This window comes from Scardinius erythrophthalmus (genome assembly GCF_964197995.2).
Source record: "Scardinius erythrophthalmus genome assembly, chromosome: 19".
NCBI classification, from domain to species: Eukaryota; Metazoa; Chordata; class Actinopteri; order Cypriniformes; family Leuciscidae; genus Scardinius; species Scardinius erythrophthalmus.
The window spans coordinates 8,256,320-8,516,792 of record NC_138239.1 but is presented as its reverse complement, the minus strand read 5'-3'; the positions used below and the strand labels follow the sequence as shown (position 1 = coordinate 8,516,792).

Sequence of the window (260,473 nt, the reverse complement as noted above, 5' to 3'; positions counted from 1 at the left end):
GCATGCAATGGTTGTACTTTTAAAGGGAAAAAAATGCTATTTTTGTCCCGTTTGAATGACGTAGCTTTAGAAAATGTCCGGTGTAGGTCAGTTCTCAATATGATTTTATTTTATTTATCTAGTCACAAAAAGGGAAAACTGTAATTTCAAGAAAACAGTGCATATGTTAAATCAGCTAAAAGTGAATTCACTTGGTGAAAAAACACAGAATTGGTAATGGTTATATTTTCACAAACAAATAGTGTGCAGTGAAAAAATAAACCCAAACAAATGAAACGTATAGATATTTTCTACAAACATATAGTGAACAGTGAAGTGATGTGAAGGCCAAGTACGGTAATCCATATTCGGATTTTGTTCTCTGCATTTAACCCACCCAAGTTAGAAATATCGAAACAAAGAAAAAGAAAATGACCATTTACAACCAATACTCAACAAACGATATGTCCCAAATGATATGTCTGCAATGGAAAAAGTCCTCAGCCTCTATATTAGCTGATGTTTCTCAGACTCATCTTGTTCACTTCAAACCATTTTAATGCAACCTGGGCTTTGACCTACTAACCTATCTCAACGTCATTCGCATTTACAAAAAAATCACATTCTTGTCAAAGAAAAACTGGTAGATTATAGTCATCAGTTTCCCAACATATAATGTAGTTGTGTGAGTTTTATGTTTTCAACCTTTTTTGATACCAACACTGTTTTTGACTTCAGATTGTTGTCTGGCTCGATTCACTGCATCAGTAATCATTTCTGAGAACAGAGGCCACTTCCTTCCTATAGTCTCAGCCTCAGTCAGTGAACCATGCTGGTGTTCAAAAATATGGTTATGGTTAGACTACTTTCTGTCTTCATATGTAGGGCAAAGTTGTGCCCAGTGCCTTTTCGATTACTGACTGTTACACTTTTATTGACTGAGACAGTCAGTAAGATTGATGGTTGGGAGTGAAAATCATTTGGCTACTCCGATTGCCATGGAGGGTCACCCATGTTTTTACTGAAAACTTCTGTCGTCTTGCCATCACAGCCAGCAGCCATATCACCCTGTAGCCCAAGACTGGTTGCCCACTGAAGCTAAGCAGGGTTGAGCCTGGTTAAACCTGTATGGGTGACCTCCTGGGAAAACTAGGTTGCTGCTGGAAGAGATGTTAGTGAGACCAGGGGTTGCTCACCCTGTGGTCTGTGTGGGTCCTTACGCCCCAGTATTGTGATGGGGGCACTATACTGTAACAAGCACCGTCATTCAGATGAGATGTTAAACCGAGGTCCTGACTCTCTGTGTTCATTAAAAAACCCATGGCACTTCTCATAAAGAGTAGGGGTGTAACTCCGGTGTCCTGGCCAAATTCAATCCATTGGCCCTTGCCAATCCTGGTCTTCTAATAATCCCCATCCATTGAATTGAATCCCTTTCTCTCCTCTCCACCGATAGCTGGAGTGTGGTGAACGCACTGGTGCCATTGTACTGTGGCTGCCATCGCATCATCCAAGTGGATGCTGCACACTGGTGGTGGTTGAGGAGAGATCCCCTGATATGATTGTAAAGTGCTTTAGGTTTACAGTATACATATGAAAGTGCTATGTAAATGCCTCATTCATTTATTCATTCATTCTTTCATCACCAGCCCTGAAGTCTTTGTTCTGGATTGGGGCTAACTACCACCATCCCACGGTCTGGAGAGAGTCTACACACTGTCCAGAACACAGCTGGACCCAGAGCCTGTTTCACCACCTACGACCTCGCAGGAATCGTGTGAGCCCGCAGACGGAGAACCAGAGGATAAGGTGACAACCCTCGCCCTGGAAGAGGAGCCCCCCAGTGAGTCTGACCAGAGATGTGAGCCCACAACATCTGTGGCCGAGGGTATACTGGTGGAAATAGAGACTGAGGACTGGCTGGTGGACTTCAGTACGGATGTATCGTCTCCCACCCACATTTCATGTTCCTCATTGGTGTTCCTAGACAGCACTATGGACTATTTGGACGGTAAATTGTTTATTTGTTCTGAACCTTCATCGATGTTTATAGATAGCACTAAGAACTATTTGTGTCTCCATCTTGGCTCCTTCCACATTCGGCTCCACCAGACATCCTCTGCATTGTGGCTCCACCGGATTCCCTCATCCCACCGCCTCTCCCTTAGTCAGTCATCACTCCACTTCTGCCATGGTCTCATGGTCCGTTGAGCTCCGTTCCTCCACCCCTACGGCTGCAGCGGGCTCCTCCTTCCCTTCAAGTATGCCTCGGTCCTCGATCAAACCGGCATTGCCTCAATCCTCGGGCACTCTGGCTCCACCTCAGATGCTCGTCAACGTGACATCACCTTGGCCTCCTGTACCAGCTCTCCGTCTGTGCCCTGGGATCCATCAGCTCCATCTCCATTGGTCGTCCCCCAGTTGTCGTTACCCACAACACCACCGTGCGGCTCCTTCCTCCCTCGACTCCGCTGTGGGTTGTCGTTGGATCTGGGTCTGTGCCGTCGGCCATCCACCATCATCGCCGCCAGGGTTTCGTCGCCGTCCAGATGTCACCATTCCTCCGTTGACAGCAATCAACATCCCTTCGCCATCTCCTATCATCATCCTTCCGCCATCTCCTGTCAACATCTCTGTACCATCTCCATGCCGCGATGTCGCACCTTCCAGGTATGTGTTCTTCCACACATATTAAGTTTTGTTTGTTCTTAGTTTCTGTTTTCATGGACTTTTGGGTTGTTATTTTCAATCACATGTGTTTCTTTGTCTTAGTTTCCCGCCAGTCATCAGTTGCCATGGACACTCATCTAATCATCACATCTGTTCGTTATCATCTCATTATCTCTGTGTATTTAAGTTGTTTTGTTTTGCACAGTTGTCGGTTGTTGTTCGTGTCTGCGTTTATTTCACACACTCCCTGTTACACCTTTTGTATTTACCAGTTTACTTCATTATTAGTAAAGACTTTATGTATTGAAACCAGTGGCATCTTCTTTATCTAGTGACAGAGTGAGATTTGACATTGAGGATCATATTTAGAAATATCAGTTTTATTTACTTTAAATCTCTGTTTCTCTCTCTCTTTCTTCATAGTATAGCTCTCCTTTTCCCTGGAGTAAATCATGTGCTCAGCCAAAGGAATTAGCCTCCCTGAGACTCATTTTAGCAAAGACAGCAACTGACTGACCAATAAAAAGTGGTATCCTACGGCAATGGACCTATGGAACTGTACATTTAGACCATACATATTGGTTATTTTGTCGATACATGACACAATGTTTAAAAGCTAAATACATTTATCTGCTGAGTAACATCTAAGCCTGGCTGCTGGCTCATCAGTTTGTGCGTGTTAAAGCCCAACAACAAGGAATCAGCCTCAGGGTGGACTGTTAATGCAGCCTTTTTTGCTGGGCAAGAGGGTGTTGCATGCTGGCAGATCTGTTTTTACCAGCTACAGCCAACGCTGGCGATGTCAGGGCTTTTTAGTGTCAGTTTTTTGCTAACCATTCTTCAGGCTAAAGGAACAGAACTGTGTGACTGGACACTGATGCTAGCGCTGTGGGCCTGCAGTGCACGATGGGTAAGTTTGGTAAAAGACGATGTTGAATAGTTCAGCAGTCATGCCAACTACCTGCTTGTAATCATGTGAATGGTCTAAATTCTCCAGTGGTGTGTGAGTATGAGTGTGTATGTGTGTTGGGTTACTCTCTCTAGAGTTTAAAGGTCAGCTGATGGGAATTTAGGCTGAGGTAGCAGGTGAGAATTGGCACGTTGTATATGTGCGTTTAAGACATGCGGTTTCAAGTTGTACACTGTAAAAAATAGATTTTGTTGTAAATAAAACAAGCATATACTGTACGTTTTACAACAAAACACTATTTAAGTATTTCTACTTCAAAATTTCACATTTAATTGAATGTGTTACTTGTTTATGTTACTTACAATTAATTGTAAAAATGTATCAGTAATTTCAGAGGGAAAATTATTTCTACACCAATTGTTTTCTTTATCGAACCTATAACCTGCATTTATTTAATTAAAAAAAGTACAGTAATATTCAAATTATGAAATACTGTTAAAATTTAAAATAACTGTTTTCTATTTTAATATATTTAAATTTTCAGCATCATTACTCCAGTCTTCAGTGTCACATGATCCTTCAGAAATAATTATAATATGCTGATGTGATGCACACATTTCCTATTATATGATCAATGTTAAAACAGCTGTGCTGCTTCATATTCTTTTTGTGAAACTGTGATACAGTTTTTTTCAGGATTCTTGAAAATTATATTCTGGATTAATAGAAATATTTTGTAACATTATATATTTATTTACTGCCACTTTTGATCAATTTAATGTTGTTTGCTGAATAAAACTATTAATTTCTTTTAAAAGAAAAATCATACTGACCCCAAACTTTTGAACGGACTGCCTTTACAGACTCTTGGTTAAAACCCCAAATTTAGGAAAATAGCTATTGCATAATCACTAATGATTGAGCTCAGATGTATAGACTTTTTGTGATTTTTTTCCCTCCAACCTTTTTTTTTTTTTTTGTAATAGCTTTGGAGGAAACTTTGGAATACAATAAAAATACTAAAATACTGAGACGCATCGAGACAATAATGTGTCAATCGAGTTAAACTATATTATTAAAGTAGAGTTTTTCAAAAATAAATAAAAATAAAAATAAAAGATGATGGTTATTTTTTTCATAAATGTCAGGTATGTCACTGTAATTTTATAAATATTCATTTATTAATTTTATTTTACTATGACCTAACACGAAGGATAACAGTTAATGTAACAAACTTTTAAGTCCTCAAGTCTAAAAACATAAGCTTCAAAGTAAAAAATAAAATAAATAATAATTAAAATAAACAAAAATACCAGCCTGAGAGATATTCACTGTAAAAAATGCAACAAATAGCCTCTGTCTTCTTCTAAGTACTAAGTATTAAGAAATAATTTTCATTTTCGGTAAATATGAAGTTGAAATATTCAATTATAAATCAGGACTTTTGAGTGCATAGATAATTTAATGACATACAAAAGAGAATAATCTTGTGTGCTATTGAGGTTCTGTAAGGAATGTGGGAGAACAGCCCCAGGAAACACCACGACAGCATTTTCAGATGTTACATTATTAAAGGTGCCCACGTAATTTAAAAGAGAATGTAATTTATTAGTTATTGCATTTAATCTCAGAACATTTATTCCATTTCCCAGCAGGGTTTTCTTTCACAATGTTTTCCAGTAACCAATTGGTACTTAAAGAAGGATTCAGGCTGTTAACCTCTCTCGATCGCTCATTCCTTGAATCATGTGTTTAGCTCAGATGACTTGCTTCCCTTGACAATAATTACGAAAGACTTGAGCCTTTTTCCATGTTAAAAGAAAGGCAATTGTATTAAAGCACTGAGAAAGACTGAGGCAGTTTTAATTAACCAACACTAACAGGTTAGCTGCTGCAGTCACAGTTGTTGTATTGTGTATATACTTACATTGCTTTTCAGAGATATAGCTTATAGTGTTCCTGCAGAACAGATATGCGACGACCATGCCATTAAGTTTCTCTGCCATGTAACGTGCTAAACACATTAGTACATGCATTATATGACAGAATGATGTGGTGAACTGTTAATTTGGGACTTTCTTCAATTGCTCAAACTAAATGGAAGACAAAGGGTTTCAGCTTTCAAATAAACATGACTAGCAATGTCATTCTGACTAACTTGGACTGAAATAGTGTGTGCTTTTCCTTAGCGCTCTGCTGGCTCAGGGATCATAATGATGACTCCTTAGGGATGATCAAGCAAGATTTAATGCTGTCACTCAAAATATTCACAGCCGCTTACATCAGCTGTAACTGGATCATGCTCAAAATGTAAGTGAAAGTGGAGTATAGCCAAACCTCATTGTGGAACTTGAAATCCAGAATCAATTATTTTAAGGTAAATTCAGAGACTTACTGTAAACTTGATGACTCTTTGTTGATCCCCATCAAGTCAATCTGATGACCCGACTCCCTGTATTTGATCGAGTAGCGGAAGGCTGACACTAAAAACAAAATGTGTAATTCTTGAACATTTTTTCAAATTTAATTTGGCCTTCGGAATAAATACAAGTTTCCTAGTAGGAAAACGAACATGAACGGCCTCTAAAGTCTTATTTACGACTGGGAAACTTTCGGATACTGAGTTTCCAAGTTGGGAGGGCTATAAACTTTAAACATGGCTGAAGAGAGAACTATTGCTCTAGTGACTGTTAAGTATATTCATTTTTCCCACAACATCTACATTGTTTTCTCTTGCCGTTGCAGTCATTTATATTTATGTATACAGTAAATAACCAACTGATGCCTATTGTATTTTACACAGTGAAAATAGCACTTTCAGCAAGCTATCTAGATCAGGTGTCCAATCCTGCTCCTGCAGAGTATCGTATCGTATCGTTTTTTTTTTTTTCACTGTGAAAAAAAAAATGGTTTCAACTTAAAAAAGTGTTCATGCTGCTTTCAAATTTTAAGTTTAGTCGACTCAAATATCCAAGTCGTCACATTTCAAGTTGACTAAACTTAAAAAAAAAATGTTTTTAGTGTTGACAGGACTACAGTAACTGGACAGTAGATTTCCAGCATGCTCTGCATGGGAGAGAAAATGTTGAAATTTGGTGTTATTTTATGTGTTTTTGTGTAAAGGAAAATAATATTTATCATGCTAATATGTGCTATTTCTAAATAGTTGTTATCTTACACCATTTTTTTAAAGTTTGTTCAACAAAACATTATTTGTTTAATCAGACTTCAAATTCGACTGGGAGAACAGCTCCAAAACAGGACCAAAAAACTCACAAGTGCACTAATGTTTTCAGAGACTGCCGCAGATCCACATTTCTGCATTGCATCCAAACCCCACCAACCTTATCATGCTGAAGTCAATGGTTAAATACCTGAATTAAGGTTTGTGGTTTATGCAAGCTTGAGATATAGTGACGTTTTATTTTAAAACATTAGCAATACCCCTTGTTTTGTTTTTTTCTTTAAATGATGTATCTGTGCCTCACACCTTCCTCTACATGTGTTTATATGCTGCAGTGTCCTCATTAAACAGCCGCAAATGTCACACAGCAAGAGGTCAGACAACTTTGCATGTTTTAATGTGTAAATATTTGTTGGTAAAATGTACATTTTGATCTATTTTGGCTTACACTACCCTCTTTAATCCTATCACAGCAGTAAAGTCAATATGGACATTGTCTATAGTCTACAGTTCTTAATCTCTGCTCATGTATACTGTAGGCCTCTAATTTTTGCATCAATTGTATTTATTCTTTTATTACTGTTGTTGTTATTCTTCTGTCCGTTGCACTGTCATTTTTCTGTCCATTTGTTGTTTTTATTGTCAGCATTTATTGTAGTTTGTGGAAAGTGTTGTCAGCTAGACTTTTGTCATTTAAAAAAAAATCTATCCTTAATTTAGTTTTATTTCACTTTTAATTTTTATTTAAGTTTAGTACTTTAAATTCAACTTATTTTATTTCCACTTTTTTTAAGTTTGTCATCTAATTTTTTTTTTTTAATCTTTATTTCAATTAACACAATTTTTTTTAAGTTAACAACAACACTGATTCAGTGGAAACTGATGCGAAAAATGAGGTTTCCATACCTGAAAGAAACGAGACCTGAATTTGAGGTTGAAACTGTGAAAGGTTTCTCCAAGGAACCCAAGGTCGTTTTTGAGAGTCTACCAGCTTGAAATGAGACGTTGACATCGAGGCTGAAGGTCAGGTTCATCCTCGAGAGCATCTCGACGCATCGCATTCTGGCCTAAGTGACGTCAACGGAAAAGTCATTTCAGAGATGAAGCAAGTTCATTTTGATGAGAGATTAAGAAGACAAACATTTTTTTTCATTGGAATAAGGTACACTGATGAATGCACGATAAGAAAAGGAAAGCGTTCTAATGAAGTAAATATTGTCCATTTTGATTTCATGTTGACTGATCCTTTGTAAACACTGATGTATTATGTACTGGTGTAGAGACAGCGGCTCAGAAGTCATGCTGCCTTCCAGCTTGTAATCATGTGAATGGTCTGAATACAGCAGAGTGTGTGTGTGTCTGTGTGTGTGTGTGTGTGTGTGTGTTGGGTTATTCCCAGGCTCAGGCTTCAAGGACTAGTCAGCTGATGAGAATTTGGGGTTTGAGGCACCAGGCAGGACAGTCAGCTGAGGGCTCAAACGCTGTAGGAAGTATGTTTTTAATTCTTAGGATCAGTGACGTCTGTCTGCGGGGAAAAGCTGCAAGACACACACACACACACACACAGTCTTATTGCACTTCAAATCTCATTGGCTGCTGTAATATATGTGAGAATTAATGTACTCTGAGTGCATTAGAGCGGGGATGTTTAGGCATGTGGTTCTCAAGTGGTTTTTCTTCAGGATCCAGATTTTATATTGGACATCCCAACACTGTACTAGAATTGTTAATTGTAGAAAGGTAAACACAAATGTCCTAAAAATCAAATGAACCAAATCAATACAATGAAGCAGTGTTTTCCGCACTGCCCCGCACGGGAAAATAAATCATATATCAGCTTTGAATGTGAATTTGCTGTCATATTGAATGAGATGCAACTCAAAGATCGAGGTAAGCAAAATAAAGGCGAACAATGTCTTTCCATTAAGTTGTCTCTCATGCAGTTACTACATACAACACTACTGTAGTCTAACCAATGACTCTTATAAGCTATTTTTTTTGTCTGATTCCCGAACGAATAACTTTCATGATCTGGCTTTTTCAGGGAATAAAAAATAAATAAAATAAAAATACAGTGTGACGAGTCCGATTTACAAACAAATGACTCTTTTGAGATGATTCTTTTAATGAATGGTTCAAAAAGACAAGTTACCAGTTTGATAAATCCTTCCCTGAACTACTGTAAAATTGTTCCCTAATTTTCGTTAAATCGTGGCCATGATTGTAGAAAAGTGAAATGAAGTTCATTAATACTAGCTACTATAAAGCAGTGTTTCCTGAACTGAAATGATTCAGAACAGTTAGCTACTCAAGATCACTTACTGAACTGTAAGTTATTATTTTCAGTGATGCCTGTATCGATATGAAGCAAGTTTTGTCATTTCTGACTGATTGTCCATATAACATGTCCTTAAAGATAGAATTTTTGTCTTTAACAGAGTTTCTTTTTTATAAATGTAGGACTATTCCAATTATAACAAAAAATGGGGATTTTTTTATTTTAGCTATAGTATGCAATTATACGGAGAATATAATTATACTAGAGTCACATTTTATTATTTGTATTTGAAATTTTTGCTCTTCTGTCGCAACTTTTTCAGATCAGGCCTATGAAACACCATTTGAGAACTGGTCTAGATAGTTTTGCTTAGTGTGCATATCAGTGAATAATGCTATGCTCTTAAAAATACCGGTTCTTTATGGGTCTCTATGGATCCATAAAGATCCTTAAACATCCATGGAACCTTTCCATTCCACAAAAGTTTCTTTGCACAGAGAGACGGCAACAGTGCAGATCAGTGCGTTATCAGGTCGTGGAATGTGTGAAACGTGCCTTAAAAGTGTTTTTATACAGTAATTCAAAAACAGAATTGTTGCCATGTGCACCTCAGTCGCTATGTGCATTTCAAACTGTTCCCTGCAGCATGAACTCTAATAATCAGAAATAAATCCATAATCATAATAATTAATAATAGAAGATTACAATGAATACTTAAATTAATACTAATTTTAATGGGACTTAATAGAGGGAAAGGCACTTGCCGCATGCTGTTTGCCGTCAGGACTTGGCCGTTCTCCACCTTGCTGGTTCGCAGCAGCTTGTTCCATTAACATGGCGCTGCTCTGACAGAGCTGGCATTAGAGTCGCAGTAAGAGGATTAGCTGATGGACATTTCTGCCATGCCTGGTCAATTATGAAAATGAAAAATGGACAAAAGGTCAGAGTTGACATACACTCCATATCACAAAACTCTTCACCCCGCTAATTGGCAAATGCCCAAACAAACAAAGAGGGTTTTTGTAGATCATCACATGGGAAAAAAGTGGACGGTCTTATCTTCTCGTTTTTCTTGGCTTCTTCTCTCTTTTTCCTCTGCATGCTTGCACTGTGTTCTCATTCTGCATAAATGAATCTCGCTGTTGTGTCTTCTTGTATTCATACCTCAGCACCATAAATTAGCAGGAAGTGGAGCATGAAATAAAGTCTAACAACCTGAAAATCAACATTGCTGAACACCAGCGGAGCTGTTATGCATTTATGGAGTCAAGCTTCACTTTGTAACACAGCCCTTCCTGTTATCAACATGCACCTTGATTATAAAACCGTACTAATCTCTGTGGATCTGTAATAATGCCATCTGACGTCCTCTGAAACCAATCGAGTTTTTCATATAGCATATGATTAAGATTAACATTGTGTGTCAGTGTTGTCCCTTAGAACAGTACAGATCATTCCCTTGACCGTTCAGCAAAAATGTAATACACACTTTGTTATGGCAAATGTAATTGTTGCAAATAGGTACTTCACACAAATACAGTGTCTAAATGTTAAAATTATATTATCATATTTACAGTATACATCCTCAATGAGAGCTCAAAGTGTTATGTATTATTGTAATTAAAGTATCCTTAAACTGATAAGAACAAGCTGCTTAAAAAAATCTAATTTATCTGTGTAATGGCAAATGTTGCCAGCAAGTTACAATAAGCTTACTGTAAATGTTGCAGATACTTCAGACAAATATTTTACAGTAGTAAAGCAATAATGATAAAGTCTTTCAAATGGAAAATTCTATCATATTTTTTTCACCCTGAATTATTATTATTATCATCATCATCATAAAAGTGTTATTAAAGTGATACCAAAAATCTTAATAAAAATGTAAAAAAAACCTTCTGTGTTCCTCATAAAAATAACAGCTTATGAGTTTGGGATGGCATGAGAGCGGGTTTATCCCTTATGAAAATTAACCAGGGTTTAACCTTGTTTTATGTAGTAAACCCATAGTAACTAACCATGTTTTTACTACAGTAACCATAGTTAACTATGATTTTTTGCAGTAAAATCACAGTAACAACAAAAATAACCATGGTTTTACTACAGCATTTGCAGTAAAACCATAATAACTGCTAAATAAACCATAGTTTTACTACAGAACCTTAACTTTAGTTTTATTTTAGGTTGAACTGTCCCTTTAAATGATACACTTTCAAGTCCCTTTCAAGGCTATATCTAAATAGTCTTTGATGATAGTGCACATTAAAGCTGAAGTGCAGTTGAACTGCTTTGTCGTAAGTCGTCATCCTTGATTGATTCCCTGCTTGTGGACAATCATGTGATATAGCATGGAAAACACGAGCGCCACTAACTGGGAGTGCTGATATCCTGTCACGGCCTTCACATAACTTTATACTCTATCATTTTGTTTACTACTACATTTTTTTTTCAATTTTTATTTGTATCCTTTTAGTGCCATTCATGAGACTATTCAGAACAAAATGAAGTTGACACTCCAGCATCAGCATCTTTATGGCGGAGCAGAACTGAAATTGTTTCGCAGCTCTCTAACGCCACCCTGTGGTCTGATTGCGTAACTGCAGTCCTTATAGACCGCCAGCATCTTCTCTGTGTTTGGTGATTTATCACTACTGATGGCAAAAAGGTCCTACAAAGACTAACGATCACAGCCATTCTACATACGAGTGACATACCAATTAAAACAGGGTGATATGAAACATTAAACTATTATAGTTTTGGTAGCGACCACATCACATTACAGAATTTTAACTAATGATACTAATGATTTGCATAACTGTAAAATTTTATTTCACCCAAATAAATGATCATGTGTTCCCTTTTGTCACTAAACAGTTGTACACACACAAACAATTTTTTTTTTTTTATTTAGAATAACACTCAAAAAGCCATGATGTCACAACCGAAATTTCACCACATGTTTTGGTAGTGACTGTTTCGGTAGTGACAATTTTAGATACTTTTGAGCCAATAGTTCAGATATGATAACCAGCACAAGGTTACCTAGCACAGTTCTGAACAGTTGTACACACATAAAAACTAAATTTTATGGAATAACTCCCAAAAAAGTGTTTGGTAGTGACGTTCCTTAAAGTTACACACAGATTTTAAGACTTTTTAACACATTTCCATCAAAATGATGGTACCCATCTACAATGAAAGAGAGGCTATGAGAGAGAGGGACACAGGAATATTTCCTGATCAAAAATGTAGGGGTGTGGTTAAAATCAGTCTCAGCCAATGGACTACAACACACACTGTTTCGGTAGTGACATGAAAATGCTGGACACATTTTTTTTAACATAAAGTTTCATGATTTAAAAATAAAATATAAAATAAATGTTTACTTTCTTTTTTCACAAGTTGAAATTTAGGGGTTAGGGTTCGGGACAGCCCCCTCCCAATTGAAAGTACCCAATAAGATGATTTTATATTAAAGCCCAATTTATACTTCTGCGTCGAACTTACGCCATAGCTACGTCGTAGGCTGTGTGTAGCGCGCGTACCCTGACGTGCACCTCTCCAAAAATGTAACAACGTGTCGACTCTACGCGGACGCAAGCGCTGTGATTGGTCTGCTAGGACCGCTCCATCGGGTTTCACATGCTCCCTCTGCGCGCGTCAACGCGGACAATGACGCAGAAGTATAAATGAAAACCAACACGTTGCCTACAGCGTAGAGGCTCCGGCGTAGGTCCGACGCAGGAGTATAAATCAGCCTTAAGCTTACTGATATTTTAAAGGGGTGGTATAATGCCCTTTTCACAAGATGTAAAATAAGTCTCTGATGTCCCCAGGGTGTGTATGAGAAGGTTTAGCTCAAAATACCCCACATATATTTTTATATAGCATGTTAAGCTGTCACTTTTTGAGGGTGAGAAAAAATGCACCGTTTTGTGTGTGTCCCTTTAAATGCAAATGAGCTGCTGCTCCCGGCACAGAGGGCGGAGCTTCAAGTGCTTGCACTCACACAGACATGCACTGAACATTTCAAAAACTTTTAGCTGTTTATGTTCAAACTGGATTCAGACAATGATGGAGAGACTCAAGAAGAAGTGACAACATGTAGAAGCAACAGGACATTTCTGAATGGTTAACGTTAGTTGATGAATTTATGTAGCTTATGTGTAGTTATCGTGAAGTTATTGATTTGCATATTATGTCATGATGATCTATAAATCACGTTCTGGGGGGCGTGGTTTATGTAAATTTTAGGGTTTGTGATGTCACTAACCCGGGAGGAATGTTGTGTAGTCCTTAAAAAGCAATTTATTTAAAAACAAATATATCCCTTTGCTTTGAACTTTGGGCGTTGTAACTTTGCAGATGTTGTTTATGCTCAAACAGCAACATTACACACTACCTAAAGTTAAAAAAGTGAAATCATAATCAACCACTCCTTTGTATATTATAGTGGGATTCAATAGATAATAGAAGGATCTTTGTAAACATCTAAAATTTGAATACTTAAATGCTTTTTAAATGTGTTTTTTTTTTGGTCGTGGGACAGCAGTTTGCACCAATTCTGTCGAACGATCCCATATCACGTACATGTTTGCTAAATAAATTTGACTGAATCATTGCACTAAAGGTGTTAAAGGAATAGTCGAAAATTAAGTCATCTTTTACTTACTTTGTAGTTTTAAAAACAGCTTTCTTCTGTGAAAAACATGAGGAAATACGAGTGAGGCTGTGCCTGTCAAGCTTCGTAAACACGCAAACGTATCAAACTATCATAAGAGCAGTTCATATTAGCCTACATGTGTGTTGTTTTCCAAGTCTTCTGAAGCCATGCGATAGCTTTATGGGATAAACCAACCGAAATTTAAGTTATTATTCGCTGTTTTCCACTTCAGAGGGCTGTTGAACGTTGCGTGACTGGATGTTTAGGCCTCACCACAGCCTCATTTCATTTTCGTCAATCCATAGGAATCCAATCAGATTTCAGATATTCATAATAGGCTAAAATGTAAACATGCGTGAACATGTAGGCTATTTTAACTATTAACATTTGAAAAAACGAATGAATGTCTAAACTAAAACGTTTAAAAAAAACGTACATGAACAATATAACATTTTTGTGCTAATGTTTTGAACACATTGTTAAATATATAACTTTAAACAAACATTCTATTAACGTTACTGGAAAAACTGGAACAAATGTTCCGAGAAAGAACAGGGAACCTGTTAACTAAACGTAGCTAATTCAAGAATTGGATAGCCTAAGTCTGATTGGAGAATGAATGACTTAGACTGCAAACCAATTCACTAAAAAAGATTTGACTCAAAAGGAGTCTTTCACAAATCGCTCTTCACTATATGATTCAGAAAACTTGAAATATAGCACGCAAGTTGTTTACTTTTATGATATTTGATAGTGTTTTGTGTAATTCAGAGCTTGACAGCCTCAGTAAATCCTTATTTCTACTTTAAATATGTAATGAAAGTAAAATTTGTGAATGTTGTTACACGTTGTTCAGAATGTTTCAAAAGAACAAGCAAAATAAATCATGACCTCTGTCCTTTTGACAATAGCACAGCCTACCGGTCAAAAATTCTGAAACATTACTGTTTTTTTGTTTGTTTTTTAGTTTTTGAAAGAAGTATTAGCAGCATATTTTATAAATTAATATTGCTAATACTATATAGTTCTTGCACAGATCATAAAACACAACTGTATGCCTTAAAAAAAAAAAAAACAAGACTCAATTGTTTAAAAAGTATTTATTGTGCTGCAAAGAAACAAAATAATACAAGAAACTGGAAAAAAAAATCTGCTGTGCTACAGGAATTCTGAGTCAACTTTTCATCTATCTTTTTTTTTTTTGAAATCTGCAGTTTCATGACCCATGTTGACAGTATTTTTATTATTTTTTTACATAAAAATTAAACACCAGTAGTATACAAACTCCAGAAGGGTTGATATTTCATGTAGAAAGAAAGAATGAGAGGGTGGAGAGGGGACACAGGGACACATTTCTAGAAGTTTCCTGGGCTTCAATTTCTTGGAACAAATAAACTTGCTTAGCATCCTTTTCAAAATTGAACAATTGCGTACTCTCCGAAGAGGCAAAAAAGAAAAAAGAAAAGAAAAGAAAAAAGAACAAACGGAGACACTCCATGAACTTTGAAACGCTCTTTGAGAGATCGGCACAACACAAACATTTGTGATTTGAGCTGTGTCTTCCGCTAAGTTCAGTTTTTCTGCTCAACAATAAATTATTAAGGTCATAGACAATATATTACATCTCTAATTCTTACTCTCTCAAAACCTTTTTTGTATTTTTTTTTTATTAAATTTTTTATTGTAAGTTTTGGCGAGTGACACTCAAGTATTTACAACAATACTTAGAGAATGCACAAAAAAAAAGAAAAAAAAAAGACTCCACCCTGTAAGACCCAAATAAATGTGCAGGTTTGCCCGAATCAAATCTAGTCATTGGTGTTCGCCAGTTTTCATCTCAAGCACAGTGTGTTCAGAGGCAATGAGGAGGAAATGCTGTTTAGTGTGTGGAAATTGCATTTGAACTTGAAAGTGGGCTATGCACAGATTTCACATTGCTCATTAAATATGGATGGCATCTTGCTGAAATGCTGTTGAGTTTATTTTTGTAAAGGTGGTTGGGTCCTCCAGAGCAATGCTCTCTCCAGCGATCCATTAATAATTCTTGTTTACCGTCTCTCTGATGCTTTTTGATTGGCCGTGACTGAAAGACAGGACTACCAATCAATTGTTTAACTTCCACAAAACAGAAACGTGGTAAAGAATAAACAGGAGTGAAGGTCCAGATCTCTGTATTTAGCCTTAAATCCTCAAGAGCAAGTGCTTGTTTGTGAGTTAAAACTCATTAAGTGAATGATATTGTGAACACGTGTGTTAAAGTTCTGAAACAAGCGTATCATCAGGAGACATATCTGGAACATATTTCAGCCCGACATCAAAAGAAAGAAAATAAAACCGTAAACTATATTTTGGAATTGGGACATTATTTTCATGACAACTCAAGGGATGGTTCACCCAAAAATTCTGTTATTAATTACTCATGCTCATGTCGTTACCCATAAGACATCTTCTGAACACAAACGAAGATATTTTTGATGAAATCTGATGACTTTCTGTCCCTCCATTGACAGCTCCGCAACTACCACTTTCAAGCCCCATAAAGGTAAAGACATCATAAAATTAATCACTGCGACACAATATTAATCTCCAAGGCATGTTGTGTTGATGCGAGAGCACATGTTGTTGCGTAAATGCACGTCAGAGATTAATATTTTGTAAATAAAGTGGTAAATTATGTTTTTTGTGCATACAAAACATAAACGGGTAAAAAATTTGGTTAAAAGTGGTAGTTGCGTAGGCTGTCAATGGAGGGACAGTACGTTCATTTTCTATTCCTGTAATGAGAAAATATTAATGAAATATTTATATTAATTAAGTAAAATATGTCTACATCATGCCAGTATTTGCTGCATTGCATTTAATCTATTCAGATTTTTAGAAAAGTGTCATAAAAATGATTTTTTTGCATTTGATTAAGGGATAAAATGTGACTTGGAAGTGTTTTCGCGAGATTCAAGAGACTGTCGCTGCACAGGGTCCCACAAGGGCTTAGAAAAAGTAAAAAAAACAAGGGCAACTCTATTCTATTAAGAAGATTAGTTAGAAAACAAACCAAAACAAGAAAGAAACACATAGGTTACTTTTCTCTCTCTATATAAAAGTGCCAAGTTGTATAGCTCTACAAACAATATCACATATAGATAAAGATACAACCAAGACAAACTATCACAAATCAACAGCCCCGCCCCTTCTCCCTCCCACTGCCCCTCCCCTTGCCCCACCCCCTCACTTCAACAGCTTATGTCCATCAAACATTCCAGTAGTTCTGACACCTGAAGGGACTCATGACAGGAAACAATGAATCAAGAGCGTCATCGTTCAGCTGTCAGATCGCAATGACGCTGCTTCACTTACAGAAACAAAGGCTTTGTTCACACTGCGCACAAAATCTTTTTTTTTTTTTGATCTATAGAATTGGCTGTCCACACTGTGCGAAAATTAGATTTCTTGTGGTTTTATATTTCACACTACAAAAACCATTTGAGCCGAATAAGCCAAATAATCAGATTTTGGATTTTGGAAGCCAAAGTGACTCTCATGGGCCCAAAACGTTCAGGGGGATAAAAAAATCAGACAAAAATAAAGGATAGAATGAGATGTTTGTCTTTTTTCTGTATCATCATCATCATCATCATCTGTGCTTTTTTACCACCAAACAAACGCCAAACAAGAAAGGCAATGGAATGCCTGTCATCATCAGTTTGCCATTATATAAATCTCTCGTTTGGCTCAATCATAAATACATTCATTAGGAAAATGAACTAAGAACCTTACAGATGAAGAGAAGTCATGTGTGCGTACATGTGCGTTTGTGTGTGCACACTTGTACATACATGCGCGAACACATATACACACATACATATATACTCACATAATATTTCAGGTCTTTTCACTCTAGCAGTAATATGTACATAAATGTTCCTATAATAGCTTTGGATTTATTAAGCCAAATTTGTTCTCAGCTAGAAAACCAGAACACAAAGGTGCCTCAGTAACGTTTCGAAGCTTCCAGAAAAGGAGGCCGTTTCGTGAACAGTACAAATAAAGAAAATGGAAAACATTTATCCAAAAGCAGTATACGTTTGTCTCGAAAGCCCTACCAAAAATCATTCCATCAGATCCCTTGGACTTCATTCATAAAACTCCTCATAAAACTCATTCGCAGAACTCAGAAATTGTCAGCAATTTGCAACTTTTTGTGTAAATTCTTCTTAGAACTACCAGTATTGTATGTAGTAATCATTCATAAGATCATTTATCCATAGTTTTCAGACAATTTAGAAGCTTTGCCATGAAAATTGAGAAAACACTGCTTTGTGAATCTTTGAAACTGTTGCGAATAACCTGTGATTCGGAGCGTGTATCAATGTTTGTAAAAACATTAGCCTACTTCATACATTTTTGGTAACTTGCAGAAATGCAGAAATACTAGTATTTAGCAATATGTCCATTCGTATGAAAACTGCCGACAATTCAGAAGCTTTTGTGAAATCGTTCGTTAAATGATTCGTACGTCAAGCGTCGACAATTTACTTGAACTTTTTTGATTTGAAAAATTTTGCGTATTCACTATTTTTCTGCTTACATCTCTAGTGTAAAATGGTGTAAGTAGTTTCATTGAACAATTTACAGAAACATTACTACATTTTTGAAACTCAAGAATGTTTTTACAGACGATTTACAGAAAAAAATCCGTTCTGCTCGCATTTTTAGGAATAAGGCCATTTGATTCTATGTTTTCTTGGTAAATGTTTCTTAAAAGACGCAAACGATACTCACTACTGGTTTTCATTCCTACAAAATGAGGTTTACAGAATCAAAGCAAAAGAAAAGCGGCACTTGTAAAGCATAGCCTCAAATCCAAACCACTATCGCTATGTTCTTGCATCTCGTGACACAATCCTCAGATTCGTTTCAGGAAAATATATATTTGCTAGGAGTGTCATTCTCTCCTTAGTTGTGGGAGAAAGAGCAAATGGTGTTTGTATGATTAACTGGGAAAACGCTCGTACGTGTAGGCAGAAATACAACATATAGAGATCCCACACATCCATTAACAGGAAGAACTCATGTCCACAGAGCAGCTTACTCTGTTTTCCTCCTTTTGTCTTTACAAGAGAAATAAAAAATGGCCAAACTCTCCCACAGCACTGGGGAAATCTTACAGTAGCATCTCCTACAAAAAAAGACTTTTTTTTTTCTTTCGCCTGATTTTCCCTCTTTTTTCCCTCTACCCATCTCTTTGCTGTGCTCCATAGACAGTCCAGCGTCTCCTCTGTCTCTGGGAAGTGAACGTCCCTCCTCGGCCTCATCATGGCGCATCAGGTACCGCAGACAGAGAAGCTTTGGTTCAGCGTTAAGTCTTCACACAAGCACTTTTGTGTCAAAAAATGATCACTCCTAAAATAATTTCTCTCTTTTCCAACAAAAAAGTAGGAATGCAGGAAAAATATTGTTAAAAAAAAAAAAAAACAACAAACAAACAAAAAAACGCCCCACTTGTCCTAATCCCAAAGATGTACATTTGACTTCACGATTACCTTCAACTTGTGCCTGAACATCCACGAAATCTCACGCTCACACAAAAAGATGCTCACCTATCATACCTCTGATTCACAAAAATATTCTGGAAGAGTCCTCTCCAATTTAACACTCTCACTCCGTAATGGTTCGGTTACATGGGTGCGGCTTCCATCTCCTGTTGAGACTTCTGGGTGTCGACGTGTGATATATTTTTTTGATTTGCTTGGAGTGAATTATGTGACTATTATAATTGTTATTCTGCATCAGGGTCTCTTCTCTGCCCACTTGGTTTGGTGGCTTTGTCCGTCTCTACAATTTTAAAGTAGGTGTCCATGTGCCGCAAAGGTTTGGCAGCTGAACACGGGCTCAGTCTCTCTCTTTCTCGTTCACTCACTCTCTCTCTCTCTCTCTCTCTCTCTCCTGTTTCTCACGCGGTCTGGTAGAAGTTGTCAGCTTGCAGGTTGTTGTGTTTCTGCATGCTGTAGTAACCGCTGTATCTTGAGTCGGGATCCGCAATGCGAAGCATGCGCTGGGAGCTGTCCACTTGGACCTTCGTCCCCTTCTGGCAGTCCACATACACCAGCTGGTTATTGAGACACGTGGTCTATACAGCACATATGAGAGGACAAAGAACAAAGTGAGTCTTGGACCACAGAGGGAATTTTCCATACGCATGGAACTAAAGGTTGGAATGCACTACAGGACTTTTGCCCAGATTTGCAGTCTCAAGCATTTGACGCTAGATGACAGGCGCGTGTTTTTGCGTGAACGACTTGAAAGTCTAGTGGTGTGTGATACTTATTCATGTAGTGTATGTGATTTATTCAAATACATGAAAGTCATGTAGTGTATTCCATCCTTAAGTACCATTTTGGGAATGGAAAAAAAGAAAAAAAAAAAGACAAAAGCACATAAAATTACTAAAACTCCTTAAATTGCAATAAAATCTTAAAAACATACAAATAAAAGCTCATTTAAAATAGTACATAAATAATACTAAACTAGCACTGCTAAACTAAGGATCTATCTATCACACTCTCTCTCCATAAAGGCCCGTTCACACCAAGGACGAAAACTATAAAGACAACAAAAAAGATATAGTTCTCAAACTCGTAAAACTGTAACGATAACGGCACAGTGAAACTATATAGTTGGAATCACTTTCAGAATGATTTTATCCTGCTGATGAACCATATTTTTTTTTACAGCCAATCAGAATCTGTAATGCTTTTAATGAGCTCGAGCATTTAAAGTGACAGACAAGCATGCGCTTAGAATAAACAGAATGACATTGTCCGCTGGTGTGGATACTAATATAGTTATCTTTATAGTTATCGTTCTTGGTGTGAACTGGCCTTAAGGCCTATAAACCTTCAAACTTTTTTCAAAACTTTCAAACAAATCCGTCTATGCAAACATTCAATTAATTCCGTTCATTGTTGCGTTCAAATTGCAATTCTGCATCTTGTTAAAATTGTGATTTTATCCATGTAGTGAACTGTGATGAATAGCCGTGCACCTTATTGGGCGTGCGGTAGCAAGGCATAGGAATCCACTGCTTGCGCTGGTTAACCAACAGCAGGGCGGCGATAGTGAGCATCATCATTAGGATGGGCAATGCCACCCAGGCCCAGTGCAGACCAGCATCCTCGCTGCGCAATGGCGTCTTGCCATCTAGGTAGGGCATCTGCAAACTTCCAAAGTCACCTGAAACAACCCACAGCGCAACTGTTGGCATATTTTGCACCTGTTAGCAGTGACTCATTAAGCATTGACTCACTGAGGTGATTTAGAACAATTCAAAATTCAATCTTGCCATATGAAATGCAAATATGGCTTGATTGTAAAGTAGGAAATGTCAGACGTCTATATCAGCAATTAAGGCAAATGCCAGTCTTGACAGACAGACTCCCACTCACATCAGCCTTAACTAAAGAAACACATGAAAAATCAAGTAGAAATTACAGATTGCTATCAGAGGAAATCAAAAGAAACAAACAGCCAGCTTTGTGAAACTCTTGACAGTGACGTTTGATTCAAATTACTTCAAACGCCACAGAATTCTTGCTAATTCTATAGCACAAGTACATGAAATTGTTCAAAGACATTATAATTAGTTATAAACATTTAATCTATAAACTGAACTCTTTCCCCGCATTCTTTGATGGCCCCCAGAATATTATGTTGTATGAATATCTGAACACACAATATATAAAAAGAAAGAACAGGGCATCTGCCTTTAAACAAAAAGAAACCATTTTATTATAGCTACATGCATTCTTTTTTAACAACTGTTGAATGTGGGTAAGTTTCATAACGTGTGTCATCATAGTGTTGTGTCATAAATCCCGGAAAATTCCGTCATTGGCGGGAAAAGAGTTAATCTTAAATTTGTAACTTAGTATCTTAAGTAAAACAGCTTAACTATTGACTAAGTAACTTTTTAACCAAGATTCTCTTCAAAATTACAAGCAGAATGAACCAGAATACTGACTATAGAAGACAGTTTACACTAAAGCTAGCAATAGCACCCCTTGTGGCAACGCTGAGATACGCATTGAATTATAAATTGGATTATGATAGATTTTGGTTTATAACATGTCCATTCCATTTAAGTCAATTAAGACTGATTCAAGTCTGTCTGAGAAATCAAGTATTTTCAGCAATTCACAAAAGACAACACAACAAAGATTTACTGTCTATATATAATTTTCTCATACGAACCTCTGAACTGTGGCATTATATCGTTTTCGCTATGAGTCGGCCAGGCTGGTTGATGTCTCTGCTTGTCTCCCCGTTGGTCCGTCTTCTCGATGGGCACGTTTGTGGGAGCGTAGCTCTCTGGAATTAAAACATCAGAGACATGGGTACACAAAGAATGAAACAAAGAGAGAAGAGTGTGTTACTGAGAAACACACACACACACAAAAAGCACATAATACAAATTGTAACTACATTAAGAGGAGTTGAGAAGTGCCCACTCAGAACAAACAAGATTCGGGTCAGTGTGAAATTGCGGGCCGTGGTCTAATTAAAAGCTCATCTTCAGAGCTGTATCTTTGAATGTGAAAGCACCAAAGGATGAGTGATTACCCAGAGTGCACACGACACCACTCTCAGCCCACTCACTGATCCAGAGCCAAGTGACACAGCAATAAAGAGGGCCGTGATCAATGACATTATCTCCCAAATGCAAAGAGAGCTAATTTAGCCTCTGCCCAGCTTCGACTTAATCAATTCTTTTAAATGATTCATCTCAACGAGTCCGTATTTAGACGAAAGACCCATTCAATTAGAGAGAATGTTCTAAGTAAACACTGCTTTAAGAGAGCCAGAGAGAGAGAGAGAGAGAGAGAGAGAGAGAGAGAGAGAGAGAGAGAGAGAGAGAGAGAGAGAGAGAGAGTCAGTGAGATTAAAAAAGAGCATGAAAAAGAGAGAGAAACGTATGAGCAAAACTGAAGGGTACTTAGATAAGAGATTTATTCTAGTCAGTTTGTGCGGGAAAAAACTTGCAAACAATTTGCGAATAAAGCAGCTATTACCTCCAGTAACATGATGTATTGTAGAATGAAAAAGAATATTTAGTGGGAAATAATGTAGGGCAGGGTTTGATGTTATCCATCAGGATTTGATTGAGTAGTAAATAAATATTTTATTGGTTAAACTTATTTGCCCCGCCCGCTTGATTATGTCAGCAGAATAGAAAAATAGTAACCAAATTGCTTATGGAGCATTGACAGAAGTTGGTCTTGCAGGATGTTTTGATACCATTCTTTATTCATAGCAGTGTTTTTGGGCAGAATTGTGAGAGAGGTCCATGCCCTTGGATGAAAAGCAACCCCAAACATGGATGGTCTAAGGATGCTTCACTGTTGGCACAGCACAGGACTCATGGTAGCGTTCACCTTTCCTTCTATGGTCAAACGATTTTCCAGATGTCCCAAACTTCATCAGAGAAAATAACTGCACCAGTTCTCTACTATCCAATTTTTGTGTGTGCAGAATTTCAGTCTGTCCTGGATGTTTTTCTTGGAGAGAAGTGGCTTCTTTACTGCCCTTCTTGACAGCAGGCCATTGTCCAAAAGTCTTGGCTTCAATGTGCATACAGATACACTGACAGTCGCATGCTGCCAATACTGAGCAGCTCTGCCCTGGTGACAGCGTTCCATAGCCGACTCCTCGGGAGAAGACAGTCCTGGCGCTTACTACACACTCTAGGACGCCCTGAAGCCTGTTGAACCTGAACCTGATCCGGTAAATGGTTCTCTCAGGTGCAATATTCTTTGCAGCAACTTCCTCACATATGAGGCCATTTTGATGCAAAACGATCATGGCTGCACGTCTTTCTTTGGAGGTAACCATTGCTAATACAAGAACACAAAGATTGGAAGCACTTCTTCCCTCCTTTTACAGCAATCAGTCTACTCTTATAAAACCAATCAGAAAGATTTTACTGAACAGTACTTGTTCACACTTCCAATGTGCTGACGACATGATTAGTGAAATGATGTTAGCTGGTCATTTTGTGAGATGGGCAAAAACAGTGAAATTTGGGCATTTATGATAAAATTAAGTTTTTGGCCAATTAAGCTTTTTGCAATTATTTAAAATACATCTGATCAATCTGCACAATAATCTAGACACGTAAGCCCCTTTCACTCAGCAATCCTGGTAAATTACAGCAAAATTACCCGAATGACTTTACCAGTGAAAACACAAATATGCTGTTCACACAAGCAACGGCGTTCTGGCTTTTTACCGTTAAGAGACCATTCACACATCAGCACCAAGATAGCGGTAAATTCTGTGATGTCAGCCATCGGAAATTATCTTTAAACTCTGCACTGTTTTCAACATTCACCCGCACGAGGAGAAGCGCTTTAGTTTCACTATCTGTTCAGTATGACAAAATCTTTTGACGTCTGAGTGACAGGCATAAGGGGATGATCAAACAGAACGCGTTTTAAACACGATATGCGCATAATAGTATCCAACTGCAGAGAACTGATGAAAGGAAAAGAAGCCTGGCCGGGTCTTGAGCATGACATGCTGAAAAAGCTGCGAGATGTAGCGAAAAGGTAAAAAATGTCCATCTAGTGCATATTTACATAGAAAAATTATTAAAAGGCAGCACAGCTTACTGTAAACAGTGCAGAGAAATCATGTCATCTCCATGAAAACGTTATGATTGGCCCAAAGCAGACTCTAAATTGCCAGAAACGATTAACTGGTATTTTTGAAAAGGTCCTGTTTTTTTCTTCGATTTTTTCCTGTTCACACATGATCTCTTACCGGTAATTTACCAGTAAAGACTGGGCTAATATTAATCAACACCACAACAACTGAAGCAGCAAACTTGATGTCACCGACAACACTTTTGGCCACGTCTGTATAGTAGATCTGTAATGTGTTTACCATGCAGATTCACTTTCCCTCAGTCTGTTCTACTCTGATCATCAGATCTAATCTCTATCTGAACACACAGCACATAAGTCCTGACCTGGACACATGGGGCAGCAGCTGCCCTCCACGGTGACCGGCTGATGGCAGGGTAACGCAGGACAGCTGACAGTCGAGCAGAGGGTCTGGCCTTGCAGGCAGTAGCAGTGAGTGCAGCTGTCAATGTCCCATCGCTCCTCATCCATGTACGTCTTCCCGTTGAAATGACACACGGCCCTCGGCGTGGCATCTGGTGAAGAGGTGGGATAAATGCTCGGTCATAACCGTGTCATAAACACCCACATATGATCAAAAGGCAACTAAACTGGGCTGTCTGATCTTAGGGCAATATGATCTTCAGCTGTGCATACCTAGACAGTATGGGCAACACTGGCCCTTTCTGAGCACAGGCCGGGCACAGTTGACCGGTGGGCACGACTCGGAGAAGCAGCTGATGGCTCCGTCTAGACACACACAACTGGAGCAGACGTTCGGCTTCCAGGACTCAGCGGCCAAGAAGATATCACCATCTTCATTCCTGCAGTAGCTGGGCATGCTGTCGTTACTGGGCGTCTGAGGGGTGACTGGGTCATCTGAAGAGAGACATATAAATGGATTTATTACAATACTAGGCATTTCTTAAACATAATGTGACATATTCCAGAGTGAAATAGAGTAAAACTTTATTTTATCCATTGGGAACTGATTATGAAAAGTGGGCATTCAATTCTAAACTGGAGCCAGACCTGTATTCACAGATGTATTCTTGTGCACCGGAAACTCGTTTAACATGCCGTTATTCTCTTAAGTTTGGGGACGGTAAGATTTTTTTATTTCTTCAATTATTTGATCAAAAATACAGTAAAACTGTAATATTCTGAAAAAGTATTATAATTTAAAATAACTGTTTTCTATTTAAATACACATTAAAATGTAGTATATTTCTGTGATGTAAAATACTGCATTTTCATTGCTCCAGTCTTCAGTGTCAAATGATCCTTCACAGTCATTCAATACTGAAACCAGTTGTGGTGCTACTGTAAATATTTTTCATGGAAACCATGATACATTTTTTCAGGATTCTTCGATGAATAGAAAGTTCAAAATAACAGCATTTACTTTTGAAATAGCAGGGGTGCAAACACATGTATGGTCAAAAAAGAAAGAGGTAATCGAAGCCCTCGTCCCGCGGCAAATATCCAGATACTACATTGCCACCATCCCCAACCCACCCACCCCTATAGGCACATAGTCAAATGAAATTTAGAAAAACTATCTTCCACTTCTTCTTCTTGCTTTACTGCTACTTCCTGAAAACAATTTCACCGGATGATTTGAATAGCTCTTTTTGTAAAGAATTAATAATTCTAGGATGATTGGGGTAATTGTGTAGGGTAGGCCTAGTGCATCTGCATAGAAACTAATAAACAAAATACAAGCATCAGGCATGTGATTGGCTAAGGACAAAATAGCAGGAAAATATACTGAGACCCTTAATATAGGCCATTTATTAGCCTATACTTTAAATTATCATTTATTTCTGTGATGCAAAGCTGAATTTTCAGGATCATTACTCCAGTAATTACTCCATGATGATTCATTATCAAAGTTGGAAACAGTTCTGCTGCTTAATATTTTTTTAATAACGTGTGATACTTTTAGGATACTTTGATGAATAAAAAGTAATAAAAATTAAAATAAAATTAAAAAGGAAGAAGAATAAAAAAAAATAGAAATCTTTTGTAACAACAATATACTCTACTGGTCAGTAATTTGGGTTCAGTTTTTTTTTCTTTCTTTTTTTGAAATAAATCAATACTTTTATTCAGCAAGGATGTGTTAAATTGATAAAAAGTGATAGTAAAGAAGATTTATATTATTAGAAAATATTTTTAATTATTTTGAATAAATGCAGTTCTTTTTAACCTTTTATTCATCAAATATTTTAGGCAGCAGAACTGTTTCCAACACTCATAATAAATCAGATTTCTAAAGGATCATGTGATAGACCGGATGTCACATGCTGAAAACTGGAGTAATGATCCTGAAAATTCAGCTTTGCATCACAGAAATAAATTATAATTTAAAGTATAATAAATTGAAAACCAATTATTTTAAATTGTAATAATATATCACAATATTAAAAAAACAAATCTGTATTTTTTATCAAATAAATGCAGGCTTGATGAGCAGAAGAAACTTCTTTCAAAAACATTAAAAATAGTAATGTTTCCAAACTTTTGGCCTGTACTGTATTCCCCCCAAAACTGCACAACTGTAGGGTAAAACATTAATAAAAAAGTGATAATAAATAATGCGTCTTAAAACTGACATGATTGTTACAAAATCACACAGTCTGGACTCTGGAGCTCTCAGAACTGCTTACATTAAGTTTAAGGTAAAAATAACTGCCATGAAATTATAGTATCTTACTCCCATGCAATTAGATAAACTGTTCATTCACTACATGACTTTACCTCTGTCTTTATCCCCTTTTATCCTCTTCTCTTCTTTTTGGCTCTGTATCTATCGCAGACTATAATGCTCATTTATAATGTGTCATGTAAATTCGGCCATCCGTCACAATCAGGAAACTTTCACCGTGTCTAGAACTGGCGCGAGCTGCCAGGGCCGTTTCTACGAGCCTGTGTGTTAAGCGCCCTCAAAAAAAAGCAATGTCTACATTGGATGCGGCGTCGCGCACACTACACAACAAATTACCAACAACTGATCGCGCGCGCGCTCTGTTTCTGACGCACTTCAAGCACTGGCTGGGCGGGTATTCCGGGGAAAGATTGCATCTCTCTGCCATCTGTAACCATGTTGACGTGCCGCCGGGGTGGCCGCGATTCGCGGCGATTGTGGTTCCGTCCCGGGTTACCATGGTGACGGCTGAAATTACTCGAAAAAATCGATAGGCCTATTTTTTAAATTACAAATATGCATTTGTCAAAACCGAGAGACTTTCATGCATCAAAATGTAACTTATTAATATGTATTTGCGCCTTCTATTTTGTCTGGAAACTTCCAACACTCTTGCGTGTCGCGTGAAAAATAGGCGTCGGTTGCGGTTCTATTTCTAGCACGCGGTTTCGGCGCGGCTCGAGAAGTGTGTGTGTGTGTCACGCAGGCATTGTGCTCTAACACAAGCTCTGACCAGTTAACACGAGAGCGGACATAAAAACGGACACTCCACGCCACGCAGGGAGAAATGTGATGCAGTGGCAGATCCAGAGTGAGACAGAAACACTAGTGGTTCACGCTTGCGCACATACTGCTGGTTTGGCGCGCAGTGTTCTGATTCGCTATTTCCTATTTACTTGTTGGTGGATGCAATCCAGAATTACTGTTGGTTAAATTATAATCAGACCCTCTCAGACCCCCCCCCCCCCTTAAAAAAAAACTCTATTCACACAAGTCACCCAAACGGACGTGAAAAAAGCGGGAGGCGCCGAAAAGCGCGCTGTTTGCACCCCTGAAATAGACATATTTTGTAACATAAATGTCTTTACTGTCACTTTTTATGAATTTATTGCATCCTTGCTGAATAAATATATATATATATATAATACTTTTATACACACTTTTTATAAATATAACAACAGTTCTTTGGAAACAGGCCTCCAAATTGCAAAGACCTTGATTTCAGTGACATCCAGTTGAAAAGCTTAAATTAATTTGACAGTCAGCAATTACAGTAAAGCTTTGAATTTTAGCTGAAAATTTGCCAATATTTACAAGATAAGCATATTTATCTGGGGATGTATTTTCTCCATATTAAAGTGAGAGTGATAAATTTATAACGCGGTTTCTCTTCTAACTGAAGCAAGAAATGTCAACATACATTGACTAAAACATAAAAACACATAAATATTCATAGCACCTCAAACAATACAAGCTTGAAACACATCTTAATCTCCCCCTTTCATTTAGAAAGCTGAAAATGATTTCAGCGGCATTGAAGAGCAAAAAGAAGTATTCTATAGTTTAGTTGCAGAAACATTTTCTGAAATGTGATCCATTCTATTCCTCTGTCATCCCTTCGGCTCATCGTGTGGATCATGTACTCCAGCGCCCATGCAGTATTCATCCTTTCCAAAAAACCCATGCATTATGCACATTCACATTTTGTTAACTTTCCTCCAGTCAAAGGTGTCTCATATGCTCCCTCACAATGATGAATCTTTTAATAAAAAATGATGCCCGTAATTCTTCTAATACAAGATCCAAATATCACAGCCACTTTTACTTCTTTTTGACCTTGTTTTTGGCAAGTTAGAGCAGGTCTGATGACCTTTTTCAAATGTAAAGGTTTTTGTTGACAGCACACCTGGACAGTGAGGGCAGCAGGAATCCTGCGTTCTGATTGGACTGTGGCAGAGGAGGGGCGGGCACACCTCCGTCTCACAGAGCACACGTCCGCTGTGGCAGGTGCACTGAGTGCAGGAGTCAATGTTCCACGTCTCTCCCTCCACAAAGTACTCTCCACCAGGGGCCAAACACACGGACGCCTCGCTCAGCTCTGGCTTATGGGAACTGGACTCTTCTGAGAGAGATAATCAATATTTGAACATGTAAAAGGCATCTTTGAGTATCTACGGAGATTGTCAGTATGTTGCAGTGTTGACTCACCTGGGCAGGTGGGGCAACAGTGGCCGGGTCGGATGGTGGGGTTATCACAAGGGGGCACCGGGCAAGAAATAAGGGCACACATTTCTCTCCCAGCATGGCAGTAACAGTCCCTGCATCCGTCATGCCAGCTCTGCCCATTCTCGTGCCTGCGGCCGTCCATAGACAGGCAGGAGCCCAATTTCACTGCTGGAGTCACAGACGACGAACTCTGATCTGCACAGAGAAACAAATGAATGAACAATAAACACAGCAGCTGCCTTTCTGCCTTCATAGAGCCTACACAAATACTGAGGCAGAACCACGATGGTCAGGTGGTGCTTTGAATGAACCAGTACCTACTGAATGATTCAACCCTTTCATGTACGTGTAATGGTCACTGTGATTTTGCCAATGTTCCTGGATCAACATTCTTGTCTGAAAATTTTGTCCTAACCCTATCCCCACCCCTAAACCTAACCCTACCCATAACTTTTCCCCTAAAATCAGAGGGAAATGATAGGTGAATAACACTGATGTAGAAACACCTAACCCTGGTTTTAAGCCAAAACTTGACATAAACTGTAAACTTGTCCCTTAAAACGGATTGGTTGATTGCAATGTTGTTCCAGAGTCGACATAGATGTTGAAACATGTTGTACCTGGTGAAATCACGTTCATCAGTGTGTAATACAGCTGTCTGCGAATGTAAAAGGTCTACAAAGTGCAAGATTAATGGGGTTTTTGTCTCCCAAAAGAAAGAACCAACTCTGAACTGCCTGAAAGGATTTGTCAGTAATTCCTGTCTTACTTTCTGCGCAAATCTATGTAGGTTTGTAACAAATTTGCATAATGCCATCCAGTCTTCATTGGCTGCCTGCAAACGACATCTACTTTGACCCGCCATCAAACACTGTAGTTTAGTTGGTGTTGTTGATATGTGGAGAAGAAAGCAAATTGACTTTGCATGGACTTTTACTTCCAAAGGAATTGTACTACGATTATTATGGTTTGTATCACTGTGTATCAAGTGTGGAAGAAGACTCCGGAGCTGAAATTTAGAAATGGTAATGGACGTGTAGTTTCCGACAAGTGCTGTAAGCGGTAAAACAGTCACAGACTGGGCCATCTGACCAATCAGAGCAGAGTAGGCTCTCGGAAAGGAGGAGTTTAGAGAGACTGGATTCTTTATTGAACTGTTTCAGACACTTTGAGAAGAGGTGATGCTGCAATGTATATTATGGAAAATGAAAGTGTTTTTTGATCTCTGATTTTTTTTTTTTTTAGGGAATCTTCAAAATAGCTTTTGCGTGGTAAAGAAAAATGCCGTGTTGGGTCGCCACTTGATGCCAACTGTAAAATCTGGGTTGAGAACTTCTGCTTTGCAGTGAAAGCAGATCACAATTAAAATGCATTTAGAGGATGTTTTATTTATGACACAGAGCAGATGTTTGTTCAGAGTCAAGTCTTGATGGATTATTTGGCATATTAATAGTGAAACGGGAAAGCTAGAGGATTCCCTGAATAATTTTTGCATTTATATTCCAGACATTTGACCTCTTCAGTGAAACATTTTCACTGGCTGCTCCACAAACAGCGTGAAATGACAAAATATGCAAGCAATGCTTTGCACGCTCCAAACCCCACAGCACAAAACATTCTCAAATCTCATTCTATCTGCCAAGAGCGTCACCTCTCACTGCCTCTCTATAACAGCGGCACGGCTCCAGCCAGGCCCCAGTCAATATCACAGAACCATTTCACATTGATTAAAATCCTGTCTGGGTGATATAAGGAGGATTCACGTTTCAAAAATTCAACGTGAGAGAGATTAAAATAAGGGTATTTTTCCTCACGCTCTCGTCTCATTAAAACGGACAGAGTTTGTGAATATCGCACGTGCCAGCTTCATTATTGAAGATGAATCAAATGAGGACACAAGAGCCGTATGAATAATGGAGGAGTGTGAGTAACTGTGGGCCTGGCTTTTGTATGTACAACAGGTGGCCCTCAATATAAATGGGAAATATGGGAAAGGGGGATGAGTCATGCTGGAGACCATGTCTCGGTCTCTGTGAACACGAGGCCCAGCAGTGCTCTATGTGCACATGGCTCACACTTAAAATTACAGAATGAACACCTCAGCATATCGATTCAGCTGTATGGGGCCATGTACTATAGCACTAGATCACCTCTGGCCATGGAGGGAAAAATAATAAACTTGTTATTTTTGCTAGTTTTGTTATTCCATGTTAGTTGTCTAAATCAAGACAGATTTAGGCATTAAAACAGATTTTTCTTATGCATTAAAGCAATAAGACATCAAATACAGTGATTTTACCAAGAATGTTCATGTGTCTGAAAAAATAAAATAATAATAATAATAATTGCATGGCCTTGAGTGGCTTATTGTGTATGAGAAAAGTCACTAATCTGTAACAAATTATTATAATTATTAATGTTATTAAACCGAATAAACAATTTTGAAAGTAATGTAATTCATTAAAGTGTTGTTATGGTTAACAACATCTACAGATTTTTTTCCGCAGCTGGAAAAAAATTAAATTAGATATGCAACATAAAATAAACTTAAGTTATATAATTACTAAAACTATAACTGATGTAAAAATAAATAAAAGCTAAATAAAAATATAAAACTATTAAAATTGTACTCAAAATGAAACAGAAAATATATATATTTTTAAAGCTAATTCAAAATATTCACTTGCTTGGTTCATTTACTAATTAGTGAGTGATTGATAGCAACGTAACAACTAGAATTAAAATGATGTGCATTATCAGCTGTGCATTTATCCTAAAATTATGTCAAATGTGGCTCATCCTCGGAGTTAAAGGGTTAGTTCACCCAAAAATGAAAATTATCCCATACTTTAGCCTCCCTTAAGCCATCCTAGGTGTATATGACATTCTTCTTTCAGCAAAAAACACAATCGGAGTTATATTAAAAAAATATCCTGGCTCTTCCAAGCTTATTAATGGGAGTGAATAGTAACTTAAAAAAGAGCAAAAAAAGAGCATCCATTCATCATAAAATGAGGGTGAGTAAACTATGGGACACTTTTCATTTTTAAGTGAACTAACCCTTTGAGATGGTATCTATCATTTTACTATAAGAACCAAATAACACAGAACCATACTTTTAAATATATATAACACTTTTGCTTACCTCTACACTGACAAATCAGACAGCCCAACTCATCATGCTGGAAGCCCATTGGACAGACCTTGTCACATGGCAACTCGGGGCATTTCTTACAACGGCAGGTGTCACAACCATGTTTGTTCTTACTGGTAAGAGAACATAAGAACAAGAAAGCTTAAAAGAGAAAAAAGTAATAAAATAATACATAAATAGTATAGTATACAATAGTATACAGTATAATAGTATAGAAATACTTTTATATAACAATAATACTTTTTTATAAATTACGTATGTGCAAATGATATAGAAAGTCCAGTCATATCTGTATTCTAAGGGGCCTTTCACACAGAACATGTTTTTTGCATTCCACTTTTCCAACGTTTTTCTATGTAAACATGCACCAGACGGACATATTTTAACGTTGTGCTCACGTCTTTTGCAGATGCGGAAGTTAAAATGAGTTTAACTATTAAAAAAGGCTTCTCAAGACCTTGGGCCCTATCTTGCACCCAGCGCAATTGACTTTGTACACCGACGCATGGATCATTCCTATTTTGCACCCGCGCAAAGCGCGCTTTTCCCTCCACAGAAGCACGTCGCTAAACTAGGGAATGAACTTGCGCTCCCTGGGCGGTTCAGCGCAAAAAAGGAGGCGTGTTCCAGCGCAAACGTTCCTTCATGCTATTTTGCAGGTTTAGAAAACAATTGCGCAACTAACCAGGAAAAAATAGTTTAAAGTCAGTGGCGCGTTGCGCATGTTATTCATATGCTATTTTAAGGGCGCATGCTTGTTTCTCCATCCCCAACGTCCCTGACGAGAGCGTTGCTCTCCTCGGCTGTGAACCGCTCCTGGCGCGCGCCTGGCAAATCCGCCGTTACAATAGGAATCCGCTTTAGAAAAAGCGCGCCTGCTCTTAAAGGGAATGTGAGATGACGCTCTGATTGGTTTATTTCACGTTACGCCCAAACCACACCTATGAATAATGAAGCTACTTCAGACCAACCCTTTTTAGATTTGCGCCGGGTGCAAGAGTCATTTATCCCGCCGGGAAAATAGCAACAGCGCCAAGACCCGCCCACAAAGTTACTTGCGCTTTGCAATTTGACACTTGCGTTTCAGATCGTTAAAATAGGGCCCCTTGTGTTATTTTCCCATTTCACTGCTCACGTTTTGCATTTTTCAAAGCAAAAAAAGGTTCTAGCTGACAGAGATTACCCATAGACAGTATAAGTGGACAGAGCCATCTCATTGGAACTCAATTGAGACAAGTGAAGCCCATTTTTAGCGATTTTTTAGGACTTCCGTACCTGACGCGCAGACTCAAACCGACTCAAACTGAGCTTGACAACGTAGATGTGACGTGAGCAACCCGTCTGTCTTCTAGTAGCTGAAATCTGAATCATTCCCTTCCGAATCTTGCAGAGACGGAGTACGTGAGTAGGGGCTGTCCATGAGCTAGGAGCAGGAGCAACTTTTGCTAGGTATTCTGATTAATTATTTTGTCATTTCGCCTCAACTTCCGGTCGGCTTCCTTCCTGCTTGAGATTACCACATTTTTATTTGTGGATTGCTGGATCCACACCACCAGGTGTCAGTATTGGTTCAGAATGGCTGTTATATTGGCCAGCGTAACATACACAAATATGACTTAGTGCACCTTTAAAATAACTCTTCAAGACATATGGACTTTATAAAGAGTCAGTACACACACTCAGCACACTTTGTCACTGGCACATCAAAGCTTGGCATTATACACCAGGTGCCAAAGACACGGCCCAATGTCATCCGTTAACACTGGAACAGAGAGCGAGAAGGAGAGAGAGGAAAGAAAGAGAGAGTCTTTGTTGACCTTACATGAAGTCCTGTCAGCAGATGGCACATTAAAGATGACTAACCAAACCGACCGATCAAAATGCTCCTTGAAGTCCAAGGCACCTTCCTTGGAGAACACACTCTTACAGACGCACTGGCCTGAACCCCAACTGCCCATCTCACACACACACACACACACACACACACACGCTTGTCCCACATCCCCCTATCTGCTCTTATCAGATGAATAATAGGGCTGAGAAGCAGCCATGTGCAGTGCGTATTTGGTTTGGTGATAAGGAGCTATCAGGTATGATGTCAGCAGTGGGGAATATCAATATTCTTTGTGCAAGAGGAGGAAATCTGCGCTAAGCTGCATGCATTATTCAGGACGCAAGCTTGATCCTCAGCCATAACTTTGAGGGGGCATAAATAGATATCTAAAATTAGAATCTGAGATGCAAGCATTTGCACTTGTGTGCTCATTCATGACGGCAGAATTGAGGGGGAAAAGAGACAAAGATGGGCCAAGGGCCGAACTCTGATAAATAAAGACTCTTCTTTATTCAACCACGCTTGAGGGAACGAGTCTCAGATAGGAGACTATAGAGGTGCAAGACCAGCTAACACTGCTGCCTTATTCTCTGCACTTGTCATTATGGTCTTTATTATATTTTAAAGGAACAGTACACCTAATAACAAAAATGATACCATTTTTTGCCTGTTTTTTTTTATTATAAAGACAGTAGAGAGGAGGAAATCATGAGGGAGATGAAGCGGAAATGGGATTGGTTCTCGACGCAGGCCAAATTGGAACCTGCATTTCCCATATAAGCACCAGAGTGCAACATGTCAGGAGCATGTGTGCTAACCACTACGTCACAGCTCCAACCTGAGGCGGGATTGGTTGTGCTCAACATCAACTGTGATCAATTGCTAGATAGCTCCGTCCACAGTGAAATCTCATTGGTCTCAAATCTCACTCCTCATAGCTTTATGTTTGCTTTATTTCCAGATGTTTGATTCAATTGCAGGTTCCCACTTACGTCATACTACGGGGTTCAGCACTAACTCAAACACACACTTTTTAAAATGCCACTAAGTCTCTTGACAAACTAAGACGTAGAATGAAATTTGCATGTAAATGGAATGAAAGATGTAGACTACTACATTTGCTTATTTTCAGGCCCGGAGTGGCTAATCGGGAGAATCGGGAGAATTCCCGGTGGGCCGCTTCACTTTTGGACCGGTCGAGGATTTATTTATTTTTTTTCACATTTCAATGTTACGTTAGTTACATAGGCTACACACGTTTCGCATTCTGACACCGCAGCGCGCAGCCTCTGCATGGATTGTACCATGTGAAGGAGTTCTTCCCTCCCCTCCTATAGAGTTGGTTGGGTCCATAGCCCATCTTTTCCAAAACGTTTTCTCAGGTAGGCTACCGCGGCACCGTCGGCGCCTACCGATAGCTGGGCCGGCCCTACCGTAACGCGTCAGGGAGGATGGATGGGAGGAAGAGGCCAGGAGGTATGGAAGCTTTTTTTAAGCCACAGAATAAAACATTTTAAAAGATAATTGCGACTTTTTATCTCACAATTGCGAGTTTACATCTCGCAATTCTGACTTTATTTCTCAGAATTGCGAGATATAAAGTCAAAATTGCGTGAAAAAAGTCGCAATTGCGTGTTATAAAGTCAGAATTGCGATATATAAAGTCAGAATTGCGTGCTATAAAGTCGCAATTGCTTATAAAGTCAGAACTGCAAGATATATAGTCAGAATTGTGTGATATAAAGTCGCAAATGTGTGTTATAAATTCAGAATTGTGTGAAATAAAGTCGCAATTGCTTCTTATAAAGTCAGAATTGCAAGATATAAATTCAGGACTGCGTGAAATAAAGTTGCAGTTGCTTATAAAGTCAGAACTGCAAGATATAGAGTCAGAATTGTGATATAAAGTCGCGTTATAAAGTCAGAATTGCGAAATATAAAGTCAGAATTGTGTGAAATAAAGTCGTAATTGCTTCTTATAAAGTCTAAGTGAATTATTATTTAACTTTTACATTATTTGTTAACCCATGGTATTAATACAAACTACACGATAGTAAGAGCTGAACTGTTGCTTCATTTATCCAATTTAGACAAAGTGCTAATTTGGAATTCCACCATGGAAAAAGTGGGCCGGTCTTGGGCCTGAAACTCCCGGGCTGAAAAGTGGCCCCACTCCGGCCCTGCTTATTTTGCTCAAGTGAGTAATCTATTTAAGTCTGCATGTCATACTAAAAAGAAGTTATGCTTCTGACCCCAGGTCAAGAGCTGTAGCTTCGAACACAACTTTGCAAAGCTGTTTGTGAATGTTCATCTATGGTTTCAGGAAACATTGTATTGTTGAACTACAGTATGTTTTTATCAATGGAACTTGTGACCATAGATGACCAGTGATGCTTTTGGGAAACATGCTTGGTTAGAGCATGGTATTACATGGTTGTGTGTAGAAACATGTAGCACAATTTGTTTAAACAACATCCTCAAACATTATATACTCCGACACGTCATTGAGTGGTGGTGCTCATACGGGTTTTTGGAGTTTAAATGCGGCTCGTAACAGTTCCCAATCCTTCTCCCTGTTTTTCTCTTCACTATCATTTGAATAGAAAACACGAAAAAAAAAAAAAACAGACAATCAGACATCAGTCACTGAAAGAAGTGGCACACACTTTCCTGCACTTCTTTCTCATCTCCATTCGTCACAAGGTGTCTCTTTAACCTGCCGACTGCACAGCTCCACAAAAGTTTTTACAAATTGGTTCAGCGATCTGCCTGCATAATTGGAGCATTTTTTTTGCAGACGTGGAACAGCAGTGTTTATTCGCAGTGGTGTCAATACATGGTGTTGTGTAGATTAGGTGTTCAGCTTCGCTATCGCAGCTCATCCTTTACGCGGCGCAATCAGAGACGCTGATCTGAGGCGGCTCTAATTAGCTGTCAGCTCCAAACTCGCAGTCGGGCACAAACAAGCAAAGCATAGCGCAGGGGATCATTTTGTCATTCACAATTTCTCCAGACCGTTTTAGGAACAGTGCGGGATTCGCTTCAGTTTGTGACAACTAATGACTGCTGCCTGCCCTGACAGTTTCGAAAATCATTGGGGTAACAATGACATAAAATGAAAGATAACAATGGTCTGGACTTTTATGGAACTATATCATTACCTCAGTGAAGTGGAGACTAAAGAAGACGTATTCTTATGCTAATCCTTAAAAGCTAAAAGAAAACCTAACATGTCATGTAGTTAACCTTTTTCGAAATTGCCTTAAAGTGAAACTAACAGTCCCAATCCGGCTCAAATACAAGTTCTTGTGGTCATAACAGGAAGAGCTTTATGGCTTTTCATGAAGTTTGAAGACATTTGACCACTTGATGTACAACTAACAATAAATGTTTAACAGAAACTGCACTTCTTGTTGTTACTTCTGTGCATCAGATTATTGTTTTTTACTTACATGTAGCCGAATGGGCATTCCTTGGCACAGGCCACAGCCTTGCACTTCTTGTGACGCGGGCGACACTGGCAAACATCACAGCCGTGAATGTCAGTCTGGAAGCCAAAAGGGCATTTTAGAGTGCAGCTGGTAATTAGACCACTGCACAACTCTTCTCCTGAAGGTTAGAAGAAAAACACAGCAGAGACCAATTCATTACAGCTTTAGACATTAATTGCACTTCAGTATACATGCTTTAAGATGGGCACTTATGAGAAAGGCAACATACAATAATACAAAAAGAAAAATTCAAACGCCCTGAATGCATTACAACATAATATAATATAATATAATATAATATAATATAATATAATATAATATAATATAATATATAATAATTTTTCCTTCATTATCTGTAACTCATCCATTATTTTATTTTGTTTTTTTATTTTATTTTATGCTTTGAGAAGCATCCAACTATTATATTAATTATTATATTAAATATATTATATTATATTATATTGTATTATATCTTGACTTTGTATATAATTATATATAAAGCTGAATAAACTGAAATAAAATGCTGTACATTTACCAAATAATTAAAAAATCTTAAAATTCACAACAGAAATGTTGAAAAAAGAATTGTACTCTATTCTATTATAACTATTTACAGTAAAAATAATATATTTTTATTTAAAAAAAAATCTGTTTTGTGAATTTGTAAATGTAATTATATATTTACATTCAAGCATATTCCTCGAAGATAAATAAATTATAGGGAATGTGAGACACAAATCAGTCAAGTGTGTCCAAACTTTTTACTAGTAATGTATATCTTATAATAGAATATTTATAATCCACAACCAGGCTTGTGGTCCCACCCTAAATCAGCATTATTATCTTTTTCCTCTGACATTTGTCAGACTTAGATTCCCCCAGTCTATCTTAGCATAAAAACAATCCTTTAATCCATCTGCCCTTCAGTGTTTATCCTCATAAACATCTCTGCTAAAGCCAGTCAGTGTCTGGAGAGATGTCCTGACAGCGTGTGTATGGGGTGAGGAAGATGAAGCACTTCTCCAGTGACGTCACAGCTCACTTACGTGTCTTGCAGCCGCATGTCCTGCAGCCGCTGGAGTCCAGCCGGAAGCCATACGGGCAGCTCTTGTCCTCCAGCGTGCAGTTGTCCAGTGAGCCGCAGACAGGGGGCGCCATCGTGATGTATGTCGGCTCTGGAAAGCCAAAAATTCCCCCAGAGGATGTGAGTCACTCTTGACTATGTCAGCCAGTTAAACAGACAGAGAAAGAATATGGGAATCGTAGGGGCTCAAACGGGACTACGCTTATGAGTCATGGGAGTCAAACACAATTTTCCACAGACTTTCTTTTACTTTCAGTTAAAAGGAGAGTTCACACACAAACAAAAATCCTGCCATCATTTATCATCCTGCCTCATCCTCATGTTGGCTTGGGGAACACAGAAGGAGATCTTTTTCAATAGAACTTTGTTCAATATAATAAAACCAGTGTTATTTTAGTATTATTTATATACTATTGTATTATATTAAATTAACTTTTATATTTATATTTTCATTTTCAGGTTTTAGTAATTTTTGGTATTTGTATTAATTCCTTTTTTTTATGTCTATTTCGCTTCATTATTGATTGCATTTTTATTTTTTTTTATTAATTTTAGTACTTATTTTATTTCAGTTAGTTGCCAAGGCGTTTTTAAGTTTAAGTTTGTCACCAAATACTGAATTTGCTCTCTCTCTCTCTCTCTCTCTCTCTCTCTCTCTCTCTCTCTCTCTCTCTCTCTCTCTCTATATATATATATATATTTATATTTACTCAGATTTATATATTTAGGGTCATATTCATCCACAGTCACACAGCTGAAGCACAACCAAAACAATGTTCTATGGGCCAAAAATTACATAGTGAACATTTAATAATAACAACAACACTGAAAAAAAAAAAAAAATTTGTGTGAACAATCCCTTTGTAAAAAAAAACATCTCTCTTTGCTCACAATGACATCTCAGGCTAATAAAAATCCCACTTGGTTATAATTGATTAGAATGAATCGAATATCAGATTACAGAGCTGTTTAATATAGAATATAAACCATTCTTCCATTAAGGTTATGACACCCCTGACAAGCTTCTATTTGATCTCGATCTTTCCGGTCGCAAGTTTTAATCCATTCTGAAAAAGATGGGAAACAATGCATTCAGATGGATAGACAGAAAAAAATAGAGATGATAGATAAAGTTGTCAAGGGCTAAAATGGATAAAAGCCTTCATGACTACAAATACAGTTGATGGCAGCAGTCCAAAAACGAGCCATCGTGACTAGAAATGGACTTTTTCACAGTGCGACAAGAATCTATAATTCGCCACTCCAGCAAAACCTGGATGCTTGTAGTACATGCTGAAATTACTAACTGAATTGATTGGTTTGTGGCTGTCAAACAGATCATCCATTCAGCTTCTCTCTTGATTTTTCTCCTGCATGCAGTTTTGAATGCTGTTCTGCTATAGGAAAACAATTTCATGTTCAAGTATACATGCAAACATGCAATGCAATGCATGTATGCAATTTCATTTTTATTCGAAAAACAACAGATGATCCATCTTAAAGGGACAGTTCAGGAAAAGTCTTCTACACAAAAGAATTTCTAGTTTGTACTTTTAGGCGGCTCTTTGAAAATTGAAATATTATGGAGACGGTTTGGCCGTGAATTATGCTAATTAATAACTGCAGGCACGCGCTTCCTCGTAAAGAATAATCGGGAATCATTAGCATGAGAACGAATGTATAAGCGTGTGCTGCTTGTACGCATTATTAGTGAAGCAGACCCACTGTGTTTTGTTTATGCTCATTAAGCTGCTCTTTTAAACAGCATGCGGTCTCTGGTGGGCTGACCCTAGACCACACGGCTGCTGGGACACACTGCGCTGGAGAGAGACAGACTTGTGTCAGGATTTGCAAATGAGTCAAGACACGTTCCTCTTTTGATTAGCTTGAACCGCACATGGAGAAGAGACACATGAGCTGTCAGTGGTTAAAAGAGAGTGCCGTCCTTGCATTAATAATTAGTGCAGTACCTTTCTCAGACTGAATATAAATACAGTTGTCATGGCCTGAATTTTGGGAGTCAATTCGTTATTAGAGCTCAACAGTGTCCTTTTTATTGTATTGAAAAGGGAAGTGTGAATAAGAAACGGTAACACTTTATTTTGATGGTCCCCAACAGACATTCTACTGACTAGAAGTAACTTTGCAACTACATGTCAACTTATTCCACTAACCCGAACCCTTAACCCTAACCTACTAATACTCTAATGAGAGTTAGCTGAAATGTAGTTGCAAAGTTACTTATAGCTTGTAGAATGTCTGTTGGGGACCATCAAAATAAAGTGTAACTAAAGAAACTGCTTTTGTGTTTCATGGAAAAAGGAGAATCAGATGTGTTTGAAATTAAATAAGGGTAAACGACAGAATTTTCACTTCATGGTGAACTATCCCTTTAATACATTCAAAACAGCATTTGTTTGTGGTCATAACAGTGTTTTCCTGCAATGTTAAGAGTTACCAGAGTTGGAAGTTGTGGTCTGAATTGAATGTGAAGAAAAAAAGACTGCACTGCAAAATAAAGCCAAGACAACACATCTTTCTCCTGTGCATTCACTGGAAACAACCAAAAACAAACATAGAGCATGACTAGTCTAATCTGATTTACCAACAAATGACTCGCACAATAAGACTCACAAAAAACAACTTACTGGATTGAAACAAAATCCCTAATTGAATAAACTCACTCAATTCGTCATTACATTCAGGCATGTTTGAATAAAAATAAAGCAACGGTTTGATTTGTGAAACTTAAATCAGTATCATTACTGGCTGACTGTTCATATGATACTGTGTAGTTGCAGAAAAAAAATGTCATTAAACATTACATTAAATATATACCAATAAATACTTTTAAAAAAAAGAAGAAATTAATACTTTTATTCAGCAAGGATACATTGATTTAATCTAAATCTAAATCAGAGACAACAAATAAAGGCAAGTGTCAATTTAAATGTTTGCCGGATGCATGTTTTACAATTAAGAATTAAAAATGTATGGTATAATAAATATTTAGTAGCATATTATACATAAATAAAATATAAGTAAAATATCATTATATCAAAATGTAAGTATTCTTAAAAAAACAGGTTGAAATAATGCAAATTGATGACTTTAATCAACGCAAAAACTACCGCTTAACCTCGGATAGTTACAGTAGGTCTACTGACTTCAACAGTTTATACTTTTTCGTTAAAAAAAAAAAATAATTCCCTATGGAGACAATGAAATACTAAGAAAATAGATTCAGTAGATAGTTTTCATTTGATTTAGTCTAGTTAATTTTATATCAAATACAATGTGATTTTCGAGGTTAAAGTCAATCATTCTTTAAAGAAGACGCGGTGTGTTTGGACAGAAGACGAGACAGAGTTCTCCATTAAACTCATAAAAGACAAAAGTATTATGGGAAAACTGGATTCTAAACAACAAAGAAATGCCACAATTTATCAAGACCTTGAAGCAGACAGAAGGGAGAAACACCTCACACGTTGCCGCTCCCAAATATAAGGGGCTTTCCTTGCTATTAATGCTTGGATAAAACACCTAAGTCTCCTTTGATAAAAAGAATGGCTAGTGCGGTGGCTGAGATATAAGTGAACCTACCAACTACCAGTGCCATGATTTTTCTAATGATTTATCACAAAACGTTTTAGTTGCATAACATCTGTTAATGTAAATGCCGTCATTTTGCAATCGTTTTTTATCGTTATTTAGAAAATATCGCAAAAGGTTTGCCCAAATCTGTAATGGAAACTCAGTTTATGATTCTCAAAACCTATATTTATTTATATCACATAATGGCAACCAATGATTCAAAGTGGCTTCTTTTCTCTCCCCAATTTGTCTCAAATGTAAGGACATACAGTTATAAAATTAAAAACGAGCTGGCTCTCAGCGATAAATAGAAACCTGAGGCGAAAAAACAGCATTCTGTTTTCCTATTCATTAAAGCACGCTGTTCCATTAACGCTACTGTAACATTTGAAGCCATGGCGCTATTAGTGCCTCGGTTTATTTCTTCCTATGTGGCTCCACAACAAACAGATCATGCTCATATTCAAAGACTGCTAGAAATAAACAAGTAAAATAAAATGAAGGCACATATTTAAACATATTTAATATAGAATAATACCAGTTTTGAAAACGCTACTGGCTGTGGGGTTTGCTATAAAACCTGATGTGCGATCTTTGGGGGTTGAACCCAACCTGACAGCTTTCATTTGCTTAATTGCACATGCTGCGTCTGGTACAATAACTTGCTTCTGACAGGGAGAGGGTGTCACCTTGAGGAAATGAGCTCTTCTAACAAATAATAATTAGGAAATAAAAATGCACAGAGTGCAGGGCAGCTGGCAAATGAGCTAAATTAAGCTGTCCTGGGACCAGGGGGATAGAGTCAGGGCTGTGTCCAACAGGGCCCAGAGGACAGAGGCAGGACTGAGGCAGGACATGGACACACACCAGCAGCGGTGGGATGTTTCAGTGCCAAAAGACAACACTGGAGTGGGTACATCTGTTCACAAAGGCGGGCAAACGCACCAGTGCTTGTGTTGGGTAAATTGAATATTTACAATATATTCAATGTTAAACAACAGTCAGTTCTGGTCTGATAATTATTCAAATAAAATAAAGATATACTTACTAACTGGCTTCATTTTGTTTGAAACCTGTTGCTAAATATTAACAATATTAACTAAGACAATCATTATTAAATGAACTAATGCTACAAGATGGCCACGTTCACATCAGCAGAGTCCTTAATATGGTTACTTTCACACACAGTTCAGTTATTTACAGGAGTGACAACCACATTCTATGGAAGCTTGTTTCTGCCACAGAATAAAACATTTTAAAAGATAATTGCGTCTTTTTATCTCACAATTGTGAGTTTATATCACGCAATTAATACATTTTTCCTCAGAACTGTGAGGTATAAACTTGCACTTGCGTGTTGTAAAGTCAGAATTACGCAATTCCGACGTTTCATATACTTATATATACAAAATATAAAATGGCTAGCCCTTCAGTACTATTGTCACTGGGATGCGCTGATCACATTCCCAAACGACTGCATGTAACATGCCACATGTAAATGAGCAGCGAGAGCAGGGTTCTCTAGACCTTGCCAACAGGTAATATGGCTATTTAAGTCCTCTATCGAGGGGGATATCAGGCATCATTACAGCTTCCTTTTATTTCCCCATTTGCCATCTTTTATTAGGTCCACATATGGCTCTGCTGAATGCACATGGCAATTTCTCTGCTTTATCCGGAAAGATAAAAAAAAGTAATAGAATGGAGTAACAGTCCTATCTTTATTTTTGATTGCAGCACTGCTATCACGAGGCTGCCGACACTTCGACTCTGACTGCAGGAGACAACAGGCTCTGTTAGGGATGGAACCACCAAGATGACAAAACAGATCTGTGTGTGACTTCAAAACACTAGAGTCATGGACACAGTCAATTTGTTGTTCTGCATTGCATAGGAACCTTTACATACAGTAAACAATGCATTGAACATATCCAGTGACTACTGTATCTGTGACAGAAGGAATTCATTAAAGTTCAGAGTTCAAAATGAGTTGCATTCTATAGATATCATCTGTGACAGAAAACTTGTCTCAGTTTGTAAAAACAAGTAAATAGTAGGTAATGCACTTTTTAGGGCCTGAGCACCGATGGTGTGAGGACCCTATTGGAATTGCTCCGTTTATTCGGCTTTATAAAAAAAAAAAAAAAAAATGGAACCTTACACACATTAAAGGAGAACTCCGGTCAATTTTAACATTGAGCTCATTTTTTGTACATTTGGAGTGCTGTCAATACAGAGAACAACGACAAAAATCGGTGTTGCCTACACTGTGTTATTCTATTTTTAAAATTTGCACCCTGTTGACTTCAATGGGGCAATGTTTAAACCTGCTTTTAGCCTCTTAACATCCTTGATGTGTCATTACAAGTGCACAGAAAATGTGAGTGATTCCTTCTGAGTGAACATGAGTGAATCTGTGAAGAGCACAGATATAAAATGATGTTATTTAAGCCAGCGCAAATACCTGTGTTTACATCCTGTTTTTCGGTTGAAGTCCAAAGTAGTCGATTGCCGAGTTCACGCGCGTGATCATAGGTAACTAAACCTATGCGCGTGAACTCGGCAATCGACTACTTTGGACTTCAACCGAAAAACAGGATGTAAACAGGTATTTGCGCTGGCTTAAATAACATCATTTTTATACATATCTTTCACATCTACTGCAGTCAGATTCACCCGTGATCACTCTGAAGGAATCACTCACATGGCTGGGCACTTGTAATGACACATCAAGGATGTTAAGAGGCTAAAAGCAGGTTTAAAACTTGCCCCATTGAAGTCAACAGGGTGCAAATTTTAAAAAGAGGATAACATGGTGTAGGCAACACCGATTTTTGTCGTTGTTCTCTGTATTGACAGCACTCCAAATGTACAAAAAAATGAGCTCAATGTTAAAATTGACCGGAGTTCTCCTTTAACAAAATCACAAAATAATTTATTAACCTTGTTTATGCCTTATATAGAATTAAAAAAGTTATAAAAAATCTTTCAACTCTTTTAATGGCTATGTAAACACGATAAACACTGTAAGTTTTGCATTATAAAGCCGAAAGGGATAATTTCTATAGACAAAAATTGGTAACAGACATCCATTCACATTAAACTGTATAGTCCACTTGTTCAAAGAATGATTTTGAGAACTTTATAGCTCAAATAACTCACATTTTTGTACTGATGAATTTGCATTGCACTTCAACAAAAACAAAAGCTGCATATTTTATATTTCCATAGTGCAAGGTATTCATAGCAAGTGCTTTACTTTAAAGCCTTTTTTGTTTGTTTTATTAAATTGAGTCAAAAATGTCTTTCGTTTTTGAACAGGCCACTGCTTCTGTTGAAAGAGCTTAACTTGTATTGAATCTGGAATATATTTTAAGAGCTTACATTACAACGTAGCCGTGGAGAATAGATGCCCAAATATCAACCCTTTAGTACAACTTCTGCTCCCTATACTGACATTTAGCTGATGCTTTTATCCAGAGCAACAGCATACAATATTTATTACAGGGTATAATAGCCCGGGAGCAACTTAGGGCCTTGCTCAAGGGCTCCATGCTAACAGGTAATGAATGGCTCCTTGCTGGGTTCAAACCTGCAAACTTCTGAATGCCATTCCAGATACAGGAATAGCTCACTAAAAATGATGAAAAAACACAACAAAAGTAAAATAAAAGTGGTGCATATGATCACAAATGCTATATTCCAAGTCTTCTGAAGCCTTTTGATAGGTTTGTGTGAGAAAAAGATGTGACACTAATATACATCACTGTGATTGGCAGTCCAGCTTAGCAAACCAGAGCACAAGAAGAAGAATGGAGGTGACGAAACAAGCAAACAGCTAAGCAACTTATCGGACACATTCAAAGAAGCTATATTACAAATCCGTTTGTAGTGATCGAAAATTGTGTGAATATGTTAAGCAAGCATGGCTTTGTTGACAGTTTGCATATCCGCAGTCCTAGCTCTTCTGGTTTCCCTTTTTGAATGACGAATACAGATTACTGCCACCTGCTGGTATGGAGAATTATTTTTTTTCTCACAGAGGTGCAGAACATGCATGCTAGTTGGTCATTGGCTGTAGTCTTTATGTTGTGTTTAACGTGAGGCGACGAAACGTGAGGCAACGTGAGGCAACACCACAGTTAACCTCTGTTGCTGCTAGTTCTTTGATGTTGCCTTGGTGTGTTATGGCCTTTAAAGATTTTAAATGAGTTTCAGTTATTTAAATGTTGGTCTGTTCATCACACAAAGCCATTTTATGACTTCAGAAGGCTTCAGAAATATGGAGCACAAGACATATGAGACCACTTTTATGGTGTTCTTTCAGTCATTTCTGGAGCTTGACAGCTTTAAACTCACTTCCACTGTACAGAAAAGCAAAGAGATTGTGGAAGATAACTCATTTTTTTGTGCAGTGGTAGAAAGTGTAAATATGGTAGTGGACTCCTTTTATGTCGTGAGACAATCTGCTAAACTTCTCTTTTTGTGCTCCATGGAAGTAAGAATACCATATCCATTTGAAAGACATGAGTGTGAGAGCAAAATACGGAGTGATGAATTCATATGAAGCACTAAGCGGTTAGTCACCTTGCCGTCACAGTGGGAGGATTTCAAAACCGTTTGAATATTTTCACATTCATGTAGTCTGTCTGTGCTTAACCTTTCACTGCAGTCCGTGATGAAGAGCAGGCACACACGCTGCCTTTGATCTACCTCTGCACCGCCCGGAGAAAGAGCGAGAGAAAGAGAGAGAATTCAAATAAAGAGAGAGTGCTGTATTTGAGATGTGGTTAGAGATGCATCGGCGGTATTGTGTGAATAGAACTTTGTATGGAAAGCCATAGTGCACTACCCCCTCACTTCACCTCAGTACCGAAGTGAGTGCTCTCCATGGTCAGGCAGACCCATCTAAACCTCTAATTGCTTCACAGGCCGAAAGGCGTATGAAAGATTAATTGAAAAGGGGTGAATGTGAGCGTGCTGCACTGCGAAGGTCTGCAGACACGCTGCTGTCACTCTCTGTCCAACCACTGCTTTCTCTCTCTCTACCTCAACCAGCTCAAACAAACTCAAGTCTTAAGGGCCGCTAATCACACACTTTGCATCCCGAATTATTTTTATTTATTTGCCATTTTCTAAAGAAAATGTGAATAGTGGTTGTGCAAGCAAACCGTGTTCCACAATGTTAGGGTATTGTATGCTATGAGTAAATAATAAGAAGTATTATTATGTTAATAATTCATATGTATAGTAAATATATGATAACATGATAATGTTATTCTGCTTGTATATATTTTATAGAAAATATATTATATATTATTATTATTATAATTCTGATTATATTTCTGATTATTCAAAGATTATTTATAACAACTGTAGCCTGGCATCAGAATAGTAAAACTGACATAATAAAGTGTCTATTCTAGATTTTTTTTAAATGTTAAACACTTTATGATTGTAGGTTGAGTGTTTAAACATGCTAAAGCTAACGGCAACAAATGTTTTTGTGCAGTAAAACAACAACAACAACAACAACAACAACAACAACAACAAAACGTTAAAATGTCTCAGCTTAAAATCAATGCAAAGTGCAACGTCTTTCGGATTTTTCAAAAGATTTATCATACGGCATGTGCAATCAGAATGCTTAGAAACTGCTTCTCAACACGCCACACAATTTGAGGCATCACTCATGTCTGTAACACATTTGTTGACATCCATAACCCAGAGTGTGAGCCATAGTAAGGCTTGCCTTTACTATTAGCAAGCACCACTATGAGACGAAGCACTCCAGGCATTGTTTTCTCTCAATATACTGAGCCGGAGAAAAAGAAGGATGCTTCATTTGCTTGGATCTTTAATTGGAAGGAGGTTGAAGGTGCAGAGGGTAGATGAGACAGACAGGAATCCTATTACCCCCGGTGTGACTCAATTCCACTGGAACCGCATTGATCATAATCAACACGACAGTTGGTGGAGTATCGCCCCCACAGCCACACACACACACACACACACACAAAAAATGCTGGTTTAGCATGGTTTTTCATAACCTCCTCCACACATATTGTCAGTCTGGCATTTAGGATGGCTTGATAAGATTGTTAATCGCTCTGAACAAGCTTTCCTTTCTTGGTCCCAAGTCTGTGAATAACAGGGGGTGAAAAGAACATCATGTAACTTTGTGATTTGAAAATCTAGACAGCAAACAGAGACGTGAGATAATCTATATTCTCCAGCTTTATTCAAAAGGATGATGTCATCGGTCGACACACACAGCCAATCCTGGGAGAAATTCATTATCCGACATTCCTGCCACTCATCTATCACTTGCTCGCTTCTTCCCATGTGTGAAATAACCTTTATAAACCCCCTCTACAAGAATGTAGCCCACGTCCCGGCAAACCGACCTGCATTCCTGCATACCGAAGTGTGCGGCCATTCCTCGCGGTGCTTAATCAAAGCTTATGATGAGATACAAAACATTGTTCGCAACAAACACTGAGAGGAAAACCCAGCCAGCTGCAGTGGGAGTGGAAGTCCCAGGGGTAGCCGCTACAGATCTGTGAGCAGTATGAAAAATACATGGGCAGGTGGGATATGATATTCCACTGCTGGCGAGGGTAGGGAGCCAGGTCCAATGGAGGGAAATCCACAGGAAGGGTTTTGGTGCAGTGTTGCATGACAGTAAAGGAGACACAACGAATCTAGACCTGAGATATGAGACGATGGAGATGTTTAGGTTGTGCTGGAAGGGGGTTGCTGGGGGATCCAGGTATGCACCTGCCTGTCCTGCTCTCAGTCTAATAGATTATTCACACATACAGTATGTGACTGGAATGGAAACTTAAAACATTCAGAGTACTACAGAACATTGAGAGGAAACGGAGAAAGTGCTCGCTCACACACACAGACTCAGAAGTCCAATTCATTTTAGAGACTCAGTCATTTCAGTCAAACAGTTCAAAAAACAATTCACTGATTTGTCGAATCGTCACTCACTGTGATGTCCTCACCGTTTTGTAGACAAATAAGTACATATTAAGATAGCCGTGTTTGCAAAGGCAAGCATTGCTATAATAAATTCTGTATTGTATTATTCTGTATTCTTGTCCACGTTAAGGTCTCTGCCTTGACCTGGATTCAACCTACTCAGGTCTTGACCTGGACTCAAATAAGTTATAACAGTGAGTTAATGTGCATATTTAGTGTTAGAGGTTTGTTCTATGACTTGCGATTGTCACCTGGCTGATTAAATGCGCAGATTAATTCACACTGAAGGGATTCAAGACGGTTTCACTTTATTTTGATGGTCCCTTTTGAACATTTGGTTATATGTAACTTTGCAACTGCATGTCAACTTTTTCTAACCCTAACCCTATCAGTCTACTTACAATCTAAGTTGACATGCAAAGTTACTTATAGTTAGTAGAATGTCTGTTGGAGGAGCATCACAATAAAGAGTTAGCAGATATTAAGCAGACAGTCTACTAATACTCTAATGAGAGTTAGTTGACATGTAGTTGCAAAGTTACTTATTGTCAACCGAATGTTCAAAAGGGACCATCAAAATAAAGTGTTATCCTCAAGACATATCTAGGGGCCAGACTATCAAAGAGAGCACTTGATTTGGGCAGGTAAGGAACATTACAACAATCTAGTGAGGACCTACAATACAACACTCTAGCAAACATCCAAAACAACCTATAAATTGCATAGTAAGGCGCTTATAGCCACTCAGAACATCTTGGCAACTGTCTAGCAATACCCTAGCAACCACTATAGCATCATAGAAGAGAGAATCACAAGACTAAACTGTAGCTTCAACATAGCAGTAGTTGACCTGAAAGTAAAACTGACCATAGAAGATACCTAACAATAGAAGAGTTTACATTGGCTATTGTGATAAATGTGATGCATTCTAAAACTGCATCATGAATGTGACATTTCATAATGGCACATAACTAGAAACATTTCGGTTCATGTACAGTACTTGCATAGAGAACGTTTCAGGTCCAAGAACAATACAGCACAACTCCAACCCACATCCATAAAGTGCATGTGTTCTTACCCTCACACACGGGGCAGCACTCTCCGGGAACGGTGACAGGATTGAGGCAGCTGTGGCCACAGGCAGCAGCCACACAGCGGGCGTCTCCACTCACACACTGGCAGAAGGTGCAGTCGTCCTCACGCCAGTGGTCTCCGTGAGCCAGGATCTGCCCATTCACATAGCAGCCGGCTAAATTGAGCACCGGGTAGATGGGGTCTATACGGGAGAAGGTAAGAGAGCAAAAAGGCATTGAGCTGGAAAGGTCAGTTTATGCTGTTTCAGAACATGGCAGATGTAGAACATAGCAGATGGTTCCTCCTGACCACCTTAAGTTTGGCTGGTTTGTTGCTGGTTCAAGAATGTCTACAAGCTTGCACCAACTAATAACCAGCTTGGACCAGCAAATTACCAATTTAGACCATCTAATGACTAACTTGGAGCATCTAGTGACCAGCTTGGACTAATCTAGATCAACTAATGGCCATCCTGGACTAGCTAATACCCAGCATAGTCTAGTTAATGACCAGTTTAGACCATCTGATGATTAGCTTAGACAAGTTTTGCATCTTAACTCCCAGATATTAAGGGAAATTTATTTCAGAAATTTCATTCGGGCTCTAAAGTTTTTGTGATTTCGTTTATTCACACTGCCAGAGCTTTAGAGTGTTTCATGTTCAACCATGTTCCAAAACAGTTATCAGCTTAACATGAATTTTCCAGCAGAGTCAGTTTATACACTTGAAAACAGAGTTAAAATAAACAAACGCAACATATATGAAGGATGAGCCAGAGTATTATTTCTAAAGGTGGGGTCACATTTACAGTTGTGCTGCAAATTTTCACAATAGAGATGGAGTCATTTCAATAGAAATCCGTGCAATATGGAATTTCGCTCAAGAGTGAAGATTTCCCCATGCAGATTTTGAATCAAGTTCAAGTTGGCCGTGTTGCAACCAATAGAAAGCTGCTTGGTTTGACAGTGACTTTGTGTGAACTCTGCTTCATACATTGATAGAATATTGACAATGGAAGTTTTTTACCCGTGAAATTTTGCTAATGTGACCGCAGCTTAAGACAGTGGTTTTCAACAAGGGGGCCTCAGCAAACTTCCAAGGGGGCCCATAAAATTACTACTCAAAAACTGTTGTTTTTTGGCCTAATTGTAAAAGTGTGATTTCTAAAACTGAAAAAGTCATGAAAATTAATAAAATCTTAACTCCATGGTCATTTTATAGTTATGCCAAAGTCTGAAATATTTTATCAGGTAAAAATTGTGAGTACAAAATATTTTCAAAATAAAATCCTTATACAGTATATTATGAACAACTAGAAATGTCATGAAGCCTTTGCATTTTGTTGTGGACAATGGGGACCCTTGAAGTCAAAAAGGTTAATGATTAAGTTGTTGATTCCAATGATTTGTTTCCTTCATAAGCCAAGACTGCCTAGAGTCAGCACATGGATTCATACAGGCTTATATTTACTGTGAGCCGTCTAACTTTAGTTGGCCGATTTCATTTGTTTAATTCATTGCAGTAAAATTATCAGGAGGAAAGCTACAGGGGACTGGGGAGTTTCGCTTTAATTAACTACATAACAGCAAAATCATTCGCAAACTAATTTCAACATGACAACAATCTGATAAATATAGCATGAGCAGAAAATGTTGAAAGGTAATTCCAAGCCATTATGTATTGGACAACAGAACCTACCCACAAGAGAAGCATTGCAATCGAAATTACATGCTCCCTTGCAGCCTATTACAGGTTGTCTACGAAATAAAACAATGAACAGTTTCCCTGAACTAATTAGCCCTGGATGCTCATTGAATTGGTAGAATACAAAGCACAAAAAGAATTGATCACGCAAATTTAACGTCCAAACGACAAAATCTTCCCCATCACATAATGTAAAAATGCACAATGTCCTCTGTGAAGTTAAAAAACAAGTCACATCATAATTGTTTTAGAATTTGTTTTGGACCTGTATGACATAGTTCATTACAATTCACAAAAATCACCTCAATTACGGGCAGAGCATCAACAGCAAATGCAAAAGAGGCCCTGAGGCACAAGGTGCTAAATGCTAAAGACCGCTTGTATCATTTGGAGAAAGGTGCACAAATATGCCAGCTTATGCTCTTATCAAACAGTGTACAAAGAACAGGAATATTTTCTTGTATATGAGGTTTCCTGAGCTGATGCAAGGGTCATCTAACCTTCACAGACCGGACAACACTCTCCATCAGGGACGTAGTAGCGCTCGCAGTGGAGGACACCACACTGCGCCGTAAAGCACACGGATACCCCTCCCTGACAGCGGCAGAAGCGACAGGCGTCCATCCTGAACATGTCCCCATCATGGTACTCCACTCCGTTGAAAGTGCAGGCCGGCTTTGTCTCTGCAAAACACAGTAATCAGGACACAGTGCATTAGAGGGTGGTGCATATATGACTGACAGAACAACAAAACAAACAGGGTTTTGATGACAGGGCCAAGAAGAATAGTTAGTTATGGGGTACGCAGGGACCTAAACGTTGTGCATTTGTGACCGAGAGAGCTTTTAGCAGCCATGGCAACCTCTAGACACCAAATTCCCCTTTCAGCTCATGCATTACAATGCCTACACTTGTGTACATGGGAAAAGTCCTGTTTTGCCCCAAAATGAAGTCTCTTGGAACATAAACTCACACTTTGAGGACTTATATTTATGCAGTATTCAAGAAAAAAAATAGTTTTTTATTGAAGTATAATTATTAAATTGTGACTAATATCTCATAGCTAACACCAATTAACACTGTGGCAAGCAGGGTGAGGCCGAGGCCAAGAGCTGTGGGAACGGAGCGAGGAGCTCCGGAAGTATAAAAGGAGGAGTGACAACAGTAAAGGACGATAGAGGACCAGGCCTGGACTTTATGTTGTTGTTTTGTTTTAGTTTATGTGGCAGTTGTCAATGAGGGCTTGCCGCTTTTCTTTCATTTATTTTGTGAATTAAAGTTATGTTGATTGTTAGTCGGTTTCACCTCCTACTTTCCTGAACTCTGAACATTGTTACAAACACATTCGGTTCATTTTACAATAAAGAAAACTAAATAATAGATCTAGAATACAACAGAAATGCAAACACAAAACTCAATACAAATCTATAATAAACTGTGCAGGGGGAACACATTACAAGTAACGTGAGTTACATGATCAGGTTACTTTTTTCAAGTAATTAATAAAGTAATGCATTACTTTTATTGCAAACCTGCAATAATTAAATATGTTAACGCAAATGTTTCACTTTTTATTGCATGTTTTTATTACTAAAGTAAATACTAAAAACTTTCTAAAAACTTTCTAAAAACTAAAAACTTTCTTCTCCTGCGATCCAGAATTAGCCTGGTTCTACCAGACTCTCGTACATTTCATTTGTACAGAGAGTCTGGCCTCGCTCCATTGAGAAACGTTTACTTCCTTGAAGGCGGGTTCTCTGTTAAAGGTCCCGTTGCATGCGATTCCATGTTTCAAACTTTAGTTAGTGTGTAATGTTGCTGTTAGAGCATAAATAATATCTGTAAAATTATAAAGCTCAAAGTTCAATGCCAAGCGAGATATTTTATTTAACAGAAGTTGACTACAAAAAACGGCTCGATTGGACTACACCCCTCTACATCCTGCATTAGTGATGTCACCAGAACCGTTTCTTGACTAACCTCCGCCCACAGGAATGCTCCCTCAACTCTACTGGCAACTTGCGCACTTCTTATAACTTAGCCTACTGTGTTTACTCAGCTCTTACGGTGATTTTCTGAAGTAAAACTGACGCTTCATCTTTTGTGTGATGTACAATAAACTTTATTAAACTCATCAGTACATGTTTGATCATCATTCAGACAGCAGACTTGTAGGCTATTAATAAATAATGGATACATAGCCTACAAGCAGATGACAAATACGTTATAATAACCGTAATTAAACTACTAAACCATACCTGTTTCATCTCTATACAGCACTCTGACTCTGTAGGCATTATTGTCCGACTCGAAATGAACACCGTTACTGAGAGTTTCTGATATTATTATCATTCCGTGAGATGAATTTTTCCTGACAGACTGAGCACGAGCTCATGAAGCTCCGCCCCCTGTGTCGTCCAGCAGCACCTCATTTGCATTTAAAGGGGACACACTGAAACGGCTCGTTTTTCTGAGCCCCAAAAAATGTCAATTTAAACATGCTGTAAAAAATTATCTGTTGGGTATTTTGAGCTCAAACTTCACATACACACTCTGGGGACATCAGAGACTTATTTTACATCTTGTGAAAAGGGGCATAGAACGGGACCTTTAAAGTTCAAAACTATTGGATCTGCCCAGAGTCACTCAGGATCTACCATAGCCAATCGCTAACGTGTGGTCGTCCGAATGATCAGAGGATTATGTTTAGAATAAGATGTCTGTCTTTTATAAAGTTTATAAAGCGACGAGAATACTCTTTGTGCGCAAAAAAACAAATAAAACGACTTTATTCCACTATTCATTTCCTTCTCTCTGTTCCTCGAGTCTTGATAAAGCAGCGCGTCTGTGTGTTGTACGTCACACATAGGCTCACTATTGGCCGACGCTAGTCATGTGTGTGATCACATCAACGTCATCGTTCTCAGCCACTCCCTCTATTCGCTAATTGGTCCTACAAAAAAATTGTTTCTGGAAACCTAAGAATATACAGCAGTCCCAGACGTAGTACTGAAGGAAAATGAAATTGAGCGGAAGTACGTAGGAGGGCGGAGCCAGGCTAATCCAGAATGGCAGAACAGTTGAAAGGTTTGTTTGAGCTACGCCCTCTACTGTACAGCCGTGAATTTGCATTTCCTTCAGTCTGAGGCTTATTCATTTCACTTTTGGTGTGAAAGGGCTTTACACTGGCCAAGAATATAACCTTTGTTTTGTTATTGAAGAAAAAAAAAAAAAACAAGCAGAGAAAAAGTAACGGAAAAGTAACAATGGATTACTTTCTATAAAAAGTAGTAACACAATTAGTTACTTTTTTAAGGAGTAACGCAATTTTTAATGCATTACTTTTAAAATAATGAGGCATTTATATAGCGCTTTACTATGTACTACTGTACACCAAAAGCTGTTTACAATCATATCATGGGATCTCTCCTCAACCACCTCCAGTGTGCAGCATCCACTTTGATGATGCGACAACAGCCACAGTACAACGGCACCAGTGCTCTCACCACACACCAGCTATCAGTGGAGAGGAGAGAGAGTGATAGAGCCAGTTGAAAGTATGGGGATTATTATTAGTAAGGAAAAGTAACTTTCCCCAACACTGGTAATAAATAATAAAACACCTTTGGTCATAATCTGATATTTTGCTTGTTGAGCTTTAATGATGATTAAACTGCATCATAGAAATACTGGAAATTGCATTACTTTTGCTAAACATCCCATATGAGTTTGATTTATAAATAAATTACCCACAGTGTTTTTTTCTCTCTTTCATTTACTGTTAAATGGCTGCTAATATATATGTCCTTCAAACAAGGTAAATTAAGAAGCACATTTTTGAAAAGGTCTTTCTTCTTCTGAATAAATCTTCTGAAATAGTCTTTAAAAGATAAACATTTTGCATTGAGCAATACTGAAAAGTATTGTTTAGTAAGTACATTTTTTATATATTTTTTCAAACAGTGACAGTTATTTGAAGGTTATAACACCAAAACATGTTTGATTCAGGAAAATGTGCCACTTCCTCTCCTTGTGCTTATGCTTAATCACAGCAAACACGTTCTTGAAGACTTCTGATAACATAGTTGACGGACCTGAGATGTCTGAAGGATCCCTCGGCCTATGACAAACAAGAGGCCTTGGAACATTCCAGAAAAAACTTTTAAATGAAAGAGTGACAGAATATCAAAGCAATCCATTGAGAGGAATTATTAGAAACCATGGAGCCAACAAAAAGCACCCAAAGCCACGTGGGAACTGATCTCTGCACGGTTAACTGTTGAAAGATCAGCCAAATGTGGTGCACAGGGTTTTTCATTCCAGTGAATAATTTTGTCAATTAGTAGAGGCTCAATGAATTACCCAGTAATCTGGTGTGGCAACCCTGTGATGTCACACTAGACAGGCTTTAAAGAGGACTGTACGAATTTGCTCAGTTTTCTAATCAAAGATTTTTTTGTTCTGTCTGTCTGGGTCTATCGCTCTCCTCTGGGTAACTGCTATCACTGCTGAGAGCGGCAACTAATTGGAAGGAACTGCTTAAAAATCAATGCGTAAAAGAAAAAAACAACTTTTAAAAAGTAATATAAGAAATAACCCCCTGCCATTAGACAGAAGTACAGGAATCGAATGCTAAAAGGAGTTGTATAGTTGGAGTACAGATGTCTATTAAAGGACAGCTCTCTATGGGTGAAATATATGTCAAGTGTCTTGTGTTAACAGGTGTGGCTGTGTTGAATGATCGTAATGATACAGTATGCCAGAGGGATAAGCCGAAGGATTCAGAGCCGAAGTTAGTGGATGTTACAGGTTTAAATGTGCATCACAAACTTTTCAGTAACAGAAGGCATTGTGTGCTATCTGGGCAATCAGCTGAGGAATAGTATCAAGATATCATTAGCTTTTAACAACATAGGCGATAACAACAGATTAGTTGTTAAAATGAACAGCAACAGCAGTAAATCCGTAATTCCTACCTGTGTTGGGGAGCAACTAACTAAAAGTAATAATAAAACAAGGAGTATTCAAACATATTTGCCTAAAATAATTTTGCCATTTTTGTGAATAAGTTTGCCAAGGTTTCAATCTTTTCAAACAGTTTATGTAAATGTAAATGTCCTTGCAAATGATGAATCGGTTAAAATATTGATGTACCATTTGTTTTGAGTCCTTCTGTGTGGTGAATAGATTAAAAAAAGATTCTTTTCAAACAGTTAATTGGTTAAAAAATGTATTAAGTCCTTTTGAATGGTGAATCGGTTCAAAAAACTAATCATTTCGATTTTTTTCGGAACCATTAACTGGTTCAAAAAAGGGTTCAGCAATTCTATTGAGTCCATGCAAATGGTGAATTGGTTCAAATATGGTTCACTGATGGTTCTTTCAAAACCATGCAAATAGTGAATTGTTAAAAAAAATATATGAATCATCAATTCTTCTACTTTCAAATTTAGTGGACATTTATTTGTTCAACTTCAATCCTAATCGAAGGTCCTCATTAATTTGTGCCAAATCAATACTTGCAGAATTAAATATTTTCAAAAAGATAAGTATGCTACTTTGTAGTGTACTTTTTTAAGGGCAGCAGCGTACTATAGTTTAAAGGGATAGTTCACCCCAAAATTACAATTCTGTCAAGAAAGAAAAGCAAATAATGACAGAATTAAAAGAATGATAAGATTTTTGGGTGAACTACCCCATTAACTACTTTAAATAAGTTGGAAGCTACAGTTTCAAGGTAGTTCCCCCAACACTGACCCCTTCCCTTTAATATAATTTCCCTAACCAGTTCTCTACACTAACCCATATCCTACAAATTCCCATATCCCACCAACATTATTCTTTCCATTCCCAACTCAATTATTCATTCTATCCTGTCCATTCCCTACCCAATTTCCCTTATCCTATACATATTCCCTACCTAATTAACTATTATTTACAAACAGTAACATTAACAAAATCTGATTGCTGAAGTTCACGTTAATATAATCTATGCGAGCAATAAAGGTAAACAGGATTGGTTTGATCTCTGCAACGAAGGGGCTCACGCTTGAGACTCAACTCGAGCTCTAAATCACCCCTCTGGACCTAATTATGGAAATAAATATGGAGTTGAGGTGATGGAAAGAGTGAAACTGTTGTTTATATATACTTTGCTTTGCATTGTGATTGCAAGGGTATATGAACATGCTCCCACTCATAAATTTATTTGGAACTTATTTATTTTGGGGGAAGTTCCCATTGTAACTTCAATCTGGAACGTAGCATCTTGTGCTTTTTGCTACTAACTGCAATAAACATTTATCATTTATCTTAATGACTAATGACCAAATGCTTCTAATGTGCTTCATCCCACTGGAGCAATGGTGTGGCCAAAGCCATGCGACGCTGTGGCTGAGGTAAATAATTAGTGGAGGCGTGAGTAATAGTTACGTCAGCATCTTAACCTTCCCAGATGTTCAGTGCAATTGCCTCACCCAGTGGATCTGATACTTAAAAAATGACACAAGTAGCCACATCACAGTTAGATTCAGTGTTTTTTAGAGGTGACTCGGACATGCTAAGTGCAAAGTATGTCCCGTTTCTCTGTTTTTGTCTCATTGAATGTCAATGTTTATGTAAAACTGCTGCTTTCAAGCCCTGCTGCATCTCATTAGCTTTCAAGATAAAATCCGAACCAAGCCGTCTGGATGTAAAGAAAGATTTGAAGGAGAGCAGATAGCGTGTTCGCCCCCATTTGTTTTGCTGGCTGTTATGACCTCACCGAAGAGAAAAAATGGTAAAAGGAAATCTGGCTTTCCTGCCGCATTTCCGTTTGTGAAGGACAAGCCATAAGTGTCGGTGTGTAAACAGCTGGCTGAGGCTCATGGAGAGCTGGTGTCTGCTCTAGGGCTTATCCCTCTCTCACCACAGTAGGACAAGCTGGTTGTTGAACAAATATGCAAAGTTTGTCAGGCTTGAGCTGGTGGCTCCATTTCTCAGCCCACTGGCTGCCTTGATTTGGGACTTTACCCATCACAAAGGATAATACAACTGCAGCAAATTCCTTCATAGTTTTATGGAAAAGTCTTTGACTTGGACTTATTCCAGAATCCTCTGGCATTAGGGATTGGGCGTCGTGTAGGGAGAACAAACTTGAATGAATTCGGTTTAATATTTGGAATTTCACCCTAAAGCTGTAATCCTCTAAAGGCTCTGTCAGGGAATAAAATGCTGATTCAAAGTCTAGGGTAAACTTTCTGAAAGAACTTTGGAGATGGTCAGGGTTGTTCTAGCATGGAGTGTCCCTCATTTCCGCATATTCTTCACTGCTGAACAGCTAAACTGTTTGTTGGAGTGATGTTCCAACAAAGCAGAAGGATGCAGGAGGTGTATTAGCCCAAGAAATGCTGGATTACTAAGACAAAAAGTTGGGACTTTTGGGGAATTTGCATCAGTTCCTCTCAAGTCTTTGTCAACACCTTTAGAAACACAAAGATGAATGTTACAGGAGACCAATACCACTCTGGCAATTTTAATCTCTGACTGCAACAGATTTAATTACATTTTACAGAAAAAACTGTATTTTGACCATAGAGTGTCAAAGGTGTGTTAATGTTTCACTCCTTTTCTCTTTCTGCAGACTGCTTTGTATTAAGTTATAGGAACTATGAAAAACCCCCAACTTGATTTGACTGCTTCTTTTATGCTTAGCGCATTTTACACTAGCCTATTTGCACTCACAAAGACTTGTATACTCTTCTATGATGTACATGTTCTCAATTGCTGAAGCAGTATAAAAATAAGAAATGCATTAAAAATAATTGATGTCAGACCATCATGCTGTGTGTCAAGCTCAGTAAACCTTAAGAATATCAGATAATTTTACCTTTTTATGACACTGCAAGGTTAAGGTTGTAAAATGTCATGTGGGTCAACCCCCCAGGAAAGATAATAATTTATTAACTAATTAATTCATGAGGTACAAGGAATTATTATTTTTTTTTTACCCAAGGTTTACACCACATGGCATTTTTCGTTAACATAAAACTTTCCTTGAAAATGGTATACGTTTTCAAAACCATATGAAACTAGCATGAATACAAGCAGTAGATTTGTCAGACCTTGCAATGTGTTCTAAACTAGATTTTAAGAAGATTTTTCCTTTATCATAAACACTCGTATTTGCCATTGACCCAAATGCTTGCAGCATGCAGTATGAATTTACCACGTTTACATTTTTTTGTTTTACAGAATTCCTAAGATGTTCCACCAGAAATCAGTGCAGAACATGCAAATATAGTCTACGGATTCCTTCAGGCTCATATTTTAATAATGTAAAGCATTGTATACAAGCATCATCTAATATAAAATCTTCTAGAGAGGAGATTCTTGCTCTCGTTTTGAAACACCACACCTCGGTTTAAATTAGTGGAGGAGATTGGTAACCATGGAAACACTACCCTAAGACGCCAAAGCCTAGTTTTCTCTGCCTCAAGACTGATTCAACAGGTCCCTTTCCCTCCGAGGCCTTGAGCTGTTAACTGGCCCCATCTGAATTGGTAGAGTGCATGACTGCACTAGCAGGGTCTGGACGAAATGAGGTAAGTGACAGAAGTCAACTATGTAATCTATATGACTGCCCAACCCTTCACACATCTGTATGGATACAAATAAAGAATGGCTACTAACTGTGTTCTCATATGGCTTTCTGAAAACAGAGATATAGAATCTCACACACGTACACGCACACACACACAGTCTTATTAAACAAAGGCCATCTGAAGCAGGAGGAAAAAGAACCCATTTAAATTGAACTAAGAGTTTGACAGGATTGTGAAGAGGCAGTAAGACCTAATGAAATTCTCCATCTGGAGATTAAAACACCTCCACAGCTCAGTCTCACGGTTCCCAAACAGAGCTTCGAAGTGCAACCTTAAATAACAACGTCTATTCCTGTTCAAAAGCTGCTAACCTTAACGTGGAGGATTTACATAATCTCCCACCTCCAGTCGCAAACTTGTACTCGTGCAGATTCCTCCCGCTTGAGGTCATGGTTAAACACGGACCGGTGTGCACTAAATGTAACGTAGCAGAAGAATCACAGCCGGTCTTTCAACACCAAGCTCGGCGCCACACACTGAGTCTCGTCAGGTCTTTAAAGAAGCCACAGCGTACACTTTAGCAGCATTTTATATTTCCCCCTGAAGTCCACTTATATTGTTAGGTAAGGTTTCATGCACCAAAACAGACATAATTAAGTTTTACATGACCATTTTCTTCCTCCTTTCTGACCTTTAGAATTAAAAGTGCTTTGGAATTATACACATAAATTGTTCCTAATACATGATAGATATTGAAATGGGTGTCTTGAGCAATTGTGCCTGTCTCTGTGACTGCCTTTGGCTCTGCAAACATCAAAACAAGAGTCAAGAGGGCGGACCAAGCTTTTTAGCCAGAAAACTAGCCAATCAGAAACACAATCTGTCAGTGATCTATTTTGTGTTTTGGGATCATTTGGTAGGACATGTCTGTGGAGGGTTTTGGGTAAAGGGTGTGAGGTTGAATGCTGAAAGCTAACAAAACAGCAGCACTTTTAAACAAGATTTAAAATATTTTATATGCAAATGATCTCTGTTATAATGACTAACCTATTTGCATGTGAAATGAGATCTAGTTTATTCAGAGGCCAAACTGCTGAATACTGAATAAGTGTTAGCATGTAAATATGCTAATGCTTCTGGCGTCACAACCACTGACAATTTCTAAATGATCCACTGCAGCTTAGTTTCCATAAATGATACAGGCAGGAGATTTGCATTGTTTAGAGAGTATGGAACCTGTTTAGAGTACTTGTGCAGAGTAGCTAACTAAAAACAACAATTGTATTACAGTAATTTAGCTGTTTTCAAAATAGTGTAACTAGTAAGCTATTTTTTCCCAACAAGAATGTTGCATCACTTTTTTTTTGCATGCATAGCATTGCAACTGAGCGAAAATCATTTGCTAGTAGAAAGTCTGACCCGATCGCACGAGAAAACATGACTATTTTACAAGGTGAAATTCATACAATATGTGATTCCAACTGAAACTTAAGTTTAAAGTATCAAAAACGTAAGTTTGAAGGTCTATCCCCCTATAACCGTCAGTGGAGTGCAAGAAGATTCTATGGAAACGAACGAATGAGATTGTACAAATTAATACGAATTGGTCATCAATTTGCCAAAATATAAAATAGTTATAAATTGTCATGAGACTGTGCTGGAACGTATATTTTTTCTTTAGTAACGCTGGAAGGCCTGATTAATTTTAGCGAATTAGTTTAGATTGTTAAAAAGCCAATGCACTGATTCATTTGAATCATCAGCAAAATCATCAGCTTTTTGTGTACTTGTAGCTTGTAGCATAGCTACAGTACTTGTTATAGCTTAACTGCAATTGAAATACTTTAAAGTAGCTTGTAGCTTAGCGAACTACAGTTTAAAAGATCTAAGGTGCGCCCAATATCACGTAGTCTAACTTGGTACAACATTTGATTGTAATGGAACAAGCTAAAAAGGTATGTTCTATATAGTATGAATGTATGTATTATAAATGAGAAAGTATGTGGACTTTGGAATCTAAGTGGAGGTAGAAGGTCATCCAGGTGCATTTCGCCGCCTGTTTAATGAATACTACAAATTCGGACATGGTACTCATTTCACATACAGTTTTTTTTTTTTTTTCTGCTATAGGGAAGTAGGCATATTCGGATGCAAGGCTAGTCTCACACAAAGAAAATGGAAGAAAACTATCTGAACCATGAAGAAGAAATAGAATGTGAAGGCTGAGGAGATTGCAGTTATCATCCTCTCAGATGCTTGAGATGTTTTCTTTTTTCTGTGTTAGGCAGGAGAACGCCTCTCTAGAAGGACTCAATCCAGCATTTTATTTCTTCCTGTCCAACAGTCCAACAGGAGCTGCCTCCCGGTGTTTTTCAGCCCTCCCTCATGCTGCAGGCTAGCTTGTTTTGGCTGCAGCTGCTGAGAGGCAGACTAAATAATGTGATAACGCGCCACTTCACAGTTGCGTCTTGCACTGCCAAGACCCGCCACTGCTCTGGACATGCAAATCACTACAACCACACAACACCTGCAAATCAAGGCTAAGTTGTCAAGGAACAAAACAAAACAAAAAAAGACAGCGTTTTTGTGTGCATGTTTTCACATTTTTTATCTGTGGAAGATAGTGGCCGCTGTGTTGGAGCAGACATAAATAAGAGCCGAGTATAAAAGGGAGAGAATAGTGCCTACGGGGCCTGTCAATCATCACAGGCTTCATAGCGCACACGTTATGTGAATGGCCCCTCGGTGACTCCTATTCCACCCCTACCTTAAAGTCACTTTCCTCTTCCGACGACGCTTTCTCTGAAAAGAGAAAAAGAGACGGCCGTGTTCTTCTATCCTTATCAATGTTATGTTTACACTAGCAGTTTAACTTCCGGTTATAACAAAATGTTATGTCAAATACTGGCTGGGCCTATTATAATCTCTCGAAAGAATGAGCAGCTGTTTAAGCATTTTACTTCAGATCGACATATGTTCTAATCCTTGCTTGTCCTATGAAAGAGTGTGCATTGTTCTTCCATACGTCAGTTTGAGAACAACATGCTATGTGTACAGAGCTAATCCTAATGTTAACAGCTTAAGCATCGACAGCACAATCAAGCTTCTCCAGAACACTTTCTCATTGACAAGAAGAGGACTGAAATCAGCGCTCGTGACCTTTATTACATCGCCCTTCTATCCCTAGGTTGAACAGCTAGTGCAAACCGCCAATAATGCCCTTCTCCATGACAACCACTCCCTGGGTAAATATTAGAGTAATGATGGGGCTCGTAGCAGTGAGGCTGTATGAATGGGGACTGACAGGTGCGCCAGTTCATCTGTGAAGATGCACAAAGCTAATTATGGGACTAAAAATATCGCTAATGACAAACCAAATCTACCATGCGCAAATGTGGCAGAGTGGCTTCCTGTTTCGCTGCGGACAAACAACATGTTCGCAAATTCACTTGTTGATCAACACACTCTAATTTTATGGAGAAAACTGTGGGGTTGTTGAAAACTGTTGAAAATCAATGTGACAAGTGAAAAAAGCTGTGAATTCAATGAGTAAACAAAGAGTGTCAAACACCCTAATTTAAACGTGCAAGTCATGGAATAGCACAATAACAACAACAAACTAAACTACTGTATCTTATCCTTGAAATTCCTTGGTGTGGTCAAAGTTACTTCACGCTTTAAAACCTTCAGAAAGGAGTTGCGATTACCTCAGGGTGGGAAAATTCTAGATTAGATGCACACATACACACACTAATCAGACCTTCTTCTTATCTACTCTCCAAAAGGGTGACATCACTGTCTGAGAGAAAAATGTGGCGCACAAACACTGTCTGAGAATGCTCACTCCCTTGCCATCCCAAACACTTGCCTTTGGAAGTGTGTGCGGGCACCTAGGAGAGTGAGCGAGAGACTGGCAGAGAAAGACTGCATTCTGTCTGTCTGACATCTGCTGTTATTAGAATCATCAAGCTGTGAATTTGTTCAGAAATGGCATGGGTGATCAACCTAAATATTCATCGTAATCTTCAAAACTACTTCATGTAGATAACATTTCCTGTATTTACACTACACTGCTGAAAAAAACCCAAAAAAAACAGATTCAAGTAGACAATTTTGGAGAGCAATAACAATAGCAAGCTAGCTTTGAAAGCATGAGATCCCACCCTCTCTTCAGAGAGTCTCCAAAACACAAGAACACGCACAGCTAGAGAAGAGTCTGCAAAGCGTCACGAGAGATGCCATTAAATTACCTCATGCCTCAAAGGACATAACATTACAGTAATAATGCAAGTAAACCACTTCAAGAGCGCTGACTTGTGCTACCTGACTGCTGCAGATTCATTTCAGCATTGATAGCAGTGCCATAGACATGCATGAATACAAGTCTGAGGATGTGAACCCCTCAGTAGAATGTCACGGGTTGCTATCTCTTAATTATAGTAGTTCTGGCGTGAACACAGCATAAGCTCATTGTTTTGGTTCAGGAGGAACTGTAAAAGGCGGCTGCTGTTTGTTTTTGGCACTCGGTCAACAACTCTTGGCATAGGCTCATGGAACACGGTGATGACGGGATGTCTGCGCGAGCAGGTATGCAAATACATAAGTTGACAGGCAGGTAGAACATCCTTCTGTGGAAGTCTCAGGACAAAACGTTTTCTTCCAGTCATTGCATTTAGTCACTGCACAAGACTAATCTAGATCATCTTGGAAAAACTAATGGCCAGTTTGAAACAGCCAGAGTTTCCAGCAGAGTATAGTCCGTGAAGTGCCAATGTGACAAAACCTATAGGGAAAAACTTCAAATAAACACAATATAAACTGAATTTAATAAGACTCGAATCCTCATTAAGGAATGCCGCAGTGAATAAATCTTATCACACATTACAGAGAACAGAAGTGAAAGACGCCGGCTCCTTTTTCCAATTAAAGATTTATAGAGACAGTTTCCAGCAGCCCAGCATTATGTAAATCAAATTAAAGGGATAGTTCACAAAATGAGAAGTTTTGAAAAATATACTGGCCACTCATTATCTTTCAGTATAATGAAAATAAATGAAGATTTGGGGTGTCATGTTTTAAATGATGATTTTATATTTGAAGTCTTCTAAAGTCATACGATAGCTTTGAGGGAAGAAAAAGGCTGGAAAAATTTAATTATTCACTAAATAACTCTCTTTGGCACAGTCATCCTTGGTGTTCAAGAGAATAGCTTTCATTTGAAAGATTTGTTCATGAATCAGGCTAATCTCCCTGATTTAGTGAACTGACACTTAATAATCAAGATTATCAGTGAATTTGTCTGTTTGTCTGTACAAAGACTTCAGAACAGAGGTGTCGTGATATACCGGTATTAACGTTAATCGTGCATTTATATAAAATGAAATATCGTTACTGTGTTAATTAGGGGTGTCGTAATATATAGTAATATACACTGCCGCGTAAAAGCATGTCATCAGATTTGACAGACAAGACACTCAACCCGCACTCCAAGAAAGTTAGCTTTCTAATGTGGAAGTTTTTTTTTAATCGTATTTACATCCTTTAGTCCAAAAGTGTGCTCATTCGGATAAAAACGTATAGATTATGGTATATACACTTCAAATATCTTTAGAGAGCAGTGTTTTTTCTATTTTTACCCCAAAAATAGGGTGATGTGAGAATTATGGAATGTTAAACTCTCACATGTAATTTATGTTTCATTCATACTTAACACCGGAGGGCGCCCTCATGCAGAAAGGCTACAAGTAAGACTCATAGGAGTAATACAATTTAAGATGTTCAAGGAAATCCATAATCTGAACAAAGACATTCAGCTATCAATGTAGATGAATAACATTCAGATAGAGGCATTTTGACTGATTAATTAAACATGAAGACAATTAACACACCATTGCACAATTTATGGTTTATCCGTGTTCTTCAAGCTATCTCTGGTAATTTCATAAGGATAATATATATTTATTATGCAATGCCAATTGACATAGCCTTTATCGCTGTACAGAGTACTATAAAATTATATAATTTCTGCCTCATTCTGTGATCAGTTCACAGAAGGATGTTATTTCAAACTGGTTGCCATTAAGTGTAATTGTCCCTTTGTATACAATAGAGCGATTCTTCTAAAAACTATCAATACATTGTTATTGTGAATTCTTTTGGCCATGGTAATAGTGTAGTAAAACATTTGATATCGTGACAGCCCTACTTCAGGTGATTTGAAATATAGCATGCAAGTCTTTATTTTTATAAAGCTTCAGTCTCCAAAAACTGCCATTGTGAAAAAGCGACTGCGACTGATATATTATTAAAAATTTCTCCTTTCGTGTTCCACAGATGAAATAGGAGAAATTTCAGCATGGGCTGATGTGACCACTTGTTGTTTTCTCTCATCCATCCGCAGTGTATTCATCTGTTGTGTCAATTTGTTCAAGTCATGACAGTCTTGAGAAGGTCACTCATCTAATGACGTGCAAGAGACATCTTTTGAATATTAATCAGTTTCTGTTCATCCAAGGGGATGAGTTCATTTTCTCTTTCTGTCGCTCCTTCACGTTCTCCCCCACCCCCCTCATCTGTGGAATATTAGATCAGCCTTTACACTGTACACAGCCACCGGTGGCCAGATGTTCAATTAGCCTGTATTTCTGTTCAGAGCTTTGATGCTCCCCGCGCTGCTCTCCGGCCTCAGCGCTTTGTTCTCAAATCAGCCTTAGGCTAATTTCACCTCCCGCTGTGAAGATGACACACAACCTGCCACCTCACACAACACACCGCTATTTGTGCTTGCTTGTTTATGTACATTCATGCATGGAAGGAAGGTGACTCCCCAAATTACGAATATGGAAAAGTAAGTCCTTGGGTTGCACTCTCTTTTCTGTTTGTTGCTTCGTCTTTCATGTATTGTGTGCCCTAGGCCTGGTTATAGGGTGAAGCAGGAAGGAAATAAACAACTAGAGGGAAAGTGGGATTGTTTTCATGGGTCCCTTTATTCAAAGAGCCACTCATGAGCTTTTGTGTTTGGATGGAGCCTTGATTCTGTTGTCTTCCTCTTGGCGGTTGTCTATCCGCGAATATGGAAAAGGCCCAATGTGCGACATACGGCCTTGGTGCACGCTGATGTTTCCAGCTTTGATTTGTTGCTGATTTCCTGTGGCTTCCGTCCACCTGTCCCCTGCAGTCTCTTCATCTGAGAGAGTTCTCCACCACCTGCACACAGCTCTGCCCACAGCGACAGTGGGGTTAAGCTCTCTCTTTCTGTCCCAACTCTCAGCGCAGGTTTTATTAGTCAGTGATCTGTGTAGTGTGTGTGCTTATGTTTGCGTACGGCTGTGCACAAGTGGTAGCCGGTGCTTTCCAAAAGTGGGGAATCGCAGATGTCACTTATGAATGGCAATGTGTACTTTCTGCATTTGATGTCTGTAATATATAAATATATATATGGAAATGATATATAGGGCCCCATCATACACCTGGCGCAATGGAGCAGCACACAAACATGCCAAATATTAAAAATAAAAGGATTACAATTAATATTGTGTTCATAAAGATATAGTGGAATCCAGCTTGTCCCATAGATGTTCTGCTTGCGCGCTTTTACCTCACGCACGAACAGATCCGTTTGCTCTCTGGAGATGCGTTCAGTCTGCAAATTCTGTCATGTAAATAGCGAATCCAACACGGCGCGAGCGCAACTGGCTTTTAAAGGGAATGGGAAATTACACTCTGATTGTTTTTTTGCACATTACGCCCAAAACACAGCCATTACTCATTAATAGAATAGAGACAACCCTTTTAGACCATGCGCTGGGCACACAGACCATTTTTCCTGGCGTTAAACTAGCAAAAGTGGATTCGGACACGACTTAAGTGCACTTGCGCCGTGCGCTTTAGACCATGTGCTTAGATTGTTAAAATATGGACCATAATGTTATTCCATCCACTCATGTGTCTCTCTCATTTTCCTTCCACACATCTCACACGCCCAAACATATACTTAAACCGTAATGCCGGTCTAAGCCTCTTTTTCTAGCACCTCCAATTCCATGCAAGATATCAAAAAAGTAGACGTGAAGTTATAAACTTGCAGTGTAACAATGTTGTCAATGTGTTAGTAAAGGGCAGATATAAACATTTTACCAGACTGTGCTTCTTTATTTCTTTATTTCTTCTTTATTTTAGTTTTTTCTCTCTTGTCACAATGAAGAATGAAAATGCAATCTAACTTCAAATTCAAAAAGGAGGAAAAATACATTCTCACTCATATAAATAACTCACAAAATCAAACTGAATAATGTTGACTTGAAAAAATTATAAAATCTTAAATATACAAATTAATTTTGATAATAATTATAGCTAATGATAAATTCTGAAATTATCAGAATGTAGCTGTTCATTTTGCTTTAACAGCAATGCTTAGATGACATTCACTTGTGCCTTGCGCACACACACACACACACACACACACACACACACACACACACACACACACACACACACACACACACACACACACACACACACACACACACACACACACACACACACACAACATAATTTGGGGAAAAATAATAACTATGTCTTTCTCGAGTTTGTTAAAGCTGTAGGATTGAAAATATATTTTCTACCCCCTCTTTCAGAGACAATGACCATTTGGAGTTCCTAAGGCACAGAGGGGCTGATAGTGATCTAGGCTTGCAGGCCAAATGTTTGTACTTTGGGGGGTCGATGAATTGTCACACCTTTAGTACAGTGGTGGAAGTGTAATTATCTGATTGGTCAGTTTGAATGTCTCACAGTTGGGTTTTAGTCACATGGTCAAGGAAAGGATAAAAAGAAGATTGTAACTGTTGCTCTGTCTCTTTGATGCTCTGGCTATCTTCTTCTCTGGGTCCCTTTCTTGGAGGCTCCTCTTTATCTCTCTCTCTCTCTCTCTCTCTCTCTCTCTCTCTCTCTCTCTCTCTCTCTCTCTCTTCTCTCTTTCTCTCTCTCTCTCTTTCTCTCTCTCTCTCTCTCTCTCTCTCTCTCTATCTTTCTCTCTCTCTCTCTCTCTCAGGTAACATTTTTCATATATGCTGGGTACAATTAATAATATAAGTTATCATCATCTCATACATATATTTTGTAACTATTTTAGGTGTAACCATAACCATAATTTGTCATTAAACCTTTTCAATTGCAACTAATGTGCTAACTAGTTTTGATTTGGATTTGACTTTGAAGTGCTACATATTGCAATACAATATCATCACTATCTATAGCAACGCTCTCCCACAAATATTAAGCTATTGTAACTGCACTTATTTCCGTCGTTGGTATAAGTGGCAGTGGGTGGTTATAGACAAGAAATGTGCAGTTTTCTACCATCTTGCCAATAACGTTTCTTTAGTCATTCGGCAGTTCTTGCAGCTTGAACCACTGCAGGAATTCCACCCTTACAGATGGTGCCGAAACCCGGGATCCCTTGCAGTGTGTTTTCTGAAATTCACTTTGATCAGAATGAGGACATTTTTCACAGTTGATTTTGTGAATGGATTAAAGCTGACCTTCTGACCATGGAATGGGTAAGTCTGTTTTCATTGTTTAATGGTATGATAGGAAATGTCTCCATTTGCATGAATTGAATGAAACAGAATTTAGAAGGTTTTGAATAGCTTTAATTGTCCCATTACTGTATAATTTGTAAATATTGTGAATATTCAGATCTCCTCGGGGATGGAAGGGAAAAAATCTGATAACAGTGATGTATTGTTTGCTTTATGGAGCAAAAAAGTTGAGCCTACCTTGAGTAAACTCAAGAAAGAGTACATTGGGATTAAATGTCCAGATAAGGAAATGCTCCAATGGTGGGACACAATTGGCAAACATCAAAAGAAATCAAAACATGCTGGAATAATTGAGGCTTTAAACTTCATAAGTTTTACACGGCTACGTGAGTTAACAACATGTCTATCTTCAAGTATAGATGCTAAATGTAAAGAAGTGCAATCTAAAAATGCAGAGGCACTAAAGTCTGAGGCAAAGATTCAAGATCTTCAAACACAGCTAGATAAATTACTAGCTGAGCAGTTAGCCCTGACTGAAAAGTGTAAAAATCACAAAGAGACCATTGCAGAACTCAAGGCTAAGCGAAATGCTACATTGCCCAAAATGCTTAACAGCGATGGGACTAAAAAGCACGTTCGCTTCTTAGAGGAGGTGACTAGCTCTAATGAATCTGAAACGTTTAGTTCAGAAAATGCATGTGCAACTGACCAAGAAAGTGTGCCTATTTCAGTTCTTAAGGTGATGCAACACCATAATAGCGCAGAGTCATGTACCAGAACGCATGGTGTACAAGCATTAGAGAGTCGCGAAAACCCTCAAACTCCAGGAGAACGTAGCAAACATCCCTATGGTAAAGAAAGCAGGTTTTGCAGTTCCTGTCAGAAAATAGGCCATAAAGAGGGAAAATGCTGGTCACTGGGAAGGGGCAGACCTCCTCCTTATTTTCAGAAAAATAGTGAACCACTTTCTAAGAGCAAAAATCAGCGATCTGCACGTACAGGTAAAACTCTTAGTGAGTTAACTGCTTTGTTCATGCAAGGCCTTCAGCTATTAACTTCACTTGCTAGTGGGTTAGTAGCCCAATAGCAAGAAGTTTAATATCCAAATTGCAATGATCCTGTTTGTATGTTCAAATTTGTAATTGTGCGTAACACATCGTGCTCATAGAACACACATTATAGTTGTTTGTGCTACATGTGCACATAGGCTAATTAAGTTAATTCTTTAAAACACATGATTGCTTTACTGTAAGTGTTGTATGAAACACTTAGGTTAAAAGGTTGTAGATGCTAAGAATTCTAGACCATGTATCTTGTGTAAACTGGAATAACTGTTTACTGGAATTGCATAGCAATTTCAAGTTGCATGTGTGACTATGTTGAATTTGTTTGTCTCCTTAGTGGAAAACTCTGCTATTTTTCCATATAGCTGCAGTAAAACCACGTAAAGGAGCATAGAATTGCCATGTGGCCACAATGTTAATCACGATTTGCATTAACCATGAAAATGCTTCCCTCACAACAGGATTCAGTAACTCTGTACTTTGCACTTTTCTCATGCTCCTTTAACTGAAACAATGGTGTGGGAACATTTTGAGCCAGATCACACCTCATACTCACATTCTCATGCTGGCTCCCTGTTACAACAACAGGACCAAATTTGCATCACAATTGTAAAACCTCCTCACCTTTGTTTTGGGGCATGATGAATTTACACATAGCCACAGCTAAATGCAGCCACATAATTTGATCTTCACACAAAGTCAAATCTGCATCTATCTGATTCTGCCTCACAAAATGAATGCATACAATGCTATTTAAGTCTTTACATCTAGACTGAATTATAACTGTATTGCATCCAGTAATTGTTTGTTTTGTTTTTCTTTGGTTTTACTTTATCACTTAAGTAATCATTTGTTTCACCAAGTTAAATTTTTAAAATGTATGTCAGTATTTTTCATTTTTACCAAGTACAAATATTTGTATTCTCAATAATGCTTTTGAAACATTTCTGAAACTAATTTGATTTCTGCTTATTTGTATTGTGTCCATTTTACTTGCAACAATGTTTATGGACATTAATTCAATTGAATCTCTGTGTTTGGTTACACTGAATATTTTGCTGATACTCTTCATGAAATGGGGTTTTAAACCAGCATTTGTTGTTTTGTTATAATGCAATTTATTTAAATGTTTCCAGAACAGTGTAAGAGCGTGTAAGATCTTCTTTTATTCTCCCTTGACCATCTTTTTAAGTACATCAATTTAAGGGCTTTTTGCCAAAGACTCATTTTAATCTGACCATATCAAACTTCTGACCAATGACAAATGCCATGTGTCTGCTTTTGCTGTTTGTTGTTATGCTCTTTTAAGATTGCAGGATCCCTGCAACCAAAGTTCACATTCTGTGACCCGTCTCATAAAGAGAAACCAGCGTTTGCTCCCAGATTCAGTGCCTGTTCTTGTGGAGGTGTGAAGTGTTCGATGGATGATTTGCATCTATGAACGGTGCAACACCATTTAATGGAGCCTCCTCATGCAAGGCTGAAGGAGAACAAAGACTGAACATTAACAATTGAGATTGCAACAAGCTTGGACGAAAAGTCTGAAGATACAACTACACGCAACAGAAAGCATGTCTTTATGGATTGTGTCACCTTTGGACTCCATGTGTGTGGCCAACGGTGCCAAGGGGGGAATTTGTAGGATTGAAAATATATTTTCTACCCCCTCTTTCAGAGACAATGACCATTTGGAGTTCCTAAGGCACAGAGGGGCTGATAGTGATCTAGGCTTGCAGGCCAAATGTTTGTACTTTGGGGGGTCGATGAATTGTCACACCTTTAGTACAGTGGTGGAAGTGTAATTATCTGATTGGTCAGTTTGAATGTCTCACAGTTGGGTTTTAGTCACATGGTCAAGGAAAGGATAAAAGAAGATTGTAACTGTTGCTCTGTCTCTTTGATGCTCTGGCTATCTTCTTCTCTGGGTCCCTTTCTTGGAGGCTCCTCTTTATCTCTCTCTCTCTCTCTCTCTCTCTCTCTCTCTCTCTCTCTCTCTCTCTCTCTCTTTCTCTCTTTCTCTCTCTCTCTCTTTCTCTCTCTCTCTCTCTCTCTCTCTCTCTCTATCTTTCTCTCTCTCTCTCTCTCTCAGGTAACATTTTTCATATATGCTGGGTACAATTAATAATATAAGTTATCATCATCTCATACATATATTTTGTAACTATTTTAGGTGTAACCATAACCATAATTTGTCATTAAACCTTTTCAATTGCAACTAATGTGCTAACTAGTTTTGATTTGGATTTGACTTTGAAGTGCTACATATTGCAATACAATATCATCACTATCTATAGCAACGCTCTCCCACAAATATTAAGCTATTGTAACTGCACTTATTTCCGTCGTTGGTATAAGTGGCAGTGGGTGGTTATAGACAAGAAATGTGCAGTTTTCTACCATCTTGCCAATAACGTTTCTTTAGTCATTCGGCAGTTCTTGCAGCTTGAACCACTGCAGGAATTCCACCCTTACAAGCCATTACATGTAAAATGAATTAAAATTAAAATCACTGCAAATTGATTGTGAAAGACACAAGTAGTAAAAGTGTGTATTTTCTGTAGTTGTGTGTATTTTGTGGGTAATATTCTGCTGAGGCCGGTCACTATGGCAGCAGCGACAGGGTTCTGCACACCGACTAGACGACCTTCCCAGTGCACCAACACAAAAACACTAATTAAGACACACAGAAAACAGAACCTACCGTTGACGCACTCAAACACATCGCAGCACCTCCCAGGTGTTCCGTCACCACGGGACACAACCTGAGGTGAAGTCCCTGCTGAGCACTGTGGGAAGGTGCAGAGGCCAGGCAAACACTCACATCTGAGTAGAACAGAGAGAGAGAGAGAGAGAGAGAGAGAGAGAGAGAGAGAGAGAGAGAGAGAGAGAGAGAGAGAGAGAGAGAGAGAGAGAGAGAGAGAGAGAGAGAGAGAGAGAGAGAGAGAGAGAGAGAGAGAGAGAGAGAGAGAGAGAGTCATGCCCAATACATAACAACAAAACACTCTCTCCTCACACTCTAATGTTATTAACTTTCAGTACTGAAATAATCCATTCTTTATACAAGTGAAAAAATAGGGAAAATGTTTTAGTTTTTTTGTACAATTGTTTTGGTCTAATCTGGTTTATAAGACAGGTGTGATGTCTAACCTAGACTGTGAGTGTGAGACAGACACACTAGTAACATCTAACTTAAATTAGTCTGACATGTTTACCAGTCTAACCTGGATTGTGAGTGAGAGAAAGGTGTGCCTAACATGGACTGTGCGAGTGAGACTGTGTATGTCAGACAGGTCTAACTGTGTAACCTGGATTATAAACATGCAACATGTAACATTTTACCTGTATCCTGAGGATTGTAACATCTAATCAGGAATGTATGACACAAGTGTAACAGTCTAACTGGGATTGTGAGAGTGAGACAGGTGAAATGTCTAATCAGGACTGTGAGCATGAGAGAGGTGTAACTGTCTAAATGGGATTGTGAGCATGAAACAGATGAAACAGCCTATCTTAAATTGTGAGAATGAGACGGGTGTAATGATTTGCCTGGATTGTGAGCATGAAAGAGATAAAACAGCCTTACTTGGATTGTGAGAGCAAGACAGGTGCAATGTCAAATCAGGATTGTGAGCATGAGACGGGTGTAATGGGCTAACTGGGACTGTGGGAGTGAGACAGGTGTGACGGATAACCTGTACTGTGAGTGTGAAACAGATTAAACGGTCTAACTTGGATTGTGAGAGTAAGACAGGTGTAACATCTAATCAGGATTGTAAGCATGAGACGAAATGGTCTAACTGGGATTGTGAGTGTGAGACAGGCTTAATGTCTAATGTGGATTATGGGCGTAAGAGTAGGTGTTACAGTCTAACTTGGATTGTAAGCATGAAACAGGTGTGATGTCTAATCAGGATCAAGAACATGAAACAGGTGTTACGGTCTAACCGGGATTGTGAGAGTGAGACAGGTGTAATGTCTAATCAGGATCGTGAGCATGAGACAGATGAAATGGTCTAACTGGGATTGTGACAGGGAGACAGGTGCTACATCTATTATGGATTGTGAGGACAAGACAAGTGTAACTTCTAACTTGAATTGTCCTACATATTGACAGTTGTAACAGTCTAACCTGGATAGTGAGTGGGAGATGTAACAAAAAAACAAACCTAAATTGCAAATGTGAGACAGACGTAAGGCCAAACCTGAATTGAGCATGAGACATGCCTCGACTGTGAGTGTGAGAAAGGTGTAACATCTAACCTGGTAGGAAGGGTGCAGCAGCCGTCTGCTGTCAGTCTGACCTGAGTCTCATAGCTGTCTGCTGGACACTGGACAGGCTTCACTGGTGGACACTCTACTGTGCTGCAGTCTACACTGAACACTGAACACAAAACAAGAGATAAAACATTTATCACTCCACATCAAACCTCTAATTAACACACCTCATCAAACTCTCATCCAAGCGAATGATTTACCTGCTATTATCACACAACAGATTTCAATACATACTGTTTACAGTGCAGTAAACAGAGCAGTGCAGAGCAGAGCAGTCATCATATAATGAAGGTTTAATAAAAAAAAATAAAAAAAAACACCCAGTGGAAAAAACAAACATAAAAAAGCACTTGCTGCAGGTTAACATCAACCAATGACAGTTTCAGAGGAAGGCTATTATTACATTTCGATGACCATTAAGATAAAACGTATGTATTAAAGGGATAGTTAACTCCAAAATGAAAATGTTGTTACATAAATGTTACTTAAGCCCTATTTGGACGGGAGATGGTTTAACATGGAGAGGTGGGGTAAAGTAATAATTACCAGAGCTTCTCTGTGATTTTAGTCCCGTCCGAATGTGCCATCTCAGTAATCATTACGGACAATGCCAGTAAAGATCACGGCGACTTTTACCTTCAGTAAAAAGGTCTGGAAAAATTACCTCAGGTAATACTAATCCCATGCGAATAGACCCGCAGTAAATATGTACGTAACTATTCCGTCATTTCCTGTTAAAAAGTAGTTTTCCACGGTTTTTCAAGTATGGACACGCTTGAAAAAGCATTCAGTTGCGTTCTAGACGCTGGGACGAGTCTGTGGCAAAACTCAAGTGTTTTCCACACACCATTCAGATCAGAAAGAAGATCGAAAGCACTTGTTAGAGGCACAAAACATCTTTTAGCGTTAGGTAAGTGCCTATTACCAACAAAATCCAATCTGAAGTTAATTAATACATCGTTCGACCGGACATAACCGTTTTATAAATATAAATATAGGTTATGTGTTTGTGCACGTGATATCAGGAAGCAACGTAATACGTACATGACGACAGGAAGGTAACGGCGGTGTGTAAATCGAGTTACTCTTCCCACTTCTGCTAGTTTTACTGAGATATCTTATCCCGTGCAAATTGGCCATTATTATTACAGACGTCCTGTGGTAAAATTACATTACTCCATCTACCCTTGTAAAGTTAATCCCATCCGAATAGGGCTTTACTCACCCTTAAGTTATTCCAAACCTGTATGAGTATTTTTTTCTTTTGTTGAGCACAAAAGAATATATTTAAAAAAATGTTGGTAACCAGACAGTTAATTGCACCCATTGACTTCCATAGTAGGAAAAAAAACTATGGAAGTCTTCCTACTAAGGAAATCAATGGGTGCAGTCAACTGTCTGGTTATCATCAATCTTTAAAATATCTTCTTTTGCGTTCGACAGAAGAAAGAAACTCATACAGGTTTGGAACAACATGAGGGTGAGTAAATAATGAAAAAAAAATGTTTTGGGTGAACTATCCCTTTAAGTAAATGTTCTATTTCATGTTCAACTTTACTTGTTTTTCAAAAAAGTGTAAATACAAAAATAACCCAAAGACATATGTGTCCTATTTACCAAACTGCCCCTTGAACAGAAACATATTTTCAACAGCCCATGACTTTAGCGTGTCTCTAAAGCTTTGGCAAACTCCCAAATCACGAAAATCACTCTCTTTTATGTATTGGGAAATGAATTACGGTTATTTTTTTGAAGCCAAGTGGCTATCTCTGCTCAAGGCTGCCATACTGCAGCAAAATATAGCATGACAGAAGAAGATATATTAAAGTTAAGGTACTATGACAGCATCTTGAGATAACCTGCAAAGAATTCAAATCTATCACTATCAGGTTCCTGGTGTGGATCCCCAAGACTCCACAACAATCCATCTATTACTCTAGCAGGAAAAGAATTTTGTGTTGCAAGAAAAGTTGACACGGCATGATTTTTTTTATATACAGTATTAGAAAGACCATTGTAGAGAGATAGTCTCCCACAAATGAAAATTCTGTCATCATATCCTCAGCCTCACGTCATTCCAAATATGCATATTGTTCGTTGTTCTCTTCGAAGAATCTTTACACAGTTCCTGCCAAACAATGATAGTGATCAGAAATGTCAAAAATGGACATGAGCGATAGGATTTCCATTTTTTGGTTGAAACATTCCATTAAACCATGCTAGTGGAGACTGGTTTGTACTGGTTTGGTTGATGTTCACCGGCAAATCACATGGTGTGAAAATGGAATCAAGGACGTCACAACACTTAACTAAATATTGGATTTCTTTACCCGGTTTGCATTCGTAGAGATCACAGCACTCTCCGGGTTTGCCGGAGCTCTTGGATACCAGGATGTTGAGGTGCCCGGGCTGGCACACTTTCCTAAGACATCCGGCTGGGCTGCACACACAGCGGCTGGGCAGGGGGCAACATTCACCCGGTGGAGCGTAGCCCTCGATTAATATGGAGTCCTCAGGGCAGCGTGGAGAAAACTGCACCTCACACCTCGCCCTAGAACAGTCTGGTCTTTCCTCTACGGAGAAAAAGAGCACAACTTTTGTCATTTATGATGTTCAGGTATGCTTAATAGTGATTCTTTTCCTGTGAATAAAAACTGGTAAATAAAGTAAATAAAACAGAGCAACTGACCGGTAACCTTATTAGAAACTGCAACATGGTTTAAATTGAATTGTAAGAGGGATTGTTAGACTCGCACAGATGTAAGTGATATACACGATTCAAATCAATAAACAAAAGCTATTAAAGAAAAACCATCTGTCAGGGCTCACACCACATATTTTTAACTCAAAACTCCATGTGGCGATACATATGCGGCGTATTCCTCGCATTAAGCCTCTAATACTAAAATATGAGGTATTTGTCTTCATGTTTTTTTTGTGACAGGTACTGTTTTACCAAGAGACAGACTAGTTCGTCATGTATATGAGCTGTGACACAGTGACATGCGATTTGTCTCACGTATGAAAGGAATAACATCTAAATAACCACACAGTCATGAAAAAAAAAAAAAACTAATTCACAAAAAATGTAATTGCCATATGCACGTAGTTAGAGTTTGGTGAAATCTTTGTTATTAGAAGTTGGTAAAAAATGTTTTTGAAAGAAGTCTCATTTGATCAAAGATGGATTAAAAACAGTAATATTGTGAACAATTGTGTACAAAATAAAATATCTCTTTTCTGTTTGAATATATTTTAGAATGTAATTTATTATTGTGATGACAAAGCTGAATTTTCAGCATCATTACTCCAGTCTTCAGTGTCACATGATCTTTCAGAAATTATTCTGATATGCTGATTTGCTGCTTAAGAAACATTTCTAATTATTATTAATGTTGAAAACAGTTGTGCTGCTAAATATTTTTTGTGGAAAACTGTGGTAAATATATTATGATTCTTTGATGTATAACAAGAACAGCATTTATTTGAAACAATCTTTACTGTCACCTTTGATCAATTTAATATATCATTGCTGAATAAAAGTGTTAAATCCTTTCAAAACAAATTATATTCTATTTTTGGCTGGTTTATTCTCAATTTACCTGCGGGTAATAGCATGTGTGTCCTAAAAAAATTATATACCCTTATATAAAGTGTATTTTCTCAGTTTCTTTCTAGTAACAGACATGATAAAAGTAGGGCTGACTGACATTTGACTACCTTGAGCAGGCAGAACGATGAGCAGCAGCACCATGCATGTCAAAGTCCAGCATTTTATGAACACACTCAATTTGACCTTCCTTCATTCAAGGAATGATTGCTTTTATTCATTCTTTACAAGGGAACAACAAGCTAACAAAGGAGAAAGGCAGAGAAATTGAAAAGGTGCATGGGAGAGACATAAAAAGAACCACAGAAAAGAAAACTCATGCTGATGTGAATGTGAATGAATGGCAAATGTCAGCAGGAGAGAAACGGCTGACATGCTGTAATGCTCCTGTTGCTTGTGTTCTGTCTGATAACACTTGGCAGAGGGGTGTGTAATAACACTAAACGCAGAACTACATGTTAAAACACAGGCGGCAGTATTAATAGAGCCAGGGCATCTGAGTGTGTAATTTGAGTAGACTGATCTGGGCCATATTGTGGTTTTTCAATCAATATACTGTATGCAGTTTTAAAGGGAGAGTTCATCCTAATTTACTCACCCTGGTGTTGTTCTACTGGACTGCTGCATGCCCTTCTTTCTTTTATGGACCGCAAAAGAATAATTAAAAAAAAAATGTCCCTCGTGCGCTCATCCCTATAATGGCAGTGAATAGCGACCAGCATCAAGCGTTTTAAAAAAGATTCAAAAGTATCACAGAATGATCCCATGTGACACGAGCCGTGTATTCCAAGCGTTCTGGGGGAATACAATAGAAATCCCCAAAAAAGTGTCCGTGTACTTTCTTCGTTGAGTTAACACCGGACTCGTTTTTCTGATGACAGTCAGAATGACAGTTGACAGATTTGAACGCGAATATTCATCTCTATATTCTATATTAATCTCAGAGAAGGTGGAACATGTGTTGTATTTCATGTTGCGTTTTTGTCAATCTTGATTTCTCATAACTTGTGTGTTTTTTCTGGGCGAGACGGAGTGAACTGCGACACTAATAGAGTCTCACGAGCGCGCACATCGTGCAGCTGTACAGAGAACAACAAAGGTAAAGGTCAAGAAATTCGTTACATAATACATTCAATTTTGGTTTGTTTTTCACCGAACCCTATCGTTTACCCCCAGAACACATGGAATACACGCCACGTGTCGCATGGGATCACTCTGTGATTCTGTGAGTGAGTCAAACTCAAGAAAAAGATTTCCAGTCTGCACATAACAGAAAAAATTCTCCTTTTATGTTCCATGAAAGAAAGAAAGTCCCATATTTGGAACAACATAAGGATACATAAATGATGATGATATAAATTTTCAGGTGAACTATCCCTTTAAAAGACGTCGAGAGCCCTTCCCTCAGAAACGCAAGTATATAATGATCAAACAATTGCTCTGAACTTACGAACAGCAAGAAAAGAAATGCACCGCAGGGCAAAACCACTGACTTTGTTGACTGAGGTTACATACTACATTAACCATTACTCTGACGCTGATTAATTAACTAGCTAAACTTATTAAAGGCAATGTACTCCAGCCATTAAGCACATTGTTACCGCTTTGTTTGATCTTGTATGAAAACCAAATGTGTGCATGTCTTACAAAGAGGCTATGGCCTATTATTGCCTTTTGATGCGTTATGATGTGCTAGGAGAGGAGAGTCCTCCATAGAGAGAGGGGGGGTAATTACCTCAAATGATAGACAGAGAGAGAACATAATGCTTGTAAATTCACAATAAGAGCAGTGAAGATAGATACCTCTTTAAAAAGCTCCTCATATTTAAGCACTGTGTTTATGTGTCATTATACAAGCGCCCAGGCTTTTTGTCGTCGGCAAGGATTTGGGGCAATTATGACGGCATTATTTTTTGTTTGCTGGCAAATGCCACTTGAATGTGAAATGACTTGATACATGAAGATGTGATGGGTGAAAATGAGACAAGAGTGAATAAGTGACATGGCGAAGTGTCAAATGAGGCCACATGTAACAGTCACCAAATGAGACAGAACATCACAACACCTTGCAGTGATGGATGTGACATTTAGTTTATGCTTTAGAAAGACGCTTTTATGGGAAGAGGCTTACAGTACTTTCATTAGTACAGTATATATGTTGCCTGGGAATCGAACCCATGACCTTGGGGTTCCTACTGCAATGCTCTACCATTTAAGCTACTGGAGACAAAAAAACCTCACATCATGTACTTTTACGTACTTGTTCTTGGCATAATGTGTACTTGTTTAAACTATGGCCATTAGCAATTTAGTATTTTCTTAGTGGATATGACTTTGTAAGAGTTCATTTATAGTTCATATGTTTATATGGGTCTCAAGTTGCCATTTAAACGTTTTCCGAGAAACAACCACAAATAAAAGCTCATCCATCTCCTTTCATCATCTGTACATCCTCTCTGCTAAAACCATCTGAGAACTCTCAAAATATTCAACAATCCCCAACACATCAACAAATCTATCCTTCAGCTTTAGCTATATGTGCTCTCTCTCTCTCTCTCTCTCTCTCTCTCTCTCTCTCTCTCTCTCTCTCTCTCTCTCTCTCTCTCTCTCAACAGTGCACTGCTTTAGATAAACAGCCTTTAATTTGTTCTTATACTTGGAGCACAACCCAGCCTCGCATTGTACTATACTGTACATACATCTTATCTGGGAATATTTTTACCCCAAAAGGATTGTGGGAAATGCCTTAATTGACTTCCCCTTAACTGCTGTGTGCTGAAAACATTCAAGAACTCAATATAACTACAAAACACACTCAAGACTTATAGTGACTACGGTAAATATGCAAAACATATTTAAAATTGACTGGTTGATGGGTTGCGGTGCAAAAGTTGGTTTTGGTTCACTTTATATCGATTATTCCGTCAAATCTGTCTGAATGTGTAGACCGTAGCACTGGTGCTAAAAAAGGGATGAATTTAACAACACAACATACACCAATATTATACAAAATATGATTTTTTATTATTTTTAAAAATATTTATTATGTTCTATGCAATAACCAATAAATTATGGAGGACTGAGAATGTCAAATAAGTATAAAAATTTCCATTGGATGTTGATATATTTATTGACATTTTGATTTATTTACTGACACTTTTACTTAAAGATTTATTTTTTAATATGGTGCTCACAATCCTCTAAAATAATTATAATAATAAAATAAATCATTTTAAATTATACAAAATTGTTATAAACATTATAATTTACAGTTTGAAAATAGATATTCATTTTGAGGTATTCTCAATATTTAACAGCAGCATATATATAAATCCAAAAACAACGTATGAAAAATATTAATATTATTTTTTGCTAAATATTACATTTAACAGTGGCCAATATATATGTGCAAAATCAACCGATATGCAAAAATTAAAAGTCTAAAACTGACTAATAACCAACAGAGTACCAATTTATCTTGTAACGAAAATAAAATTGCAGCTAAAAACACCAAATTTAAGAAAATGTACACAACAAATCTAGATAAACTAGTCAACCTTAATGACTACTAGGTTGTTGGACCCTGACTAACTGATCATCACGACCCATCCATTGGCAGTACTTACTGCTCGCTGGACCGTAATGGTTCTTATTAATTGTAACCTGATGAAAGAAAAGGTGAGAAAAACACTTCCTCACAATGCGTCCCCTCCTCCACTACGACGAGAGCTACTGCTCAGTTCCTTTTTCATGTTTTTCACAGCCTTCGCTGTGATTTCTCGTTTGACAATGACAGCTGTTCACCACTGATCGCATGGACTTGGTTGCCAGGCATCTGCTGCTGAGATGGAAACAGATTGTTACATATAAATTCAATCTGGGAGCAGCCTCGACCCCTGGGCTTATCATACTGCCACTTCCTAAGATGCGACAGAACACACCATCTCCAGCCTCTCACCGTAATGAAGTCCAATAACACCTGGGACAGTGTGAGCGCACAAAAAGATGCTAATGTCCATTTAGATACCAGCAGGTAATCTATACAGTTTCACATGTAAGACTGAAACATCAGGAAATGAAGTTAAAACATTGATTATTGTGCTATAATGATGAGCTTATTCATAAGGAGCACAGAATTTTGGCCGATAAAAAGACCCAACGTGCAGAATTATTGCCTATAGAAAAGCTGTTTTTCAAAGCACATAATCAAATCAGCCATCATTGATGGAGACAGGACTCTGGCTGAGAGCAGCAGGTTGGCTTGGCACTGTAAAGTCATTACTTGTTATTTCACAGAAAAAGTCTAATGGATCCAGGGAGACAAGGAAGAAAGTGGCAGAGAAAAGAAAAGTCCATGGAGAGTATAGAAAACCCAACAAACTGCAGATAAACAAGCAGACAGCTCCTACTAAGTAACTGTCTTCAAACTTCAAACAGTCTACATCACTAATTACACCTTTAATTACTACACAATTACTTTTACAACACCATTTCAAAAGCATCACCATACTGTTCGACAGCCTTCACACAGTTAAATGTCATGTTTTTTCTCTGGTTTGGAGAATGAATCTTAATTTTTGATGACTTCAGTCTTGTTGTTGACGTCTATTATTATCCGCCTACATCACAAATGAGTCAGCTAATCAAAACCGTTACAGGCTTACATTAATTTTTTTTTTTTTTTAATCCATCTGTCATGTTATGACATATCCTTGTCATGAGAAAAAAACAAAACAAATATGATATGGATGCTGTTGGATTTATAGTGTTTATGATCACTAGTTACGGTTCAGTACTTTGTTCAGTTTTGAATTTTATGTTATCTACAATAAGCAGTATAAATATAAAATATCCAACATTTAGTACAAACTAAATTATGTAAAAATATGTTATAAAGGGCTGGTTTGCATCTGTCAGTTCACTTGGTCTTTCACTGCTGTTCAAAAGTTGACAGAAAGACATTTATGATGTTACAAAGGATTTCAAATAAATTCAGTTCTTTTGAATTTCCTATTCATTAAAGAATCCTGAAAAAAAGTATCACAATTTCCACAAAAATCTAAAAATGTATATTAATAATTAAAATGATTTATGAAGTGACATTGAAGACTGGATTAATGATGCTGAAAATTCAGCTTTGCCATCACATATATAAATTACACATTTTCCCACAATTTCAAAATATTTGTGATTTTACTGTATTTTTAATCAAATAAATTCAGCCTTGGAGAGACATACATTTTTTTGAAAACAGAACTCTCTCTCTATATATATATATATACTGTATATACAGTATATACACACACACATATATACATAAATGTCATATACATTTATGTCATATAATTTATGTATGGCACGCCTGAAACGCTGTATTGGCCTTCATGTTCTTCCAGAAATGTATCTATCCATTTTGTAAAGTATTATGTACGCGAGCTCTCAGTAAATTAGCTAAATAAACATGTAATGAAAACTAATATGGATTTGTGCGATATCCGGAGGCTTTTCCTTGCACATACGGAACATTTCAAAATGAAAAGTTCCATCTTTGAAACATAGAGCTAAAAACCATAAAAAAGCGTTTTATATCATGTATAAATTAATTAAGAACATCAGTCAAACTCTGATTTACCTTCCCACATGTCAGCGATCCATTTAAATGCAAAACGACAGAGAGAGGTTTGATGAAATGTAAATAAGGAAGGTGATAGATCAGCCTTCTCAGCCTAAGGCAAACAAGAATGAGGAAAGGATTGAGACGGTTCGTGTTTTTCTTCACTGATGGAAGATGTTCTGAAAGAACCGAGGTAAATCTGCACACAGTGTGCAGTAAAAGCACATTAACACTGGAGTGAGTTTAGCTCTTATTCATGTAAGCTGAATTCATATATATATATAATTTTAAGGCACTGGTTCTCAACTATTTCCCTCCTTTGTACAAGATAATATTATTAGGCCCTCCAATCTTAGTTGATATGTACCTCTGGTACATCTATTTTAATAAAAATACATCCAATAAGGCATATGATGGCATTTAATGTAGTACATCTTTAATAATTAATAAAAAAAAATGTATATGGCATATTGGGGCCCTTCTAGAAGTTTGCTGAGGCCCTTGAGTGAGTCCCGACATGCTGGTTGAGAACGACTCTTTTAAAGGTACTCTCCTGACATAGCAGATAACCAGGCTGTGTTCGAAATCGCACACACCTTGTTGCTATAAATTGTATTGCATATTACTGCATTGCATTGTAAACTTAGCAATATGCGAACATCAAATTCTATTTGAATCAATGGAGAGTTACTCTTTTATAGAATAGTATACTGCATTTAAATGCATCTTAAAAATAAAGATTCTTTATTGGCATCTACGATTCCATGAAGAACATTTAAAATCCACAGAACCCTTCCATTGTACAAAAGGTTCTTTTAAGTGTAAAAAGGCTCTTTAAATTTTTCAAATGTTCTTGATTCCTTAAAAATACTTTGGGGAACCCAAAATGGTTCTTCTATGGCATTCGCTGCAAAAATCCTCCTTTTAGGAGTACAGACACTCAAATGGCACTTCCATAATTTCACACTGAATCCAAACCAAACCAGTGGAGAGACACATAAAGAGAAATGAATCAAAATGAGAGCAGATACGGCCCTCAGATGACTCATTACCGGCGCTGGTTGATTGAGACTGTCAGACTGAGCTCTCTACAGTCCAACAACTGTCCACTCGACAATACCCTGCCCCTGGAGGACATCACTGACACACTTCAACCAACCCATTATACACATCTGGATTTGGAGAGCCTAATGGTCCACATCTGTTGAGTGTGCATGCCCAGCAGCGAGGGTGATTGAAGAGCACGTATGGACCAGCGCACACACACTTTATGCCACGGCCCACATTTGCTCTGAAAATCATTCCATGCTCAGAGGTGCTGTTAGCACATCATCATCATCATCGAGCATCCATGTGGACACGGCAACACTTTGTCCCTGTGTTTCGTTTCTTTGGCAGCCATTTACAAGTGTGTTTGGTGAGCCCTAACACACTGAGGTGAGAAACATCTTAACACGTTTGCAAGATGACCACGTAAAACATTAGATGGGGGGAAAAAAGGTCACTTTATGAAGGAGAGATATTTCTCTTTCCAAAGATGGTAACTGTGATTCAGTATTCATGAATTTCTAGCGTAGGTTCTTATGGCATCACAAGGAACTCATTTTTTCTATCATTTAAAAAGATTTAAAATGCAATTTAACTTCCACTCATGTGACTTTTCCTATATAGCCACCATGAAATCAAAATTGACAATTTATATTTTTGATGGAATATTTACTATAATGTGTATCCATGCACATATTTTTCATCTTTAAAAAAGGTGTAAAGAGTACCTGTAAACCATACTTGGGAAAAAGTACAGATAACTTACAGCGGAAATTACAAGTTACTAGTCATCAGTTTCAATATGACTAAAAGTAAAAGCAAAATGAGTAAAAGTCTTAAAGTATCTGATTTTTACAATACTTAAAGTCCCCCTGTAGTCAATAATTGTATCCCTTAAAACTCATCTTTGATCACCAAAATTACATATTTAAACGTTTTAAAAAAAAAATTCCTTCATGCCTTAAAATAGCTTGGATGTTACTCTACACCCTTGCCTCATTTATTATACTCGGTTCAGTGAATATGCAAATTAGCCCCGTCTCCACTCACTCACACTAGTTTAGATCCACTCGTTGACGATCACACGTTCACGTGATTGGTTACAAGGTAGTTTGTGTTGTGATGTCAGAAACACCAGCAATTTCTAACCGCGTTTTTGAGACTGTCTTTGGTTCATTGCAGTTTTAAGGAGAAAATACTCAGCAATGGTGTTGACTCATGAATTTGCACATGGTTTGTCTTAAAGCATATTAAAAACACCACATATACACATTACACATTGTTTATAGACATATAAACGACATTAAAAGCTTGATTTTCACCACAGGGGGACTTTAAGTATTTTACTCATACTGAATGTAGGCTCAAAGATGCACTGGTCCTCAACAACTAAGAGACATGCCAGTGAAAAACAAGAAACAGTTGATTTGTTAAGGGAGCAATAACGTGTTAATCTTCTAAAATTGAAATAAAACTGAACTCGCATGTATGTGAAGTAGCAATATTGACAAGTTTGGGTGGGTAAGGGCAAAACACACAAGACATAGTACCTTAAATGCCCTGTAGATTGCGATATTGCCTTTTGTTGCAGAAATAAACTGCTGCAGAAAAAGTTAGGAGCCATGCAAAATGTAACGAGTAATTGCATTACTCATTACAAATGTATTTGAGTAAAGAATACAGATACTTATTCAAAAATGTAGTCAAGTAGAGAGTAATTGTTGCTAATATCTTAGTAGCTAAGTAGCCAAAAGGATACTTAAAAACAGTAACTAATTACATTTACTCAAATATTTACACCACTGAACTTTAATCAAAATAACTTCACTTGCCTCTCACAGCAGTATCTCTTATTTTTTCTAATGATGTGTTTAGTGGCGTGAGTGCAGGACAACCTGAGATCACATGAGCAATAGCAAATCACAACCATCCAATACATTTTTTCTTGTTCGAGAAGCCATTTCACTCGGATAAACGTCACAAGAGACTATCACAATTCCCTTTTCATGTCGACTTTAAGTGTTTGCGCCAAAATTGAAGTATACTTTGGGCTTTAAAAGCAGGCTCTACATTTGACATTCAGCTAAATAATATAAAAATGTATATACAGTTTACCAGACTCATGTGAGGAAAGGCACCTAAACCCCAATCGCTCCCCGGGCGCCACAGCAAAAAATGCCCACTGCTCTGGGTGTGTGTGTGTGTGTTCACTACTCACTGCTCCTAATGTGTGTGCACTAACTTGGATGGGTTAAATGCAGAAGACAAGTTCCGAGTATGGCTTACCATATTTGGCCTTCACATGTCATTTTAACTTACACCTGATTGTCAGCAAGTTTATCTAAAAACCTCTCTGAATAATTACACATTTCTGGCACTACGCCACCAAACTGAATATTTTAGGAACAAACTTGATGGGATATGTCACTTACACACTTCAAAATGTTGGCATCTTCATTTATATGTGGCATGAATTTTTGTGTACAGACACTCTTGATGCTTGAAACAGCGCTAACTCTCTATATATATATATATCATTTTGGCACATTATGACTGTAAACAAGACAAATGAATGCCAACAGTTTAACAGTAGCAACCACATATTTATTATAGCTGGCAATTTGCAAGTAATTTGCAATAATGCTAAATACAGTTTTGTAAGAAATGTTTATGTCCAGTAAATTCTCAATTCACCCAGCATTAGCAAGTGCGGTGAAAAGTTAATTTTCTACAAGGCTATAGTTCAGTTCCTCTGGAGCTGGTTGAAAGATGGTTTGGTCGAGCAGACGATGAGAAAACAAGGCGAGAGCGAGAGCGAGAGCGAGAGAGAAAATTGAGGGGAGTTCAGGGACCGGTTTTACAGCCAGATAACTCGCCTTCGCTGTGTAAGCCACACACCCCAGTGAGCAGTTTACTCTCCATTAAATGACACAAACACTGACCCAGTGCCTGGCTTTCTCTCACAATACAGGCTTCTTTACCAGACAATAAGCTCAACATTACAGTTCACTGATGGGGAATCAGTCAGCTAAGTGCCATTGAAAGGATTATTGCGATTCTCTCGTAAGTACCTGCACTTTGGGGTACGTAACTTCAAATAAGAAAGCCACACAAAAAAGATTGCAAAGTACGGAGGACTGTCTGGTACAGAAAAAAATGTTTTAAACGTGTAAAAGATTACCCTGAAAGCAGATCTTGTTATGGAACAGACTGTGCGGAGGAATAAAGCTGTGAGAACACAGGAGGATAGGGGAGTGCAGCCAGGTGTGGCTTTGCGACTCCACACAAGCTCTATTCTTTGACAATCTGGCCACTGCTGAGGGATATAACGCCCAGCACAGGGAGTGTCTGAAACAACAGCATTTCTATCTATCAATGCTCTGCTCCCATTAGCCCCATCAGTAGCTTTTTTGTGGAGTGTTAGATTACGAGGCCCTTGGAGAGCGTGGTCTCTTTGTTTATCATTGGGTCTTTAGAGCTGACTGCACTACGATGTGTTGTCAAGAGCCCTGCAAACTGGAATAAAGACAGATCTTGTCCAAATGAGGCGCTAAGTTTGGGACCATTTGGTGTCACCAGTGCAATGGGTGCTTATCATCCTACCTGATTTAGTCCTGACACTTGACTAAATTACAGTAGTATACTTCTAAGACAAAGACAGATTTATTCTAGTTGGAGAATCCACTTAGGCCTGAAATGTACTCTACACTTGAGAAATGATTGTAATTTTAACAGTATAAAGTGCTACTGTAAAAATCTGTTCATTTGTTTCACCATCTACGGTGAAAAACTGAAATAAATCTAATGGGACATTTCATGTGATTTTTACAGTAAGTATACTGTTAAAAACAGATTTTGGAATGAAAAAGAACAAGTCATCTTATAATTTAAAGTGAAAAACTGTAAACTGACAGCATTCCTGTGTGACACTTCAAATTTAATGTTTTTTCATTTAAATAAACATTTCTTTCTTATCAGTTATGTATGGAAGCTTGTTTCCGCCACAAAAAAAAAAAAAAAAGATAATTGCGACTTTTTATCTCACAATTGCGAGTTTACATCTCGCAATTCTGACTTTATTTCTCAGAATTGCGAGATATAAAGTCAGAATTGCGTGTTTTAAAGTCGCAATTGCGTGTTATAAAGTCAGAATTCTGAGATATAAAGTCAGAATTGCGAGATATAAAGTCAGAATTGCGTGAAATAAAGTCACAATTGCGTGTTATAAAGCCAGAATTCTGACTTTTTTTCTCGCAATTGCGACTTTATATCTCGCAATTCTGACTTTATATCTCAGAATTCTGACTTTATATCACGCAATTGGGAGATATAAAGTCAGAATTGCATGATATAAAGTCGCAATTGCGTGTTATAAAGTCAGAATTGTGAGATATAAACTATTCTGAGGTAAAAAAAAAAAAAAGTCCGTCTTTTTTTTCCCCTTAGAATTGGACTTTATATCTCACAATTCTGAGAAAAGATATAAACTCGCAATTATGTGTTATAAAGTCAGAATTGCGTGATATAAAGTCAGAATTCTGAGATATAAAGTCAGAATTGCGTGATATAAAGTCGCAATTGCGAGAAAAAAAGTCAGAATTCTGACTTTATAAGACGCAATTGCGACTTTATATCTCGCAATTCTGACTTTATATCTCAGAATTCTGACTTTATATCACGCAATTCTGACTTTATATCTCAGAATTCTGACTTTATTTCACGCAATTCTGACTTTATATCTCGCAATTCTGAGAAATAAAGTCAGAATTGCGAGATGTAAACTCGCAATTGTGAGATAAAAAGTCGCAATTATCTTTTATTTTTTTTATTTTGTGGCGGAAACAAGCTTCCATAGTTATGTACACAAGGATTCCATGTTAAATGAATGTTTATTGCATTATTTTAGTGTCATGTGAGTTACAATGATGGTGTCGGGTTTGTTGGGAAAGACACTGTGTGCTTACCTCAGCTTGTGGAAAAGCTACTTGTGATGAGCTTTGATCCATCATGTGGCTTTCTCTTTACCACCTGTGTTTTTTGGTGGTTGTCAGTGTACTATAAAAGTGCAAAACAGATTTTAGCACTTCAGTATGTTGGTATATTAATAATTAATAATTTAATTAATTAATATTATATCAGTTAATGATGACAAAAAATACGTCACATGGACTAGGGTACAGTAGTGTACAAAAGGGGTTAAAGCCACTGTGTATAGCTACATAAAAATATATATATGTTTTTATTGAACATTGATGGAGCAACAGATTTTGTGTAAAAATAAAATGTATGAGTTGGCAAGGTGGGCCTTTTACCCCACACACGACATTTAGCTTTAGCATTGCAGCAAAATGGTGCTTTAGTCGGAATTAGCACCGTTTTTTTATAGTTCGTATTCTTAATTTGCCTCTCCTGTCAAGGTGCATCAGTAATTTGAAGAGAATCTTGCTAAGAAAATTTGACACCATCCATGTACCTTTCATAGAATGTTTTATGTATATTGCACACAAACTGGCAATAGCTTTTTCAAAACGGCAAGCTTTTATCGGATTGTTTTAAATAATAATAATAATCTGGCAGTCAGAGTTCCCAGGCTGATACAACGGGCACTTCCAAGGAAGAAATGATGACTAGATTTGACAGTTTGTGAGGTTCGTAGCATTGCATTTTGTTTGAGGCCTTTAGTAACATGAAAACAAGATTTCCTTGAGAACACCTGTATATTCTATATTTTACTTTGTTGACAAAAGGTCAACTTTTTGGACACTTTACATGGTAGTCAGATGACGTTTGACTGAAACAAACCTCTTCAAAGATTCAATTAGGCTGGCAAAAATTTGGAGATTAATTCTTCCTGCACCTGACTGCCAGAAATCACATAAAGGCAGCCAATTGGATCGCAGCTTGCCAGACCGAGAAAGTGCTTTCCGTTTTTGAGTGGACTGTTTGCGATCTGTGTGCTGAGGCTAGGAAGCATTTAACTTCAGTGGTTGAGAGCTTAAGTCTCCTCACTACAGCACCAAAACACATCAACAACATAGTTTGCAGAGAAAAAATGCTGACTGAAGAGAGATTTGGCAATCCCCTCCACTGACAGACTGATAGCCACTGCTGAGAGGAGAGAGATACAACAGATAAGGTGGATTAAAAATCGTATCAATGTTAACAATTTCATACAGTGGTGACCGGATATCTGAGACCACACCAAAAATCTGGGATTCAAAATGAAATTTAAATCTGAAAACAAAGTTTTTTTCCCCAATTTTTTTTTCAATAAAAAAACATTATGATGAAAAAGCGACAATATGTAAGATTCTATTCTTCGTCTATGTCACTAATCTAGAATTTGGTTTATAATAAATGTGAGCAAATTTTTACCATGTGAATCTTTGTGAAAATAAAATAAAATTCTTGCTTCAACTGATGCACAGAATGGTCTTTGTAAGGTTTTCACATCATACAGGATGAAATGGATTAGCAATGTGAAATACTACAAATTTCAGTGACAGTGTGTTGCCTAAATGACTAGTCGACTAATGGAATCACTACAAAATTAGGCAGGTATATACTGTACATCAAATCAAGTCAAGTCACCTTTATTTATAAAGCGCTTTTTACAATACAGATTGTTTCAAATCAGCTTTACAGTGATAACAGGAAAATAATGCAGCAAAGTTTGTTTTCGGCTGTACAGCAGATCTAGAAGAAAATAGTGTCATAGTCCAGTTTATGTAAGTTCTGTGATGGTTCATATCTGTTGTAAAAAAGTTATTAATTTAGTTCATTCTATACAGCCACTCTGGAGAAAACAGTGATGTCATAGTCCAGCTCAGTTCAGTTCTCATGTAATGGTATCAGTGTAGGCAGATCAATAATATTGTTGAATATTAAGTGTCCCCAACTATATATCTTTGTAATATCGTTGTAAAATTGTCAATAATACATTTTGTAATGTTTTTTTTTTTTTTTATCTATATTTTACCCGTGATCTCAAACCTATGAATCTCACTGTATTTGCTAACTGCTGAATACCAGAATGCTGAATATGGGTAAAGAATACAACTTTCACCTTAAAAATACTAAAATCAATGTTATCTTCACCTGAGAATAACCCCAGGATTTGAATACACTTAACTGCTCTGTAACTAATTCAAAGCTGAGCTGCTCTTTAGAGATGCATGTGCCACGCAGGTCTTGTCGCGTGGGCATGTAGCGCACTTTGCATTGCAGGTAAATGCTGAGCAACGCTTTTCCCGCAAACACTATCATCTCTCTGACAGTCGAACCGCTGCCTGTTAGACGTTTGACATCGTAGCTGTTCAAGTAGAAGAGAAAGAGCAAGACGTGGACAGAAAAAAATAGGAAAAAACTCAGACACAGTAGGAGGCAGGAGATACGAAAACCTCAAGAAAACAGAGGCAGAGGATAGAGCATGATAGATGTACAACAACGCAAAGATAGCAAGAAAAAGAGAGGAGGAAAAACAGACGGAGTGAGGTGGCAAAAGAAAGAGAAAGCAGACAGACAGGCAGAAAGAGATCTGCAGTTCTCTGGCCCATAGCCAGGCAGGGTGAGGATCAATCTGTCTCTGACTACGCCAGAAGTCTCCATGAATAATGCAGCCTCATTCCCAGGCGTAGTCCTGCCTGTAATCTGCATAGCGGGAATGACTTTACCCCCAGGTTGCTGTTCCGCACAATCACCGCCGGCCTTTGTTTATTTATTTATTTACTTTAGTTCATCAGGACGCGCAGACCCGTAAGATCACACTCATTTCCTGACAGCTGAGCTCCCAGTGCCGCACGGACACGAGACACCCATGAATTACAAGGAGCGCTGAACTCTCCTCATTTCTGCGTTTATTCCTTACATGTGTCTGTGTGTGCATAAAAAGAGGAAATCGGCAATAATTTCATGAAGAAATGTCCTGGAATTCACTCCAAACTCAAAAGAATACAAAATGAAATTATATTCAGCATAAAAAATTACGCCTATTTTTAGGACAATTGAGATTACATTGCATCTTATCGCACTTGTGAATGGTTTAAAAGCACTTGAATGAATGATAGTGATCATATTTAATGTAATGCTAGCCATAGGATGCCATTAAAAAACACTTTGGAAGCTGGTTTCTGCCACAGATTAAAACATAATAAAAATTTTTTCTCTGAATTGCATGATATAAAGTCGCAATTGTGTTATAAAAACAGAACTGAGTGATATGAAGTCGCAATTGCGAGTTTAAAAGTCAGAATTGCGTGATATAAAATCCCAATTCTGAAAAAAAAAGTCAGAATTGCCAGATATAAAGTCCAAACTGCGAGAAAAAAATCAGAATTGTGAGTTTATAACTTGCAATTCTGACTTTTTTTTAAACTCGCAATTGCAACTTTATATCACATAATTCTGACTTTCTAACGCAATTGTGACTTTATCTCACGCAATTGTGACTTTATAACACGCAATTGCGACTATATCACGCAATTCTGACTATATAACACACAATTGTGACTATATCACGCAATTCTGACTTTATGACACATAATTGCGACTTTATATCACTCAATTCTGACTTTAGAGAAAGAATGTCAGAATTGCCGAATAAAAAATCTTTATCTTTTAATTTTTTTATTCCATTGCGGAAACAAGTTAAAAAAAAAAAAAAAAAAACAGATGCTGTGTTAATTCTGTTACATTTTTTTAACACGTTAATTAACAAACTTAACATTAATTGTGACAGCTCAAACATATACACATCACATTCAAGCAGCTACTAAGAATGCGAATACACCAAAAACACACACCCATATTTCTCACCCAAACGAACTGTTATTTCGTGAACAGTAGCCGTCCTTGAGCTATTCTTCCATGCAGAATACAAACAAAGCTATTTACAGTGATAGCACAGCTTAGCTGGCTTAGGAGAAAGTTTGTCATATTTTAAATATTCTTAAAAGATTAAAGTCTTAAAGCCTGAGAGCTGAGGTGTGGTAAACAGTATACATACTCAACTCATCTGCCTTCTACTCTGTGAAACGTGCTAAGAGTGAGAAGAACAACACCTGGAAAACACAAGTCCTGTCTCAAGTTTCTCCATCGCTTCCCGCCAGGTTTGCTGTGAGTCTGTGCTGTGTGACCATACTTTATATGTCAGTAAACGAGTATGTCTGTTTGTGTTTGAGGGGTGGAGATCTTCAGGAGCCAGACAGATTAGTGTGCTTATATCTTATTAAAAAACCTTCAAAATTGAAATGCACAGCCACTGGATTTGGCTTGGAATGCAAAATGAGTGATTTCAGCTTCGCCTAAAACCACGCTTCAAACATCCCATCCCTCAGAAAAAAGTGAACCTTTGTTTCATAGAAACTCCCCCTTGGCACAATTTTTGTTATGCTTTTCAGGTTAAGACAACAGATAAGAGTAAAATGCCAGAAGTTCAACATAAAGGAAAGAACAGACCTTTCGAATACCTTCATCCCCTGTGATACTGAGCTACATTCATTGAGCTACACGGCTAACATGATTATTTCTTACAGATGTAAAATGAGATTTCCCAACGGAATTCCTCCAGAGATTAAGTGTCCTCACCCCAAAAAGTGAAGAAACAAGCCTTGACCATTATTATTATTTTATTTTTTTTAAAGTTAAAGCTAGTCATTGTTAAAAAAAAAAAACTACTACAAAAAGCACACTTCATCATTTGCTTTGACTGTTCTGACTGCATACAGAGTGTCTTAATAAACACCATTGATTTTCTACTGCTTTCTCATCCGTAAAGTCTACCAATGCATCGATCACAACAGTCGGGTCATGGCACCAAATCTAGTGAAGCTTGGTGGGCAACTATCTAATATAGCAAACACCTGTACACTGATAGAAATCTCTTGATTACTGATGAACTTCACGGAGAAACAAATCATGGGATGTAGCTCTTACAACAGGAACAAGAGATGGATTAACCCAAAACTTGAAGCTGAAAACAGCCATTTATATTCTTCTGGGTATTTCCCTGCAAGAACTGGTTCTCATCGTAGCTTGCTTTGAATGGCTTGTAGCAGGTTCAAGCTTGAGTGTCCATGATAACTAAGCTTTTTTTTTAACTAATGCACTCTGTATTCATGTTGGTTTTGATAAAAAAAAAAAAAAAATTATATGAATATTTATAATTATATTATTTTCAAGAAAAGTTTTCATGACTCAAAAATGTCATGTACAGTAGTGTAGCCAGGGAACTACACTAACCTTTTCCACTGGTGGCACTTGCGCTACTAACTTTTTCAGTTACTGGCTCAAAACATGATTTGGTCGCACAAATTGTTTATAGTAAGCCGCTCTGGATAATAATGAACAATAATGAAACTGTATTGCATACAGATGTGCTTTTTATTTTACTTGCCATCTTTTAAACCACATTCCTTCTTGTTTTTGTTTTCTTTAACATTGGTTGGGATAGATTTACTGTAAAAGAAAATACAGTACACAATAAAGTGCAAAATGGATTTCAACATGCTATGGTTGGCACAGATGGGCAGACTCCTGAACTCTTAAGTAGTGATGCACCGATGTGAAAATTGTGGCCGATACCGATAATAACCGATATTAATATTGCTGTTATGGCCGATATTGATATCTCTGTATAGAAAACAAATTTACTGATAATCAAATAAAGAGATTTCCAAAACACTTTCTTTTTTTTCTTTTTTTTACTTTAGAAATGACTTATGTTGGGCACCTTTACCTGTGTGCAAAATATGTCACACATAGGACACACATGCATTATATTGCATTGCATTGCATATAATGTGTGCTGGTCTAAAATTAAGAAACCCCTAGAAAACAGTAAAAAAACAAACAAAAAAAAAAAACAGGTGTACAATAAAGATAGGCTACTTAATTTATTATTCCAATAACCAAATATGATACTAAATACCACAGGGAAAAGGGCTTCTATTCGTGTCGTGCTGTCTTTGCCTTTGAACATTGCACATTTTAAACAGGACAGGCATTAGCTGAATAAATGTTAGCCAATACAAACATATTTATAGAAAACAGTTGACAATGAATAGACAGGAGTCCAATAATAGCATAACGAATCACTTATTCTAAAAATAATATCAAGTAGGCTAAGTTTGACGAATCCGACATATAACTAGGGCTGTGTTGTAAAACGTCCGTCATTTAACGAATTTTAAAAACACGGATGGATAATACAATATGCTTTCCGACATTTTGACAGAAAAAACCCAAGCAAGAACAAAATTTAAACTATAGCCCGTCAATTTTCATTTTACAATTATCTTCTCTCTGTGTGTGCGCGCGCGCGTCCGTGTTAGTGAGAGAGAGAGAGAGAGAGAGAGAGAGAGAGAGAGAGAGAGAGAGAGAGAGAGAGAGAGAGAGAGAGAGAGAGAGAGAGAGAGAGAGAGAGAGAGAGAGAGAGAGAGAGAGAGAGAGAGAGAGAGAGCGCGCGAGTCGCGCAGATACAATGGTACGTTTTAATCTATGTAACGGTCGCGGGGCTGAAGCCAAATTGATGTGTTGAATGCTCAGAGGCAGAGCACGTTATAAAACGTATTCTTAAAATACACATTTCTGTTTTAATAAATGCTCATAGTAAATCATAGCACATTGCCTAAAACATAGGTACAAAAATAATCAGTGATACATTTGCGACCCATTAAAAATTTTGGTCGCAATGGCATTTCAAAAGGTCGCATATGCGACCATTTTGGTCGCAGTGTAGTTCCCTGGTAGCCATCAAGTAAAAAGTAAGTGTACACATCTTTTTGTGTTTTTAAGTCAGTGTACGTATTAATATTCTTTTTTAATGTTTTTGTTACAGATGAATAAATTAATGCACAGAACACAAAATGTGCATCACATGGCATCACATGTGCATCACACATCACTTGGTTAACAGGGTTCACATCTTACAAACCAATGGAAATCTGCTTGGTCGATCACCCGGACTACCGGAGTGGGACTAAAGTCAACCTAATAGACCATCTTGGTCAAGCAGATCAAGGCTGACATGTTCTACAGAAAGGCGGTCAACAATCAAGCTTGAGGACCATAAGCTGGTATGACCTGGATATTCCAGCAGGTTTGGGTCGCACTATGATAGGGGGAAATCTCAACATTAGAATTATCACACTGGTCCATTATAAACCATACGTAAAGTGGAGGGCATAACAGGAGAGGGGAGGAATGTAGGAATGCTTTCAGAATGCCTCTGTTCCTCAGTACTACACTCCACCTACACATGGTGGGAAAGCATTTTGACCATTTATGTCATTCTAACACCCACAAGCTCTCTCCACAGACTGTCCTGCTCTAGTCCCTGGGTCTGGTGAACCAGTCTTCATCAAAAGTAAGACAGTGAATGAGTCATCTTGGGTAGAAAGGAGCACTGGAATGCGATATGAGCGGTTCAGATGGAAGAGCAGATGAAATAGCTCAGCCGAGAGTGAGATTTAAAAAGGACCTGTTCAGAATGAAATCGGCACCCAGTGTGAGGAAATGACTTGAGAGATTGTACAGCGTTGTGTTCAAATGAAAATAGAAGCTTAAGATTCTTGGCTGCAGCCGTTTCATTTCTGTGATCTGGGCACTTGAGTTCCATATTTTCCAAATCATTCAACTTGATTATGAATATCTACTTCTTAGTGTCCTTTTTTACTGTAATGCAATCATCACTATTAGATCTGTTCATACCCGAAGTTAAAGATTTGAACAAGCCTAGAAAGTTAAGTATTAAACTTCAGTGCATAACTTGTCTCGCACTATTTATGCTTCAGACGTGAATGTCTTAAATCGAGTGGCTTTTTGAGAAGAGGTGTGCTATACCTTTCTACTGTAAGTGTTCAGACTTACACTTGATAGACAACTTTTGAAAACAGGATTCAAAGTGCAAGTTTTTGAAAAAATCTAATTATCGTCTGTGATGGATTTTAATTAATCAACTTTAATTAATCAACTAACATTTGTTTTCTTGCAGGAATGACATTCATATGCTTTTAAATGAGTTTTGTGTGTGTGTGTGTGTGTGTGTGTGTGTGTGTGTGTGTGTGTGTGTGTGTGTGTATAAATAACAATTAAGGGAAGTGAAACTAGACATGACTAGCTCCCAACAGTTTGCTTGTGCCAGTGACAGAGGGAAAAGGTTGGGGCTTTTGAACCAATTGAACCAATCATATTGAAGGTAATGTTAGTCTTATTTGTTTTCTCGATTCTATGAAAACTGTTGCATCCGTGTTTTCGGGTGGGATTCTCAATGGAATTTGTCTGAGATCCTCCGGCCTTGCTTCTTGGGAGAGATTCCCTGAGAACTGCTCGGGAAGATCTCCTGGCCGTGATTAAAGCATTTAAAGGACATTTGCTTGAGTCTGTTTGTCGATTATTCCTGCGCATGAAGCTAGTATAGGAAGTAAGCTAGTTTAGGGGAACAAGTTAGTTAGGTGACTATTATTGAATGGAGACGTCGATTTGTAGACGAGACCCAGACAGACTAAACGTCGACAGTAGACGTTCGGGGACGTCGATTTGTAGACAAGACCCAGATAGTTAGGTTTAGGGAAAAATCTACCACACGTCTCTGTGTAAATGTTTTAAAACGTCATGCGCATGCGTATTATGTGTTCAGTCTAAAGGCACGTAGTGTTTCTTTACAAAGTGACATCGCCAACTACTGGCCTGGCAGCAGAATAAAGCGTTTTTAGTCATTTTCGCAGATCCGTGTGAACGAGGATCGTTTTGACATGATGTTGTCTGTGTACAAAAAACGCAAAGTCGTGTAAACATAGCCTTACTTTACTGCATGTTTATACATTATTTTGTTGGTTACACCACATGATTAAGAATTATTTTTTATATTACTGTTAGGGCTAGGGCTGTCACTTTACGTTCGAAAATCGATTGCACAATCGATTGGACCAACCAACGCAAGTTTCGAAAACGAAAATAGGGAATCGATTTTAACGGTCTTTTCTCGGAGAGCGTTCAGCTCGTCACGATACGCCAGCAGCGAACGCGCGTCATACAGCAACTGCAGGCTCTGACAAACACGCATAACAGCAAATTATCTTTCTGCATAACGCGTCTTTTTTTACTACAAAACTGTGAATTCTGCCGGTATGCAGACAGTCTCATGCATTCAAATACAAATTCGGGCTACTCGTCAAAATTTGTTTGACATTTCTAATCGTAAACACAGCCATGTTGAAGACTGCAGTAATGTTTTTCATTTATGTTATGGCAGTCCATTCTGCTTATTGTTTTTCGAGAATATTGCACTCCTGTTTGTCACTGTGTACGAAACTTCACGCCAATAAATCATCAGAAATATTGCAGACTTGTGCGCGTCTCAAGCGCCCTCTTTACGTTCGTCCTAATGCCTGTTCGTTGTCCGTGGATTTGCCCATATTTTGCGTTTAAAATGGAAACGTCTTTAGACATGGAAAATCGATTTTACAATCGATTTAATGAACACTTATGTCTCAAAAATCGAACAGGATTTTTTCACAAAAGTGACAGCCCTAGTTAGGGCTGACCCTTAATGGCCAACTAATCATTATTCAAGGCTTAGTCGACCAAATTTTCATTAGTAGGTTAGTCGCAAAAAAAAAAAAAAATCCATAAGAAGTGGCAAAGTCACTCAGTCCGTGAGGACAGATTGTTCACGACGGGTTCTTGTGATAATGACAGTATGTTGGCCAGGAAATTCAAACTTTCGGCTATCATCCATCGACCTCATATGGCTTATCATTTGAAACATGCAAGTAGCAACTTCACTTCCTTCGGATGAGATGTAAAACCGAGGTCCTGACTATCTGTGGTCAATAAAAATCCCATGGCACTTCTCGTAAAAGAGTAGGGGTGTAACTCCGGTGTCCTGGCCACATTCCACCCACTGGCCCTTGCCAATCCTGGTCTCCTAATAATCCCCATCCATTGAATTGTCTCTATCACTTTCTCTCCTCTCCACCGATAGCTGGAGTGTAGTGAACGCACTGGCGCCGTTGTACTGTGGCTGCCGTCGCATCATCCAAGTGGATGCTGCACACTGGTGGTGGTTGACGAGAGATCCCCTGATATGATTGTAAAGCGCAGTAGTACATATGAAAGCGCTACATAAATGCCTCATTCATTCATTCATTCATTCATACATGGCTGCTCGCTCTATATATATATATATATATATATATATATATATATATATTAAATTCTCATTATGGTTTAACATATTTAAGTAATTAAAGTATATATTTAAGTAATTAAATTAATATAACCGTGCTATTAGTTGACTAACGGCTTAAATGAGAGACTAATAGTTGACTAGAAAAATCTTTAGTCAGGGGAAGCCCTAATTACTGTGCAGTGAATTAGTTTTTTCTTTCCCTAAAAACATGGCAAACTACTTAACATTAATTTTTCAAAATGTTTAACTTTTAATTTAATTAGGACAGTTGCATCCATCCATCCATTCATCCATTCATCCATCCACCCATCCACCCACCAACCCAACTCAATCATATCAAATTTGAAATCATTTTTAATTCTGAAACTAAAACTGCTCATCATTTTATATATTAATAAATCTGGACAAAGGTCATCTTACCCCTAAAACTGTGAAAATTATTCTTTATTATAATTACACAATTCTAATTTTGCCTAACTAAACGTTAAATTGGCAGAGCATTTGATTATCAAACTAATCAGTCGTTAGCCAACTTCAGTTTGTTATCATCATTCTCACACCCTGCAGATCTCGACAGCCCATCTACGCTTCGAAAACTAATCCATGGTATAAAGCTTTTGATGAAAGGAAGGAAACAAAACAATTCTGTGAGATGACAGAAAAATATGTGATGCGAAGTATGATTCATTACCAAAGTGACAAAAGAAACCCTGCAAGCTGTAGACATCTCATCTCCACATTATTATAGGCTGATAAGAGGCGCTTTTAATGCAGGAACCAATTATGAGGAGTGACTCGGTCTGATAAGCCATCTGCTCAAACATCCAAACACTCCGACAGTGGTATTACATGATGAATCAAACATATTCGTAATTCCAGCACAATCTTTTCTGTCCCCTCCACAATAAACTAAACGTTACGAAGACAAGAATCACACCGCTAGCAGCTTTGTCACAATGCGTCAGCACAGAAAGTTGACATCTACTCTGTCCTTCACTTTTTCTCTCTTTCACTCTATCCTGAAACTCTCTGTCCCCCTCATTCTCTGCGTTTTTAAAATTGTCCTTGATGCGCGTCATCCCGCTACCTGCAACAGCGCCACACTTCCTGCATTCCAGCATGGGCAGTCATGCAGAACGCAATGCCACTAGGACTCAAAGTCACCAATGATTTCCCAACATGTGTTCTGCTGGGTTATTAATAAACGCTGTGGCACAGAGCAAGGAATGGCACTAAAAGGGCTTACATGGCCTGGAAAACAACAGGGGCCAAACAGAAGAGCATCTGTTTATGTGTGTTGTGCAGGGCTGGATTGCACAACCCATTGCAGAAGGTGATCTTTTCGGTCACTATGAGTGGTATGGGAAATGAGCAGGAAATGGGGTTACTGCAGATTAGGGGACGTGCCCCTGGAAGAATATCAGACCATATGGTATAGTGCTTTGCGATTACACAACAACAACAACAACAACAACAACAACAACAACAACATGGATCTACTCGCCATTCTGGTCTCTGAAAACGAGACTCTAGTGTCACAGCTAGTTGTGGCCATCTGAGATTGTGGGTTGTGTTTGACGGCCATTTAAGGTTGGGGTCAGGTCAATATAAAAAGAGTGACATGCAGCCACTTTCCTCATTCACTGTCTTTATGTTCTATTTGAGTACAGCTTCCCTTGAGAAACCTACAATATCACCAGTATCCACATGACATTGCCAAGAAGAATAAACGTGATATCAATAACAAGTAGGCCTATTTTTAAATTATCAGCATTAGTACGAATTTTTCAGCAAATAATCATTATCCATAAATAATCCATATTTTTGTAAGTGAATTTTAAAGTTTTGATGCCTGATTTTGTTTGTGCATTTATTCACTTTAATGCAAGCATCAGTGTTTTTTCATCACTACATGCATACAATGGGAATTAAACACATGACTATTGCGTTGCAAGCATAATGTTCTACCAGTTACAGAAACAAACTTTACTTGAAGTATGCATCTATATCTGAACGTATTTTTGTTATTTTTGGCACTTTATATTTAGAGCTAAGTATAGTAATATGGTATAGTATTAGCATAGTACAATATGGCGGTATAAAAGTTATAATATAGTAACAAAAAGAAGAGAAAAAAATTATTGGCAGAAAAAGGGGAAAGGGATGGAGAAACACTGCAAGTCATATTTAATGGCAGTGCCATTTTTTTTTTTTTTTTTCTGTCATGACAACTCTTGGAGCGGTTGGTAAAGATAATGGATATGACAGTGTTGATATATTTGGTCTTGGGGGAATAGATCTGCTACGCTGCTGCAGAGCAAGTACGGGACATGCTACTGCCAACACATACACGACACGCTGCTGCTGAACAATATAGTGAACATGAATTACCCGTAGTAGATCTACACAGGTGGAGCTGGGGAAGGTGGAGGGTTTCTGAAACTGCTGCAACTGCTACAGCAAATGCTGGCCAAGTATTTGAAGGTTGAGCACGCAAGCTAATTGGCTACTGATACAGAAGGAACCAATCAGCTGTGCCTTATAAAGAATGAAGTTATTGCAAGCAGTATTGATAGTCTATCAGCTTGCACTGACTTCATAAAAGAACTTTGTATTTATATACAATTAGAGTATTTATTAATATTTTGAATACTCTTTTATTTTTATATTTTCAGCTTTTATTAAGGCTGCCCTTGACTTAAGATTTTCCTAGTTGATTGTTAGGACATAAATATAATTTTAAACAAACGAATATGCAGCAAACTAAAACACTTAAGTGAGAAATATCAGTGCAAACACAACCAGGCCGACGGACAACTAGCCTTAACACTGAATGAAAACTCAGAACACAGAACAAAGAAAAGAGGTCAGAACACAAAAAATAAATATACATTAGGCCTAAATAAAAACAAATAAATAAACAAGCACTGCCCTCTAATAGTTGACTAAAAGTTAGTCGACAAGAGAAGACTTGGTCGGCTAAAATGTAATTCATCAGTTAGTTGCCATACAATAAAAATAAAAACTCCACAGGAATTGGCAAAGTCACGCAGTGACAGATCGGTAACACGGCTGGCGGTAATAAATGTGGAAACATTTCGAGAGGGTAAAGAGTGACCACAAGACACAGAGCTCATGTCTCCCCGGCAATGTGGACAAACTCGTGTCCTTTTCTCATAATGTGAGAAGACTGAGAGTGGAGGAAAAAATGTGACGTGTCAGGTATAGCCAATTGTCCATATTGGTTTAGTGTTTCATTTTTTCAATTTTTTTTTTTAAATAAAAGCAGGCATACAGTATACAGTAGATATATTGGTTATATCTAATTTATAATATCAAATCTGTAGAATTACGAAAAGTGGAATGCCCATTATTCACATTCAAGTCTACACAAACATGCCCCAACTGTAGCATGTTTGTTTTTTAAAAATAGGTCAGCTGATTTTTGATAATGTTATTTCAATGAACTTCACAAATGTACCCACATCTCCCCCTACAACTAGTCCAGAAAACGCAAAACAAGTCTGCAGATCCAGTCTGGCCTTGACCTTAACAAAAATAATTATCAGTGATCGTAATGGCTAAAATTCCTCCAAATTGCTCCTTTCAGGGACATACTAAGTGCAGCAAAACATGCACAGCATTCCTACAGAGTAGACAACATAAAAACATAAAAAAACTAACTAACCTTAATAAAAATTGTAAGTACAGCCTTAAATACCCCATACGTTCATCTATTCATCAAATCTTTTTTATCCTTGACTAATATGAGAGTGAAACACAGCATGCATGCGAGTCGCATGGAAAGAAATCCCTCTCAAATCATTTTTCAGAATCCCAGCACGCGCTCCCTCACACACAGAGACAAACGCAGCACTGTTACTGCACAAATGCTGCGACTGAAGAAACAAAACAACATACTGAGTGAATTAATCATTTCAATAAGAAGCTCATTTTAATAAGGCTCAGCGGAGAAAGATCAGCTGATTGTCATTGTCTAAGTGCTGCAACCCCTGGCTTTCTGTTTTCTTCGCCACTTTCCTCTCGCTTTTTGGCAAGGCATCCCACTGTAATCTTTCTCCCTCAGTGGCGCTCTAATTGAATCTGTTTAATAAAACATTGCTCTAATTGCTACGTCAGATCTTAATCACTGTATGTTCAACCGTGTAATTTTGCCAAGTAAGACATGTTCCTGGATCAACATATTTTGTTGATCCTGGAACAATATTCCTACCCAAAAATGTAGTTCCCTACACTAAACCTAACCCTACCCATAACTTATAATTTATTAATCCCTAAAATCAGAGGGAAATGATAGGTTAATAACCCTGATGTAGAAGCACATAACCCTGGTTGTAAGCATATACTTGACATCAACTGTAAACTTGTCTCTCAAATCTGATTGGTTGATTGAAATTTATGTTGCGTTTGGTGAAATCATGTTCACCATGAAGCAATATAGTCTGACGTTATTCAGTTTAGCTCACAGATAACCAGTGAACTTAACCCCTTTCCGTGCTGCGTTTCCTCAAACACTGGAAGATGGATGATAAGCTGAACAGTTTTGAGGTAGCAGGCTCTCCATCACTGACAACCGCACATGCGATGCTATCACCCAATTAGCATGCTATCCATTCTAATTGGAATGTAAGATTAAGATTAGTGTGTCCCAAATCAGAGTGCGCTAAAAATAGTAAGCCAAAGGATCTGGATGTTGTGCTAATTCTGTTGGATTGTCAAAGAGTGCAGCTGTTTATGCAAGTGAGCTAATATCCCCCACAATCTCATGTCCTACAGAAGAATAGCTTAATTGCATTTAGAATTAGAATTAGATTAGAACATTAGAATTAGATTAGATTAGACTAGATTAGAATTTAGATTAGAATTTAGTTTTTTTTATTAAAAAAAGAAAGAACTACAGACTTGGTACGGCATGAGGGTGAATAAATGACAGAATCATTTTGGGGTGAACTATCACTTTAACAGTGTTTAATGCTTGCTTGATGCATGGAAACTAAAGTTTTAGCATTGTCAAGCAAGTGTGACTGAGCTTCTGTTTACCATATCTGATGTGCTCTATATTCATTGATCAGTGTTTATATGTGAATAAACCTAAACTAATGCTGCCTTTACATACTATCGGAATTTTCGTAAATACTAGTTTCTTAGTTAAAAAATTTGACATGAACGCCCTCTCAAGTCAAAATTTGAATGCAATGAGCTCGTTATCACGACTTCGAAGTGGGAAGTAGGAAATTTCCGATAGCACGTGAAGGCAGCATAAATGTGTTTATTATATAAAGCGGTCATGTCTCTTCAGAAGACTTGGATTAAACCGCTTGATTCATATTACTTTTACAATGTCTTGGTTGAATGGACTTTTGATGGAGGAACAGCATATATTTTTAATGAAACCTCTCAGGTCAATTTTGTCAATTTTCATATTTGTGTTTTAAAATGAACAAATGTCTATTAGATTTATAACGACATGAGGGTAAGCAATTTTTTTTCATTTTGGGGTGAACAATCCCTTCAAGACTGTCGGTATCTCACAATAAATGTATTTTATTCTCGTAAGAGCCGCAAACATGAACTCCACAAGAGACCTTTCATAAATGTTATATCACTATTATGCATGGTTGAAGTCATAAGAAACAGTCTGGGTTGAAAATAGTTTAACTGTCAAGCAAAAACTAGAGAAATGTAGAGAGAAAATGATTTGTGAAATTTACACCCCTGAAGCCACAAACAAATCGTGAACAGCATGGGAAAGAGAGAGTGAGAGAGTTAAAAGTAAAAGTAAAACCAGCATTCATTTATTTCCCGAAACTCTGCCACATACATTGACGTAATATTACAGCTGTTCCTCCAAAACCAACAATAAAATTTCCAAAAGATTCATCTTGTGTCAGTCAGACATCCTCTTTCTTTTATTGCTTCACATTATCTCACGTAAATGCACAGATGTATGACGTTCAGCAGTAGGAGAAAAAAAACACCAACTGGGGCCTGTTATAAACCTTCTCACTAATGCTTTTTTTTTTTTTTTTTTGGTGTTGATTCTCCACCACTAACGGTCACAGAGTTTGTATAGGACATTTAAAATAGTTTGGAGAGAGAGAGAGAGAGAGAGAGAGAGAGAGAGAGAGAGAGAGGTGGAGGAAATGCTGGGATAATTGTCTCAGAAGTGAGGTAAGAAAGCACATGTCTGTCCTTGAACGGTGATTGACAGGATTAGAGGAACTCGATCTTCATTTAGAACTCTGTTTAGCTGAATCAGGCAGTTTATTAAAAACATCTCACATTGCGCTTTAAATCATATGTGGCTCCAAAAACACATTAATCTAACCTGCTTGTGCGAGTTATTTACTTTACTCAATCACTATTTATAATATCAAAGAATACTGAACGCACAGCTTCCATTCACCCTGTGAGTTCAACTATAAGAACATCACGAATATGTTACTATAAAAATATGAAACAGCATATGACTGGTTATAGGAAATACATAAGGAGGTCTCCATCTCCCTTTCTTCGTAAATGGATTCCTTTCACTTTTGTCCCCTGGTTACACAAAAACTCTCACAATAACTAAACCTTTTGGACAACGTGCAGCCCATTTCTTACCATTAAACAAAATGTGTATATTTTCTGAAGACATTGTGAGTGGTGCTGTGTTATGGGGTGGTTGAGTCAAAAGAGCCCAACCCAAAGTTCTCTAGAGTTGTGTACACACTGCAAAGCTTAGGAGTGATAATCGATTTTAAATGCAGAGTGAATCTGCAAAATTGTCACTGCAAGTGTGAATGGAATACACAACCAAAATGGAGTCAATACCAAAATGACAGATTTTTTGTTTTGTTTTGTGGTTGTAAATAAGAAACATGGATGGCAAAAGTTTAACTCCTTTTGCTTTTAGGTGGACTTTATCGTCATTCAGTTGTTTCTACCAAAATTTATCAGGAGTAAATTAGGCTTCAGAATACTATTCTCAATCGCTCAAAAACCTAAAACATAAACTGAAATAAAAATAAATGAAAACTATATTTGGATTATTTAACTATTTGAAGAAAAAAAAATCCAAAAGTACATAAAATTACAAAACTTTTTTTTAAAACTAAAACTAAAAATAAAGCTGAAAATATTTCAAAAATAATTAGAAATATTAATAAAACTAAATAAATAGTGCTGTCAAATTGCATAATTGCATACATATATGTACACAGACACATACTATATAATCTTAAGTCAGAATGCTTAGGAAAGAAGCCAAAGTTTCTTACTTATACAGTAGTTAAGAATTAGTTCAAAAGCATAACCCCAAGTATAAGCAATGGTAATAATAATGCATGTCTCAGCAACCACAGCAAACCACTGCAAATCGACCCACCAAAAATGACCAAAATGCTATACACTACATATGAGGCTGTTTTACTCTTGACAAGCTCTCTCAATAATTATGGAGAAGATTAAAGCCGCTCCTCAACCGGCTTTCACACCTGGACAATGAGCGAATGATACAATATCAGGCTATCGATTTTTGTGGTAATGAAACAAAAACTGGATCATCAATGGAAGATGTTTGAATGTTAAGCAAATCATCTGCTGTGATAAACATTGTCCGTTCAGTAGGTTTCAGTCACTGTTTCCTATGGGACAAAATGGAAGCAGTTGAATAATTATGCAAATGCGGTGATCAAAACTATATTTCTTGTTTATATGTCACACAAACTGTACTGAGGGGAGCCCAGGAAGATTATGCTGTGGAACAGCATCTCTTCTGCTGTGATCCTGCCTATTGAATTTACCGTTACAATCTGCTGCGACTCTCGGTTGTCACAAACCTTCCTGTCAAGAGCAAACCGGTCACACGTGACGACAGCGAAGCACTATGGGAATTCATTGTGCTTCTGGCTGGGGCTACTCTCTGCTTTAATGTCCTATATTTCTTCAATGCTCTGCTTGTTCAATGAAATCCATTCCCAAATTGAACACTACCTCAAATAAAGACAGACAGACGTCAACATAAATAAAAAAAAGTCCTTCATGAGAAGACTCGGAGGAGGAGCAGTTTCAAACTTTGATTTAAACCACCTTTAACTCAAATTCAGCAAATTGAAGATAGCACTGGTGTAATATTTACTGGTTTAAAGGAACAGTTTACACAAAACTGAAAATTCTGTCTTGACAGCAAACATGAAATTATCAGTGTGTTTGGCAGATTGTAGTGCTGTGCTGAAAGGGTGATTACAGAGAGGGCAGGTGGAACGTCGTAATGATCATGGTGAATTAACTATTATTAACAGTCATTATGAGTCTCTCAGTGGAGACGGCGCTCTGCCTGAAGAAACTGGGCTGATATGTTAACTGGGCTGGGCTTATATAGCACTTGAGGTGATGGTTCAGAATGTGATTACCCACTTAAACCAGCTGGACAGCTTAGCTGTAAAATCCTAATCACGTCAAAGGAGAGGAACATCTTTCCGACTAGTAGATACAGCAGAACAGAAAAGTTTTACAGCCCACTCCTAGTCTCAAATTTGAAGGCATGCCTATGGGAGGGGGGTGTCACTAGAATTGAATTTCGTACACATCAATTATTTTTATTTATTTTTGTAACTTATTTATTTATTTTTGTGAGTTTTGTCAGTTTTGTCTGTGAAAGTGATTCTGATAATAGTGATTCTGCAAACAGAAATTCTGACTGCACAGTTTATGCACATTTTATGTCAAAAGCAGAGCAAATCTTCAAATAGGCACTATCTTTATAAATAAACTGCAGATGTGAGCTTTAAACAACTACATTCTCACCTTAAATACTCTTTAGACTACATTTTGTGACACAATAGCAGTAGTATTTTTAAAATTACAGTTTTCTCCTCCACCATTGACGCTTGCTTGTTGTGTGAGATGCATACTAGGATAACTGGCTGCCTCAAGTTCGCACAAGTCCCCTCCTAATGCAAAGGCTTCATTTTGTGCTCCGCAACAAATTTTTGTTTTGATTTTGATGTTTGTTTTGGATCGTTGTCCTGATGGAAGATCCAACCACGGCATATTATAAGATTTCTAGCAGAAGGCGTCAGGTTTTGATTTTTTATCTGTTGATATTTGATAGAATCCACAATGCCATGTATCTGAACAAGAAGTCCAGGACCTCCAGCAGAAAAATATGCCCACAACATTAAAGATCCAATGGTATATTAAATTGTACACATGGGGTACTTTTTATGTTCACCAAACCCATCTAGTGTGTTTGCTGACAAAAAGCTCTGTTTTAGTCTCATCTGACCACAGAACCCTGTGTTGTTTGAAGATCCAGTCGTGTCTGACAATTAAATCTGCTGGAATTTGTTTTTGGATGAGCGAGGAGGTTTTTGAAAAAAAAAGATTTCTGACCCTTAGACTCAACTAATCTCTGCAATTCTCCATCTGTGATCCTTGGAGAGTCTGTGGCCACTCAAACTTTCATACTCGCCGTGCATTAAGACAGTATAGACACACGTCCTTTTCCTGGCAGATTCAACATCTTTAGTTGGTTATAACTTCTTAATTATTGCCCTGATGGTCAAAATGGGGATTTTCAATTCTTTAGCTATTGTCTTACAGCCACTTTCTAGTTTGTGATGCTCAACAATCTTTTGCTACGCATCAGAACTGTATTCTGTGGTTTTACTCATTGTGATGGATGATTAAGGGGATTTGGCTTTTGTGTTTCCTCATATTTAAACTCCTGTGAAACACAAAGTCATAGCTGGACAGTTTCATTTTCCTAGTCACCCTGGTGTACTAAAAAAGGTAAATATTAATGGGAATATACTTCAAAGATATTTTACTCGTAAAAAATTCTAGGGGTTTCAATAATTGTGGCCAACATGTTTTGGAGAAAAACATTTATTTCATAATGTGATTTCCCCCCACTTTCAATTCTTTTACTTCAATGAAAGGTTAGAATTTTTCACATTTTTAGAATGAAAGATCACAAGGATAATCGATGCAGATTTATTTTTTACAGCCAATTTTGATCATATTTACCAGGGGGTTCAATAATTGTGGAGGGCACTGTATTGAAAACACATATTGAAAATTATGCATATTGAGAAAAGGCTAATGCTGCCCCGCCATTGACAGAATTTTCCGGAAATCCATGTTTTCACTGTTATTTGGTAGGGGGCACATCTTCTGAAAGAGTACAAAATCCCCAGATCCAAAAACATGGGAAGAAGAAACTGCGTTCGAAGCATTGATTATGCATATGTAAGCTAACGCGATTAAGCATTAAACGGCATATAATTCAAAACTGCCTAACGTTACTGAATGAGATGTCGACCCCAGAATGAGGTATAGAACTGTGCAAGCTTATTGATGGATAATCCAAGTTTTAAATATTGTTCCGAATCTGATCCGGAAGTATTCTTTGACACAATTGCAATTTTCTCTTCTTTTTTTCAAAACGTTGCTTTTTTTAATCGAAACTTACCCAAAATCAAGTGCTGATAAAAAAAGAATCAGCACTTGTGATAAACTCCCACTTTGTTGCTCATCACTTTGAGACTTTGTGGCTGACTAGTATTTTGGTGACAATGATTTCAGATTTTTCCCCTCCTAAACAATCTCAAAAAGAAAGTAAGAAACAAAGAACCAAACAAACTGATTGTTCAATTTACAGATGGTTGGTCAGATGGCCAAGTGGGCAGTTCTTGGACAGTATAGGCTACAGAGTGGACCGGATTTTAGGCCAATACTCAAAAGTCTGGCTCTGTCAGACTAGACCCTTCCAAATTTTAGGACTGGCTTTCATCCATTGTTTCATCTGAAGTTTACCCCTTCTTGTGACGGTGCCTGTGGAGTTCTAATCTGGAGGTACAGGGTGCGATTGGCCACGCGCCCTTTCAACCTGTGCCTCTGTGTATTACAGCTTCAGCCGTTAGCCTTGACGGGCCACATCAATCCACCCACTTCCTGCCACATGTGTGTTATAAATGAAGGACACCGGTGGCAGAACGTAGGGAAGAATTCATTTTTCCATTTGTGTTCTTTCTGCTGGCAGGGCAGATGGAAGGGTGATGGATGCGTCCATGTGAGGTCTGGGTAAAGAGCGAATGCAAGAGCATGCAGTGCCAGCGTGTACCGCCCCATGTCGTCAAAAACCCGCCAGCCGCACAGCATGCATACATCAACGGGAACCGACATGGCGGAAAGAAGGAGTGAGCTGACAAGCAGATAAGCATGGCACTGACAGGTCTATCAATCACATGTCTTTATTCGTCATGTTAAGGTTTGTTTTTTAAAATAACTGGACATCTGTGCATTTGTATACATTTTTCCGCCGAGGCTTTTCTCTTCATTTGAGAACTGAATATTACAGAAACCGTATAATAAAATAAAAATATATATAATAAAATTATAATAAAATTCTGTCAAACTTTCTAAAATGCATCATTTTAATTTATATTTAAAAAGTTAATTTATATAACTTGGAATGTTAAAAATGTATTGTAGAAATTGACATTAACTATTGATGTTCAATGTCAGTTCATGATACCTAATGAAATGCATTAAGTCAGGGGGAATAGCGATAGTTTGCAAGGGGATACACAGATGCCAAGGATCGATATTTTCAGGGCCTGAATATCGGAGTATTAGGCATAATTTTACCATAAGCTCTGTGTTTATAAAATTATTTGAAATATTTCTTTCAGACTGTAATTTCACACACAGGGCAAGTAAATCAGCTCTTCTGCATCTCTCTCCCTCTCTCTCTCTCAGACACACGCAGTGAGTTGTTTACAGGAAACTTGTTTTCTCATATTTCTGAACATGGACTGCTCAGTCCATGTTTAAGTGTTAATTAGACGTGTTAATTCGACACCCAAATGTAAGCCAGCTGCCCATGACGCTGCTTAAAACAGCCTGCGAAACGAAAATGGATTGGTGACATATTAAGGGCCAGATTTACTATATAGGGGAAATTAGCGTGAGAGCGCAATTCCAAAAAAGCGCAGATGGGAGTGGAAAGTTCTGTGTGTGATCTACTGACGACGATTAAAGAACACAGACACAGCCAGATCATTTCCATAAGGACCAATGCAATCTACCGCAAATTGATTGTCTGATTTAAGAAATGTTTTTTGTAAATTGACTAGCACACACCTTAGTAAAATAACCTTGCATGATTCATTTAAATACTCTCCACCCATACATTTTGCGTCTAAAAGGGAAACTCCTACAAATGCTATAAGGTCAGCAGCAAAAATACCTGTGTCCACGCCTTTTTTGTGCTAGTTTTTCACTGGGTCTCTTTAGTAAATCCTGACAGTGTTTTTTTAACTAAAAAATCTTCCATCTTTTTTTTTTTTTTTATCTCTCAAAGTAAGCCATGTAGTTTGTAACGAAATGAGGTTGTATAAATAATTTCTTAAAATCAGGCATATGGAGACGTAATGAGCAAATTCTTGATTCTATAGAAAAATCAATAAACAGACACCTTGACTGTCATATCAGTGGTTCAATTCAAAGACATAACATTCAGTTGTTTAACACAGAACCTTTTGACATTTTCTCTTTGTGACAAAAGCGATAAAATGAAAACTTAGAATTACATTTGACAATTCAATTCAAAGTATCTGATGTTTCTTTTGTGCCTTAATCTGGTGCAAAGAAATGGTAGCCATTTTGCATTTCCCTTGGAGACCAGTGCTTAAGTGGAAGGATAAGGATCACAAAAAGGCCCTTACAATTCAAAATAACATCTCTAGGATAAATGAGACTCTTAGAGCGCCCGTATTTCACCTGTTACAAGGAGTATTTGAGATGGATACTATGCCAGTTGAAAAAAAAAAAGTCTCTCAGCAGTCGATCTCATTAATGTACAAGCTTTGCACAGACAGATAAATCTGCAGTTAGCTATGTGGCATTTCTAGCATTGCGTGCCTGTCTTGCAGTGAATCAATATTGTTGACCTTTACTGATGGCAGTCATATTGAAAGCCGAGCCATCATTTGCCTGAAAACACACAGACAGAAGTATTGAAATATTGAAAGATACAAGGAGACTATTTTCCCTTGGGGTTTCTGTACAGTAGTTTGGAGCATTACCAGGGCTTTAGGGAGGCAGTGGCTCTTTTCTAAATTCTAGAAGGGTCTTAAATTCAATATAGTTGTCAATTACTGGCTGCTTCAATTGTTTGGGTAAGCGATATACCAGTTTGGCATAATAAACCAGTAGAAATTTATTGTTAAGCTTTCTAGATTTATTTAGATTTTTTTTTTATCTACCTGTACTTTCGACTTTATTTTAAATCAATAGAACCTTTCTGTATTTTTTGACTAACTTTTCATTTAAAAACTAATTTGCATAAAATTTCACATTATACAATTTCCAGACATAAATGTAAGCTTATATCACCCACCCCTACTGTGACCAATAGATTTGATTAAGGGTCCAGCCTTGCGTGATAATGGGATGGAGCTTATTATGGAGTGAAGGTCTCACTTCCCTATTCCTAACACCGTCACCAATCCTCCAACTGCAGGGCATTCTCTCATTCGCCCACAGTGACATTCCTTCATCAGACAGTTCAGGCTTTCCAGACTCAAGAGTAGCCTCAAGTCCAATACTAATATACTGCAAGGGGTGTGTGTCTGTGTGTAAAGAGGCAATGAGGCAAGAGAGGACAGAGAGCGAGAGATGAATTCAGGCACTGAGAGAGAGAAGAGGATGAAAAGAAGCTCAATTAAAGAAGCTGTGGCATGTTACACATTCCAAACGATAAGTCGTAACATGCTCTCCAGGATAAATCCACAACAAATATTCGGTTACAAAACCAACATAACCATTAGACTGCTAATGCTGTCTTCTTACAAGAACATCATGCATTTTTGAAAAATAATTAGAAAAACCACCTTCTTAAGCACTAGGGCTGTCACTTTTGTGAAAAAATCCTGTTCGATTTTTGAAACATAAGTGTTCATTGAATCGATCGTAAAATCGATTTTCCATGTCTAAAGACGTTTCCATTTTAAACGTCAAATATGGGCAAATCCACGGACAACTAACAGGCATTAGCTCAAACGTGAAGAGGGTGCTTGTGACGCGCACAAGTCAGCAACTATTCCTGATGATTTATTGGCGTGAAGTTTCGTGCACAATGACAAACAGGAGCGCAACATTCTCGAAAAACAATAAGCAGAGTGGACTGCCATAACATAAATGAAAAACATTACTGCAGGCTTCAACATGGCAGTGTTTACGATTAGAAATGTCCAAAAATTTCACCTACGCTGGCGATTGTAGACGCGTAGCCCGAACCTGTATCTGTATGCATGAGACTGTCTGCATACCGGCAGAATTCACAGTTTTGTAGTAAAAAGAGACACATTATGCAGAAGTATAATCTGCTGTTATGTGTGTGTGTGTGTCAGAGCCTGCAGTTGCTGTGTGACGCGCGTTCGCTGCGGGCGTATCGTGACGAGCTGGACGCGCTCCGAGAAAAGACCATTAAAATCGATTCCCTATTTTCGGTTTCGAAACTTGCGTTGGTTGGTCCGATCAATTGTGCAATCGATTTTCGAACGTAAAGTGACAGCCCTATTAAGCACAGTATTTTTTTAAGGAGATACATGTGTACACCCCCCCCCACCCCCACCCCCACTTACTGCTTTTCAATATGGCTCTCTGTAAATAATCTCATTTGTGATTCAAATGTCACTCCAAAATGTATGTGGCATTGAGATGTTTTTAGAAAGACCTCATAGATCTTTGATAGTTTTTCTACTGAATGTGTATCTTTGTTCATAAAAAACTGCAATAGTTTGTATCTCTAAGCCAAGATGGAAACAATGATGCAGGTAAATTACTGCAAGAATAAACTGAGCTTTAAATTCCTGTCTCTTGCTATGTCTAAATCAAATGTAGCCTGAAGTGAACCATGTCAAGTTCCTCCCTGCGTCTGAATCAGGGGCCCAATTTTCCTCCCAAACTTCTTGCTTCTTTCCTTCATCCAGAATGAGCTCACTGAGACGAAGATATACAGAACGTTTCCTCTTTTTTTTCTTCTCTGCACTGAAATTTTGTCGCAATGACACAACAAACTCTCTTTCTCAGCCAGACTGCCAGTCAAAACAGCACATGACCCACTGGGCCTTTCCGCAATCGGCAAACAATAAGCCCTTGTTTTTGCACATTTCATGTTTCCCCCCCTCACAGTTACTTCGGTTATGAATTATGCGCTCTGAGGAAAAAAAGGTTAATTTTCTCCTTGTAACCCACACACACTTTTGTCAAAACAAGTACACACACACACACACACAGGCTCACAGTTTTCTGTGTACACTTTAAACAGGCAGCACTGACCTCTCCGGAGCTGAAATGGGTTGGTCACTCTCTAACAACAATTCAAAGCTCTTTTCCGATCTACAAGTAACCTTTACTGAAGACCACAAAAAGGCATTCGTTTTTGAATAGCTGAGAGCAGTACGCACAGGTGAGCGATATATATATATAAAATGCAAAAAAAAAAAGCACATTAAACAAATGTTCCGAACAAATGAGATCAGCATTGTGATTCTGAGAGTGAGACCTGAAACGGTACTTTGCATCCCACTGGCCTGTTCAGTAACTTAATTATAAAATATTGTTTATTGGTATTTCTCATCCTCAATTACTTCACAGCAAGGGTGGAAAACATAGTAAACACAGATTTAAGCCCCATTAGCCAACAACAATTGGCAAAAATTCAACAGCTTTAACACATCTTATTAATTCTGACAGTTGTTAATATTCAAAGCTAGCAAAACTAGCATATTACAATGTCACAAATTCTATGAAAGAACATAAAACAAGAAAGCATCCAAGTGTTAAATTATAACCCATTGTCAGACAACTAAAACCAAACACAACAAAATTGTGAACAATATTTATAAATACAGTGCTATGCATAAGTTTAGACACCCATGCTAAAGTTGACTAAAAAGAGGAATAAAAAATCATCTTTTGGAAATTGAACTTAATGCCTAATTAAAAAAAAAATAGGAAAAATCCAACCTTTAAGGACACCAATTTTCTTTGTGAATGAATAATGTATCGTAAATAAATAAATGTTCTTCCTTAAAATACAGGGTGCATAAGTTTGGACACCCCTATGTTAAATTCCCATAGAGGCAGGCAGATTTTTATTTGTAAGTATTTTTTTTACATTTTTTTTTAGGATACTATGCATCCTGATAAAGTTCCCTTGGCCTTTGGAATTAAAATAGCCCCACATCATCACATAGCCTTCACCATACCTAGAGATTGGCATGGGGTACTTTCCATAAGATCATCTCTCAATGCAAATCAAACTAGCTATTAGGCTAACTGAAATAAAACCATGCCAATCTCTAGGTATGGTGAAGGCTATGTGATGATGTGGGGCTATTTTAATTCCAAAGGCCAAGGGAACTTTATCAGGATGCATAGTATCCTAAAAAAATAATAAATAAAAATACTTAAAATTAAAAATCTGCCTGCCTCTATGGGAATTTAACATAGGGGTGTCCAAACTTATGCACCCTGTATTTTAAGGAAGAACATTTATTTATTTACGATACATTATTCATTCACAAAAAAAATTAGTGTCCTTAAAGGTTGGATTTTTCCTAATTTTTTAAATTAAGGCATTAAGTTCAATTTCCAAAAGATGATTTTTTATTCCTCTTTTTAGTCAACTTTAGTATGGGTGTCTAAACTTATGCATAGCACTGTAATTTGGTTACACTTTATTTTTAAGGTGAGTAATATTTATTAACTACATGTACTTCCAATAGAGTTATGGACCGGTTAGGGTTATTGTTTGGTTTAGGGTTAGTTACTTGTAATTATGCATAATTTACTATTATTACTATAGTAAGTAGTCCTGCTTGTAGTAACGTGTCACCTTAAAATAAAATGTTACCAATTATTCCACTAATTTATTTAAATTTAAGTGGATGTCTGTAAAATGAGGATTTTTCCCCCCATTAACTCCAGTGTGTGCTGGTAAGGGACTCCTTTAAATTCAGGTGTGCCAAATTCTGATGCAAATCCTAAATGATCCTAGCAAAAATATGAAAAACTAGCATATTACAATAGCAAAATTTCTATGAAAGAACATCAAACAAGGAATCAAGGAGATGTTCAATTATAACCCATTGGGGCAAACAAAACTAAACAAAACCAAAAGTCTTGTTTATTTCAATGGATTTCATGATGCAAACATCCAGATCTCACGACTTAAATGAGATCGTTGTAACTTCTAACACTCACAAATTAGCAAAAAGGACAGTGATCTCACTCGCCTGCATTAGTACATGAAATGGCAGGTATCCTATTTTTTTTTTAAAAAATTGTAATTTAAACTACGTTTGGAAAATGAATCCTGTTGCAATAGCATTATGCCAGGATTCAGCACTGCTCATAAATATCGGGAGGCTAAATATTCAAAACCATCAAAAGTTGGCAGCGATGATTAATTATTTAATATATTCTAGTAATCCTTTATAAATATAACAGAAGCAGAGAAAAGACGGTAACTAATGTAGAACATGTTTCAGGACTTCTTTATTTTCCCCCAACTGATCATTTGACGAACTGTCAGAATAACTGATAAAGCACTCAAAATGAATTGTTAGTTGATGCGTCGTCTGTTATATCCATTCAGATTCCTCTTTCCTGCCAATTTGACAATGCGACCTCTTCCCCAAAGCAACAATCAGAGTGTCTTCGTAAAATGGCAGATACAGAAATCTTTCTGTTATAATGACATGCTTGGTCTGTCCCACATATACATTTTCCTCACCATCTGATCAAATGCTCAAAATACACAGAGCGAGCAGAAAGCACCCAAGGACCATGCTGTGAGCCACTGTGTGTGTGAGAGTGAGAGAGAGAGAAAAGTTCCTTAAAGGTTCTGTGTTATCTTTACCAATTTAAAGGACAAACGAGTGGCACACTTCGACAGGCCGCTGTGTGATTCATCTTTATCAGCGAACCACACCAAACCCTCAGACCAAGCATCTACTGCCAGACACCACAGGGACACCAGAATGTCAACAATTGACTTACAAACAAAACGCCTCACTTCTCTTTAAAATATCATCACATCTACCATTTCAAGTCCATAGCCGTTGCGTCCCACCTCACCACTGAGTAATTGTTGGCCTACGGCTGAAATCACAAGGAAATAAGCTTATCACAAACGCAGCAGTTTTAAAGCTCTTACAGGAAATGAAAGAAACTGACAGAAGTAAATATATTATCTGTAAAGGAGGCAATGATTGTAGGCAAGTGTCGGTCTAAATGTCAGACTCTTAAAAGTGCGGTTCGAGGTACACATAATTTATCCTTTTCTGCCCTGGAAAGTTTAACATTTTCCACCTTCGATGCAGTGTTAAAGCGATGAGCTACAAGAGGCCATGAGATCTTACTCCCCTATACTTAAAAAAAAACAAAAAACAAAAAAAACATTTCACATTATCAGCAATCGTACATTGCTGATAATGTGAAATGTTTTTTTGTTTTTGTTTTAAAGACAACACAGTTCAATACAGTTGCAGGGAAAAGTATGTGATTTACCTGCATTTCTGCATAAATTGGTGTATATATATATATCTCTATGACTGTAGTTGAGGTCCATTTAAAAAAAAAAAATATTTCTTGTGGGTCCTTCTTTGTGGGCCCCATTGTGGTGGGGCCTCTGTGGGGCCCATGAAAACCATGTGGGCCCTGCCATATTTTGGCACAAGAATATCATAGAGACATGAGGATGGACTCTCTTTACTTGTGGCAGTGTATGTAGCTCCAACATGACGCCAGAATTTTTTTATTTTTACTGTAATAATTATTCAAATAATATAATTTGTTTGCCTAACTGTAGACCATTTAAGGTGCGGTCACAAAATTTGAACCCGACTTGAACCCAATGCATAAGGTCTGAATTAAACAGCTTTAACTCCCTGTGTTCCCCACAAGTTATATAAAGCAATGAAATTTGAAATGAATTTGATTGGCTTTCATACCGAATGGGTTATGCTTCTAACAAGTGTCACTTTTGTCAAGCTCTAGCTGTGCACACTGCCCCATGTAATCCATCATTGAGAAACAGCAGCACTCTCAATCTGATGAGATGAACCAGGCTGGTGGACCCGTGTCAATATCCATCCGACCTGTCCTACATGTGTCAGAGGCTTGAAATCTTCCACACCAGCAGAGCTGTCAATACAATGAACGTATAGAGCAGTAAAAACCGCTGGGGACTGACTGTGAGGATGCTAATAGATTAATTATTGGAATAAGGCCACTGTGCTAATGGTCATTTCAGATAATGTAATTCGATTGTCATTGTTCCAACCACAAAAGGGCACACTTTTTTTTTTGCGTGTCGTATCATAGAGGAATGTAGTTCACTGGGCTTCACCAAAGCTCTGGTTGGGTCACACTGCTGGGGGTGTCCTCCATGTTCCAACTACACACAGATAAAAACTTGAATTGCTCTTTCTTAGCTCAGAAGGTCTCTGCAACGTATTGAAGCCTCACTTTTTTCTGAGATGTTTTTTTTTTAGAAGTGTAATTTTTGCTGGTTTCACATAGTTTTGAAAATGTATAAAAAATTATTTTCATTGTTCACGATTCAGTTTGATTCATTCAGACAGATCACTCATGCACTGAACCATCTGCAGCAATTTCTCACTCTGAAATAGAAACGGGATACTTTATAAAACAGAAAGAGCACTTGATGAGATGGATATTTGCCAAACTTGCAAACATATTTTATATACAGTATGTGACCCGTGCTGGCAAAATGAGTCACAATGAGCAAAGTTTCTCTATTAAAAAACCTTCCAAATGATGTATGATTTGTTTGACAAAGAATGACTGAGCTACACGCCTACACCTATTTGAAGTCGCTAGAGTCAGCAAAGTCAATTTTGAGAAAAATATTTATAAGCAAAATATATATTAAACTTTTTTTCCATGATACCACAATTGTTTGATTAACATTAATGAAACAGACAGCCTATATATTAAGATCTACTGTATGTATATATGTATGTGTGTGTTTATATATATATATATATATATATATATATATATATATAGATAGATAGATAGATAGATAGATAGATAGATAGATAGATAGATAGATAGATAGATAGATAGATAGATAGATAGATAGATAGATAGATAGATAGATAGATAGATAGATAGATAGATAGATAGATAGATATACATACAAATATATTCTTAAATACATTAAAGACATTGGCAACTGACAATTACCTTTCTTGGGAGAAAAAAATCTGAAGTTTAAGCAAAATTCGCCTTGCCCATGAGTACTCAGTAAATGGTGACAGTGCTGCAAAATACCTTGAAATCAATTTATCTGCTAACATGCCACTAAACTAAAGGTAAATGAAAAGATTTGATTTTAAAAGCCAATAAGCTCTAAAGGAAGTTCTACTGACATGTCTCTGCCAGAAAACTACACATGGCAAAGGTGACGGAATCAATGGTTTTAACACCTCTAATTTTCCGCCTCAGGAGAAAGAAGGGAAACTACTCATGTCGTGCGCTAGAGCTGACCCTGTAGATGTGACGGGGCCGCATCCAATTAACACCTGTTTGCGATGTGGTGGCGCTATGGTTCTCACAACATCTAGTATGTCCAGACGCCTGGACAGATTGATGCGAGCGAGTTTCGAAAGCCGCATCGCCTCTAAATCTTGGCTCCTGTGGAGAGGAAGAACACATTCGTGCTGAACAGACAGTTGTCCTCAAACATTTACCACTGCCAAAGTCAGGGGAGGATAAAATAACCCGTAGCAAGAATGCTTTGGATAATTTTGCAGACCTTTGAAAAACCACAGAGGTTAATTACACTCTGCCCCCACAGTAATTAATTAATGCCAACAGCAAAAAAAAAAAAAAAAAATAAATATATATATATATATATATATATATATATATATATATATATATATATATATATATATATATATATATATATATATATATATATATATTCACACACACACATTTTTACGTTTAAGAAATTAAGCTGTGCGTAAATTTGCGTGCTGTGGTTTTAGACAGCTGGCATGAGCAAAACCCTCCCAGAAAAGTTTATTTCAATTAAAAATTTAATTCAGCCCTCATTAAAAAAAGAAGAAAAAAAAACACACTAGAGACATACACACTCCACACACCACAAGCTACACTTGTGCAACAGTGTTTTTCAACCTAAAAATAAGCGTGAGAAACCCATGCTTTCAGTTTCATTCTGTTTGGCTGCTTTTGAAGATCGCGACGTCTGCTAGAAAAGCATCCAATTGATGTCAGGTGAACCTGAAATCAGCCAAATTATACAGGGTTTAATATATATTAGAGGTTTAGGAAAAAAAAGCATTTTAATTTTATTTTAATACACTTTTTATTTTGCCATTAGGTTTGGGAGAATAAAATAAAATAGCATATATTATGTAGCAAAAAATGGCATTGATTGATTCAAAACTGTATTTGCATCATTATATATTTACACAAGTCATTGCACTGCATTTTGTATTTACAATTAGCAAATATTGTTGTTTTGATGCAGTTATATTGGTGCATACGGCATAGAAATGAAAATGGTTAAATATCATTCTTATGGAAATGCTTTGATTATTTTTTAACTTGACTTTACATTTTTTTCACAGTAAATACATCAATCTTGTGACATATTTTGAATATGAAAATATATTCATATTTTTTTAGCAATATTACCCAGCCCTAGTCATCGTTACTGAATACTAATGTTTCAACTAGTAGCAGTTTGTTCATGGTGCACACAGCACACACCGTCACACATGGAGCTCTGCCCATGTTCCACATCAAACGGTTGAATGCCTTTGCGTTTTCCTCTACGGGACAACAGGGAAAGTCAAAGTACAGTACTTTCAGGCATTCCGTTCTTGGGTTGGCCGACCCCCCACGCTCTCTTTGAAAACAGGACATTGTTAAAACAGAAACATGTTGCTTTTGGCATGAAGCTGCTCTCTGCCTGCGTACAACGGGGCCTGCAATTAGCATGGCCGGCTCCCCAGAACAAATATTCTCCACTGTAATCCTGCCAGGGCAGCAGAGACACAGCTCCACTGCAAGAATGCTTGGCATTTCCTTTAATGTGCTTTGGCTGAGCTGGGTCAGAGAAAACCAACAGTAAAAGCAGAACAGAGTCCCACACAACAAAACTTCCTGTTCACACTCACTTTCTCTCTCAAACATACACGCTTTTCCCATAAAGAGAAAAACATATTTCCATCCCCTCAATCTTTTTAACTGCTATGGTTACAGGTTTTCTTTAAAACAATATAATATATCTCCCATATATCTATAATATATATATATATATATATATATATATATAATAAATATAATAAATATAATATATATATATATATATATAAATTTTTTTATAGATATATGGGGCTTGACATTAACAGTTTTGGTCCCCAGCCACTGTGGCTAGTAGTTTTCCAAAGTTACTAGCCACTCAGTATTTTCATCGATACCATTAGAAAAAAACTGCCATACAGATATTTTTTATATTATCTCATAATAAGGCAGCAGGTATATTAGGCTGTTGTCACTTTAAGACTTGACTCACAGATCCATTATACTGTTACACATGCATTTTCTTTCTCAACTGTTTACGCTCACTTAAAACATAACTAACTGTGTTTACGTGAATACTCGTGAATAGACTGACATACTGTCATTATTTTGTGTGTATTTGACTGTTTAAGCGCAATAAGATGAGAGAGAGAGAGAACGCGCAGCTGGTATTGTGTGTCTATTCTGCGAAAAAATTAGAATTGGAAGCGTTTCAGATATTTCAGAATCGATATGTGTTGAAAAATCGCTACTTTTGACAACACTACATTGTACTTAGTTTACTATTTCAGATGCCTTTTTAAAAGACTACAATTGAAAAATGTAAATATTATATATAAAATTCAACCCGCCAAAGTAGCTATAGGAGTGACTGTGTTACACGCCGCTGCTGACATCCCCCTCGCATTTGGCGGGTTGGTGGGTATATATATATATATATATATATATATATATATATATATATATATATATATATATAAAAATTAAATAAGCTTTCTATTTCCATAGCTGGCAAAATTTCAAGTTATATCTTTTCAAGCGACAGTTTCTAAAAGTAGTGCATTCATACACTTACCAAATTACTCCAACCTCTAGGTCAGGGGTCTAAACTGGATTAGTGGAAGACTACCATTCACCTCCATGTTAATTTCAAACACAGGCTCTCTCTAAAAGAGCTCCAGCACATACCCTTACTGCTGTTTAGCCCAATCATTTCAAGTTGACGGTAAAATTACATTGACTAATCTAAACCCAGAGCTCAGAAGTCTTAATTGATCCAAAAGCCTGCATGTCCAAAAGCACTCTACCATTAAAACAAAGTGTTTGACACTGTGAAACAAGCCCTTGGACCTTTTTCCCATTTGTATTTCCAAACTTTAGTTAGTTTACAAGATACAATGTTTCTTGAGCACCAAATGTTATTACACTGAAAAATAATGGCTTCTGAAAACTCAGCTTCGCCATTACAGGAATCAATTACATTTGGAAATATATTCAAATACAAAACAGTTATTTTAATATTTCACAATATTACTGTTTTTTGATCTAATATATGCAGCAATGAAAAAATACATGATTGGCATACTGTGTGCGATTTGAAATCCCTTCAAAGTCATTTCACTCTGCAGCCATCTAAACAAAGGCCACACGAGTTCAGCTGCTTTCTACAGTAGTTGAATGGGAAAAAATCGCTATTTATCATGATTACATTTCAATGACATTTTAAATCAGCAAACAAATCTGACATCAACAGTGTAATATATTTTCATTATTTAGGCCATTCTAGAGTAAATAAAAACACAGACAATGCCTATATCTACTGTCTTAAAATCAGTTTAACAGATTTTGACCAAATTTAAATCCATTCCCTTTATATAACACACATTTTCTCCCTCAATACATGCAAGTGTAAGCCTATCCCGGTTGGCCAAAAATGTAATTCCTCAATATGTCATACTTTAAGTATTATTTTCTCAAGCAAATGGACATCCCTAATTAAATCTGAGACCCTTGACCAGTGTCTCTGTACAATAACCTGAACCTGTATCTGTTGGACAGTATCTGAAAGATCTGTCTTTTAAAGGGTTAGTTCACCCAAAAATGAAAATTCTGTCAGTAATTACTCACCCTCATGTTGTTCCAACTGCGTAAGACCTTCGTTCATCTTCGGAACACAAATTAAGATATTTTTGATGAAATCTGAGCCATGTCTCACTCCTCCATAGGCTGCTATGTGACCGAAACTTGCTGGCCCAGAAAAGTTATTAAAAAGATCGTTAATATAGTCCAAGTAACTCCAGTGGCTCAATCTTAAGTATATCAAGCGACGAGAATACTTTAGGTGCGCAAAAACAAACAAAAATAACGACTTTATTCCACTTTTCATTTCCTTCTCTCTGGACCTCGTAGTGTTTTTGCGCTGCGCGTCTGTGTTGCACGTCATCACGCATCACACACATGACCGGCGTCGGCCAATAGTGAGCCTACGTGGTGACGTGTAACACAGACGCGCTGCGCAAAAACACTACGCGAACCAACTAGAGGTCCAGAGAGAAGGAAATGAATAGTGGAATAAAGTCGTTATTTTTGTTTGTTTTTGCGCACAAAAAGTATTCTCGTCGCTTGATATACTTAAAGGTACCGTATGTAGGATTGTGGCCAAAACTGGTACTGCAATCACTTTAAAAATACTGTAGAGCCGTGTATCCCCTCCCCCTCCCCCCTGACTCGAGGTTGCCAGATAAGCTGCAGGATTCAGCAGAAACGTAGGCTGCTTCAATGAGCTTCCAATGGCAAGTGATGACGAGACGTACACAGTAAGTTTTTTTTTCTGTTAATTGTGTTTATGCTTTATGGGAGATATTTTGATGAGTAATTACTTATTTAAAAAATGTACTAATTGTTGAGGTGCTGGGGCCATAATAGCTGAAGAGATAAGCGTTTTTGATTTGATATTTAATTTGATTTGATTTCTTTATTTTGAACATATAAATACAATTACAATTCAAAAAAAATCTGAGGAAAAAAAAGGATAATAGTAAAACAAAACAAAAAAACATATAGACTTAAACAACAAAATAATACTTCCTTATTTTTCAATACGAAAAAAAAAACCTTGATTTACAAGTGCTAAAGTTTTTGTCATATTATAGGCTAAAAACAGAATAAACATTTGCCACAGAAATTATAACACGGGACAAATTCAATATCACCAATGGCTATCACAGGGTTGTTTTCAGTCCCATCAGAAAATATTGTTAGAGTAACTAAATTACATTAGCAATGGTCATACAGGTCAACTTGCAGCATGTGTAACTTAGTCCACGATATACGTGAAGAACGAATGACGAATAATTTTTTCTGAGGTAAAGTTAGGCTTGTCTCAATTACGTTTCAAATTGCCACAATGGGCGTGCTATTGTTTTCATCAGCGTCTCAGCATAATGACAGAGAAACGGGCTCCTGTAATGCATTGCAAATGCATACGTCCATGTGAGCTAACGTTACGTTGCTTGAACACGCATAACTTTGTTCGACTGTCATGAATATATGAAATGTCCATTGACATCCAGTACAAGTTAGCCAAGCATAGATGAATCTTAACTGTCTAGGAGAAAATTAGCAACGTTGGCGTCTGTGTTCAAATTCTTCTCCGTTTTTAGCCGCCTCCATCTTTCAAAAGCATCTCCTATACAAATTCTGGTTTTATTTCGGACTTTGTTACAACGAATTTCTGAATTATAACGAGGTCTTTTTGATTTAGTAACGTTAGACATTTTTATCCGACTAGAGTTAGGGTAGGTTAGGTTAGAGCAAAGCTGGCAACCCGGATCCCGAAACACTACTGACTTCGTGATTGGTAGATAGGTGGAGGGAGGCGCTCAGGCCAAAACACAAAATGACAACATCAACATCAGTTGAGGGCTGCAAGTCCACTTTTTAAATGACAATATCCTAGCCATACTACTGTTGTCAGTGATATAAGTATTTGAAATGAACATGATTTCTTAATGTCTAGTGACACATCAGGGCAATTTTATGATTAATTGAAATAGATTTCTTACATACAGCTCCTTTAAGATTGAGCTACTGGAGTCACTTGGACTATATTAACGATCTCTTTAATAACTTTTCCGGGCCAGCAAGTTTCGGTCACATAGCAGCCTATGGAGGAGTGAGACATGGCTCAGATTTCATCAAAAATATCTTAATTTGTGTTCCGAAGATGAACGAAGGTCTTACGCAGTTGGAACAACATGAGGGTGAGTAATTACTGACAGAATTTTCATTTTTGGGTGAACTAACCCTTTAAGGTCAGTTTTACCATCCTTCTAGTCTCACATAGACAGATTATATTCTGTCGCTTAGAGAACCGCCCGCTTAGAAAAGAGACACGTCGGACCGACATGTAAAGAGTGGATTTACCTAAAATAGATCATACTACAATACTAGATGAGAGCTGATCCGAAGACATGATGCGAAGAACATTTTTCCATCAGGTCTGGTGATGATTTACTGCTCTGGGATTTTTATCCAGAGACAAAATCTACTTAGACATCAAAGGTCAACATATTATTACCGTTTTATTGAGGATTGATTTCCTGTAGTAGCAACGATAGAAGAGACTATAGATGTTGTTAGGGAACCTTGAAGAGGGCACTGCGACGGCATTATCAATCTTCACTGTCCTTAGAGAAAGACCCACTCCTCACAGTTTGGCTAAAGAAATCCAAGAGGTCACAAACCTTTCAAAATGGGGCCTGCTCTGATAATATCAATAGCACTTATCTATTCAAAGTTTGCCCTTGTGCCTGCCAGCTTCCTGTAAATACAAAACACTCCCTTGTGAGGAAGGTTGTTTTTCCATCGGGCTGAATAGGGTGACCGACCTCAAAGAACAAGCCCATATTTCTGGTGATTTAAAAACACTTCTTTCTCTTTCTTTCACCAACAGCGCAAAGAGAGCAACAGAAGTGGAAGTACGAGATATAATTTTATCATATTACCGTGACGGCTCCACTATCTGTGTGACAGAAGCAATTGTTTAATGTGAAATCAATAAAATCTCACAATGTCTGCTGTCTGTAGAAACAAAAAATGGCCAGGTTGATGAATCAAGACAGTAATGTTTTTCTTATGCAAATGATAACTGCTGAGCGCATACCATTACAACACTGCGAAACATGTGCTTTGGCCCACGCTCCTCACGGCACTGAACGCAAACAGATGTATGAGGAGATTGGAAGAAAAACAACTTTATGCAGCAGCCAAAAAATGCATCACATTCTCTAGCAACAAAATGTGTATTATGTACGCCAAATAGGTGGGCAGTGTCTATACACGGTTTATTAAAAACATACTATGTTGCTTTGGGCCAACATGAGCAAAACAAACTGTATTAGCAGTGACAAATTATATATATATATTTTTTTCAAAGTTTCTGAAGGAAATATGAGTGGTACTTGCATGCAAAACTTTGTTCTGAGTTTTAGGCACTTCTTAAACAGACTCATTGGTGAAAATGTGCCTCTACCTACATACAAAACTTATACATACTGCACAACCCACTGCAGTTTCCAGTTAAAATAAACACTGCTGGCAGTAAAACACCAATAATAAAGTTATTTCAATGGTCCACAAGTAACACTGCAACTACATGTCATCTAACTCTCATTAGAGTATTAGTAGACTGTCTGCTTAATACATGTCAACTTATTCTACAAACCCAAACACCTAACCCTAACCTAACAGTCTACTACAGTCTACTAATACTCTAATGAGAGTTAGTAGACATGTAGACGCAGGGCCCTATCTTGCACCCAGCGCAATTGACTTTGTACACCGACGCATGTATCATTCCTATTTTGCACCCGCGCAAAGCGGACTTTTCCCTCCACAGATGCACGTCGGTAAGTTAGGAAATACACTTGCGCTCCCCAGGGCGGTTCAGTGCAAAGAGGAGGCGTGTTCCGGCGCAAACGTTCCTTCATGCTATTTTGCAGGTTTAGAAAACAATTGCGCCACTAACCAGGAAAAAATTGTTTAAAGTCAGTGGCGCGTTGCGCATGTTATTCATATGCTATTTTAAGGGTGCATGCTTGGCCATAATCAATGTAGTGTGTGCACAACGCACACTTTGATTCTCTCATCTACACAGAAGCAGCAGTTTTCATTTTTGCAAATCATACATTATTACGATAGATAGATAGATAGATAGATAGATAGATAGATAGATAGATAGATAGATAGATAGATAGATAGATAGATAGATAGATAGATAGATAGATAGATAGACAATTTATTATAAAAGCATACATCTAGCTTACAAATTTACCCAAATTATCATACGCCTGTTTAACCGAAGTTAATTTGGGTGGGTTTCTCCATTTCAATGTAACTTCTCTCTTTTACGGCCGTGACGAGAGCGTTGCTCTCCTTGGCTGTGAACCGCTCCTGGCGCACGCCTGGCAAATCCGCCGTTACAATAGCAATCCGCTATGGAAAAAGCGCGTCTGCTCTTAAAGGGAATGTGAGATGTCGCTCTGATTGGTTTATTTCACGTTACACCCAAACCACACCTATGAATAATGAAGCTACTTCAGACCAACCCCTTTTAGATTTGCGCCGGGTGCAAGAGTCATTTATCCCGCCGGTATAATAGCAACAGCGCCAAGACCCGCCCACAAAGTTACTTGCGCTTTGCGCTTGACACTTGCGTTTCAGATCGTTAAAATAGGGCTCGCAAAGTTACTTGTAGTTGTCTAAAGTGAACCATTGAAATTAAGTGTAACCCAACTTTTCACGCATTTATGATTACAGGGCAGATTATTGATTAATAAAGACTACGTTATGAGCTCAAAACTTTTTTTACCATAGGGAATTATTTGTAAAATAATACTTTTTTTTTTTACAATTGCATCACATAACGTACAGGATTTCACTTGGTTTCCTGAACAGACTGAACAGCTGAAAATTGCATTTAAAAACCCCATTTAAAACCAGCCAACAGACCAGCTTAACCAAGCTAGGAGAAAAGCTAAGACCAGCAAATCAGCTTAGTTTCTTTTTTTCTTTTTTTTCAGGTATTGCTTTGTGTAATATTTTTTTTCCACCCCTGTTTTATTAGCCTGGCACCACTGTAAAAGGACAAAGGCATCAAAATGATAGGCTGACAGCCACTAGAAAAAAAAACATCAACAACAAGCTACTCATCAAGAGAATTAACTATCTATTAGACACTACATCTCTAGCAAATTCACAACTCTACAAATAGACAAGCAAAACAACATCCCAGACCAGACACAACATCACAATAAACAAGTGACAACTGCAACAACTCTAAAGCACTAGTCAAAACAACATGACAAGCACCTATTAGAAAACTAAAACAGGGGGTAAACCTTCAAAAATAGCCACAGCCGGCTTCAGGGATGACGAAAAGCACACCTGCCGCTATAAAACAACAAGGCCCTGCACCTGTTGCTATGACTGTTGTGATAACAAGGATGTAATTTTATGTTTAATTGCCAGTGTGCCACCATCTAGTCCTGAATGCACAGGCACGCTCAGAGAATGCAAGCAAGTATCCATCAGGGACTGCATTTTTCAACGCAACATTTGCATTCTGATAGCTCTAAAAGGAGCCTTATCAGCCTCTAGTAAATCAGATTTGTCTGTTTGTTTAATCACAGGCTTCTAAAAAAACTGTCATTTAAGCAGGATTCCACTAAGAAAAGAGGAGAAAACAATCTTTTGCTACCCCACCCTTTACAAAAGAAAGGGAATTAGAACAAACAACTAGGCTATGTAAAAAAAAAGAAAAGAAAACAAAAAGGCTCCAGGTATGACAAACACGTTGTTATGCAGAGGCTTGGCGAATGCACCAAATATGTTGCTGTCTCAAAGTAAAAACAAAACAAAAACAAGTATTTGTTTAGGGTTCTTATTTAGGGTGACGTTTGAAATGGAACAAAAAATATCTTGCCAAACCTACTGCACTTTTGAAAAAATAATAAAATAATAATAATTCCCCCGCAACAATTGTACATGTATTTATTAAAAAACTGTTTTTTTGCATGTTCATAAAGTCAAGCAATCGAAAGTTCAAACACATATTTTAAAGACTAAACCCATCAAGGACGCATTAAATAGCATGATGACATTTTGAATACTGCAGAAAGACATGCGCATGCAGGTACAAGTATGTTACACGCTGGAAGTAGATAGAGAGAAAAGATAATGAGAATGGAGAAATAAGAGGTACCTTCAATCTTCTGCAGGGCTGTCTGACAGGCTTCCTGGCTAGCGAACTCAAATGGGTTGTTGCATGTTCGTACACTGTCACATTCACACTTCCCATCAATGATGTTACAGCCTGTAACCAGGTTTTCATTGCATGGCTCAAAGCCCAAGAGTTGGTCGTCATCCCAGTTTTCATCTGAACGAAAATGAAAGAGACACATATCAATGAGAATGCCACAGCAACAGAAATTCATTACCAGATCAAACAGAGTATTTTAAAATTCAGAATACATCCCGATACATTTTTACAGTATCATTAAAACCGCGGGTTCCCCAAAGCCAACTGGTCTGGTGATGCTGAAGTAATGAGGCTACTGAATGCTAGAAAAGAGCACATGGCCAATTACATGTGCATTTGAGGTCCAAGGGGTATCGCAGAACTCAGGAATAGGAGAGAAACGTAGACTTGTTATAAAGGATTATGCAGTTTCTACGTTCCTAGCCTCTCTCGACTTACACGATAAATAAATGGTGGCAGAGAGCAGCACATTTTCAAAATAAGAATGACCCCGACCCTGAAGACGCTTCTATCTGCCAGGAACATTATGAAGTCTTATTTGCAGTGCAAACACACATTGCTGATACAAGCTCTGGTATTTCAGCCCACTGAATGTTCACCTTATCAGCGCGCACGTATGTTTGTGTGCTTAGTACAGATGAATAGACACTCAAGATGGGCACATACCAGGGCTGGCTGATATATTGAATTTTTTTTTTTTTTTATATATATATATAAATTATTTTACAATTTATTTTATAAAAAACCTTAATATTATTATTTTTAAATATATATTAAAATGTGTGGTTTTTTTTAAAGCCCACCTTTCTATGATATTGTATTCCCTAGAAAACATATTAAAAAATAGGTTAAACCAGTCTGTAGATGGTTTGAGCTGGTCTTATCTGGTTTCAAAACCTAGTCAAGCTGTGCAGCCAGCTGGTTTCCCAAACTGAACAGCTGAAAAGTGGCCAAAACCCCTAGAGAACCACCTAAGTCCAATTTATTTCAGCAGAGTATTGCTCAGTGAAGGTATATGAAAATTTTTTTGCCTGTTTTAACAGCCTGAAACCACTAACATCACATGAATGTATGTTGTTGATCCTGGAACAACATTCCAATCAGTTTTAAGGGACAAGTTTACAGTTTATGTTAAGTTAAGTTAAGTTTAAGCTTACAACCAGGGTTATGTTCTTCAACATCAGTGTTATTCACCTATCATTTCCCTCTAATTTTAAGGATAAGTTATGGGTAGGTTTAGGTTTAGAGGTAGGGATAGGACTACATTTTCAGGCAGAAATGTTGATCTATGTTGATCCAGGAACATGTCTTACTTGGCAAAATAGAGTTGTAAAGTAATACATTATTACTAAATTATTTTAATACATGTCATTTGACCATTAATTTTCCATACTAGAACTTAGTAACATAAATGACAGTAGAGTAGTAGAGTAGAGTTTTAATGAATCGGTCCAAAACACAGATTTATTTGCATACACATCAACCAGACCCAGTGTATATACTAAGTACCAGCGCATGCATGTAGATGCATCTGAATGCTTGTAATTTGTGTCTTTCGGCCTCCGAGGAATGCAGCCCGCTTGCCAATAAATAACAGGCCTTGTGCTTCTATGAGCAATTCGGCTGTTGAGTCAGAAAGATTTCTGTAGAAACCTGCCTGGTACTGCATAGAAACCTTCAATTTGATTTAGCACAAATTAGGCTACTAAATGACTTTGTTTTGTATCCATAACTTCTCAACCCCTGGGTGGGTCACTTTAAATACTCTGAGGATAAACAAGTCATGGAAAAACATTCCTTTCACCCGCCCTTGTATGTTCACTGTAGGGTCAGTCACAGCTGCACACTTGTGGCCCAGTGTTTCGGTCATCTGCATTTGATGGGTGTGATTCCAGCTGTACGGCACAACACCCATACCGTGGGCCGCAAGAACACAAGGTCCCCATATAGGGGACTGCGAGTATGTGATCTTCTAACAATCAAGGACTTGAAGCTTATGTTCCAAAGCCTTGTGCGCTTGTTATTTTCACCAAAGCCACAGGGGTGAAGTCCCCAAATAGCTGCTGTCAACAGCTGATTCTTCCGTAACTAAGCATGGCTCTCCAGACCAGCTCCGGGTCGTTTAGCTGGGTGTGGAGGGTCGAGTCCCCTGCCAAACAAGGGTTGTCAGTAGCCTGGCATAGGGTTCACATGATAAACACATCGCGGCGGTCCAAACCACACAGTGGGATTCAGCTTGGCATGTTCACAGACAGCATTGCCTTGAAGACCTCCTGGGAAGATCCTCCTTACGAGTTCAGAAATCATAATTACGGCGTGATGTGCATTCAAGTGATTTCAGTCAGATTAAAATGAATGCAATTTCACAATTTCTCTTTTTCACTTCCTGACAAACACGGGATGTTTTTAGTGCTAATGCAACAAAAATGAAGAGTAATTTGAGTTAATTTGTTAACTATATATTAGTGCTCCAAGCACAATGACTGATAAGAAATACCAAACCAAGTCAGCCCATAATAATCCATAATAATAATAATAATCCATTATCGAGCTACATGAGCCGTATTTACTGGCAAGCTGTATTGAATTCAATACAAAACTGCATACTAGAGATGTCAATTAAAAATGGTAATCGAATTAATTACATGATATGCTTATTACAACATAAACTGTTTGTTGTATTTCCATATTAAATGTAAGCCTATCACTAGTGTTTTCAGTTAAAAGCAGGTTCAAGGTTTTCCAGTCATGACCAAATGCTTGTTTAATGTAGGCTAATTAATCTCAGAAAATTAACGTGCTAACTTGATAACCCTAGTACAATGTAATTGGTACACATTCACAATTACAACTTCTATCATGACACATTTGCGTGTATCATGATGAGTATTTAATTGATACGCCTCCAAACCCCAGAAAGACAATCAGTGTTCAATAAAATATAATTTCCCACTGGAAATTACAACATTGTGGAGGATTCCATTTACATTCATTTTGAAAATACGATCATTTGGAGACACTTGACAGCAGGATTACTGTAGTGTTGTCACAAGTCTAAAATGGTCTTAGTTTTTACATTCACTAAAACCATAAAAAAGGTAACAAAAGTATTAACAGATCCTTTGTTCTGTATTGTGACAAACATCTGAGTGAAACAGATTATCAAAAAAGAAACAAAAAATGGTGCAGGGACTGTCGACTGGGTTGGGTTTGGGTTGACTGTAAGAAAGGGTTGGGTTTAAGCGGATGAAATTATTGGGGAAGTCTGGTATATGTCACCAGAGAGAAGTCTGTCGTTTCACTGGAAGATTGAGTTGACATTTTGACAAACAAATATTGAGCTCAAAATATTTTTTAATTTGCATGGATGAAGCTTTTACAATAAGATAAATAAGGCATAGGATAGAGTGAATTTACACTTCATGCAGACTTTAAAATATTCTTCTTGAATATTTTACATTCTCAGTTTGAAGCATTTCACAAATGTAATCAGAGATGTGAGTTATCGCAATAACTTAATAACAATCACAAAAGTGCAACTGCTCCTTCTATCATATTCTCTCAAGACTCAGTATTTGTATTAAAGCCTTGTACTATTCGAAAACAGGGGGAAAACTCTCACCTCATGTTACCTAATATAGTCTGGTAGATGAAGAGGCAACTAAAAAAATCTCACAAAAGGCTTGTAGAATCAGAAAAACTCAAGGAATAAAATGAAGACACAGCGGTTCTCCATAAACAAGCGCAGTGAAAAGTGTTGTTTTGCTGATATCAAAGCATGATATCGTCCTTTCCTAGCTGATACATGGCCTTCCCGCTGTACTCTGCAGTGGCACCTGGTTGTTATCAAGGCAGGAGTCCTTCCTCAAGCAAGAGATGCTTGCTAATTTGCAACCAAACCAATTAATTACTCTGTCAGGAAAAGACAGCATTTTCAACACCCTAGACGTTAAACGCTACTCTGCAACCAATGAAAGACAGTGAAGATAGGAAGACAAATGCTGGTTATAAATCAGAAAAGCTATTAATACCCAAAATCTGGTAATAAATTCAACAATTTCATCATAATTTAGCATATACTTAATGATTTGATTCCTGATGTTGCTTTGGACGATTCATCAGTGCAATTCATTTTAACGATTAAAAAAAAGTATTTTTAAAAGTTACTGAAATTCTTTTAATTATATAATTTAAAACAAATGTATAATTAATAAAAGTAATATTTAGGTCACCCAGGCTATCTAATGCATAATGTCAACCAATAACTAAATAGCCAACACAATATCTCTTTTACATTTTGGCGAATTGGTGGATAATACGTATGAATTCATACGATCTCATTCATACATTTACGTACAACCTGCTTACTGTCGGTTGGGTTTAGAGATGGAGTTATGGGATAAAAAAACCCACACATTTTCATACAGGTCAAGATGATTTTGTCAAGTAAGACATGTTCCTGGATCAACATATTTTGTCGATCCTGGATCAACATTCCTGTCCGAAAATTTAGTCCTATCCCTACTCTTAAACCTAACCCTGCCCATAACTTATCCCTAAAATTAGAGAGAGATGATAGGTGAATAACCCTGATGTTGAAGCACATGGTTGTAAGCCTAAACGTGACATAAACTGGAAACTTGTCCCTTAAAACTGATTGGAATGTTGTTCCAGGATCAACAAAGATGTTGATCCAGAAACATGTTGCATTTGGTGAAATCACATTCACCTTTCCATATAAATCACATCGTATGAATCCATAAGAAATCACCACCTTGAAAAATCTTTACTTTTTTACAAGAGTTTAGGCCTCAGGTTTGATTCCATTCAGGAATATAATGCCCACCTTCACAAACCAATCATTTCCCATCCCTTTTTTTCCTTATTGAATATACCATTTCACTCTGAATTGTCATATTACAGAAGTAAATGGTCTGCAAAGCCAATTTAGAATTGACTTTAGGGGAAGAAGTCTTTTTTGCAACAGTGTCTACGGTCTGTATCGCCTGTTCATTGTTCAAATGCAGAGCACCTTTTGACACTAACTTTCCAGCCTCTGAATTATAACCACGAAAAGTCCCGCCGGCCCCTATGCAGAACCCCCCGAGGACACTTAGTACTCTGAGGAGCAGAAGAGAGACTTCAGGGAAGTGCTTGACAGGGAGGCTGCCGAGAGGGGGTACACATTTCCGCTTGTCTTCACTGACTACACCAGACAACCGGTTCTCTCTCTACAAATTTCAGCCTGCCTGTGCTGTCCCTTTTTGTGAAAAAGAAGAAAAACATAGACACAGACATGCACTTTGGCTGGCAGCAATGCTCTACTTTAAAGAAATAGTTTGCCCAAAAATTCTGTCATAATCAACTCACCCTCATCATGTTACTCCAAACCTGTATTACTGTTCTGGTCTTCCCCCCCCCCCCATGCCATTACAAAGAATAGAGCTTCAAAACGGTCACCTGATCCAGGTCTCAACTGACTCAGCGTTCCGTCAATTAATAGCTCACTGGATGAGAAGAACGTCAATAAATAATGACTTCAATTTCTTCAAATAACATTGTTTTCTCAGTAGACTTGGAATATAGCACACATCTCTCACAGCATATTATGATACATTTACAGTGCTTTTGTGCAACCAATTTTGTTGGGAGATGATGTTTACATTAACTCTGCACACAATTGTCTGATTAAGCCTTAGAAAAATGCAAAAGAAACCTAGCTAATTATGGATCAGTGGCGTAGAGAGTAGACGGTGGTGTTCGCTTTTGACGCAACAGATCTGAGTTAGAATCCGCATTCGTCTCCCTTTTCCCATTGCATATCAGGTCGGAGTAGCATTTATTTTATATAAAAATTAAGAAAATAATCAAAAAAATGGAAATAAAGTGCCAAATGGGTATTTAATAGTGGGAATAGAGTGTTTATCAGGTAGGGTTAGATGTAGGTGTAGGGTAATGTAGGGCATTTGAAAACCAAAACATGCCAAACATTACATATTTTTACAAATTCACTTCATAACGTCAGTCGAGTGTTTGAAATAACTTCCATTTGGGATCTGGCTTCTTTTCACAGAATTTAGCAGACAGAATATTATTTTGTAGTATTCTATACTTTAATTAATGCTATGTCGCTTTAGCCTGGCTATAACGTCAGACCAAGTCTGGAACCACGTGTTCATTTTCTCGTATTTGAGGCGTGGTTTACGAATGCCCAGAGCCGTTTATTGGGCGCTATGAATGTCTATCAAATGCGTCTGTACGTAGCTCATAGCCAATCGCTTCAATTATACCAGATGACGTATGTAGAGTGACAGAATTTCGACGAGAAAAAAGACGATGGGTCAAAGATTTATTTATACAGGATGGCGTTTAGCGAATATTACCGTTTGTGCAAGATAAACATGAGGGTAGAAGGTAACGTCGAGTCTGATGCCATGTTGGATCCATAGATATAAACAAACTGCTTCGGTGTCATCATCGTCTTGCTGCTCCCTCCCCGTTCTGTGATTGGTTCCCTTTTTCAGGGGAAAATCTAGTCCATGGTGTCCAGACTGCCTACCAGCGAGAATAAAATCGTGCTGCGAGCAAGGCAGCATGGGGAAACCCAGGCTAATGTCGCTTAGTACTGCACTATAAATATACTTTATTCTTATGTTGCGGTGGTGTGTTTATTGTCTTCATGTTTAATAAGTCAAAGTGTTTCTATCTTCTTATTTTTCAGCTACAGCGATAGATGGATGCCTTTGTCCATATTAGGGATTTCCTGGAAAGTCATAAGTTTTATTACTTCGGAGAGGCATATTTGGACTTACAGTAAATAAAACAAAAAAAAAACAAAAAAACATGCAGATTCCGAGTGCACCTGCTAGTGAGGAAAAATGAAACTAGACATTAAAATGAGTGGAGCTGCTCTTACATCACTTTAACTTGGAGCGCCTTCTTAGTTTACTTCTATCACAAAGAGCATTGTTTCCCAATCACCACATAACCTTTATTTAGATGGGTAATTTAGCGTTTTTGGCAGAAGAATGCCTTAGACAAAAAACTCCGTCTGACAGTGATTAAGGCCAATGTGGAGCTGCTTTGTTAGCAGACAGAGTCCAGGGTTTGTGTGGATGATATTAATAAGGGCAGGCGTGCTTCATTCTCCAGGTGTTCTCTGCAAACAGATTGTGTATAATCACGTCCCATTCTTCCCAGTCTGAATCCATTTAAATGATAAAGACCACTGCTTTTCTCCTAGCCGGGAAGATTATGATTTGAGCCCAGTGCTGTATTAACAGTAATGTGGTGCAGTCAGTTGGGGATATGAACTGTCAAGCTCAGGGCTCCAATTCCAGATGGGTGGACAAGGTGAAGCTTTAGTAAATATACTGCCGCACAAATGGTCAGAGCGAGTGTGTCAAAAATTTCAACCATGCATGTTGTCAAGGATGTCAGCTACACAAATAAATTACAGCACAACAGGAGAGCATCACAAGTACAGCAAGGGAAATGTCATTTAAAATGTTTATAAAAAAAAGCCTAAAAACTAAAACTAAGAGTAAAGGTACTAAGTTTACATTTACATTTAGTTATGTAGAAATACGACTAACAAATTTCTAGTCCACGCCACTACAACAATAACGGCACAGAGAATTAATCATTCACTTTCAGAATTATTTTGTTTTAAAATTGACAGCCAATCAGAATCCATCCTGCTCAAGCGCTCAAGCATTTTAAACAGCAGACGACAAAATGCGTTGGTGTGGATGCTAATTGCTAATATAGTTTACTCATTTACTCACCCTCATGTCTGCATGGCATTTTTCTTCTGCTGAACACAAAAGAAGGCATGCGGGGCAACCTGTCACTCACATGAGATCATAGCAATAGCAAACCACAACCATCCAATCAATTCCCAGTGGACAAAATCAAGTCTCGCCCTACATCTTTTCCTTGTTCGAGAAGTTGTTTCATTTGTATTTACATCACAATAGGGAAAAATACTATCTCACCTATCCCCAAAAAAAATGTATCACCTGATAACCAACGTGGTGCTAATATATTGTTTCCCTAAAAAAGCAAAGCAGCATGCAAATTTTTCTAAAGACTCAAGTTAAAGTATATGTTCATTTCTGGCTCCATACTAGGTCTTTTATGGTGATTTATAAGTCACATTTTTCTGACACTGTTAAAATCTTGTATAATCATCAGGCAACATGGATGCCAACAAACAAAGCAGTTTTACAAGAAAAACACGGTAAGCTAAAATTTCATAGATTTGAAACATTTTCAGTTGAATTTTGAGTGCAACAGTTCACTTACAGATGTAAAACACTACGACTGCACCTGAACCCTTCCAAATTGATACAGTGACCAGTATGATGAGCCCTAAAGTAACTTTAATGTCACAGGGCTGTCAAGTCCAGCCGGCTTCACACAGGGACCCCTGACTGCTTTCTCTGAATAGAGAAGCAGCACATCATACATCACTTCTCAGAGAAAGCTCACCTGGAGGGTCCTGACACTAACCCCCCCGGGTGTTCCATGTGATGTGCTTGGTAAGCCCATCTCCAGAGAAGCCCACGGGGCATTTCAGGACCATCATCTCAAATGTATGTGTTCACTTGTAAACAGCCTGTCAAAATAATATCATGCACAAGAAAGTATAGACTTGGACGTGAATATTACGGTCAATTCGAACAGAAAATTGCTTCTGTTGTTTTCTCCTCCACCCCTGTGGATTGTGGTGCTCCATTTAAAGGAACAGTTCACATAAAAATGGAAAATTCTGTAATTATCATTCAACATTTAAATTTGGGTTTGTTCGGCTTCAGGAAACTTAAAAGATAGTAATATGAGCTATTTTGCTTTTGTGTCCTTTTTTAGGCTTGACACCCCTTGTTGTCAATTTATTTGTATTTATTTGAATTTACACTTCATGCAGACTTTAAAATATTCTTCTTGAATATTTTACATTCTCAGTTTGAAGCATGTCCCATATAGTCAGAGATGTGAGTTATCGCAATAATTTAATAACAATCACAAAAGTGCCACTGCTCCTTCTATCATATTCTCTCAAGACTCAGTATCTGTATTAAAGCCTTGTACTAAAACACAATCCTCTTGTTGTCAGTCAATTTCATTTTATTTAAAACACAACCAGGAGTTACTTTTTGTGTTCCACAGAAGAGAGAAAACAGGTCTTGAATGACATATGAGTAAATAAATAACAGAATTAAACATTTTTGGAGTAAACTTCTCCTTTAAATTCAGAACAAATATGTAATGTCCCACAACACACTGGACTTTGAGATATTCATAATTCATGGTGACTCATGGCAGGCACGGTCTACAGCACTTGTACTTTCTAATTCACTGTTAAGACCCTCTGAGGTCTCAGTTTGTTAGGAGGTGAGGGTGGAGGTTAGCAGGACGTGGCCTATAGTGGCATTCGCTGCGCTCTCTCATCTGACTCATTTATCTGACAGCCGTAGCTGTGGCACTCAGTGCCGCAGTGTTTTCTTGGCTGAATTACAGCAGATGTCACCCCGGCAGTTACATGTCAAACGGTCGAGACGCCTTCAATTTTCATTGCCATCCATGCTGAAACCTGACCCGTGACATTGCAATGCATGTCCTCTGACCAAGCCGGCGTTCCAACTTGGACTAGACCTAACAAGCGACAGGGCTCTACAGAGGAAAAAGTATACCGATACAATGTGCAAGCATTAAGAAAATGGTACAGATTGTGAGAAATGTGCCTAAGAGTCTTGATAATTGCTGTGCCAGTTTTTCATCACTCGCGGTAATTTTCTTCAGATGACAACACATTCTGGTAGTCGCTTCATTAACATGGTGATTCAGAAAAGAAAATTCAGAAACATGAAATAAAAGGATCCTCTACCCAAAAATAAATCTCATCATTTAATCTCCCTCATGCTGTCCCAGATGTATATGAATTTCTTTCTTCTATGAAACACAAACTAAGACATCTTCTAAGATTTTTAGAAAAATAATCCATCTCTGTGAGTCCTTGTAATGCAAGTGGATGGGGATCCTCAAAGTTTACACTTGAATAACTATGCAAACAAAGCAAAACAGTAATCCATACAACCCCAGATGATGAATCAATGTCTTCTGAAGAGAAACAATAGGTATGTGAGAAGCTCGACTCAAACGTTTAGTGAAACTCGCTCGAGAAGTGAGGTAGAAGCAGATCCTCAACCTACTACATCACGCTTCACAATATACTGGCGTTTACCTCGGGCATGAACTCATGAACCTGCATTTTAAAAGTTGTACGGAAACGATGATTTATAGTTTTTGAGGTTGAAAATATTAGTATTTTTCTCTCACACACCTATCGTTTCGCTTCAGAAGACATTGATTCATCAACTTTGAGGGACCCATCCAATATGGACTCACATTAATCTCTTAATCTCTGTCACAAAATCTCAGTTTGTGTTCATCTGAGGTAAAGAAAGTCATATACATATGGCATGAGATTGCGCAAATGATTATTAAGCCTCCATGATTAGATTTTCAATTTTGGGTGGAGTCCCTTTAAGTCAAATGGTGACAGGCCGATAAATCGGCTGATATTTGACATTGACAACACTGTGAATGAATTTCTGTTTTCAAAAATGTTGTATAGAACTATATTGCATAGAATAAATGTGCATTTTATTTCATAAATTGCATACATGTAAACCGTGGGTTTACGTTCTCATTTGTAGCCTATATTATGAGGTCAATAACATTGATTGGACAAATAGTCTACAGTTTAAAACGGGACATTCATCTGTAAAATATCAGTCAATTCTGGATATTCTAAAGTCTCCCAAACAATATCCAGTTAACATGTTTTCCATTTCATACATCTCAGGTGAAGAAACTAAACAGCATGTGAAAGTTTAGGCTATGTGACTGTTCAAAGCTCATGTATTATGTAATCATAGTTTCACTTGAGTAAGGCTTCATAACACAGGATTTAAAAACATGAACATGACAAAATATGAAATGTATAAACCCAGGATTAAAAAGAATGTTACAGGGAGAAAACCCCTACAGAGAAGACCCTGAGCCAAGACGTGCTTGACAGCACAATTAACTGAATCAAGGTGAGGTGAGAAAAACGCATCCCGAGAAGCAATGCCTCATGACTGAAGATATTAGAAGCGCACGTCCCTCGACGGTCCGATGTCAAATAAACTGGCTGAGGCACAAGTTAAGTTGCATAGCAGACATTCCGATGAAAAACCAACAAGCCTCGGCGGAAAGAGCGAGGCTGGCACCACGTCCAAAAACAGCACGGAATCCGTTAGCCATACCCAAAGAAACGGAAAACCGACATGCTGCAAACACATTAACCAGCTCGCCTGTCTTTCACTCTACTACAAATGACATGTAGCTTATAAAGGCAAGGGAAATGTGTTGTTGTGTACTAGACAGGACTGACGCTTACGTTCTGACTCATGCTGTCACTATATCCTCTCCATAATGGCTTTACAGTCACATTACGATATCTAATGAGCCCTGATAATGGTCCATTTCTACTCAAATTAGCTGTAATCATGATTCATAATGTTCAGGAGTTTGTTTTTCTTTCTTTCTTTCCTCGAAACTAATACACTACTGTACTGTGAACCAGGTTATCCTCTAACATCTCAAACACAGCACATTGCATCACTGATTCACTACACTTTACACATTTTCTTTCCCTTTCCATATAGACAGATAGTGTGGCAAGCCGTTTTAACATCCATTCTTTAAATCTATTTAATGTTACCAGTAGCCCTATTTTTAATTCCTCCACTGGGGAAAATATTTCTTTCAGTTTCACTATGAAATATCTACTCACTAGATAATAGAGGAATATAACAAATTCATTGCTACTGGCATTTTTTTCTATTTAATTCTATAGGGATATGTGGCTCAGATAGAGACTATTAACTTAACAAGCAGGCTACGTATTCCAATGTTGCAGTTTATCAAACCTATACACTTTATTGGGATCTATTCACTGAATGATAGAACTTTCATTAAATTCATTCTAACTTGGAATTCCAACTGTATTCCAATTGTTACAAACATGTCAATCATGGTAAGAATTGTAAGGGGTATTTGTTAGGCTTATTGGGATAGAGTCACACGATCTAACAAACAAGAACTAAACATGTATACTGGAACGTACTTGTAACTAATGGGATGGATACTACTAGCTATGTATTACTACTACTACTAACAAAAAAGTCCACTGGGAATAGAAGTTAATAGTTCATATCTGAATCACAGATCCTCCGAATTCAGAGATAAATCTTTGCAATGTTTTAGCAGTAACAATGGAACCGTTAATTGGCTATATTGGGATGTGACTAGCACCAGTATGAAATAATTACTAGGTCTACAAATGAACAGTAACAAACAATGATAGGCCTATTAGTTCGTTTTATTAGGCTAAATGAAGTGTTAAAAGAGCTTGCCAGAAAACATCCGCTTTGGTTTAGTTCCACCAATACAGATGGAGGCAGAAGTGATGTGATTTATTTAATTCCTTTCACAATCATTAGCCTCGATTATAGCAATGAACATAGATGGCAACTTTTCAGAGAGTAAATGGAATGTGTATACAGACCTTCACAAACTCCAACCTCGTACTGCGTGATGGAGCCGCCGTTTAACGGGGGTCTGATCACGCACCGGAGTCCGCGGTCGCAGGTCCCGTACAGACCGTAAACCCCGCCGCAGCTCTCGTTCTTCTGCTTGGCACAAACCGAGCAGCAGCCGCAGATCCCCAACACCACCGAACCAGTACAGTGCTTGGGCTCCTCGCATTTGGATTTATCACAGGGCAAACAAATGAGCGCCCGACTGTTTTTCGCGATCAGCACCACAAGTTGGAAAATCAGCATGCATTTCATAAGAAGATACATCCTGGAGGAGGCCATGAAGGAAAAGTGAAAAATACAGATATATCCAACCCAACCCCTGTCCCCCAAACTACGCGATGAGGAACAGATCCTCCAGCCAAACCAACAAATAACAGAAGTAAACAGCGACTCTGGACGAGCGCGAGAAATGTTCCGTTTAGAAAGACGCGTTTTCTTGTCGAACAGAATAACACGGCGTTCCTGGCGTTAAAGTTTTGTTGACAAAAGCCACCAAAAAGGCATCCCCCTTCAGATGAACGACACCAGAAGAACTATCCCACGCTGTACAACCAGTGCATGGCTTATGCGTCACGATTTCTGCACTGTTCCGTCCAGTTTGTTTTTGCGGAGGAAAACTTTCCTCACGCGCCTCTTCCTTGGAGTCTTTCGTACACACGCCTGTCTGTCCTGCGCCTTTAAAGACAACGCGCGATGTTTTTCAGTAGTTCCCTGTCGAAGAAAACGCGGTCCTGTTATTTTTCTTTTTGTTGTTGCCAGAAGAGATTCATTCAGCTGTGTGAATAAATGTTTCCAGCTATCGCGTCCGTCTCATGTCTACCGCTTGCGCTCGCTGCTGAGCGTTCAGTTCAGTCCCTCACCGTGACCTCATAACGGAACCACTCCCATCTCGCATTACTTTGCTCCATTGGAGAGTTCGTTCGCTCCAGATATGAGACACAGGAAATGCTGGTAACACGACACGCTCAAGCGCAGGAGTCTGTGATATAGTTCCCGCTGGTGAAGGTGCATGTGTGGAATGTGGGGCCCGCATAAAGAATCTCGAGTTTGTGTGGCTGCACATCTTTAGTAGGCTACGATTTTGTAGAAGGAATTGTTATGTCTTGTTTTGGCCATGTATTGTTTCCTATCATCCAAAACATGATTTGTTTATATAGTAGGAGTATTTACACTCGATATATCAGAGAGACAGCACGTTAAAACAAATCTTCCCATCGCAAACTTCAGTAGCATATTAACATAGCCTAAACATAAACAGGTTTTGTCAGACGATATCATTTTAAATGTAATCAGAGATCATAATCTTGAATATAGGTTTAAAATAATCTTTATGATCTTATTGTGAGTCTTGGACAAACCCAATGCAACAATTTCTCTAACATTGTACATTGAGGCCTGTGTGAACTCACTGATCTCTCCTGGTTGACTTTGAACTCTGTCGCTGAATGTAAAGAAAACAGCACATTTATACCACAAGCAAGCATTGGCAATAGTATGTTGTTTGTCATTTTCATACATTAAGTAAACATTTAAAGTCAACGTGAAAACAAAATAGCCACATTTATTAATATTACATGTTCCTGGTCATATTGTGAAAGTCAGTTCACCTTTATTTATATAGCGCTTTTTACTATGCAGGTTGTTTCAAAGCAGCTTTACAGTGATAACAGGAAAATAATGCAACAAAGTTTGTTTCGGCTGTACAGCATGCAGCTCTAGAAGGAAATAGTATCATTGTCCAGCTTAAGTTCAGATTCATTTCGGTTGTAAAAATCATCAGTTATTAATTTAGTTCATTCATATATACAGCAGCTCTGGAGAAACGAGATAGGTCTGACTGCAGAGCCGCAGAACCATACGTCATAGCAGTGTGAGGACGACAGCGCCAGCCTAACAGTCTGATGCCGGAACCGCATACCATACATATCCACCTTACATATACCATACCTAAACCTACCCATCTCCACCCCCTGATCCCTAAACCCACCCCTAAACCTACCCATCTCCACTCCCTGATCCCTAAACCCACCCCTAAACCTACCCATCTCCACCCCCTGACCCCTAAACCCACCCCTAAACCTACCCATCTCCACCCCCTGATCCCTAAACCCACCCCTAAACCTACCCATCTCCACCCCCTGATCCCTAAACCCACCCCTAAACCTACCCATCTCCACCCCCTGATCCCTAAACCCACCCCTAAACCTACCCATCTCCACCCCCTGACCCCTAAACCCACCCCTAAACCTATCCATCTCCACCCCCTGATCCCTAAACCCACCCCTAAACCTACCCATCTCTACCCCCTGATCCCTAAACCCACCCCTAAACCTACCCATCTCCACCCCCTGATCCCTAAACCCACCCCTAAACCTACCCATCTCCACCCCCTGATCCCTAAACCCACCCCTAAACCTACCCATCTCTACCCCCTGATCCCTAAACCCACCCCTAAACCTACCCATCTCCACCCCCTGATCCCTAAACCCACCCCTAAACCTACCCATCTCTACCCCCTGATCCCTAAACCCACCCCTAAACCTACCCATCTCCACCCCTTAGATGCTTTTACCCCGCCCACTTTCGGCATCAGACTGTTAGGCTGGCGCTGTCATCCTCACACTGCTATGACATATGGTTCTGCGGTTCTGCAGTTGGTTAATATTGGGAGAAACAGTGATGTCATCGTCCAGCTCAGTTCTCATACAATGGTGTCAATGCAGTCCGATCAATAATATTGTTGTTGAATATTAAGTATCTTGACTCCAACTAGGCAAGCCAGAGGCGACAGTGGCAAGGAACCCAAACTCCATCAGGTGACAGATGGAGAAAAAAAAAACCTTTGGAGAAACCAGGCTCAGTCGGGGGCCAGTTCTCCTCTGGCCAAAGAACGAACAGTTTATGATTATGATTCAGGCAGCATTACAGGATGTCCCTGCCATATTGTGAATGATTCATTATATAGTGCATTAGAAAAAAAAAATCTGTCTTCATGTTTTTTTCAGCAAAATGGAACAACTTTCTCTTCCTCTGAAACAACTTTTATTTTTCAACCCCTCACCTCCAACCACCTGTGAGACCTTTCACGATTCAGCCAAGCTACATTTTTTCGTTCAATATCCATTGTTAGACATTAACAGTAAATGTATATTTAAAAATCTTAGAATCTTAAAGAATGCTATAGGTGAAATGCCTTTCCCAAAGAGAAAAAAAAAGTATAATTTCATCCATGCAGATTTTATATGATGTTTTATTAACAAAGTTCAGGAGGATCACGTTCAGTTAATCAAGTCAATTAATAAATACAGCAGACTTATTGCCTTTATTCCATTATTCCAGCATCCCAACGCCACCCCATCTCCTCACTTATAACTTATAACTATTCCTATCCCAACCTGGCCAAATTCCGAGCTCAGAGCCCTCCTCTCGGACAGCACACCAAATAGCCTACGCATAAACTTTACTTTATTTAATTATTTGTAAGTGTGAACTTGTGAATGGATCATAGTCATTTTCAGATCACTGTGATCTTATTTGAGTGACAGGTTGCTGGAGGGGATGGATTTTTGCCCAGCCCTCATGAAATCAGAGAAGAGATGTTGTTGAGAGGGGAAGGGGCTGTTAATGTTTTTACACAGATAAATCATTTACAATAAACTGAAATATTCCATAAAAAAAAACAAAAAAAAACAAGAATTGTACATTTTGATTTCACGGTGACTTTAAATCACGCAACTGAGCAGTTATTTGCAGCATGCTTTATCTTACATTCGATGCTCCATACTGAAGCTTTTCTCTGTAGAGATAGCTATCAGTGCTATCAGATGTCATAATCCTGTAGATGAAGAGTGATACATGTGGTAAAAGGCAAGAACAGGGCCTCTCTTCTTGCCTTGAGAAACCATTTGTACAGCAATCTCTGAAGAAATCAGATATCGTTGGATTATGTTTACTGTTCTTTCATCTCAACTCTTTTTACTGCAACGGTGTCCTGGCTTTGGGCTGTAGCCAATTAGCAATAGCAGAAGATCAGAGGCTGGAGTTGGCATATACTGTAGATATAGGTTTAGGCTGTTTAGTTGCTGCTAAATGGATATGATAACAGACACATTGCTTCTGTTAATTCTGTTCTCTATGCAGGACATGTTGATCCCAAGAGGGGCTCAAACGTAAGACATGGAAGCCTTTTTGATGCTGATGCTGTTTTTATCGATCAATACACCACAGTCTTGGCTACCGTCAAATTCTATTTATTTTCTTTCCTTTCTCCTTTCACATCAAATTTCATCTTGTCTGAAGGATTGAAGATTTTTTTTTTATGTAAGATTTTTTGCCTATACTCAGTGGTGTCAGATATTCCAGAGAGTATTTGAATACAGTCAAACACATGAGAGTATATAATAAGGGTATATAATAATATGCTTTGGCGCTATTTCCCAAAGGCGGTAAAACTGGTGACAGTTCTTGGAGCCAATGGACATAGGACTGTGAGAGTGTCTATTATTTGAGAAATCCTATAAAGCATTCCCTTTAAACCAGTCCATTTAAACCTGAACAAATAGATTTTTTATAGAGCTTCAAAATAATTTCTTTTTATAGCTACCTGTGGTACTGTTATCACTAAAGGTTGCATTATGTTATGTCAAAGAGACACATCCATGCTCCAGAGATTATTTTATTTTATTTGATTTATTTTATTAGACTTTGGTGTCTTGACAAATCTCAGTACAGGTTGAGACATTAAAAAAGAGAGAGAAGCAGGGGATTTAAACCAAAATCCCAATTTTTCTCTAAATATGATCTAATTTATGTCTAGAAAACATACGGTTACTTTTACTTTTACTATTAGGAGATTTTTTGGATTTCCGAGTGTTCTATTTTCTTTGGGAAATGACACTGACATTGTGAGAAGGTACGATGCTTTGGGTTGTTTTCTTTTGGATGTGTGTGTCTAACTGTTTAATGATGTTAGGTGCTGGCTAATTGAACACCCACTGTTCCAGTACCACTGTTTGTTGCTATAGTTCCTGGGGAAACAGCCACCGGTGTTCCTGCACCCTATTGAATTAGCCCTGATGAGCAAGGTCTTATCAGCCATCTCCTTTAAGTCAGAATTTGACCCTCAGAAGTCATCTCTCCAAACCGACAACATTATGTATGCCAAGGACGCAGAGGAATGCTTCCCAACGAAAGGTCCCTCGTGCACTCAGCATTATCTTGCTCAACAGCCCCCACGTTTCGTGTTCAAATGAGGGTAGAATCTTTCAAACGTCTTGGGAAACAGCTCATATTTAGTCAAACCACCTCAATCTTTTAACAGCAGTAGCCATCAACAGCTCAAATATGTAGGTGGCACTCCCACTGAGGAACAAGATTAGATTTTACGTTAAAACAACCAAGGCTCTGTCTTTCGTAACTCAAGACTCAACTCACTTTCCTGCTATGATTCTGCAAAGTACTGACATGTTTACCAGTCTAGGCTGTCACGTCGAAACCGAACTCTGAGCGTCTCCCCGCAGCGATACAGACGTCTGTCAATGTCTAATGCAATTAAAAGACATAAAACACAAGTCTTTTTCTCTTTTGCTTTTCAGCCTCATTGTGGTTTCCAGGTACTGAATGACGGTTGGCTATTGTACGCCAGACAATGTCCTAGACAGAGTGTTTTTTTTGTAACTCGGAGGACAGTCTGTGGTTGTATTGTGTTGTATGTAAATTATAATCTCTACGGTATCTCTTTTGTTGGAGCTGCTGTATTTAACGCAGATGATTTGATATTGTCTCCCAGCGGCGGCACTTGTGAGCCTGTATCAAATTCATGGAGGTCAGTGGGGGAAGAGAGATGGAGTGTTGGATAAAGCAGTGGAGCGTCTGATGTTTTATGGAGATTTGCAGCCGTGTGTGTGTGTAATCGGTGGCTGATCCTACTATTACCATCAGGTCCGTTTCCAAATGTTTAGCCACCTTGTTCATTCTCCCGCAGCTGCCTTCCGTATCATTTGCTCAAAAGTGTGTTTGGCATGCACAAGCAATGTTTTTGTTGATTAGATGCATACTACATTAATAGTTGTTATTCTCGTTGTCCCTCCCATGGCCTTTCTGCGCAGCAAGTGTTTACTTTGGCATTTACTTCTTCACTTTTTTTCCTCATGCACCACAACAACGGCTTAGATTAATAGCATATCTTAAATTAAATAACAAAAGCCAAATGCTATCTGCTCAGGATAGGGCAAAAAAGAAAAGCAACTCACAAGAAAACAAATAATTAATGTCGCACAAGGAGTGACGGCTCAAATTCATGAAGCAATTTTATTCCCTGGCCTCAGCCACGCAGAAGCTGTAAACGCTGGGCCAGGGAGCAGCGTGAGGGTGCAGAGGAGCGCAGATGACAGCCTGTAGACTCATCGTGACTAGGCTAACTGCTCCATTAATCATCCACACAGGCCTGCACATCACCCCTCAAATGCACAGCAGCACAAAGCCAAGCCAAGCACCCAAGGACCCTTCTTACCACCATCTTAGGTAGTTCCTCAATGAAATAAATCTGCTTGTAATGCCAATTATTCAATATAGTCTGTCCGTCAGTCCGTCCGTCCGTCTGTCTATCTATCTATCTATCTATCTATCTGTCTGTCTGTCTGTCTGTATGTCTGTCTGTCTGTCTGTCTATCTATCTATCAGTCTCTATCTATCTATCTATCTGTCTGTCTGTCTGTCTGTCTATCTATCTATCAGTCTCTATCTATCTATCTATCTATCTATCTGTCTGTCTGTCTGTCCGTCCGTCCGTCCGTCCGTCTGTCTATCTATCTATCTGTCTGTCTATCAAAAGTGAAAGTCAAACAGATTTGGAACATGTTGACATTTTTTGGAAGAAATATCCCTTTAATTTCTCTGATGGTTGGAGAATTCCTTATTATAGAATTAGCATGTGGGTTTTACACAATTTAATTGTTATTTTATTTTTTTATCTGTGATCAGTTTAAGGGATGCTCCACCCCAAATTGAAAATTCTCTCACCATTTACATGTCGTGCTAGATGTAGAGTACATGACTTTATTTCTTCTGTGGAACACAAACAGTGATTTCTAGAATAATAATCCACCTCTCGGCAGTCCATGTAATGCAAGTGAATGGGACACTCAAAAGTTCACGCTTCAAAAAACAAACAAAACGAATACGACTCCAGTGGATGAAGAGAAATGATAGGTGTGTGTGAGAAAAATACTAATTGTTTAAACTATTTGAAACTAAACTATTTCAACTAAATTATTTTAATCTAAATTTGCTTCTGCCCAACTGTCATATGCAGGTTTCTGAGAGCATCATGAAGAGCTATGACAGTACATTGTGAAGCAGGACGTAATGCACTAGAGTTTCACAACGCGCTTACATCACTCATCACAGCATGCTGAGGTTTAACGTCAAGCGTGAACTCATCAACCCGCACATGACAGTTGGCCAGATAAGATGGTTTATCGATAAAAAAGTTTAAAATATTAGTATTTTTTCTCTTACACGTACACACACACATTTTGCTTTGACAGATTCATCCACTAGAATGGTATGGGTTACCATCGTAATTGCTTTATGTGGTTTTTGAAACGTCAACTTTGAGGGTCCCATCCACTTGCATTAGTATGGACTCACAGAGATGGATTATTGTTCTAAAAATCTTAATTTGTGTTCATCTGATTCTGAAGAAAGAAAGTCATATACATCTGGGATGGCATAAGGGTGAGTGAATGCTGAGAGAATCTCTTTAACATCTAAACTAAAAATCCAATTATGGTTTATATTATATTTAAACTTGTGCCCCCATATTACTAATTCAAAACATGGCAGAGCCTCCTCTTATCTAGACTCAAGTATGTGAACCATGAGGCAGTACACTAAGAATAACCCCTGCAGAAACTGTCTCATCTTGAAAGCATCTACACTGAATAAATGTTTTGTGATGACAGAACAATCACTTCATAATTGAATTTAAGGCTCATTGTCCGCGAGGCACAGAAAGCTTGGGCTAATGGCTTTCATTCATCTGACAGGCAGCATTCATCTGCACTCATCAGAGCATTCCAAACATCTCAACCATTCCGCAACGCTCCAATGTTTATACACTGGAATGCAAAGTAATATGGGCCTGATAATTATCAGCATAACTTTGGATCTTATGATTTTAGACTGCACAGTTGAACTTATTGTTATCTGTTAACAGCCCATAATAGGACATGAATGCATGAATGAAAGAAAAGAAAATATAATAGGACTTCCCATACTCATATAATACAGGAACACATAAACATATTAATTTCATGGTTGCTAAAAACATGATCATCTCCTCTATTGTCTTCCAGATGTGGTCCTCTTTTGACACATCAGCCAGTTGCAAACACTTTGACACACTGTAACACAGTAAGGGTTAACCCTAACTGTACTTTCCCTCTTGTCTCTCATTCTTTTTTCCCCTCGTCTTTTTGTGAGCACATGATAAAAGAATGCATGGAATGCCAGTGAGCGCGGCGCCAGCAGCGTTTCCAGTCGCACTGGCCGATGAGAACTAGGAGGGTGGAGGTGGGGTCGAGCCTGGAGACTGGCCTTTCTTTACTGTGTTTGGGGAAATTACTGCTTTTTTCCATATAAAGTAGTGCATTCCACAGCCTGACTGGCAAACTAAACCTCCTCTCCCTTCATAAAGGGACAGAAGAGACATAAGGCAAAGAGACATAATAACCTAAGAGGGAAAACGCATTCCTAACTCGAGGACACATACAGCACTTGAAAGTATACAGTTACAGGAAAAGACTCTGAATCAGACTAATAAAAGAATTTGGCTGTATGACATCACAGTGCATTCAGAGGTCACAATCTGAAACAAATCATGAAGTGTATTTGAATTGCAAATGATTACGGTCTATATATGCCACATATGGTCTATATATATATGTGTATATATATATATATATATATATATATATATATATATATATATATATATATATACACAGTATATTTATAATGTTGAGCAAAAAACTCAATTCCATCACACTCAACCCCGTCACATTTATATATCTCATTATTTTGGGGTTGTAAACGTGTGACAGGGTTGAATTTTTCACTTCATTTTTGAATAATTTTAATAAAAAGATAAAAAAGTGTAAATATAGAAAAATTTCAGTAAATATGTACATCCCAAAATCATGAAAACTCATAATTTTGTTATAAATAGAATATTTTATGTAATGCATCCACTTACATATTGACAAGCATCCTATGTCAGAAATGACACATCAGCAGCAGAAAGACTGTTGTGTATGCAGATATGTTGACGAGAAAGAAGGGCACAATATGAGAAAGAGACAAAATTAAAAAAATTAAAGACAATGTCTCCCTTCAAACCTATTACAGTCTTCAACCCCGTCACACTATTCTCAACCTTGTCACATTAATGTTTTTGAAAATAAAATAAAAATAATAAGAATTTTTATGAGGGACACATGAACAGTAGGTAGATGTTTGTTTTATAACAGTCTTTGTGTAAAATCCTTTTTAAACCAATTCCATTTAGTCAGTTACAGGGTTGAGAAAAAAAAAAAAAAAGGTTCTTTAATGCTTGAGGTGGTAAAATGATTTGTTGGAGGTTTGATATGTGCCTAATGATGAGGGGTATTTAGAAAATTAATATGTACTTAAAGTACAATTCCAAATATTACTGAATCCCAGGAATGACATGAAATTACCCGTAGTAGCAGATCTATGTGGAGCTGGGGAAGGTGGAGGGTTTCAGAGGAAATTTGAAAGTGCTGCAAACAGCTACAGCAAACACTGACCAGCTATTTAAATGTTGAGTAGCAAATTCATTGGCTGCAGATACAACAAGAACCAATCAGCTTGTGCCGAGTAAACGCTGGTTGCAGCACAAAGGGAAGTGGTGCAGCAGCGTCTTTTATTAAACAAACTTTACAAAACACTGAAGAATCTCTGGAACTGGAACAGAACAACGAACGTAGTAATGACGTAGAAGTGACAGTCAGCTGAAAGAAATACAGGGCTTAAATAGACAGAACAAACAAAGGGAGAACCTAACTAAACACATCTGAACTGAGGACTCCAATCAAATCAGTTACCATAGAAACAAACAGGCAGGGGAGAACTAATTAGCAAACTAGAAAGGCTGTTTACACGACACCATTTTCAACTAAAAACGTAAAACTTTTTATGCGTTTTGGCCGTTCGTTTACACGACAACAGCGTTTTGGGTTTTGAAAACGGGTTTCAAAGTGCACGTTTTTGAAAACGGTCTCTGTGTAAACGACAAAAACTTATGTAATGTGTATTACATATTCAGTCTATCATCGCCATCTGACGGCCTGGCAGCAAAATACAGGGTTTTTAGTCGTTTTCGTGGATCCGTGTGAATGGGGATTGTTTGACAATGGTGTCGTCTGTACGCGGGAAAACTCAGGGAAAAACTGTTTTAAGCATATCGTTGTCCCTTAGAAACACACACAGACAGAACAGGAAAACAGATCAAAAACAAACTCTAAATGTGACGCCATCAGCCTACACCATCTTGAGTTTCATGACATATATATCTTTAAGTATGACACACAGTAGGCTAATCAGTGATATTGAACAAAACATAAAAAAAAAAAAAAAAAAAAAACATTTAAGCGAATTATTTAATGAATTACTCAGGACTAAAAATATGTTTTATAATGTGAGATTTTTTACTTGATTTTACTAAAAGAAACAGCATTGCAAAACGCTTAGTCTTAGTCAATCTGTCTATTAGTTAGCGATTAAAGTTTCCCAAAGAGAAAGATGCTGCAGGGTGAAAATGAGCCTGAGATCAAATGGAGGAACAAACACAAAGGTACCCATTTCATAAACGGCTCTAGGGTAGGACAGTCATTATTCTATGTGAAATTCAAGGTGATAATTCCAAAGTTCCCCTCTGGTAATTCATGGGACTCAGTCTGGACCATAGATGGCGGTTCATTCAGATTATCTGAAAGAAGATTAAATTGAATTTCACGTTCTGTGCCGATAAAATTCAAATCACATATTGCCATTATTTGATCTTTTCAAATTCACAGGAGGAAAATGTATTTTCTTGCAGAAGGTAATTTTACACCGTTGCCTCTATGGTCGTACGGTTCAATCTAGTGCAGCATTACAGTCTTTTTTAAAAGTAAATGATATACTTCCCACCAGCTTCAGATCACACAGGCTTGAATAGAAAACGGCTCGTTTTTTAATAAGCTCTTTGCCTAAATATATAGGGCTTACTGAATATACTGATACCCTGACTTGATTGATTGTGTCAATCAAATCATAAATACTTGCAAATGAGTATCAAAATTTTATTAGCAAAGTTTCGGTCTCACGACCTTCATCAGGCATATACAACTATTCAAACTCAATCCCTTCAAAATTATCACATGACCAATCACCGTAAAGATCCATTTGTGACCAGTTAGGCTCAATGAGGCTGAATACATAATTAACACCACATCATCATAAACAGTTACAAACATTATTATTCATTATATCAAAGATAGAGGAAAGTTGTATGAATGATGAAGCATTATTTAAAGGAGAACTCCGGTCAATTTTAACATTGAGCTCATTTTTTTGTACATTTGGAGTGCTGTCAATACAGAGAACAACGACAAAAATCGGTGTTGCCTACACCGAGTTATTCTATTTTTAATATTTGCACCCTGTTGACTTCAATGGGGCAAGTACTAAACCTGCTTTTAGCCTCTTAACATCCTTGATGTGTCATTACAAGTGCACAGCTAATGTGAGTGATTCCTTCAGAGTGAACACGGGTGAATCTGACTGCAGTAGATGTGAAAGATATGTATAAAAATGATGTTATTTAAGCCAGCGCAAATACCTGTTTACATCCTGTTTTTGGTTGAAGTCCAAAGTAGTCGATTGCCGAGTTCACGCGCATAGATTTAGTTACCTATGATCCATGCGTGAACTCGGCAATCGACTACTTTGGACTTCAACCGAGCTAAAGGCTAAAAGCAGGTTTAGTACTTGCCCCATTGAAGTCAACAGGGTGCAAATTTTAAAAATAGAATAACTCGGTGTAGGCAACACCGATTTTTGTCGTTGTTCTCTGTATTGACAGCACTCCAAATGTACAAAAAAATGAGCTCAATGTTAAAATTGACCAGAGTTCTCCTTTAATGTGATGTTATTACTTTTTTCTCCATCTTCAAATTTTAGTTTTCATTATTGAAATGCATTATTTCCCCCTTATATTTTCAGTTTTAATGTATAACAAAATTCTGTACATACATTATTTTTTCCCGTTCTTTTCTTTTCTAGGTTAAACCCTCTCTGAACATCTCAACACAGCAACAACGAGACTGAAAAAGAGATAAAGGCACAGCACTCAGCACTTCTTTCTTTATTACATTGGAGTGCTACTCCACCTTTACTCGTAGCATGAGGTCGATTCCTCCTGAAACAGCGCTGAGAGCCGAAAGAACAAATGCTCATTCCGTTGGAGTTTCTGAGATGCCATTAGAGAAGTCACTCGGGTTCATTCTTCTCTTGACACATAATGAACAACAGTAGCCAGACACAAACCCATAATCTGCTAATGTGTTGGGTCCTCATAGCAAGCTTCACTGGGCAGCTATGCCGTAATGACGCCTTTGCCCTCTCTTTTCCGTGTGCATGGAAACGTGAAGCTTCACAACATCCAAACAATATGAACATAGATGATGTTTGTTTCTGGCCTGGTAAAGTCAAAGAGAGGATCACTTCTTATCATGTCTGATACACCCATCCCTCTAAAATACTTTCAAATGTGCCTTCGGTAAAACATTGCTTTTCAATTTTTGCTTCAGAGACCACAGAGAGTATAATAAATAGTATAACCTCATAACACCCATTATGAAAAAAGAACTATAATAAAAGCTATTTGTACTTGAAACAGTTTTGTTGTTACACCCTAATGCACTTTTTCTCTTTTAACGCAGTCCATAACTTCATAAACACGCTGAATTGTTGTGGCTATAACGTCAACCGTCATTTTGGTTCAGCTTGTATACTGATTTAATATGCATCCTTTGCTATTTATAGCGACATGTTGCTTGTCACATTTTAGAACAGACAGAATTCCCTCTTTAGTGGATGGCGTCTTGTCAAAGTGATATAATTAGGTGTTCTCTTTAACAAACCGCCAGAGGCAGTTCTGCACCCCTCCATTTCTTGTCCGTGTTCAGCCCGTGTATCTTCCCAAACAGGGTTTAGATTTCATCAACCTCATTTGTTTTCTCAGAATTGTCTGTTGCTGTTTAAAAGACAGATTTGCTTGAGTCTCTGTTCAACATATTTGGGCTCCTTCTTGAACGTGTATTATATTTAATACATACATTTATCAGGGCTCTAAATGATCAGCATTTGATTGATGGTTTATACTTTTTTAGTTAATAAAGGACCTTAATTCTAAATTCTAAAAATTGAAGTATAAGACTTAACTCAAATGTCTCCCTTCATGTTTTTTTTTTCTTCCTATGAAATCTTTAATGATCTCTATTCAGTAAACGTTAAATGTAATATTGTTAGTAATATTTCTAGATAAACATTTACTGGACTGAAGCAAATTATGTTTACTTGATTATCCACACATCATTTTTATGCGTTTAAAATTTATTCTTGCATCAGACTTTTGGGTAAACTTTATTTGTATCTCTTATCTCTTATTTGTATCAATTCTTTCAATCATCACTGTATTGCATCACATCCTGTTTTGCCCCCTACAATTCAAAGTACAGAGCTTTTAAAACTGAGGTGTTTTTTTCTCATCAAGTGTGACTGTGAGCTATCATATAAAAGCATGATGTTTCAAATATAAAACAAATATAAAACACAAACAATTTTTCAGATTGTGTCTAAAGGTTTCATTTAAAGAAAAATTGATTTTCCTGACTATTATTTCATATTCCAGGCTTTACAGGGATTATTTTGTTATGGTCTTGTGTCTCTTATTTTGAAAGTCTCTTTTCTGGTCATCTGTTGTTTTCTTGCTGTCGCCCGCATTTTTATAGTGCTTCTTAAGAAGTCATAAGTGGCTTAGCTATAGTGAAAATCTGCACATAACTCTTCATGCCTTCTCAGGTTTTTGAGCTGAGAGGATTTTAAATGAAACTTCCAAAAAAAAAAACAACAACACCTACTTTTACCTTTGAGAATTACATTGCATAAAAGTCACATTCACAATCTCATATCTATAATTAAGTTGCAACGTCCAAAGTTCATTTGCGTTCCCACTTTATATTAAAGAGATAGATTAACCAAAAATGAAAATTCTGTTATTAATTCTTCATACTCATGTCGTTCCAAACCCATAAGATTTTCACATACACTCTCAGAAAAAAAAGGTACAAAAGCTGTCACTGTGGCGGTACCTTTTCAAAAGGTACACTTTTGTACATATTAGTCCCTCAAAGGTACATATTGGTACCAAAAGTGTACATATTAGTACCTAAATGGTACATATTAGTACCCTTTTGAAGGGTACTGTCCCAACAGCGACAGCTTTTGTACCTTTTTTTCTGAGAGTGTATAAACATTCACCAACTCACTCATCGGTTGTGGTAAACGGAAGCTCAAGGATGTTCGCTTGATGTGTGAGAACCAATGAGGTTCATTCTCGTGTGTTAAATTAAAAATAGTAATTGAGTCTCTTCACTAAACAGCTTGATTCATATGGACTATAGGTTTACGATCTCTTTATGAACTTTTTGAAGAGTCAAAGTGGTAGTTGTGTAGCTTTCAAAAGAGGGACAGAAAGCTCTCAGATTTCATCAAAAAGATCTTCACTTCTGTTACGAAGATGAACGAAAGTCTTACGGGTTTGGGACGACACGAGGGTGATTAGTAATTAATGATAGAATTTTTTGGGTAAACTAACCCTTCTGTAACTACAATGCACTAACATTTAAATGAATCATTGATACAATGCACTGATTGTGAACATACATGTTTTTACATTGTACATATTTTTAATTTGCATGTAATTAGAGTTGTAATTAATTTATAATAACATCCAGTGCTTGAAGTGGAAAAAAAGGGCCGGTACTCCCGTTGGGTGTTCAGACCGGCAACATGTGAGAAGTGCCGGCACGCAAGAATAAGTGAGGGTACGCTATATAGAAGTTCGGGTACTGTGTACCGGTGCGTAACGGCCCACTTTGAGCACTGATTACATCTACAATTACCCTGTTGACCCTACACTCACCCCTTAACCCACCGTTAAACCTATACCCACCACCAAACCTGTCCCAACCCTAACCGTATCCCACCTCAACGGCAGCAATACACCATGAACACAATAAGTACATTGTACTTAACAATACATTTTATTATTAAATATTAGTACATAGTAAAGACACCCAATATGTGTGACCTCATTTGCTTGTTTTATAATGAAACATAACTGAGAAGAACAGGTCATCCGACCTTCATGTGTGTGCAGCATGGTTCGCGATGGCTCCCCGTACGCCGCAAAAAGGTCCCTTGACACACAAACTAATTAATGTTTAAGAGCAAGAAAAAAGAGCAACCTTGGACTGTGTCCATTTACTTCTTTTCTCTTGCCTTTATATTAGTGCATTCACAGTGCAAATCACACACGAGCAGTCCATACAATTCACAGGATGTAATTTAAGCCATTTTCTCTCTCTTCCAGGTAGATCCCTAATGTGTTTTGATATCTTTTTAGTATAATGTCATGAGACTCGTAGATGTGTGTGTTGAGCGGGATTCGGACCCTTTTGGGACGTGATGCACATGTAATAAGAGCTGTTCCCTGCGTGTCTGACCTTGCAGTGCATTTGGGCTGAGCTCATGCATAAATGCAGCCTCTTACAGTCCTTTTGGACATCATTATCAAACGATACACCAACTAGACAGATATTATTTGCTGGATGTTACATATCAACACTGTCGGTGTGGCTCCGAATAAACTAGCACATTACACAGATCTGTTTCATATCCTTTGTTGTTTTTAACACCGTGCTCATTTACAATATTATTTTTCATTATAATGTCATTTCATTTTCATACAATATTAAGCTCAATCAAATGCATCCAAATGTTACTGAGAACGTACGCCTCATGAAAACACATCCCACAATTCCTTCACTCTACTGCACTGTGATTGTCTGCCACTAGATTTATCTTTATTTGAACTGAAAACAGTGTGTGCATGCACTGCCATGGTCTTTAGGTATTCCAAGACTGTGAAAATGTCTTGCGTGTCAAGAAAGTGATATAAATGGAGAATGTGTTTGCAGTGAAAACAATCGCTGGTAGCAGGAAATCTACCAAATTCATCTGTAGAAATAATTACAGTTTGTGGAAGCTAATGGCAGTAATAAAAATGTTAAAAGCCTTTGAAGACGAGGCCAAACCATAAGACATCAATTTGGCGGTATTAAGGCACATTTCTACTTAGTTTATCACTGTGCACTTGGAAATGAGGGCAATAAAACAAGACTAAGTGCAAAGTCATCTTGGTTCAAAATGCATCTGCTGAAACTCCGCTGTAAACAGCTTTTTATTTGTTTGAAAAAGAACGGCTTTACAGGTCATGTTAACGATCTGTACAGGTCATGTTAACTCATGTAAGTTTAATTAATGTTAAAGAAGATAAATGAATGGTTGGATAACTATGGATGGATGGATGGATGGATGGATGGATGGATGGATGGATAGATAGATAGGGACTCATCACCTATTGGTATTAACAAAAAACACACTAACTAATAAGTTCATGTACATGCATGAATTCTTGATTTATCAGCTTCAGCGTGAATGCGGTTAGGTGAGAGACCAGGAACTGTTTTATGTAGAGGTGAGGCAGAATCCCAAGAATTGTGATGAGAAAGAGAGACAGACCTGGTACAACGCATCAACACTTCGAAAAGACATTTCCTGAATTAACACAGCAAAAAGAAATAGGGATTATATGAAAGCATTTGAGCAGAAAAGACCAGATCAGAGACCTTGCCCGATGATCTAATTCACATATACTGTAATATAATGCAATTGCATTTAAAGCTATTAAGAAGCGTTTTCTTTTTATTTGAAAGCGCATATAAATTGAAAGCAATACAGTTAGAGTCAAGATCAGGTTTTGTGGCTGAATAGAATAGAAAACCGTACGGGTGCGAAACACGCCGCAGCGTGACAGAAAACCTGCTCTGCTGAGAACACCATTTCCTCAGTGAAAAGAAAAACGTAATAAATTCTTAACAAAATGAGTGAACTAAGACCAGGAGATGACATATGATTCACTACGCATCAGAAAAGAATAAAACAAGCGAGAGAGGTTTTATAACGAGAATCATTTTCTCTCATAACAGGTGCATGCGTACGTTACAGTTTCTAGTGCTCTGTTTACAGTGAGGGCATTCCTGTTTCTTTCATTTTGTGTGTGGCTCTTATGCACTTAAACCTTTATCTTTTAAGAGTGGACGCTTGTGAGTGTGTGCCCGGTTCATCGTGCCTAACAGCGGTGCGACATTTTCATCAAAAGAGCAGCACTGCTGTGACCTACTGCTATAGCACTATTACAAACTTTGTGCTAAATACGTCGGCCGTTCAGTGAAGGTCAGACCATTAATCTCACCCTTCAGGAGAGCTCCAGTGTACTGGGTTTCGCACATGAGCACACAGTCCTAATGTATAGCGTGGCCGAGGTCCAGGGAAAAAAACTCTTTCCCTTTACAGAGCTTTTATGCTTGCCATTTTGTGAGGTAATCTGCAACAATTACTGTTTTCAACAAGTAGGATATGCATTCATTATTCACTGCTGTCTCGTCAGGTCAGTGTAGACGGTGTAGAAATAATTAGAAAAAAAGTGATAGTGGCAGGAGCAGTGTTTATCTCCCAAAAAGGGACATTGATAGAAACTTCAAAAGCTCTGTGTTTTTTTTTTTTTTTTTTAACTAGTAAGCTGCCTTGTTTCTGCTTCAGAATAATAAAAAAAAGGTACCTGTGACTTTTTTTTCTTCATATTTGCGACTTCACATCTCACAATTGCAACTTTATTTCTTGCAGTTGTAATTTCATGTCTTTTTCCAACCCGACTTTGTATCTGTGATTTTATTTCTCACGACTGCACATTTATATCCAACAATCTGACTTCATATCTTACTATTGCAAGGTTGTTTTTCAGAATTCTAACTCATAATTGCGACTTTATACATACAGTAATTTCTTGTAATTGTGACTATTTCTCAAGATTGTGCATTTATTTCTCACAATTTTGACTCATAATTGCAACTCCACACTTTATTTCTTGTAATTGCGAATGCGACTATTTCTCACAATTTTAACTTCATATCTGATTGTTGGGATTTAATTTCTCATAATTGCGCATACTTTTCTTGCAATTGTGACTTTATTTTGTCACAATTGTGCATTTATATCTCACAGTGTGACTTCATATTTTACAACTGACATAATGTATCACAATTTTGACTCATAATTGCAACTTCATACTTTATTTCTTGTAATTGTGACTATTTCACAAGATTGTGCATTTATATATCACAATGTGACTTCATATTTTACAACTGACACTATTTCTTACAATTTTAACTTCATATCTGATTATTGTGATTTAATTTCTCATAATTGCAAACTCATACTTTATTTCTTGTAATTGTGACTTTATTTTGTCACGATTGTGCATTTATATCTCACAATGTGACATATTTTACAATTGACATCATTTATCAAAATTTTGTCTCATAATTGCGACTTCATTCTTTATTTCTTGTAATTGTGACTATTCATCACAGTTACACATTTTTTTCTCACAATTGTTACTATTTCTCACAATTTTGACTTCATATTTGATAATATTGATTTAATTTCTCAAAATCGCAGCTTCATACTTTATTTCTCACAATTGTGCATTTATATATCACAATGAGACTTCATATCTTACAATTGTGACATTATTTCTCCTCACAATTTTGATAATTGCAGCTTTCATACTTTATTTCTTGTAATTGCAACTATTTCACAAGATTGTGCATTTATATCTCACAATGCGACTTCATATTTTACAATTGCAACTTTTTTACCCTTACAATTGTAAGTTTAATTCTCACAATTGCGTATTTTTATTTCACAATGTAAATTCATATCCCACCATTGCAAATTTATTAAATTTCGGCATGAAACGGATATTGCAAAAATCTACTCCCCCCATTGTGATGTATATTCGAGTGAAACAGCTTCTCGAATAAGAAAAAATGTCAGACGGGACTTGATTTTGTTCATCAGGAATTGATTAGAGATGTCGTTACAAAAGGGAGGGGACTTTTTTTGATTGAAGATTATGAGGGCACATGAATTAAAAAAAATACTGATGTGCATGGATAAATCATTTATAACAATACTCCAATACTCAATAAAAAAAACAAAAATTGTCAATTTTGATTTCATGGAGACTTTAATTGACTAAATATTTTTAATTCATTACACTATTTTTTTTTTTAAATCTTAATAAGCTTGTTGCAGTGTATTCTGGGATTGCTTTCTCATCGCGAACATATGACACTACCATCACGCCTATAGCACACGACCTCTGGAATAGAGGTGATGTACATACAGTATCTGAGTGTATATGTAAACATGTGCATATAGACAGTTTAAATATATATGTACACAGCATGACACAATACACTCACATTCGACATGAGTTTTTCAAGCTGAATAATGTTTAACGATAAACATTATTAAATATTTGAGCAGCAACAGAGGCGATACTGAAGAAGACAGATCTAAGAGAGTGATGTATGATAGACCAGTCCCTTGCGCAGACAAATAAGACTCCTCAGCCAGCGCGCCTGTGTAAATATTTGAACTCTACCCAGCAGATATCAGGGCCTCTAGAGAGAAAGACACTAGTTCAGGTGAGAAAGGGTTCATTCCCGTACTGCATGCCTGCTGCCTCTGATGTCTCCCGCAGCTCATGTATTCACTCTCTGCATACATTAAGTACATAAACAGAATGAAATCATCTGGGGTGTGCGTGTGTGTGTGTGTGTGTGTGTGTGTGTTAAAGGGATAGTTCACCCAAACATTTTAATTCTGTCATTAATTACTCACCCTCATGTCATTCCAAAACCACAAGACAAGTGTTCATCTTCTGAACACAAAATGTCTTTTTGATGAAATCCGAGAGCTTTCTAAACCCCCATTAGACTGCAACGCTATTAACACTTTCAAGGCCCAGAAAGGTAGTAAAGACATTGTTAAAATTGTCCATGTGAGTACAGTGGTTCAACCTTAAGTTTATGAAGCAATGAGAATACGTTTTCTCTTTCGTGTCAGTCTCTGACGCTGCACTGTGTTTTTTTGCACATTGCATATAGAGCCGACTCACCTAGTTACCTCAAAAGTTTTCTGCATCCCTCCGCCACCTCGACGACTCAATTCCGAACTCGGAGCGTCCACTCGCACAACATGCCAAATACTCTATTCGATCATTTGCCAGTGGGAACTCGTGAAAACAACTGCCACAGGTAATCAGACATTATTTCCTTTTTTATTTATTTATTTTCAAAGATTTTAGTTTTTTGGTGTTGTTGCCTTTTTATTATGATAGGACAGTGAGTAGACAGGAAGCGAAGTGGAAGAGAGAGAAAGGAGGGGACGGGATCAGGAAAGGTCCACGAGCCGGAACTCGAACTCGGGTCACCCGAGCTGCCCACGAGGCTATCAGCGCAGACAATAGCATTTTATAGCTTACACGAACATATTGCTTCACTTCAGAATGCCTTCATTAACCACCCAGGGGTGCGTTTCCCGTACAACTATATAGCTCGCTGCTTAACTACCATAGTACGATGCATCGTTGGAGAAATCAACTAGCTAGTCACGACTGTTTCTTGAAACCGTATGTCGCAAAGTATCGTTCAACCACGTTGGTTTATGACGTCTAGCACGTGGTGGACTAATAACTTATTTTAATTAATCTGTTTGAGATCGAATTAACGCTAGATTTTGTCATATAAGTTACAGACATATGGCATCTGAAGACCATTTCTAATTTTTCTCAGTTATTTTGCTTTATTACCAGACTCAATATGTGGCTCGTTCTTACATAGTAGAGCACGTTCGCACATGCACAGTCTTCAAAAACGGTGCTTTAAATCTCTTGACAAACTAAAAGACTTAAATTACATTTGTATGTATTCTAAATAAATAACACGGGTTGTACTGAATGTCAGCTTGCTTATTTTGCTAAAGATAAGGATTTATTCAGTCTACATCTCATGTGAACTAGAAACGATGCTTCTAACCACACAACTTTGCGATGCTGTTTGCGAACGTTCGTTGGAACGATGGTTTTGGGAAACACCAAATCGTTGAACTATGCTGATAACGACGGAACTTGCGACCATAGTTGGCTAACAATGCTTTCGGGAAACGCTCCCCAGAGCAGCGTGGAGCACTTTAATCATGGATGGATACACTTTGATGGACTTCCAAAAAAATATACCCATTCACTCCCATTATAAAGCTCGGAGAGCCAGGATATTTTTTAATATAACTTCGATTGTATTCGTCTGAAAGAAGAATGTCATATACACATAGGATGGCTTCAGGGTGAGTAAACCATGGGCTAATTTTCATTTTTTGTGAACTATCCCTTTAAGGAGCACTGAAAGAGCGACTGAGTGAAGGAGGGATGGTATGGGGGGCACATTTGATGTCCCTTCACAATTAGAGATTACGTGAGTTTCACCCATGTTAGCGATCGCCCTTGCGATCAGAGGCATAATAAGACCAAATGCAACAGGAAATTCCAATTAAGGTGAATTTATTGTGCAGACAGTGCAAATCCAATGGCAAAAAAAAAAAAAAAAAAAAAGAAAAAGAAAAACTATAAAAAATAACATAAATATTTACAAGTTTTTGTGGGAAGGTAGCCACAACAGCAGTTGTATCGTTTGATTAATAAACTTTCTGGAACAAGTTTCTATGGATTTGCTTCCACTTCACACAACCAACCTGACCCTCCTGCACCATGCTTTCTGGCAGCCATTTATAGTCTAGGCCACACCCGGGAATGTACCATTCTACAGGTAAGATTTACTTTCTAACATATGTACTTTCAACCACCTAATGCATATTAAACAACATCCATAATTACATTACACAGTAACAAGAACATGCAACTATGATGCAAAACAATGAATTAACAATTATAAACCTTGCTTTACAGGAACATTTGGAACCCCCCCCCCCCCAGTTACCCAACATGGTTTCTCCCAATCAGGCAGCATGTCCACCATGTTTAAATACTCTGCTTTTAAACTAATACAGGTTTGGTCACAGGTGTTTTCCAAGCAGGTAAGTTAGATATGTAATAATGTGTTACACAATTTTTAATAAAGTTTCCAAATCAAACATATTTGTGTTGTGGTTCTCTATACAGATGAATGAACAATGTTAGCGGCTAATGATACCCAAACACGTTGTACTCTCAAATATCTAAAACACATTATACACAATACATTCAAGTATTGCACAAACATTGCACATTCACAACACTGCAGTCTGAATACCCAGGATATCAGTGTCAGTAATTAGATTGCGTTAATGTTGCACATGTTTGTGTGTTTGATATGGTGTACCTACATACAGTCCATTCATGATCACGGGTTTGCTCCGTGACAACCCACAACAGACATTTTTAAGTCAGGTTAATTGAGTTTGGCATTGTTGATTAACAATTGATGCTTGTGTGTAGACAAAACAAGAGTGAATAAAGAGAAAAGAGTATGTAGTAGGCTATTAATAATGGTCTTGACTGAGTTTAGAAATTGTCAGTTTTTCATTTATTGTCTGAAAATGTGTACAAACTAAAATATGTAAAGGGCAATACATGTTTTAAGGCAAAAACTAGCATGGGTGGCTATGTCAGCCTATTACATTGTGCGGGTTATTCATATTTATAGCTCACCTTTTTAACAATTTATCAGTAAAAATCAAAGACAGAGTAAAAAATGAATCATAGGCTATAAAATAAAAAAGTTTAAATGATTTAAGAGGAGTAAAATACAGATGAAATACATATTCAAACTACCGTACATATTAACAAGGAAATATACAATCATGCAAATACGATTTAAAACATAATAAATAAAATCAAAATGTTTATGTTAAGGCACTTTGTGGGAATCCCGAAGCTGTCAACTGTGATTGGACGAGGTGAAAAATTGTTTTTGGGCAGGGTTTGAGTCGGCTGTGGGCTGGAACACTGGCTTAGATAGGAAGGCCTTTGAATATTATCTTGGACAAAGGGAGACAAACCACTACACTAAACTAATGTTTTAATGTTATTGGTCATACTACACTTTATACTGGAAAATTATACAAAGAAATCTCTGCCAGGCTGCAATGAAGTTCTGAAAATTGTCATTGTCATTGTTGCACCTCAATATTTGCTGCTATAACGGGAAATGTTTGCACAATTCAAAGGAAATCTTACTTTGCAAGTTTAACATTCTAAAAACGCATACTGTAGAAAGAAGAAGAGGATTCTCACCACTCTTTGTTTTTGCTGCAGGGGAAGTGTGAATCTGTGGGGGTTGTGTTCAAAGGGCAAATAAAGGCCAACCACTTTTACAACCGCACAGTAGAACAATTCCTGATAAGAGAATGTCGAGAGAGACAATTTCCTCCCGTTACAGCTGACATGCATGTGACTAACCTAACAGTGTGTTTTAACTCGAAAACACTTCCCTTGTCCACTATTCCCTTAGGACAGTATGAACATCTACATGGGTTTGCTCTACCTAACACGGCTTTAATATTAAGAGACAATTTCCTTCTTCCTTCCTCGTCTCCATATCTGTCACTGCGAAGCTGAATATGTCGGCATGGAAAGAGAAACTAAGGAGAGTTGTTACAGTGGAGCCGGTGATTTTCCTCTACATGACCAGCACTTTCATCGTAACACCTGCGTATCAACAGATGATTATCACAAAGGTAAGAGAGCTGCTACTTTTTGTGATTTAAAGCAAGGGAGAGAGTGAAAAGGAGAGACATTAATCAAGTTGGTCCAGCGAGTCAGTGTTTTGTTCTTTGAACTGAAAAACAGGTCAGCAGGGTCCAGTTCTAGTACACAAAACGGAAATGCCCGAAGCAGAACCACGGAGCGCTTGGAGAATAGCAGTGGAGCTCGAGATGTACTCAAAACCCAAAACTGCAGCGGGCATTAATCAAGCCGAACCAGCCATGACAGTCCCAGTGCAAAACAATCACTCATGGACCAGATTAAACAATCGCTGACAGTCATTAGTCTGTATTCTGTTGCTGAGCTTCAACATAGACTGTGCCTGAGAAACTTCAGGATCTTGATTTTAACTTTGTGGAATTTTACTTTTTGGTAAGTTGACATGTCCAGCGATGTGACGGACAACATCTGCATTTCTGCCATTTAAAAATTAGAACTCAATATAATTAGGAGACTGCTTTGTATTTGAAAAATCTATTTTCATAATACATTTTTCATGGATTAGAAATGAACAAGCGCAGGCAAAAAGATGATTAAAACAAATCCAGCCAGGCTCATGTCCTAATCTTCATCATTTTGCATTTCATTTTAAAAATATATTTTACAGTAAAAAAGTGCATGTATTACCTGGTTAAAAATAGACTTTCATTGTACATTTTAAAGTAATTTATACTTTTTACTTGGTCAGTGCAAACTCGCACATACACAAACACACACACACAATTATAACATGTATATTCAGTGTGTTACAGCAGTACACGGGTTAATCTCAAGAAACCTGTCAAGATTACATTTAACCTCAACATTTTTTTGTTGTTGTTGCTTTTTCTAGTGTCAATTAACCACAATGTCTCCAAAATACTGTAAAAGTTCCTGTAGTTTATAATAATTAATAATAGTAATAATAACTATTATTATAATTAAATATTTAAATTAAATCATTTTTAATAATAATAATAAAATAATTTATTATTTATGATTTGATAATATATGTTTAATTTTAATCAGTATACATTATAAGTTAGATTAATTAATTAAATATATTTCCATATTTCTATTTCATGCAAGTAAATAGATATTAATATAATACTACTAAAATATTGACCAACTCGAAAATGTGTTGGTAATGTCCATTAAAATACATTTCTTTATTGTAATTTTTATTGTAGTTTTTATTTATTTAATTGTAATTAATTGTAATTTTTTTAAATGTCACACACACACACACACACACACACACACACACACACACACACACACACACACACACACACACACACACACACACACACACACACACACACACACACACACACACACACACTTTTACATTCAGATTAAATGAATTACATTTTTTATAATTTCAATACATTTACATCCTAATAAATAATAAAAGAGAGAACTTATGCCCAAAAATAACAATAAAAATAAAATAAAAAATACATATATATATATATATATATTTTTTTTTTTTTTTAAGTAAAGTATAATAGAGAGGGGAAAATGCAGGAAAAATAATATGTGAACTACAAAGACATTTCTATGAATATAAATAATGCAGTGAATATATGCATTTGTTTAAGGGAGACGCTCTCCAAAACATGCAGCTGTTTTTAGTTCCTGCTCCTGTCACTTTGCTTTTTTTTCTGAGTGAGTGTCCTTCCTTTCCTCTCTCCTTTAAATTCTCTTACCCTTCCAATGAACTCTGCAGCTCCACACATAACAGCTCTCAGAAAAATGTGGATGAATATATCATATGAATGAGCACAACTCCACGCAGTGAAAACTGTGGAAAGATTAAAGAGGGTCCAATCATTTATTGCAAAGTGCTCATTTACGCCACTCTTAATGGCCTCGATTCTTGCCATTTGCTCCTTGATATCATCATATTTGTGAGGTTGCGGTTCGTGAGGTTCCCCGAGGCTTGTTCTTACAATAACTGAGGGCGTCCCCTGGTGCGATGAGTTACTGCCCGGGTTGTGCATCATTCCCATAATGCCTCAGAGCATCATTACTGACAATGAATAAAATCTTAGAAGTAGAAAATCCTCAAAGCTGACCTAAGAAGCAATACCCGGTTTTCAATTCTAAAACATTTGATCCAACTAAAAATAAAGACTGTTAAAGCTCTAGTCTTGCATAAAATGCTAAGGCCCACCTTAAAAATAATGCTGACCTAAGCAACTGTTGTTCGCCTGTACTGTTATCTCATCTAAACATGTTATGAACACTTTTGTTCACTTACACTATTATACACAATATAATATGAGCATTAAGGTTCACAGAAGCAGAAGTCATCATAGCTGGGTTAACTTCTATAGTCGATACTACAACAAATATATATTTTTGTATTCCTGTTTTCTCCAATAGCAAAAGAAAAATCCATGTTCGCGATTCTATGATTTGATAGATTTGACAGATTATGTTGGACAGTCACAGAAGAGAGAAAGATGTATTTGTATTAGAAACACTCACACAGCAGTGTTTTCTGTAATTTAATGCCAAGGTAATATAACATAAACTATAATATAGTTTTTATAAGTAGTAAATACTGTATAATGTTGTAAATGTACATACATGTTATATATATAAAAAAAAATGAAAATAATAATAATAAAAAAACTACTAGATTAACAATGTTAATAACTCGTCATCACAGTCTGTTAAAAGGGTCCATTAGGATTAAGCTGATAATTAAGCTGATAATTGGAAAAAATAAAATCATGATTGCAAATGTGATATACAACTTCAATTAGGTTTATTAGGCCCCAGTGATGTTATGTTAAGGCATGGAGTTAGGGGTGGAACATTTTTTACATTTTCATACGAATCACATCACACCAATCCATGAAAGCACAAAACACAATGCATTGTGTCTCCCAGCACGTGTTCTCCCAAAGTTTAAATGATAAGCATTAGCAGTGCTTTCCCTGTGTACAAACAGGGAAACAAATAACTCTTTTAATGAATCTTTTCATGAATCGTTCAAAACAACTCTCAAGAGTGGAGTTTTACATATTACCTGCAGTAATTTAGTCTCGAAATTAATTTTTCTGAAGATTCGCTTTTTGTACTAATTCAGTTCAATTCACATTTATTTGTATAGCGCTTTTCACAATACACATCATTTCAAAGCAGCTTCACAGAAAGTGCATGAGTCAACATTACAATTTAGAGTCATCAAAGATTCAATTATTGTTGTGCAGAAAAAAATATACTTACACGGTTACACACCTCGGGTCGTAAGCGACCCTATACAATTTTTGCACAAAAATGAATTGGAAAACAGGCATTCTTTTATAATTGTATTATTTATTTTTGTCGTTATCTTGTTTATAATGAATTGATTGAGGAATACTAAGAAGGCTGATGTCTGATTTTAAAAACTGAATGAGGAGGAGGGTAGTGGATGACATCCCGGGTCACTAAAGTGTTGTTCTTGGGAGCTTGTTATCGTATAGGTATTAACACATTAGCTAGCTATGTATATATGAAATGAAGTTTTGTTGCTGTTAAACGGTATACGTTTCACCCAAGTAAGTAGATAGTAATATAATTACTCACTCTCACTTAAATTACTGACCTGCTCGAAAATCTGTAAGTGACTTAGAATCGATTTTTTGTTTGTTTGCGATAGACCTTAGTCAGGGTAGCACCCTGACAAGACGTTCATTTATTTTTGGACAGGAATGAAAATGAGGCTGCAAGCAATAGAAGTACACTGCGTTCAATGAATCGTACTGTCGTTTAACATACTGATTGTTCAGCTGACGAAACTTGTTTTTCTTTTTAAAACAAAGCTTTCAGAAGACAAAAAGCTCAGGGACATGTCGATTTTGTCGTTGTGTTTAATAGACAATGTTGTGGTGATTTACAGTTTTTTTCAGTCGCTAACAAGCGTTTGTCCAGCCAGTGTTCACATTTTCAAAACTCTAAACACAATTAGCACAGCATCGGTCTTTTGTGGCCATACCTTTCACACATTTCTTGTCGTTTTCACACAATATGCAGTCAGTGAACACATTTCCACAACGCTTACATTTTCTTAACAGACAAGCTATACCTCCCAACAAAATTATGGATTGTTTTTGTAGTATTTACAAATGTTAACACACAACATCCCACAATAGCAAAAACAATATTCCAAACCTTAGATACAGTATGGACTGCATTTATTTATTTACCATTTACATGAAACTTTTACCATTTTTGTAAATGTCATGATTTTAGCTAAATGTGATTTTGATTGCTAGCAAAATGTGTTGCTTTTGAACAATGTCATGAAGAATTACATTTTACACAATGTATTACATGAAACAGAAATCAGTTATTTAATATTGTACTACGTAATATTTCACAATATGAAAGTTTATAAAAACCTCTGCTTCTGCAATGATATCAGTTCAAAAACAATATATCAATGAGAGAGTCAAGGAGCTACAACGACAATATGTCCAGGTATAGTGTAGTATATTCAATTCAATGTCTAGTTCTATAAGCTTTGCACTTTGCAAGTTGGTAACCTACACAGTAATAGGTTACAGTACAGTATAGTATACAGTAATGACATGATTTACATAAACTTTGTTTTGAGAGTTATGGAATTGGAGGCCAGCCAGGCCCCTCATGAATTCATATACATATACTGTAGATGAGACAGGATTCAATCTGGCCAAAAGGCGTCAACCTGGACGAAATGTAATGTGGAGGTGGAAGGTTTATGACCATCAGCCACATGAGCAGATGTCCCTCCTTGAAGCCATGGATGCTGGCTCCAAGGGTGGATCCAACATACCAAGCAGTTTTATCCCAGGTGCATCGCCTTGGATGATATCAGATGTGATCTTGATGAAAACATGTGGCCTAACCCTGAAGATCGCAGAGATTAGATACAGTAATTTTGTGGGGGGGTTTGTCCCCCCCGCTTTTTTTTTGCTGTTGTTTTTTTGTTCAGAATGCTCTTGTGTGTTTCATGGATATTTTGTTCACTGTGTAAGCAATACTGTAAAACTTTTTCTGTTCTATCAAACCGTGTTTCTACTGTACCTCCTGTAGTAAACAGTAAAGGAATAAAAACTGATTTGCTTTTTATTGGAATGCTTACGAATGTGAACAGTACTGTACATGTGGACAGTTCCCAACCAAGAATTTAGTGTAAAATGGTGGATTGCTTGTTTTGCATGCAAATACCTGTAAAACTGAAACATAAAAGTCTATGCAGTTTTAGTAATGTCAACAATAGCCAGGATTTTGAAACCTGGTGTACTTTGATTGACTGCATGTACCTTGTGAAGTGAAAACAAGTGTTATTCTTTGACAGAAAAATTTCATTTTGAGTCAGATTTCCAGTGTTTTGGTAAAGTTAGTGTGTGCAGAGAAACATGTGTTCTGTTTTGAAATGAAGAGTTAGTATATATTTAACTAAATGTGTTTTTGAGAAGACAATTAACCATTTGGCCAATTGTGTTTTGTAGGTGTGAGTCTGTGTTAAGAGTTTAGAAAAAGTATCTGAAGTATGGGTAAGCGCTTGTTAGCGATTGAAAAAAACTGTAAATATCGATAATGATATGAATTTGAATCGCTTTTGTCTTTCGTAGGTATGTCAAGAATTGCTCAAGAATGAAACTCTCTGCAGTAACTCTAAGAACCACAAAGAGGACGAGGAGATTCAGACGTCAGCCTCCTACATCCTTCTTCTGTTCAACGCCACCCTGAGCCTGCTCTCCATCCCTCCGGCTATAATGCTGGGCTCCTGGTCTGACCGCACTGGCCGTCGCTTGGTCATGGTGTTCCCTTCTCTGTTGTCCCTGCTGAGTGGGGGTTTGCTCTTGGCTGTGGCCCTGTTGGGAAACATCAGTGTTTACTGGACCCTGCTGGCTGCTGCCCTCACAGGCCTGACAGGTGGACATGTCTCCATTTTCCTCAGCTCCTTCAGCTACCTGGCCGACTTGACCATGGGCTCCAGCTCCAGTCGCACTTTACGTATGGCCGTGGCCGAGTCCATGATCTTTGTGGGCGGTACAGTGGGTTTCCTCCTTGGTGGATTTTTGGATCAAGAATTTGGGCCCAAGGCAGCGTTCGGGGCTTACATTGGCTGCCACGTCCTGGCATTACTTTATATTGCGCTTTGGCTGAGAGACCCTTCGACAGGGAAAAATACATGTATATCTGCCTATAAAGAGGATACAGATGAGCAATGTTCTCCAGCAGACCAGTCTCGGCTGTCTATCCTAAAGTACGCCAAGCTGTCTTTCAAAGCAGTGTTCAAGAGGAGGTCAGGGCAGCAGAGACTGAAATTGCACCTTCTCATTCTCTGCACCTTCATAAATAACCTGGTGGCTATTGGTCAGTGCAAACACGAACATACACACACACACACACACACACACACACACACACACACACACACACACACACACATATATATATTCAGTGTGTCGCAGCAGTATGCAGGTTAATCTCAAGAAACCTGTCAAGAATATGTCAAGATCACATTTAACCCCCAAAAAATAAAAATTGTTGCAGTTTTTTCATGACAATTAACCACATTGTCCCCGAAATACAGTAAAAGTTCCTGTAATAGTAATAATAACTATTATTATAATTAAATATTCAAATTAATTTAAAAATCATTTTTATTTATTCAATTAAATAATTTATTATTTATGATTTAATAATATTTGTTTATTTCAAATCGGTATGTATACATTATATTATAAATGATATTAATAAATTAAATAATTAAACAAATACTACCGTGATCTATACTTATATGACATATTTACATATTTGTAATTCATGCAAGTAAGCATATATTTATATAATACTACTAAAATAATTGACCTACTCGAAATTATGTTGGTAATGTCCATAAAAGTAGATTTCTTTATTGTAATTTTTATTTATTATTTATTTGTAATTAATTGTAATAATTGTTGTTAAAATGTCACACACATAATATGTATATATTGTATATATATTTAAGAATACATTAACTTTTAGTAAAGAGAGTTTGAAATGAAATATATATGAGATAATGAAATAACACTGCATAAACATTCATTTAAAAATAAAACTTTAAAAATAGTTGTTCCAGCTTTGAGAAGGCTGTAATGAATGATGAGTGCATCTAATACGTGCCCTGTGGTGGAGTCGGCTGTGATGATGGCACTGAGCCACTGCAGGGAGCTTTTAAAGCACTCCATCTGAGTACTGTCACTCCTGAGGCCAGAGAGAGACATGGGGATTTCTATAGATGTCTCTACCATGTTCCATAAAGTCTTAAAATGAGTTATTAGTGGTCTTAAATATTAGCATCTTTAATTTTGTCGAATTTAATTGTCGTTATTTGGTTCATAATTAACGTTCAATCATCTCACACACTGTACTGCTTTGAAAAACATTGATCTTTGAAAGTCATGCCAACAAAGAGTTGGAGAGAGGGTGGACATAAATAATAATGTGTTTTTATGTGCATTTGTCTCTGCAGGGGATCAGTCGATCTTGCTGTTGTATTTGATGTACGAGCCTCGAGAGTTTACGACTGCCCTGTTTGGGGTTTTTAACTCTGTGAGGATGCTCTTGTTGGTAAGTGGTCTTGTTTAATGCAGTAATGCTTTCTCTGATGACTCATGTCTCTCAGCTCTCTCTGAGTGGAGATCAGTGGATGTCCTTGAAATGCCACTAAATCTGTGGATTTCAGGCTCAAACAGCAGTGGCCCTGCAGAACGGCCATTGACTGGACACAGCTGCAGTGTATCTTTGCTTTCTCTTCATTTGATTCTCTTCTCTGCTAGCACACACAGCTGAGCACGAGCACAAGGTTTTGCGGTCTCGTTTTTGGTTGAAAACGGTGTTGTGTAAACGGCCCCTAAATTAATAACTAATGATTTTTACAACTGAAATGAATCAATGCTGAACTTACTTAAACTGGACTTCTAGACTTCTTAAACTTTCTTCTAGCCCTTGTGCTGTGTTGAAAACCCAACAACACTTGTGACGTTCCCGGTCAAAAATGACCGACCTGCAAATATTTGCTTATAAATATCTCGTTATGCTATACCTTATCACCAAATTTTGGATTCAATCTTTTTGTCAGCTTGTTTTCTTTCAATTAGGACGGGTTTTGTATTTATTTTTTAAACTGATTGATCATAGGCCTCATTGATCTGAGCCTCACTGTTTTGAGGATAAAGTTCATCTCCGTGAAAAAGATAGTCGGTAATACTCAAAATAGTTTGTTTGTGCACATTAACATGTATGTGTGTGTGTGTGTGTGTGTGTGTGTGTGTGTGTGTGTGTGTGTGTGTGTGTGTGTGTGTGTGTGTGTGTGTGTGTGTGTGTGTGTGTGTGTGTGTGTGTGTGTGTGTGTGTGTGTGTGTGTGTGTGTGTGTGTGTGTGTGTGTGTGTGTGTGCGAGTATGCATGGATCCACACATGCACAGGTTTGAGGCCCACATTTTTGCAAGCCCACATTGTACATGTGAACATGGACATGATGAACACACTATTTGCTTCTCTGATTTTCGACTCCCCCATTCATTTTCATTGGGCAGTCATTTTTGACCAAATAAGTTCAGATCAATGAGGCCTACGATCAATCAGTTTAAAAAATAAATACAAAACCCGTCCTATTTGAAAGAAAACAAGCTGACAAAAAGATTGAATCCAATATTTCGTGATAAAATAACATAAGAGATTTATAAGGCTGGTCATTTTTGACCAGGAACATCACAAGTGTGACTTTGTGCCATTTTGTACAAAATCAAAGCATTTCAAAACAAATTTCCTGGTTAAACATGAAAGCACACTAGTGTGATAAACAGTGCACTTTTTTTTTTTTTTTACCATATTTTTATGTAAAATTGACAAAATTATCCACAAATAACGCTTTTTTCACTCAAAACCTGAGGTATGTAAGCTCAGATCAAAAAGGCCTACGCTCGATCAATTCCAAAAAGAAATACAAAACCCATCCTAATTGAAAGAAAACAAGTTGACAAAAAGATTGAATCCAATATTTGGCGATGATGTAGCATAATCAGACATTTATAAGCAATTTTTTGTAGGCCGGTCATTTTTGACCGGGAACACCAGAAGTGTTACAGTGTGGAAAAAAACCCACAAAAAGTATAAAAAAGTTTTTGGGAAGTTGTTAGACTCTGGGTGAGTAAAGTCAGTAAATTTTAGTCCAATGCAATAACATTCCGAAATAGCAATTTCGGCACGGGTCAAAATGACCCAAACACAAAATGAGGGCTAGTGCTGCTCTACAGCCAAAACAATCTTTATTGCATTATTTTCCTGTTATCACTGTAAAGCTGCTTTGAAACAACCTGTATTGTAAAAAGCTCTATATAAATGCAGGTGACTTGATTTGACTTGACGATGTCCTTGCTCAAACACCCCTTTGATAACCTATTTCTTGAAAATAAGTTTTGAGATTTAGTCAGAAAGGAAACGATGGGGTGAAGATAAGGTAATGACACAACTCTTAACAGACAACACACCTTCAATTTCAGCATCAGTTAATTCAGCTCCATAAGGGCTGCAGTGATACGGGACAAAGGCACATGTTCATTCACATGCTGTCAAAACAAGAATGTACAGGTAGGTTATTGTGGACAGCAATGTTCCAGTCTTTATGACTGTGACTATAAAGATGTGCCATCTGAAATCATATTAAAGGTCTTAAATGAGCAAATGATTGTCACATGTCAAATGTAATTGGGACTATATTTCACAATTTCTCATAGTCGTACAATTGTAATCTCACATTGTGACAATATTTCTTGTTTTAATCTTTATCTCAGTTACCTTTTTAATCTTTTGCTTTGAAGCAGAAACATGCTTCTATACATGCACTGGGGAGTGGATAATTAACATGATTTCATTGACGGTTTTATAGTATTTACAACGTTGTTTGTTTTTTTGTAGTGCTTTTGTGCTATCTTATTTGATAAGTGATATTTTTGGTTTGAAGCAATTTGCTTCCCATTTACACTACCATTTGGGGTAAGTAAGATTTAATTTTTTTCTGAAAGAAATTAATACTTTTATTAAACAGCAATGCACTAAATTGATCAAAAGTGACAGTAAAGACTTATACATTGTTACAAAACATTTCTGTTTCAAATAAATGCAGATTTTTTAAACTTCTATTCATTAAATAACATATGGAAGCTTTTTCTGCCACTTAATAAAAACTAAAAAAGGTAATTGCAATCTCACAATTCAGACTTTTTTTCTCAGAATTGCATGATATAAACTCACAATTGTGAGTTCTAAAGTCAGAATTGCAAGAAATAAACTAAGAATTGCGAAAACAGAACTCACAATTATGACTTTTTTTCACGGAATTTCGAGTTTATATCTAGCAATTGTGATTCTCAATTATCAGAATTCTGAGATGTAAACTCACAATAGTAAGAAAAAAAATCCTCAGAACTGGCCTTTGTAACTCGACTTTTGTAAAAAGAAAGAATTGTGAGATAAATGTAATTTTTTTTAATTAATTAAATTTAATTCTTTTCATTACATAGCGGAAACAAGCTTCCATATGAACAAAATATATCACGCTTTCTATACAAATATTAATCAGCACACCTATTTTTTTACATCGATAATGCAAAACGTTTCTTGAGCACCAAATCAGGATATTTGAATGATTTCTGAAGACTGGAGTTATGGCTGATGAAAATTCAGCGTTGACATCACAGGAATAAATTATATTTAAAATATATTAAATAGAAAACAGGTATTTTAATGGTTTTTACTGTGTTTTTTTATCAAATGAATTGCTGAGCATAAGAGACATCTTTCAAAGCATAAAACAATCTTAAGACCCCAACATTTTTAACTAGCGTACATTTCTCACAGATAGCATGAAGTGAAGCATACTGAATACTGCTGTATGTTCTGTTTCGGGAAGAAAGTAAAACTAGTGAATTGTGAGTTTCACTATTGATTGAGGTGCTCCTTCACCGTGGCATTAGCTGAATAGCTCTGCAGTTTGAGACGGTCTGTACAGAAGTAGGGATGGGAAAGAGGTTGAAGGCAGCTTTGTTTTTGTCACCTGCCATGGGAAACTCTTCTTCTGAGCAGGTCGATGCTGTGTCTTAGAGTGACACTTAAACAAAGCCTGCCAGTTTAAAGAGCACCCTTCCTGATTGGTGAGGTGATGGCTCTCCATTGATACCGGGATGCAGCACTGGGGTTCCAATCGCTTTGCTGCCTTTTGTGTGGAAGCCGAAGGCATCGATCCTGATGGAACCTATTATACACTCTGTCAGTAGGGGATGTCAGCTAGCGAGCCGCCACCCAATACGTTAAGCAAAAAGTTTTAATTAACCGCAATTGAAAGAGTCAATTGAGGGAAAAAAAGGACAGACAAAGGAACTTTTTTAAATACAAAGGCATCGCGGAGGGGAGCTGATCTTGTGCTTCTAAAGATCTGAGGCTTCAAAATCTTGGCTCACATGGCTCCACGCTTGCGGTTTTTATAAATGGCTGCAGGGCTGGAATTGACTTGTAATTAGGGTGGCGTGGAGTTGGAGAGGAATTATTAAACACTCCAGGCTCTAATGAGTTGATGAAAGTAAAAACACGGAGCGTTGACCTTTTCCGTGGAATGTTTATGCATTCCCATTATGTTTTCTGCTGCGAATCAGAGGCGGTGGCAAAGTCTGTTGACACCGGGTAATTAAATCAGAACTGTTTGCATGAGCAGCCAGGGCAAATGAGTCACGCCACGTCTCGCGCACCTCTCACGCGTGTTCACACGCAAACGTGGAAGCAGGTGAGTTCGCTTTCAAGTGCTCTCAGCCGTTCTGAGTGAAACAGCCTGACTGCTTTTGACACTGTTACATCAGGCACAAACCCTGAAGGTTAATTAATGCACTGTTACAAGCATCTGAGAGAATATAAATATGTATGGGCTTTGTTTTTATACAAGCTGAACCCCAGAAATGTCTAGTGCTTAGTGCCGTGATCATGCATTTCAGATATTATGCAACTTTTATATTACATTATTCGACACCAGCATCATTTTAAAATTTTTAAATGATCATAGTACGACCTAAATAATTGGTGATCAAATACAGGTGAAAAATTCCATAGATTTACACTGTAGGAGGGACCTGAGACAAATATCTCTGAGCCTCCTAGCTAATATCAACAATACTCTAGCTACAAATCACAGCAAATGCATAGCAACATTATGGCAAATACATATAACCAGGGCTTGACATCGATGCCATGGGGAAAAACTGCCATATAGATATTTTTAATGTTATCTCATATTTTGGCAGCAGGTATATTAGGCTTTTTACAAGGGACTCTGGATTACATTTATGGGTAATGCAGTTAAAGTTTTTTTTATTATACGTGGATCTTAAAGTGAAATGAATTAGGGTAAGCTAACAATGAACCAATAGCTGATTAGATAATAATGGATCCATTTAGATTTTCTTCCATTTACATTCTTTGCTCATTTTCAAGGCATTTAAATACAATAGGGTGCTTCAGTTATAATTGACTGAGCGTCAACCAAATTATGGCAGTTTTTTTTTATCCTAGCACAGATGTAACCTTCTGTGATGCTCTCTGACAGGGCTTTGGTCTGCTGGGTCTATTCCCTGTGCTGATGAGGTGTATTAAGGAGATGACTTTAGCAAAACTCAGCGCTGTGTTCAGAATCGCCTCTTACGTCCTACTCGCCTTCTCAAACAACACATGGATGGTCTTCCTTGGTAAGTTCCCATCACTCATATGACTCATTTAAATTATGTATTGACACAATGAAGCTCCTTGCAAAGATATTGTGCATGAAGAATGATCCGTAAAATCATTGTCAAGTTAATTTTGCAGAAGGGTCAATGACATGATGCTCATTTATTTTGTCCAGGCCTGTTAATTAATTCAAAAAGACATTAAAAATGCAATTCATACATACAATAACTTGAATACACATCTTCTATGATAAGCATGTTGTTGCTTTCTGAATTAAAATTCATTTTGATATTTTCTTATGGGTGTAAAGTAAAAAATGCCAGGGTGACACGTCAACTCTCCTGATATCATCAAAATACTGTAATTATTTTAAATATTATATATTGCACTACTGTCTAATAATAAAATAATAATATACTGTATATACTTTTATTTGGTAAGGATGTAATAGTAAAAGTGTGGACATTTATGTTACAAAATATTTATATTTCAAATAAATGCTGTTCTTTTGAACTTTCTATTCGTCAGAAATTCCTAAAAACAAAGTATCATGCTTTCCACAAAAATATTAAGCAGTACAACTGCGTTCAACATTGATAATAGTAAGAAATGTTTCTTGAGCAGCAAATCAACATATTAGACTCATTCAGCTTTGCCATCACAGGAATAAATTACTATACATTTTTTTTGATCAAATAAATTCAAAGAGATTTGTTACAAAAAGATTTAAAAAATCTTTAAAAGTAAAATGCGATTTACCGTGACACGGTAAGGTTTTACTCTCAGAAATCTCAAGACTGTTATAAACAACACAACTGAGCCTATTTCAAATCTGTCCGCGAGCCTCAAAGCACATCTCTCTTTCCTAAAACAATGTAGATTTCTTTTGTCTGTATGTGACATGCACAAAGCGATTTCCACTCGAGGCCTGACATTCTTCACTTCAGCTGACTGTTTTAACAAGACAGTCAAATGGGTAAATGGGTAAAAAGTCTACCTGACCAGACTATTTATGGTTCACATCCTCACTGCTGTCTGAACTCCATGCCTTGTTCCAGAAGGGCTACACCTCCAAAGAAGAGTTCTCAGTGTGGTAAGCAATGATAACATTGTGGAAGACGGCCACTCTCAGGGAGAGACAGCCGGATCAGAGTTAATACTGTTAATTAATTAAATGATTGAGGAAATTGTTATTCTAATCGATGTGACGGACTAAAGCCATTTAAAGGGAGATGAGTGGCGGCTCTGATGAATAATCAGTGCCAGGGAAGGTGGAATTTGCTTGCTGGTCTTTTCTTTTGGCTGCGATAATGAGGGGCACAGCGGTGGCACACGGGAGTCATAACCTCTATTCTGCTAGTACAGCGCATGTGTGGTGTGTGCAGAACCGGCACACACACTGACGCGTGCACAGATACACCTCACCGCATACGCATCAACGCAAATGCAGAAAACATTTTGTTCTCTTGAGGATCTACTTTTCTTGATCATGCATGATCAGGCTGCCGAGACGAGCGAGTGACTTTACATTCTGAGCTATTAGGAAAAGCCCACGCTCTGTAATCACAATTACCTCTCAGAATTCCATGCATATAGATTAAGCTCATGAATTATTGAATATTCCATTTAGATTCACTTACTTCAGAACTGGTTACATTTTTCTAGTCTCACCAGATTAGTTAATTGTGGCTTATGTGTAACTTTAAGTGATGTTTTTGTTGTGTAAGCTGTGTTTTATATGTGTAGGTCTATGTATTCATTATTGTTTACTATTAATCTTAACGGTTTTCTAAAGTGGTATTTGTCCTGTGGTTTTGCAGTTGCTGTAGTCGGTGCTCCAGCTGGTATCAGCCAAGCAGTGATTCGTTCTTTGTCTTCTGCCATTGTGGGACCTGATGAACAAGGTACTGTGTTAGAAATTCACGTTCACACAGAACCATGCTAAGAGAGAAAGCTGAAAGAGGTAAAATGAGAGAGAAAGAGAGACACACACCACAAACAAGAAAGTACTAAACGTATGGTGGTACTGCCATGTTGTTTTGTAAATTCCTGAGTAGTCCTTTTGGAAATTAATGTACAGTATGGTGTGAAAATGACAATGAATCTGCCCAAAACACATGGTTACTACAGTTTTACTATAGAACGCCATGGTTAATTTTACCATAGTAAAATATGGAGATACCATACTAGCATTATGATTTTTTTTTGCTATGGTGTCAAGGTATTTATTTGATACCATAGATACCAACCATAGAAACCAATGGTAATACTATGGTTTTAGGATACAGACACAGCACAAATTTTTAGACATGGTAGCATGGTACAATCTTTTTTTTTTGTAAATATGAATCAGTGACCACATATTTACCATTGTTTTCCTACAGTAAGTTTCTGGATAGATACCAGTACCATCATTCAGTACTATGTTGTTACCATCTAATACCATCACTGTGTTTTTTTTTTTTTTGCGAGGGCATGATCCTTTGTGTAATGTGTAATAATAATTTAAAAAATTGTTACATTTATATATATTTTCTGGGTACTCAAAGTGCTTTACATGGAAGGGGGAATCTCCTCAACCACCACCAATGTGCAGCATCCACCTGGATCATGCGACGGCAGCCATATTGCGCCAGAACGCCCACCACACACCAGCTTACTGGTGGAGAGGAGACAGTGATGAAGCCAACCAGTATATATATATATGGGGATGATTAGGAGGCCATGATGGATAGAGGCCAATGGGCAAATTTGGCCAGGATGCCGGGGTTACACCCCAACGATTTTTAATGACCACAGAGAGTCAGGACCTCAGTTTAACATCTCATCCGAAGGACGGTGCTCTTTGACAGTATAGTGTCCCTGTTACTATACTGGGGCGTTAGGACCCACACAGACCACAGGGTGAGCGCCCCCTGCTGACCTCACTAACACCTCTTCCAGCAGCAACCTGGTTTTCTCAGGAGGTCTCCCATCTAAGTACTAACCAGGCTCAACCCTGCTTAGCTTCAGTGGCCAACCAGTCTTGGGCTACAGGGTGATATGGCTGCTGGCACACAACATCGTGGCTTTCTTCTCCCTGTTCAATCTACAAGCCCACAAATGAGCTGAAATACCGTGAGGAAAGTGTTTTGACCTTCACCATGACGAATTGAATTGAGTCATGCTTTTATTCTACATCTTTACTTTCTTTGACATTTGTTGCTGCCTGATAACGTAGCTAAAAGCCCAAGATTTAATCTCCATTGTCCTTTCACAAATCCTTAATGAGAGGCATCGCAGCATGCATAATTAACTGGGAAACCGAACACCGGCTTTCTCAAAAAATCATAGAATTATCAAACTCGGCTAAGTGGAAAACAACGCAAGAGGAACAGAGAAACAACAAACAACATCTTGAGCAGACTTTCATATTCATATCCACCCTCGTTTCCACTCACGCTGCATGCAGCTGAAAGCCAGGCCGACAGGAAACATCCATTTAGTTTGTGGAAACACACAAACATCTTTCTTCCCATTAGTTTTATTTATTTTCCTGTTGATGTAAGAGTGATACAACTGTGAAAGGACATAGTGATGACAGGCCATGTCCATCCATAAATGCACTGTTTTCACTGTGCAAGTTGCCCATTTCCACTTTGACAGCCTTTTCAGTGCTTGTGTCTTAGATTGCATGTGTCACTGAATCTATTGCAGTTACCAGTCATTCAGGGGCACTCGCACAACTTCTAGCTTCTGCGAAGATCAATACGTATTGCATGTTCCAGGCACTTACAGGCTGCCCCGATGCTCCGCGACTCATTCTGCTCCAGTTAGTCAGAGCAGTCACGAAGTTCAGAGTAGCTCAGGGAGATATTTTATCAAAATGGTTTAAACCATTATTCATGCCAACAATCTACTGCACAGACCTCAGTTTCCGCGACCATTACTCTTTCATTCAGATAAAATCACGGGTTAGGAATTTCAGGTGCATCCACGGCATATTAATGAATCGGTACTGGTTTTATCCAGAACTGTTTAGATATCTTTATCAGTTAGTAAAGGAGGGTCACAGACTGACTACTTAAAATCATGTTTTCAATGCAGGGGTAATTTTTGGGCTCCACTAATATTGAAATAATATTATAATCCATCCATCCAACTTTATTATACACTTTAAAGTCCCCCTGTAGTCAAGCATTTTATCCCTTAAAACTCATCTTTGATCACCAAAATGACATTTAAAAGTTTTTTTTTCCTGCCTTAAAATAGCTTGAATGTAACTACACCCTTGCTTCATTTAGTATCCACAGTTCTACGGATATGCAAATTAGCCCCGCCTCCACTCACTCACACCAGCTCAGAAATCCACTCGTTGACGATCACGTTGACGTGATTGGTTACAAGGTAGTTTGTGACGTCAGAAACACCAGCGATTTTAAATTGCATTTTTGAGACTTTCTTTGGTTCACAGCAGTTTTAAGGAGAATTTGTACATAGTTTGTCTTAAAGCATATTAAAAACACCACATAGACATTTAAACAACATTAAAAGCTTGATTTTCACCACAGGGGGACTTTAAAGCTGCAGTCTGTAACTTTTTGTTCAAAATTGATCTAATAAGTGACTACGTCATGAATCGATTTTCCAAACCGTGTTTTTGTCTTATCCTGAATCACTACAGTACACCTATAACAAGTGTTTATATTAGGACTATTTTAGACTGGTTCATGTTGCACCGCTGCGGAGTAGCCCGGTACCTGCGTGACTCGTCATAAACATACACAAAGAGAAATAGCTCCGGCAATGTTCTTCCGCAGGACACATGCAGTTCTGTTTATTAACCGCTAGAGTGCCAAAAGTTACGGACTGTAGCTTTAAACATACAACAAAACTATTCCCACCTCATGCATTAAGGCCATTTATTATTTTCTATTGTCTGATTGGATTTCCCAGGGACCCCATGTACTTTAATGCACTATAGGTGATTTGGATAAAAGTGTCTGTCAAATGTAGCCTATCAATATTGAAATTGCACAACAGGTGTTTGGTCTGAATTTTAGTATAATACTTTGTGCTCCATAAACTAAATTAATAAGTACAAATGACTACTGCATATATGTAAATTCTCTTATTTTTCATATTTTCCCCTCAGTCTTACAGCAATATCAAGACTATTGAAACTTCCGTTTCATGCATGTTTATCGAAGTTTTTTGTGTTGTTATTTTTGTGTTTCTAAAATGATCATCTTCTCATTATATTAGTATTTTGATGAACTGATATTTCAAAAAGTTAGACGGCCTGAAATGTTACTGAAGTCCATAAGATGTTTTACACTTCTTTTTTCTTTATGCACATTTTACTCTTAAAAATATTCCAAGAAATCTGTGTTAATCATGTAAAATGCAACATGAATTCACTCAAATGTATTTCCCACAGCCAATTGAGTCTGGTTCAGCTGAATTTCTCTAGATGTCTGTTTCATGTCTTTATTGACCTGAATTTTGCTGTCCTCAGGTGCCATGTTCTCCTTCTCTGCCTCAGTGGAAGCGACCTGCATCCTCATTGCTTCTACGATCTTTAACGGGCTGTACCCCCTGACCCTGACTACTGTTCCTGGGATGCCCTACATCATCATGGCGGTCTTCATGCTCATCGTGCTCATTCTCTTGCAGTAAGCTCATCATTTTTTTTATATGTAAAGTGAATATAGAGACTGCAAAATGTAATATATTTTTATTATTTAGTTTATACACCATGCAAAAGACAGGGTACAATTTTCTTACTTTCTAATGCTCACAAAGGCTGCATTTATTTGACCAAAAATACTTGCTTTTCCGAGGAGGGACAAACCATACACCGGCGACAGGGTGTTGGGCGCCCAATGCATAAGGGCAACAAAGGCTATCTCTTCTGGTCTAAGCCAACAGAAGGTCTATTGTGGTACAAGTTACACAAAAATGTAATAAAGGTTATCAGTCCATCAAACTCTGCTGTGTATGGGGCTGCATAGCCTCAGACCAATCAGAGTGCCTATGAAGACCCCTGTCCACCGTCGAAAACGCCTGCAGTGGCACGCGAGTGTCGGATCTGGACTGACTTTGGAGCAATGGAAGAAGGTCACCTGATCCGATGTGTCCTGTTTTCTTTTACATCACATTGATGGCCATGTATATGTGCACCATTTATCTGAAGAAGTGATGGCACCAGGATTCACTGTGGGACGACGATAAGGCGGTGGAGGGTGTGTGATGCTCTGGGCAATGTTCTGCTGGATATATATACACAACAGCATATTAGGCATGTGGTCATAATGTTCATTTGTATATATATAACTAATCAGCAAATCAAATGGTCAAAATGATCTGCTGAAGTTCAGACTGAGCACTAGAATGGGGAAGAAAGGTGATTTAAGTGAGTTTGAACAGTGGCATGGTTGTTGGTGCAAGACAGGCTGGTCTGAGTATTTCAGAAACAATTGAACTAATGGGATTTTCACACACATCCATCTCTAGGTTTTATAGTGAATGGTCCAAAAAATAGAAAATATCCAGTGAGCGCTTGGGTCAGAATTTGGCGTAAACAACATGAAAGCATGGATCCATCCTGTCTTGCATCAACGGTTCAGGCTGGTGCTGGTGGTGTAATGGTATGTCTTGGCAAACTTTGGGCTCCTTAGTATCAATTAAGCATTGCTTAAACGCCACAGCCTACCAGAGTATTGTTGCTGACCATGTCCATCCTTCTTCTGATGGCTACATCCAGCAGGATAACGCGCCATGTCACAAAGCTCAGATCATCTCAAGATGGTTTCTTGAACATGAACAATGAGTTACTCACTGTACTCAAATGGCCTCTACAGTCATATCTCAATCCAGCAGAGCACCTTCGGGATGTGGTGGGACAGGAGATTCGTATCATGGATGTGGAGCCAATAAATCTGCAACAACTGCGTGATTCTGTCAAGTCAATATGGACCAAAATCTCTGAGGAATGTTTCTAGCACCTTATTGAATCTATGCCACAAATAATTAAGGCACTTCTGAAGGCAAAAGAGAGTTTAACCTGGTACTAGCAAGGTGTACCTAATAAATGGCTCGTGAGTTTATATATGTTTGTTCTACAACATAAATTGTAATCTAAAATGTTGCTATGGTTGCTTAAGTACACAACGTTCATTAAAGCAGGCAGAAGTGTTGGGGCTGTTTTCAAACGTTCATATTAGCCCATCTATTCAGTATTTGAAAGGGATACATAAGGACTTCAACCTGAACAGCTCTATTCAAATTATTTGTATAGATCTTTTCACAATACTTGTTTTTCAAAAAGTAGCTTTACAAAGAATAGTGCCTTAAATCCCCAGTGAGCAAGCCAACTCCACATTGGCAAGAAAAAACTCTCTAAGATATTAAAACTGATGAGGCAAAACCCATGGGAGGAACCAAGGCACAGTTGGGGAAGCCCTCCTTCTCAGACTGGCACATATTTAAAAGCAAACGTAAATATGTATATACATGCATGCATACATAAATGTTCATTTGAACAGATGTCATCCAGCTACATAATATTCATTATAATAATATTATTTTAAATACTGGCTAATTTGTTTTTTCAATTAAATGTCATGATCAGTGTTCTCCTATTTTTTGCTTCCACAATTCACAATAGTACCTCAGAAATGCAGTGTGATTGTTGGCATGGCAACCCTTATGATCACAGTTATGGTCTAATTTTAATCTTAATTGCTTGCTTAGTGTCTGGGATAATTGTATTAAATAATTGTTTTTAAGGTAGTGACAAATGGAGCCATAGTTCAATTGGAAATACTGAAAACAAATGATTATTTTAATAGCTTGTTAATAAGATACTCAAATGAACAGATTGAACCGCATTGTCTTTCAAAAATATTTGAACTACCTTCCTACCGAATCAGGGTTGTCATCTGGTGGGCAACCAGGAACACTGTCCCAGGCCCATTATGTCCTTCTGTGGTATACAGTAGTATATCCCAGTGTTTCTTAAAGGGATAGTCCAAAGTTTTGTCATAATTTACTCACCCTCATGTCGTTCCAAACCTGTCAGCATTTCTTTCTTGTGCAAAACATAAAAGAACATATTTTGAAGAATGCTGGTAACTAAACAGTTTTGCTTTCCACTGACTTCCATTGTATGAAAAAAAAAAAAAAAAAAACAGAACTGAAAATGGTTACCAACATTCTTCAAAATAGAAAAGTGTAGAATATCCCTTTAACTTGTTTTCGCTTTAAGATCCGGATTTTGAAATCATTGAAAATTATTGGAAATCAATTGCCAAATCAACATGGTAGCACAATTATTTATCATACTTAATAATTTACAGTTTCAAATGATAAAGGTAACTAATGTGATATTTTAATGCAAAGTTCTTGTTAATATTGTATGCTACGTACTGTAGTTGGCTTAACATGTGTTTTACGTTGAAGTATGTCTGCATCTCCACTGGTTTGATTTTTATTTAGTTGGGGAAGATGAGCATGACAATGTGTGCTGTGTGCTAATACTTGCATTTGTCATGTGGAGAAATACAGAGGATGGCAAATTAGATATTGATCCATCACTAGCGTATTCTTCAGCATTTACAATGAGAGAGGGATGAGCTTAATACACTTCCACTTCTCCACATGTACTACCTGTGATGTGATCACTACAGGTCTAAAGTCAATCTAGAGATTGAGGTCTAGATTTAAATAGTTGCTTAATGTTTTCAAAAGCAAAACAATCTGGAGTGCTTTAAAGGTCACTCCTTATTTGGTGATATCAGTATTATAGAAATGACAATTCACTTTTAAGGTAGTTAAGTGTGGCTACATTGGAGTTTGTGCTGGTTTGAGGGTCTACGACTGTAGAATTAAATGCCTTGTTTGTTTATCAAACACTTTCTTCTAACATAATAGAGCACTGTTTTACAATAATGTGCATTACAATAATGTGATGGAAGTGATGGCTCTTGATAAATGCTCTTTATATAACGGTCTTTCAATTTGCCATTACGGACAGATGGGCTATGTCTATCAAAACACATTAATATCTCATACTCAACCTTGACTACATTGTTACATTAGAGCACGGTGCTAATAGCAACATCAAGGTCATGGGCTTGAATTTCAGGGAAAGCATTAAGTGATATAATTTATACCTTTAAGGCAAATATAAGTTACTTTGAATAAAAGCATCTTCAAAATGCATACATTAACAAAAGTACAAAAGTACATTAACTCAATATAAAGGATTATGTAAAGTTATAAAAATGTATGTAAAAAATTATAATAATTTAAATGTTAAATCACATTAAACAGAAAATTAAAATAATGTATCAGTGTTTCTTTCTTTCTTTCTTTCTTTCTTTCTTTCTTTCTTTCTTTCTTTCTTTCTTTCTTTCTTTCTTTCTTTCTTTCTTTCTTTCTTTCTTTCTTTCTTTCTTTCTTTCTTTCTTTCTTTCTTTCTTTCTTTCCTTTTGTCCATACAATTAAAATCAGTGGTATCTAGTGTATCTATCTTTCAAAATATATCATATCATGTTTTATAAAAGTGACACAGAGGTGAGTAGCCTACTGTTGAAAAAGTTGTTTTTTTGGGGGGGGTTATTAATACTTATTAATACTTTTATCCAGCAAGGATGTATTAAATTGATCAAAAGTGACAGTAAAGACTTTAACATTGTTACAAAAGATTTCCATTTCAGTAACACTTTATTTTACAGTCTTGTTCCCCATGTACTTACTATGTACTTATCATAGTAATTGCAATAACTGGGTAATAACTAGTTACTAACCCTGAACCTACACTTAAACCTAACCTTTACCCATTACCTCATATTACCAGTACTTTCTTAGGAACACTAAGTACATGTAAGTGCATATGCTGTAAAATAAAGTGCAAACTCTATTTCTTTCTTTTAAAACTTTCTATTCATCAGAAAATCATGATTTCCACAAACATATTAAGAAGAACATTAATAATGGCACCAAATCAGCATATTAGAGTGATTTCTGAAGGATCATGTGACATTGAAGACTGGAGTAATCACAGGAAATAATGTTTCTAAAATAGAACACAGTTATTTTAAATTATAAAAATAATTCCCAACATTACTGTTTTTACAGTATTTTTTGATCAAATAAATGATCACAGAATTTTCATCTTCCTTCTTTCAAACATTTGACAAGAAAAATAAAATAAATAGTATGAAAGTATATTCTATTTCAGTGAAATCCAAGAGCTTACGGACTGAATCTGTGCAGTCTGCATTTTATCTCTAGTATATTTAGTTCAATAATGAAAAAAGATAACCTGCTATGCACAATCACAGTAATATTCCTTTCAAGGGGTTCCTCGAAAAGCTTTGATCTAGCTGAGCACTTGTCAGGTTGGCAATAAACAACTCTACCGCCTCCATTATCAGCCTTCAAATTGATTCTGACGTGCATTTGATGTTCTTCCACAGACTATATAATTAAGTGATTGTCTTTGGTAATGAAGGCATTAAGTAATGTACACCTGCAATAAAGCCTGTGTGTGGTGGGTAGTGAAGTGTAGCGTAGTTATCACACCCAAGCTGTAATTACACCACTAATGGGCTGTTCCCAGAGGCAGTGCCCGCTCAGGGTCGCACAGTCTCCTCTGCGTCCCAAGCAGCCCGCTATTAAACCTGTGCAATTCAGAGGAAGACATACGCTCCTTAATCCATACTTAATCCATTATCCTGCTAGGAAATGATATGTGTCCAATCATAAATTGCAGGCCATCTTCTGAAAACTCAAATTACACCCTTTGACGCATGGCTTTTTTATTTGCGTTGAGTGCATGGCACCCATTAACACACAGTAGGCTCATTGGAAAACATGGACATTTGATTTTCCCGGTACTCCTTTGTTACCATGGTCACTGTCATTATGAGTTTGTTTGTTTCAGTTGTGTCTCATTAATTACCTTTCACTGTGTCAGTACTTAAGATCCTCCTTTTTTCTCTGTTTTTTGTCCGGTCACGTTTACGCTTATGGTGTGTATTACTACCCGTTTGCTGCCTCAACTTTTTGACTATTAATATTAAATTTTGCATTGGACTTTATTCACCTGCCATCTGTCTGCCTGCACACACCTGTGACAATATATTAGGGCTATCAATAGATTAATATCTTGTTTAACACATTCATTTTGCAATCATTTGCTATATCCAGCAAAGATAAATCTGACAAACCACTAGTTATTTTTTCATCATCACCAGTGCCAAGAGCATCACCACAGTTCCATCTCAGCCTTTAGTGACATTTTTATTTTATATGTGTGTGTGCTTGTGCACGTCTTAGAATGTCAGTCAAACTGAGGAGGAATTGCAGAGTGCATGATACCTGACCCTATGGAATATTGATGAGTCTGAGGAGGAATAAAAGCGAATAAAAGAAAAAATAATGACAGAGTCTGGGTGGGTGAGTAAGCGCAGTCTGCCTCTGTGGTGCCACTGACTCAACTCAAGTTTACACAGGGACTCTGGAGACTGCAGACTTAAGACCGGTCTTAATCCATCCATCAAAGCCTCTCTCTCATTACGCTCCACAATTACTGGGACTACGAAGGGCTTGTCTGTTAAAATCTAACTTCAAACAGTCTTTTTTGTATTTAAGCGCTTAGGCCCTCTTTCTTTCTCCTTCATCTCTGGCCTCATATTCAGGCTTTCGAATGTGATTATATCTGCTCAAACATCGTAACTAGAGCTGTACTGTTTGGAGAGAGTGTGGCACATGACTCAACACGGATGCAAAACTGGTTGGATTTTATAATTAATCAAATCCTCACAATGGCCCTGTCACCCTAAGCCTCATCAAGTCCACATTTTGGTGACGTAGTACCAGATAGACGTGAAAGACCAATGGTGTGTCATTTGAGGCAGGACTGATGTGTTATTTAAGCGACCTGAAGATACAAAATGGATATTCATTCTTTGAAAAAAAAAAAAAAAAAAAAGGTTTTAAAGCCTGTGTCACATGAAGTTTCTGTTTTACCAGCGTTAGATACATTTACACGACAACAATGTACTAAGTACAGAAAAGTTTTTCCTTTCCATTTTTCGCGTACAGGCGATAACGATCCCTGTTCACATGGATCCGCATAAAAATGACAAAAAACAGTAGTTGGCGATGTCACTATGTAAAGAAACACTACGCGCCTAAAGACTGAACACATAATACGCATGCACATGACTTCACTGTTTTCACAAATTTGCGTTTTTGAAGTTTACACGCAGACAATAACAATATCGTTTTCAAAAACATTTTCAAAAGTTTGCATTTTCAGGCCTCCAAAAAGCCATTATTGTGTATATGAATGGCAAAAGTGTTCCGGTTTTAGTTGAAAACAGTGTCAAGTAAATTGCCCCTTTGTGCTAATTTTCATTGTCCCTGTTCATTAGTTATCATGGTTTCTACAGTATGTATGTTTCCGTTTGTTTTCATGGTTACTCATTTGTTAACTGATTAAGCCCACTTGTTCCTTGTTTCCTCCCTTCACTGAGGGGACGTTTACAAGGGGCATGTAATTCAGCATTTTTAGTCGCTGGGATCATTTTAACCAACATTTGCACGCTTCAATAAGTTCATAAAGACATCATACATGTAATCCATATAAATCTAGCAGTTCATCTAAGTCTTCTGAAGAGACTCACACACTTTGAACAGACTGGGGGAAACAAAGAAATGATTTTCTTTGATAATTGACAGCATGGAACAAACGCTGTTGATGCAGCTTGACTGTATGTACATAGCATTATTTTTTTAAAGTGTTGGAGCGGTATGATTGTAATTGTGGCACAATAATGTGCCAAGATGTTTAAGACATCTTGTTTTTTCAGCCATCCATAATGTAGAGTGTGAGGTAGAGTGTGAGGTAAAACTCATTAAGAATTCAGAACCTGCTAAAGATGTTTTGCTGCTCATCCAGGCAAAAACTGGCAGAAAGCCTTTTTCTCACATTTGTATTTTAGAGAGTTGCAAGAAGGATAGTTTTTTATACTTCATTCACACAAATATGCATAGCATACGTATATTGTATGTCTAAGCATGCGCTACTGATTAAAAGTTTGGAGTTAGATTTTTTTTTTTGAAAGAAGTATCTTATGTTGTGAAATATTATTTAGAATTTTTTATTTTTTTTTGTTGAATATATTTTTGAATTTGTGTCTGCATTGTATTTGTTGAGCCCATTCTTTCTTGATCAGGCCATGAGATACTGGCAGCGACATTATACAGAATAGTTTCAGGTAGACATGACTGACAAAATTGAAACCACATGGAGTTTTGCTAAACCTCCTGTGATCATTTAAACTGGATTTATTCTGTTATTCATTGAAAACAAATCCACAGGTTGGACCTTTATTGCAGAGCTTGAAGCTAAAACATGCATGGCAGTTGGTCAATACATTCCTCTTGTTTTAATTGTTTATTTATTTATCGGTTCTACTGAAGAAATGTGTATTGGCGTTAGCCTAGAGGGAAGTACAGTGTTGAGACCCTTGGAGTAAATTGTGTGTCTGGTTACCATGGCGGCATCATGAAAATTAGTGTTGCTTTGTGCTCTGAATCTATAATGATGATGAATTCCAGCCTGGAGATTATAAAAGAGATTTGTGAGGGCTGTGGCCAAAATATACACTGCTTTGACATCTGCACCTCAGGTTTTGTAAAGCAACCATTTTTCATGTCTCAAAAGTCAATTCGTATTGCAGAACGTTGTTAAGATTAATGTTTGATGACTCTTGACTTTATTGGACAGACACGGGATGAGTATGCGCAATTTTGAATGCAGAGAGGAGGGCTTTTGCACGGCTGCCTTTAAATTTGCAAGACCTCTGAGACTTTGCTTGTTGTTCTATTTTCATCATGAATAATTATGCTTTTTCTCAGCCAAACAAACAGCGTGGAAGTTTTGCAGGTGTAGGTTATGGCCCAATGCCTCAAATGATCCTGTGAACCAGGGCAAAATTTGAAGCCACACAGGGTACATTTTAAACCTTGCATTGACTAACATTCCAAAATATGCAGAAATTAAATAGAATGAAACCATTTTGGTAGAATAATTGTAAGGCCATTTAAAGGCCATTTACACGGCATCGTTTTCAAAAACAAAGACTTTTTATGCATTTTGGCCGTTCATTTACACGACTACGAGATCTTGGGCCTGAAAATGCAAATTGCATGAGTGGATGTCTCTTTATTATAGCTGAAGTGAAGCAAAATAATGCTAAAGTGACGATGATGAACGAACCACAAGACGAAACTAAAAATGAACACAGTACACAAGAGTAAATACAAGCAAGAGTTGGTTGTTTGTCACCAGCAACAGCACACTAGCTTCAGACAAACAATGGCACTCAAAACTGTTGTTACTAAGAGGCGGACTTACCATTAGGCAAAGGTAGGAAACCGCCTTGGGCCCACAAAATCCAAGGGCCCCCTTAAAATGCTTTTTATATACGGATGCGCATTCAGCACGGATGCTCAAGCGGTTGATGTGGTGTTTGTTACCACGACAACCATATGCGCATCCACGTTGAACATGCTTCTTCCCAAATCACTAAATCCACCCCTGCTGTCACTATAGCTAACATTACAACAACAGCATAACTCGGTTCTGTGAAACACAGCAAAACCAATGTTACTCGCTGTTACGATCCTTGGTACCTGTTTTGTGTGGGTTGTTGTTTTGTACATGTGTGCAGTGATTGGCTGCCGTCGGAGGAGCCTGATTGGCGGATCTACTGATGCGCTGCTTTAAAAGGGCGGCTCGAGCTCATTCAGGCATTGGCCTGGTGGCGTGAAGAGCTCCGGATTCCTCCTCCCGTCAGCAGATCCCAAAAACCTTCTGTTGATCACATTCGTTCGTTTGTTTGTGATGATTTCATTTGGTTCTTTCTTATGTATTTAGGAGCGTAGGGGTGTCCTGCCATTTATTTTGACTTTGTTTGTGATTTGTTTATTTATATGGAGTTAGGGAAGTTTCTTTGTAATTTTGTTTATTCCCTGATCAGGTCATTTATACACGTTTTTTTTTTTTTTTATAAGTCTGTTTTGTTTATCATTTTGGCCTTGGGGCACCCTGAATCCATTGCTCCTTAATTTAATGACTTTTTCCACCTTAAATAAATTAAACTTTTTGTGGAGCTAAAAATTGTGTCTTTGGTTATCTGTCGGCTGGGGCTGGTTTCCTTTTATCAACTGCAAATTTCACGTCAACCCCGTCTTTATTGTAAGGGTCGTAACACTCGCATGGGGCAGAAACAACACAACCTCCGCGTAGGTTTTCAGGCCTTCCAGCTTTTCCAATATTACAGCTCTTGTCTGATCATAATACTTCTTTTTCCAGTGATATTCCTCTGACTTCTTCTCTTTTGTAATGCCTCTCAGCCATCTCTCTTTCTACAGTCCTTCTTCAAATCTCCATCTTGCTCACTCTGTCTCCTCCCCCATCATGAGTGGACATACTACTGATTGACTGCTGCTCTGTTCAATCCAGTTTCAACGTTTCTCAGAAATCATATACTGCACCTTTAAACAATAAAAGCACCAGTTTCCCTCACTAATTTCGAATGTGCTGAAATGAACATTTCTGATACAATTTTGCAATTAATGTCCTATTCAGCCTCAGTGTGGCTCAGACGAGGTTCAACAAAACTTTGGGAAAATGGCAATGCCAGTGACCACTGTTTAGCGCCTGCACTCTCTCATTAAGCATGAAAATAAAGGCCTATCTCACTGTCTGCCAAAAGCCAAATGCATTCAGACTGAGCCGCGTGACACACCTGCACTCGCCTGACAACAACAATTATCTGTCCACACTGCAGCGCACTCCAACCCTCCGCAGAATCAGCACTTTAATTACTGTATTGTTAAAGTCTCTTTTCGAGATTGCATGAGGAGGGAATGGCTTCTGCATATTTATTATTGACCCTTCATAGAATTAAAAAAATATGATGCTCATTCTCATATGCTCATGCCTGGAAAAGCAAACATAGAATATTTATTAGGATATGGAGATGGACTTAGATTAATGTGTCTGAAAATGGGAAAAAGTGCTTCTCTGATTGCATATTTGCGAGTTGCAAGCTAAAGACTAATTCACCCAGCTGTTGCTGTCAAAAGTATTAGTCAAATTTATGGATAGCCCTTATTTACTAGCTTGAAATCCTGGCATTCTCTCCATTAGTATCTCCTTTTGTGGAAATCGCTTCAACCTGGTTTCTCATGGATGTCGTAACACTTTACTTTTACAGATGTACTTTCAAACAAGAGCCACATACAAATATATAGTATACTGTATAGTGTACATGTAACTACATATTTATATTGCGTAAAGGAAACAATACTAGGGTGTTGTGGGCACTGTTATGCAGTTGCTACAGTGTTCTAAGTGTTTTTACTTAGGATATTCTGAGTGGTTACTGATTTCCGGTTATTATGCATGGCTCAGGTCCTTCTTTTGATGTAAGTCTATGGGATTTTTCCATATCTAGTGGCAAAAAGAAAACTAATAGCACACCTTTCCTCAATTCAACCCCCTAACCCATCACTAATAATATTTGTAATAGAATTTGTTAACATTAATGTCACATTAGTGTATGTTCTGCTTTGGTTTTATTCTAGTTCCAGTCTCCTTTGTTCTGATTTTCACGCCATTGGTTTGTTTCTATGGTTATCAATTAGTTCCCCACACCTGTTCTGTTTCTCCCTTTATTACCTCTTGTGTTTATAAGCCCTGTGTTCTTTGTCCGATCTCGTTTATGGATAGTGGATCCATGGATAATGTTTATGGATAATGAATTAACTAATGCTAAAAAAATCAGCAGCTATTAATATTAAGATGCATTAGTGAATGTATTTAGTATATATCATGCTATATACAGATGTTTTTTATTGTTAGTTAATGTTAACTAACACATTAACATTAATTATTAACAAATACAACCTTATTGTAAAGTTTTATCAAAGTATAAATACAAAAGTTATTTAAAATGTTACCTAAAACTATACAATTTTAATATTAACAATTTCTTTAATAAAACATATAAGACAGTTGTATTTGTAATATTATAATATTATTAATATTAAATTATTATATTGTGATATTATTTGAATATATTGTACATAAATGTTACATGTATAGTTTTTTTATTTAATAATGAAGAATTTACTTTAAAATCATTATTATTAGTAGTAGTTTTTTATTTTATAATAATTATTATTTACATACAAAACCTCAACACAGAAACATAAAATATTCCATTTAGTTACATTCCAAATATACAAAGATCTAATTAAACTACATTAAAATCTATCAAATGAAAATACTAATCAGTAATGCAAGTAGACCTGTGCAGGAATTAGGGGGCAAAACCAGTGGAAAACATACAGTATATCAGTTGCATTTATGCATGTGGCCAACACTTTTATTCAAAGCCACTTATGAATGCAGTCAAACTATACAGAGGAAATGAAACCTGTGATCTCACTTTCCATTGAGCAAGTGAAAGCTGCAGTGGCTTTAGTTTTAGTTTGCCCTTGACAATGCATAAACCTTCATGTGAATTATGAATGGCCTATTTATGACACCTGGTGGCCTGGTGCCATTCCTAAGCCAACACTGAATTACACATACAACAAGTTGTTATAATTAGACAACCAAGCACTGAAGGTGCGAAGACACCTTATGTATGTGTTAGTATTCTTCTTCTGCTCTTGAAGTCTATGGCAGTCCTTAGAAACGTTTGCGGTAAAATTATGAAATTTGGCTCACAGATTTACATTTAAGCTAATAACATTTGAACCACAAGGACTAGAAATATTTTTTTCCTCTGATTCCTTGGCTCTAGATGAACACTATTTAGAATTTTCCAAAAAAACTACTTTTTCGAGCTCCTCCTAGACCGTTGGTCCAATTTTGACCAAAAAACAGCTCAGATCTTCTTCAAACCATGCCGGCATAAAGTTATTAAAAGCTTTTAGAGACCGTTCTGGAAAAACGTATCAACAAATTTGATGGCATGGTGCCAAGCTGATTCTGAGGCTCTATCTTGCAAGCCTTTGGCATACTGACACCACATTTTTATGTCATTGTCACCTTACACTGACCACACCATATCAATTTGGAAATATTCGCCACCTAATGTTCAAAAGAGATAAGCAATTAAATCATATTAATGGTAGTATTTTTCAATTGCTGCTTGTTTATATATTTTATTTTGTCCTCTTATTTTATTATTGAAAATGATGCATTTCCTCTCAAATGGTTTCATTTTATATAACATGATATGGTCAGACTGGTCAGGGAACACTAGTGTAACAAGTATAACACGTTGAAAAAACATCCAAATCTCCAAAAAGTACAAAAATTATAAAAAAAAAAAATTTGTTGGCAAGTTGTTGTACCCTGTGTGAGCAAAGTCAACAGATTTTAGTCCAATGCGAAAACATTACCTAGCGTTTTTGGGGAAAAGAAAATCCTCTCACACAACATGAGGGTTAAATCACTGGTTTAAACAAAGAACAGTTTAGTTCTTTTGTTTTGTGGGAACTTCTCTTATTGTGACATTTCTCTTTGTTGGATTTTAGGTGGATTAGCGAGATGCCCGCCACTCATCCTCGCCTAGTGCTTTCAGATTGAATCTCCTCCTTCAGGGTAATTCTGCCAGCACAAAGTGGATCCATGATTGGATATTGCACGCTTTTCTGTGACAAACTGATCTTCTCTAAAAGTCCAACAAAATGATTCTGCATCCAGGGGAAAAAAATGTATTCATTTGTAATTCATGCAAGTACTGTAAAATAAATTTCAAACTACAGAATGATTTAATGCAGCAAAAACTTTTCTTGAGTTCTTTCTTGAGCTGAAATGCACTGAAGTCTGATTGAGCATGTGGTGAGAAAGCATTGATAACCTCTTAATAAAATTAAAATGCTAAAAGGTCAAATCCAGAATTGGAAAAAGTAAATGAGAATCGCTGCCTGATAAGCCATTCACCACAATTAGACTGACACAGGATAGAATCCTAAAATCGTTTGACAATTAAATACATTTCAAGTCATCGTGGAAAGTTGAGATAGTTAACAAGCATTTCCTCTATTGGGCCACAGACGTCTCTTTGCATCTCTTCATCTCAGAACTCAGAGTGGCAGAAAACCACATGGGCTCTGAAGGCAACCGCAAAACTTCAATCAAAGGTGGTCTGTTGGGGAAGGAACTAAATATGGAGAGAAAGATTAAATGGGAAGTTTGTTTATGGACTTTTGAAAAAGGAATATTTCTTTTTCCAAACTTTACATAAGGGTGCCATAAATGAACACAGACGCTGTTCATGGCACACAAGCGTCATTAGCCTACGTGGAGAAGCCTTTTCAAATCAACATGGAACGATGTTCACAACCCATTTCACTTCTGAAATCTGACATATTTCCAAGTGAAATATTTTTAAAAGTGGTCTTTATTTTTACCACATTTACACTGGTGTTTGTTGTCAGGACTTTTTAAATACTTTCAGACAGGATGCATTCAATTTATCAAAAGTAAAACATTTATACTGTTACAAAAGGTGTGTGAAAACACAACTGTTTTCAACATTGATAATGACAATAAATGTGTCTCAAGCAGCAAATAAGCGTTTTAGAATGATTTCTGTAGGATCATGTGACACTGAAGATTAGAGTAATGATGCTGAAAATTCAGCTTTGTCATCACAGTTACAAACTGTATTTGACAATATATTCAAAAAAATCAAAAAAGCTATTTTAAATAGTAATATATATATATATATATTTTTTACAATTTTACAGTTTTATTTGTATTGTGATCCAGTAATAAAGGCATCCTTGGTGAGCATAAGAGTTATCCTTCAAAGATATTAAAAAACCTTATCCAAACCCAAACTTTCGAACAGAAGTGTTATTTAGGATCATCTATTATGAAAGTAAATAGGACTAATTTTGGTGTTATCCTGACTTTAAATCACAGATACACTGTGACAAGTCATCAAAATGGACTGTGATACACTGCTATTATTTTTGTAACACTAATTAGCTCATTAAGCTAGCGATAATAAATATGTTGAGGAACACAATACCATTTCTTTGAATGACACACCTTGCTGCAGCTCATCCCAATCAAATCTGCAGCGTTACGATGTAAAACAGTATCTTGAGGCTGTTTGATACTGACTGGCTGATTGTGATGAGAATGAGAATAAGAGAGCCCTCTCAAGAGCCTCGGGAAGTTTGGACACATGCAAACACATCCAAACACACATTAACATACACGCACAAAGAGCGGTGAGGGCCAGCGTCTCCCAAAACTACCAACTCTGATAAGGCTGAAGAGAATCTCATTACAAGCAATACACACACACACACACCGCAAACGGTTCCCATCAGTTGTAATTATCATTGGTATACCCAGTGCAAGCGCTGGCAAGTTCAATCCAATCACGGCACTGCAGCGTGACTGAAATTGAATTGTATCGTATTTAAATGATCAGACTGATACCAACCGCATCAAGACGGTTTTGCACAACTGAAAATGAAGTAATCCTCACAAAGCCATTTAGTGTGTGGCTCGGTTTTGTTCCTCCAGAATATGTGCACATCATAAAGCCAGGGCAGCTCAGTGTTTGTGTTTCAGGAGACTGCACTGCCCTTGAGCCCCAGGTACAGATGATGCTGACACCAACTATAATGAGAAATAGAAGACGCCATTGATTGCCTGGCACACATCGTGAAGCGGTCGAAAAAGCCTCTCAGAGCAATATCTATGCATAAGTATAGAAGAGAATCATTATTTTTCAATAGTCTTCTCTAATTGCAGCTCTGATCAATACAATTCCACACGGCCGGATGGACCTGTGGAGGGTTTTCCGTGGCTTTATTGCATCACTGACTGCATTAGTGCTGACCGCAGGGGGTTTGTGCGCCAATAATGTTTGACAAAACATATCATTTGAATTGTATTGAGTGTTGTATTGAGGCAAGTCTAGATGGGAAGAGAGATATGACGCTTGAGTGACGCAATCATTTTGGGGTTCTGAAGATAAATGTTCAAGAGGCTGTTTTAAATGGATTTTCAAGTCACAGTCTGGGCTTGCAGGCTCAAACGAATCTGTGGAATTTTATCATATTTTCTGTGCTCTTTGTTGGGGGAAAATGCTAAATGGATTTAAATATGGTACAGTAGTATGGTTAAACCGAAAAAAAAAAAATTATTAGGCATTATTAATGAGTCAAAATATATAATAAACACACATGCAAAGGAACGTGTTAAAATTTGTGGATGACAGACTTTCCAATTCTATTCAAAGCTGCAGAGATAATGTGTGGGTCTTTATAGAAGTGTCAACTGATCCTGTCATTGTGCAATGCTTGGTCAAACTTTATCTCATCTGTTGTATATATATATATATACACATACATACATACTACAGATGAGATCCTACATAAAAATAAGATCCTACACACACACAAATAGTGTATATATATTATATTTTTTAACCTACAGTTTGAAGATATAACATGTCCTGTATCTTTTGTTTTTAACTTCTTATATTTCCTCCAAGCCTCCAATTGCAATTGTCAGTTCATGCATCAAACGAAGCAATTACAACACAGGCGAGCTTCTGTTTTCCGGCAGTCTCCTCAAGACTTGCTGTGTTGTCGCTAACAACATTGCTGCATTTCACAGATGGTAAGAAATTCACATTCTCCTCTCCAAGGGAGACATTTATACAGTTAATACTGTATAAAGCACTGTCTCCCCAATGCCAAACACATAAAAAGAGTCTTCAAACTGTGGCCCCTTGGCCCTGAATTAAATCAGATACTTGTGTGAGGCATTTACCATCATAACTCTGAATGTGAAGTGGGAGAGAAAGAGACGTAGAAATCTAAGAGAGAGAAATGGAAGAGGAACCTCGCCACCTTGACACCCACAAACTCAAGACAATCACATCTGACACGCAATTTATCACTTGTCATAGGCGTGTTTTGTTAACATGTCACAGATGGACTTGCGGCACTGAAGACACATGGCTTGTAATTTTAAAGCACTTCAGATGTATCAGTTTGTGGTACAAACACACAAACAGAGAGGTTCCTCTTAAATACTTCAGATGACGCACTAGTAATAAGAATGCTTAAGCTTTTGGGTTATGAAACAACAAAAAATATGAACAAATACTGAATTACTTGTGCATTTTATTACGTCTTATTTCAGTGATAAACCCAACAATTGCATTCCTTTGTGAAAGCCTTTGTGATTAGCAGAGCATACAGCTAAAAGGTTTTGCCGATCCAGGTTATTTTATTTGCCCGAGTCGGTCCGTGTTTTTCCTGATTGTCAAAAACAATCAGTCAAGGAATTGCTTTCAAGCACGGCTTCAGGAAACAGCAGTGCAAATGGTGCATTGCTTCAAATCAGTCAACTTCAGATAAAGATATGTTTGTAAATGGCATATTTCATGATGTTTATATCTAAAATTAGTTTTAATACATAGGTAATTGTGGCTAGTAACTGATTCACATTAAAGACTAACGTTACCACATTTGCTTCAAAAGAGCACATTCCCTTGCCAATTTACAATTTATTTACTTTTTTTTTTAGCTTAGATAAGAAATATTATCATCCATGTGGAAAACTGTGTATTTGACTGCACAAATATGTTTTGTGTGTTTAAAAGACTATTCGAAATACAACAAAAAAATAGATATAATATAATATAATGAACCACCTGGTGTCACAATCATTTCAGTTTGGACTCGTTATGTGTCGTCATCGTTTGCCTTTGTCACTCATTTGTTGTCACGGACACTATTATGTTCAGCTGTGCACTCATCAATCACCTGTATATATGTTCAGTTCAGTGTCCGGTGTCGTCTATGTGGACGTGTTGTATGTTGCTCTGTTCCTATTCAAATTACCCTTTGGATTTATTAAATATTACCTTATTCAATTCATCTTCTTCTTCATGTGTTTATACAACCAGCCCAGTGACACAAGGGGCCATGACATTATTTTTTTTTTATTATTTCAATATGGTCCTTGAGGTTTGTTTATAATGTTAAAGCTCCAGTATGTGACTTTGGTATTTGACCACAAGAGGGCGCAGTTTCCAACAATAACAAAGGCGAAGCTTGATGACGCTATGAAGGAGGTGACGATGGGAGATGTGGTTTATAATGCGTTTTCACCATCTAGCGATGTATCTAAATGGAATTAATGAATCATGATCACGGATGAGGTAATTTATTCGTTTTTGTATTATTTTATGTCATCATAATTAATGAACTGCAAGGGACGTGAAATGTTATGCTATATTAGGCTATCCCGTTACAACATACAGCTATTTTTCAAATGATTTGTTTGGTTAATGTTGTGCAGTTTTACGTTTTTTATGGTTAATGCCGTGTTGTTTAACGTGTTCAAACCAATATCTAAAAGTAAATTTGAACGAACATTTGCAAGTAATGACTAAATATTTTTTTTAACATCATCTCCGATTGTAATTGTACTGCCATAATCTCGGTCACCACACGTGATAAAAAGCCTTACCAAAGTACAAAGAGCAATATAACTTTGTTTATAAGTGCTATTATTGACAGTTGCATGTCTTACCTGTCTCAATACACTCGCGAGAGAGTCTCTGACAAGTCCAGACGCGCAGCTCTCTCCATCTCGAAAACGCCTGCCGATATTTATCCGGGTTTTATTCCTCCGTTTGTCACACAGTCCGTGACTCCGCGTGTATCCGAATATGGACGCTTTCGTTTTGTTGGCACTTCAATACTCGCCAAAGAGTTCGTGATCCATAACAGCTATAACCATACAGTCTATGGCTATAACGCTTTAACCACCACTTCCGCATTTGACCATGCGATATTCCGGTGTGGTGGGTCATATTTTTTATTTTATTCCTTTTTTTATTCTTTGTCAGATGTCTTTATTGTTTATTGTGATAAGAAAAAAATCTCAATAAAGTTGTAAAAAAAAAAAAAAAAAAATCCGGTGTGGTGGAATATCCTATCACATGGTCCACACCGGAAAGAAGGATAGAGAGAGCGGACATTGCGTCACTGAGGCGCGACATTTCTTTTCCGGGACGGCCAGTTATTTAAAATCGGAATTTCTCTGAAATAAAAAATCTTTGGAGACTTTTGAGATATTGTAAGTACATAACTGGAGGAAATATATCACACTGTGCAAGTTATTTTTGGAAATTTTATTACAAAATCCCTACATATTGGAGCTTTAATAAAGTTTTTTTGCACTATATATATCTATCCTTTCGGTCTTTTCAATAAAGAGCCATTGTTATGATTGCCAAATGTCATTGCATAGAAAACAGTATTAACTCGTTTTTTGCGCGTTTCAAGTTTATTCTATTATTTTTTTAACAGGGACAGTGCACATTCATAAACTTTTCAGTAAATGTGCCAGAGTTAGCCAAGGGCTATTTTTTCCTGGACAAAAACATAAGTGTTTTGAAAACATTATCCATATATCCATATATGGATAATCCATATATCCATGTGTCATTTACAGACAAAGCATTATGAAATCAGTCACTTACGTTTTTTAACGCAGCTGCAGTCAGTTTTATTCATATAGTTATTCTGAAGGTTTTTACAGAGGGGTTTGTTGAAATATAATTTGCCTGATTTTGTAAAACATTTTATTCCTAAAATTTTGTAGATTTTTTTTTTCTGGCTGTTTATAGTATTTTCTGATTCATGGAGTGATAAAAAGAGATATACAAAAATCCCCTCTGTAAAAACCTTTAAAACCTTTAACCTTTTAAAAATAATAATAATTAAACAAGAATTTTGAACCTGACTTCATCCAATGTTCAGATTTTTGTTAGAAATGTATGCAAATTAGTGCATATTTAATAAGATAATGCCTCATTTGCATATTTAAACAACATTTCATTAAACTTTTGCAATTCTTAATGTAATCAATCAACTGGGGAACATTCTATTTGTTCATTCTTTTTACCCTATTCACCTGGGGTGTCTTGCCTTAAATTTAAAATCCTCTAGATATGCAGCTACAAATGGCTAAAATGTGCAGTATTGGTAAATGAGGGGGCTGTACAGCACCTTTTACCTACATCAGTTTGCAGCTGTTTAAATACCAAGCACAGACACACTTTCAAACTCATTCATGAGAGCAGGATGCCATCTTGCATATTCAGTCAGAGCAGATGCTCTCTAATTGAATCGCATTAGACTTCCTAATGTGACCTTAAATTGTGAATGACGTTTAGATCAGATACTTTAAACACTCACTTATTCAGATCTGGATTTTCCGTTTGAGACAGTTCTGCCGTCAATTGAGTAAAGGACACGGCTGACCTCCTCCCATACCCCCTCCGGCTTCCCCCACCCCTCTCATTCAATCTTTCAGAAAGTCATTGCCTCAGGGTGTGTAAAATTAAAGTTGTCCTACATGACTCATTCACCCTTGCCATCCACTTGCCATTGCTCACCTGCCTCAGTCAGAATATCAGGCTCAGCAGATACATTTTGACAATCTTATACGTTTATAAGAATAGTTCACTAAAAAATTAAAACTGTCATTATTTACTATTTGGATATTGATGAGATTCACATCTCTGTAAGGTCTGTACTAAGGTGGGAATGTCAGTTGTCTGGATGTGGGCATTATGATGGTCATGTGAGGGAGAAATAAAGTCAAAAACTGAGAGATATAAAGTCGCAGTTAGATTTAAAGCCACATTGAGTACAAGAAAGCAGCAATTGCTGTAATGAGGAAGACTCTGGAGGCCCAGCAGAATCAATGCACAGTATTTAATAGGCAAACCCAAAGACAGGGTCATGATGATTCAAACCAGTCCAATCAGGCAAACAAATCCAGAATGAGAGGCAAAGGCAACACAAGTGAAGCAAGATCATACACTGTAAACAGAGCAGTGGAAATAACGCTCAGGAGTGCGTTTCCCAAAAGCATCGTTAGCCAACTATGTTCGCAAGTTCCGCCGTTATCAGCATAGTTCAACGAGTCAGTGTTTCCCGAAACCATCGTTCGAACGAACATTCGCAAACAGCATCGCAAAGTTGTGTAGTTGGAACGACAGCTCTCGACCTGTGGTTAGAAGCAGAGTTTCTAGTTTGCGTGACATGTGGACTTAATAAATCCTCATCTTGAGCAAAATAAGCAAGCTGACATTCATTACAACCTGTGTCTTTTATTTAGAGTACATACAAATGTCATTTACGTCTTTTAGTTTGTCAAAAGATTTAAAGCACCGTTTTTGAAGAGTGCGCATGTGCGAACGTGCTCTACTATGTAAGAACGAGCCTATGACTGAATCTGGAAATAAAGCAAAATAACTGAGAAATAGTCCTCAGATGCCATGTCTGTAATTTATAGCAAAAAAATTCATTAAAAGATGTTATTACTCCACCACGTGCATGACGTCATAAACCAACGTGGTTGAATGACCACTTTGCGACAGTACAGTTTCGGGAAACAGTCGTGACTAGCTAGTTGATTTCTTCAATGATGCATCGTACTATGGTGGTTAAGCAGCGAGTTACGTGGTTGTTCGGGAAACGCACCCCAGTAATGCACTAGCAAGGTACAAGACTTTGCAAAGTTACTTCCGATTCTGATTCCGATTCCAATTCCGATTCTGCTTATCAATTCAAGTCAGTAATACAATAAGAAGGCTCAGAAATTGAAATTAAATCTAAAACAACTCTGCATAGTTTTCTTTTTATATAAAAAAAGATTAATCCTTATAAAAGTTACAAAAGTATTTTAGTCGAGATTAGTGAGTTTTTTTCCCTCTAGTTTATTAGTTTGCTGTCACTTTATGACCTATCGTACAAATCCAATATACTGTTACAAGTGCTTTCGTTCACTTAAGACATAACCGACTGTATTTACAAGGATATTTTGACATAATGTTTGTATTTGTCTGTTCAAACACAAGACGACGCATGAGAAAACTCAATTTCAGTATTCGTGCACTAAATGAGAAGCGTTTTTTGTGATCGTGCTCTGGATGTGGCCAGCACAGAAAACAGTGTGGGAGTGCCGAATTGAGTTCTCCTTCACGTCTTCTTGCACTTGAATGGTTTAAAACCACATTAAAATGCACACACAGGAATCGAAATTTAAATTTTACAACAAACATCTGATTCGTGACTTTAAGCATCCGATTCCAGAATTGGAAACGATTTTCGATCCTAACCCTACTGATGAGGGAAACAAGGTACAGGTGGGACAGAGATTCAGAATTCATGGTTCCCTCATGTGGTGAGTTGGGGTAATGACCAGGTTGAGTGAGGATGTAACAATTGCGAGATATATTCACAATATATTCACAATGTGAAATATCTGTAATCATGAGATTTAAACTGTAAAAGCTGCAATTACAAGAAACCAAGTCGCATTGTGAGATATAAAGTCAGTTACAAGATTTAAGTCATGTTGTAAGATACAAAGTTGAAATTTCAAGAGATTTGTCGCACATATCAGTCGCACATATGTGATTTCATGTCAAATTGTGAGATATAAAGATACAGTTACAAGAAACCAACTTGCAATCATGAGATATAAAGTAGCAATTACAATATTTAAAGTCACACTATGAAATTGCAATTACAGGAAAGCTGAAACTGCAAGATATAGTCACAATTATGAGAAAGGGTCGCAATTACAAGATTTAAATAGAAAAATAGTCGCAATTACGAGAAATGGAAAGTAAGATATAAAGCTTCAGATGTGAGATTTTAAGTTGTAATTACAAGATTTAAAGTCACATTACGAGTTATGAATTTGCAATTACAAGAAAGAGGCAACTGCGAGATAGTCACAATCTATAATTAGAAATAGCCCTAATTATGTGATTTAAAGTCCAATTGTAACATACTGTATAGTCACAGCTGTAAAACACAGCTGCAGTCGCAAGATATGAAGTCACATTGCGAAATATAGTCACGCAGTGATGTGTAGTATTGAATGTCACAATCGTAAAATATAAAGTTACAATTACAAGAAACAGTTGCGACAAAGTCACACTGTGAGATAACTTTCAAGTTCAAAATGAATATCCACTATCACAAACATTCCTATCCAGAAGGAATTACAAGTCTAAAGGACTGTTCACACCAAGGATGATAACTCTAACGATAAATAAATAGTTCTAAAAATCATTCTAAATATAAAAGAATAGCAGAGTCCACACTACAACTATAAAGATAACAGCACAGAGAATCGATATTGTTGGAATCACTTTCAGAACGATTTTTTCCAGCTGATGAACGATTAAAACAATGACAGCCAATCAGAATCCACCCGACTTTAACAAGCTCAAGGATTTAAAGCGGCAGATGACATAACTGAAGCGTGCCCTAAGAATAAACAGATCAATATCGTTTGCTGGTGTGGACGCTATTGTTATAGTTATCTTTATAGTTATCATTCTTGGAATGAACAGGCCTTAAGAGGGCGAGAAATCAAAAATAATAATTCCTTGAGATAAAAAACAACCTCACAACTGCATGTGATTGACGCCCCCATATAGGCTACTAGCTGCTCTAGTTATTACGGAAATTATTCATGTCACTCATATGTATGGCTGGTTTGATCATTAGAAGCATAGGGAGTATGTGAGAACATTAAGATGTCACTGGCACAACAGGTACATCGCCTCACAGTGAAAAATGCCACGTCTTGTATTTGATGGTTGTGTGTGACGTGTCGATACGCTACGGCATGCAAATTACTTACAAAGCCGACAAAGCATTCAGGTTGATTAAATAGGATACAAACAGCATGGCTATGGCATAAATCTAATTTCTGGTCAAGGTGCAAAAATACTATTAAACTAATTGTGGATAAGCAATTTATATTAAAAATCTTTATATTATCTGACTTTCTATTAGTGCAATAGACAGTCCACGAGTGGTTTGCATCAGTGTTTCTCAACTCAACCCTGATTCAACACATCAGCTTTTTATTGTGTTGAATAGGGAGACACCTAAAACATTCTGGGAGATGGGTCCCGAGGACTGGACCTCCAACTGGTTTACAGTAAGCACAGTTTAGCATTATGCGATTAATTTACAACCAAACAGAAAACATGTCTTCATCTTCAAAATCTTGCATTACATAATGAAATTGGACAAGCTCAGACTCATTTTCTGCTAATTCATTGTCATGAATTTGAATGCGTGCAAAAGATTGTGTGTGATTATGCCAGATATTACCTTTCATGTAGTGTGTAATACAGCTATTTGTGACTGTAAAAAGTCTACAAATTTTCAAAGATCAAAGTGCATGATAAATGGATTTATTGTCAGGTTCTGTAAGAGAGAGGACCCAGACGCAGAACGAACGTGAAGGGAAGTTTTATTAACACTGTAGACAGGGCACAACAAGTAGAGTGAGGTGTGAAATAGTTCAAACAGTAGGGCAGGGCAGATGACACGACGACAGGCAGGAAGTATGATCACAGAAACCAAAACTGGGGTGACGAAGAGCTTGAAGACTGCAGAAGAAGAGGCCAGCACCAGGTGGGATGATGGTGTGGAACACAAACAGGAACACAAGGATCCAGAGGCTTGATGATCTCTTCGATGTGGAAGGTGGTACAGTCTAGCTGTCAGACAGTGGGGTTCAATGGCCAGTAAATCTCAGGATGCAAGGCCGGGCAGGAACACACACAAGACTCACAATGAACAAGAAAAGACAAGATAAACAGACAAGGCACAAGAGTATAATTAAATAGGCAAATAAGGAATTAAAACTAAAACAGAACAAAGACTAGAAGAAAAAGAAAAGAGCTAGGACTAAAACAAAATGAACTTGCAATCAAAAAATAAATAAAACAAGAGCAAACTTATAGGGAACTAGAAACTGGAGAAGATAACCTAGAGAAGAAATAAAACTAAAAGAGAAAAAACAAAATCTATCTAGAACAAGAATTGAAGGAAAAACCAAAAGGATACACAACTGCTAGAAATGATCAAATACTCAACTAGACCAGTAACTATGTTTAACCATACAAAAGGCAAGCGAACAAGACTACACCACAAAGCACACAAAACGAACCAGCAAAGACATGAGGGAAAAAGGCACAATATAAAGAGACCAAAGCACATGAGGAACAGGTGAGCACAATTAGTGAAACGAGGGCAAGACGTGGACTAAACAAGGGGGCGTGGTAACAGGAAACAAGGAGGCAGGACAAGAGGAGCACATGGCAAACACAAACAAAGACAGAGCCATGTGCTCAGACACAAGACAAACAAGGAAACATTAAACAGTGACAAAACAGACAAGACTGTCAGGGCGGGACCCTGACATTTATTGTTTCCCAAAAGAAAGAGCCGATTTTGAACTGCCTGAAACTAGTAGTCAGTAATTCCAGTCTTTCTTCCTGCATGAACTTACGTAGGTTTGTAACAAATTAACAAATGTAACATAATGCCAGTCTATGTTCTTCATTGGCTGCCCGCGAACAACGTCTACTTTGACCAGAGATGACACTGTTTCTGAGCTGCGAAACTGATGCTGTTTATGTCACTGTGTATGAAGTGCTGAGGAAGCCTCCGGAGCTGAAGTTCAGATATGGTATTCACAATAATGGGTGTTTTATTTCCGACACACACTGTAAGCAGTAGACCAATCACAACAGACTGGGCCATTTGACCAATCAGAGCAGAGTAAGCTCTCAGAAAGGAGGAGTTTAGAGAGACTGGATCCTTTATCGAACCGTTTCATACACTGTGAGAAAAGAGGTGATGCTGCAATGTATATTATGAGACATGTAAACCTTTTTTAGGAGACTTCCAAAACAAAAATAGAAAATAGTATAACAGGATTTTAAAGCATGAACATGACATGTAATAAACATGTATAATATAGTATCTTAGTGTAATGCTACTCTTGACACGTTTTGAGATATACACCATAAAAATAGACTTTAACTGTCTAATGGTAGAAATCCATTTACACTAAATACAACAACAAAAAAATGCATATAATTTACAAAACTGAGTTGGAATAAACAGATGAATTGCAGCACTGTTAAAAAGACGAACTAAAGTGCTGCACATGAACTTGAATCTGTGACTTGTTCTTTGACATGAACTGTCCAAAACGAACTGATTCTCAATTAATCCAACACTACATACAAGAGAGCAGCTAAGGGGTGTCCAAGTATTTTATTTGAACATTGCATTTACACTTGGCCACATCAATGTCTGCAAAACGGATGTATATTCAAGCCACTATTGCCACGCTACATGCAAACACACACGTCTGTGAAGATGCTAATCTGAAATTTTCACTTCTTCACCTCATATGGCAATTAGCGTTTGAATGTTGCAGTTGTTCAAATGCAAATGAATCACCCTAGTATTATGAATGCAAAACTGCACAAATTTCACTAAGGTGCCAATGACATTTAGAAAATTCTTCACCAGAGTGAGTGAACATTCGGCGATATCACAAAAATATAAATAGCTATATGCTAATTTTATGTACTTGCGTATGCTGGAAGCAAGTCTGAATGAATAAAGGTTTGAAAAGTGGTACAAAGGCCATGATTTGTATACAACTGTGGGTGCTGACCGTTGCAGTACATACAAACTCCCTCGCAGCCTCAGACCAAACATTAGATTGTAGTGAAACTAGAAATGGAGGCGCAGCCAATGAGGCGAGATTTCCTCATTTCTCAACTTAGCTCATCAGGCCTGGAAACCTAATGTGATCTATAGTATCACCTCACACTTCAATACAACTTCCATTTCGAGGCTGCGTTTTCACATTAGCGCCACATGGACAGCTAGCCTGCACAGACCAGTGCTCTTCGCCAATCCCAGCATTCCCTGCATATCAGCGCTGAAGAATTAAGTTACACAGAGCATCTTATAAAGGTTTTATGACTTTCACAAGGATATGGGGATCCATTTTGTTTATACATCATGTGTCTTGGTGCATGAAATTGCTTTTTTCCCCCCATGTTTCCTGTTACAATAAAACATTGAGGTATCAAGAATATTTTAGCAGGAGGAAATGCCAAGACTCTTGATTATGACTGCAGCTATGAGTGACAAAGGGTTCACCTCAGGCCACTGACACCATAAATGACCAAATATGTACTGCAATTTGTTTTGTAGTACATTGGGGATATCAAATATGCCTATGCCACTTAAACCGCTTGAAGCATTTCCCTTTTCCAGTTCAATCATACAAAAAGCGGCGAGACATTCCTGATTTAACCCATAAAAAACTATTGGTATGTATTAATGCATATAGATTGGTTCAGTGTTGTTCAATAATATTTTTGACTTGAATAAAACAAGTTAAATTAGATGTTAACATTTTTAGGTTATGCTTTTAAGATGGTTTTAAGATTTAAGATGGTTCTTTACAATGCATTTGCATAATTTGATATTCAGAGGGTTCTGTTCAGACAAGTAACAGCAAAAAAAGATCATTTGGAAGACCCTGACTGTGCAGGTGAGAGGCAATCCAACATGAGGACAGAGAGATTAATGAAAGTGCATTTGTGGCTTTGTCACGTTTAAACAATAGCAGAAAGGCAACAGTGTTTCTGCCACTCTGTGATGCATTGTTTGACATTAAAGCTAATTACACTATACGTATACCTTTGTAAACATTGCTTTATCCTCCTCTTCAATGTCGCTGCATAACCACAGAATCATTTTCTCAAACAGACGGACACAAATTGAAATCCAAAGCTCATTTTTGCTCTTGTGGCCCATTATGTTGCATAGCGCATGTTTATGCATGATACCTGGAGAAGCTGTTGTACCAGGGAGCTAGCAAAACAGTGCACTCATCTTTGAATTATTTAAAACAGTGCCTCAATGAAGAAAACACACAGCTCCAATTTATGTTCCACATCCACCTCACCACACATCAGGGAATATAAGCCTTCTGAAACCCACACAAGCTCTGTGTTAGCTTTATTTGATTTAGATCAAATAAGATCCCCCGTTCTGATTGTAGACGTTCGAAAAGAAATAGAAAAGCTAAAAATGAAATAAAAACACAGTACAGTTCTTCACTTCGACAATGCTTTTTTTTATCATAATTTATTGTAATTATTTGAATTTATCATTTTATGTAATAATAAAATAATTTATTATTTTACTTTTTTAACATATTTTTTCATATTAAATAAAATGTATTGATTAATTAGTATAAACATAAAATATAAAATATTACAATTAATTATGAAGTATTAATAATATATTATACATTATTTTATTATATAATTCATTAACTTATTAAATACATTATTTGACATTTTACCTATGTATTCATTTATTTAAAAATAAATAAAATATGTTAATATAATGAATATACAAATATTATAAAATATCTAAAATAAATATATTATATACAGCGGGGGAAATAAGTATTGACCACGTCATCATTTTTCTCAGTAAATATATTTCCAAAGGTGCTATTGACATGAAATTTTCACCAGATGTTGGTAACAACCCAAGTAAGCCATACATACAAACAAACAAAAATAAGTTCAGAAATTAAGTTACGTGTAATAATGTGAAATGACACAGGGAAAAAGCATTGAACACATGAAGAAAGGGAGGCACAAAAAGGCATGGAAAGCCAAGACAACTGCTGAAAACTATTAGTAATTAAAAAGCAATCCAGCCCCCTGTCAGTGGAAATTAATAACAGCTGGTTCAGTCCCAAATGATGGCCTACAAAAAGGTCTCATTGCCAAGGTGTCACACAAGAAACATCTCATGATGGGTAAAAGCAAAGAGCTGTCTCAAGACCTTCGCAACCTAATTGTTGCAAAACATAATGATGGCAATGGTCCAGTGAGCACTTTTGGGGCCATAATACGGAAGTGGAAAGACAATAATTTTACCATAATTGGCTCTTGGACAACTCTTCTGATTATTCTTTTCACTCCTCTATCAGAAATCTTGGAAGGAGCACTGATCGAGGCAAATTTATGGTGAAATTATTGTCTTTCCACTTCCGTATTATGGCCCCAAAAGTGCTCACTGGACCATTCAGAAGCTTAGAATGGCGCCTATAACCAATGCCATCATTATGTTTTGCAACAATTAGGTTGCGAAGGTCTTGAGACAGCTCTTTGCTTTTACCCATCATGAGATGTGTCTTGTGTGACACCTTAAGTAAGTTTTCAGCAGTTGTCTTGGCTTTCAATGCCTTTTTGCGCCTCCCTTTCTTCATGTGTTCAATACTTTTTCCCTGTGTCATTTCACATTGTTACACATAACTTAATTTCTGAACTTATTTTTGTTTCTTTCTTTGTATGTATGGTTTACTTGGGTTGTTACCAACATCTGGTGAAAATTTCATGTCAATAGCACCTTTGGAAATATATTTACTGAGAAAAATTATGACGTGTTCAATACTTATTTCCCCCGCTGTATATATAAATGATGTTATATTTAATAATGTAATATGAATATATATAATGTATATTTATTTAATATTTGTAGCTATTATTTAATTGAAATCATATATTTATAAGTTTACATACTTATATAATTAATTAACTTATTAAATATTTATGTTTTTGACATTTTACATATTTATGCATTTATTTACAAAAAAGTATAATTTATAGATATAATAAATACATTTTTCAATATACAATATAAAAAGTAAAATTATTAACAATAATATTTATTTTATAATAAAGAAAATGTATTAAATTGAGCACCAGTCTAAAGACAGACTGAGAATACGGTATCTTCATTCTTGTTCAAAACTGTCCAGTGACCAAATTATGGCAGACATCTTTGAAATATAATTTTTTTCTGCAGGAGCTTTGTTTGCAAATGACATCTAGTAATTTGCATCTGCTGGATTTATTTATGCTTTAGAAGAACTAAAGCTCGGGAGATTAATTGGAATACTTTGAAATCTTGGATTGCTACCTTCCATATTAACTCATGTTTACTTCTAAATGCTCAAAAATGGTGAAAATCACCTGAAGATGCACACGCGCACCAGGAATATCCACTTAAATGCGTGCATCTATGCACCGGTGTAAAAGATATCAAAGAGAACACGTTCCCTGGGAAATGTTTGCTATTATGACTTGTACTAATTTCCATGGGACAGGATGAGTTACAGAAAGACAATATACAGGGGTGGGCGGGAAGAACACATCTTCAGAGGAGCCAGGATTAAAGTGATGTAGATGAACATCAAAACGTGCTGAGGGACTTGTGTTTTGTGTGGGAACATGAAAAAGAACTTCCTGATAGCGAGGCCCATTATGGCATCTCTCTCATCGAATTTTAACGAGCTCTCCAGCAGCGGTAGTTTTTGTCTTAGCGCTCTTAGAGATGACTTTAATGTGCTCCGGAGAAAGGAGACAGCCTCTCTGCTTGAGTTTAACAAACTCGGCTTCACAGAGTCCTCACGTCCATATGCAGTGCCATCACTGAGCCTCTTTTCTGAGGTTACGGCGCTTTCTTGGCCGTCAAAAACTCTCAGCTGCAAACCCAAGTGATATCCGGGAATATTTCGCATCAGTCGCCTACTTCTCAACTGATTTGATGCAGGACCAAGATTTTACACTGGACGTCTTGTCGCCTCAGCACAGTGCCAAAATTGTTTATTGTAAAAAGTAAACAAAAATGTCCTTAGAATCAAACTGTGCATGAACGGCACGGGCCAAACAATAGGCCAAAAATATAATGACATAGGAAATGTGACTTTTTTTTAGATCGTCTTTATGCTCCTAACAGCTAATAATTCACAAAACAATTTTAAATCAATCAATCAATGGTTTATTGTTGATTCCCTGCTTGTCTACAGTATACTAACACAAAATAAATGTTGGCTATTCTTTGTTAGTATATTTTCACGTGTATTTGAGGGACACAAAAGCCCCTCATTCACTTCAGAAGTTTTCACTGTGTGGTAACACTTTACAATAAGGTCTCATTTGTTATTTACTAACATGAATGAGCAAAACATTTGTTACTGTATTTATTAATCTTTGTTAATGTTAGTTAATAAAAATCCAGCTATTCTTTGTTTCTTCGTGTAACTTCACAGTGCATTAACTAATGTTAACAAATAAAACCTTTGATTTTAATAATATATTAGTAAATGTTGCAATTAACTTTAAGATTAAGAATTGCTGTAGAGGTATTGTTCATTCTCAGTTCATTAACTAAAGTAGTAAGCTAATATTGACCAATGAAACCTTATTGTGAAGTGATACCCATTGTGTTTATCCTGGTTGCAAGTGAGTTTTTATTTAACATACTATAATGTGTTTTGTATTTTCTTTAATAATTTTTGTACATGGTTTTTGTAGCCACATAACCTGTCTGTGCTAGAGCTGAATAACCACTGTTTTACATGGCCAAGCCTTTTCGGGAAGCATATCAAATAACTGACATAAATACAAATGAAGACATTGTCCATTCTCTGGCTGTGCTGACAGTTTTGGAACTGTGTTTGTGTATTTTAAGGTCCCTTTTTGTTACAAAACAGGTTATCAATCATGTTGCGGAAACGCGCCTTAGAAAATGTTGAATTACACAAGGTTCTTTATCTCTATGTAAATATTATGCTAATAGAGCTGAGCTTGTAATCTTAGATGCTGTGATGCTTTTCATAGTCGACAATAGAATGAAAAGGCAAAATGCGTCGGCTGCCTCGTGCTATATGGAGAACGATAGAACTGTGGAGACACATGATTGATGAGGTAATCCATCTATAGGGTTATCAGTCCAGAGCAGTTGTGTTGCGTCTTTTCATACAAGCAAACCCACCTCATAGCTTTTTTCCTCTTCCTCTCTTTCATTTTCTGTTTCCTTTGGCAAATAAACACGGCTGTCCAGATGCTGTTGTGTTTATAAAGCACTGGAATGCTGTTATCTAAAAAAAAAAGAAAAGGACTCAATTTATTGATTCCACCACCCAGTGGGCTGTTCTTGGGTCAGTGTTTATTTTGGGTTTAGCTCAGACCTGTGCATGAGGGCATCTTTTGTGAAAATATTGGAATATGATAGACTTTATAAGACCTAGGGCCACTCAATCAAACTGGCTCCTTTTTGGTAGGAAGTATATTTGGTATTACTTGTTTGAAAAGTGAAATATTTGTGAAAAATATTTGATAAGTGAAAAATGATTTGAAATATTTAGAATATATTATATTATTAATATTCTACCTATTCTTCAACTATCCAAACTATTCTGTTTAACCTATTCAAAATCATGGTAATATGGCTGCCATTTTGAGACTGTATCCTATAGAGAATAAAAAGGGACTCACTGCGCCTCAAAAACTGAGGTGCATAGACCAAAACCACCAAAACTAAAGATTCAAAAAGGCCCACACTCTCTTACAATGAAGAAAATCAATACTTTAATGAAAAAACAGCAAACGTTTCGATCACATGTGACTTTTCTCAATGCCTAATAATAAAAATGAAAAATTATTAGGCATTGAGAAAGGTCACATGCCGAAACGTTTGCCGTTTTTCCATTAAAGTAGTGGTTTTATCTCACAATTATCTCTAAGGTTTTTCTTCATTGTTAAAGTGTATGGCCATTTTTAAATCTTTTTCAAGATATCCTTCACACAAACATAAGAAAACAAGATATTCTCATGATAAAAACGAGAAATAAAGAGTTTACGATGGTCGTTAAAGGACGATGATGTCATGAAAAATTTAGTTCACCCAAAAATTCTGTCATAATTTACTCACCCTCATATCGTTTCAAATTTATAAGACGTTTGTTCATCTCTGGAACACAAATGAAGATCTTTTGGTAACACTTTATTTGGTCCCACTTTATATTAAGTGGCATTAAGTACTATGTACTTACATCAAAAAATAAATACAATGTACTTATTGTGTTCATGTTGTATTGTAAAACACTTTTGTTGCTATTGAGGTGTGATTCGGGTAAGGTTAGGGACAGGTGTGGTGGATTGGGTAGGTTTAAGGTCTAAGGGATGGATCAACTGTGTAATTACAAATGTAATTAGGGTAGGGTAGGATTAGGGATTGGTTGAGGGTTAATTGCATGTAATTATGCATATTTACTGTTATTACTATGGTAATTTCATGTAACATATGTAACAAGGACACTGTAAAATAAAGTGTTACCAAACAATCAATTTTTGTCTTATACAGAAATCTCTGACGCTTCAAAACGTTCATAAAGAGAGCGTTTTACAACTGTTTATAGCTGTATTTAAAGTGTTACATTATGTGACATGCACATTGTATAAGTGACAGTTTTGTGTCAGTTGGTTTTCTGAATGTCTGGTTTGTTTAGAAGGTGACAGGCTATTAAATAGGTACGTCTGAGAAAAATATAATTGCTGGATTTGTCAAAATTTAAAAGATTCTTGGCATCTTTTCTTAACAAAACTTTTCTTCAAGTCTTAAAATGTCCAAATATATTCCAGAAACTGTAAACAAGGTGTATATATATATATATATATATATATATATATATATATATATATATATATATAGCTGGTACGGTGGCAATGGCAGATGCTCAGAATAGAAGTGTGATGTCCTGATCTCACTCTCCTCTCTCACTCCTACAGTACTTTCTCTTCTCACTTACTGTCTCATAAATGAAGTAAAAAAATAAAAAGAAAATTCCTAAAAACATCCAGCGTGAAAGCCTCAGAAACCCACCCCTAGTGCCACCCATGCTGCTAACCCAAAGAAACCCTACTGACAGTGGCTCACATACCAAAATGAAATGCAAACAAACTGGTAGTATTTCAGGCAAAAACACAGAGCAAGAAATTCCAAGCTGTGTCGTTGCCGTCAGGCGAGCACGAGGGTGTATTCTGCGGTTTGGATGCTGGATGCCCTGTGGAGCGTAGTAATGTGTTTACTTCATTCACGGGCACCTCAGGAAAACCATGATGAGGTTGTGCTGGTACAGCGGCTTCTGAACGATATAAAGTGACCTGGTTATGGTGATGTCACCAAGTAATGGCATGCGTGATGGCGGTTTGATGTTTAAGCTCCTGCCAGCGTGCTATCGCAGCTTCTTAGCAGGTGCCTGAGGCAGATCCACAGGCTAGAATTCACTTAGAAAGGATAGTAAACTACTCTGATGTTGTTTGCAACAAAATTCACGCTGAAACTCAATAAATGATGCGCCCTCCTCAGGCTTATTTGCTTGATAAATAGAAGTGAATAGACAATGACTACGTTTCGCGCAAAAAAAAAAAAAAGAAAAAACTTTTGCAGAATGTCAGGGAATAAGTGCTAGAGGGGGTTACCTGGAAATTGCCTGAAGCATCTTGGCTAACAATCTCAACACTTCCAAAAAACTGGCAAAAAAAAAAAAACTTGCTTTCCATTCTTTGATGATTGGATTCGCATCTCTGTGCTAGCTTGGGCTACTGTGCAATCGTAGGAATGTGTCAATGACATTCGCTTTGTTTATACCATTTTAAATGTGTGTGGTAATCAGAAGGTAGAAATGCTTTATGTTATTTACAGTCAAACCAAAATTTATTCACATTTCTCACATTATCACAGTTTATTCGCTATAGTTTATGAATTAAGAATATGAAAGAGTTATCAAATCAGTTGATATTTCAACTCTTTTTAGGTCTAAACTCAAAACCCACCTGTTTAGAATGGCTTTTAATACGTACTGTAGTAGTGATGACACAATTTCCTTTTCTTGTTTTTCCCCAAACTTTTTCTTTTCTTTTTTGATTTTACTGTTATATGTATTTATTGTATGATATAATGTTTATTTTTTCTATGATGTGAAGCACTTTGGATACCTGACGGTTGTTTTAAAGTGCTATACAAATAAATGTTGATTGATTGATTGATTGATTCATGGTTTTGGCCATCCTTCTGTTAGACTGTCTCACAGATGAATTAGGTTGAATAGCTGTCAGCTGTTAAATTTAAGCACACAATTAGATCATTTCAATTTAGGCCAACAAATTACCAAGCAATGCTTAATTTTGTTCAGTCTGTGGTGTAAAAAGGTCGCATTAGCAATAATAAAAATAAAAAAATCACTTAAGCAAAACATGGTCGATTTTTTATCAATTTTATTGGTAGTCCACTGTATGAAGAATTTTTGGGTATAATATGTCACAGTTTATTTTATTTTGCTATCCTCACTTACATAAATTAACTTTAGTGTCCTGAACTCACTAGTAAAAAAAATATCAAAAATGATATCTGGTGTCTGAATCATTTTTGGTTTGACTGTACGTGAGAGTGAGGAAGAAACAGTTTTGACATCAATTTTATTGTAATATTGAAATAAAAAATATAATTCTATTATAATATATTCATTATATATATTTTATGTTTATAACTCTGTTTATAACTTTTCAAAGTGTGATGCTGGTTTTACACTGATTGATGACTTTTCATAAACATGAATAATGATGGTTAACATCCATCATCCGTCATGGAGGAAATAATGAAATTGTATTTTTGTTTGTAAACAATAACAACATGTTTTAATTATTATTATTATCATCATCATCATTATTATTGTTATTACATTTCAAAGCAGGTAAGCTAAAAGCAGGTGTAATAATAATAAAATAATAATAATAATAATAATAATAAATATTAGAACCTAGTATTAGCTTACCTGCTGCTTTTTTTAGCATCTGGTAAATGAAAAAAAACATAAATATTCTAAGCTTGACTGCTCCTAAAACGAACAGATCTCGACTAGCCAATTTCTGGCTTTGAAACAGCTTCTCGATTCACAAAAGAGCATAGACACTGTGAGCATAGACATTCACAAAAGAGCAATTACCTGTGAATAAACAGATGGAATACACACTGTATTGTCCCATCAGCTAGTATTTGAAGTGGAAGTTTTAAAACAGAAATTTATTTTTCAATGTTAGCACTATAGCATCAGAGACTGAAACCTAACCTCAAATCATTCAAAATCATTCATTTAACACATTTACTATCAAAACTCCAGAGGCTATTTAGAATGAGAGGACTGGACTGCAATTGTAATTGTAAAAAATGTTTTAACGTGTATTAAACATTTTGTCCTTTGAAACGCTCAACACAACATTATCTTTTAATACCACACACACCAAAAGCATATAAACCATTAGACCTTATTGTGAAAAGGCAAAGATACAGCATTATTATAACCATTTACTAACAAAGTGAGAATTATGGGGGGTTTAGTGAAGGGGTGTCACAATCTAACCATAATAAAAATATCATTATCATGTCACATCACAAAAATGCCCATATCATTTTCAAGTCCATTTTCCCTTTATTCTCTATTATATTATATGGCAGCACAAGTATAAGTCATGATAAATGACATAGATAAAGAATCAATTACACACCTAATGCTTATCATTTGCTCTTCGTTTTTTTTTTTTTTTTTTTTTGAATTTGTTGCCTTTAAAAACGTTCCTGGGCCCTATTTTAATGATCTGAAACGCAAGTATCAAGCGCGAAACGCAAGTAACTTTGTGGGCAGGTCTTGGGCGCTGTTGCTATTATACCGGCGGGATAAATGACTCTTGCGCCCGACGCAAATCTAAAATGGGTTGGTCTGAAGTAGGTTCATTATTCATAGGTGTGGTTTGGGCGTAACGTGAAATAAACCAATCAGAGCAACATCTCACATTCCCTTTAAGAGCAGGCGCGCTTGTTCCATGGCGGATTGATATTATAATGGCGGATTTGCCAGACGCACGCCAGGAGCGGTTCACAGCCGAGGAGACCGACGTTCTCGTCAGGGCCGTAAAACACAGAGAAGTGACATTGAATGGGGATGGAGAAACCCACTCAAATTAGCTTCGGTTAAACAGGCGTATAAAAACTAAATGTGTAAGCTAGATTTATGCCTATTTTTTCACATCTTCATGGACACAACAATGATTTCCCTCATGTGTTAATATTTTTCCTTGTAATAATGTATGGTTTTCTAAAAATGAGAACTGCTGCTTCTGTGTAGATGAGATAAGCAAAATGTATGCGCGTTGTGCACACGCTACATTGATTATGGCCAAGCATGCGCCCTTAAAATAGCAAATGAATAACATGCGCAACGCGCCACTGACTTTAGACTAGGTTTTTCCTGGTCAGTGGGGGAATTGTTTTCTAAACCTGCAAAATAGCACCAGGGAACGTTTGCGCCGGAACACGCCTCCTCTTTGCGCTGAACCGCCTCCGGGAGCGCAAATTCATTTCCTAATGCGCTATGAAGGCAGGTAAACAGTAACACCATACACTGGTAGTGAATGATGAGACCAGACAAACTGAGGATGGCATGGGTGAGTATAGGAGTCCTTCATGAGTTTTTTGGTGAGAGTGAACGAGTGGGGAGAGTAGTAGGGTCTGGTGCTGATGGCATGGTTGAATCCCTGACAGTAAGTTAGTGAAACAACATTCATTTGTTCTGACAAAAATCAATTGAACATCTTAATTATGACTTCCAAAGTGAGTTGGAACTTTCAGGCAAGATTTAAAGGCATCATGACAGTATGGGTTATATAGCATATTAAGGTTATTTTGAATCCTTGTAAAAAAATAAAAATAAAGGTGAATTGCACTTATTCAGTCATCAAAGATTCAATTATTGTTGAGCAGAAAAAAATATATACTTACACGGTTACACACCTTGGGTCGTTAGCGACCCAATACAATTTTTACAAAAAATGAATGGGAAATCAGGCACTCTTTTATATATATTTTTTCTTGTTATATTGTTTATAATTAATAGATTGAGGAATACTAAGAAGGCTGATGTCTAATTTTAAAAAATGAATGAGGAGGTGGATAGTGAGTGACGTCTCGGGTTACTAAAGACCTGAGGGATGTGTTTAAAGGTTAATACTGACTGTTGTCCATGGCGACGCTAATAACCGTGATTCAGATTTCAGATTCAGTATTAATATTACTTAAATGTGCAGTGTTCATCTTGTTGCTACACTTTAAGAAAAAAATTTGATGAAAAACGGGACAGGACATTATTTGTCAATTTTACAGACATTTCCTTTAACTCTACACATTGCAATGTATAATTCAAAATACAAGTAAAACACCTATGAAAAATCAAACAGGAAAATTACTTCATATTAACACAGCTTTAAGATAAGTAAGATTATTAAACTTAAATGTCAAAAACTAAAATTTTCTATATTACAGTATTTTGTCATGTACACTTAGCTTAATTTCATATGTTTGCATTAGTTACAAACCTGAATTCGGTGCAACTACACAAACTGCCCTCAAACATCAGGGCAATGCAATTTAGACAAGGGCTTGGATTATCATAGTACAATACTTCAGCTTAATGTTATATTTTTTTAATCAAGTACAAACCTAAAACAAATTTTTATAAGGTTACTGATCTTCAGTTTTTTCCTGTAAATCTGCTTCCAGACACTGATGGGACTTGAAAAACTGTCAGGTTTATGGCAGTTTATGTGTATCCAAAAATGTAGGAGAATATGATTTGTGAATATGATTCACAAATAGTTTTATTTGAGGAAAAACATGAAAATATACAGTTATGGTAAAAAAAAAGTGTTAATTTGATGATTTAGTTGATTAGTTTGGCCTCAACTGCATTCAGATGGCTTTCAGCGATAGATTTGGCAACCGTAGGCCTACATCATTTTCTGCTTGGGCGAGAACCTCAAAGTAGATAAACAGCTAAGTGTTATGTTTCACCTCATATGACAAGGAAATGTATATTTATGATAATATTAAGAAGCAAATCCCCGCAGAGCGCAGTTTATGTAAAGCATGCACTGCTAAACAACTGAAACCAATAGAGGAAAGTTGGCATATTTGAAAATAATTTTCTTGGGTCCATTTGGTAAAAGCACATTTATTTTTACAGAGACCCGAGACTACTAATATCAGACCCGAATGGTGTCTGAGGCACTCGTCAAAGTTTTGGACCCGTGCGAAGTAAAGTTGGGTATTTGGAAAGCAGGTACTGAAGAATTCCCTGGAAGGCTGAGAAAGGCCATGCACTGGAAATGAAATCTGTTTTGTGAGAATAAAGAAAATACGGCTCAGCGGTCCGTCGCCGCTCCCTGGTCTGAGATGCCCGTTTCATAGTCCATTAGCCAGTCATGGGGAGAAAGGCAGGCGGTCTCCTCCCGCTGCGTGCATTCAGAGCGATGTCATTTCCCTCCACACGCCGACGACGGCCCGCACCGCAGTACCGCGGTGACACGACCTCCATCATCCATTTCCACATGCAGAGGAGTAGTTTAACTGCCACGGCCTCGCACGGCACGCATTAGAGACGCACCAGCATACTTATGAGGCCAGAACCAGTGGCTCAGATTCACTCGAGCTCAAAGAAAACTTTTAATGATGCCAGTAAGTAAAAGGGTGGAATTCCCGGAGGGAGAGCGCATTACTTTGTGAAAATTTTGTAGGAGAGACAAAGATGCCCGTGGCTAGCAATGTTGCTGTGATGTTGGTGTCGCACATTCGGTGGCATCGAGTGTGTGACTAATACAGTTTATTTTGTGGAGAAGCAGCTGAAGGGAAGCTCTCACGCTGAGGTCCAAATTCACAATCTAACCCAGAGCGATGCTGACTAATGCAGTACCTGTGGCAAATAGACGTGCACAACTCTGGGATCATGTAGTGTTATTAGAACTAGTTAACAGGGAACTAACAAATATGAGTAAATATAATAGAAAATAGAGACATAACATGTTTCCGACAGTCACAAGCAAAGGGGTCGAGTTGCTTTTTTTCTATTTTAACTCTTTTTTTTTTTTACCTCAGGATTTTTAAAATCGGCATATTTTTATCGGCATATGTGTCTGAAATCCATATCTTGTGTGTGTGGTAGTTTGAAATATTGTAAAAAGAGGAACGGTAAAAAAAATAAAAGCAAATCAAAACTACATTATGCATTTACATTGTATGTAAATGTCTCATTCAGCCAATACATTTTTTGCAACTTCATATTTATATGTAATTTCATATTCAGCAAAATGCCAATTAAAATTTTGTTAACACTAGTTTGCAACCTTGCAAAGCAAAGGCATTACGTACAATAGTTATGGAAGCCCAACCTTGCCACATAAGAAAAAAAAAAAACATTTTGGTAAATTGTAATTATGAAAATCATAAAATCATCAGATAAAAGGTCCTAAACAGACATAATAAAAGTCATAATTATGAGATAAAATTTGACGTTTAAATTGACAAAAACAAGTATGACAGTCAAATCTCTGACATAAAAACTTGAATTTACGATACCAATTACGATATCAAATAATTATTACAAAAAAGCTACTTTTTATCTCGTAATGATCTCATAATTATGAGTATCTCATGTCTTTTTACTTTTTTTGTGATAATGTGACAGATAAAAAAAGCATGTTTTTCACTTATGTGGTGGAAATGGGCTTCCATTTCATTGACAGTAAATGCAGATGCACCTCAAAACCTTATACACAAACCTCAGGAAGCCTCATTAAGTACTAAGATGAGCTTTAACATCACAAACAATACCAACAAACACCAGCAAAATGACCTGCAACACTTACTGCATAATTTATTCATGTTACAATTCATGCATTGCAAATCAGCAACATTGTTCAATATAAAATTTCCTCGGACAACTCTTGTTGATTACTTGAGACATTTGGGAGAATATTGCTGGTCTAACAATGAGGATTAAAAGTAATTTACATTTTTTAAATATCTGTGAAAAAAAGCCTCATATACTGGATAAAATATAATTGCATGTTTCATAGTCTACACTTTGAATAAGGCATTGGCTTACAACTAAATATTTTAAATACTTAAACACTAAGTTCGCTTTATATTTTTAAACGCATTGATGCAATCTTTATCACTATATCTCGAAATGTGCTTAATTGGTAGATGGAATTCATGCTCTAGCCTTACTGATTCATATTAGATTTTTGTATTACTTGTTTTTAAACATGTGAAATGTGACCTTTAAAACATGAAAATAAAAAGTCAACAGCTTACTGGAGATTACACTGTTAGTACTGTTAAGACCCAGATCAATAACAGCATCTTAAGCGGCAGGAACAGGAGGCTGGAAATGCAATGCAAACATCTTGCACATACATGCTAGACGCACATATCAACAAATCAGAGAAGCTCCAATGTGACACTTTACAAGCAATAACTACCTCCATAATGGAGTACACCATAACGTTAAAGAATGACTCTCTCAATCTAACACATTTTGTAATGGGTACATAACTCTCTTTTTTAATTTTAAGTATCTGACAGGTCAGGGCAGGAAGGGGTTTATCAACCTGTCTATGAAATGGAGATAAAAAGCTACACATTTCATTAGTAAACTCTTACTGTAGTAATTGTTACTATAAACATCAATTGATTACATCTGAAAGACAGTTCTCCCGAGACCATCACACAAGACTCAGATGCTATCAGATGTTGTTATCACTGGTCCATTATGAATAGGTCTTTGAGGATGTGTATGTAATTAAAGGAATAGTTCACCCAGAAATGTAAATTCTGTCATCATTTACTCAATATCATGTCATTTCAAACCTGAAAGATTTTTTTTTTTTTTTCCACAGACATAGAATAATTCTACTCCTTGTCAATTTTTATACAATCCTCAAGGGGTAGGTTGAAAAACTTGCTGAAGTAAACATAATCTTAAAAATAGTCCATATTAAATGTTCACAATACTGTACAGTATATATAAAATTTAAATCTTACTTCATATTAAGAACAAACCGAAGTTTAAGTCACTATTCAAAAGATAATCTTCCCCTCCAGTGAGCTGTTAACTCACTGAATCATTGTGACTGAATCATTGAACGCAAGAACCAAATCAGTGAACAAACCAAACCTATTTCAACTGATTCATTGTAAAGATACATTTCAAAAGAACAACTCAAACAAATCAGACATTTCTACTTTTCTTGTGAACTCTCATGACTCAAATGGCTCCAGAACAATGGCTTCAGAATTATATTAACCCTTTTTGGATGGTTAAAACCAAACCTGTACGGAACAACAAAATGTCTGTTTTGTTCTTTATTGTTCTGGACAACATTGACTTGTATGGACAAAAACAGTCAACACTTTCTTCAAAATATCTTCTTTTGTGTACCCCGGAAGAAGGAAAGTCATTACGTTTTTGAATGGCCGGAGGTTGAGTAAATGATGACAGAACATTCATTTTCGGGGAACTGATCCTTTAAGGGCCACACTGAATGCTTGTCGCAAATGGATGAACAGATGCCAATGATGAGCCAGCAAAAACGGTCCTGGCATCACAATGGCCTATGCAGCATAATTTACCCCCATCATCCAGCAGCTCATTAAATTGTGCTTATTGCATGAAGCTGAAATGATCCATTAATATGAGGCAAAGACATCATAGTAAATTGCAGTTTGGTGACACTAACAGCACAACCACTGCAGTTTACGTCCTCTCCTGGACAGCAGCACCCTGCATTTCATCCGTTCATCACTATTCAGGCATGTTTGCTGCAGCTTAGGTGACCTTTAATTAACTGTGACTTTCAACATTGTAACAATTATGCCTTGCGCACGCCTGACTGGCTTCCATTTACTACAGAGAAGCTTTGTTATGACCTGTTTATAATTGAGAATGTGGAGGCTGTTGAGATATTGTGGTTATCATTAATTGGGAGAGCGCATGTATGAGGAGTGTGTAATTGCCGAAGGTTGGCTTGCTCTGTATGGAGAGCTCGAGCATCCATGCTCTTATGATTGTGCCATTTCATGCTCTTTTTGACGTAGGACATTTTGTGTGCTATCGCCATTCTCAAAGCTCCTCCAGCTGAGTGAGTGAATGACAAGAGATCGTTCTGTGGAGGAATGTGTTTCTGTGTGAGAAAGAGACAAAGAGCGAAGGCCCGGGTGGAGATAAGTGCATTTGGGAAGCCAATTCAAATATGCAGTTTCCACAGCAAAAAAAAAAAAAAAAAAACATGCTGAAAGTTGAGGTTGGACAGCTGGGTGAGTGGATAATGCTAGATTCAAGACATGTCCTCATCTAAAAGGAAACCAGACAGGTTAAAACAGGTCTGCTGTCAATACCAGGTTTGTATGATTCTGGACATGCTCTGAAACTTTGCAAGGAGAAAAGGACTTCAAAGGAGTTAGAATTTAATGGTGAAATAATGTGTAAAAATACTTCCTCCTGTCCTGTCCCGGGCTTATTATGCAGAGAAGCTGCCTCAACCAATGGCGCGAGTTTGTCTGACCAATGAAAGACTGGAAGAGCAATTACTTTTAATCACTTGGTCCCAAGGTAATTAATAGTGGACGTTGAAATCACTGAACATTAAATGGTGTTCACTTTAACTATGACAATGGGAAAGTTGGCTAAATAAATTCAATTAAATTAACAGTGTTTTTATTATTTTAAACTGTAAACAAATATCCAATTAAATTTATGTAAAAAACAAAACAAATCGAATTCACCATAAAAGAATAATGTGACACTAGCTATGTTTCCATCAACCTATTTTTATGTGCATTTTGGGATATCGCTTAAAAAAAAATACTGGATGGAAATGACAAGATGTGCATAAATCTAAATAAATGACAAACAAATACGCTCAATTGAAGTTGATACATTTTTATAAACTACAATGGAAACACATTTACCAAATAAACCCCTTGATGCACAATAAAACACTTGTTATGGTTACAAACAAAAATAAGGAGAAACAACTATTTATACAAAACATACATACATACAGGTATGTTACAGTATGTGTCACGCATTTAGGGATTTCTAGAGACATCCTTTTACTGTTTTCCAACATGAAAGATAGTTTCACATAGTAATTTAATAGTTTTTACCTTCAACAACAATAAATTTGAGAGTATTTTACAGTAAAATTACATACAATGAGATGTTGAACCATTTACAGTTTTTCACTGTATATGGTAAAATTAACGTTTTTACTGTAGCATTTTTACAGTATTTTTTTATGGAAGAATTACTAAACTTTTTACAGTTTTACAAACTTGTATTTGTGGCCTCTGATTGAAAAATGTGCTTGCGCTATATTTGTTTAAAATAAATATCACTTGCTTTAGATCTAATGCAATGACATTCATGTATTTTTTTCCACCTTTGCTCAAATATATAAATACTTTTTTTACACCACTGTATTACATTTTTGTCAAACAGATGGACATTTAGTGAGCACCTAAAAATAGAGGTAAAATTGCACATCCTTCCTATTCTCTTTTAAAACCAACCTCACATTCCACTAATTTCCCCTTCTTTCCCTTTTCATCCATTAAAATATTTAATCGTCACCATATATTTTTCATCTTTACATATTTTTTATTATCTCCATAATAAAGCCATATCCTCTACTATTCCTATCTCTTCTTATGTGCTTTATTAGTGTCTTCTATGCTAATATATTCCTGGTCTGTACCAATATTCTAAAATTTAGGATGTTAGAAGTTATTTTTACTCATATGCAGGACAGAACCATCAATATTATATTCATTCCCTTAGAACAGCTACTTTCAGAAGCAATCATTACTGGCTGGTTTCCAAGACAAAAAAAGTCTCCTACACTTTGTTTGCTCATTCGTATACATATTCACTTTTCCCTGGATAGATTTCCACATTTATAACGTAGTGAGCGAAAATGAATGAGCAAATTTTGGACAGTGCTGTAAATACAGTGTGCAATAGAACGTTCTGGAGCTGTTGTGGAATCATACAGTATATACCGTTCAAAAGATTGGGGTTGGTCACATTTTTGTATGCTTTTGAAAGAAGTATCTTATGCTCACCAAGGCTACATTTATTATTAAAATTACAGTGAAAACAGTAATATTGTGAAATATTATTACAATTTAAAATAACGTTTGTACTTTAATATATTTTAAAATGTAATGTATTCTTGTGATAGCAACGCTGAATTTTCAGCATCATTTCTCCAGTCTTCAGTGTCACATGATCCTTCAGAAATCATTCTAAATGCTTACTAGGTGCCAGTGGCGCTCCAAGATTTTTCTCTTCGGGGTGCTTAACAGTTCAGTGGGGGTGCTAAGCATTGGTGTAGTTTCAAATCTGAGCTTGGAGGAGGCTAGACCAAGTCAGTCGCTTTGGTCAATCACCATTTCAATCACATTTTAGCTTTTCTATAGTAAACCTCTATTGTAAACCTTTTCTATAGTAAACTTTTGAAAACAATATCGTTATCGTCTGTGTGTAAACAACCAAACCGTGAATTTGTGAAAACGGTGACGTCATGCGCATGTGTATGACGTGTTCAGTCTATATAAGCATAGTGTTTCTTCTCAAGAGACATCGCCAACTACTGGCTTGGCATGAATAATACAGTGTTTTCATTGTTTTGACAACATTGTCGTCTGTACACGAAAACTTTTCCGTTGTTAGTACATCGTTGTCGTGCAAACGTACCCGTAGCAATAAACAAAGCGAACAAACGAGATTTCACCAACGCGAACAATACTTCCTAACTGCAAAAAATACAAAAACACTTACAGTTACTGTCACCTCCTGTTGCTTGACAATACACACATGTAAAATCAAAATCCAGGTAATGAGCTGCCTGTACTTTTTCCGTTATTTTACAAATTTATTTCTTAGAATGTAGTGTGCACAATACAGGAAATATGGGTTGATTTCAGGACACAGCTGGGATTTTCATATTGATGTGGGACAAAAAAAAAAAAGTCTACTTGCACACTTTGGACTGGTCTTTTATTTTGAATATCTCATTTGTAAATCCAAATGAGTTCAAAAGTAGGATCCATCTGGTCCAAGCTGTTTTCACAGATAGTGTTTCCATGAAAGCAGAAAAAAAGTATAATTTTTGTTTTGTCTGCCCAGGGCAGTGTCCCAGCTGAGGGCTTGCCCGATCCTGCAGAGTGTATGTGTGTTTGTGCCTCATCTCATCTGTCCTAATGCCATCCAAACCGTCTGCTTCTCATCAAATCTGGCTGAGCTGCCATCTTCAATTCAGGCTCAGCGCCTCAGCGTGTCTCTCTGGCTCTTGTGGGCTCAAGTCTCCTCTCTGTACTGGCAGAGTATGAAAACACTCACTACAATTCAGGAGGTCTCACTCAATCTTGGCATAATAGTAACACCTGGTTTGAATGAAGAAAATTCAGACAGCTCAGAGAACTCACAGTTTCAGCTTGATGAAAACCAATTCCAGAATCATTTGATGCATATGTGATAGCTTTGAGCAGAGATATTCAAATATCAAAGCTCTGGGACAATGTAAAAATAGTCAAATTTAAGCATGCGATTCTTACAAATTAAAATATTTTTTTTTTACAATGCATGTTTGTTGGGGTCAAACATCATTAGAATGCATACCAAAAGATAAGATCACCTTTAATAATATCTGCCTGCTAGTATACAGCAAAGACTTTAGATATACAAAGACGGTGCACTCATATTACTCATGAATGGTAAAAAGTGTAATGGTTGAATAAGTCCCGCCTTCTAAATAAAAGAGCCAATCGCCGACTGGTTAAGTCATTGTGTCAACTCCAGCTGCTGTTAGAAACTCCAGTTGATATTTTTTTAAAGTGCCCCTATTGTGCTATTTTAAAGTTTCCTAATGTTGTTGTGAACTCTCCTACAACAGGTTTACATGCATCAAAGGTAAAAAACTGTTTAATTTCCTCATAATATACATTTGCACATCATCACATTTTCAATGACTCTCAAATGAATCAATCTCTCTAAATCCCTCATTTCTGCAATATACTCTGCTCTGATTGGCCAGACAGCTCAGTCTGTTTTGATTGGCATACCGTGTACAGCGCGTCGAAAACAAAACCGCCCATTGCCATAACAACGTCAGCTCTGCTTGTCCTGAGGCTTCCTACACTGTAAACTAAACACAGTAGCGAACAATGACGTCAATTTTACCATATCAATGCGAGCGCGAGTCCGATGATGAAACATTGGAAGAACTAGTTATTGAACCCGAACCTCCATCGCAAGGTCGACTCGAGCAGGACGTTTCTCAGTGATGCACTACTCAGTTTGAGGTACATTATATGAGATGTTGCTACTGTAATTCCTCACCATCAGCATTAACAAGTGCATGTCCTTTAACAAACCGATTATTTTATTTGTACTAATTTATTTACAGAGTATTTTTCTAATAAATTGCGGTGAACACGTGGAAACTTTATCAATAACAGTGCATGTATACATTAGCCGAGCTCTAGAGTGAATGATCTGATGTAACATAAACGTTGGTAAAACAAATATTTCCTCAAAGTAGTGAGAACGATAGACAATCTGCATTAAAAGACACAGTTATAGGTAATCATGGCCCACAAACTGATTTAGCCAGTTTGCAGGAGACCTACACAAAATAAAACTCAAAACGAAGTATTTTGAGCTCCATCTTTCAAGAGCAAGCGGTTTGCGAATCCTGCATTGACCTTAGAGATTTGAGAAGCAGTCTTCAGTAAAATAAAGGGAACACAACAAAAGTTTAGGATTATACTGCTGTGATATCGTGGTAAAGATTAACTTTAACCACTGATTCTTCACATGCTCGTCCTTAGGCAGTGAAAAAAAACTGGCTTTACCTTCACATTGTAGAGCACAGCGTCTTCTGGACATGATGCTATCCAGTATCCACAGGAATCAGCTGCCGGTTTGAGGTTCAAGTTTTCCCTGGTGTCGGCGCGCACAATAAGTGTGCGGGCAAAATACTAATGTTTCATCTTGACGTCACAACGAAACGGCTAATGACTCGTTTGAAAAACAATTCATTTCATTGATTCGGAGTCGACTCTTACTTTTGAAAGACAATAACTTTATATACGGTGCACTTTCAGATTTAAAACTTTGCAGGATGTTTCCATTCACTTAGAGCTATGTTACACACTACATGAAAGGTCATTTTCAAAAATCCATAATAGGGGCCCTTTAATGCTATTTAAGCAATAAACAACGTTTATGGGACACTTCATGTCAGATTTTGTTGCTGATTTCACTCTCAGAAGAAAAGGTACAAAAGCTTTCACTGGGGCGGTATTAAAAGGAGTAATATGTACCATTTAGGTACTAATACACTTTAGTTTAGTTCAGTACTGCCCCAGTAATAGCTTTTGTACCTTTTTTCTGAGAGTTTTGAAATATGTTACTTAAATGTGAGTTCGCCAAGCAGTTTTTGAGCTTTCAAGATAGGTTTTGAATGTCCGATATAACTACCCGAGGCATTGCAAATATGGCCGACGACTTTCTTTGAAAAGCACATTGTATTACAGCTAGAACAGTTAGGTAAGAATAATATACAGTGTTAAAAGAATGGGAAAGAATAATAGGTTAATTTTAAAATGACTATAATTTTTCTTCATCATCATCAGGGTCTCTGGAGAGTCAAATTCAAAAGAGCATGATGGCTCATGAAGTTCATAAACGCTTTCAGTATGGTAATTTGTCAGTGGTGTGCTCAAATAATAAGTAGATTTAGAAGTTTAAAATAACAGTGGTAAAACTTCCATTGTCATATATCTTCCACAAAGCAGATATAATAAACAGTTTGAGATTTAAATATGCATCACACAGTCTGTCACAATCGGTGAAGACAGTATACCCATATGCTAATAGAGGATGTTAAATATATTTATTTATTGTATAGTAACACTTTACAGTAAGGTTCATTTGTTAACATTAGTTAACTACATTAGTTAATATTAACTAATAATAAACTGCACTTATACAGCATTTGTTCATCTTAATGTTAATTTCAACATTTACTAATACTTTATTAAAATCTTGTTAATATTAGTTAATGCACTGTGAACTAACATGAACAAACTATAAACAACAGGTTTTTTTAATTAACTAACGTTAACAAAGATTAACAAAAACAGTAACAAATGTATTGCTCATGGTTAGTTCATTTTAGGTAATATATTATATATCGATAAGCACTAATAATGAGGAAACTAATACATGGTTATTAAGAAAGAATAGCTACACCTACCTTATTTCTCTACCAATTAAATGTAATTTAAATATAATTTTACATCCCATTTGCACTGCAAGAATGTGTCACAGGACAAAAACACTAACAATCTCAACAATTATAAATCAACAAGGCCACCCATGCTGCATTATAATCTGTGTGTTCATTTCACTGCATGTTATGGGTCAGTGATACTTTTAAAGGAATAGTTCACTCAAAAATGAAAATTATGTCATTATTATGTAATTCCAAGCCTGTATTTAGTTTTTTTTTTTTTTTCAAGTAGTTCCTCACACAAAGCTATTGTATACAGTAACATAAGATAGTGTGGACTAATGTAACTGTATAGACTGGAAAAATAACAGTATGCAGGTTTGGAACAAATGTCAGGATTTTACTTTTTGGGTGAACTATACCTTTAAGGGGCCAATAAATAGAGCTTCCTAGTGTTTTATGGACGAATGACTAGAATTCCTTGTTCTAGAAGTCCAGTCGTGACAGGAGAAAATGGTTGATATTGTTTTTCTTTGGGAAAGACAGTAAAGTGAGGTCAGCTTTCCCCAAAACAGCTGATTAGAACTGCACTTGTGGTAGTCTAGTGGTTGTTCATGTAAACTTTGTGGTTTTGATGTGATCTACAGGGTCAAAGTCAACCTTTTCACAATTGTACTGTGTAATGCTTTGCCTCAGAACACTCCTGGGAACTGACTGAACAAATAGCATCTACTGAAACTTGTTGAACAAGCCAGACTTTAGTATAAGACAGAAAAGTGTCAAAACACCTAATCACTGTTTGTTTGTCAGCTTGGTATCTTGTAAACCAAAACTTTGTTTTCCAGTGGAGTGATAAAACTTGAACAAAACACAAGCTGTGTAAGAGCAACCGGGCCGAATAACCACATTCCCAGGGCCCCCAGACTCCAAGGGCCCCCCTCTCCCATACTTAAAACCCAACCCCCCAAAAAACTTTCACTTAATAAGGCCCTTATCGGTTTCATGCACAGTATGGAGGATGATCTTCTTTTGTTAGAAAATCACCAATAATATGATAACCAGTTAAGTCATTGCTCAGCTGAAGTCAGTTCAGTGTTCATATGCATCAAAGGTCCTTTAACATTCAGACTACTAAAAATAAATCTATACCAAAAATAAAAATGTCATAATTTACTTTCCCTCATGTCGTTCCAAATGTGTATGTATGACTTTATTTCATCTTTGAAACATGAAAGACGATGTTGGAAACCAAACAGCTAGAATTCAATTGTATGGACAAATCATGACATTCTTCAAAACATCATCTTAATGTTTCGCAGTCAAAAGAGTTACAGTTTGTAAATCCAAATGAGTAAAGTCATACAGGTTTGGAACAACATGTAAATGATTAGAGAATGTTCATTTTTGGATGAACTATCCATTAACTTTGAAAAACTCGGTTAACATCACAGTTTAATTCTTTGTCAAACTTTGTCAGTTATTAATTGATTAAATAATCCGATTCTCATAATCTCTACCATTCAGTGCATAATCTAACCTGAAGGAGATCTGCCATTACAATTATGAAGCCAAACTGATATTTTAATGTCCAAAGCCTCTTTCCCATATTTAATCATCCTCTTCACATTCATCTGCTAATGCATTGTTATCTTGGTGGGTCAGATTTGTAATTATTTTCAAATTAGCTCAAGATAAACAATTAACTGCTGCTGTGGCCTGATATAGTAGCTAAACAGCACTGGAGGTTTTATCGGTTTGGTCACGGTTCGAGGAGAGCGGTGTCTGGCCATGAAGGCCTCCTTTTGTGACAGAGGCCATTTGTCATTCAATATGACTCCATTCTATTCGGAACACAGCAGGCTAGAAATTGGTGCAACAATGAGAACTGAATCGCAAACCTACAGGATTCTCCAGCAGACTCTTGAACCTACAAGTCTGTATTTAAATATTGCAGTGCTTTTCTGTTACAAATTACAAATAACACAGACTACTCGCACAGCTGAAATACACTTATTTTAGGATCGACTTTTGTGAAAGGATGACCGGCTCCGTACAAAAAAGAAGGAGTGGCTTGATACATGTATTTATTTGAATAATGAAGGACAATAGCGGGACTCACTGAGGACTGTGGATGTTTCGTTTTTCAATTCACCATAGAAAGACAAAACATGTCAGAGATGTTGTAGACAAAGAAAAAAAAACATTCCAGAAAAATAATTTATTATCAAGATACGTAGGTGAATCTCAAGAAAACATGTTCAGATCAATAAAAACAGTAAAAAAAAAGAAAAAAAAGAAAAGTAAATTATGTTTTGGATATGATGCCTATTTTAGGACCATTAAGAAGTTTTGCATTGTAACATTATTTTCATGACAAATAAATACATTATTATTAATAGTATATCATTATTATTATTACCTATTGAAATAGTTGGCGTTCTTCTTCTTCTTCCGTATGGAAGTCTATGGCAGCCCACAGAACCACTTGCGGGAAAGTTATGAAATTTGGCACACTGATAGAGGACAGTCTGAACTGTCACCATAGCAAATTTTGAGTCTCTAACTCAATCCCTCTAGCGCCACCAACTGCCCAAAGTTTCACTCATGTTTTTGCTAATAACTTTTGAACCATAAGGGCTAGAATCAAAACTGCCACTGATTCCACTGCTCAAGATAATTCGATAGTCGATCGTCATGTAAATCCTTCCACCATTTAGAATTTTTTTAGAAAACTACTTTTTTGAACTCGTCCTAGATGGTTGCTAAAAAAATATGGTTTTTTTTGGATTATGATAATGAAAATGTGAGCTTAATTAGCATGACAATTAATTTTAATTGGCTTAAAAACTAACTTTATTATCTACATTTATTTGTTTTTTTTATTTGTTTATTTATTGTGAGGTGAAATATGACCTGGATGACATTCACCCTTGAATAAGAGAAAAAGGCTCTAAATCATGTTCAATTCATATGCGTTTCAAGTCATTCTGGTAGAAATAACACTGCAGCAAAAAGAAGTGGTGCATCAAAATAGCCTGTAACCAAATGCAAATCATATGCTCTATTATTCTAGCATATTTCACCTCTCAGAGACTAAATAAATCTGAACTCAGATCACCTTACTCCCCTAATAATTCCTGTTTTTAAGTTAACCCCTCTTATTTCCCTTCATTTATGCTGTTACTTTCCTACCAGCCTTTTAGCTAATTTGGAACAGATCTGGTTCTTTACGGCCCACTCGAAACCATGCAGAGAGGTGTTGAATATGTTCTTTTCATGTAGAAATCCACCATCCTGATAATTGACTCAACAAATGCGCTCTCATCTGAAGCCAGATGGGGAATTTGCCATTGATACGACCACCACATTGATACGACGTGGGAGAAAATGGCCTAAAATTTTTACATTTTCTGAATTCATTTGGCCAGACTTGCATTTCATGTAGAAAGACACACATCAGATGAGGCATGCGTTTTATGCAAGTCACTGTGGACAACTGGAAGTGCCATATTAATGAATCTTTCACACACACACACACACACACACGCATGCTTGTACGCGCACACACGTTGTGTTTTCATGTTTTATGAGGACTTTCCATAGAAATGATTTTTATACTGTACAAACTGTATATTCTGTACCCTAACCCCTAAACTTACCCATCACAAAAAACTTTCTGCATTGTTACATTTTAAAAAAACATCACTTGATTTATAAGCTGTTTTCTTTATGGGGACCAACAAATTTCACTTACTAGGTTTTTAGATATTGCCATCTTTGTGGGGACATTTTGTCCCTATAAAATAGGGTTTCCCTAGCCTGGGAAAACCCAGACAACTTCCGGCAAATTTAGATTTGCTCGAGAAGTAAGTCTGGCAAAGAGCTCATTCAAGCCCATTTCCATGGCCTAGAAATCGCAGCACCAATCAGAAACGTTGAGGCGGGCTTTACACGATGACGATCGCTCTGATTGGTTTGAGCGACGTCCGTTGGTGAAGCGCATGAACCTTTAAATGCATTATTATATTCAAATTGCAAACACATGAGGACAGTCTCCATGAAAGACCCACTGGCAGATGAACGTGCTACTACATTTCTCTCCGAAACGGTAGGAAATTAAATTAGATTTAAAATCAAAAATTTAAGATTTTAACTGTGACAAGATGATTGACAGGGCAGTTTACATGACAGGATGCACGCGACAGATCCGTCCGATAAAGATGACGAAGTAGTATGTCCAGTGTTTCCCCTATAATTTTTTCCAGCAGCGGTGCTGTTACGTGCCGGAGGTTGTTACCAAGCCGCTCACGGTGGGTCTGGGGGCATGCACCCCCGGAAGAATTTTTTTTTTTAATAACCCCTTAAACCATGACTTCTGGCAAGTTTTGTGGATAGAAATGGACATTTTGAGACATATCAATTTGATACCATCAACAGAAGGCATGATTATTGCAGCACGTACCTTGAACTGGTCACAAACAGGATTAGGACAGGATTATTCATGTTTTTCTTTTGTGTTAATTTTCAGCTGTAAGGTAGAAACTGATAGTGGAAAAATGAAACTCTTTCCTCCCTCATCTGCACTACTGATCTTTTTTTCTGTAACACACTTTAGCACTTAGATACATCATCATGTAACCAGTACTTTCATTTATTTTATCCTGTAGACATTCTGAACATTCAAATCCAAATGAAACTTTTCATTAGTTTAAAAGGTGACTAGCTTGCATAGACTATTTTACTTCACTAACCTCCAGGGACGTGCAAAGAGTTCATCAGGGGCAGGGGCTCAAATGTAAGAAAGGGGCAATATGTAAAACATATATATATTACGGCTGGGAATCGATAAAAAAAAAAAAAAAACGAATTAATCGCACAATTTGCTGTGATTAATCGCAATTAATCGCATTTCCCCCAAACTTGTAATCATCAATATAAGGGGGAAAAAGCAAAAATGTCCTCACAAATTGGACAGAAAATAGCCCTATATTAAAATATAAAACATCAATATATTATTCTTCATTCTATGCAACATACTCAGATTTAACAGATTTATTTTTTGACTAATTATCAAAATAAAGAATAGTCATACAAAGCTATTACCAGAGCATGTGATCAGAGCAGGTCATTTTACCATTGTTGCCCAGCATGACTATACCAGCTCAGCAAACAGAAGTCTACTACTGAGAAATTTCACGTTATTTGAGCGGACTTTGCTTTTCCAGTGCGTGATTGGTACATGATTGGAGCGTTTGGGCCGTTAACCACAGAGCAGAACGCGCAGCACAAACACGGAGCGGAACATTGAGCAGAGAGCGCAGTGCGCCGACACACACACACACGAAACGGAGAGCGCGGCGCAAACACAGAGCGGAAAAGACCCGCACGTTAAGTTACTAAACAAGCTGCGTGAGAATGAAACCTGATCGCCGAACACGGAGGGGCGGGACGGTATATTTTCGATAGACAGTAAAAAAAATTGACACAGCAACCCCATAGACTTCAACAGAGAAAAGTTCGTACCGCTTTCTCCTTTCTACAAGCGCTTGCTCGCTCTCCCGTGGCGTCTGTCGTTTCTATGCAACCATGAACAGAGGCGCGCCACGTCGCTTCTATTATGAGCGCGCTTGCCGCGCGCCCACATTTGAAATATTTGCATGTGAACGTGAATGTGAACGGCCCCTTATGGCAACGTGACATTAGCCTAATCAAAAATATTTCCATTTGTGGCTCTTTCCTCCTTTCTTGTCAACAAGTGGATTCAGAGCCATCGCATTAGCAGCGCCGCCGGTCGCCATGTTTCAGTGTTTTTAGGTGTGTAAGTGAATGTCGTGATATTACTGATCATGTGAAGATTTTGCAGCAGCGGCGGCGCTTAATACATTGTAGGGGAAACACTGATGTCCCAAAGCTTGCCTACTTTTTTGCTACACATTCAAAAGTAAATACCTTTTCTTCACAAAAAGAGTAGGCTACATGCTTTTATGGCATAGTGTAACTTAGGACGCAGCATATGGCTTTACACGATGACGATCGCTCTGATTGGTTTTGAGCGACGTCCGTTGGTGACGCCCCTTTGGAAATGAGTTATTAATGCAGCTTTGCCAGACCATAACTCAGTTACTACTGAGAATGGTCTGGTTTTAACCAGGCTAGGGTTTCCCAGGACCACACACACACACAGAGTTATTATACGATTACAGTTTGAACGGCACTCATATTCCACAACAACTTGTTAGACATGGATGGAGACAAAAATGTCAGTGCATGAAAATTGCTTGATATTAAAGAAGAAGCCTGCTGATACTGGCAGGCAGTAGATGAGAGGCCAGTTATATTTGAATTATCAGTCCATAAGATGTGAGAGTCCCACAGTGACAGTAATCGGAAGTAAAAAGCATCTTATTTTTCTCACTATTTCCTGCAGCAAATAATTTCAAGTTAAATTGTGATTGCACTGTAAATTGCCCTGTTTTAATTAACATTTTTCTCTGCAAAAGACCTCATAGGACCTGCCATTATGCTACCAACAGATGTTCTCCAATGTTGCTATTAAACACAAGTCGGATGGATTTAGAGGTTGTGTTGCACACTCACAAATGAGCAAATTTAGCATTAGTATGCCTCTGAAGAGAATCATCCAACTAGAAGCCCACAGCTGTGATCCATACAAAAATAATTATTTGTTTTATTAGCTGTATTAGCTCTAAGCATACACCTTAGTTAAGTTGGCACCCCATAAAATGAAATAATCCCCATAATTATGCAATTCGTTTGTGCAACGTTTGTGCTGGTTTAGCGTTTCAGTTACTGAACATCTTATTTTTTTGGTTGTGTGACGTCACTCTCCACCCCATGCCGTTCAAATCACTCAAAATCGGTACCATTCGTTTGTGCTCGGTTTAGGCCGTTAAAACAAACACAAACTATTTTTCCGCAGAAGAAATAATGTTCAATAACGCCAAACCAGCACAAACGTTCTGGGGATTAATTCGTTTTATGGGGTGCCAACTTCACGGAGGTCATAATCTCTCTCAAATTTTTAGGCTGTGCCATGAAATTCCCCAAAAATCCCACAAAGTTAATATAATTTTGTGTCTAAAAAACCTAAAGTGAGCAGCTTCATCCTTTAGTCCGGCGTCACTGAAGAATAAACAGCATCCTCATAAAATCAAAACACATCCTACTGCTTTCAGAGTGTTAGCGCTCTGCGAGTAACCTTTAACAAGCTAGTCTGGTGTCTATGATTTCCTGAAACGTGTACCTCCTGAGAGCTTAAAGGAGCTGCTTTTTCAATATCTTTCTTCTGTGAAGTGTGTTTTAACACAGTTTGAATGTCATCTTGGAATATTTGTATGTGTGCTAAAGGCCGTATTCCCTTAACAAAGGTTCACACAATGGAGCACTGGTAGACAGAAGTGGGCAACAAGACTGCGGGAAGCTTTCTGCCGTTACGCACGGTATAGTTTTCATAATGAACCCTACTGTGCGCAGCCATTCCGTCACAATGATTCACAGGAGCGCAGTTTTGCATAATCTGCTTTGTTTTTTTTTTAAATATAGTTTTCACACCAGGAGTTTCCTCTGTGTGAATAATGTATTTTGATTTCAATTAGTTGCTCATTGTTCTTCTACAATGGCTGCTTCTAGAGCTTTTGGGCTGAGAGAATCACAGTTATTCCACTTGAGTTGTACATTCTGAGGAAATCTTTGCCCGCTGTGCTTAAGTGTGCTCGGGGAGGAGGTACTTCAGGACCTGTAACGTGATGCTAACAGTGCAGGTCTGACTAAAGCCTTTGTCTACTTCCTAACAGTTGCAATGTGCTGGAATGCTATCAAGCATACAAATGCCCAGTTTTGAGCCCAGCTAAATTTCCCAGATTAGGTAGGAGCAGAGACCGAAGAAAATGGCAAGTTAGGTTTGAGGAAGAACTAATCGGTGGATTAGGCACTTTTTCTACACTATACTATTATTGTGGTATTATCGATTTAGGATTTATCCAAAGACGTCATTTACTCTTGGGGGGGTGGATTGAAAAATGAAAATTCAAATGTATTTATGTCTCCAGCCTGGAAAAGTCTTGAATAAAATGCTAATAAAACCAACCTTTGTACATATGCAATTTAACTGATTCACTGAAAAGACTCAAAAGAGTATGTTCACAATTCTGATATTCACTTTATTTTGATGGTCCACTTTAGAACTTTGCACCTACATGTCAACTAAATCTCATTAGTAGACTGTCTGCTTAATATCTGCTAACACTTAATTTTGATGCTTCCCCAACAAACATTCCTCTGACTGTAAGCGACTTTGCAACTACAGTACATGTCATCTTATTCTACTAGCCTGAACCCTGACACTTAACCCAAACCTTAGTCTACTAATAGTCTACTAATATTCTAATGAGTTAGTTGACATGTAGTTGACAAGTTATAGTTATTGTCATAATCAGTAGAATGTCTAAAGTGAACCAACAAATTAAAATGTAACCTTCACTTTTTGTCATGCATGGTCCCCACTGCTTTAATATAATCTTTATTTTTTGACCATTTAGAAAAAAAAAAAGTGCTCTGCCATCAAAGGTATAAATTACATCTTAAAATATATTAAAATATATATTTGAACAGTTGTTTTAAATGGTAATTATATTTTACAAATGACGGTTTTTACTGTATTTTTGATTAAGAAGAGTCGGTATAAAGTTGGTAAGACTTCTTAAAAAAATAAATAAATCATATATATATATATATATATATATATATATATATATATATATATATATATATATGAAGAGTTCAGATGCAAAAGCCTCTAAGTGCCATCTGAAATTTTCTTCTAGAATGATCATTTTTATCAAGCTCATATATTTAAGATCAGTAATTTCACTTAAACGGCAATGAAAATTACCTATTAGTTGTCATTTAAGTGAAATTACTGATCTTAAATATACAAGCTTGATAAAAATGATCATTCTAGAAGAAAATTTCAGATGGCACTTAGAGGCTTTTGCATCTGAACTCTTCATATATATATATATATATATATATATATATATATATATATATATGTATATATATATATATATATGTTTATATATATATATATATATATATATATATATATATATATATATATATATATATATATATATATATGTTTATATATATATATATGTTTATATATATATATATATATATATACATATATACACACACACACATTATATATATCATACTTAGATGACTTAGATATATCATACTTAGATATATTATACTTAGATATATCATACTTAGATGTCCTAAACTTTATGATCAAGACTTCTTGTAGCTGATGAAAATAGCTTTTCTTAGCCAGTTATCATTATGCTAAGCTAGTAGGCTACGGGAAAATGTTTCACTGGATAATTTTTTTATTCAGTAAAATGATGTGATATATGACTTAAAAAAACATTAATTATTATTTTTTTTTTTGATAATTAAATTAGTACACAAAACGATTTTCTATTATTTCTAATCAGGCACAGAAAAACATTGTCTAAGCCAATGGAATCTCTTTGGGGTCCAAGGGGGACAGGATTTAAATCCCAATTTTTAGGTCCAGCAAATCCCAGCACTAGTCACACGTCTGGTTCATCAAGGCTATACACTATGAAGACTAGTTGATTGTCATAGCCATGATTAGCTTCTGCTGTGCATCAGAGGCATTACGTCCCTTCCTTACAGTACATGTGAGACATGTTGCAGTGATGGACAGAGAGAATAAAAGAAAGAGAGTGGGATGTCAGCACAACCTAGACAGGGCAGTGTTCTGCTCACGCTTTCCTGCAGCCCAGAGCCAATTAATTGCAGCACTGAGTGTGAGTTGACTAGCGTGGGTGTTGTGCCCTTCTGACGCCTGTCTGTATTGCGCTCAAACTTTCAAAGACTGAAGCGCCATCTGAAGCCTTCATCTTTGACCCCAGACCCTCCCTGTTGATACAATCCCCTCGATTAAAGAGAATGAAGGTCATTATTCTGTCTACATATTTACTAGAAGAGCTGATAATGACGAGCAAATTGTTGTCATTCATTCAGTCAAGGCCCTTGATGTTGTCCAGGATGGATCAGAGCACATTAACACATTAGTATGCAATGCAAATAGATACTATACAAATGTATATTAAAAACTAATTTTACGTATCATTTTGAAAACAAACAAACCAACCAAACAAACCCTTTCAGAAAACGTTAAGGTTATTAATTGTAAGGTTATTATTACTTTGGGTTTCTTAATGTAAGGGGTTTGTTTTTGAAGCAAGAGGACAGATGTTTATCTGAGTAAAATTAGGGTAGGGGATTATCTCATCATGTTTATTATCAAAGCTCACTTCCACCACTTATAGAAATAAAATCTCACTTTTGTATATCATAATTATGACACACTGTTAAAAGTAGTAAACTCCAGTTATGTTAAAGACCCACTCCGATGAAAATCATGTTTTTCTAGGTGTTAACATGTTCTTGTAGCATTTTTCTCATGTTAGAGGACACATCTTGAGAAAAATAAGCTCAAAGTTGTATTTCTGAGTATTTCTGCATTCAAATGTCTGTGAATCAGTAGCAGACGCAAAAATGCCGTTTAAAATAGACTGGAGTTGTGACGTAGTAACTCCACTGGGCGGGGCCACAAGCTCATACCACGCCCGCGCCCGCTCAGGTTCTGAGGAGTTGAGAAGACGATGGCGGATCAACACGTATGTGCGGTAGCGGGTTGCAATGCTAAGAGGAGAGATAGTGGTATTAGCTTTCATGCTTTACCCAAACATGTTGCAGTAAGAGATAGATGGATTACGTTCCTTGGTGGTCACGGTAATGTTAAAAATAACACATCGGTTTGCGGTCTGCACTTCACTGAAGAATGTTTCACCAACTGGCAGGAGAAAAAAATGGGCTTCGTCACTAAATTATTTTTGAAGCCTGATGCAGTGCCTTCCATCAAGACATCATCAACTGGACAGCCTGTGTCTTTACCGGTAAGTTTTTTTTTTTTTTTTTCTGTCGGGAGCTAGTTCAACGATCCCGCCTGTTTGCTAGCACAGTGCGGCCAAAGTGGCGCTTTTCTGTCAGGAGCCAATTCAACGATCCCGCCTGTTTGCTCGTTACATCAGCTAACGTTATCTACCTGGCAAAAAAGCCAGTGCTGCATTATGTGGCAATTCTCTGTTAACTTAGCTTCATCTGTGTTAAAGCGATGTAGATTATAATGTAATGTAATGTAATGCGTTGTACAGGGGCTTTTTTTGAAGTTGTGTTTTGAATATGTGAATGTTACAGATATACACACACACAAGCCGTTGCATGGCATTGTGAACCGAGCTCCGATAGTGGCGCTGAAATTGGAACACATGCTGTAACAAATAAGTCACTGTTCACCATCTATCAATCGTCATCTAAATTCCGCGCTCGTTCAAGTAACGTTAGACTAGCACACGCAGGGTGGCGACGAGTTTAGCCTGTCGCAGTCGTTTCATCACTCGTGAGAGAGTCAGTCAGTTTTTCAGATAGAGCGGTGACAGTAGCGTCATAATAATTCCCGAAATTCCGATCAATCCACTGATACTAAATATGTCCTGATTGATCACTGTGGGAGGGATGAAATATCGAAGCGAAGTCGAGCTGTTTTTTACCGCGACGTCTCGGAGTGAAAATATGATTGGTGATAACTTTGATTAATTTCGGATAATAATAATTAACGTGTATATAATACTGTAATGCTTCTATATTGACTATATGACTTCTACCTTACTAGGTGACAGCTAGCGGGAGGGAGAGAGAGCTCTCAGCAACGAGGAGGGGGAGGGTCGTCTCCGTGCCAACGGCTCCGCCCACAACGCAGAGGCGAATTGCTAATGAGCTACTGCCGCTCTGCTGAAGCAAAGTCCCAGAAAACGGCACAGGTTTTGTGATTTTGGCTAAAAATGGCATAATCATCATTTAAAGACCACTGAGAATGTTTAAAAATAGCTCAAAATATGATCGGAGTGGGACTTTAAAGAGCTATTTCTGATCTTACACTTAAATTTAGTTCTGTCAGGACAACTATCGTCAAATACGATTGGTAATTGCATTCAGTTAGGATTGGCGGTGTGGTTCTGTTCTGGGCAAGAACTCCCTGCACATCCATGCAGTCTAGCATGGATAAGAGCAGGGAGAGCAGCGATAACCCACCTTAGGGTAAACAGAACAGAACCAACATGAATTTTATTGCAGATACCATGAATTCAAGATTTTAAAGTACAACATAATTCAAGAATTTATTCTGATTCAAGGGGAATCAGAATGCCAAATCCTGAGGAGCTGGGGATGGAGGAGGGTAATTCACCCCTGAGAAACGCGATAGCTGCTGGTAATTCTGAAGGAGCTTATATATGTATACAGTGATAGGCGTCGTATTCCTATAGGTAGACCTGGATCAGCTGAGTGTCAGCTGATGCAAGCTTGACTAACGTGACCTGCCAGAACTGAAGCTATGCTTAATTTTTGTTGGTGTTACCTAATATATTTAAGTTGATTCAGTTATGTTAATTTGAATAAAATCTGTTAATTTAGTTGTTACCACATGAAGCATATTTTTTAGGTTCCCATTTTTTAGTGCATAAAAAGTAATAATTCTATCATAAAAATGTTTAATTATGAGATACTATGTAAAAATTGTGAAATAAACAATCAAAATGATTACAAAGTCAATAATACAAATTTTAATTATGGCATACTAAATTGAAATGATGCAACTATTTTTTCCCTTTTATTTCATAGTTATGACTTTCTATGTCATAATTTGGACATTTCATCTTATAATCATGACTTAAGTATGTCATTTTCCATAGTTTATTATTTTGAATATGTATGAAGACACGCTGATTGTTTGTAGTTGGACCATCTCCACTCTGAGGAGAAAACAGCCTTTTTCTGTACATTAAAATATGGCGGCTTATATCTCAAACATTAAGAACAACTCTTAATTCTAGTTAAATTGGTATTTCCATCATCAATTTCTCACCCTCATGTTATTCCATAAAATGGAAGTGAATAAGAGTGAAATCATACAGACCCAGGCATAATGTTATACTGTATAGTTGATCACATTTAAAACACTCTCTCCCCATATAAAATGCTATTTTTTACTGGCTGGAGCTGTGGCATTTCTGTGCCATTTATCAAATAGTAAATAGTCACAAAATGGCATCAGCTTTAAGCAGAATAAAAAAGGTTTGAAGGAAGCTGACACTGGCTCAGCAAATATTCTCACAATATTAAAAGAGCAAAATAAATATATATATATATATAAGGATATATATAAAATATATATTTATTTTTTTTTTTTCTGGATGGCCTTTTCTTTGTAATATTTTCCACCACATGATGCTCCAAATCTGACATTGCAACATCTTAAAACATTTCATAAAATGAATGCAACTGTGCCTGACAAGGTCATATTGATTCACTAAAACTTAGTGCAACAAAAAACACAGGCCAAATCATCATTGCTTTACTTCTGGCTAAGTCTAATGCAAAAGATGATAAGGAACACACGGCTCCAGTGCTCTCTGACAAAGTCATTTGATGAAGACAGATGGTGGAATTGGCTGCCAGCTTGGTTGCTGAAATCGCATCAAACCCCTTTTTTTTCCCTAGGAATGGATTATGATATATAGGAGCCCAGCCTTGAGACAGTCACCCACTGGACTGACCTTGAACCTCCACATATGGGCCGGAGCTCATTCTCTCTAGCATCAGATCCTCAGAGATCCGTTGAGAATTGCTGTGCTTGTCATTGGTGCCCCACACTATTGTCCTCTCCTTGAGACAAAAATGAGGAATGAATATAATACAATAGTTCACCCCGAAAAAAAAAAAAAAGTCATTTACGTAGTCACGTCATTCTATACCACCAGTATGCCGCAGGAAGAAACAAAAAATTACAATTGCAAGATTTAAAGAGACATTGCATCATATTAGGGCTGGGCAAAAAATCGATTTAATCGATTTATCGATTTTGTAGTGTAAAACGATTTTTATTTTGCAAACTCGAGTTTTTTTGCCACAATAGTTTTTTCGGACTTTTCCGCGTTTCGTCCTTGTGCGTTACCATAGCGCGATATGAGCCAGCCGGCCCCCGCCCCGCGTAACCATAGATACTAAAAGAAGCGCGTAACACAATCAAAACAACATGGCACCTGAGGAATAAATATCGCGAAGAATGGGAGAAGTGCAGCCGGCTCCGTAGCGAAAACGGCTCCTCTAACACACCTGCTAAAAGCAAATTACACTTCCTGAGAGCTTTACAAACTGTGTGCCTTATAAGAACGGAGCGCGATGGAAAGCAATTACAGAGGCGATCACGTTTTATATTGCCACAGACATGCTGCCAATTTATTCTGTCGAAAAGCGAGGTGTTTTGTTGTTATAGATAAAAGTTTACATTTGTTCACTCTTTGAGCAGGCTATGTCTGCCACATGCATGTTTCATTTTTTATATTCACAGTTCACACTATACTGAGAAGAGTTTATTTTTTTAATTGTAATGTTATATGTTACAAAATTTGTAATTATCTGATTTCTTGAAAATCAGAAAATTTAAGCTACTGTGAAGTTATTGCACTTTTGCTTAAACCTGGGTTAAAGCCACTGATCTATATAATGTCATTCTATATAGATCAGTGGTTAAAGCTTGAAATTGTTGAATGACAGAGCCTCATTTACTTTTTGTTTTGGGATTCTACGCATTTTAACTCTTGAGGACAGTCATAGCAATAAAGTTGCACTTTTCACACAATATCTGATGTCTGCAGTCATTTTTTAAGTTTATTGAAAAAAAAAATCGAAAATCGAATCGAAACTCGAATTTTTCTTTAAAAATCGAAGATTTTTTTTTTAGGCAAAATCGCCCAGCCCTACATCATATAAAGTCACATTGTGAGCTATTAAGTAGTAGTTAGAAGAACCAATGTTTCAGCTGACATCTAGTCATATTGCAACATACAGAGTCACATTGTAAGTTAGCCTATAGTTTTAATTATTAGAAAGTTACAATTGTGGAGAAGATGTCTGCATTCCCATAGGAACCGTGGGACCCACATTCTGTTCATGCATGGATGTTTAAAAAAAAAATAATTACATTTTGCAGTATAGCTAGTACACCAACAGTTTTAATTTATCCGTATTTTTGGCTTATAATTTTGACTGACAGATGTCGTATTATTTAATTTAGCTTATTTTTCTCTGTGACATTTTTTTTACTGTGTTGACAGTATCGTAATTGTTGTGTAATAATCACGAGAGGAGTAACTCCTCTAGTGTGGAGTTTACATTTATGTTGTGATAGTCACACAGTGTTCCAAAATCAACAAATAGGAGATATAAAGTTGCAAATGTGTAAGTAAGACACTAAGTTATAAGGTCGCAATTCTGTAAAAGGACCAATTGTGCGATTTAAGGATACATTGAGATATATGAAGTCACACCATGAGACATAAATTCACAATTGGGATATATAAAGTTGCAAATTAGGGATGCACCGATGTATTGGCCAAAAATTGGTATCGGCCGAAAAAAGCAATTATCTAGAGCTGCATGATTAACTGTTAAAAGATTTCAAATAACACTACAAAAGATTTATATTGTGAGATATATTTTTATTTACTGCTCTGAGTAAGAACTGGGGTTTGATACTGGGACAAGTGCAAATATTAGACATTTGGAATACTGCATATTCATAAGATTCTGCATATAACATAAGTTATGTATCAGTGTGTATACATTATGCAAAAGAAGAGCGTAAAGTGCAGGCTGTCATAAATATATGAATGTACAGTTATGGACTGTATATCCGAGCATCTGTAATGGTATGCTTTCTATAAAATCCATGCACTAACATGTCTTAACCGGCACAAGCACAAACCTGCATGCTTCCCCGTGTTAGAATGAATGTGGATAATTCAGTGCAAGCGGTTTCTTGAGGATATAGTGGATACCACATATTGTGTTTTTAAATATTGAAAAGGAACGAAACAAATCAGTCTTCAAATAACATTACAGCACATTTTCATTATTGATGGTTGTAGCCGCATTGTTGGCTCTTCTACGAATAGCTCCCACATAGAGCTCTCACACATTGGGTTATTGTTCATTTACATGAATAATAACTGTGTGATAGGAGGATAGTCTGGCTTGTCTGTAGTGATTATAGAAAAAGCATAAGGAGGGTTTCATTAGGCCCCAATGATTTTTTCATGGTGTGTATATATAACCTTCACATTAATATTTCACCTGTTTCACCCTGCGCTGGAGGCATTTCGATGTTCGTTTTATCCAAGCCTTTTAATAAAGAGAGGCAGTTCTAGTTCAGGATAATTCATGATACAAAGTAGAAACATCATGGTGCACTGCTGTGCCATGCTAGAAGAATGCATTATTGAAGCTCTTAGAAGATGCCTCGCTATTGATGAATTATGGAGCACGACTAAAACTAGAATTGTGTAACTTTTCACATTTATGATATCTGAAGTTTCAAATGAAATGACTCTCTGTGTATCATCCTGTGTGGCTTCCTCTTCAAAGAAACAACATTCATTAATGACATTTTGAACTGTTTCTCTTGTGCGCACTGCAGTGCATATAAAGTTACGCAACTAAGCCAAGTTCACACTACAAAACAAAGTTTTGTCTTGAAAGAGCCATCCTTCTGCCATCCTTTCATGCTCTAAGCTTGTGACTAATCTGCAGCAAAAAGTTCCAGAGTGAAGTCAACTCATAACTGCAGCTGTTACGACAAATTTCAACCTAGTTTTACAGTCTTCAGGTGTGCGCACTGTCCCAACTGACAGGAAAGCCGCGCAGGACAAATAAGGTGAACGAACGCAAGAGATTGCATTTACACTTTCATTTTAGTGTGACCAGAATTCAATATAATTCAAATTCTGCATTCCCTCACAGACCTTTTGCCTTCCTTCAAGAAACTTAGCGGTCAGTAGCAACACGTTTGATTTCGCTCGCAAAACATTTGCGTTCCCCCAAGAAATGTTTGCGTACACTCACAAAACTTTTGTAATGGAAATAATATGAGGTGATTTTGCGAATAAACACAAAGTTTCTCATGAAACGCAATTTTGCAAGAGAACGTAAACGTTTTGCGAGTGAATGCAAAAGCATTATATTTGTCCTTCCATCTCAGATTTTTTTTCATCACCATGTCCCCTTAGGGGCTCCGTAGCTTTCTGTCATTTATTGAGTTTCTTTCTTTATGAACCCATCAATAAATAATGATAATTTAAAATGAAGAAAAGGGGAGGCATTTTTTAAAGCACTCTAGTATACTTTGTTGACAGAAATTATATGCCAAGTATAATCCAATATAATATAGTTCAATAAACAATAACACATTGATTAATGACTGCGTCAAAGTTACATATAGGCTACTATAATTTAAGTATATCCTCATTACATATTACTTACAGAGCATTTGCTTTTAAACTTTAATCAAAGGTAGGGTAGGCATTTTTTATATAAACACTTTTTGTTTTGCTGGTTGAAACGAACCCTAACCCTAACCCTAACCCTAACCCATTTCCTGATAGCAATCAATAATAAAAGAGGTCTAAATATTAAAACATGTATACATATATCTTCTGTGGAGGTCTCAGGACCAAAAAATGTTCGTCCAATCATTGCATTGGGTCCGAATGCAATGATATGATGTCCTACCTGCCTGTCAGCATATGTATTTGCATACCTCCCCACACCCTGCTCGCGCAGACATCACGTCATCAGCGCGTTCCTTAAAGTCACCATGAACCGGAAGTTACAAACGACTTTTCTCCAGTGTTGTGACGTATTTGCAAGTGAAACGGAATATTGAATAGAGGGCAGGGTTTTACTTTAGCGCTCTTCCTCTCCATCTCTCGCTCATAGCAGACTAACGGTTTGAGGGGAGTTGCCACGCCCTCGCGCCATAGCACATGACAGGAAGAGAAGAGAAGTCGTTTCGAGGGGGGAGGGAAAGATAAAATATTTGATTAAAGAATATAAGGGCACATGCATTTTTTTAAATTAATGAAGTGCACAGATAAATAATTTGTAATAAACACTACAATATTACATATAAAAATACGAATTGTAAAATTTGATTTCATGGCGACTTTAAGGCTAGGTAGAGTTGTAGACAGACTGTCACAGAGCGCAACAAACAAACAGCAGCCGCCTTTTACAGTTCCTCCTGAACCAAAACAATGAGCTTATGCTGCATTTCAGACCATGTCGTAACCGTAATAACAAGATGGCAACCTGTGACGTTCTACCCGGAACTGTTCATGTCCTCAGACACAGAATTATGTTTTTTTTCTGGCAACACTATCAATGGCGAAATGAATCTGCAGCAGTCAGGTGATAAAAATAAGCGCTCTGTAAGTTATGTTCATTATTATTGCAATGTTATGTTGTTTGAGATATGAGGTAATTTGCATAATCTGCTGTGGGTGTTCATGTATTTTGGAGGAGGTGTGGCTTTGGAGAAGCTCTGAACTGAAATTCAACATGATTAAGTAATGTGTGGCGCAGCGCAGTGCTAGTGCAAGACGAGCATTTGTGGTTAAAAAGTATTATATATTTTCATTTTTTAAGAAATGGCCGATCGTTTAGCTAGATAAGACCCTTATTCCTCGGCTGGGATCGTGTAGAGCCCTTTGAAGCTGCACTGAAACTGCAATTTGGACCTTCAAACCGTTGTACTCCATTGAAGTCCACTATATGGAGAAAAATCCTCAAAAACCTTCATTTATTTTCGACTGAAGAAAGAAAATCATCTTGGATGACGTGAGGGTGAGTAAATTATCGGGAAATTTTCATTCTGAAGTGAACTAATTCTTTAATGGATTAAATATTGATCACTAATGGGATCTTATTGTAATGTGTTACCATATCTTGTTCAGAATAGATGTATTGGAGATGTAAACGAATATGCGAATCGGCTTATATCCACGTTATTTTTAACGTAAGATTTGACAAATTGAACACGGCAATTTGTAAATTTAATGTGTCTGGTTTGTGGTGTCATCCGCTTCCAGTTATTTTTAGCTGCACAAAACAGCTTGTTATGTTGCTTGATATTGTAAACTGTTATTTCTTACTATATTATTTGAATGTATTCTCATAATTACATTGGTTTGTAGCGCAATTAGTTTTGTACTTTGTTAATATTCTAGTTATTTACCTATGGCGGGTAATGAATTGGAAGTCTCGGACATTCACAGAAAATAGCTTAACTTCCATTTAGCAAAATAAGGTGGATAAACAGAACTTTCAGAAACAAAAATTGGATTGGATTCATTCAGAATGACAAAAAATAGTGCACGTAAACATAGTGATCCGATCATGGTCCGCATTTACAACTGGGATCTGGTCTGATCAAAGAAAACACATGCCAGATGTACTGTAAAGATGCCAGGAGGCCCTCTTTTCCATATTTTCTCTCCAATTCTGTGCAAATTGACAAAATGCATGATCGTAAGTACAGTCAGGTAGGAAAATGACAGTGATGTGTTGTGTGTGCAACGACACAACGGAAAACAAGTAACGCAGTCTTAAATGTGACGTACTTCAATCTTGGCTTAAATAATGGTTTGAATTGACTATGCCTGCAGAAAAAGAATATGAGCAGAATCTGAATGCTGTATAGTTGATATATTGGGATGTTGAATGTAAAGTGCGTTTTGTACTTGGCATTGTAAGTATTTATGGTACATAGAGTTAGTCAGATGTCTTTAAGCCTGGAGCTGTATTTGTGAAACATCTCAAAGGATCAGTTTCCTGTTTGAAGCGGTCTCACTCTGAATCACAATATCTAAACTCTCGCTCTCCAGCAGCTGATATTCTTCTAGAATATGCCTTATGAGGTTTCTTCTTTAAACAGTTGTGTGCAGCTGCTATTTGTTCAAGCAGAACAGAGGGAGCAAGAAAATGGAGGAGAGGTGCTCTCATTGACATATCGAAGGAGGGAGAAAAAAAGATGCCCCCTGTTGTTTTTCACTGTAATTAAAATGTTTATTTCATTCAGGGACCCTTTTTTCACCAGCCAAACAAACACCTCCGTTTCGCATATGTTTAGAGTTAATAATCTCAAAGCTGAATAACAGATGATGTTTTCTCCCTTGAAATTCCACGTGTGTCAGAAATAACAAAGATAGAATGTTTCTGTGGCTAATTGAGATGGATTGCTGATCTATGGACCAATAAGCGTCATACTTAATTAAATATGATTATGATTTCTGTTGGAGCATAGAGCATGCTCTCTTTGCACATTAGAGCAGTTGTGCTAATAGGGGCGCAGGTTTGAATGTGGCTTGCTTCGTGCTCTCATCCCATCATCACTCTACTTTCACACCTGCTGTTCACCGTCCATTATACATGTTATGCGGTGGCGAGGATACAAATGCAGTTTAAATTTATTGAAAAACACCAACAAAGAAAATCCAAACAGGGAGCCGGAACAAAATCCAAACAAGGAACGGGAACAAGATAATCAGACAGGGAATGCGAACGCAACAGCTTTACACACATGCAAAGACAACGTCTCGGTTACGGATGTAACCCTCGTTCCCTGAGTAGGGAACGGAGACGTTACGTCGGATGACAACGATTGGGGTTTCGCCTAGAAGCCTATCACCTTCGAGTATATAAAACGAGCCAATGGCAATGAAATGCCATGGGTCTGCGGAATTTGCATAGCGTATCTCCACCCACCGCAGGGGGTATATAAGGAAGTACGCTGGCAAAATGCAGATATGTCTTCGCTGAGGAGTCGAAACTGGACCCAGGCGTTTTTCAGCGATACAGCGGAAGTGGCAGGAAGACGTAACGTCTCCGTTCCCTACTCAGGGAACGAGGGTTACATCCGTAACCGAGACGTTCCCTTTCGTGGTCACTCCGAGTTACGTCGGATGACGACGATTGGGGTTCCAGTCTAATCACGCCACCTCGGCTGTCATCCAGTGCCCTGCGTAAGTCTGAGCTCCCTGTTGTGAGACTAGCACGAACAAAGGAGTCCTACTTAACACAGGAATACCAAGGTACACTGGGAAGCATATCTCAGAGGAAATATGCAATTATGCCCAACCCTAAGGGGGGGGACTTGGAATACACATATGACCCAGAGGGCTGCATATGGAGTATCACTGGGGTGTCCAACCGCAGGTGGAATATTTAAACCCCAGGGGTGGCAAGGTGGCTTGCCAAGGGAAAGACACACGCTCAAGAAGAGACTTACAGTGGAATACACATGTGGGGGTCGCCCAGAGGGGGGACCATGCACATGGAGGCACCTAGTCAAGCGCAAAAGCTGCGTTATGGCAGAATGGCATAAGTCAGGCGTTGACGTAACTAGTGCTGGAGGAACTCAGGGCTTATCAGACTCACCTGAGAAGATAATCGCACGTATCCCGTCCGCGGAGAGGAATGGCGAGCAAGCGAGACACCTGAGCAGAATCTAGTACCGGCTGGTTGAAGCGAGTACATGAGAAGAAACTGGCTCTACTCAGAGATTATAGAATCTCGCGAATGTGTTGGGTGTCGCCCAGCCTGCAGCTCTGCAGATGTCTGTTAGCGAGGCGCCATGCGCTAGAGCCCAAGAGGATGCAACACTACGAGTGGAGTGGGCTTTCACACCAAGGGGGCATTGACGACCTTGCTGCTGGTATGCCAAAGCAATGGAATCCACTATCCAGTGAGATAACCTTTGCTTTGAGAGAGCCTTTCCCTTCAGCTTCCCACCATAACAGACAAAGAGCTGGTCTGAGGTCCTGAAACACTGCGTTCTGTCTACGTAAGCACGAAGGGCGCGTACTGGACAGAGCAGTGCCAAGGCTGGGTCTGCCTCCTCCAAGGGCAGCGCTTGCAGGTTCACCACTTGGTCTCGAAAGGGAGTGGTAGGAACCGTGGGCACATATCCAGGCCGGGGTCTCAGGATCACGTGAGAGTTAGCCGGCCCGAATTCCAGGCACGCTTCGTCAACCGAAAATGCCTGCAGGTCCCCTACCCTCTTGATGGAGGCCAATGCAACCAGGAGCGCTGTCTTCATTAACAGGAACTTAAGCTCCACTGATTGCAGAGGCTCAAAGGGAGCACTCTGCAGGGCAGTTAAAACCACTGAGAGGTCCCAAGAGGGTACGAGGGGAGGACGAGGAGGATTTAGTCTCCTCGCTCCCCTCAGGAACCTGACGATCAGGTCGGGCTTTCCCAGAGACTTACCATCAACTGCATTGTGATGTGCGGCAATGGCGGCAACATACACTTTCAGGGTGGAGGGAGACAGCCTTCGCTCCAACCCTTCTTGCAGGAAGGAAAGCACGACACTGATGGGGCATTTCGTGGGTTCTTGATGTTTAGAAGAACACCAGCTGACGAAGAGGTTCCACTTCAACGCATAGGCATGTCTCGTGGACGATGCTCTAGCGGAAGTGATGGTAGCCACCACCGCTGGTGGTAGGGTACTCAAACCTGCCTCGTCCCGTCCAGGAGCCACACGTGGAGGTTCCAAAATCGGGACGAGGGTGCCAAAGGGTGACCCGTCCCTGAGAAAGGAGGTCCTTCCTCAGAGGAATTGGCCAGGGAGGTGCTGTCGCGAGGAGTACTAGTTCGGAGAACCAGGTCCGGTTGTGCCAATACGGGGCAACCAAAATGACCTGCTCCTCGTCCTCCCTGATCTTGCGCAAGGTCTGCGCAAGAAGGCTCACTGGGGGAAACGCATACTTGCGTAGGCCCCGCGGCCAGCTGTGCGCCAGTGCATCCGTCCCGAGCGTGCCCTCGGTAAGGGAATAATACAGGTCGCAATGGGACAAGTCGTGGGAGGCAAACAGGTCTACCTGTGCGTCCCCGAACTGATCCCAAATCAGCTGGACCGTCTGGGGATGGAGTCGCCATTCTCCAGCGAGAGGCCGAACTCGAGACAGCTCGTCGGCCGCCTGGTTCAGGTGTCCCGGGATATAAATGGCTCGAAGCGACCTCAGATGCTTCTGACTCCATATGAGGAGGTGGCGAGCGAGTTGCGAAATACGGCGGGAGCGTAGACCACCCTGATGGTTGATGTACGCTACTGTCGCGGTATTGTCTGACCGGACTAGTACGTGCTGACCCCTGAGCAGCGCATGGAAGCGGTGCAGGGCGAGACGTACAGCCAGCAACTCGAGGCAATTGACATGCCAAAGGCGCTGGGGTCCTGTCCAGGAACCCGCGGCAGCATGACCATTGCACATGGCGCCCCAGCCCGTGGTGGAGGCATCTGTTGACACAACAACATGCCGGGAAACTCGTTCTAAGGGCACTCCGGCCCGTAGAAAATTGAGGTTCGACCACGGGGAGAAGGTCTGACGGCAGGCTGGAGTCACTGGGACTCGGAGCGTGCCGTGTTGCCATGCCCACCTCGGGACTCGATCACGAAGCCAAAGCTGAAGCGGTCTCATATGAAGCAATCCCAGCGGCGTTACTGCGGCTGCGGATGCCATATGCCCCAGGAGCCTCTGAAAAAGTTTCAGTGGAACCGGAGGCCAGGGGAGGGCGTGCGTCCCACGGGGACGTGCTCTGGCAGGGGTCTGGCGACAGAGGGGGATGAGAGGAGCGTGGCCTGTGGGCGGCGCGTGCTGTCATCCCGCACCTCTGGGACAGAGGAGGGCGGCAGTGGCGGGACCCGAGGGTGGCGCGCACTGCGGCCCTCGGGCTCTGTTGGCTCAGGATTGGGGAGTTCGATTCTGTCTTTAACCACATTAGGGTGCTGCTCGTCGTGGGACGAGCAGCGGGGAGTGGAGAACAAAAGATTCTCCCCCGGCCCTCCACCGGGGGAAGGAGTGGCCCTGCTACCAGCTCCTGAACAGAAAAGAGTGCCAATCCTGAGCTGCCCGTCTCAGGAGCGCCGCTTAGCCTAGCGTTTAGCGGGCTGCGGGGCTGGAGAGGGCTGTGGCGCCTTCCTGCGGCTTCCTCCACGACGCGGCCCAGATGAAGGCTGCTGCTGGGGCCGTGCGGGAGGGGCGGGAGCCGCGGGAGGGCGCCCTCGGCGGCGAGCAGACTGAGGATTCTGTGCCGACGGCTGAGCAGCGGAGCGTCGGGGCAGAATGTGCTTGATTGCCTCAGTCTGCTTCTGAGCAGTCGAGAACTGTTGGGCAAAGTCCTCGACTGCACCGCCGAAAAGGCCGGCCTGGGATATGGGAGCGTCGAGCAGACGAGTCCGCTCGGGCTCACGCATATCGGCCAGGTTCAGCCAGAGATGTCGCTCCTGGACCACAGCTGTGGACATCACCAAACCCAGGGAGCGCGCGGTCACCTTCGTCGCTCGGAGAGCGAGGTCGGTGGCGGCGCGCAGCTCATCGAAGAGCCCTGGGTCCGTCCTACCCTCGTGCATGTCACGGAGCATCTTGGCCTGGTAGACCTGCAAGATGGCCATGGCATGCAAAGAGGCAGCTGCATGTCCCGCCGCTCTGTAAGACTTCGCCACCATGGTAGACGAGAATCTACAGGCTTTGGATGGGTGCTTAGGATCACCACGCGATGAAGCGCTTGCCGGACACAGCTGCATCGCGACAGAACGCTCCACTGGGGGAATCCCAGTGTACCCACAAGCATCAGCCTAATCGAGGGGAGGAAAGGCGGAGAAAGACGACGAACGATCCCTGGAGGACATGGGAGCCTTCCAGGACCGCGTGACTTCCTCATGCACTTCCGGGAAGAATGGCATTGGGGTTGGGCGGCGACGGGTGTCAGCGGCCGCTCCCAAAAAAACCAATCATCCAGCCGCGAGCGCACTGGATCGGGTGGCGGGGACCACTCCAGCCCAATGGCCGCGGCTGCCCGGGAAAGCATGGCAGTCAGCTCGGGATCAGACTCGGGCAATGCTGTCACGCCCGAAGGCGGCAACACAGCCGAATCCTCACTTCCCGAGGACTCACGCCCACCTTGTGATGCAGCGATCGACATTGCATCCTCCTCTGGAGCTCCAAACGAAACACGCGGGGCCTCCGTAGAGGGACCAGCGGTCTCAGTTTGAACACTCGCAGGTACCACAGCTGGAGAGGGGTGTGTGGACCGTGGACGTGACGGCGGTATGTCCCACACAGTCACCCTCAGGTCACCCCGGCCACCAGCCGAAGTACTGGCTCTCGCGGAGTCAGTAGATCGGGGTGTGGGTAGGGGGACTCTCGCTCTAGTGAGCTCATTGAGTCTCGACCGCAGCATGGAGATGGTCATGTTCCCGCAGTGGGAACATGAGTCATCCACGAACGCTGCTTTAGCGTGATCAACGCCCAAACACGCTAAGC

The 260,473-nt window shown here is 37.7% G+C and overlaps 2 protein-coding genes across 2 annotated transcripts; one reads left to right on the top strand and one right to left on the bottom strand.

Moving 5' to 3' along the window:
• Positions 1–17,087: 17,087 nt before the first annotated feature.
• Positions 17,088–145,133, bottom strand: crim1 (cysteine rich transmembrane BMP regulator 1 (chordin-like)). The gene is made up of 17 exons (XM_081347680.1): positions 144,252–145,133; positions 131,576–131,749; positions 78,015–78,257; positions 75,670–75,790; positions 74,111–74,232; positions 52,722–52,904; positions 50,522–50,719; positions 38,822–38,950; positions 37,737–37,893; positions 32,442–32,563; positions 29,279–29,491; positions 28,977–29,192; positions 25,018–25,239; positions 24,708–24,896; positions 21,932–22,048; positions 20,727–20,914; positions 17,088–19,811 (listed from the first exon to the last, which is right to left on the bottom strand). The coding sequence occupies exons 1-17, from the start codon at positions 144,562–144,564 to the stop codon at positions 19,635–19,637; spliced, it is 3,084 nt and encodes a 1,027-aa protein (XP_081203806.1). The 5' UTR covers positions 144,565–145,133; the 3' UTR covers positions 17,088–19,634.
• Positions 145,134–168,063: 22,930 nt separating this feature from the next.
• On the top strand, positions 168,064–199,954 carry LOC308707626 (proton-coupled folate transporter). Its single transcript, XM_081394230.1, has 7 exons — positions 168,064–168,336; positions 173,962–174,709; positions 175,854–175,951; positions 180,974–181,112; positions 182,913–182,996; positions 186,590–186,746; positions 199,708–199,954. Exons 1-7 carry the CDS (start codon positions 168,220–168,222, stop codon positions 199,757–199,759), a joined length of 1,395 nt encoding a protein of 464 aa, XP_081250356.1. The 5' UTR covers positions 168,064–168,219; the 3' UTR covers positions 199,760–199,954.
• Positions 199,955–260,473: the final 60,519 nt, after the last annotated feature.

What these genes read in the sequence shown, in the direction of transcription:
- LOC308707626 (XM_081394230.1), top strand. Translation starts at nt 168,220, where the DNA reads ATGTCGGCATGGAAAGAGAAACTAAGGAGAGTTGTTACAGTGGAGCCG. An exon ending in AACAGATGATTATCACAAAG is followed by an intron (nt 168,337 to 173,961) that starts GTAAGAGAGCTG and finishes TGTCTTTCGTAG; the next exon opens with GTATGTCAAGAATTGCTCAA. An exon ending in CTGTGAGGATGCTCTTGTTG is followed by an intron (nt 175,952 to 180,973) that starts GTAAGTGGTCTT and finishes GCTCTCTGACAG; the next exon opens with GGCTTTGGTCTGCTGGGTCT.
- crim1 (XM_081347680.1), bottom strand. Translation starts at nt 144,564, where the DNA reads ATGGCCTCCTCCAGGATGTATCTTCTTATGAAATGCATGCTGATTTTC. An exon ending in GTGTTGTCCGGTCTGTGAAG is followed by an intron (nt 50,720 to 52,721) that starts GTTAGATGACCC and finishes TCTCCCGTATAG; the next exon opens with ACCCCATCTACCCGGTGCTC. An exon ending in CTGCTGCCCTCACTGTCCAG is followed by an intron (nt 25,240 to 28,976) that starts GTGTGCTGTCAA and finishes GTCTCTCTTCAG; the next exon opens with ATGACCCAGTCACCCCTCAG.